At 45.0% G+C, this 288358-nt stretch overlaps 2 protein-coding genes across 6 annotated transcripts; one reads left to right on the top strand and one right to left on the bottom strand.

Moving 5' to 3' along the window:
• Positions 1-95010: 95010 nt before the first annotated feature.
• Positions 95011-221655, top strand: PAFAH1B1 (platelet activating factor acetylhydrolase 1b regulatory subunit 1). The gene is made up of 11 exons (XM_069761282.1): positions 95011-95364; positions 142498-142701; positions 161626-161710; positions 165609-165683; positions 170011-170217; positions 201882-202050; positions 214571-214673; positions 214796-215024; positions 215122-215223; positions 215496-215652; positions 217666-221655. The coding sequence occupies exons 2-11, from the start codon at positions 142670-142672 to the stop codon at positions 217737-217739; spliced, it is 1233 nt and encodes a 410-aa protein (XP_069617383.1). The 5' UTR covers positions 95011-95364; positions 142498-142669; the 3' UTR covers positions 217740-221655.
• An 11919-nt stretch (positions 221656-233574) lies between these two features.
• CLUH (clustered mitochondria homolog) lies at positions 233575-287820 on the bottom strand. 5 transcript variants are annotated; one of them, XM_069761278.1, is made up of 26 exons: positions 287629-287820; positions 267257-267450; positions 266999-267170; positions 263504-263647; positions 262809-262936; positions 261041-261195; positions 260155-260280; positions 258159-258306; positions 257943-258035; positions 256302-256996; positions 254316-254545; positions 252202-252306; positions 248080-248180; positions 247437-247589; positions 247087-247149; positions 245124-245368; positions 244936-245020; positions 243561-243714; positions 241143-241282; positions 240769-240849; positions 240524-240649; positions 239888-240009; positions 238029-238122; positions 237706-237840; positions 236525-236598; positions 233575-236236 (listed from the first exon to the last, which is right to left on the bottom strand). In XM_069761278.1, exons 1-26 carry the CDS (start codon positions 287705-287707, stop codon positions 236062-236064), a joined length of 4017 nt encoding a protein of 1338 aa, XP_069617379.1. In that variant the 5' UTR covers positions 287708-287820; the 3' UTR covers positions 233575-236061. The 5 variants fall into 5 exon arrangements, with proteins under 5 accessions (XP_069617379.1, XP_069617381.1, XP_069617382.1 ...); XM_069761280.1 differs by having other exon boundaries at positions 287705-287802; XM_069761281.1 differs by lacking the exon at positions 287629-287820 and adding an exon at positions 285291-285312.
• Positions 287821-288358: the final 538 nt, after the last annotated feature.

The following is a 288358-nucleotide window of genomic DNA, read 5'->3' as shown; positions in this document are numbered from 1 at the left end:
CTGCTACATACAGGCAATGATCAGATGTTACAGATGATAAAGATGACCTGTATGTAGCAGAATACCTCACTTGCTATGAGCGCAGACCACCGGGCGGTGCTCACAGCAGGACGGCAGTGACAACCATAGAGGTCTCCAGGAGACTTCTGGTTGTCATGCCAACCCATCAGTGATCTGCGATCACGGGAGTCATCGATGGGCGGATTTCCGGCCCGATGGCCTTTAGCACGCATTAAATGCCGCTGTCAGAGTTTGATTTCACCCACTGCTGTCCCGGGCACATGTCAGCTGTTCAAAACAGCTGACGTGTAGGGAAAGATGTAGGCTCACCGTTGGAGCTCACATCAAAGGGTGGAGACACGACATGTACGCGCATTTCGTGGGGGGGGGTTAAAGGGAACCCGTCAGCAGGATTTTGCACAGTAACCTACAGACACTGTCAGGTCGATGCAATTATACTGATTAAAATGACACAACGGTGATGAAATCCGTCTTGTAGTGGTTTAAAGGGACACTGTCACCTGAATTTGGAGGGAACAATCTTCAGCCATAGAGGCGGGGTTTTCGGGTGTTTGATACACCCTTTCCTTACCCGCTGGCTGCATGCTTGCTGCAATATTGCATTGAAGTTCATTCTCTGTCCTCCATAGTACACGCCTGCGCAAGGCAAGATTGCCTTGTGCAGGCATGTACTAGGAAGGTCCTGAAGCTGCTGCAGCTATAAAAGATTTGCATGGCCGCACGGCCATGCGCTAGTATCACTTCATGTTTTGAGCTTGCTATATGTGGTTGTGCCTGTATGTGGATTGGGTTTGGCTGAAATAAGCTCCTAGAATACTGGCACCTCCGGTGAGGAGTTTGTATGTATGTATGTATTCAGGTCTAATAGCCACTAGAATTCTGGTTCCACCGGAGAGGAGTGTTTGTTTGCTTCTCTGTGTGCGTGACCACTGACTGCCATCAGCTCAGCAGTTAGCTGTGTTGCTCTGACGCTAACAGGGCGCAGCATGTTCTTTTCAGTGCAACTCCGTGAAGTAACTGAGTTCACTTATACCGCCATATAGTGCTGTCATCTTCTAGCAGCAGGTTCTCTCCTGCACAGTGACCCCGGGCTGCGAACGCACCAATTATAACATCTACTGTATATTAACTCGGTGCGTTCCGCCAGTCCTTACACCTGCCCCCTATTTTACATACTGAATATTATATATTGAAAAAAAAATCACCTTCAGCAGGCAGGCGGTGGCACATGCCCTGCAGCATGATCACATTTATAATGTGCATTTAATTATTTTATTTGCTGGTATAAATTAATTAACAAAAAATTAGGTCTCAAAATGCGTAATAGCATCTATCGTTGATCCATCTTGGTAGAGAAAAAAATTGTGCAGTAACATTTATTGGATCGCCAATAGATACTATTGCGCAGGCATGGCCGGCTCCATTTTGAGACAGAATTTTTTAAAATGAATTTATACTAGCAAATAAAATAATTAAATGCACGCTGCCACCTGCTGAAGGTGATTTTTTTTTCAACATATATAATATTCAGTATGCAAAATAGTGAGCAAGAAGCCATACAGATGAATGTGTAAGCAGACCACCACATGAAGCCCCCACCCCACAGGCTGCCCCAGATCACGAGCATATCATAACTCAAAACTAAAAATAAAGATTACACAACAACCACAAGATGGATTTCATCAACCAGGATATCATTTTAATCAGTATAACGGCGCCAAGCTGACACCTTCTGCAGGTTGCAGCTGACAAGTTCCCTTTAAATTTCAGAGAATAGGCTATGTTCATACGTTGCGATTTTTTTTCTGCAGGCAACACCTGCTTTCTTGGCAGCAGAGAAGCTGCTTACAAAAAGTAGGTTTTGCTGTGGTTTTGTTGTGTTTTTCAGGATCCCAAAGTTTAGCTTTGCGTCCACCACAGAGGCATGAACACAGATCACTAATGCAAGACATATGTGAAACCAGCAAACTATTTTTTGGAAGAAGAGAAATTTGATCAAATTATTTAGTGGAAAAAGATTTTTATGTCTGGAAAAATAGTGACTATTCTGGACAAAAAAGTTCACATGAGCTCATGAAAAATACACAATTACAAATTTAACAGCGGGGTGAATTGGTCAGGAATAGTTTACCTAAGACATGGACAGAGCACTGAATTTGTATACTTTCACACTTTGGTCAGCCACATGCATTGCCCAATTTCACACCTTGATTGTCCAATGTTTTACTTTGTAGACATCACTAATTTAATTAAACTGTACTAATCCCAACTGCCATAAACACCAAGACATTATGGTTTAAAGGGGATATCAAGGACTTAAAAAAAAAATGAAATGTGCCTAAGCACTAATAGGCAGGTAGTTGTTGCCTACCTGCCTGTTGTGCCCGGCACAGTTCTCCGCAGACACAGAGCGATCACAGACTTCCACTAACATCATGACAACAGAGCGTCAACAGAGCAGCAGTGCATTTTTGCACTTACCTATTATTTCCTGGATGGATGAAAAAATGCTGAAAAAAATTCTTAAAGAAGTGAAATGCTGCAAAATCAGTCAGGAAAATAAAACCAATGTGTTTGGGTGAGATTTCTGAAATCTCATGAGCTTTGCTGGTACTGTAAAACACAGCTTCACAATTTCTAAAAAAAACAGCAAAAAACGCAACATGTGAACATAGCTTTATAACCTGTTTCATAAAAACCTTTTAGCATTCTACTTTTGGGCTATCAGTGGAAATTCAAGGAATTTAAAATTTTGTTGGTCCACTGCTGGACCCGCATCTACTGGTTTCTCCCCAACCTGTGAGAATAGTAAAACATTGCAAACTGTAACATAAATATACTGCACCGTGCGCCAAAATGTGGCATTATTTTTGCCAAAACTTGTGCAGAGCTGGTAATAAAGTCTCCTTTCCTACATAGCACTTTGGTTTGGACTTGCATTCAGTGGTCACTGTCTCGCTCTGTACACTCTTGTGTATAATGAAAGAGAATATGCAAGTGTTTTACTATTTGCAACAACATCCCATAGATAACAGTATTATCTACCTGCTGATTGGGTTATAATTATCATCCATTTATTAATAACCAACTATTATGAAATGAAAAAGCTTCTGTTTGCTCTAATTTCACGCCTTGCTATTTATATGTCACACATGACAGTATAATATCCTACAGTTCTGGAATTGAGCATGTTTGGCCCCTGCTGACATAAGGACCACATTCATCTGCTGAAGGTTGGACACTAGGTTATGCTAAAAAATCTCCCTGGAATCCTGGGATTCTAATGTGCATAGGTTTTGGGGTGCCAATAACTCCTATTTCTGAAATGAAAAGGCAATATCTCGGGTTTTATAAAGAATCTGTTTTTTATCTGTGTCTATTTTTATTTCATTTGCGATACAGTGCAGAAAGAGACTCAAAGCTTACCTTCAGTGCCAAATAAATTCTTTACATTGCAGATTCTCATGAACGGCACCTTGTGGTGCCTGTCAGCAGGATTTTTCTAAGTAAACTACAGACATTGTCAAGTTGGCGCTGTTTTACTGATTAAAATGATACTTTGGTTGATAAAATCCTTCTTGTGGTTCTTGTGTAATCATTAGTAGAAGTTTTCAGTTAATGAGATGCCTGTGCTCTAGGGCCGGACTGTAGGCAGAGTCTTATCTTCCTGCTCTAAGTCAGTGAAACCAAGGAGAGACATGCACACAGGACGCCCCAATGCACAAACATGTTCCTCATCATAGTGACAGACTGTTTGCGCTTCAGTGCATCCTGTGGGCAGGTCTCTCCTTGGTTCCTCTGGATTAGAGCACCCAGATGAATATCGAATGATAATTATCTGTCCCTGGCGGTATATTAGTCTGTCCCTGGCCTAAGACTAGGTTCATACAAGCATAAGAAAAAAATTGTCTGATTTTCTTCAAGCAAAAAGCGGACAAATTTTCATCTGTATAGCAACTGCATTTTGATACAGGAAAGATGTATATCTTTGTACCGTGTTAGCCAGTAGATAGAAAAAAGTTTAGATTTGAGAGTCCTCAGTGGTTGGTACCTTTTTAATGGCTAACTGAAAATATGGACCTCCTCAGACCTTGTGGGGGCATCACAACACAGAACCAGACCCCAATCAGAGGACAATAAAACTTTCACACTCCTTATCTATGAATTGTTCCAATATTTACGGCCCTCCCCCATAATTATAGCTCTGCTTCACAACACTTGGTCTTATCTATTGCATTATTCCTGTGTCCTCTTGTGAATAAATATGTGACTCTTCAGATTTTGTGTCATACTGAGCCTGATGTAGAGACCTGAGTAGTCTTGAAAGCTTGCAATTCGTTACGATCTTTTCAGTTAGCCATTACACGGTATCAACCACTGAGGACTCTCAAATCTAAATATTTTTGCCAACTGCATTGCATAAAATTTACAAGATCAAAATCAGTTTCCTGTGCTAAGAAATAGCAATGAGCCCATAAAAATCGAGTGCTGCATGGTTAATCTGTATGTAATCCATTTTTTATTTTGCACACCGATACACTTAAATGGAATCTGACCCCTGGCTTGGCTGATATGAGATAATGTGGTGCCCCTGAGGGTCCAGTCGCCACAGAGTACTGCACCTCATCCAGAGGAGTGGGATTCCACTCCCCGGTAAGGAGGGACGCTGCACAGAACCCTACACCTGTAGTCAACATAAACAATTCAGTCAGGGCCGTGCTGGATAGGAAAGGGTAAGAACAGGTACCACTGATACATAACTTAGAAAAGTAACGGGAAATCATCCCATATATTTTTTGGACAATATACTCGTCACCAGGACACTCCAAACATATTAATCCTACAAAGAACAAGGAGTGAAAATCCCATACGCAGGTATAAAAAAGAACGTATAACAATCTTTATTAAACACATATACAAATATAATATACAGACTGACTATACAAGGTACAGAAACTGGTGCAAATACAGAGGACACAAACACTGTGGTAACACATGGGGCTTAATACACGGATGACCTCAGATGAAAGGTAACCAAATGTATCACAATACTGTGCTGTAAGTACTATATGGTATAATATGAGTCGTAACTGACTACCAAACTCCACACATTGCAAGTCACTTCTAAAATTAAGTCATAAAGAAAGTGGGAGGTCCACCATTCATCTTACCCGCAAATATGTGCCAGTGCGTGACTCCAGCAGCCCCGACGCGCGTTTCGCGTTGGGCTTCCTCGGGGGGCTGTGAGGTATGTGTGTTTAGAGCGGTCTTATAAATACAAGGGGCACCTGTCTTCAATAATCGGCGTGAATGATGGCGCATGCGCGGTAATGTGCAGATCCGCCTATACCGCATCATATCCTGCTCTTCCTGTGGCGCGACGGGCAGAGGGAAATCCCTCATGACGTCTCAAGCCCGCCGTGTCACATCCTGAGGGCGGGAGAGGATGAGTCACGATTCCTGCCACACCACGCATGCGCTCTCACCTCGATCACCATTTTGGATAAGGGCAAAAACGCCCTCACATACAGCGCTATAGCGGTAAAGTATATAAATTACATGTAACTCAATCATATAATAGCGCCTAAACATATTACACTTATGGTGGGAATGCTAATGTCTATAATTAGCTAACCCTATCATATCCCAATAATAGAAGGGGAAATGAATAAAAACAGGAAGGAAGGGGTTATAAGAGAGGCGGTACAGGCTGCAGCCTATCATAGTACCCATGCGCTCATGTCACCATCGCCATGTTAAAGAAAAGAATGGTAATCCAAGGCTGCCATGGTATATGAAATTAAAAACCAGTTTGTGCTATTATGTACCTGACATTAAATGTGCAAACGCACAACCCACTAATATGAAGAACGTGGATATTAAAGTGATATCGTGCAGAATAATTACGCCCACTATAAGGGGCAGATCTATATACATAACCCTGCCTAGAAAAACATAATAACTTGGGCAGATAAATATTATGGCCAATAATATAAACATAAACAAAGAGTGACAAAATAAACCAATAATACCTACAAAAATTAAGCAACAAAAAAATAATAAATATATAAATATATATACACAAAAAAAAAAAAAAAATATATACATAATAAGAGTCATCAAAAAAATACCAAAAATAATATAAAAATATGATATACATGTGAACAAAACCATGAAAGCCTGGATTTCTTCGGATCTTGCATGAAGACAAGGGGATCCCGTATAACTTCCTGAAGTCCATGACCGCTCTGAGAACATGTGGATGACGAGATATAACTGCACAAGAACAATACTAAAAAATAAAGAATGAAAAAATCCAGGCTTTCATGGTTATGTTCACATGTATATCATATTTTTATATTATTTTTGGTATTTTTTTGATGACTCTTATTATGTATATATTTTTTTTTTTTTTGTGTATATATATTTATATATTTATTATTTTTTTGTTGCTTAATTTTTGTAGGTATTATTGGTTTATTTTGTCACTCTTTGTTTATGTTTATATTATTGGCCATAATATTTATCTGCCCAAGTTATTATGTTTTTCTAGGCAGGGTTATGTATATAGATCTGCCCCTTATAGTGGGCGTAATTATTCTGCACGATATCACTTTAATATCCACGTTCTTCATATTAGTGGGTTGTGCGTTTGCACATTTAATGTCAGGTACATAATAGCACAAACTGGTTTTTAATTTCATATACCATGGCAGCCTTGGATTACCATTCTTTTCTTTAACATGGCGATGGTGACATGAGCGCATGGGTACTATGATAGGCTGCAGCCTGTACCGCCTCTCTTATAACCCCTTCCTTCCTGTTTTATTCATTTCCCCTTCTATTATTGGGATATGATAGGGTTAGCTAATTATAGACATTAGCATTCCCACCATAAGTGTAATATGTTTAGGCGCTATTATATGATTGAGTTACATGTAATTTATATACTTTACCGCTATAGCGCTGTATGTGAGGGCGTTTTTGCCCTTATCCAAAATGGTGATCGAGGTGAGAGCGCATGCGTGGTGTGGCAGGAATCGTGACTCATCCTCTCCCGCCCTCAGGATGTGACACGGCGGGCTTGAGACGTCATGAGGGATTTCCCTCTGCCCGTCGCGCCACAGGAAGAGCAGGATATGATGCGGTATAGGCGGATCTGCACATTACCGCGCATGCGCCATCATTCACGCCGATTATTGAAGACAGGTGCCCCTTGTATTTATAAGACCGCTCTAAACACACATACCTCACAGCCCCCCGAGGAAGCCCAACGCGAAACGCGTGTCGGGGCTGCTGGAGTCACGCACTGGCACATATTTGCGGGTAAGATGAATGGTGGACCTCCCACTTTCTTTATGACTTAATTTTAGAAGTGACTTGCAATGTGTGGAGTTTGGTAGTCAGTTACGACTCATATTATACCATATAGTACTTACAGCACAGTATTGTGATACGTTTGGTTACCTTTCATCTGAGGTCATCCGTGTATTAAGCCCCATGTGTTACCACAGTGTTTGTGTCCTCTGTATTTGCACCAGTTTCTGTACCTTGTATAGTCAGTCTGTATATTATATTTGTATATGTGTTTAATAAAGATTGTTATACGTTCTTTTTTATACCTGCGTATGGGATTTTTACTCCTTGGATAGGAAAGGGTGTTGGAGGAGTGGGTGGGGTAGGTAGAGTAGGGGAGGAGCTTGTAGAAACATCAGCTTAGGCAGAGATTGAGAGAGAAGTGGAGCTCAGCAGACGTGGGGGTCTGCAGCTCCTGGCAGACAGAAAGGAGTTCCCAGAAAGTGAAGGAAATGAAGGAAAGAGAAATGACAGAAAGAACCAAAGGGAGGGGTCCTAGAGGCACGGATAGTGAGAAGTTCACCCCTGGGGCTCGTATCCACGCTGACCATAGTCAGGTGGAGGCACCAGGTCGCAGTGAGGGACCGGCCCTCAAACTAGTGGAGCTACTAAGAACTCAGCTAGCTAACCAGAGGCTGTGGCATTTGCAAGAAGCATAGTCACATCTGCACACATTCGCTGAAAAGACAGCCGTATAGGATTCAGGGAGGACTTGGCACTCACCGCCCAGTGGAATCCGTGGCTGCTGGCTTGGGACACTGTGTGGCAGGCGCAGGGCAGGAGGGTGAGAGCCAGCGCAGAAAGACAGCCAGAGAAAGGAACATAAGAAAGAGGGTTCTGGAAAGTGCACCCAAATTGCTTGGGGGCCTTGGGGGGGTCACTTACTCGGAGGACACAGCACCCCGGCTGGGGCAACTAAGAACTATGACTAAAGCTTTAAAAACTGCACCTTGCTGTGTCCTCACATTTATTTACTGGGCCATCCACCCTGCACTACAACTACTACTACCACAAGCACCATCATCTCCCTTAACCCCTTCAACTCGCGGCCCTTTTTCGTGTTTGCGTTTTCATTTTTCACTTCCCTCCTTCCCAGAGCCATAACTTTTTTATTTTTCCGTCAATATGGTCATGTGAGGGCTTATTTTTTGCGGGACGAGTTGTACTTTTGAACGACACATTGGTTTTACCATGTCTTTTACTAGAAAATGGGAAAAAAATTCCAAGTGCGGTGAAATTGCAAAAAAAGTGCAATCCCACACTTGTTTTTTGTTTGGCTGTTTTGCTAGGTTCATTAAATGCTAAAACTAACCTGCCATTGTGAGTCTCTAGGTCATTACGAGTTCATAGACATCTAACATATCTAGGTTATTTTTTATCCAAGTAGTGAAAAAAAATTCAAAACTTTGCTTAAAAAAAAGAAGAAGAAAAAAAAGTGCCATTTTCCGAAACCCGAAGCGACTCCATTTTTCGTGATCTGGGGTCGGGTGAGGGCTTATTTTTTGCGTGCCGAGCTGACATTTTTAATGATACCATTTCGGTGCATATACATTCTTTTGATCGCCCGTTATTGCATTTTAATGCAATGTCACGGCGACCAAAAAAACGTAATTCTGGCGTTTCGGATTTTTTTCTCCCTACGCTGTTTAGCAATCAGGTTAATGCTTTTTTTTATTGATAGATCAGGTGATTCTGAACGCGGCGATACCAAATACGTGTAGTTTTTTTGTTTTTTTTAATTGTTTTATTTAGGATGGGGCGAAAGGGGGGTGATTTAACCCCTTCATGACCCAGCCTATTTTGACCTTAAAGACCTGGGCGTTTTTTGCAATTCTGACCAGTGTCCCTTTATGAGGTAATAACTCAGGAACGCTTCAATGGATCCTAGCGGTTCTGAGAATGTTTTTTCGTGACATATTGGGCTTCATGTTAGTGGTAAATTTAGGTCAATAAATTCTGTGCTTATTTGTGATAAAAACGGAAATTTGGCGAAAATTTCGAAAATTTTGCAATTTTCACATTTTGAATTTTTATTCTGTTAAACCAGAGAGTTATGTGACACAAAATAGTTAATAAATAACATTTCCCACATGTATACTTTACATCAGCACAATTTTGGAAACAAAATTTTTTTTTGCTAGGAAGTTATAAGGGTTAAAATTTGACCAGCGATTTCTCATTTTTACAACGAAATTTACAAAACCATTTTTTTTAGGGACCACCTCACATTTGAAGTCAGATTGAGGGGTCTATATGGCTGAAAATAACCAAAAGTGGCACCATTCTAAAAACTGCACCCCTCAAGGTGCAGAAAACCACATTCAAGAATTTATTAACCCTTCAGGTGCTTCACAGCAGCAGAAGCAACATGGAAGGAAAAAATGAACATTTAACTTTTAAGTCACAAAAATGATCTTTCAGCAACAATTTTTTTATTTTCCCAATGGTAAAAGGAGAAACTGAACCACGAAAGTTGTTGTCCAATTTGTCCTGAGTACGCTGATACCTCATATGTGGGGGTAAACCACTGTTTGGGTGCACGGCAGGGCTTGGAAGGGAAGGAGCGCCATTTGACTTTTTGAATGAAAAATTGGCTGCACTCTTTAGCGGACACCATGTCACATTTGGAGAGCCCCCGTGTGCCTAAAAATTGGAGCTCCCCCACAAGTGACCCCATTTTGGAAACTAGACGCCCCAAGGAACTTATCTAGATGCATAGTGAGCACTTTAAACTCCCAGGTGCTTCACAAATTGATCCGTAAAAATGAAAAAGTACCTTTTTTTCACAAAAAAATTCTTTTAGCCTCAATTTTTTCCTTTTCACATGGGCAATAGGATAAAATAGATCCTAAAATTTGTTGGGCAATTTCTCCCGAGTACGCCGATACCTCATATGTGGGGGTAAACCACTGTTTGGGCACACGGCAGGGCTCGGAAGGGAAGGCGCGCCTTTTGACTTTTTGAATGGAAAATTAGCTCCAATTGTTAGCGGACACCATGTCGCGTTTGGAGAGCCCCTGTGTGCCTATGCATTGGAGCTCCCCCACAAGTGACCTCATTTTGGAAACTAGACCCCCCAAGGATCTTATCTAGATGCATACTTAGCACTTTAAACCCCCAGGTGCTTCACAGAAGTTTATAACGCAGAGCCATGAAAATAAAAAATAATTTTTCTTTCCTCAAAAATGATTTTTAGCCTGGAATTTCCTATTTTGCCAACGGTAATAGGAGAAATTGGACCATAAATGTTGTTGTCCAGTTTGTCTTGAGTACGCAGATACCCCATATGTGGGGGTAAACCACTGTTTGGGCGCACGGCAGGGCTCGGAAGGGAAGGCACGCCATTTGGCTTTTTAAATGGAAAATTAGCTCCAATCATTAGCGGACACCATGTCGCGTTTGGAGAGCCCCTGTGTGCCTAAACATTGGAGATCCCCCACAAATGATCCCATTTTGGAAACTAGACCCCCAAAGGAACTAATCTAGATGTGTGGTGAGCACTTTGAACCCTCAAATGCTTCACAGAAGTTTATAACGCAGAGCCATGAAAAAAAAAAAAATTCTTTTCTCAAAAATGATTTTTTTAGCCCGCAATTTTTATTTTCCCAAGGGTAACAGGAGAAATTTGACCCCAATATTTGTTGTCCAGTTTCTCCTGAGTATGGTGATACCCCATATGTGGGGGTAAACCACTGTTTGGGCACACGTCGGGGCTCAGAAGGGAAGTAGTGACTTTTGAAATGCAGACTTTGATGGAATGGTCTGCGGGCATCACGTTGCGTTTGCAGAGCCCCTGGTGTGCCTAAACAGTAGAAACCCCCCACAAGTGACCCCATTTTGGAAACTAGACCCCCCAAGGAACTTATCTAGATATGTGGTGAGCACTTTGAACCCCCAAGTGCTTCACAGACGTTTACAACGCAGAGCCGTGAAAATAAAAAATCATTTTTCTTTCCTCAAAAATGATGTTTTAGCAAGCAATTTTTATTTTCTCAAGGGTAACAGGAGAAATTGGACCCCAGTAATTGTTGCGCAGTTTGTCTTGACTATGCTGGTACCCCATATGTGGGGGTAAACCACTGTTTGGGCACACGTCGGGGCTCGGAAGGGAGGGAGCACCATTTGACTCTTTGAATAAAAGATTGGCTGGAATCAATGGTGGCGCCATGTTGCGTTTGGAGACCCCTGATGTGCCTAAACAGTGGAAACCCCTCAATTCTAACGCCAACACACCCCTAACCCTTATCCCAACTGTAGCCGTAACCCTAACCACAACCCTAACCCCAACACACCCCTAACCCTAACCACAACCCTAATTCCAACCCAACCCTAACACTAAGGCTATGTGCCCACGTTGCAGATTCGTGTGAGATTTTTCCGCACCATTTTTGAAAAATCCGCGGATAAAAGGCACTACGTTTTACCTGCGGATTTACCGCAGATTTCCAGTGTTTTTTGTGCGGATTTCACCTGCGGATTCCTATTGAGGATCAGGTGTAAAACGCTGCGGAATCCGCACAAAAAATTTACATGCTGCGGAAAATACAACGCAGCGTTTCCGCGCGGTATTTTCCGCACCATGGGCACAGCGGATTTGGTTTTCCATATGTTTACATGGTACTGTAAACCTGATGGAACACTGCTGCGGATCCGCAGCCAAATCCGCACCGTGTGCACATAGCCTAATTCTAAAGGTATGTGCACACGCTGCGGAAAACGCTGTGGATCCGCAGCAGTTTCCCATGAGTTTACATTTCAATGTAAACCTATGGGAAACAAAAATCGCTGTACACATGCTGCGGAAAAACTGCACGGAAGCGCAGGGGTTTACATTCCGCAGCATGTCACTTCTTTCTGCGGATTCCACAGCGGTTTTACAACTGCTCCAATAGAAAATCGCAGTTGTAAAACCGCAGTGAAATGCACAGAAAAACCGCGGTAAATCCGCGATAAATCCACAGCGGTTTAGCACTGCGAATTTATCAAATCCGCTGCGGAAAAATCCGCAGAGGACCAGAATACGTGTGCACATACCGTACCCTAACCCTACCCCTAACCCTAACCCTACCCCTAACCCTAACCCTAGTTCTAACTCCAACATTAGTGGAAAAAAAAAAAATATTTCATTATTGTCCCTACCTATGGGGGACAAAGGGGGGGGGGGTCATTTACTGTTTTTTTTATTTCGATCACTGTGATAAGTTTTATCACAGTGATCAAAATTCACATTGGAACGAATCTGCCGGCCAGCAGATTCGGTGGGCGCACTGCGCATGCGCCTGCCATTTTGGAACATGGCGGCGCCCAGGAAAGAAGACGGACGGACCCCGGGAGGCTGGGTAAGTATAAAGGGGGGGGGAGATCAGGGCACAGGGGGGGGGGGGCGTCGGAGCACGGGGGGGTGGATCGGAGCATGGGGGGGTGGATCGGTGTGCGGGCGGGAGGATCGGTGTGCGGGCGGGTGGATTGGTGTGCGGGGGGTGGATCGGTGTGTGGGCGGGTGGATCGGTGTGCGGGGGGGTGGATCGGTGTGCAGGGGGGGTGGATTGGAGCATGGGGGGTGGGATTGGAGCACGGGGGGAGCGGACAGGAGGACGGGGGAGCGGAGCACAGCACGGAGGGGAGCGGACCACAGATCGGAGGGCTGGGGGGGCGATCGGTGGGGTGGGGGCACAAAAGTGTTTCCAGCCATGGCCGATGATATTGCAGCATCGGCCATGGCTGGATTGTAATATTTCACCAGTTTTTTAGGTGAAATATTACAAATCGCTCTGATTGGCAGTTTCACTTTCAACAGCCAATCAGAGCGATCGTAGCCACGGGGGGGGGGGGGGTCTAAACTACCACTTCCCCTGTCCCTGCAGGCTGGGTGAAATTGGAGTTAACCCTTTCACCCGGCCTGCAGGAGACCAATCCGGCCATGACGCATATGCTGCGTCACAGGTCGGATTGACACGGGTTTTCATGACGCATACGCTGCGTCAAAGGTCGGGAAGGGGTTAAACTTTTATATTTTTTATATTTTTTTCATATTTTTAAAAACATTTTTTTACTTGTGCCATGCTTCAATAGCCTCCATGGGAGGCTAGAAGCTGGCATAGCCTGATCGGCTCTGCTACATAGCAGCGATCATCAGATCGCTGCTATGTAGCTGAAATGCAGGTGTGTTGTGAGCGCCGACCACAGGGGGGCGCTCACAGCAGGCTGGCATCAGTAACCATAGAGGTCTCAAGGACCTCTATGGTTACCTTCCTGATGCATCGCCGACCCCTGATCATGTGACGGGGGTCGGCGATGACATCATTTCCGGTCGCCTGGCCGGAAGCACAGGTTAAATGCCGCTGTCTTATTTTGACAGCGGCATTTAACACGTTAATAGCGGCGGGTGAATAGCGATTTCACCCGCCGCCATTGCGTGCATATGTCAGCTGTACAAAACAGCTGACATGTCGCGACTTTGATGTGGGCTCACCGCCGGAGCCCACATCAAAGGGGGTGACACGGCATGCACAGTAATAGTACGGTGCATGTCGTGAAAGGGTTAACACTACAGCTGCCCTGGGGTCTAGCTCTACCTGTCGAGAGCTATACCAACTCTGCTGGATCACCATCAGCCCCAGTGGACTCCTTTAAGCAGCCTCGGCTAACACCTTTATTGCCGAGTACCACAGGTGGCGTCACAAACAACCTTTATAAACTTTATTCCCATTTACTTCAACCCCTTTTATTGGAAGCCCAGGACCCCTGGACTGGGTCACTGCGGCCGTGACCACCCCTTTAAGAACAGAACTGGCCCAGTATCGAGTACCCAACGGTCCTAGTGGGTGCTTCAATAAGACCCCCACCCTTTCAGGCTTGATATACAGTATTCTATAATGCTGTTTATCTGCTCCCAACCTGACCTGCAAGACAAGGAAAAGAGCTTTTATTATACTCACATGCGGGGCGGTCCAGTCTGAGGGCTGTCGTTGAGCTTCGTCCAGCGCCACCCTTCTTCTTGCAATGCCATCCTCCTTCTTGCTTTGTGTGGATGGCATCGTGCTCCTGCGCAAGTGTACTTCTTTGCCCTGATTAGGGGAGAGTAAAGTACTGCAGTGCGCATGTGCTGGGGCTCTTTAATTTTTGCCGGCATCTGAGCACTTCAGTACTTTGCTCCGCCCTCGTCAGGGCAGAGAAGTGCGCCTGCGCAGGAGCGCTATGCCAGGGAGAGTGTGTGAATGATGTAGGAACGCGTCATCCACACAAAACAAAAAGGAGGGTGGTGTTCGTATGAAAATGGTAGGCATCGGACCAAAACCCCTCTGACCGGACCGCCTCGCAGGTGAGTATAATAAAAGGTCTTTTTCTTCTCCTGCAGGTCGGGTTGGGGGCCGATATACAGGATTATAGAATGCTGTATATCATGCCTGAAAGGTGGTGGTCTTAACTCATATTGGCCAAAACTGCTGACAGGTTCACTTCAAATAGAAAGCCTCATCCAAAATCTGGAAAGGATTAGTACATGCTGCAATTTTTTTTGATGTGGGACAACTGAATAACACAATTGAATAATATTGTTCCAAATGGAAACCAAAATAGACTTTAGCATTCGTGGGTAAATAAATGTCATCAAGGTTGATTGGGTTACATTAAAATAAAAACTACCATGGCAGTGAATAAAAATGTGGCTACTCTGACATGTTTCTGGTGTTGCGTCCCTTAGTCATAAACTCATAGAGCGGCAGAAATGCATCAGAGTGGCAGCATGTTTTTTATTCACTACCATGGTGGTTTTTTTTTTAATATGATCCAATAAAGCTTGAAGACTTATTTAAGACAGTCTATTTTTCTTTTTTCTTGGATATTTACCGTTTGTCAGCAGTCGTGGATTGATGCATGCTTATTATGGAAACGGCAGTGTACATTTGTGCATGTTGAGGCTTTTCTTCCTTTGTTTCATTTGATATTGAGTGAAATTTTGCCAGTGTGAAGTGGGTTTTTTTCACGGAAATCACTCGGACGGAAAATGCAGTTGTGTGAGCAAAAACCCCCCCTGCTTTTAATTCACTGTTGGGATATAATAAAACACTATTTAAGCTATCCTATAGCTGGCACCAACAGGGAGGAAGTAGACGGCATAAACAGGGAGGGAGTAAAGGGCATCAACAGGGAGGGAGTAAAGGGCATCAACAGGGAGGAAGTAAAGGGCACTGTAATAACTCTGCCGGCATCACTGCATGGCCTCCCATCTCCCCACCTGCCTTACATACCAACTTACTCACTACTCTGGGCCATGCTGTGAGTTCTGTCTTCTGCCGGCTCCATGCTGGGTGCCTCTTGTCTCCTGCCTGCTCTCTGCATACTTCCTGGCTGTGTGCATAGAAGGGGGCTCTTATAGAATCTGTGTGCACCTTCCTAAGGTGTCCTTTGCCAATTGCCAAGAGGCATCAGGTACTTAAAGCATTTCCACCCCTAGGGAGATGCCTGAGCAACTTACTTCCTCAGTTAGTGTCTTTCTGCTGAGGTGCCAGGTCCTGTTTTACTATTTCTTTTCTGTCAACCACCCAGAGGGGCTTCGTACCCTGGCCTGTACCTGTGTCTCTTGTTTCAGCCACCCAGAGGGGCTTCGTACCCTGGCTTGTACCTGTGTTTCTTGTTTCTGCCACCCAGTGGGGCTTTGTACCCTGGTCTGAGTCCTTGCTTCTGTGCCTTGTCCCGTTCCTGACCCTGTCTGAACCTAGTCCTATACCTGTGTCCATTTGTATCCCTGTCTGTAGCCTTTCCTATTCTGCTGTGTGTTCCTTGTGTTCACTCCTTCTCTTTGCTCTGCCTCCTGCAGTTCTGCTCTTGGCTCCGCCTCCAGCGGTTCTGCTCTTGGCTCCACCTCCAGCAGTTCTGCTCTTGGCTCCGCCTCCAGCAGTTCTACTCTTGGCTCCACCTCCAGCAGTTCTGCTCTTGGCTCTGCCTCCTTTGGCTCTGCTCTTTGCTCCGCCTCCTTTGGCTCTGCTTTTTGCTCCACCTCCTGCGCTTCTTGTCTTTGCTCTGCCTTCTGCAGTTCTTGTCTTTGCTCCGCCTCCTGCGGTTCTGGTCTTTGTTCTGCCTCCTGCGGTTCTTTGCTCCGCCTCTTGTGGTTCTGCCTTGCATCCTCTCCTTGCGGTTCAGCTCGCTGCACTGCAACCTGCGTCTCTGCTCTCCGCCCTGCAACCTTGTGGTCCTGCTCTACTTCTGTTCTGCAACCTGCGGGTCAGGTCCCTACCTGTTCCCATATACTCTTCAGTCTGAATAGGTCCCTACCTGTTTCCATATACCTGCCCCTATTCCTGTCCCTACCAAGTCAGTACCTGTCCTGCCAGAGTACCAGCCATGCCTGCTTGTCCTGCCAGAGTGCCAGCCGTGCTCGCCTGCCAGTGTCTCAGCCATGCCCACCTGCCAGTCTCAGCTGTGCCCGCCTGCCAGTGTCTCACCTGTGCCCGCCTGCTAGTATCTCCGCCATGCTCACCTGCCAGTGTCTCATCCGTGCCCACCTGCCTGTCTCACCCGTGCCCGCCTGCCAGTGTCTCAGCCGTGCCCGCCTGCCTGCTTATGTCTCAGCCGTGCCCGTCTGCCAACCGAGCCCGTTGCCTGCTCCTGTCCTAGCGTTCCATTCCCCAGTGGAATTAGCATCCACAGCCAGACCCCACCCTGGCGTGGTACCTGGCAGCTACCTGATGCACAAGCCTGACCTTACCATTAGAGGCTCCAGTGAACACCAAGGTAGCTGCTTAGTAACGCCCCTTCCAGGGTAGTCTGGTTTGTGGCACAGTGGGGCCACAAGTTCCTTGCTCACGCCACCCAGTCAGGGCGTGAACATGACAGGCACCACCAGGGAGGAAGCAAAGGGCACCACCGGGGAGGAAGTAAAGGGCACCACCAGGGAAAAAATAAAGGGCATCACCAGGGAGGAAGTAAAGGTCATCAACAGGGAGGAAGTAAAGGACAGCAGTAAATTAAAATCTCCTGCTCTGCCCTATATTGAAGTGAATAGAGTGGGCAAGCCTGAAAGCAAATGAATCCACTACAACTGCAGAAAGTACTCAAATTTTAATTCTTATCTAGACTGTTGAATTTACATATTGATAAAAATTAATTAAAAAGTAAATGTGCTTGATTTATTCCACTATGCTATTTGACTTGCACTAATTAAGTGAATGCTGTATGGCACTCAATTATCCCTTATGATTTAAAGAAAGCTGAACAACCATGCACTCAGGGAAGCCAGCGTTGTAAATTTCCAGTGATGGAGGTCGGGGCACTTAAAAAGCAGTGGGTGGAAAGATGCACTAAACACTGATCCAGCACGTTGATGGGAGTTGATTAATTTTTTTATATACCAGAAAAATTTCAGATGTCAGCAACATGTGATAAAGAAGCAGTAACAGGTCATAAAGGCAGAGCCTAGACAATGAGGCTCTCACAATGGCTAGGGTCACACAACCAACTTTCTCTCATCAAAGAAATATGATCCGATTATGCTAATCACGCTGATCTGAGTGTGATCTGATTTTCTTGAATGTGGAAAATGGAAATGTTTTTTTTTTATCCATCTTCCCCTTCACTGTGTCCGTGAAAATCGGACGGCACTCCGATGTCATCCGAATGCTGGTCCGATGTTTTCAACAGACCCATAGACTTGAATGGCTGAGTGCGATCCGATTTATAGGAGGCAACTCATTCACTGCGCAAAGTTTCCTCAAACCAAGTCAGTACGAGGAAAAAATTGGTCATGTGCACAGCCCCATAGAATTACATGGGGACAAGTGCTGTCCATCAAAACGACAGAAACCACTTGTCCAATTATTACGGGCATGTGCACGACCCTACGGAGATATCTCACAACCTATTCATCTGTTTCTTGATGTCTTCGTATAAAGGTATTTATTCAATGATTAGTAACAATTGGTTAATCCTGCAGATTATAGAGGCTGCTCCAGTCTTCTTTCTTGGTTCTCTGCTCTCTTGTACGTGTGGAAAGAATTATCCAAGCCAGTGCACCTGTCAGCCTCACACATGTCCACAGGGATTGGCCTTCCCTCTTCATGCTCGGACTGCTATTATATTTGCTCACTTTCCTTTTCTTTGGCTTTCTTTCTGATATTTCCTGATTTATGACCCATATTTGGCTCTCCTTATTTCACACTCTGTAAGATGCCCAAGAACACATTTAGTGTATGTCAAGGATGCATCAAATAAATCTCTGAAAGATCTGAGAAAGTTTGTTTTGGTTAAAATGTTACCTAATGTATTTGGAGAGCAGTAAAAGTGTCACAATTGTGCTATCTAAAAGTAAATGACCTAGTGCTGGAGAGAAGCACGGCCATCATGTGCTACAGAGAGGAGAGAAATCATCTGCAGCACTGTCACTTCTCGAACCGTATTCTACCATGAAACCTTATATTGATGACCATAGCTACCACTCAGCTCCCCTTTACTTAACAAACTTCTTTGGAAGTTCTTCTCCATGAACTGAATATTGGATTGAAGTTCATTCTCTGTCCTCCATAGTACACGCCTGCGCAGGGCAAGATTGCACTTGTGCAGGCATGTACTATGTATGGAGGACAGAGAATGAACTTCAATCCAATATTGCAGCCAGCATGCAGCCAGCGGGTAAGGAAAGGGTGAATCAAACACCCGAAAACCCCGCCTCCATGGCTGAAAATTGTTCCCTCCAAATTCAGGTGACAGAGTCCCTTTAAAGAAGTTCATTTGACCCTCTCTACCACACCCCAAAGTGAAGACACACACATTTTTTCTTTTCTGCTTCATGTTAGACAATTAAGAAACTTTTAACTTATTGGAGCATTTGACTAAAGATGAATTTCACCTCAATGTTTAGAAACCTTCTCAACTCTCAAAAAATAGTGAAACAGAAGACAGGGAGGGGAATCAACTGCACTTTCTGTGAGATAGGAGAGGAAGTAGAAGGCCGTATATACTCGAGTATAAGCCGACCCGAGTATAAGCTGACCCCCCTAATTTTGCCACAAAAAACTGGGAAAACTTATTGACTCGAGTATAAGCCTAGGGTGGAAATGCAGCATTTACTGGTGAATTTCAAAAATAAAAATAGATCATTCTTGCCCCATAGCTGTGCCATATAGTGCTCTGCACCGTTTATTATTTCCCCATAGCTGTGCCATATAGTGCTCTGCACCGTTCATATTTCCCCATAGCTCTGCCATATAGTGCTCTGCACCGTTCATATTTCCCCATAGAGCTCCACATATATCTGTGCCATATAGTGCTCTGCACCTTTCATATTGTCCCATAGCTGTGCCCCATATAGTGCTCTGCACCGTTCATATTGCCCCATAGCTGTGCCCCATATAGTGCTCTGCACTGCTCATATTGTCCCATATCTGTGCCCCATACAGTGCTCTGCACTGTTCATATTGTCGCATAGCTGTGCCCCATATAGTGCTCTGCACCGTTCATATTTCCCCATAGAGCTCCACATATATCTGTGCCATTGCTGCTGCTGCTGCTGCAATAAAAAAAAAAAACAACACATACTCACCTTTCTTCTTGCAGCTCCCAGCGTCCGGTCCCGGCGTCTCTCTGCTCTGACTGATCAGGCAGAGGGCGGCGCGCACACTATATGCGTCATCGCGCCCTCTGACCTGCACAGTCAGAGCAAGAGGACGCGAAGACAGAGCGGCGCCGGGAAGATGGAGCGGCGCCCGGTGGCTGGAACGCGGACAGGTGAATATTACATACTTACCTAGTCCCGGCGTCCGGCTCCCTCTGCCTGTCACAGCTGTCTTCGGTGCCGCAGCCTCTTCCTCTATCAGCGGTCACCGGCACCGCTGATTAGAGAAATGAATAGGCGGCTCCACCCCTATGGGAGGTGGAGCCGCTTATTCATTTCTCTAATGAGCGGTCCCACGTGACCGCTGAAGAGGGGAAGAAGCTGCAGCACAGAAGACCGTGGGACGGCAGGGGGAGCACCAGGATCGCTGGAAGCAGGTGAGTATGCCTCAGCGCCCTCACCCGCCGACCCTGCCACCCACCTTGACTCGAGTATAAGCCGAGAGGGGCACTTTCAGCCCAAAAATTTGGGCTGAAAATCTTGGCTTATACTCGAGTATATACGGTAATATAAATCCTCAGTCCGCAGACATCTTTTCTTTTGTATGAGTTAATCTGTGGTTCTCCAGGCAATATCAGATGATCAAATGAGTGTCCTTCGGTGAGACTCCTTGCAATACCTTGGTATCAGAACCATGGAGGAATGTAACTATAGTCAGTGCAGGGGTTGCTGTCACATCCGTGTCCAGAAGACTAAAGGGGCCACAAAGGTTTCTGTGTTTCATATGAGAAAAACTATACAAATAAAAACTAGTGATGAGTGAACCTCAGGTGCTAACCAAGTGATTTCAGAGTGCTCATATAATATGTTTGAGTCCCCGCAGCTGCATTTCTCGCGGCTGTTTGTTAGGCAATCCCTGCATGTGTTGCGGCTGTCGAACAGCTGCGAAACATGAAGGTACGGGGTACTTGAACATACTATTCAAGCATGCCGAAGATATTCGGTTAGCACACGGTAACAACTTATCCAAACACGTTCGCTCATCGTTAATAAAAACCCATGATGGTTGTGGGCCCTATTAGGTATATTGAGCCATGAATGTCAAGTTTTGCCATTGGTCCTATGTAATATAAAAAGGGTTAATACCCCATGGACAGCCTCTTTATACATATACAGAGAGTGCTGGGTTGCAAGGAAACCTTTCCTGGATGATCCAGTGTATGACATATCTATTTGTGGTATTTCACATAGGCCATCCACAATTTATGCAGAGTCCATACTATGTCACCAGAGCCTCTTTGTCTCACTGTAACACGTCTTGGGCAGAACTATTTCACAAATGTGTGCTAGGAGCGGAGAGGATGCAGCCTCTATCCATGATTTGTATTGATCCAGTTTTCCACGTCTGCTTTGAGTCAGACTGAGATCTCATGGGACGTCTGTGCACATCACATGGCAGCTCCTGATGTCACTGCATGCATAAACTTCTAGGTTAATAACAGGGCGGTTAGCTCGGCTGCTCCAGGGTCTACTCACTGTAGAGCACTCAGACATTTATTTCTGCTCAAGTAAATAGGGCAGCACACTGCAGCACTAGAACATGCAAACTTGAAATACGAAATTTGAACTGCATTGCTGCACTAGAAATATGAAAAATGAGAGCGTTTAGCGCATAAAAATGGCCAATTTTATGTGTACCTGGTAGCCCCTTTACGACATCTCTCTTATACAAATGAAATGAATTGAAATTTATTTCTGCTCAGTCTGTTCATTTACTATCACTACTCATTGCAAACAAGAGAAATGGCTGTTATGTTTCCATAATATCTAGGGAGGATTTACTTGTTTTTAAGAATTAATTATGTATAATTAATACTGATGAAGATACAATATTTCAGATTCATTAATACTGTCACTGGTTGGCTCTGCTTTTTAAAAATCTTCAACAGGATTTGCAACATTTTTTTTTTCAAGAATTCTCATAACAGTGTGTGAACACCTAAAGTATTTGGTGCAAAATAATCAGCACCATTTCTACATCTCTTGGCAGAAAAAAACCTGTACCTTAATTTAGGTGTGTTTTTTTACATGCATTTTTGGGGCAGATTTTCCCCACTCATTAGTATCCGTGAAATCTGCAACAAAAATGCAGACAAAAATTGACATGCTGCAGATTTAAATCTTCTTTAAATTTGCAAGAAAAAAAATGACCAAAGTATGTATGAGATTTCAGGATTCTTGTTCACTTTTTGGCATCAGGAAACTCTTCAAGAATTGTGGCAAATCTGCTGAGAAAAAAAGTGACATATTTGCAACATGTGCACAGGCACTAAGGGTATGCGCACATTACGTATTTGCAGCAAAAAATTCTGCATCATTTCTGCATCTCTTAGCAGGAACAATTTGTACAATTTTGCTGCATTTTTTACATGCATTTTTGTTGCAGAATTTTCCCCACTCATTAATATTGTTGAAATCTGTAACAATAACGCTGAAAGAATTGACATGCTGCACCTAATATGCAAGGAAAAAATAAGCATGGTGAGGATTCTCATTCGCTTTGGTGATACTAGGAAATATTTAAGGTTTTGTGGCAAAATTGCACAGATAAAAGACGACAAAAACGCAAAATGTTCACAGACCCTAAAGGAATTTGTCATAGACCAGCTAATTGCTGGAATTGGAAGTAAAAACTCATCATTTTATATTATGGCCAAGATTCGTTAATTGTTTTGCCGCCTGCCCTATACCAATACGAAGGCTCACCGCCAATATTTGTGGGGGGCTGTCTATCCTTTGGGGATTTTCTCTGAGGCAAGACAGTATTCCGATTTCCATCTTTAGGGGTATTTAGTCCTCCGGCTGTGACGAGGTGTCTAGGTGTGTTAGGTACACTCCACGGCTACTTCTAGTTGCAGTTTTAAGTTCAGGTTTGCGGTCAGTATAGTGGCCACTTTCTCCAGTGAAAGTTCTCATGCAGCTCCAAGGTCACCGGATCATAACAGAGTGGCCTCATAGGACCATTGAGTGAGGCCAAAGGAGGCAGTCAGTGATAAAAGTTTAGAGGCAGCTAAGGTGGAAGTGTCAATAGGGATATTGAAGTCACCAATGATGATAGTTGGGCTGTCAGCAGAGAGGAAATCAAGTTGCCAGGTGATGAAGTGGTCGAGAAAGGTGGAGATGGCTTGTCCTAGGGGGCGGTAAATGACAGCCAGCTGGAGGTTGGAGGGGGAATAAATGCAGATGGAGTGCACCTCAAACGAGGGAAGAGTAGCGGAGGGTGGTAGCGGGATTGGAGTAAAGGAGCAGGTGTCGGACAGGAGCAAGCCAACTCCTCCAGCACGTTTGTTGTTGGGGCGAGAGGTGTGAGAGAGGTGGAAACCGCAGCTGGAGAGGCTGAGTCAGAGGGGGTGAGCCAGGTTTCCGTGATGCCAAGGAAGGAGAGTTTGTTGGTGATGAGGAGGTCATGGATTACTTGCAGTTTGTTGCAGACAGAGCGTGCCTTCCATAGTGCTCCAGGTAGGGGGACTGGGGGAGTGGGGGCTGGATGAATGGGTATGAGGCTATCATGGTTGGGAAAAAGTGCAGAGGATCGTGGCCGGGGGTTAGAAATGAGTGTGGGGATGTGTTGAGGAGGGCCAGGATTTGGGGATACATCACCAGCAATGAGGAGTAGCAGACAGAGCGTTAGAAGGTGGGAGCAGGATAGAACATGATGCGGCTGTGTCTTGTGAAAAAGGATTGTATGTGGAGGAACAGTTCTGAGGAGAAGGTGAGATGGCTGGGGAGTATTGAGGGAGAAATGACTAGTTCTTTACTAGGTGGAGGGATTGCAGGCGATTGCAAGCAGGAAAGTAGTATGGGGGTGAAAGAGAAAAGAAACCGAAACATTGTAGTGGTTTGGTATTCTGTTACCTTCCAGTCAATTCCAGTCCAATTCAGTCTAATTCAAAGTAATTATAAAGATGGAAATTAAAAGATGGAAGTTAAAAGATGAATGGTGCAGACAACGTCTGGAGCAGATGCCTGAATGTGAATATATGTGTTGGTAAGTGGGTTCAGCTGTGAAAGCATGTTGGGGTGTCACGCCGATTACGGCGATAAAGGGGCAGGACGGCGTATTGGAACCCGCACCTGTCCCTGCTACTATAAGGGGCCCTGGCTTTCCCTTATCTCGGGGGTACCTATGAAGGTTAGGAGGCCCGAGCCGCCAGCGTATCCCTGTCTCCTAAGCAGGCCCTATAGTGACCCCCACTCCCCCCCAAGGGAGATGGACTGCACCAGAGAATAAATATAACAAATAAACAGGAAAACAGACAAAGCAAAGGAAAACCAAACTTAGCTTAATGCTGCAAGGCACAGCACAGCAGAAAGAAACACCAGATACAACGGACACAGCTGTAGAACAGCAGTTCCCAGCTAGCTCCTACTCCTGGCTTGGTCGCTGAAGAATGAACTAACACCGACAGTCAGCTGATGAACCAAGTGACCTTTTAAAGGATGAAGGGAGTGGTCATCACAAGCATCAGCTGAGCCAGCAGCAATGCAGTAACATCAGCGGCCACCGGGGGAAAGAAACTGCATTAACCCCCGATGACCAGAAAGGAAAAAAGGTCTTTAACTGAGGCAAACCAGATCTGCCACAGATCCAAACATGGATCGTGACAGGGGGTGTGTGGTCAGAACACATGTTTGGAGTAAAACAAAGCTCATAAAAGGGGGAGGGGTTAGACTGACCACTCAGAGGTGTGCATGGAGGACACCAGAGAAGTAAAATACATTGTGGAACAAAAGTTAAGGGTGAGCAGTGCATACCAGAGGAAAAAAACATGCAGTGAAGATAGACATTCAGTTTCTAGGCAAAGCTGGAGACATTCAGTGCATACCTGTCCAATTAATAATGCCAGAAGCGTCTTGCCTGCGCCAAGGAGAAAAAGAACTGGACTGCTCAGTGATCCAAGGTGTTGTCTTCAGATGAAAGTGAATTTTGCATTTCATTTGGAAATCAAGGTCCCAGAGTCTGGAGGAAGAGTGCAGAAGCCACAATCCAAGCTGCTTGAGGTCTAGTGTGAAGTTTCCACAATCAGTGATGGTTTGGGGAGCCATGTCATCTGCTGGTGTAGGTACACTGTTTTATCATGACCAAAGTCAGCGCAGCCATCTACCAGGAGATTTTAGAGCACTTCATGTATCCCTCTGCTGACAAGCTTTTTGGAGATGTAAATGTCATTCTCCAGCAGGACTTGGCACCTGTTCACACTGCCAAAAGTACTAATTCCTGGTTTAAAAACAACAGTATCACTGAGCTTGATTGGCCAGCAAACTCGCCTGACCTTAACCCCATAGAGAATTTATGGGGTATTGTCAAGAGGAAGATGAGAGACACAAGACCCAACAATGTAGAAAAGCTAAGGGCTGCTGTCAAAGCAACCTGGGCTTCCATAACACCTCAGAAGTGCCACAGGCTGATTGGCTCCATGCCACGCTGCATGGATGCAGTAATTAATGCAAAAGGAGCCCTGACCAAGTATTGAGTGCATTTACTGCACATACATTTCAGTAAGCCAACATTTCGGATTTTAAAATAACTTTTCAAGCTGGTGTGATAAAGTATTCTAATTTACTGAGATAATGACTTTAGGTGTCCATTGGCTGTAAGCCATAATCATCAACATTAACAGAAATACACACTTGAAATAGATCACCCTGTTTGTAATGAATATATAATATACGAGATTCACTTTTTGTATTGAAGAACTGAAATAAATTAACTAATTGATGTTATTCTAATTTTGTAAGAAGCACCTGTATGTGTTATTTTGACAGGCTGAGTGTCCACTCAAGTATTTATGGAGTTGAGAGAGTTAAAAGTGACTGATTTTCTTTGTTTTGTAAGATTTAATGTATTCAATGTCTGAATCACCAGCATTATAATTAAACAAAGGGATCAATTCATGCTCTATGTAACTATGAATTGTTCTATGAAAATGCACCCACTTCATTGCTAGTAACATTGAAGATGACGAGTAATGAATGGGAGAAGACAACGTTGTGAAATCACTTGTATGCAAAAGGGGAGAAAGAGAATCTGGTAATAAAGCCACAAATAACAATGCATATGAAAAGTTAAATAGTTATTCTCAAAATCACAATGTGGTCTTGTAACAATGTACGCATAGTTTTATTCATGCATCCGAAAAAACGAAAAAAAGCTATAGCCTTAAAATGCAAACATTTTATTCCAATCAATTATTAAAATCAACACATTTTGTTAAAACAGAGGGATATAAAGTTGTGAAGACACTGTGCAAACTGTATACGGACCAGCCTACGGATTAATGGCACTATGGGCTTACGTGGAAAAGGAGCATATAGGTATATAGGAGATAAATGTAAATCCACAGTGGGAGAGGGGGGTGAGAAGGGGGTGAAGAAAATCCCCTCCACGGTTGATGTATCTATACCTATATGGATTTAAATGGGGTTGTAAAAGGCCTAAGTAAAGTTATGGCCAAGTGAGGTAAAAAGGGGTAATACTGCTCACAGGAGTGAGATTTATGATTTGTAAGGTGCAAGTGCAGCCTGATAAGGGATCAAGGGGTTAAATTACCCTAACACATAAAAAAACCCAGAAGTTAAATCGCTCAGTGGCGTAGGCACATTACCTCCGTTGGCGTGGACCGGTTCCCCGACGCGCGTTTCGAGTGCAGCTTTATCAAGGGGTAAGTTGTTCAAGGGGTAGGGGTTGTTTTGCGCACATCACACCCTACGGATGCCTCTTCAGGGTCTATTTATCTTTCAGTTGCCATTGGAACTGTTCTCTAGTTGCAGGGGCCCTGGTTGATCCTGTGCAGTGTTAATTAATGGTCCAAAGTAATACAACAATAAAACATTGTTTTTCAACTTACATGTTGCAATTTAAAGAGTAAACAGAATAAACAGCAGGTGCAGCAATAAAGGCACCCCTAAATCAGGGGTGTCAAACTGCAATCCTCGAGGGCTGCAAACAGGTCATGTTTTCAGGATTTCCTTGCATTGCACAGGTGATAATTCAATCACCTGCAGAGAATGATTCCAGCACCTTGTGCAATGCTAAGGAAATCCTGAAAACACGCATTGTTTGAGGCCCTCGAGGAATGCAGTTTGACACCCCTGCCCTAAATAATACTTGGCTGCACACCCTTTGGCATTGATGACAACCTCCAAACGTTTTTTGTAGCCATCTATAAGCTTCTTGCCCTTCTTAGCTGGCATTTTCTCCCACTCTTTTTTTGCAGTTTGTTCAAGCTCTGGAATGTTTGCTGGTTTTTTTTTCCCAATGGCAGATTTCAGCTGACCCCAAAGATTTTCAATGGGATTGAAGTCAAGACTCATTGCTGACCATTTTACACCAGTCCATTTTTCTTTTTCAACCATTCCTGTATACTTTTGAATGTGTGCTTGGGATCATTGTCTTGCTGGAGGACCCATGATCTTCCACACAAACAAAGTTTTTCTTACACTGGGTAGGACATTTTGCTCTAAAATCTCTTGATCATTCTCTGATTTCTTGATTCCTATGATATGGTCAAGGCCTCCAGTACCAGACACAGCAAAGCAAGCCCACAGCATTATGGATCCTCCACCATGCTTAACTGGTGGTAGGGTGTTCTTTTCCTTTATAAGCTTCATTGAACCATCTGTAAACAAACTGTTGCTTTGCATTGCCAAAAAACTCTATTTCTGTTTCATCATTCCACAGAACATTTTCCCAGAAGGATTGTGGTTTGTCAAGGTATTCTTTGGCAAGGATCCGTAGTTCCATTTTATGTCTTTTCTTCAGCAATGGTTTCTTCTTTGGCCTTCGCCCATAAAGCTCTACTTGGTTTAGTGTGCAGTGTATGTTATTTGTTGAAACCATGACCCAAGACAGTTCTAGGTTGGCCTTCAGGTCTTTGGATGCTTTCTTCTACATTCAGGGAGGTTCTTGAAGGTACCATGCTTGGCTTGCTTCTTAATAACATTGGTCACTATTGAAACTGGGATACCAAGACTTTTGGAGATGGACTTATACCCTTTAGAAGTCTTGTGTTTGCTAATAAGAGCAGTTCTGAAGTCATCAGACAGCTTCACCATTGTGACAAAGGAACAGGGCCTACCATGTGGCTGTTTAAAACACTGAAGTCATCATTCATTGGCTAATTCATGTGACACGGCACTGACAATCAATCACAGTTGATTTTAATTTGTGATTTACCACAGGTGAGTCTAAATGTGTTTCCATAGTAAAACACGGCGCATGCGCAGCTCCTCAATCAACACTGCGCAATGCGGCTCCCTGCTCGACTCTGGGCAAGCGCAGCTCTCAGCTCAACACTGCGCAAGTGCAACAGGCTCTGTGCTACACACTGAGCAAGTGTGACTGCCCACACAACACTGCGCAAGTGTGGCTCCGAGCGCCACACTGCGCAAATGTGGGACTACAGTGATGTCAGAGCAACCAGGGAAATCAATTTGGACATAATTTCACACACACCCCAAAAATGGTCTGGACAAAATTGTTGGCACCTTTCCAAAATTGTGGGTAAGCAACTTTGATTCAAGGATGTGATGCTGGTTCAAACTCACCTGTGACAAGTAACAGGTGTCGACAATATGAAAATCACACCTGAAACCAGATAAAAGGGGAGAAGTTGACTCCAGCTTTTCATTGTGTGTCTGGGTGTGCCACACTAAGCATGGAGAACAGAAAGGGGAGAAGAGATCTGTCTGAGGACTCGAGAACCAAAATTGTTGAAAACTATCAACAATCTCAAGGTTACAAGTCCATCTCCGGAGATCTTGGAAGTTCTTAGGTCCACAGTGTGCAACATAATCAAGAAGTTTACAACCCATGGCCCTAGATCAAGAAGTATTAAACGAAAATCTAAATAACGGTAAATAAAATTCAACAATATAAAACATACATGGAATTAAAACGGTGCCTCAAACCAAATTGAGGGAAAACAGATGCAGACAACATATGTGACCTCATAAATATTATAATTTAAATTACTCAAAAGTAAAGCAGTCAAAAGTAATATATGCTGAATCAGTGGGGTATAAAGAGGCAGCAAGGCATGGGAACAATTCTAATACCATTGTAATAAGATTTGAATAGAAAAAAGTATTAATGTTATCTATAGTTGCTGATTGCTCGTGTTGCCCAGGAAAAGAATACATTGAATATGTGACGTGTATGTAACAACAGATAATTGAATAAAGGAGTTATCGAGTGAAAAATTCCCCTTCATACACAGTTTGTATCTCGGTACTATACTGATGCAGCGTAGCATGAAGGAGTGCCCACTCAATGGAACACTTTGGGAATGTGGTCAGTGCTCCACAGGCTAAGAAAAATACATATTACCTGTGGATGGACATTACACCTGACATAAAGATGGAGGCTGCACGCTGTCATCCCTCACCCTGACGCACGTTCTGAAGATGCTTCTTCCTGGGGGGGTGTCCGGATGGGAAGCATCACCACTATTAAAATAACCTCCAACCTATCAGAGGGTCCGACTACTTAAAACCGTACTTATCCCTCATATATCAAGGATACGATGGCAGCCCTCCACAGATTAGAAAACCTTTATCTAAATCAGAACAGTGTTATGGCAACCGCTGACGTGGAAGTTTTGTATACGTCAATCAGACATGTCGATGGCATGAGAGCTACAGCTATGTACCTTAAAGGGAACCTGTCAGCAGGATTGTGCATAGTAACCTACACACAGTGTCAGGTCAGCGCTGTTATACTGATTAAAATGACACCTTGGTTGATGAAATCCGTCTTATGGTTGTTCTTAAGGCTATGTGCACACGTTCCGGATTTTTCGCGTTTTTTTCAGCGGTTTTCCACTGCAATAACGCTTAAACGAAGCATCACATCATTTTTAATGCATTCCGCAATTTTTGTGCACATGTTGCGTTTTTTTTTTCCGTGATAAAAACGCATTGTGGGGAAAAAATGCAGCATGTTCATTAATTTTGCGGATTTTTTGCGGATTTCCCACTATATTATTGCATTGGGAAGCTCCGGAAAAAAAGCATAAAATCCGCAAAAAACACGCTTGCGGATTTCCTGCGAAAGTAGTCTGGATTTGCTCAGGAAAAATCTGCACATAGCCTTAATCTTTATTTTCGTTTTGTAGTTAATTACATTTTCGTGCCCTAAGGTGGGGCTGGTGCATGTGGTGCTCTAATTATATATTCATAATGCAGACTGCTGACAGGTCACTGATCCCTCACTGACCTGCCCCCTAGTTTGCATAATAAATACCTAAAATACTGAAGAAAGAGACAAAAAACGTTTCTGCAGGCAGAAGCTGGCCGTGGCACCTGCTCTGCAGTATAATTGCATGGTTAGTGTGGCAATAATACATTTTCTTGATGTTATCCAGCTAATTTTTTTTAAATGGCACACGCCATGCCTGCGCAATAGCAGCTATCGGTGTTGATAGCTGTCATCCAATAGCTGCTACTGTGCATGTGCCTTCTTACTGCAGAAGAAAAAAAAATCCTCCTCCAAGATGGCACCGCCCGCGCAGTAGGAGCTGTCAGATCACAGCTATGGACAACGAAGTCTGTGTATGAAAAGGCGTTATTTACTACGCCACATGTCCATGTGGAAAAATATATATAGGATTCACTACAAGAGAACTCAAAATTTGGATAAGTGGAACACTATCGAGATGACATTTTAGGAGATACCATGGATGCAACTCTCATTCGCTGAAGATCAAAGGTATTGATGCAGTTTCATTAAGTTCTGGGGGGACACTTAGGAAAAGTCTTTGCTCAAGTTGAGGGCCGCTGGATCTACAGACTAGGTGCCCTGGCCCCTCATGGGTTGAATGAAAGCTTCGGCTTTGGGGCTTTTTTGTAGTTCTTTTCCTTGGAGGTATCATTTTAATGTTGTTGGGATGGCTTATTGTTATACTACTTGTTTTTATTCTGTTTGTCTTTATGAAGGATTCACACCACCATATGGTCTATCAGACAGTATGAAGCTCAGCAACATTGGGGACCAGATGGCGTCTCCATGTGTGAAATACAGAGAAACAAAAGCAGAAGAATGAAGAAATAAAAGAAAGGAAGAGTAAAAAGTCTTTTGGACAACTTTGCCCAATACTGCCAACTGGACTTCCCCCAGTGTCTTTTCCTTCTTGGCCCATTGTTGCTCTGAGTTAGAACCATGGGGACTTTCTTCTCGGCCAATTAAGGTTGCGGTTACCCTTCTGACATAATCTTTCGAAATCTCTGCCCATATGAGTTAAAACTAATATCTTTTGGTTTTCTCTGGCTTCTTATGAAAGTGGTTTGGGGCTTACTGATGTGATATATACCTGTGTGATTTGCAGGAATTATTATTACCCTTATACACCTTTTATTAAGATGTTTGTCTCAACAATATGCCCTTACGGCGTTTATAAGCCGCAAGAAAAAAAGAACACGTTTCCATGGTACGCCCCACTGTCGACTTGCCCCCACTTGCCGATCCGCAGTGTGACCTTGGCCTTATTATTAACTATAATGGGCTACGTGCAATAACAATTTCTCCAATTATACCGTTTCTATATGCTTTTTATCCCTTTTCGATATTCTATAATAAAGTGACTAATTATTCTTACTATGTTTGTTTATTTATGTCACGTATTTGCATGTTCATATTATTATTGCTAGGTATTCCACTTACCTGCTCTAATCTCTTGAGGATAGGCATAACATTGGTCACGCGTACATTCCATTTCACTTTATCATTGCTGGTCTCACATTGACTGTGTACCCGCTTCACTTTTACCCTCATTGTTTATTATTCCATTATAGTTTAATTTATTTTTCATCTTTCTGATTCCTTATTAATCTTTACATCCACATCACCACAATGGTACAATACATTTCTTTCTTTATATCTCACAGGTTTTAACACCTAGCTTCTAATTCTCACTATACTTTACATTCTTATATTCTTTTGCACATTCACATTTCCACTTTATCTAGTTTTCACTATACTTTTCACTTCACCCCAGTTCATACTTTACATTCTTATATTGAATTTGCCCATACACTTTTACTCTTCACACTTTATTAATCTGCTCATTTGTCTTATACAGACATCCCATCTATGTTGATCAGAATATGCCTAAATCCTAACTGTGCCATGGTGTTGCAGTGCGCATGTGTGGCCGTGATGCTTAAGCGGCTTCTGTTACCCATGGCAACAGCCTGCGGGCGGCCTCCCCACACCCCCAAAAAAATTTGGGGCAGTCCCCCTTCATTGCCAAGTCCATGGGTTGGAGACTGGTGTTGTCCATGGAATTGTGGGCAGCGCATGCATCAAATATGCCACACTTGTGATTCATCCCTCGGTTTCAACTATGTGGGGGGAACATATGACACTATTAATGCTTGGACACAGTATGAGGTGCTTATGCGGGAGTGTCCTGGTGGGTTTTGCCTCTGTAGGCGGATCCTCGGCAACAGATGAGATGTAAGTGGGTGTGTTGGTACAATTTGCTATGCACACCTCCGTGAGAACACGTGATCATGCAGTGGTCCCCTGCAGCAGTTGGTCAATGGGCAAGGGATTGTGCACACCCCTTATGTGATTACACAAGCTCACCTATGATTTTAACTAAAATGGGTGGACTTTAATAGCAGCGTCGTCAGGGATTAATAAAGTCTGTATAAACTAAGTATGCACATATTACCATATGGGCATTTGTCCAAGTTGAGTGGGCAAATCCCCAAGAGACCTCACCAACCCTCTGATAGGCTGGAGATTTTTTATTTTTTTTAACAATAAATTTTTATTGAAATTCACATATAAAGTACAGTATGGCAGACAGTTTTTCGTTTACCATGTACCATGATAAATGAGATTTAACTCCCGAGAGATCCAAGTTTGTTTTTTTCAAAGCCGAAGCTATAGTTTGTTTAGCTGCTAAAAATATAAATGCAATAAGGGCTCGGGAATGTCTGGGCAAATTGGGGATACGCTTATTTAGTAGAGCTTCCCAGGGGTTCTTCTTAAGGTTGATATTCGTTATAGAGAGAATCAAGAAGTATACCCTGGTCCAAAACTTTCGAACTGTTGGGCATAGCCACCAGATATGAAGCATATCACCTATGGAGCTGCATCCTCGAAAACAGTTTGGGGAATAATTAGCGACTGCCTTTGCTACCCTGGCTGGGGTCAGGTACCATCTGGTTAGTACTTTATAATTAGTTTCTAGCATGAGGATGTTTAGAATACCTCCAGTGGAGGAAGACCAAATCTGGGCCCACTCCGAGTCCGTCAGGGTTGAACCAATATCGGACTCCCAGCGAGAGGTGTGGCCTAGGCACCGCCTGTGGATGGTAAGTTGATGTGTGAATAGAGAAGACATATGATACCTGGAACATGTGGGTTTTGATGGCATCTCTGTTCAAAAGGGGTGAAGGAGTAAGGGGGGGTGGAATTTCTTAGCAGAGATTGAACAAAATATTTAAGTTGTAAGTAGCGAAATATTTCTCTAGGCGGGAGATGGTGTTTTTCACTCAAAACAGAGAACGGGATTATCCCATCCACGTTGAAGAGATGGTGGATTCTCGTTATTCCTGCTGCCACCCATAGACGGAAGTCCCTGAGGGATTCCACACCTGGGAGGAACTGGGTATTACCCCACAGGGGGGCCAAGGGTAGAAATGGTGATATTAAGTGTGCAGAGTATTTTAATGAGTCCCAAATTCTAAGAGAATGAACCATGATGGGGTTGGTGATTTCTCTATGCTGTGTAGGGAGAGTCCAGAGTATTGTATCAAGGGTAGTAGAGTGAAGTTCAGAGGCCTCTAGAGCTAGCCACAGGGGGGATTCAGAGTAGGCGTGGTATAACGTCAGTTGACCTAGTTGGGCTGCTTGATAGTATTTCGAGAGGTTTGGGACCCCCAACCCACCCTTTAGGCGGTGACGATAAAGAGTGGTTCTATTAACCCTGGGGAGACAACCCCGCCAAACAAAGGTATTAATCGCTCGCTGGGCTATTTTAAGATATTGAGTAGGAACCGAGACTGGCAGAACCCGAAATAGGTAAAGTAGTTTAGGGAGAATAGTCATTTTTAATGCACGCACTCGGCCGAGCCAGGAAAGATGAAGTTTGCTCCATGACTGGAGCATTAATCTAATTTTACGGAGCATATGAGGATAATTAGCTGCGTATAATGCATTGTATTCTGGAGTGAGTTTCACTCCCAAGTTGTCCAAGTGGTTGGAGGTCCACTGGAATGGGAAATCTCGTTTTAGTGTTGCAATAGTGGAGGGAGGGAGCGCTATATTCATGGCGTAGGATTTAGAGGGATTAAGTTGCAGACCTGAAATGTACTCAAAACTGTTAAGAGTTTGTAGTAGAGCTGGGAGGGATGACCGAGGAGAGGTTAGGAGGAGCAGCATATCGTCAGCGAATAAGAAAAGTTTATGGGGAACTGATGCTATGGCAACTCCTTGGATGGATGAGTTGAGTCGAAGATGTATCGCCAGAGGCTCAAGAGCTAAAAGGAATAATAAGGGTGATAAGGGACAGCCTTGGCGGGTGCCTCTATGAATAGGAAAGCGTGTGGAAGAGAAGCCGTTGTATCGTACATATGCTGAAGGGGAGCTATAGAGGGCATGAATCCATGTAAGGAAGTGATTAGGGAAACCCCATTTCCGCAAAACCGCAAATAGTTACGACCACGAAATGGAGTCTAGCGACAGTAACATGCTTGGTATATTACGCTGTTTGCAGTGATGCAGCAAATGAGAGACCGTTCTTATATTATCGGAAGCTTGCCTTCTAGGAACAAAGCCCACCTGATCTTTATGTATCAAGGTTCCCAGACCCGAGTTTAAGCGTTGAGATAAAATTTTAGCTAATATTTTAAGATCTACGTTGATTAGGGATATTGGTCTATAATTGGACCATACTAACTGATCAGAATTAGGCTTTGGTATCATAGACACTGCCGCTATCAATGATGCCTCTCCAGGTTTATTACCGTCTCTCAAGGAGTTAAAGTAATTCCTGAAGGAGTACGTAGTCTTACTGGAGGGCGGGGTTGGGGTAAACATTTTAACCGTCGTGCCAGGTTAGAATTGTTTTTATTATTGAGGGCATAAAACCGTTGCTGGGACCAGCGTGTGGCTCGGTCTGCATTTTCAGATAGACAAAGATCGAGTTCAGTTCGAGCATGGGTGAGGTCTTTGTATATATCTGGGGATGGCGAATTCTTTAACTGAGTCTCAAGCGCTGATACCCTGTCCTCCAATTCCGCCACTCTCGCACGTCTTTCTTTTTTCTTGCGGGAGGCCACTTGAATACAAAGACCTCTCGGCACTGCCTTATGAGCTTCCCATAAGGAAATTGGAGAAGAAGCTGATTGGAGATTTAAAGAAAAATATTCTTCGAGGTGTTTTTTTAATTTTTGAGCGATGTCAGGGTAGGAGAGCAAAGAGTCGTTCAAGATCCAATTGTATGACTGAGGTTTAGGATGTAGCGTGGAACACATAAGTATGATTGGGGAGTGATCAGACCATGGGGTGGAAAGGATGGAAATATTAGAAACGTTAGGAATAAAGGATGGGTGGGCAAATATATGGTCTATTCTATTATGGACTAAATGTCTTGGGGAAAAATACGTGTAGTCTCTAAACGAAGGGTGCAGGTCCCTCCATAGGTCCACCCATTGATATTGGGAAAGGAGTTTATTAAGGGAGGTTGAGTCCACTGACGGAGGTGGCGATGGAGTAGCAGGGGATTGTACGTTAGTTGACCTATCCAGATTAGGTTTGAGTATACAGTTAGAATCGCCACAAAGTATCGTGGTTCCCTGGGCGTGCTCGGTGATTAATTCACACAACTGGGTGAAAAAGGCAGTTTGATGGGTATTAGGGGCATAATATGAGACAATAGTTGTCAGCTCGTCCGAAATGGAGCCCGTTACTATTAAGTAACGACCCTCTTTATCGGCAAATAAAGATTTAAAGACAAAGGGGACAGACCTCTTAAAACAGATGGCCACGCCTTTAGTTTTATTTGGGGCATTAGCTAAATAATATAATGGGTAGGAAGTGGATAGAAACTTCGGATAGGAGCTAGCCGAGAAGTGCGTTTCCTGGAGGCAGACCACATCGGCCCATTGAGACCTATAGTAGCGAAAGGCCTTGGTACGTTTGTGTGGAGAGTTAAGGCCCCGTACATTGTGTGAAATGATCGTTAGCGGCATGGTGAAAAGATATGAGGTTCGCTTATGGTGACTATCAATCGTGGCATAGGGCGGGAAGTGGAGAAGACCCCTATACTCAGGTTGGAGGTTATTTTAACCCCTTAGTAACTGAGCAAAATTCTTGATAACTGACCAGTGTCACTTTATGTGGTAATAACTCTGGACCTCATCAACAAATCTCATTGATTTGGAGATTTTTTTTTTCCCTGACACAGTATACTTTATGATAATGGTAAATTGATGTCAATATTTTCTGAGTTTATTAATGAAAATATCAGGAATTTTACAAAAAGTTTAAAAAAATTTCAAATTTCAAACTTTGAATGATTTTCCCTTTAATCCAGATAGTCACACCACACAAAAACATTTATAAATAACATTTCTCTCATACCTGCTTTACATCAGCACCATTTGTAAAATGTTGTTTTATTTTGTTTGCATTTTAGAAGACTTCAATCATCACCATCAACCAACTTTCCTGATCTTCCTCACCCTGCTATTCCTGGCAGGTCTGAAGGCTGCTACTAATGTTTTTTTCCCTTACCCTGCATATTTTCTCATTTTAATTCCTTGATGTCAATACACAGTTGGCTTTATCTATCCATTTGGATCTATTTCCCCTTGCATTTTCCCTTCTGACTTCTAATTAATCCCCTCCTGTTTCTGTGATCAGTTTTCCTGCTGCTCCTCCCTCCTGATCACACCTGGCCTATTGCATGTGCACATAGCTTGTTATAAATTCAGAGACACAGGTCTGTCTGGATTGTGGTCTGTCTCTAGAAGGATAACAGCAAATATGACAGCAGAAATATGCCAGAAACAAGCCAGAAGTGAACAGAAGGTAAGACTAACCACTATTAACAAATGTACTAAATTTCTTTCCCTTTCCACCACACTTACTCTCATCATGTTGACTGTTAAGGCTGGCAATCAGGCAACACAGCGTGCAGTAATCAGCGCACATACAGAGATCTGGCAATAACCAAAAACAATAGGACGAGCTCTGAGACGTGGAATCTCTGTAGACTGCAGTACCTGATCTATCCTCACACAACTATAAGCAGCAGTGGATTGCGCCTAACAACTACCTATGCAACTCGGCACTGCCTGAGGAGCTGACTAGCCTGAAGATAGAAATATAAGCCTGACTTACCTCAGAGAAATACCCCAAAGGAATAGGCAGCCCCCCACATATAATGACTGTTAGCAAGATGAAAAGACAAACGTAGGAATGAAATAGATTCAGCAAAGTGAGGCCCGATATTCTAGACAGAGCGAGGATAGCAAAGAGAACTATGCAGTCTACAAAAAATCCTACAACGAAAACCACGCAAAGGGGCAAAAAGACCCACCGTGCCGAACTAACAGCACGGCGGTGCACCCCTCTGCTTCTCAGAGCTTCCAGCAAAAGACAATAGCAAGCTGGACAGAAAAAAACAGAAAACAAACTAGAAGCACTTATCTAGCAGAGCAGCAGGCCCAAGGAAAGATGCAGTAGCTCAGATCCAACACTGGAACATTGACAAGGAGCAAGGAAGACAGACTCAGGTGGAGCTAAATAGCAAAGCAGCCAACGAGCTCACCAAAACACCTGAGGGAGGAAGCCCAGAGACTGCAATACCACTTGTGACCACAGAAGTGAACTCAGCCACAGAATTCACAACAGTACCCCCCCTTGAGGAGGGGTCACCGAACCCTCACCAGAACCCCCAGGCCGACCAGGATGAGCCACATGAAAGGCACGAACAAGATCTGGGGCATGGACATCAGAGGCAAAAACCCAGGAATTATCTTCCTGAGCATAACCCTTCCATTTGACCAGATACTGGAGTTTCCGTCTAGAGACACGAGAATCCAAAATCTTCTCCACAATATACTCCAATTCCCCCTCCACCAAAACCGGGGCAGGAGGCTCCACAGATGGAACCATAGGTGCCACGTATCTCCTCAACAACGACCTATGGAATACATTATGTATGGAAAAGGAGTCTGGGAGGGTCAGACGAAAAGACACCGGATTGAGAATCTCAGAAATCCTATACGGACCAATAAAACGAGGTTTAAATTTAGGAGAGGAAACCTTCATAGGAATATGACGAGAAGATAACCAAACCAAATCCCCAACACGAAGTCGGGGTCCCACACGGCGTCTGCGATTAGCGAAAAGCTGAGCCTTCTCCTGGGACAAGGTCAAATTGTCCACTACCTGAGTCCAGATCTGCTGCAACCTGTCCACCACAGAATCCACACCAGGACAGTCCGAAGACTCAACCTGTCCTGAAGAGAAACGAGGATGGAACCCAGAATTGCAGAAAAATGGAGAGACCAAGGTAGCCGAGCTGGCCCGATTATTAAGGGCGAACTCAGCCAACGGCAAAAATGACACCCAATCATCCTGGTCAGCGGAAACAAAACATCTCAGATATGTTTCCAAGGTCTGATTGGTTCGTTCGGTCTGGCCATTAGTCTGAGGATGGAAGGCCGAGGAGAAAGATAGGTCAATGCCCATCCTACCACAAAAGGCCCGCCAGAACCTCGAGACAAACTGGGAACCTCTGTCAGAAACAATATTCTCAGGAATGCCATGTAAACGAACCACATGCTGGAAGAACAAAGGCACCAAATCAGAGGAGGAAGGCAATTTAACCAAGGGCACCAGATGGACCATTTTAGAAAAGCGATCACAGACCACCCAAATGACCGACATTTTTTGAAAAACGGGAAGGTCAGAAATGAAATCCATCGAAATATGTGTCCAAGGCCTCTTCGGGACCGGCAAGGGCAAAAGCAACCCACTGGCACGTGAACAGCAGGGCTTAGCCCTAGCACAAATTCCACAGGACTGCACAAAAGCACGCACATCCCGTGACAGAGATGGCCACCAGAAGGATCTAGCAACCAACTCCCTGGTACCAAAGATTCCTGGATGACCGGCCAGCACCGAACAATGAAGTTCAGAGATAACTTTACTAGTCCACCTATCAGGGACGAACAGTTTCTCGGCCGGACAACGATCAGGTTTATTAGCCTGAAATTTCTGCAACACTCTCCGCAAATCAGGGGAGATGGCAGACACAATGACTCCTTCCTTGAGGATACTCGCCGGCTCAGATAACCCCGGAGAGTCGGGCACAAAACTCCTAGACAGAGCATCCGCCTTCACATTTTTAGAGCCCGGAAGGTATGAAATCACAAAATCAAAACGAGCAAAAAATAACGACCAACGGGCCTGTCTAGGATTCAAGCGCTTGGCAGACTCGAGATAAGTCAAGTTCTTATGATCAGTCAATACCACCACGCGATGCTTAGCACCCTCAAGCCAATGACGCCACTCCTCGAATGCCCACTTCATGGCCAGCAACTCTCGGTTGCCCACATCATAATTACGCTCAGCAGCAGAAAATTTCCTGGAAAAGAAAGCACATGGTTTAAACACTGAGCAACCAGAACCTCTCTGTGACAAAACCGCCCCTGCACCAATCTCAGAAGCATCAACCTCGACCTGGAACGGAAGAGAAACATCAGGTTGACACAACACAGGGGCACAGCAAAAACGATGCTTCAACTCCTGAAAAGCTTCCACGGCAGCAGAAGACCAATTAACCAAATCAGCACCCTTCTTGGTCAAATCGGTCAATGGTCTGGCAATGCTAGAAAAATTACAGATGAAGCGACGATAAAAATTAGCAAAGCCCAGGAATTTCTGCAGACTTTTTAGAGATGTCGGCTGAGTCCAATCCTGGATGGCCTGAACCTTAACCGGATCCATCTCGATAGTAGAAGGGGAAAAGATGAACCCCAAAACTGAAACTTTCTGCACACCGAAGAGACACTTTGATCCCTTCACGAACAAGGAATTAGCACGCAGTACCTGGAAAACCATTCTGACTTGCTTCACATGAGACTCCCAATCATCTGAGAAGATCAAAATGTCATCCAAGTAAACAATCAAGAATTTATCCAGATACTCACGGAAAATGTCATGCATAAAAGACTGAAAAACAGATGGAGCATTGGCAAGTCCGAATGGCATCACCAGATACTCAAAATGACCCTCGGGCGTATTAAATGCCGTTTTCCATTCATCTCCCTGCCTGATTCTCACCAGATTATACGCACCACGAAGATCAATCTTAGTAAACCAACTAGCCCCCTTAATCCGAGCAAACAAGTCAGAAATCAATGGCAAGGGATACTGAAACTTAACAGTGATCTTATTAAGAAGGCGGTAATCAATACACGGTCTTAGCGAACCATCCTTCTTGGCCACAAAAAAGAACCCTGCTCCCAATGGTGACGACGATGGGCGAATATGTCCCTTCTCCAGGGACTCCTTCACATAACTGCGCATAGCGGTGTGTTCAGGTACGGACAAATTAAATAAACGACCCTTAGGGAATTTACTACCAGGAATCAAATCGATAGCACAATCACAATTCCTATGCGGAGGTAGGGCATCAGACTTGGACTCTTCAAATACATCCTGAAAGTCCGACAAGAACTCTGGGATGTCAGAAGGAATGGATGACGAAATAGACAAAAATGGAACATCACCATGTACTCCCTGACAACCCCAGCTGGTTACCGACATAGAGTTCCAATCCAATACTGGATTATGGGTTTGTAGCCATGGCAACCCCAACACGACCACATCATGCAAATTATGCAGTACCAGAAAGCGAATAACTTCCTGATGTGCAGGAGCCATGCACATGGTCAGCTGGGCCCAGTACTGAGGCTTATTCTTGGCCAAAGGTGTAGCATCAATTCCTCTCAACGGAATAGGACACCGCAAAGGCTCCAAGAAAAATCCACAACGTTTAGCATAATCCAAATCCATCAGATTCAGAGCAGCGCCTGAATCCACAAACGCCATGACAGAATACGATGACAAAGAGCACATTAAGGTAATGGACAAAAGGAATTTGGACTGTACAGTACCAATAACGGCAGAGCTATCGAACCGCCTAGTGCGTTTAGGACAATTAGAAATAGCATGAGTAGAATGACCACAATAGAAACACAGTCTGTTCAGACGTCTGTGTTCTTGCCGTTCTACTTTAGTCATAGTCCTGTCGCACTGCATAGGCTCAGGTTTACTCTCAGGCAGTACCGCCAGATGGTGCACAGATTTACGCTCGCGCAAGCGACGACCGATCTGAATGGCCAAGGACATAGACTCATTCAAACCAGCAGGCATAGGAAATCCCACCATTACATCCTTAAGAGCTTCAGAGAGACCCTTTCTGAACAAAGCCGCTAGTGCAGATTCATTCCACAGAGTGAGTACTGACCATTTCCTAAATTTCTGACAATATACTTCTACATCATCCTGACCCTGGCATAAAGCCAGCAGATTTTTCTCAGCCTGATCCACTGAATTAGGCTCATCGTAAAGCAATCCGAGCGCCAGGAAAAATGCATCAACATTACTCAATGCAGAATCTCCTGGTGCAAGAGAAAACGCCCAGTCCTGTGGGTCGCCGCGCAAAAAAGAAATAATAATCAAAACCTGTTGAATAGGATTACCAGAAGAATGAGGTTTCAAGGCCAAAAATAGCTTACAATTATTTCTGAAGCTCAGGAACTTAGTTCTGTCACCAAAAAACAAATTAGGAATCGGAATTCTTGGTTCTAGCATCGATTTCTGATCAATAGTATCTTGAATCTTTTGTACATTTACAACGAGATTATCCATTGAGGAGCACAGAGCCTGAATATCCATGTCCACAGCTGTGTCCTGAAGCACTCTAATGTCTAGGGGAAAAAAAAGACTGAAGACAGAGCTAAGAAAAAAAAATGATGTCAGGATTTCTTTTTTCCCTCTATTGGGAATCATTGGTGAGGCTCCTTGTACTGTTAAGGCTGGCAATCAGGCAACACAGCGTGCAGTAATCAGCGCACATACAGAGATCTGGCAATAACCAAAAACAATAGGACGAGCTCTGAGACGTGGAATCTCTGTAGACTGCAGTACCTGATCTATCCTCACACAACTATAAGCAGCAGTGGATTGCGCCTAACAACTACCTACGCAACTCGGCACTGCCTGAGGAGCTGACTAGCCTGAAGATAGAAATATAAGCCTGACTTACCTCAGAGAAATACCCCAAAGGAATAGGCAGCCCCCCACATATAATGACTGTTAGCAAGATGAAAAGACAAACGTAGGAATGAAATAGATTCAGCAAAGTGAGGCCCGATATTCTAGACAGAGCGAGGATAGCAAAGAGAACTATGCAGTCTACAAAAAACCCTAAAACGAAAACCACGCAAAGGGGCAAAAAGACCCACCGTGCCGAACTAACAGCACGGCGGTGCACCCCTCTGCTTCTCAGAGCTTCCAGCAAAAGACAATAGCAAGCTGGACAGAAAAAAACAGAAAACAAACTAGAAGCACTTATCTAGCAGAGCAGCAGGCCCAAGGAAAGATGCAGTAGCTCAGATCCAACACTGGAACATTGACAAGGAGCAAGGAAGACAGACTCAGGTGGAGCTAAATAGCAAGGCAGCCAACGAGCTCACCAAAACACCTGAGGGAGGAAGCCCAGAGACTGCAATACCACTTGTGACCACAGAAGTGAACTCAGCCACAGAATTCACAACAGTTGACATACGTTTTGGCTCCATTACTCCTCAGCCTCCTTCATTATCCCCAAACTGCAGCACCCTCTAACCAAGTAATAATCTCTCCTTCCCTCCTGCCTCCCAACCTGACCTCCTCTGCTGATCTGCTCCTCAACCTCAGATCTCTCCTAATAAAACACAAAACAAGCCGCACACTCTCCTTCTCCTACCTGCTCTGTATCTCCTCCTCACTGCTGGCGACATATCTCCCAATCCTGGACCCCCACACCCCATACCTCCCATTACTACTCACTCCTATCACTCCCAACCAAATATAAACACCCAAAATCTTGCCCACCTCAAATCCGTGCCCATGACGCCCACCCCCCTGCACCCTCTCTCTGGATCACTATGGAATGCCCGCTCCATCTGCAATAAACTCCATGTGATTCACGACCTCTTTACCTCTCGTAATCTTTTCTTTCTGGGCATCACCGAAACATGGCTGACATCCTCTGATACAGCCTCCCCTGCTGCACTATGTTACGGTGGCCACCACTTCACCCACACTTTTCGCCCTGGCAATAAACATGGTGGAGGAGTGGGCCTTCTCCTTTCTTCCAACTGTACCTTTAACATAATCCCACCTCTACCCTCCCTAATCCTCCCCTCCTTTGAAGTCCACACTGTCCGCATCTACTCCCCCTACAACCTCCAAATGTCATATACTGACCTCCTGGCCCGACCACTGCCTTTATTGACCAATTCTCCACCTGGCTTCTTCACTTTCTCTATGCTGACATTCCCACCATCATCATGGGTGACTTCAACATCCCCATTGACACCCACTAGTCAGCAGCCTCCAAACTCCTGTCCCTTACTTCATCCTTTGGACTTACACAGTGGTCTTCCTCAGCCACCCACACATACTGACACACATTTGACCTTGTCTTCACCCGTTTCTGCTCCCTATCTAACTTCACAACCTCTCCTCTCCCTCTATCTGACCACCATCTCCTCACTTTCTCATCCCTGTTCTCCTTAATGTCACCCATGTCCAACAACATGCGCACCCACGCAAGAACCTCGCACACTTAGACACCCATACACTCTCTGACTCTATCCTACCACTAGCATCCATATCCTCACTCCACGACACAGACACTGCCACTGCTTTCTACAATGCCACTCTTGCATCAGCTATTGACACGGTCGCCCCTGTCATGCATAGCAGAGTGCGACGAACCAATAGGCAACCTTGGCACAATAACATCACTAAAAAGCTTCGGCAAGTATCCAGAATTGCAGAACGGCATTGGAAGAAAACACATTTGCAAGATGATTTCACTGCACTCAAACAAGCAACACTCGCATTCAAATCAGCTCTCACCTCTGCTAAACAGGCCTACTTCACAACTCTCATATCTTCCTTATCCCACAACCCCAAACAGTTGTTCAACACTTTTAACTCCCTCCTCCGCCCGCAACTGCCCCCTCCGAGTTCCCTAATCATTGCCAAGGACTTTGCCACGCACTTCAAAAATAAGATTGACCAAACAAGGCAAATCTTTGTCCTCAAACCACCACAACCCCTTTGTATACCAGACCAATGCCCAAACCCCATAACTTCCCTCTCCAAAATCACTGAAGGGGAGGTTGCTCATTTCCAAACCACACCTCACCACTTGTGCACTTGACCCCATCTCATCCCACCTCATCCCACCTCCTCCCCTCCAACCTCACCACCACACTAATCCCATCTCTAACCCATCTCTTCAACCTATCACTAACTTCTGGTACCTTCTCCACTGCTTTCAAACATGCCACAATCACACCTATCCTCAAAAAGCCATGCCTTGACCCAAGCGCTATGTCCAGCTATTGCCCCATATCTTTGCTCCCATTTGCATCCAAACTCCTTGAGCAGCACGTCCACGCTGAACTTTCCTTTCACTTTGTATCCAACTCTCTCTTTGACAACCTACAATCTGGCTTCCGTTCCCACCATTCCACTGAGACTGCCCTGACCAAAATTACTAACGACTTACTTATAGCCAAAGCTAACAGACAATTCTCTATACTCCTCCTTCTAGACCTGTCCTCTGCCTTCGACACAGTTGACCACTGCCTCCTACTACAGATCCTCTCTTCCTTTGGGGTCAAAGACCTTGCCCTATCTTGGATCTCCTCATACCTTACCAACCGCACATTTAGCATTTCCTACTCCCATACTACCTCTTCATCTCGCCCCCTCTCTGTTGGTGTACCTCAAGGCTCTGTCCTTGGGCCCTTACTCTTCTCAATCTATACACTCGGCCTGGGACAACTCATAAGGTCCTATGGCTTCCAGTACCATCTACTGTATATGCTGATGACACTCAGATCTACCTCTCTGGCCCAGATGTCACCTCCCTGCTCTCCCGAATCTCAGAATATCTATCAGCCATATTCTCCTTCTTCTCCTCTCGATTCCTCAAGCTCAATGTGGACAAATCGGAACTAATTATCATCTCGCATATCTTCCCTGCCTGATCTATCTATCAAAATAAATGAATTTGCACTTTCCCCTGTCCCCAAAATCCGCTGCCTCGGAGTAACCCTGGACTCTGCCCTGTCCTTCAAACTGCACATCCAAGCTCTCGCCACCTCCAGCTCAAAAATATGTCCAGAATCCGTCCTTTCCTCAACCCTCACTCTACCAAAATGCTTGTGCATGCCCTAATCATCTCAAGCCTCGACTACTGCAACATACTCCTCTGTGGCCTACCTTCTAACACTCTTGCACCACTCCAGTCCGTCTTTAACTCTGCTGCCCGCCTAATTAATCTCTCTCCTTGCTACACTCCTGCTTCACCTCTGCAAATCCCTTCACTGGCTCCCAATTTCCCAGAGTATCCAGTTTAAACTACTAACAGTGACCTACAAAGCCATCCATAACCTTTCTCCTCCTTACATTTCCGAACTAATCTCTCAATATGCCTCCTCACGTAATCTCCGATCCTCCCAAGACCTCCTTCTCTCCTCTACGCTTATTCGCTCCTCACCCACTCGCCTCCAAGACTTCTCCCGAATATCCCCCATCCTCTGGAATTCTGTGCCCCAACACATGCGGTTATCCACCACATTTGGATCCTTCAAAAGAAACCTGAAAACCCACCTCTTCAAGGAAGCTTACAGCCTGTAAAGACCTGTAGAATGAAAGCCCGCAAGGGCAGGGTCCTCTTCCCTCTGTATCAGTCTGTCATTGTTAGTTTTGTTTACTGTAAGTGATATTTGTATTTTGATGTAACCCCTTCTCATGTACAGCACCATGGAATTAATGGTGATATATAAATAAATAAATAATAATAATATGTAGCAGTCATTTTTCATTTTTTCAAGGAAATTTACAAATCTTAATTTTTTAGGGACCAATTAAGTTTTGAAGTGGCTTTGGGGGCCCTATATATTGGAAACCCCCAAAAGTGATATAATTTTTAAAATGGCACCCCTCAACGTATTCAAAATAGCTATCAGGTTGTTTATTAACCCTTCAGGTGCTTTTCAGGAATTAGTTGAAAGTGGCATAACACCAATAAAGATTAATTTTTACCATCTAAATGTTGCTGACTTCTGAACAGGCCGCTATAGCCGGCAGACTTTAATGCCATTATTTGCCATGAATTGCCATGGGAAACATCAGGACCACACGATCAAGATCTCAGGGTGCCGATAGGGTTGAAGAGGGAGCCCCCATACTCTGTTAACCATCTAGATGCTGTAGTCATTGACAGCAGCATTTAAGGGGTTAATCAACTATAGTCAGTACCAACACAAATCATGGCAGATGCAGCAAGTTGTCAGCTATATTGTACCGCTGACATCTACAGGATTGTCACCTGTCGGGGGGGATGCCAGACTCTTGTAACTCAGATCAGTAAAAAGCTGTATTGGTGGTCACTAAGGGGTTAATAGTGGTGATGCTTCCCATTTGGACACGGGAAGAAGCATCTGTGAAACGCGCATCGGGGTGAGGGATGACAGCGTGCAGCCATCATCTTTGTGTCAGCTGTAATGTCCATCCACAGGTAAAATGTATTTTTCTTAGCCTATGGAGTGCTGGCAACATTCCCAAAGTGTTCCATCGAGTGTGCAATCCTTCATGCTACGTTGCATCAGTATAGTACCGAGATACAAACTGTGTATGAAGGGGAATTTTTCACTCAATAACTCCAAACCTTTATTCAATTATTTGTTGTTCCATACACGTCACATATTCAATGTATTCTTTTCACGAGCAATCAGCAGACATAGGTAACATTAATACTTTTTTCTATGCAAATATTATTACATGTTATTAGAGTTGATCCCATGCCTTGCTGACTCATTATACCCCACTGATTCAGCATATATTACTTTTGACTGCTTTGCTCTTTGTGTAACTTAAATTATAATTCTTATAAGGTCACATGTGTTGTCTGCAGCTGATTTCCCTCAGTTTGGTTTGAGGCACCATTTTAAATCTATGTACAGCTGCTTCTCACAAAATTAGAATATCATCAAAAAGTTAACTTATTTCATTTCTTCAATACAAAAAGTGAAACTCATATATTAGAGAGTCATTACAAACAGAGTGATCTATTTCAAGTGTTTATTTCTTTTAATGTTAATGATTATGGCTTACAGCCAATGAAAACCCAAGTCATTATCTCAGTAGATTAGAATACTTTATAACACCAGCTTGAAAAAATTATTTTAATATCCGAAATGTTGGCCTACTGAAATGTATGTTCAGTAAATGCAAAAAGTCCACACTGCCAAAAGTACCAATACCTGGTTTAAAAACAACAGTATCACTGTGCTTGATTGGCCAGCAAACTCGTGTGACCTTAACCCCATAGAGAATCTATGGGGTATTGTCAAGAGGAAGATGAGACACCAGACCCAACAATGCAGATGAGCTGAAGGCTGCTATCAAAGCCACCTGGGCTTCCATAACACCTCAGCAGTGCAACAGGCTGATCGCCTCCATGCCTCGCCACATTGATGCAGTGTGGAGATCAGACTGAACTGAAGGAATCCATCTTGTCTTCTTCCTGAGAAATCTCGCTTACAACAAGATACATTTCTGCTGACTTGACATTTCCTTTTATGGAAGTAATCATGTGTGCATTCCTTCTTTCAATAGCAGCCTTTCATTCACCTTCCAGATGATGTAACTTTCTACTGATAAAGACTGGTATAGATTGTTTATGTAAGAGATAGTGAAATATGAGCGCTTGTGCGCATGTCTGTAAAAGAATAATTCTTTTCTATATAAAGGAAGGGCAAAGCCCAGAGAGAGAGATGTGCTCCTGGGCTTCCCCTGTATATGATCACACAATACCTTGTTTGCGTGTCATTTACTCAGGATCCCTACCTCTAGTAAGCCAGGGACTGAGAAGGACTTAACATTTCTTTGGCGCACCGAACAGGGACCCGAGATGAGAGTATTTGCTCGAGATTCACCTGCAGATACGGACAATGGAGATCTGGGATAATGGACGGCAAATGAACTGAAAAACCTGGCCAGGTAAGAGACATTATTAGTTCTCTTTTATCTGCCTTGTATTATCCGAAAGATCTCTATGAGCCGTGTCACGCTGGGTTAGTCTAGTAGTGAGTAGATACCTATAAAACTCGGGTTACTATATTGTATAGATTTATGAGTCCTGTCCCTGGCAGTGTGTGAACAGTGTGAAGGTTGTGGTATGTTGTGAAAGAAGAGCAAAAGTGCGTAGAAAAATAAGCCGAAATAGTTGGGGTATAAGCCTTATACACGGAAGTCAGCCTAACTGGGTCATGTGGTTGCGTCCTTTCGGGGAGACCTCCGCCCATGCTTGACTCTCATAAGTGCTTAACCTCCTTCATTTCTGGATAAGGTTTGATAGAATGAGCCCAGGACGCGGGTCCATGAGCCTGGGACAAGTATGCTAACTGACACAGAAAGTTTTGTGATCTGTATGGTGTTGCTGGGTCTGTTTGCGTGCATAATAGCACTTAAGTACATTCTGCACATTAGAAAGAATGGAGCAGATCAGCCCTTCAATATTTTAGCTCCCTAGGAGAGAAGGCAACGAGACATCACCTAGGATAAGTGATTGTCCAAACGTCACCTGGGGTAGAAATAGCTAATATTGAAAAAAAAAAAAAAAAAAAAAGAAAAATGGGAAATAAACAGACAAAAACCGTCTTAGGACAAGTGGAAGCAGCAGATATCATACAGGAAAGATGTGGGAAGACAGTCAGAAGTCAGATTAGAAGGGTAAGAGAAAAATTGGGAATTTCAGAAGCACTTATGTTCAGTACAGAATGGGAAAAACTGAGTAAAGAACGAGGTGGAATTATCAAAGACAATGGGTGGGAAGAAATCATACACTGTATGATAGAGGTCTCAAAAACAGCTAAAGAGGAGAATTGGAAGTATGATCCAGACACTTCCAAATGGATTATGGGGAAGGGAAAAAGTTGTGACATAATCCCACCACCTTACCTAGATCCAAAAGCCCAATCATTTGTACCATCTGGAGGAGCAGAAGGAGGAAAACAATTTCCAGCCTTGTATCCCAATCTTGGTGGGGTAGGAGGATGGGTATGTTCACACTGTGGACAACAAAATCCAGATTGGAGAAATGATTGCCTAGTCTGTGGTACACCTAGACATGGCGCTGTACTTGCCCCTGTTAGGGTAGTACCAAGACCCTTTAGGGAACCTGGTGCTGACGGGGTAATGGGAACTAGATATCACCAGACCCGACAGTATTTTCCTTGGTCCCCTGCTGAAGGTATGTCCCTCCTGCATAATGCGCCTGATCCCACTCAATATCCCATCCGATTTGCACAATACATACAACAAATCATGCAGACTCATGCTGGGGTCTGGGCGGACGGGGAAGAATTATGTAGAATGAAAATGTCCCCCGGACTTTTTCAGGAATTATTGACACACCTACAGCCCAATAGACCAGTGGCAGAAGGGGGTGCCTTACAGACAGAAGCATCAGGTACCCAGTTCACAGAGGCATTAATAATTTTCATGAGAGAAAAACAGAGGGAAAGGGGATCTACGGGTGTGATTATGCAGAAATTTGGGCAAAGTATTGAAGAATATAGTCAAGAATTAGAAAATAGCTTTAGGGATGAAGGATTGGATTTGACTGATGCTTCAGTAAGGAGACTTTTTACAAAACAATTAATAGAGGGGCTAGATCCGAAAATCAGAGAAAAATTTAAATCCTCTACTCCAGATTGGAGAACAATTGAACAACCAAATATTGTGAAACAACGATGTTTAGGAATAGTCATGGATATGAGAGAGAATCGTAAGCCTGTTAGAATAGCACAAGCTAATACAGGAGGAAGAGTGAGACACAACTTTCCTTGCCACTACTGTAAAAAGCCAGGTCATTTCCAAAGAGAGTGCAGGAAGAAGTTGGCAGATATAAAGTCAGGCAAATTTGTTCCCAGAAATAACCCTCCCCAAACGGACAACCAGCAGAAATCTACCATCATAGATGGTCCCATACCAGATTCAGATTGACTCGATGTGTTACAAACTTCCCTACCAGCTAGAAGACCTATGATACAGGTGAATGTGGGGGGGAGAGAGATTCCATTTTTGATAGATACAGGTGCAACTTCCTCAATTTTGAATCAAGATTTTCTTCCGACTCCGGAAGATATTTCAGAACAAACAACTTTTGCTGAGGGTTATGATGGGGTAATTCGAACACTGCCATATACTGTGCCCCTAGAGGTCTCATTAGGACCTAAATGTTTTGCATCCAGATTTTTGTATGCCAGAGGTGCCCCAACATGTTTGTTAGGAACTGATGTCCTAAAGAAATTAGAAGCTAACATCAATTTTAGGGAAGATGGCACAGTTATACTGACTATCCCTGATGATGCAGAAACATTAGAACAATATGTTAGAATTCAGGCTTTTGAGGATTATGCTGAAGAAAAAGAGTACACCACAGATCTAGACCTCTCAATGGTCCCAGAAACACTGTGGGCACAGGGTGACACCGATGTGGGACTATTGCATATCTCTCCTGTAAAACTATCTGTGCAACCAGGAACTGTTCTCCCACAGCTCAGACAATACCCTGTGAGTGCCCAGCAGGAACTAGCGATTACAAAACAGATAGAGGGATATAAAGAGAAAGGAGTTTTGGTAGAGATACAATCACCTGCTAACACTACTCTGTATCCAGTCAAAAAGAGAACTCTTGATAAGAGTTCTATGCCCAAATATCGTATGGTACATGATTTAAGAGAAATAAACAAAGTTCTAGATCCAATCACCCCAGTTGTACCCAATCCTCATACGTTACTATCACAGATACCAGCCAGTTCTCAAGTATTTACTGTAATAGATCTTTCAAATGCATTTTTCTCGGTTCCTTTACACCAAGATAGTTGGCATTTGTTTGCATTTACATTTAAGGGCAAACAGTTGGCGTGGACACGCCTTCCACAGGGAATGATACACTCCCCTACTCTTTATTCAAATGCCCTACAAACAGTCCTTCAGAGGTTTGAACCCGAACCACAGGTAGTAATTTTGCAGTATGTGGATGACCTACTACTTTGCTGCCCAGATCTAGAAACTGCAGAAAGGTCCACTGTGAGTTTACTATGTTTTTTAGAAAAAGAAGGGTGTAAAGTGAATAGACAAAAGCTACAAGTTTGTCAGACCAAAGTGGTCTTTCTAGGTCATTGCATTTCTCAAGGTAAAAAGCATCTTACACCACAAAGAACTGAAGCAATAAGACAGATGAATGAGCCTAGAAATCATAAACAGCTACGAGCATTTTTAGGAATAGTGTCTCATTGTAGACAATGGATTATACATGCCAGTCAACTAATGCAACCACTGTATGACTGTGTAAAAAGTGAACCTTATTTGTTGACAAAAGAAGGTCAGATTTCGTTCCAACAATTAAAAGATGCCCTTGTTTCAGCTCCAGCGTTAGGGCTACCAGACTACACCAAACCGTTTCAGCTTATGGCTGCAGAAGTTGATTCCCATGCTACAGGAGTTCTTACCCAGAAGCATGCAGGGAAACAAAGACCAATTGCATATCTTTCAGCAAGGTTAGATCCCGTAGCTAGAGCAGCGCCAACCTGTGTACGTGTAGTTGTTGCTGTCTCACTATTGTTGGACAAAGCATCAGAAATTGTCCTAGAGTATCCACTCACAGTTCAAACTACACATGATGTTTATGGGATATTAAACCAGGTCCAACCAAAACACATTTCCATGGCCAGACATTTGCGGCTACAGTGTTCTTTGTTGCTCCCCTCTACTATCACATTTGCTAGGCTTCAGACTCTCAATATAGCTACACTGCTACCTCTCGAGTCTGAAGGGGGGAATAAGGACACTGATCCACACGCAAATTTTTTCCCTACAGACACACATGATTGTACAGAGCTCATTTTACAAGAAACGGTAGGCTTACCCAATGTATCCGAAACACCACTTCAAAATCCAGATTTAGAGCTGTTTATAGATGGTAGTAGGTTTGCAGATGACACAGGTAACTTCCATACAGGGTATGCAGTTGTGTCAGAATCTGAAACTCTCAAAGCAGAACCACTTCCACCGAAACAGTCTGCACAAGAAGCAGAACTAACAGCATTGATTGAAGCTCTTAAAATAGCTGAGAACCAGACAGCTAATATATACACTGATTCTAGGTATGCACATGGTATTGTGTTTGATTTTGGAGTAATCTGGAGAGCTAGAGGTTACATGACAGCGTCAGGACAACCTGTAAAACATGCTTCTCTGATCAAACAGATCTTAGAGGCTGCACAAGAAACAAAAGAAGTAGCAGTAATCAAGGTAGCTGCACATGTGAGACTCGACACTAGGGAATCTAGGGGAAATGATAGGGCTGATAAAGCAGCCAAAGCAGCAGCTGTCAAACCCTTACAACAGGTTCATACTGTAAACCCCACAGAAAATACTGAAGATAGACTGAGACAAGCACAGGAAGATGCAGGAGAAGAGGAGAGGGACAGGTGGAAAAAGGAAGGGGCAGAAGAACAAGCGGGAATTTGGAAGAAAGATGGACTAATATGTCTACCTAGAGCCTGGTATCCGATTGTAGTTGGTGGACTGCACCACCCTACTCATGTGTCTGCAAATGCAATGACACTACTGGCAAAGCAAGTCTGGTTGGCTCCAGGTTTTGGCAACTATGCAAGAGACTATTGTGCTGCATGCGCTATATGCCTGGCACATAATCCCGGACAGACAACAAAGACCCCTATGAAGCACCACGTCCGACCTCTCTACCCGTTTCAGCGATTACAAATAGACTTTATCCAGCTGCCAAAAAGTAATGGGTATGAGTATGTGTTGGTATGTGTGGACATGTTCTCGGGGTGGCCAGAGGCCTATCCAGTTCGGAAGGCTTCAGCTAAAAACACTGCTGTAAAGCTAGTTGCCGAACTGATACCCCGTTACGGTCTCCCTGAAGTGATCGAGTCAGATAGGGGTACTCATTTCACTGGAGAAATATTTCAAAATGTACTGAAAATGTTGGGTGTTGAAAGTCAGTTACACACTCCGTACCATCCTCAAAGTTCTGATAAGGTGGAACGCATGAATGGAACTTTAAAATTAAAAATACAGAAAGCCATGGCTGAAACAGGAAAGCCTTGGACAGAATGCCTTCCACTGGCCCTTTACTCAATACGCAATACCCCAAGGGGTAAGACTAAACTGTCTCCATATGAAATTTTGTTTGGCAGGACTGCCAATTTAGGATGTTATTTTCCACAGCAACTTGTGTTAAATATTGAGTCATTGACTTCTTATGTGCAAAATCTTCAGAAACAATTAACTAAGGTGCATGCACAAGTTTTTGCTTCCCTTCCAGATCCTGACAACACAGAAGGAAGTCACAATTTGGAACCAGGTGATCAAGTCTATGTAAAAAGACACACCAGAAAGGCTCTAGAACCAAGGTTTGACGGACCCTTCCAAGTCCTGTTGACAACACCTACATCAGTCAAGCTTGAAGGAAAGGCATCATGGATACATGCAAGCCATTGCAAGAAAAGCAGTATAAACTCATGATATTGATGTTAATAATGATAACCTCAACGGAGGCGTGGGATAGACTGAATTCTCTAGCCCCTTTGAACAATAGATTCGTACAACATCATAGAAAATTAGTGCATGACTTGTTAAACAATACACAAACCCTGACAGATTGTTGGATCTGTACCCATTCGCCGGTATCAGCCACAAGTATACCTTTTCTAGCAGTTCCCGTATTAGCAGAAGAAATATTCGCTTGGCCTAATTGTTCAGACAACCTGGCCAACAACCAAATTGGTAATGCTAGGCTGTGGAATACTACAATCGCCATACCAATTGTGGGATGGGTAGAATTTCCTTGGTGGCAGGGTAATCTCTCAGGGAGTAACACACATCTACAATATTTAGCATTTAGGGGAGGAAAATGGGTACCTAGAAATAAGACTGGATTAACTAATTTAGGACAGGTCCCCACAGAAAATCTACAGCTTAGTTTCAGTACAACCGTCCCCCCCTCTGATGCTTTCAAACCTGTAGTATTGGAAAGATACATACATAATAGAAAATGGAAACATTCTAAATTGTTCCCCCAAGGTGATGCAAACAGTTGTACAAGTAAGCTGGGGAACCTGGTTTGTAATAAATCCGATGAGTATATCAAAGGAATGCCTGTATGTGGGAATCCCGCAGCCGGGTACTGCAGCCCCTTGGGACAAAAACCCTCTTGGTGTATGCTTCAGAATGTATCTAGATTTGTGGACTTGGCTCACAGATTGGTATTGCAGCACTCAGCTCTATGGGATCTGCCTGAAGGTACATTTTGGATATGTGGAGAAGGAGCATATAAATGGCTTCCCGTAGGTATAAAGGGTACTTGTACATTAGGACGCCTAACCCCGGCTACATTCATAATTTCAAATAAACAAGTGAATATGCAAGCCGTGCCCAAGCACACACTGTATAAAAGAGCTGCAGATAACTCACCACGTCCCTCGGGGAGGCCACATATAGTACAAATGGGAATTCCTAACAAAATTGCTAGTACCATTTTTATTTATCCTATGTTAACACAGATGTGGGATAAATTAGTTAGAGCCACGGATTATCTAGATGATCAGATCTGGGATATATTGGATATACTAAACACTAGTATAGCTGTACAGAATCAGCTTATAATAGTCACTAACCAACATACCCTGGTATTGGATTACCTAACTGCCTCACAAGGGGGTATGTGTCAAATCATCGGACCCACCTGCTGTCATTATATAGACCCGAATAGTACTATGAGTATGACATTTAAATTAAAGGACGTACAACGACTCAGAGATCAGTATGACAAAGACAATGACCAGAATAAGGATAGCTGGTGGTCAGATACCTTTTCTTTTCTTAACCCAGCCAACTGGTTCAGAGGAATCGGTGGGTGGGTTGCTGGGATTATGCAGAGCATAATACATATAGTTATGATTATTGTAGTCATATACGTACTATTCCAGATTGTGCTCAAGAGTATCTCAGTATGCACAGATAAACTTTGTGTAATAGATGCAAGAGTATAAAGTTTTTTTTCCTTCTTCTCTTATGTTATCCTTTGCTAATACTGATTATTGCGCTTATTTTGCTATCCCTTTGTAATATCTGTACTTATTGCAAAACAAAGAAAAGGTTGCGAGAGTTAAACGGAAGAATTAATACTAGATTTGATTCTCTTATTGAATACAAGCATGTACATGTGTAATACCAAATAAAGGCTTTGTCTTTGGCCCTGTGGTAATAAAATAAATAAAAGAAAATGTCAAAGGGGGGAATTGTGGAGATCAGACTGAACTGAAGGAATCCATCTTGTCTTCTTCCTGAGAAATCTCGCTTACAACAAGATACATTTCTGCTGACTTGACATTTCCTTTTATGGAAGTAATCACGTGTGCATTCCTTCTTTCAATAGCAGCCTTTCATTCACCTTCCAGATGATGTAACTTTCTACTGATAAAGACTGGTATAGATTGTTTATGTAAGAGATAGTGAAATATGAGCGCTTGTGCGCATGTCTGTAAAAGAATAATTCTTTTCTATATAAAGGAAGGGCAAAGCCCAGAGAGAGAGATGTGCTCCTGGGCTTCCCCTGTATATGATCACACAATACCTTGTTTGCGTGTCATTTACTCAGGATCCCTACCTCTAGTAAGCCAGGGACTGAGAAGGACTCAACATGCAGTAATTGATGCAAAAGGAGCCCCGACCAAGTATTGAGTGCATTTACTGAACATACATCATTCTACTGTTTACTAAGAACAGAATGAGGCCTACAAACAAAAGAAGACAGTACCTACAGTCAAATATGTTGGAGATTCAAAGATGCTTTGGGGTTGTTTTGCTGCCTCTGGCACTAGGTGCCTGACTGTGTGCAACACATCAGGAAATCTGAAGATTACCAAAGGATTTTGGGTTGCAATGTAGTGCCTAGTGTGTTGTGAATTCTGTGGCAGAGCTCCCTCCTGTGGTCACGAGTGGTACTTCGGCTGATTCTCTCTGTGAGCTTCCGTTAGTGGAGAAGAGTGGTACTGCGGCTTCTGAGTTTCCTTCCTCAGGTGATGTGGTGAAGTCGTTGGGTGCTGCTCTGTTTAACTCCACCTGGTGCTTTGATCCTGGCCTCCGGTCAATGTTCTAGTATTGGACCTGTTTCCTCCTGGATCGTTCCTGTGGCCTGCTGCTCTGCATAGCTAAGTTCTGCTTTGCTACTTTGTTTGCTGTTTTTTTCTGTCCAGCTTGTCTATTTGTTTTTCCTTGCTAGCTGGAAGCTCTGGGACGCAGAGGGTGTACCTCCGTGCCGTTAGTTCGGTACGGAGGGTCTTTTTGCCCCCTTTGCATGGTTGTTTGTAGGGTTTTGTGTTGACCGCAAAGTTTCCTTTCCTATCCTCGCTGTTTAGTAAGTCGGGCCTCACTTTGCTAAATCTATTTCATCTCTACGTTTGTCTTTTCATCTTACTCACAGTCATTATATGTGGGGGCTGCCTTTTTCTTTGGGGTATTTCTCTGAGGCAAGGTAGGCTTATTTTCTATCTTCAGGCTAGCTAGTTTCTCAGGCTGTGCCGAGTTGCATAGGGAGCGTTAGGCGCAATCCACGGCTGCCTCTATTGTGGTTTGAGAGGATTAGGGATTGCGGTCAGCAGAGTTCCCACGTCTCAGAGCTCGTTCTATGTTTTTTGGGTTATTGTCAGATCACTGTATGTGCTCTGACTTTTATGTCCATTGTGGTACTGAATTATCTCAGCATAACAGTACTGGAGGCCCAAAGTATTAATGATTCTCAATAGAGGGAAAAAAGAAGTTCTGAGACCATTTTTTTTTCTCTGCACTGTGTTTTGCCTTTTTTTTCCCCTAGACATTTGGGTGGTTCAGTACACAGGTGTAGCGATGGACATTAAAGGTCTGTCTTCATGTGTGGATCAGCTCTCAGCAAGAGTACAAAAGATTCAAGACACTATTGATCAGAAATCTATGTTAGAACCAAGAATTCCTATTCCTGATTTGTTTTTTGGAGATAGAACTAAATTTCTGAGTTTCAAAAATAATTGTAAACTATTTCTGGCCTTGAAACCTCGCTCCTCTGGTGACCCAGTTCAACAAGTTTTGATCATTATTTATTTTTTACGTGGCGACCCTCAGGACTGGGCATTTTCTCTTGCGCCAGGAGATCCTGCATTAAGTAATATCGATGCGTTTTTCCTGGCACTCGGATTGCTGTACGATGAACTTAATTCAGTGGATCAGGCAGAGAAGAATTTGCTGGCTCTGTGTCAGGCTCAGGATGATATAGAGGTATATTGTCAGAAATTTAGAAAGTGGTCCGTACTCACTCAGTGGAATGAAGGTGCGCTCGCAGCTATTTTCAGAAAGAGTCTCTCTGAAGCCCTTAAGGATGTCATGGTGGGATTTCCTGTGCCTGCTGGTTTAAATGAGTCTATGTCTTTGGCTATTCAGATCGGTCGACGCTTGCGTGAGCGTAAATCTGTGCACCATTTGGCGGTATTACCTGAGCTTAAACCTGAGCCTATGCAGTGCGATAGGACTTTGACCAGAGTTGAACGGCAAGAACACAGACGTCTGAATGGGCTGTGTTTCTACTGTGGTGATTCCACTCATGCTATCTCTGATTGTCCTAAGCGCACTAAGCGGTTCGCTAGGTCTGCCACCATTGGTACGGTACAGTCAAAATTTCTTTTGTCCATTACCTTGATCTGCTCTTTGTCATCGTATTCTGTCATGGCATTTGTGGATTCAGGCGCTGCCCTGAATTTGATGGACTTGGAGTATGCTAGGCGTTGTGGGTTTTTCTTGGAGCCCTTGCAGTGTCCTATTCCATTGAGAGGAATTGATGCTACGCCTTTGGCCAAGAATAAGCCTCAGTACTGGACCCAGCTGACCATGTGCAAGGCTCCTGCACATCAGGAGGTTATTCGCTTTCTGGTGTTGCATAATCTGCATGATGTGGTCGTGTTGGGGTTGCCATGGCTACAAGTCCATAATCCAGTATTAGATTGGAAATCCATGTCTGTGTCCAGCTGGGGTTGTCAGGGGGTACATGGTGATGTCCCATTTCTGACTATTTCGTCATCCACCCCTTCTGAGGTTCCAGAGTTCTTGTCTGATTACCGGGATGTATTTGATGAGCCCAAGTCCGATACCCTACCTCCGCATAGGGATTGTGATTGTGCTATCGATTTGATTCCTGGTAGTAAATTCCCAAAAGGTCGACTGTTTAATTTGTCTGTGCCGGAGCACGCCGCTATGCGGAGTTATGTGAAGGAGTCCTTGGAGAAGGGGCATATTCGCCCATCATCGTCGCCATTAGGAGCAGGGTTCTTTTTTGTAGCCAAGAAGGATGGTTCGCTGAGACCTTGTATAGATTACCGCCTTCTAAATAAGATCACGGTTAAATTTCAGTACCCCTTGCCGTTGTTATCTGATTTGTTTGCTCGGATTAAGGGGGCCAGTTGGTTCACCAAGATAGATCTTCGTGGTGCGTATAATCTTGTGCGTATTAAGCGAGGCGATGAATGGAAAACTGCATTTAATACGCCCGAGGGCCATTTTGAGTATCTAGTAATGCCATTCGGACTTGCCAATGCTCCATCAGTGTTTCAGTCCTTTATGCATGACATCTTCCGAGAGTACCTGGATAAATTCCTGATTGTGTACTTGGATGACATTTTGATTTTCTCGGATGATTGGGAATCTCATGTGAAGCAGGTCAGAACGGTGTTTCAGGTCCTGCGTGCTAATTCTTTGTTTGTGAAGGGATCAAAGTGTCTCTTTGGTGTTCGGAAGGTTTCATTTTTGGGGTTCATCTTTTCCCCTTCTACCATCGAGATGGACCCTGTTAAGGTCCAAGCCATCCATGATTGGACTCAGCCGACATCTCTGAAAAGTCTGCAAAAGTTCCTGGGCTTTGCTAATTTTTATCGTCGCTTCATCTGCAATTTTTCTAGTATTGCTAAACCATTGACCGATTTGACCAAGAAGGGTGCTGATGTGGTCAATTGGTCTTCTGCTGCTGTGGAGGCTTTTCAAGAGTTGAAGCGTCGTTTTTCTTCTGCCCCTGTGTTGTGTCAACCAGATGTTTCGCTTCCATTCCAGGTCGAGGTTGATGCTTCTGAGATTGGAGCAGGGGCTGTTTTGTCGCAGAGAAGTTCTGATTGCTCGGTGATGAAACCATGCGCCTTCTTTTCTAGGAAGTTTTCGCCTGCTGAGCGAAATTATGATGTGGGCAATCGAGAGTTGCTGGCCATGAAGTGGGCATTCGAGGAGTGGCGTCATTGGCTTGAAGGAGCTAAGCATCGCGTGGTGGTCTTGACTGATCATAAGAACTTGACTTATCTCGAGTCTGCCAAGCGGTTGAATCCCAGACAGGCTCGTTGGTCGCTGTTTTTTGCCCGTTTTGACTTTGAGGTTTCGTACCTTCCGGGCTCTAAAAATGTGAAGGCGGATGCTCTGTCTAGGAGTTTTGTGCCCGACTCTCCGGGTTTATCTGAGCCGGCGGGTATCCTCAAAGAGGGAGTAATTGTGTCTGCCATCTCCCCTGATTTGCGACGGGTGCTGCAAAAATTTCAGGCTAATAAACCTGATCGTTGCCCAGCGGAGAAACTGTTTGTCCCTGATAGGTGGACGAATAAAGTTATCTCTGAGGTTCATTGTTCGGTGTTGGCTGGTCATCCTGGAATCTTTGGTACCAGAGAGTTAGTGGCTAGATCCTTTTGGTGGCCATCTCTATCGCGGGATGTGCGTTCTTTTGTGCAGTCCTGTGGGATTTGTGCTCGGGCTAAGCCCTGCTGTTCTCGTGCCAGTGGGTTGCTTTTGCCCTTGCCGGTCCCGAAGAGGCCTTGGATACATATCTCTATGGATTTTATTTCAGATCTTCCCGTCTCTCAAAAGATGTCAGTCATTTGGGTGGTCTGTGATCGCTTCTCTAAGATGGTCCATTTGGTACCCTTGTCTAAATTACCTACCTCCTCTGATTTGGTGCCATTGTTCTTCCAGCATGTGGTTCGTTTACATGGCATTCCAGAGAATATCGTTTCTGACAGAGGTTCCCAGTTTGTTTCGAGGTTTTGGCGAGCCTTTTGTGGTAGGATGGGCATTGACTTGTCTTTTTCCTCGGCTTTCCATCCTCAGACTAATGGCCAGACCGAACGAACCAATCAGACCTTGGAAACATATCTGAGATGCTTTGTTTCTGCTGATCAGGATGACTGGGTGTCCTTTTTGCCTTTGGCTGAGTTCGCCCTTAATAATCGGGCCAGCTCGGCTACCTTGGTTTCGCCGTTTTTCTGCAACTCTGGGTTCCATCCTCGTTTCTCTTCAGGGCAGGTTGAGTCTTCGGACTGTCCTGGTGTGGATACTGTGGTGGACAGGTTGCAGCAGATTTGGACTCATGTAGTGGACAATTTGACCTTGTCCCAGGAGAAGGCTCAACGTTTCGCTAATCGCAGACGCTGTGTGGGTCCCCGACTTCGTGTTGGGGATTTGGTTTGGTTATCTTCTCGTCATATTCCTATGAAGGTTTCCTCTCCTAAGTTTAAACCTCGTTTCATTGGTCCATATAGGATTTCTGAGGTTCTTAATCCTGTGTCTTTTCGTCTGACCCTTCCAGATTCTTTTTCCATACATAACGTATTCCATAGGTCATTGTTGCGGAGATACGTGGCACCTATGGTTCCATCTGTTGATCCTCCTGCCCCGGTTTTGGTGGAGGGGGAGTTGGAGTATACAGGTCCTTCTCAAAAAATTAGCATATAGTGTTAAATTTCATTATTTACCATAATGTAATGATTACTATTAAACTTTCATATATTATAGATTCATTATCCACCAACTGAAATTTGTCAGGTCTTTTATTGTTTTAATACTGATGATTTTGGCATACAACTCCTGATAACCCAAAAAACCTGTCTCAATAAATTAGCATATCAAGAAAAGGTTCTCTAAACGACCTATTACCCTAATCTTCTGAATCAACTAATTAACTCTAAACACATGCAAAAGATACCTGAGGCTTTTATAAACTCCCTGCCTGGTTCATTACTCAAAACCCCCATCATGGGTAAGACTAGCGACCTGACAGATGTCAAGAAGGCCATCATTGACACCCTCAAGCAAGAGGGTAAGACCCAGAAAGAAATTTCTCAACAAATAGGCTGTTCCCAGAGTGCTGTATCAAGGCACCTCAATGGTAAGTCTGTTGGAAGGAAACAATGTGGCAGAAAACGCTGTACAACGAGAAGAGGAGACCGGACCCTGAGGAAGATTGTGGAGAAGGACCGATTCCAGACCTTGGGGAACCTGAGGAAGCAGTGGACTGAGTCTGGTGTGGAAACATCCAGAGCCACCGTGCACAGGCGTGTGCAGGAAATGGGCTACAGGTGCCGCATTCCCCAGGTAAAGCCACTTTTGAACCATAAACAGCGGCAGAGGCGCCTGACCTGGGCTACAGAGAAGCAGCACTGGACTGTTGCTAAATGGTCCCAAGTACTTTTTTCTGATGAAAGCAAATTTTGCATGTCATTCGGAAATCAAGGTGCCAGAGTCTGGAGGAAGACTGGGGAGAAGGAAATGCCAAAATGCCTGAAGTCCAGTGTCAAGTACCCACAGTCAGTGATGGTGTGGGGTGCCATGTCAGCTGCTGGTGTTGGTCCACTGTGTTTCATCAAGGGCAGGGTCAATGCAGCTAGCTATCAGGAGATTTTGGAGCACTTCATGCTTCCATCGGCTGAAATGCTTTATGGAGATGAAGATTTCATTTTTCAGCACGACCTGGCACCTGCTCACAGTGCCAAAACCACTGGTAAATGGTTTACTGACCATGGTATTACTGTGCTCAATTGGCCTGCCAACTCTCCTGACCTGAACCCCATAGAGAATCTGTGGGATATTGTGAAGAGAAAGTTGAGAGACGCAAGACCCAACACTCTGGATGAGCTTAAGGCCGCTATTGAAGCATCCTGGGCCTCCATAACATCTCAGCAGTGTCACAGGCTGATTGCCTCCATGCCACGCCGCATTGAAGCAGTCATTTCTGCCAAAGGATTCCCGACCAAGTATTGAGTGCATAACTGAACATTATTATTTGATGGTTTTTTTGTTTGTTATTAAAAAACACTTTTATTTGATTGGATGGGTGAAATATGCTAATTTATTGAGACAGGTTTTTTGGGTTATCAGGAGTTGTATGCCAAAATCATCAGTATTAAAACAATAAAAGACCTGACAAATTTCAGTTGGTGGATAATGAATCTATAATATATGAAAGTTTAATTGTAATCATTACATTATGGTAAATAATGAAATTTAACACTATATGCTAATTTTTTGAGAAGGACCTGTATTGTGGAGAAGATTTTGGATTCTCGTCTTTCAAGACGGAAACTCCAGTATCTGGTTAAGTGGAAGGGTTATGCTCAGGAAGATAATTCCTGGGTCTTTGCCTCTGATGTCCATGCTCCCGATCTTGTTCGTGCCTTTCATATGGCTCATCCTGGTCGTCCCGGGGGCTCTGGTGAGGGTTCGGTGACCCCTCCTCAGGGGGGGTACTGTTGTGAATTCTGTGGCAGAGCTCCCTCCTGTGGTCACGAGTGGTACTTCGGCTGATTCTCTCTGTGAGCTTCCGTTAGTGGAGGAGAGTGGTACTGCGGCTTCTGAGTTTCCTTCCTCAGGTGATGTGGTGAAGTCGTTGGGTGCTGCTCTGTTTAACTCCACCTGGTGCTTTGATCCTGGCCTCCGGTCAATGTTCTAGTATTGGACCTGTTTCCTCCTGGATCGTTCCTGTGGCCTGCTGCTCTGCATAGCTAAGTTCTGCTTTGCTATTTTGTTTGCTGTTTTTTCTGTCCAGCTTGTCTATTTGTTTTTCCTTGCTAGCTGGAAGCTCTGGGACGCAGAGGGTGTACCTCCGTGCCGTTAGTTCGGTACGGAGGGTCTTTTTGCCCCCTTTGCGTGGTTGTTTGTAGGGTTTTGTGTTGACCGCAAAGTTACCTTTCCTATCCTCGCTCTGTTTAGTAAGTCGGGCCTCACTTTGCTAAATCTATTTCATCTCTACGTTTGTCTTTTCATCTTACTCACAGTCATTATATGTGGGGGCTGCCTTTTCCTTTGGAGTATTTCTCTGAGGCAAGGTAGGCTTATTTTCTATCTTCAGGCTAGCTAGTTTCTCAGGCTGTGCCGAGTTGCATAGGGAGCGTTAGGCGCAATCCACGGCTGCCTCTATTGTGGTTTGAGAGGATTAGGGATTGCGGTCAGCAGAGTTCCCACGTCTCAGAGCTCGTTCTATGTTTTTTGGGTTATTGTCAGATCACTGTATGTGCTCTGACTTTTATGTCCATTGTGGTACTGAATTATCTCAGCATAACACTAGTGTCAGAAAGCTGGGTTTGCATCCTAGGTCATGGGTCTTCCAGCAGGACAATGACCAAAAAGATCATTCAACAAGCAGTTAAAAATGGATGGAAACAAAGTACTGGAGAGTTCTGAGGTGGCCAGCATTGAATATGGATCTAAATCCCATTGAACCCCTGTGGAGAGATCTTAAAGGGTACCTGACAGCAGATTTTGCCGCCATAAGATGCGGCCAGGGCTTATATACAGCACTCTATAATGCTGTAGATAAGCCCCTGGTCACACCTGCAAGTGAAGAAAAATAAGTTATATTATACTCACCCGGGGAGATGGTTCGGTCCGATGGGTGTTGCAGGTCTGGGTCCGGCGCCTCTCAGCTTTTTGCGTTGCCGCCCTCCTGCTTCATCGCTCCCTGGCATCACGCCACTGCACAGGTGTACTTCTCTACCCGGTTGAGAGCAGAATAAAGTACTGCAGCGCACAGGTGTAAGGCTTCTCTGACCTTTCTCGGCGCCTGCGCACTGCAGTACTTTACTCTGCCCTCAACAGGGCAAATCAGTACGCCTGTGCAGGAGTGCGATGCCGGGGAGTGATGAAATAGCAGGAGGGCGTCGTCGCAAAAAGCTGAGAGGCGCCGTACCGTGACCTGCGACACCCATCGAACAGGACCACCCCCTCTGGGTGAATATAATATTATACTATTTTTCTTCACTTGCAGGTGGGACCGGGGGCTTATCTACAGCATTATCGAATGCTGTAGATAAGCCCTGAAAGGCGGTGGCTGCATCTTATAGCGGCAAAATCTGTTGACAGGTTCCCTTTAAAATATATTTGGTTTCAGGAAGACTATTCATAGATTATCAGACATACATACAAAGACAGCAGAATCCCCTGTAGTTAGTTTATAAATTGCAAGTGCATTTGCTTTAAACTAGAGGTCAGGTCAATGCAAGCAGGTGTGGATAGTGCGTGTACTAGTCCTACCAGAGTCACCTACTTATCTAACTTTAAATCCTGTGAAAACAGCATTTCCATTATGGTGCTCCTTTCAATAGGAAAATGGTAAGGAGATAAGTCAAACCAAAAAACATTGTTATGTATACTTACAAAGTGCCTAGTGCCTTGTGCTACTATGAATAGGCTTCCTGAAACCAAATATATTTTCATTTGCCTTCTGAGATAAGATACCTTTACAATTTTTTTGCTGTATTATTTTTAGGTCAGTGCACCATTGTTCATATACTAATATACTATTATTCTATCTGCTTGAATTTTTTATTGTAATTTTTTAAATATATTTCATTAAAATCACATTTTTTATCGATATCTTCTTTGCAATGTATCCTCCTCTCTCCTTAAAGGGAACCTGTCACCCCGAAAATCCCGGGTAAGGTAATCCCACCGGCATCAGGGGCTTATCTGCAGCATTCTGTAATGCTGTAGATAAGCCCCCGATGTAACCTGAAAAGGGAGAAAAAGACGTTATATTATACTCACCCAGGGGCGGTCCCGCTGCTGGTCAGGTCGGATGGGTGTCTCCGGTCCGCTGCGGCGCCTTCCATCTTCTTTCCATGACGTCCTCTTCTGATCTTCAGCCACGGCTCCGGCACAGGCGTACTTTGCTCTGCCCTCTTGAGGGCAGAGGATAGTACTGCAGTGCGCAGGCGCCGGAAAGGTCAGAGGCCCAGCGCCTGCGCACTGCAGTACTTTGTCTGCCCTCAAGAGGGCAGAGCAAAGTACGCCTGCGCCCGAGCCGTGGCTGAAGATCAGAAGATGACGTCATGGAAAGAAGATAGGAGGCGCCGCAGCGGACCGGAGACGCCCATCCGACCTGACCAGCAGCGGGACCGCCCCTGGGTGAGTATAATATAACGTCTTTTTCTCCCTTTTCAGGTTACATCGGGGGCTTATCTACAGCATTACAGAATGCTGAAGATAAGCCCCTGATGCCGGTGGGATTACCTCACCCGGGATTTTCGGGGTGACAGGTTCCCTTTAAGATTTACATTTAATTATGGAGGTATCTTGCTTCTAATAATCTGTCTCATGGACTGCACTTTAAGGATGAGTAGTGTGGGGTAGCATGGGGGAACAGTGTAAGGTCACAGCTAGGGAGGGGGGAATGTGGTGAGGGGGCACAGTATAGAGACTGGGCTCTACAAGGGGGACACAGTGTGAGAGGACAGTGTGACGAGGGGGCCCAGTATGGAAAGGAGAGGGCAGAGTGGACAGCATGTACCATACGACAGTGGGGGTCATAGTTTGTGCAGGAAATATAGTGAGGGGTAATTGTTCAGGGGTTCAGCATATGGCAGATATTTTGTATTCATTATAATGACACTGCTATCATTAAGGGCTAAGGGCATTATGTCGTGGTGTGCTGCAGAAGACCGGAGATGATGGAAGTCTGCAGAGATGAGCTGTTCATGTGAAAAGTCATCATGGGGTCTGGGCAAGATGAAAGAGAACAACTTCAGAGACAACGTCATCTATCAGGTACTGGGATGTAAATGTTATTTTTGATACTAATTCTTATATTTTTATTTATGTTAGGAGCATTAAAGGAGCTGTTCACGAGTCATTCTATGTGACTGCAGATTCTGAATTCTCACAGTGCACACTGCATGCTGTGAGGAGCTTCTCGTGTTGGGGTTTTACATACGTACGGTGCGGTCACATGCTTAACAGACATGCTTGGCCTCACTCAATGAGAATGAATTGAGAGAGTCGGGACATGTGTACTCAGAATGTGGCCCGATGTATAGAAATCGCATACTTTTGCAAGGGAGAATCCTAAAAGTGTGCAGTGCATGCGCTGTGAGAAATAAGAAGCCTGCAGCCACCTATAGTGACTGCAAACTTTCATCTCAAACCTGGACGCACCCTTTAACTATAAAATGAAGTCCTGTAGCATGCCAATCCAAACAGTCTGGATTCACCCCTGCTTGCTGGTTCCAGCAGTCATCACATGGCCGCTTCACTCATATGCGATTTTAGATCTTACAGTCACATGACAGCTAGCTTCTTTTCCTGCTTCTCTGTTTTTCACTGAACATTGAGAAAATTAGGCTATGTGCACATGTTGCGGATTTTGATGCGTTTCCGTGGCGTTTTTGGTGGAACGGATTCGCATCAAATCCACAGTGTAGTGCACAGCCAATGTTAGTCTATGTGAAATTGACTTTTGTTGTGCGCATGCTGCGGAAAAAAATGCGCGGATTTGCAGCGTTATTTTTTCCACAGCAAGTCAATTCTTTTGGCGGATCTGCAGCGTTTCTGCACTCATGACTTCCATTGATTCAGGCACATCCGCAGCAAAACCGCAGATGTAAAAAAGACTGGCGTTTTTCTGCGGATGAAACGCTGCAGATCAGGGGGGGGCAAAGTGTATGGGTGGAGCTATGTGCGTGTATGTGTGTGTGCCGGTGTCTGTGTGAATCTGTCTGTGCGCAGGTCTGTGTGTCTGTGCATGTGTCCCTATGAGTGTCTCTGTAGGCATCCACTGTCTGATAGGACTACTGCTCCCATCCGGCAATGAATGCTCACAGTGACAGCATTGCCGATGATGGGAAAGTAGTCCCATCAGAAAATGGCTGTGTTCAGTAGTAAAAAAAACAAAAAACATACAGAACATACAACATATAACATAAAGTACATACAAATAACATACAACACATAACACAGAGTACATACTTTCCGCCATAGTCCAGTTAATAACGTGTGTCCCATGGCGATCTACCGTGTAGAACAGTGACATCGGGCGATGTCAGCGCTCTACAGGGGCCCCGTGATGACCTGACAACGGAGGTAATCCTTCGCGATGTATATTCCTCTGCCGCTGCAGAAAGAGTGGTCACTTAAGTTCATTCTCTCGACGGCAACGCTGTGTGAGAAAATTCCCACGCAGCATTGCCGTAAAGCAAGAGAATGAACTAAGGTAACCTCTTCAGCAATGCACTGCAGGAGCCATTATCTCCATTGTGGGAGGCCCTACAGAGCTGTCACATCTCCTGATGTCACTGTTCTATAGGGGAGATCATCGTGGGACACTCGTCATTAATTGGATTGTGTCTGACCAGGGAGTATACGGTTGGTTTATTATTTTTTATTTTTTGCAGGTGATCGATGGCTTTGGGGAAATAGGCATGGTTGTAAGTATGGTGAAATTAAGAATAACCCCTTCATGTCCAGGGGTATTTTAGTTTTTTGCTCCCCTCCTTCCCAGAGCCATAACTTTTTTATTTTTTTTGTCAATATGGCCATGTGAGGGCTTATTTTTTGCGGGACAAGTTGTACGTTTGAACGACATCATTGGTTTTAGCATGTCTTGTACTAGAAAACAGGAAAAAATGTTCAAGTGCAGTGAAATTGCAAAAAAAGTGAAATCCAACACTTGTTTTTTGTTTGGCTTTTTTGTTAGGTTCATTAAATGCTAAAACTGACCTGCCATTATGATTCTCCAGGTCATTGCGAGTTCATAGACACCAAACATATCTAGGTTCTCTTTTATCTAAGTGGTGAAAAAAAAATCCAAACTTTGCTAAAAAAAATTAATTGCGCAATTTTTCGATACCCGTAGCGTCTCCATTTTTCGTGATCTGGGGTTGGGCGAGAGCTTAATTCTTGCGCGCCGAGGTATGGTTTTTAATGATGCCACATTTGTGCAGATACGTTCTTTTGATTGCCCGTTATTGTATTTTAATGCAATGTCGCTGCGACCAAAAAAACGTAATTCTGGCGTTTTGGATTTTTTTCTCACTACACCGTTTAGCGATCAGGTTAATCCTTTTTTCTATTGATAGATCGGGCGATTCAAAAGGCGGCGATACCAAATATGTGTAATTTCATATTTTTTTAATTGTTTTTATTTTGAATGGGGCGAAAGGGGGGTGATTTAAACTTTTATATTTTTTTTTTTCATATTTTTTAAAACTTTTTTTTTAACTTTTGCCATGCTTCAATAGCCTCCATGGGAGGCTAGAAGCTAGCACAGCCTGATCGGCTCTGCTACATAGGAGCGAAGCTCAGGTCGCTCCTATGTAGTAGAATTACTGCATTGCTATGAGCGCCGACCACAGGGTGGCGCTCATAGCAATTTGGCATCAACAACCATAGAGGTCTTCAATAGACCTCTGGTTGTCATGCCGACGACGCATCGTTGACCCCCGATTAAGTGACGGGGCTCAGCGATGCGCGCATTTCCGGTCCGATGGCCAGAAGCGCCTGTTAAATGCCACTGTCAGCGTTTGACAGCGGCATTTAACTAGTTAATAGCAATGGGTGAATTGCGATTTCACCCGCCGCTATTGCGGGCACATGTCAGCTGTTCAAAACAGCTGACATGACCCGGCTTTGATGCGGGCTCACCGCCAGAGCCCACATCAAAGCAGGGGATCTGACCTCAGAAGTACTATCCCGTCCGAGGTCAGAAAGGGGTTAAAATACTTTTTTCTGGCTGTATCTTTTTTTAAAACTCTTTCACTACTATAAGATTAGTAATGGATACGGTTGGTATCATATTGACGCCTCTCCATTACTAACCAGGCTTGATGTCACCTTACAATACAAAGGTGACATTAACCCCTTATTACCCTATATGCCACCTCTACAGTGGGAAGAGAGAGGCTAAGTGCCAGAATTGGCACATCTCACAGATGCGCCATTTCTGGGGTGGCTGGGGCTGGTATTTGTAGCCATTGGGGGGGGGGGCAATATCCAAGCCCCCTCTCTAGGTTATGAATATCAGCCCGGAGCTGTCTGCATAGCCTTTCTGGCTATAAATTATAGGGGGACACCACATTATTTTTTGGGGGTTCCCCCTATTTTAATAGCCAGTAAAGGCTAAATAAACAGCTGCGGGCTGATATTCATGTCCTGGGAAGCTCCAGGGGTATTAACCCCTTCCCAGGCTAGAAATATTGGCCCCCGGCCATCGGATTTCCCTCTCTGGCACAGAAACTTGCGTGGGAGCCCACGCCTTTTTTTTTTTAATTAAAGATATTGCGTTCAGATTTTGTGTGTTTGTGTGTCTTTAACTATTTTTGTACCATTGTTTCTATCTATCATCTATCCTAATATCTATCTATCATCTATCCTAATATCTATCTATCTATCTATCTATCTGTGTGTGTAAATACTATTCTTCTATGGAGTATGTAAAATAAGAGGTTGGACAAAGAAATTACATCACAATTCTTTTTTTTTTTTAAATAATAGATCTTTATTTAGGTTACAAAAATGCATACAAATCCGCATGAAAAAAACGCATCAAATCCGCATGAAAAATGCGCGGATTTTTACCTGCGCTTTCTGCCAAGAGGTGCATATTCTGTGCAGAAAATTCTGCAGGCAAATTTGCCACGTGTGCACATACCCTTAGGGAGAGCAGCTCATCGGCACATGACTAAGTGTGCAAATCGCATATGAGCTTGAGGGATGGGGGTACCAAACTGAATTCTTTCCCCAGATGCCAGAAAGCTTAGTTACAGCTCTGGGACAACCACTTCTCATATTTGGCCTTGTAAAAATAAAAACAGCTATACTGACCTCCAGTGCCGCCACCATTCTGGTGGTGTTGACACTGATGGTGTTTCCGGGGCTCGAAATTATTACATCATGCGAGCCCTATCAGCACTGGAGTCACTGTCCCCGCCTTCAGACAAATCGAACATCAAGAGGAATCCAGAGAGCAGTCGCAATCCTGACTTCCAATTAATGTTCAATAAGTCCAAAGGCGGGGACAGTAGTGCCAGTGCTAATTGGGCTCACATCACATGATCCCTGAGAATGCAAGTGCTGACACAGCTGGAATGGCGCCGGCACCAGAGGTGAGTTTGTGTTTTTATTTCAATGGGGCCCAACATGAGGAATGAGAAGGTGTTGTCCAAGTAGTGGAAAATGAAATGCAATAGCAGATGTACAGTAGCATGCAAGTATTGATAATAACTTATCTATAAAGCAGGGCTAAACAAAACCTGGTGATCATAACATGTGGAAAGAAAACTACCCTGGTGAGGAGGTTTTGCTTCCTGCAGTCAGTACCTTGGTGCATTTACCTGTTGCTAAAGGCATAGAGCTGGATGACATTGCTGAAAGCATTCAGCTCCATCTTTCTGTAAGGAAAAGATCAGACACTGCTCCTGCCAGACAAAAAGCACAAATCCACTGTCATATGATGACAAGCAGCATAGGGCACACTGCAGGGGAGCCTGAAGTAAGAATGTGGTAGATGGGCAGGGGAGGTCTTTAAACTGGGAGGATGTGTCTGATTGTGAGTAGAGCGCTGCACCAATACACAGCAACATGCCGAAACTGAATGTAGAGGGTAATGCCCGGCTGACACATCCCCATCTGAAATCTGGAACTGGTCTTACAGTGTGTCTTTGCTTGCCCCTAAAGCAGGCCATACACTTAGGCCGTTGTGGGCCTATAGCTATGTTACCTAACTCCCCCATCCTAAAGGGACCGGAGTGAGTGCCGCTGCCGCTATGTTCTCTGTGAAATAACCTCTGCCAAGCAAAGCTTATAAATGAAATTCAACAGCCGGACGCGACTCTCTCCTGACATCATCTCTTGGCGAAGATTCAGGAGGCCTCAATGCACATTAGCTGGTCGCCCATTCCCGTGGACATCAGTGGTTTTGGCCGACTTTTATCTAATGTGTATGGGGACTTTAAGAATTTTCAGAGTAAAGTGGCATCATATCCGACTCTAATGTATTTGTTTTGGATCTTTCAATATAAAATGTAACAATTTCAGAGACATGTTTAACTTTTGTGACAATACTTTCCAATTGCACACATATATACTAGGTTTCCCTGAAAATAAGACCTACCACCAAAAATAAGCCCTAGTATTATTCAGAAAGTTTGGAGTATGCTCGAAATATAAGCCCTACTCCAAAAATAAGCCCTAGTTACAACTTCAATAAAAAATGTGTCCAGGCAGCTACCTATATACTATAGTGAATAGAACACAGCAGGATCCTTCACCCCCAAAAGAAAGCAGGCACCTCCAAAAGAATAACACTCAAAAGACCCACAACACGGTAATAAGGGCTGGGCTGTTTTCCACAGATCGGGTAGTACCACTGGCATCACTCCGCTCCCAAGCGTTAGGGCTGTTTTCGGTCATTGGAGGGAGCCAAACGCTACACTTGCAGCTGGAACACACGGGACCTAGTAGTGACGCAGACTTGTGTGTCCACCATTGACACTTGCCAACACTCACTGTTTTGTGTCTAAGTGAGTCTGTTGAGGAGTACTCTGGATTGTTGATCATGGGGAAAAAAAGAACACATCTCCTGAAAATAAGCCCTAAACAAAATAATATAAGACCTTGTCTTATTTTTGGGAACGCATGGAAATAAAGAACTATTGGGAAAAGTTCAGCATGACCAATATTTGGAGATCTGAAGAAATACACATTAACTTATGTGCACCTTGTCAAGAATTTCCTTCCATAAGTCACGCCAACCTTTGTTTGATGCAGGCTGGCTCCTTCGAGCCTCCGCGGTGTGCAGATAGTACAATCTACTTGGATGCATTGTGCCTTGATTAAAAGTACCATGCCCTGTATGAGGAGATCATACAGGCAAATGCAGCTGACATTTACGTATGGTGATATATGTAAATGACATTCTCTCAAAGATCATCATGTATTCCTAAGATCAGATGGTGAAAGGAATATTGAGGATGGAATGGGCCATGGGGCCAACGGTTACAAATGCCACATTAAGGTGAGACTAGATGTGACTCCTGCTATATATTGATAAATGGCTGAGACCGCAGTGCAACCCTCTGGGCCACAAACTGCTAACGAATTGCAAAAATAGTCACTTTCATAGAAATCAATAGAAATTATACAGCATTTAATTCTAGGAAAAAAAAGAAGGAAAAAAAAGAGGGGAAAAAAAAGAGGGAGAAAAAAGGGAGGAAAAAGAAGGGGGTGCCCTGTCACCTGAAACGCGTAGATAGTGTTTTTATTGTATTGTGCTGATGTTTCATCCTCTGCTTCTGATTGAAGTGAATAAAGTATTTAGTTTTTACTTTTCACGCCTCGTTGAGCTGGAATTTTTTCTTCATTTCTAGCATTTAATTCTACAGAGAAAAAAAAGCCACACAATTAAATCAATTAAACGCTGCATATAGTAACGTAATGGCTGACAAATTATTCTATAGGTTGTGGCAGAAGACAAATGAAAAACAGACAGCAATCGTGTGAAGATCGCCAGATCTTGAAGGGTTTGTACCCATTTCAAAGTTATGTCCTATCCATAGGATACAGTGGCATGTAAAAGTTTGGGCACCCGTGGTCAAAATTACTGTTGTCAACATTAAGCTAGTTGAAAATGAAATGATCTCTAAATGACCTAAAGTTAAAGATGACGTGTTTCCTTTGTATTTTAGGCAAAAAATATATGTATACATTGTAATTTTTTAATTTTAAAAACTACAAAAAGAAAAATGAGCTCATATAAAAGACTGGGCACCCTGAAAGGTTAGTACCTAGTAGCACCCCATTTTGCAAGCATCACTCACCGTTTGTAAATGCTTTCTGTAGCCAGCCAAGAGTCTTTCAATTCTTGTTTCAGAGATTTTCATTCATTCTTCCTTGGAAAATTCTTCCAGTTCTGTGGGATTCCTGGGTCATCTTGTATGCACTATTTTGAGGTCTAGCAACAGATTTTCAATGATGTTCAGATCAGGGGACTTTGAGGTCCATTGTAAAACCTTGAGCTTGAGAATTTTGAGGTTGTCTATTGTGGATTTTGACATTTGATTAGGATCAGAAACCATTTTCTTTTCAATTTCAGCTCTTTTATGGATGGTGTTCTGTTTGCATCAAGAATTTGTTGAAATGTCATTGAATCCATTCTTCCCTCTATCCGTGAAATGTTGACCGTGATATTGGATGTAACACAAGCCCAAAGCATGATTGATCCACCCCCATGCTTTATGGTTGGAGAGATGTTTTCCAGAAATTCTGTGCCCTTTTGTCTCTCCACACATACCTGTGATCATTCTGGCTAAAGAGTTCAATTTTAAACTCATCAGTCCACAGGACTTGTTTTCAAAATGCACCAGGCTTGTTTAGATGCTCTTTTGCATTCTTATAACACTGAATTTTATGGTGAGGATGCAGGAGAAGTTTTCTTCTAATGACTCATCCATGAAATCCATATTTGCACAGGTGTCTCTGAACAATGTATCAGAACTCCAGAGTCTGCTGAATCTTTCTGAAGGTCTTTTGCAGTAAAATCGGTGTTCTGATTTGCCTCTCTAGCAACCCTATGAGCAGCTCTCTCAGAAATTTTGCTTGGTCTTCCAGACCTTATCTTGACCTCCACTGTTCCTGTTAACTGCCATTTCTTAGTTACATTTTGAACTGAGGAAAAGGCAAACTGAAAATGCTTTACTATCTTCTAATAGCCTTCTCCTGCTTTGTGGGCCTCCACCATTTTCAGAGTGAATGGCTGCTGTTTTTTTGGCACCAGGTTAAAGGAGGATAGGTTTTTAAACAGCGAGGAAGTTTGCATCACCTGGCCTTTGGTAATGAACAAACCATAACAATAAAAGACTAAATAAGGTTTGAAACCTTGGTCAAAGTTATATGAGCACACAAATCCCCAAGGGTGCAAAAACCTTTGCATTGACCGATTTTCCTCTTTGTGATTTTTAAAATGTCAAAAATTACTAATATATAAATTTGGGGGTTCTAAACTACAAAGGCAATGTGTCATATTTAACTTTAGTTCTTTTGAAGCTCATTTCATCTTCAAGTTGCTTAGCTGTTCACAATAGCAGTAATTTTGACCACTTGGGCAGAAACATTTACATGCCACTGTAGATAATAACTTGATCTCTGGAGTGCTGGCCATTTGCACCTACACAGATCCCAAGAAAGGGGCTCTATAGAGACGCATCTGACTGAAAAGATGGTTGTGCAGAGGTCCCACCACTCTACTCATTGTCTGAGACTTCCAGAGACAGCCAAGTACAGCGATTGACTATCTCTGGCAGTCCTATAGAGAATTAATAAAGTGGAAGTGGGCCTGCTTGACCCTAGCTCCATCCAGGCTGGACTCTGCAGAACCATTTTCTTGGGAACAGTTTTGGACCACAACAAACTATGGATAAGCCTTGACTTTACAACTTGATACAAACCTTTTAAGCTCTGGACATCTACTCGTGATTCCTTGACCGTTCTATTTGGATTGGGCTCTGCAGAGCTGTTCTTGGAATCATTTGAGGCTCCAGGAGTTAGAGCTCCAGCATAACACAAAGGTCTAATATTTCATATGGATAGGTAATAACTTTAAAAATCATTAAAGAAAATCACTAGTTTTTTTCCTTAAACATTAAAAATCAAATAAAATAATAAAATGGTAGCTTTTTATGTGACTATTCAAATAAATAACTAGAACAAAATGTTCACATACACACCGTGTACTAATTCTTTTCTGTTCTCTGACAATTACTTTTAGCTTTGCTGTATAGATTAGGAAACAGTCAGCAGAGTCCTTTCATTCTAGTTAGATGTGTGGAATTCAATGACAATCCCTCAGAATTACAATACACCCATGTAAGACTGAAAAGTTAATCTACAGTTGTGGCCAAAAGTATTGATACCCCTGCAATTCTGTCAGATAATACTCAGTTTCTTCCTGAAAATGACTGCAAACACAAATTCTTTGTTATTATTATCTTCATTTAATTTGATGAGATACAACAATATAGCTGGCGCACTACCTATGGATTATCTATAATAACTGGGGTGCGGAAAAGTGGCTAATAATAACATCAGAAAAAAAGAAGAAAACAGAAGCCACCCACAAAAACACACTGGACTTTTCCCTGATGGTTCCGGACCTTGTCAGAAAAGAAATGGACTTACGTGGGTTTCAGCGGTTATTGGATCCCTTATGTGGTCCGCGGCTGTGATGGTTCCGGACCTCAGCATAAAGATATGGACTAATGTGGACTTAGCGGACACTTATTATGACATGAGAATGCGGATTTATTTAGGGTAGAGGGTTAGATTTTCTTTATATTTATTTGTGTCACATTGTATATGTTTTTCTTTATATTTTTTGCTCAAATGTTTATTGGGATGGGATGACACTTTGCAGGTTATCTTCTGTGTTTATTTATGTTGACAATTTTCTTTGCCTTTTAGGATTGTTTCCCTAGATTAATATGGTATTCTTTGTTTAATTTAATGAATTCCATTATATTCATCCTGTTCCCCCTTATCTTTACTCTGGTCGGCCCATGTGGGTGGTAAATTTAATACGGTTGATCTTCTGGTTTCATCCCAGTTCTCTCTCCCCCCCCCTTTTTTCCCTGGTTTCTATGCGGACCGCCGGTGATTGCCGGCGCATGCGCACTGAAACACTATGGGCAGAGACGTCTGCCCATTCCTGGCGTCTCCTCTTGTTTGCGCAGATGCGGGGATTTCCTGCACATTGACCCACTGCGCTTTCTTCTTCCGGCCCTACGCTTCCGGTCCGGACATGCCCACACAGCGGCGTTCACTGATGAGCATTTCTTGCTAGATATAAGGACGGCATCTTTTGCGGTAAGTCACTTCCCCTGACGAAGCGGTCCTTTGTAACCGCGATACGCGTTGGGATCTCCCACCGTCCGGTCTGGTTCTGCACATTGGCTGCGGGGTTACCGTTCCTATTTTAGGTAGTATTGGATGTCAGCGTTCACACTGCTGTGTGACTTTTTCAGCTGGATCCCCCTCCACCTTTTTTCCTGAGGTTCCCTCACCATGGATGGATTGTGTTACCATGGGTAGGAGGTTCTTTATCTGGTTATATTCAGGATTTATATGTACATACCAGTGGATCTGGCAGATCTGTTTATTTATATGTATAGGCCTGTATATCTGCAGTAGCAGGCACATGTATCTCTTGATCATACTGACAGTGTAACATTACTTGATTATATTGAGTGTGCAGGACTTTGTGTATCATGCCATCTATGCAGTTATTTCTTTTGAATCGGACCTGATGGGGGAGTTGTTTATGCATCGGTTTTAACTGTTTTTAAATTGTCTGTTACCAATAAAGCTGTTCCCTTTTGATATGGTTAATAGGTGGTGTGCGGATTTTTTTGTGGGTGGCTTCTGTTTTCTTCTTTTTTTCTGATATCTTCATTTAATTTGTCTTAAATGAAAAAACACAAAAAGAATTGTCCTAAAGCCAAATTGGATATAATTCCACACCAAACATAAAAAGGGGGTGGGCAAAAGTATTGGCACTGTTCGAAAAATCATGTGATGCTTCTCTAATTTGTGTAATTTACAGCACCTGTAACTTACCTGTGGCACCTAACAGGTGTTGGCAATAACTAAATCACACTTGCAGCCAGTTGACATGGATTAAAGTTGACTCAACCTCTGTCCTGTGTCCTTGTGTGTACCACATTGAGCATGGAGAAAAGAAAGAAGACCAAAGAACTGTCTGAGGACTTGAGAAACCAAATTGTGAGGAAACATGAGCAATCTCAAGGCTACAAGTCCATCTCCAAAGACCGGAATGTTCCTGTGTCTACTGTGCGCAGTGTCATCAAAAAGTTTAAAGCCCATGGCACTGTGGCTAACCTCCCTAGATGTGGACGGAAAAGAAAAATTGACAAGAGATTTCAACGCAAGATTGTGCGGATGTTGGATAAAGAACCTCGACTAACATCCAAACAAGTTCAAGCTGCCCTGCAGTCCGAGGGTAAAACAGTGTCAACCCGTACTATCCGTCGGAGTCTGAATGAAAAGAGACTGTATGGTAGGAGACCCAGGAAGACCCCACTTCTTACCCCGAGACATAAAGCCAGGCTGGAGTTTGCCAAAACTTACCTGAAAAAGCCTAAAATGTTTTGGAAGAATGTTCTCTGGTCAGATGAGAGAAAAGTAGAGCTTTTTGGGCAAAGGCATCAACATAGAGTTTACAGGAGAAAAAAAGAGGCATTCAAAGAAAAGAACATGGTCCCTACAGTCAAACATGGTGGAGGTTCCCTGATGTTTTGGGGTTGCTTTGCTGCCTCTGGCACTGGACTGCTTGACCTTGTGCATGGCATTATGAAGTCTGAAGACTACCAACAAATTTTGCAGCATAATGTAGGGCCCAGTGTGAGAAAGCTGGGTCTCCCTCAGAGGTCATGGGTCTTCCAGCAGGACAATGACCCAAAACACACTTCAAAAAGCACTAGAAAATGGTTTGAGAGAAAGCACTGGAGACTTCTAAGGTGGCCAGCAATGAGTCCAGACCTGAATCCCATAGAACACCTGTGGAGAGATCTAAAAATGGCTGTTTGGAGAAGGCACCCTTCAAATATCCGGGACCTGGAGCAGTTTGCCAAAGAAGAATGGTCTAAAATTCCAGCAGAGCATTGTAAGAAATTCATTGATGGTTACCGGAAGCGGATGGTCGCAGTTATTTTGGTTAAAGGTTGTGCAACCAAGTATTAGGCTGAGGGTGCCAATACTTTTGTCTGGCCCATTTTTGGAGTTTTGTGTGAAATGATCAATGTTTTGCTTCATTCTCTTTTGTGTTTTTTTTCATTTAAGACAAATTAAATGAAGATAATACCAAATAATTTGTGTTTGCAATCATTTTCAGGAAGAAACGGAGTACCGTATTATCTGACAGAATTGCAGGGGTGTCAATACTTTTGGCCACAACTGTAGACACCCACAGAAACAGTTGTGTTTACCACTTGGAGCACGTCCTGGTTTTGAAGAAGGGATAGTAGTACTGACATTTTCCTGACCTTTACCTCCCATTGATTGCAGCTGCCATAAAGCACTCACAATCTACTGTAGTATGTATACTAGTCTTACCTAAGAAGTGCTTTCAAAGTCATAAATGGCTTTCTAGCTCAATTTGACAGCAGCAGATACTTTTTGCGTAAGAATGATATTGAGGAGGTCACAGATTTTTTAGAATCAGCGTCAAAGCTATATCCCTAGAAGTGTTTTCACTTCAAATAATCTAAGTGAACGCCATCTATTGTACAACTAATGGACTACAAAAGCTTGGAGAACTCTGGTCTGTACACACATTTACAAAAACCACATGTGTGCCCCCATCTGGTCCAGTACATGTACTAGCTACTCCTTTATTTATTTTCTACAGACTTAGTTAATGCATAGCTGTCATTTCAGTTGACTTTTCACAATAAGCTGTCCTGTGTGTACTTGATGGATAACATTTATTTTTGGATATTACATGACTTGTTTCTTGCATATTTCACAAGCTCATCTCTGCAGACTGTTTCTACTTTTCAGTTGTCTCTGAGCTAGTGGGTGAATTCTATCTGCTTTATCTCTGGACACTGACCTAGTATATATTCACTTGAACAAGTTCTCTTACACACATTGGTATTTTGCACACTATTTCACCAATATTTATAAAATACCAAAACCATGAGTGGCCCCAAATCACACAGCGGGAGTCATTCAATTATAGTTTTTCTTTCAGAAGGCTCCAGTCCTGATTTTCTCTTTCTACTGATGTAAAATACAGACCAAATATATGTGAATAAGGCTGTAATCACTGGATAACTGAGCACATTGCAACATTGGGGCATTCTAAATCATCAAGTGAAAACCACACTCCTTCCTTGGAAAGCTTTTGTATTTGCATGTATTCCCCCGTAGAGATTTTGAAGAGTTTTTGGAAAAGTTTTTTTTTCTAAAGCGTATTTTTTTTTAGCTTTTTGAATGGGCAGTGCAAGCCTTTTAAAGCGATTTTTTTTAAATCGTTTTTTCTCTTTTTTTTAGAATGATTCTGCTCCAAAAACCTCACTTTGCACGTACACTAACTGGACACCATCTTCATGATCCCTAAAACATTCCTGTGTACATTCGAAAGTTGGATACAAAAAATGTAAATGTTTCCATTTAATTTTTTCTCTTTAGGATACTAACCTTTAAATTATGTTTTTTCATTGTCTGGAGGCTTAAAATGTCCTATAAATACGTTCTGCGTCAGTCTTTACCTAACCAAGGTGATCTACCTGATTGAGTAGCTGTAGTAGGTGCACAATCTGCAGTTTCACCCCGGCTCCTCCGCCATATAAGAAAACAGAGGTGCTTATTAGGGGGCATTTCTTGGCTTAATTATTCAAATAAGTAATAACGACACAAACTCTGTACTAATCCTTTTAGAGTAAGTTATTATATATAGATCCAGCACAGAGAGCCGTCATCAGACCGAACACCATGTGATGGTACAAACATTACTGTACAGTCCAGGAGCTTCCAGCTATATTTCTACCAACCAGGACTAAATGGTGTCCAATATTATATTTCATGCCAGGAATCTGCTTTTATCCTATCTCACAGAGACAGAAAAAAATCTATGATAATTGAACCTTGCATTTGATTTTTTTTTCCATAAGAACAGAAATTCCATGCAATTGATTTTGAGGTTACTGTGTGGCCTTAGTGTCCCTACTGATAAAGCTGATTATGGGATCTGAAGGATTTTCTTTTGATTTTTTTTTACTTGATTACAGATAATTGTTGGACTTGTTTATTTTTTTTTTTTGAAGTGACAACAGATAATAACATTTACAAGTATTAATTTCCAATTTATTGATAGTGTTAGAATGTATTTACAAAAATTCTTAGTTTTGCTTTTTATAAAATTATTGAATTGAATGGATTTCTGAATGGTCAATGGGTGCAGTAATAAAAACAAAACAAAACAAATACTACTTTCAGTTCCCAGACAGGTGCCGCTTTTCCACATCCGCTGCTGTGTCCATGCCTTCCCACATTCTGTCCAATCTGGTTTCTTTTTCTTTGACGAACTATAAATTCTGTAGTAGATCAGAGACAATTGATTGACAGCAGCGGTCACATGATGCCCCCCATAGAAGCCAATGCCAGTGGATTGGTAGAGGGCAAGGCAGTGAGTGTGGAGCAGCAACACTGGACAAGAAGGTCAGAATAGCTTTTTTTTATTACCCCATCCTGGCCTCATTAATAAAAACTTTTACACTAGGGGAAAACCCTTTAAAGGGAATCTGTCAGAAAGTTTGACCCTTTAAAACCATCTACAGGTGCTTCTCACATAATTAGAATATTATCAAAAAGTTTATTTATTTCAGTTCTTCAATACAAAAAGTGAATCTCATATATTATATAGAGTCATTACAAACAGAGTGATCTATTTCAAGTGTTTATTTGTGTTAATCTTGATGTTTATGGCTTGCAGCCAATGAAAACGCAAAAGTCAATATCTTAGTAACTTAGAATAATTAACAAAAAACACCTGCAAAGGCTTCCTAAGTGTTTAAAAAGGTCCCTTAGTCTGTTTCAGACCTTAGTTCAGGTCCCTTAGTTCCACAGTCATGGGGGAAACGGCTGACTTGACAGATGTCCATAAGGCAGTCACTGACACACTCCACAAGGAGGGTAAGTCACTAAAGGTCATTGCTAAAGAAGCTGGCTGTTCACAGAGTGCTGAATGCAAGTATATTAATGGAAAGTTGAGTGGAAGGAAAAAGTGTGGTAGAAAAAGGTCCACAAGCATCCAGGATAACCGCAGCCTTAAAGGGAACCTGTCACCCCGTTTTTTGAGATTGAGATATAAATACTGTTAAATAGGGCCTGCGCTGTTGTGAGTTCTGTTTTTGGGCTCCCTCTGGTGGTTACTGATGGTACTGGGTGATTTGTGTACTGCTGTCTCTGGTGTCCACCTGTTCTATTAGGATTTGGGAGTTTCCTATTTAACCGGGCTTTCTTGTCATTTCCCCGCCGGCTATCAAGGTTATCAGAGTGTTTTGTTACCTCAGCTTCTGGCTTCAGTAATCTTCAGGACAAGCTAAGTTTTTGATTTTCTTGTTCCACGTTTTGATTTATTTTTGTCTTGTCCAGCTTGCATATAATTGTTTCTTTGCTGCTGGTTGCTCTAGCGGGCTGTAATTGCTCCTCATGTTCCATGAGTTGGAACATGAGTTCAAGTAATTACAGGATGGTTTTTTGAAGGGTTTTTTGCTGACCGCGCAGTTTACTTTTGTATCCTCTGCTATCTAGTTTTAGCGGGCCTCATTTTGCTGAATCTGATTTCATACTGTGTATGTGCCTTCCTCTCATTTCACCGTCATTATATGTGGGGGGCTGCTATTTCTGTGGGGTATTTCTCTGGAGGCAAGAGAGGTCTGTGTTTCTTCTAATAGGGGAAGTTAGATCTTCGGCTGGTGCGAGACGTCTAGGATCAACGTAGGCACGTTCCCCGGCTATTGTTATTTGTGTGTTCAGGTTTAGGGTCGCGGTCAGCTCAGGTTCCATCACCCTAGAGCTCGTTGGTGCTTGTCCTTTTGTGATTCCCTGCCATTGGAATCATGACAGTATAGCCGGCCCAAAATGTTTGGGCTGAAGTAGGAGGAAAAGTAGTCTGAGGAAGTTTTTTTTTTTTCCTCCTCTGAGGTTGCTGCCTAGCCCTAATTGCAGCCTGGCTGATTTTTTTTTTTTTCCTCCTCTTAATCCTTGAATGGCTCTGACCTTAGCTGTTTATCATGGACGTCCAGAGTTTAGCTTCCAGCTTGAATAATCTTGCTGCTAAGGTTCAAAATATACAAGATTTTGTTGTACATGCTCCTATGTCTGAACCTAGAATTCCTATTCCAGAGTTCTTTGCTGGAGATAGATCTAGTTTTCTGAATTTTAGGAACAATTGCAAGCTGTTCCTTTCTTTGAAATCTCGCTCTTCTGGAGACCCTGCTCAGCAGGTTAAGATTATTATATCTTTCCTGCGGGGTGACCCTCAAAATTGGGCATTTGCATTGGCACCAGGGGATCCTGCGTTGCTTAATGTGGATGCTTTTTTTCTGGCATTGGGTTTGCTCTATGAGGAGCCTAACCAAGAGATTCAGGCTGAAAAAGCTTTATTAGCTCTCTCTCAGGAGCAAGATGAAGCAGAAATATATTGTCAACAATTTCGGAAATGGTCAGTGCTTACTCAGTGGAATGAGTGCGCCCTGGCTGCAAAGTTCAGAGATGGCCTTTCTGAGGCCATTAAGGATGTTATGGTGGGGTTCCCTGCGCCTGCGGGTCTGAATGAGTCTATGACTATGGCTATTCAGATTGATCGGCGTTTACGGGAGCGCAAACCTGTGCACCATTTGGCGGTGTCTTCTGAACAGGCACTTGAGACAATGCAATGTGATAGAGTTCAGTCTAGAAGTGAACGGCAAAACTATAGGCGGAAAAATGGGTTGTGCTTTTATTGTGGTGATTCAGCTCATGTTATATCAGCATGCTCTAAACGCACAAAAAAGGTTGATAAGTCTGTTGCCATTAGTACGTTACAGTCTAAGTTCATTCTGTCTGTGACTCTGATTTGCTCATTATCATCCATTTCCGTCGATGCCTATGTAGATTCAGGCGCTGCCCTGAGTCTTATGGATTGGTCATTTGCCAAGCGATGTGGGTTTAGTCTTGAGCCTCTGGAAGTCCCTATTCCTTTGAAGGGAATTGACTCTACACCTTTAGCTATGAATAAACCTCAGTACTGGACACAAGTGACCATGCGTATGACTCCCGTTCATCAGGAGGTGATTCGCTTCCTGGTGTTGTATAATTTACATGATGTTCTAGTACTTGGTCTGCCATGGTTACAAACTCATAATCCAGTCCTTGACTGGAAAACAATGTCTGTGTTAAGCTGGGGATGTCAGGGGGTTCATGATGATGCACCTCCGATTTCTATCGCTTCATCTACTCCTTCTGAGGTTCCTGTATTTTTGTCGGATTATCGGGATGTTTTTGAGGAGCCTAAGCTCAGTTCGCTTCCTCCTCACAGGGATTGCGATTGTGCTATAGATTTAATTCCTGGTAGTAAATTTCCTAAAGGTCGTTTGTTCAATCTGTCAGTGCCAGAGCATACTGCTATGCGGGATTATGTTAAAGAGTCCTTGGAAAAGGGACATATCCGTCCATCTTCGTCTCCTTTGGGAGCAGGTTTTTTTTTCGTGGCCAAGAAAGATGGGTCCTTGAGACCTTGTATAGATTATCGTCTTTTGAATAAGATTACCGTAAAATATCAGTATCCTTTGCCTTTGTTGACTGATTTGTTTGCTCGCATTAAGGGGGCTAAATGGTTCACTAAGATTGATCTCCGGGGTGCATATAATCTTATACGAATAAAGCAAGGTGATGAGTGGAAAACCGCATTTAATACGCCTGAGGGCCATTTTGAGTATTTGGTAATGTCTTTCGGACTTTCTAATGCTCCTTCAGTCTTCCAGTCCTTTATGCACGATATTTTCCGTGAATATCTGGATAAATTTATGATTGTGTATTTGGATGATATTTTGGTTTTTTCTGATGACTGGGAGTCTCATGTTCAGCAGGTCAGGAAGGTGTTTCAGGTCCTGCGGGCTAATTCCTTGTTTGTAAAGGGCTCAAAGTGTCTCTTTGGAGTCCAGAAGATTTCTTTCTTGGGGTATATTTTTTCCCCTTCTACTATTGAGATGGATCCCGTCAAGGTTCGGGCTATTTGTGACTGGATGCAGCCTGCATCTCTTAAGGCCGGCTTCACACTTGCGAGTTTTACGGACGTAAGAGCGCAGAAACTACGTCCGTAAAACTCGCAAAAAATACGGCACAATTATTCTCTATGCCCCTGCTCCTATCTGCTGTATTTTACTGATCAGTATTATACGGCTTTCTACGGCCGTACAAAATCGCAGCATGCTGCGTTTGTCACCGTACTGCGCAAGAAATACGCCAATGAAAGTCTATGGAAGCGTGAAAAATACGGATTTCACACGGACAAGCAGTGTGACTTGCAAGAAATACGCAGCGCTGTTAGAGAGAAAAGCCGGTAATTCAGTGCGGTGTACAGTAAAATCACACTGACAGCTTACAGTAGAATAGGTAGAATAAATGTGTACACATAGAATAGGTATATATATATATATATGTCAGTAGACACATATATGTATATATATTAATATTTTTTCCAGCGCTATACAGCTTGAAAGCCGGTAATTCAATTACCGGCTTTTTCTTTCTCCTTCCTAAAACCCGACATGATTTGAGACATGGTTTACATACAGTAAACCATGTCTTCTCTCCATTTTTTTGCAGATTCCACACTACTAATGTCAGTAGTGTGTATCTGCAAAATTTGGCCGTTCTAGCTCTTAAAATAAAGGGTTAAATGGCGGAAAAAATTGGCGTGGGCTCCCGCGCAATTTTCTCCGCCAGAGTAGTAAAGCCAGTGACTGAGGGCAGATATTAATAGCTTGGAGAGGGTCCATGGTTATTGGCCCCCCCCTGGCTAAAAATATCTGCCCCCAGCCACCCCAGAACAGGCACATCTGGAAGATGCGCCTATTCTGGCACTTGGCCACTCTCTTCCCATTCCCGTGTAGCGGTGGGATATGGGGTAATGAAGGGTTAATGCCACCTTGCTATTGTAAGGTGACATTAAGCCTAATTAATAATGGAGAGGCGTCAGTTATGACACCTATCCATTATTAATCCAATTGAATGAAAGGGTTAAATAAAACACAAACACATTATTTAAAATTATTTTAATGAAATAAAAACAATGGTTGTTGGAGTATTTTATTCTACGCCCAATCCAGTCACTGAAGACCCTCGTTCTGTGAAAGAAAAAACATAATAAACCAACAATATACTTACCCTCCGCAGATCTGTAACGTCCAACGATGTAAATCCTTCTGAAGGGGTTAAAACATTTTGCAGCAAGGAGCTTTGCTAATGCAGGCTGCTCCTCGCTGCAAAACCCCGGGGAATGAGTCTAAATATAGATCAATGAGCTATATTTAGCTTCATTTGCGGTGAGGCGCCCTCTGCTGGATGTTCATAGATCGTGGGAAATTTCCTAGAAAGCTCCCAGGCTTTCTAGGCAAGTTCCCACGATCTATAAACAGCCAGCAGAGGGCGCCTCACCGCAAATGAAGCTAAATATAGCTCATTGATCTATATTTAGACTCATTCCCTGGGGTTTTGCAGCGAGGAGCAGCCTGCATTAGCAAAGCTCCTTGCTGCAAAATGTTTTAACCCCTTCAGAAGGATTTACATCGTTGGACGTTACAGATCTGCGGAGGGTAAGTATATTGTTGGTTTATTATGTTTTTTCTTTCACAGAACGAGGGTCTTCAGTGACTGGATTGGGCGTAGAATAAAATACTCCAACAACCATTGTTTTTATTTCATTAAAATAATTTTAAATAATGTGTTTGTGTTTTATTTAACCCTTTCATTCAATTGGATTAATAATGGATAGGTGTCATAACTGACGCCTCTCCATTATTAATTAGGCTTAATGTCACCTTACAATAGCAAGGTGGCATTAACCCTTCATTACCCCATATCCCACCGCTACACGGGAATGGGAAGAGAGTGGCCAAGTGCCAGAATAGGCGCATCTTCCAGATGTGCCTGTTCTGGGGTGGCTGGGGGCAGATATTTTTAGCCAGGGGGGGGCCAATAACCATGGACCCTCTCCAGGCTATTAATATCTGCCCTCAGTCACTGGCTTTACTACTCTGGCGGAGAAAATTGCGCGGGAGCCTACGCCAATTTTTTCCGCCATTTAACCCTTTATTTTAAGAGCTAGAACGGCCAAATTTTGCAGATACACACTACTGACATTAGTAGTGTGGAATCTGCAAAAAAAATGGAGAGAAGACATGGTTTACTGTATGTAAACCATGTCTCAAATCATGTCGGGTTTTAGGAAGGAGAAAGAAAAAGCCGGTAATTGAATTACCGGCTTTCAAGCTGTATAGCGCTGGAAAAAATATTAATATATATACATATATGTGTCTAATGACATATATATATATATATATATATATAGACAGTATATATATATTTTCTTTTCTTTTTGGGACACATGGATCACTTCTATAGCGGTATGTTGGTTTTGCAAGCCTGCGAGAAAACCACGCAGTACGGATGCCATACGGATTACATACGGAGGATGCCATGCGCAAAAAACGCTGACACACCCTGCCTACGGAGGAGCTACGGACCACTTTTTTCGGGACTTTTCAGCGTATTACGGCCGTAATATACGGACCGTATTGTTTTACGCTGTGTGTGACGCCGGCCTAAGAGTTTGCAGAAGTTCTTGTGCTTTGCTAATTTCTATCGTCGTTTTATAACTAATTTTTCTAGTGTTGTTAAGCCTTTGACGGATTTGACTAAGAAGGGTGCTGATGTTGCTGATTGGTCTCCTGCGGCTGTGGAGGCCTTTCAAGAACTTAAACGCCGGTTTTCTTCTGCTCCTGTGTTGCGTCAGCCTGATGTTTCGCTTCCTTTCCAAGTTGAGGTTGATGCTTCCGAGATTGGAGCGGGGGCGGTTTTGTCACAGAGAAGTTCCGATTGCTCGGTGATGAAGCCATGTGCGTTCTTTTCTAGAAAATTTTCGCCCGCTGAGCGGAATTATGATGTGGGTAATCGGGAACTTTTGGCCATGAAGTGGGCATTTGAGGAGTGGCGTCATTGGCTGGAGGGTGCTAGACATCGTGTGGTGGTCTTGACTGATCACAAAAATCTGATTTACCTTGAGTCTGCCAGGCGTCTGAATCCTAGACAGGCTCGTTGGTCACTGTTTTTCTCTCGTTTCAATTTTGTGGTTTCATACCTGCCAGGTTCAAAGAATGTGAAGGCGGATGCTCTTTCTAGGAGTTTTGTGCCTGACTCCCCTGGAAATTCTGAGCCCACTGGTATCCTTAGGGATGGGGTGATTTTGTCGGCCGTCTTCCCAGACTTGCGACGTGCTTTGCAGGAGTTTCAGGCGGGTAAACCTGATCGTTGTCCGCCTGAGAGACTGTTTGTTCCGGATAGTTGGACCAGTAGAGTCATCTCCGAGGTCCATTCTTCTGCGTTGGCAGGTCATCCTGGAATATTTGGTACTAGAGACTTGGTGGCCAGGTCTTTTTGGTGGCCTTCCTTGTCTAGGGATGTGCGTTCTTTTGTGCAGTCTTGTGAGGTTTGTGCTCGGGCTAAGCCTTGCTGTTCTCGAGCCAGTGGATTGTTGTCACCTTTGCCTATCTCGAAGAGGCCTTGGACGCACATTTCCATGGACTTTATTTCGGATCTCCCTGTCTCTCAAAAAATGTCCGTCATCTGGGTTGTGTGTGACCGCTTTTCTAAAATGGTTCATCTTGTACCCTTGCCTAAGTTGCCTTCCTCCTGAGTTGGTCCCTCTGTTTTTCCAGAACGTGGTTCGTTTGCATGGGATTCCGGAGAACATCGTTTCTGACAGGGGATCCCAGTTTGTGTCTAGATTTTGGCGGACGTTCTGTGCTAAGATGGGCATTGATTTGTCCTTTTCGTCTGCATTCCACCCTCAGACGAATGGCCAGACGGAGCGAACTAATCAGACCTTGGAAACTTATTTGAGGTGTTTTGTTTCTGCTGATCAGGATGACTGGGTTACCTTTTTGCCGCTGGCCGAGTTTGCCCTTAATAATCGGGCTAGTTCTGCTACCTTGGTTTCTCCTTTCTTTTGTAATTCGGGGTTTCATCCTCGTTTTTCCTCTGGTCAGGTGGAGCCTTCTGATTGTCCTGGAGTGGACATGGTGGTGGATAGGTTGCATCAGATTTGGAGTCATGTGGTGGACAATTTGAAGTTGTCCCAGGAGAAGGCTCAGCAGTTTGCTAATCGCCGTCGCCGCGTGGGTCCTCGACTTCGTGTTGGGGACTTGGTGTGGTTGTCTTCTCGTTTTGTTCCTATGAAGGTCTCTTCTCCTAAGTTCAAGCCTCGGTTCATCGGTCCTTATAGGATCTTGGAAATTCTTAACCCTGTGTCGTTTCGTTTGGATCTCCCGGCATCGTTTGCTATTCATAATGTGTTCCATCGGTCGTTGTTGCGGAGGTATGAGGTACCTGTTGTTCCTTCGCCTGAGCCTCCTGCTCCGGTGCTGGTGGAGGGAGAATTGGAGTATGTTGTGGAGAAGATCTTGGATTCTCGTGTTTCCAGACGGAAACTCCAATATTTGGTCAAGTGGAAGGGTTATGGTCAGGAGGATAATTCTTGGGTGGTTGCCTCTGATGTTCATGCTGATGATTTGGTCCGTGCTTTTCATAGGGCTCATCCTGGTCACCCTGGTGGTTCTCGTGAGGGTTCGGTGACCCCTCCTCAAGGGGGGGGTACTGTTGTGAGTTATGTTTTTGGGCTCCCTCTGGTGGTTACTGATGGTACTGGGTGATTTGTGTTCTGCTGTCTCTGGTGTCCACCTGTTCTATTAGGATTTGGGAGTTTCCTATTTAACCGGGCTTTCTTGTCATTTCCCCGCCGGCTATCAAGGTTATCAGAGTGTTTTGTTACCTCAGCTTCTGGCTTCAGTAATCTTCAGGACAAGCTAAGTTTTTGATTTTCTTGTTCCACGTTTTGATTTATTTTTGTCTTGTCCAGCTTGCATATAATTGTTTCTTTGCTGCTGGTTGCTCTAGCGGGCTGTAATTGCTCCTCATGTTCCATGAGTTGGAACATGAGTTCAAGTAATTACAGGATGGTTTTTTGAAGGGTTTTTTGCTGACCGCGCAGTTTACTTTTGTATCCTCTGCTATCTAGTTTTAGCGGGCCTCATTATGCTGAATCTGATTTCATACTGTGTATGTGCCTTCCTCTCATTTCACCGTCATTATATGTGGGGGGCTGCTATTTCTGTGGGGTATTTCTCTGGAGGCAAGAGAGGTCTGTGTTTCTTCTAATAGGGGAAGTTAGATCTTCGGCTGGTGCGAGACGTCTAGGATCAATGTAGGCACGTTCCCCGGCTATTGTTATTTGTGTGTTCAGGTTTAGGGTCGCGGTCAGCTCAGGTTCCATCACCCTAGAGCTCGTTGGTGCTTGTCCTTTTGTGATTCCCTGCCATTGGAATCATGACACTGCGCTGTGTGTTACTATAGTGTATGTAGTGTACCCCGATTCCCCACCTATGCTGAGAAATACATTACCAAAGTCGCCGTTTTCGCCTGTCAATCAGGCTGGTCTGGTCAGGTGGGCGTGGTGACATCGCTCTTTTCTTCCCCAGCTTTCCGTTGGTGGCGTAGTGGTGTGCGCATGTCCAGAGTTCCGAATCCCCTGCGCGCACGTGAAGCAAAAGCGCGCGTTCTGTGCTATTGCCCCTGTCATCGGTGGGGGCGGCCATCTTCCTGAGATGCAAACTCGGCTTTGGGAAAATGGCCGCCACGATCTCTAGTGCGCACGCGCGGCATCCCGCGGCCATTTTCCTGAAGCCCCGTGCAGCAGAGCACTCGATCTGCGCACGCGCGGCCCCAGGAAGATGGCCGCCCCCACCGATGACAGGGGCAATAGCGCAGAACGCGCGCTTTTGCTTCACGTGCGCGCAGGGGATTCGGAACTCTGGACATGCGCACACCACTACGCCACCAACGGAAAGCTGGGGAAGAAAAGAGCGATGTCACCACGCCCACCTGACCAGACCAGCCTGATTGACAGGCAAAAACGGCGACTTTGGTAATGTATTTCTCAGCATAGGTGGGGAATCGGGGTACACTACATACACTATTGTAACACACAGCGCAGGCCCTATTTAACAGTATTTATATCTCAATCTCAAAAAACGGGGTGACAGGTTCCCTTTAAAAGGATTAAGAAAAGATCATTCAAAAATTTGGGGGAGATTCACAAGGAGTGGACTGCTGCTGGAGTCATTGCTTCAGGAGCCACCACAACCAGACATATCCAGGACATGGGCTACAAGTGTCACATTCCTTGTGTCAAGTCACTGATGACCAATAGACAATGCCAGAAGCGTCTTACCTGGGCTAAAAAGAAAAAGAACTGGATTGTTGCTCAGTGGTCTAAGGTGTTGTTTTCAGATGAAAGTGAATTTTGCATTTAATTTACAAATCAAGGTCCCAGAGTCTGGAGGAAGAGTGGAGAAGCCACAATCCAAGCTGCTTGAGGTCTAGTGTGAAGTTTCCACAATCAGTGATGGTTTGGGGAGCCATGTCATCTGCTGGTGTAGGTCCACTGTGTTTTATCAAGACCAAAGTCAGTGCAGCCGTCTACCAGGAGATTTTAGAGCACTTCATTCTTGCCTCTGCCGACAAGTTTTTTGGAGATGGAAATTTTATTCTCCAGCAGGACTTGGCACCTGTCCCCCCTGCCAAAATTACCAATACCTGGTTTAAAAAACAACAGTATCACTGTGCTTGACTGGCCAGCAAACTGGCCTGACCTTAACCTTATAGAGAATCTATGGGGTATTGTCAAGAGGAAGATGAGCGACACCAGACCCAACAATGCAGACGAGCTGAAGACTGCTCTCAAAGCAACCTGGGCTTCCATAACACCTCAGCAGTGCCACAGGCTGATCGCCTCCATGCCACGCCGCATTGATGCAGTAATTGATGCAAAAGGAGCCCTGACCAAGTACTGAGTGCATTTACTGAACATACATTTCAGTAGGCCAACATTTCAGATTGTAAAATCATTTTTCAAGCTGGTGTTATAAAGTATTCTAATTTACTGAGATAATGACTTCTGTGTTTTCATTACCTGTAAGCCATAATCATCAACATTAACAGAAATAAACACTTCAAATAGATCACTCTGTGTGTATTGACTCTATATATGAGATTCACTTTTTGTACTGAAGAACAGAAATAAAGTAATTTTTTGATGATATTCTAATCTTGTGAGAAGCACCTGTATAGGGATATGCAGGTCTTTGAAAGTCATATCCTTTGACACCTTTCTGTTTCTGGATTTGCATGAAATCAGCATTGTTCTACATAAACAAATGAGGCTATAAGTGCTCTTGGCGACACAGAGCACTTACCCTACCTCTGTCTCCATAGGTTGCTTACTGGCCCAGCACCAGCCTTTTTAGCTTGATTGATCGTTCAGTGTCTGTGTGATATCAGAGACAAGGAATCCAACAATGAGCTATTAATCAAGCTAAAGACATTAATCCTCGTCGGGGAAACAACTTTGAGAGGCGGTGACTCAGGAAGAACTCTGTCACGCCAGGAGCACGGAATGCTTCATTTTCATGTGGATTAAAATTATTATTTCCTGGGCGTGCAGCAACAGATAGAAGATATTAAGGTGCTGATGGAATTAGCGTTCAATGACCTGAATGCTCATATATGTGGTTATGGGGGGGGGGGGGGGGTGATCGTATTGAATATTATTAAATTTTGCTGCCACTGCAAGAAAAGTGTAGTGATGACATTGCGAATTTGGCTGTACCCAGGGTTACTGCACTAGATGCACGGTTGTTGCCAGAACACAGCCAATAGAGGTGATGGAATTTCCGCCAAGTCCTCATCGCTGCCTCTGTATACCTTGCCGCTACATGCGGTCGTATGAGGCGCTCTGCCTGCTTACAGCTCTTCTTGTACCTTTTATTTGTACTACAAGCACTAATTAAGTTGCCCAAATTCATATACTTGTACAAAGGGGCGACCTTCCATCACCAGTCGGGAAGGGAACTAGTCCATATATAGCTCCTATTGACCTGATCTGAGTGCTCTGTGCTGAAGACACGAGATTGGTAACCGGCCCACCAGCTGGGATCTTATGGTGTTTTTAGACGTGCCAATCTAGGGCCCCAGTGCCCCATTAACTACACACAAGATGCTCGGTGCTCATCTAATGGCCTCTTACACAGGCAACGAACAACTGGTTAGCACATTATCTATTAGGGTACAAGCACCATTGCTTTACACTTGACAAGTCTCACAAAACGCCTGGGAAGATCCCAGAAAAAGGGAAAACCTCCTGGACTCATGGAACGGGCAGATCTCCTGGGCGCTGCGGACACTTCCAAGGCAGCGCAGTGTGAAAAAAAGGCCGGAGATGTGAAAAAGTGCGAAGGGATGACGAGGGAAACATTTCCAGATGAGCTTTGCTGTGTTCTCCTGTTTGCCTAAAAGCTGGCAACTATGCTCTTAGCAAAAAAGGGCAATCTAAATGTATTTTATTAATTTAAACAAATGATGTGATAGATCCAACAGCAACTAAATTACTAAAATGTCTCTGGTGGTCTGACCCTGACGCGAGGATTTTCCAATATGGCTGGTTAATGGAGAGCACTGTTCAGCTCTGCTATTGTCTTAGTTTTGTGGCTAGTATGTCTGCATCACACTCCATCTATCTGCTCCTCCCAACATATTTCGCCATTTTACTGGCTTCAGTGGCACAAGGGTTTGTAATGGATTTACACGTAAATGTAATTGAGAGAATTTGTAGGTAAAATTACTAGAGATGAGTGAATCACTGGTGCGTCAGAACCCGGGCTGTGGAGGCAGTAAGCCAAACCTGACTCCTCAATTTCCCTAAACCCACAGCACTGGCCACTACTGAGCAAGAGCAGAAAGTGCAGCACAGATTCATCTCATCTACGACCCCACAGCACTGATCACTACTGAGCATGTGCAGAAAGTGCAGCACAGATTCATCTAATCTACGACCCCACAGCATTGGTCACTACTGAGCAAGAGCAGAAAGTGCAGCACAGATTCATCTCAACTACGACCCCACAGCACTGATCACTACTGAGCATGTGCAGAAAGTGCAGCACAGATTCATCTCATCTACGACCCCACAGCACTGATCACTACTGAGCATGTGCAGAAAGTGCAGCACAGATTCATCTCATCTACGACCCCACAGCACTGATCACTACTGAGCATGTGCAGAAAGTGCAGCACAGATTCATCTCATCTACGACCCCACAGCATTGGTCACTACTGAGCAAGAGCAGAAAGTGCAGCACAGATTCATCTCAACTACGACCCCACAGCACTGATCACTACTGAGCATGTGCAGAAAGTGCAGCACAGATTCATCTCATCTACGACCCCACAGCATTGGTCACTACTGAGCAAGAGCAGAAAGTGCAGCACAGATTCATCTCAACTACGACCCCACAGCACTGATCACTACTGAGCATGTGCAGAAAGTGCAGCACAGATTCAGCTCATCTACGACCCCACAGCATTGGTCAGTACTGAGCAAGAGCAGAAAGTGCAGCACAGATTCATCTCATCTACGACCCCACAGAACTGATCACTACTGAGCATGTACATAAAGTGCAGAACAGATTTATCTCAACTACGACCCCCTTATTGGTCACTACTGAGCAAGAGCAGGAACAGATTCATCTCAACTACGACCCCACAGCACTGGTCACTACTGAGCATGTACATAAAGTGCAGCACAGATTCATCTCATCTACGACCCCACAGTATTGGTCACTACTGAACATGTACATAAAGTGCAGCGCAGATTCATCTCAACTACGACCCCACAGTATTGGTCACTACTGAACATGTACATAAAGTGCAGCGCAGATTCATCTCAACTACGACCCCACAGTATTGGTCACTACTGAACATGTACATAAAGTGCAGCGCAGATTCATCTCAACTACGACCCCACAGTATTGGTCACTACTGAGCATGTGCACAAAGTGCAGCACAGATTCATCTCAACTAAAAGCCGAGGTGCTAGGATCAGGTACAGAACAGACATTTATAGGACATTTCAGAACTTTCCTTAATTATAATGAAAATATTTACATCACATCCTGCACTGTACCCAATGTATTATATATTTTAGGAGTCGGTCCATTTTATACTGACTCCACAGCCCTGGTTACGACGCTCCGACTAGTCGGACTGAAGAGCATTGGGTTCACCGCAGGATTTCATTCTGGGGGCCCACCTTTCTCCTCACTGAAGAGCCCCTTAGCAACTACAAGGTTTGCCCTTTGAAGTCTCCTGAAGCGGAAGCCAGGGTCCCCCGGAGGATTCTCCAGCTCTCTGGTGGGCCAGTCCAACCCTGGCTGAACCCTGAAATGCCACCTTGTGCCGATAGGGCGACACCTCGGTATATGTTACCCCCATACACAGCGGACTGATGGGTGTGGCTGACACCCTACTGTGTATGTGGGCGCCCCCTACTGGTTGCTCACACAGGTCCGATTTCTGACTCCCGATTGCTCCATGCATTGTTCCTACATGGAGTTAGCAGTCCCCTCACTCTCCAGTGCTGCAGCCCCAATTCTACCATTATCGCTGTATATTACTGGCCTCCCATTGTACATCGGTCGCACATAAACAACCGCCCTCCGCTCATCGAGTCTCAACCTTGCAGCCCGTCACCACCGCGCATGCGCCTTCCCCCCTCTCTGCGTCACTGCCATTGTCATCCCTCCCTCCTCAGGCTGCTCTCCCGCCGTCCACGCCTAGACAGCAGCAGCCTGTAGCGCGCCTGCGCGGCCCGCCAGCCCCGCCCTTTCTTCCCCCTTGCCTTGGAGCCGGCCGGTCGCTCCCTCCTCCCCTACAGCGGTTGATATGACGTCACCGCGCTGCTGAGCTCCGTTTCGTTGACAGCGCGGCGGCGGCTGCCCTAAGTGCCCGGCGGAAGGGACAGTGAGGAGGCGCAGGATACCGGCTCGGGCGCGGTATCGCCTGAGGGAAGGACAGAGCTGCACCCCCGGCTGGCGCCTCGTGCCCTGCCCATTCTCGCCGTTGTCCCCTCACAGCTGCTCGTGCTGTTACCCGCGGCCCCCGCCCGCTCACCCGCCCCTCCGAGGACCCTTCCTGAGGAGGAGTCCGTGGCCCGGGAGAGGCCGTCACTCGCCGCCGCCCTCGGATGACTTCCCCGGTAAGTGGCCGCCACCGCCCGTGTGCCGTGTATTGTCCCCGGGGAGGACGGAGGCGGCGGCCGGGCCTGCTCCTGCCGATGTGGCCGCCGCCTCCTCCCTCCTTCATCTTCTTCTCTCCTCTCAAAATGGCGGACAGCCGTTACTGCCTCCACTCCGCAGGGGGCTGCTGGGAAGGGGCCGGGGGGCTGTGGCCGGGGTGTGGAGCCGTGTGAGCCGCCACATCCGCAGTGTGCAGCAGCCAGGCCGGCTGTGTGCGGATGATGGGGGTTGTGCTCCATCCTGCCGGCAATAGTGTGGCATATGGGAGACGCGGCCCCTGTGTACTGCGCCGCCCTCTGTGCAGGCGCCATAGTCCTCCCACCATGGCTTGTGCAGGTTCTGCAGTGACCTTACTGGATGACGGATCCCTCCCAGATCTGGTGCAGGTGTCTGACGTGAGGCCTGGAGCCTGTGACCAGCCAGAGTGACAGGATGGGGGGATCGGGCACAGGGCCCCCACCCATGTGCTGAGCACCCATCGGGGTCTGGCAGGGAGGCGTGCAGTGATCCCCAGAGATGGCTGACTCATGGCTAGGTGTGTGCGCTTTATAGCATGGGGAGGGATGATGCTATGACTGTAGCCAGGGATCTGCAGCCACATATTTAGGGACTGGCCTGATCCCCCCCCCACATCTTGTATGTAGGACTGCTCCTGTCCTGCTGCAGGTGGAGGATAGAAGGGAAGCTGTGTGTGTGGGGGATAGCAGGGAAGCTGTGTGTGGGGGATAGCAGGGAAGCTGTGTGTGGGGGATAGCAGGGAAGCTGTGTGTGGGGGATAGCAGGGAAGCTGTGTGTGTGGGGATAGCAGGGAAGCTGTGTGTGTGGGGTAGCAGGGAAGCTGTGTGTGGGGGATAGCAGGAAAGCTGTGTGTGGGGGATAGCAGGGAAGCTGTGTGTGGGGGGATAGCAGGGGTGGATGCTGTGTGTGGGGGGATAGCAGGGGTGGATGCTGTGTGTGGGGGGATAGCAGGGGTGGATGCTGTGTGTGGGGGGATAGCAGGGGTGGATGCTGTGTGTGGGGTAGCAGGGGTGGATGCTGTGTGTGGGGGGATAGCAGGGGTGGATGCTGTGTGTGGGGTAGCAGGGGTGGATGCTGTGTGTGGGGGGATAGCAGGGGTGGATGCTGTGTGTGGGGTAGCAGGGGTGGATGCTGTGTGTGGGGTAGCAGGGGTGGATGCTGTGTGTGGGGTAGCAGGGGTGGATGCTGTGTGTGGGGTAGCAGGGGTGGATGCTGTGCACAGCCTGGGTGGAGTGAGGCGGCTGCTGTCAGCCATGACAGGAGCCCAGTGCACCCATGTCAGTTGTTAGAGGTGTGAAATGAGCGGCACCTACTCAATTACGGGGGGGGGGGCAGTTATTTTTTGCATGTTGCACTATACACTTGTTGAGTGTTGATATTTGGCGATTCCGGTGTGCGCCTCCATCCCGGCCCTTGCTGGATGTCTTGTGGACGGAATTTCCGTGAACTTTGCAGTTAGTTCTAGTTCTCGATTCCGCTGTGTGATGTGGAGATAGCCTTCCTGGCGTTCTGTGGACTTTACGATGCAGCGCGCGTTGTCTGTACAAAGGTGGCATTCTCTGCTGTCACTGCATCTTATTGTGCCATGCCTGAGTGATGGACCAGTGCAAGTCCGGGCTCTGCAGCACCATGTGACAATGACATTTTCTCCACATCCTATTGTTGCCGCTTCATTTAGGAATTCTTTCGCTTTTTTTCCTTCTTTGTTTTACTCTCTTGTAATGTTTTGGATGTAGCGCAGCTTTTTTGCGGCTGTAACATCTGTCTAGTGCCCACTTGCCTCATTCTTTGTCTTATTGCTTGCCACTCCTACAATGCAGTGCTGGTCGGAGGCTCTGAAACTTCTCTATTGCATCATTTGTTAACACATCAGGGAAATTGATTTGTTTAAGGTTTTTTTTTTTCTTTTTTGTGTTTTTTATGTTGTAGTTGGATATTGGACTGATATTTTTTTTTTCTTTCCCAGACACAAAGGAAGTTTGACACCTGCTGTAGGCATGTGTTGTGTGATGTTATGCCTCGGAGTTGGCTTTGTTTAGCCAGTCTTCTGCAGATCATCTGAACCCACGGGTATCTAGTAAAATACCTGACATTTCAATTATGTGGGATATGCACCTTTTCCCCAGTGGTTAGGTTGTTGTTTTTCTTCATTGACTAGTGTCTATTTGTTTTTCAAGTTTTGGTCAATTAAGATTTTTCTGATAATTTTTGTGATGCTATTGGATGACTTTTTAATTTTTTTTGTTAACGTTATACATAATGTATGTGTACATTTTATTTTGTCCATTTTCTGCTCTGTTAGCTTCTGTATCAAGTAAATAAACGAGTGAAAAAGCAAAAAAAACAACCCCTGCAATGACTAGTCTGTGCACAGTGTAGCCATTGTGGCCACTTATCTGTCCATGTGACTGCTTACACTGTGGCCTCCTGTCCATTCACATGTGTACGTAGATCACAAATTCACAATGTGTCTGCTGATGATCCACTTGCAGCCCAGCACATCCACCTCTAAAGGCTCATGAATGGGCAGCACGGTGGCTCAGTGGTTAGCACTGTAAGCCTTGCAGCGCTGAGGTCCTGGGTTAAAATCCCACGAAGGACACCTGCAAGGTGTTTGTATGTTCTCCCCCTTGTTTGTGCCGGCTTCCTCTGTTTTTTTTCCCACACTCCGAAGACATACTGATAAGAAATCTAGATTGTGAGCCCCAATGGGGACCGTGCCGATAATGTATATAAAGCACTGCGGAATTATTGGCGCTATATAAGTGACTAAAATAAACATGATGGTTGAGCTAAATTTGATGAAGCCTTCATCCACAAAATACTTTAATGTCATTGATTTTGATGTGTTGTCTGGTATTCTTAGGGAAACTGCAAGACATGCTATAATAATGATTACGGTAATTGCATGCCTTGTTGGTTCTCCAGTGGTGTCCCATCCATTGTTCACATGAGCGCTGCAGCCAGTCAGTGACCTCTTGGCCTAGTGCTGGACTCCCGTGATTGTGTGAATGGTGGATGAGACCTTGTCTCTGCAGGAGTGGGTACAGACCCCGAAAGACACGCGTGTGAAACCAGCCAAAGGCATGGGTCGTATAAAGCGGTCAACTACCGGGTGGCCAAATTGATGCTTTGATGCAAGCGTATCATAAAAAATTGTACAAGCTGTGAGCAATGCCAGAAATGGTAAAATGATTAGAAATTCATTGCAAAACGCTTGTTTGCTAATGGCCGTGCCGTTGTGAATTTCTAACACAGGTAAAAGCTGCAACGACTTTTATGAAGCTACTGTGTGGTTGCTGTGCTCCAGATGCTTTCGTGGACCTCAGACTAACTGTATATTCAGTGTTGCAAATATCAGACTGTGGGGACATAACCCACTGACAAGTGCAGTCATGACTAGAGATGAGCGAATTTGCTCGGGTCAGGGCTTATTCAACAAGCTATAGCGCTTACCGAATAAGCTGCAGAGGTAACCCGGCTTCCTGGAGCGCTTCGGCTGGTCAGCTGTCCTGCTCTGCAGGTGTTGCGGCTGTGTGACAGTCACGACACATTCATGGAGAACCAAACACACAGGCTCTCCATGCATGTGTTGACTGTCGCAGAGCCGGACAGCTGATCAGCCGGAGCCATCCAGGAAGCCATGTTCCCTCTGCAGCTTATTCGGTAAGCGCTATAGCTAGCCGAATAAGCCCTGACCAAATCAAATTTGCTCATCTCTAATCATGACACCAAGTTGCCAGTTTATATATTTTTAGGACTAATTCCAGAAGGACAGCAGTTTTTAAGCAAAAGTCATCTTAAATTTATATTTTATGGGAAATTCGCTTACTCTATAAAACGCTTGTCTATTACTTTTAAAAATGTTGTTAACAGGCCTATGGGACTGATGTCGTTGGTCCAATTTGCTGCCAGCATCTCCAACCAGACTCTTCTTTGGCTGTTCCAGCAGAGAGAGTTGCGTGACTGCTGGGCCATGACATTCAGCCAAATTGCACAACCTTTCTTTTGCTCAGAATGTCAAAGCTGCAGGCGATCAGTGGTCTCTGACTGACATGTAATGCCACTCTCCAGAAAACAGAGCCTAAGGAGTGTGCCATAGCAGAATGGAGCAGAGATATTGGTGGGTATTAGTGATGAGCGAACATGCTATGCGTTCAGGCCGTACTCAGGTGTTATCCGAGTATCTTGGGCGTGCTTGGATAATGTGTTCAAGTCCCTGCAGCTGCCTGATTCGTGGCTGTTAAGACAGCCACAAAACGGGCAATCACCGCATGTGTTGTGGCTGTTTAACAGCCGAGCATGGCCTGAACGCGTTATCTGACACGTTCGCTCTTCACTAGTTGGTATGTTTCTTTATTATTTTTTTGTAGTACCCTTGTTCATTTGGGAAGGCTTTTAAAAGCTGACAACCCCTCCTTAAAGTCTTATTTTATTATCGGATGTAAACTTATGTTTCCTCTCTTTTCATTTAGCACAATAATTGGCTTACCAGCTTTACTTTGCAGTACATCGATCAGTATTAAATTTTGGAATGGGTTGGATGCAGTTCTGCAATTTTCCTTTTTTTTTTTTCCTCTAGTTCACCAACTCCTGATGGGAACCGACGCATAGAATAAGTTATGCAATACAAGTATATTATGTCATATCTTCATTTTGGAGCTGTAGTTGCTACACTTGTACTGAACCACAGCTCTAGGAGATGGGTGGTGTTTTAATGGAAGCTCCCTGAACAGCGCCTGTATACAGCATTCATTAAGGGCTTAAAGGGACACTGTCACCTGAATTTGGAGGGAACAATCTTCAGCCATAGAGGCAATCTTGCCTTGCGCAGGCGTGTACTATGGAGGACAGAAAATGAACTTCAATCCAATATTGCAGCCAGCATGCAGCCAGCGGGTAAGGAAAGGGTGTATCAAACACCTGAATCCCCGCCTCCATGGCTGAAGATTGTTCCCTCCAAATTCAGGTGACAGTGTCCCTTTAAAGGGCATTGACAGCTATTATCCTGCCATATTGGGCTCAAAGACTTACTGTAGCTTCCTAAGAAAGGCCTCATTCAGAACTGTGAAAACACTGACCATTATTTGTTGTTTTGTCTTATATCTTGGTTTCTTCAATGAATTTTCACTGATTGGGGGAGGAGGAACGGCAAAGCTTCTCCTATCATTAGTCTAAGTTCACGAGTGTTTTAAAATAGTTTACTTTCTTCCATCTCAATTGTCATCCATAAGACATCCATTTTTGTAAATCTGAGTTAATAAACCATTGGCATATTCATTACTGTAATGAGCGGTACCATGTGACCGCTCAGTACAGGAAGAAGCTGCCGGCGCCGGGAAAGCCAGGGACCTGCAGGGACCACGCCAGGAGCATGTGAGTATTATTAGACAGCCCTCACTCCCCCCTCCCCTGCCGGCCCCTGGTTATGACTTGAGTATAAGCCGAGAAGGTAACTTTCAGCCCAAAAAAATGGGCTGAACATCTCTGCTTATACTCGAGTATATACTGCAATCAGACTCAAGTTATAGTTCATTGGAGGGCTGAAATTGAGATGGGAAAATTTAATTAAAAAATATAAGTATTTGAATCAAAAAGTCAGTGCTACAGAAGTGCCCAGTTTCAGTCACTGACGCTCCTACTCTCAACACACACAAAATGTAATAACAATATAAAGTGATCAAAGCGTCATATACGTCCCGAAATTATATCAATAAAACAGTTCACCCCTGAAAAACAATCCTTTGCAAAGGTCCATCAACAGAAAATGTTGTGCGTTGCAGAGAATGGCAAGAATTTTTTTTTTCTCAGCAGTTACAAACTTTTCTTTTTTTTTATCCACTAAAATATAAAGTAAAAACTCTACATGTTTTATATCACCTTCACCTCTTTTGACAAGAGCCATCATTCACATTTTTCTGTAGATCTTGCTGTATCAAATCTTCATTTTTTTGTAGGATGAATTGTAGTTTTCAATAACTCCATTCAGCTTACCAGATCATGTACTGAAAGACAAGGAAAAGATTCCAAAATGGATGGAATTGTTTAAACTCCAATTCCGCCGTTGTTTTTCAGGGATTTTTTTTCTGGCGTTAATCGTGTAGTAAGAATGACCTGGTAACAGGATTGTGCCTGTTAGTACAATTACGGCGATACCAAACTTCTGTTAAGTGTCTATAGAAAAAAGGATAAAGCCAAACCTCCGACTTTCCAATTTCACTGACTACTGAATCCACAGCACTGCCTCTCTACTGAGCATGTGCATAAAGTGCAGCTCAGATTCATCTCAACTAACAGCCCAGGTCCTTAGATTGGGTACAGAACATACGGTACATTTATAAGACATTTCATAACTTTCCCAAATTCTTATGAAAAAATCCACCGGAGGGTGAGTATGTAACAATTTTTTTTATTTTTTTAATTATTTTTAACATTAGATATTTTTACTATTCATGCAGCATGAATAGTAAAAAGGTGGTTACACAGGGTCAATAGCAACGTTAAGCGAGTACGTTACACCGCGGTCAACGCTGCCATTAACCCTGTGTGAGCGCTGACCGGAGGGGAGTATGCGGACGCCGGGCACTGACTGCGGGGAGGAAGGAGCGGCCATTTTCTTCCGGACTGTGGCCGTCGCTGATTGGTCGCGGCAGCTATAACAGGCAGCTGCCGAGACCAATCAGCGAATGAATAACTGTGACAGAAAGAAGGACAGACAGAAATACGGAAGTGACCCTTAGACAATAATATAGTGATTAGCAAATCAGAAAAACTAGACTACATTTCTATGTCTCTTTCCTGATATGCAGTATGGGACCTTAGGTATCCATGGTTATGTTAACTGAAGTAGCAGTTAGCTAGTTGCTAGTGTTCGACAGGGTTCGAGGTCAGTCACAAAAATGGCATGCGTTAGGGATGCGTTACATTCCGTTAGCGGATACCCACTAACGCAATGTGAACCTAGTCTTATAATATTAGCAAATATTTCCAATTAGAAACGTAGTATATTTTTTTTCTGATTCGCTATGTCTCTTTCCTTATGTGCAGGCACTGCAGGACCTTAGGTATTCATATACCTAAGGTCCTGCAGTGCCTGCACGTGAGGAAAGAGACACAGCGAATCAGAAAAAAAATATTTGCTAATATTATTATGAGGCTAGGTTCACATTGCGTTAGTGGGTATCCACTAACGGAATCTGTTACATAGCGCCACTAACGCAATGTAACAGATCCGTTAGCGCACCCATTGACTGCAATGTATGTAACGCATCCCTAACACATGCCGTTTTTGTGACTGACCTCGAACGCTGTCTGCAGCGTTTTTGGGTCCGTTCTCGCTAGAGCAGATCGGGCATCTGCACGATCGCTAAACGCGATCCCTTTTAGGACATTGCGTTAACGCAGTCCGTTAGCTTATGCGCTAAACGGACTGCACTAACGCAATGTGAACCTAGCCTTACACCTACTACATATTGGAATAGGATCTTGGAAATTGGGATACCATTTTCAGTTATGGCTCTTGGAAGAACATGATCATGAAGGGCTTAAAGGGAATGTCACCACATTTGACCTATCTAAACTATTAATATGGACATACATATTACAGACTGCTGAAAACAGTCCTCCCTGTTCTATATCTGCTGTGTTGTTGTTGAGTTATTCATCTTTTATCACTTTATATAAATGACCTCTTCCAGGTTCTGGGGAGGACGCTGCCTGGAAGAGAACTCTGCCTCCAGAGATTATTCTACATGAAGGGGAGTTACCAGTGTGATGGCTGCTCTCCTGATCCCACTGCAGAGCGGTGTGTGATTATACCTGACGTCTGCAGCTTCCATCTCACAGGCAGACAGGGTTGTAATGTTGCAATACAGCAGAGCTGTGAGAAGCACAAAATGTGTTTGCAAGAAGATAAAGTTAATTTCTCCTGTTCTGTGTAAGTTACTTGTCTTACTGGTAACTCCTCCTTCATGTAGAATAATCTCTGGAGGCAGAGTTATCTTCCAGGCAGTGTCCTCCCCAGAGCCTTGAAGGGTCAATCCATATCAAGTGATCCAAATATGAATATTTTTTTTTATTTTTATGAAGTACAACTTTAGTTAATTACAAATTAAAAGTTTTGAATTTTTTCTACATTCGTTAATTTTTTAGACTTTTAAAGCTTTGAAAAAGCACAAATTTTGGCCTGGTATGGCTTTACATTTTTTATCATCTCGGGTTAGAATTGAGATAGATTTGGGAGAGGCATCATTTTTCCCAGAACGGTACCTGCTTTCATTTGACATGTCACAAGACTATGCTTCTTTATATTTTCTTTTGGAGAAATCAAATTCAAAATTTTAATGCACAATTGTGAAAAAAACGTATGTTTTAAATTTGTGAAAACATGCATGTGTTGGGGTACGTGCACACATTCAGGATTTTTTGCGTTTTTTTTTGTGTGCAGATTTTCCCGATAAAAACACTATTAAATCGCTTGAAAAACGCATACATTATGCATCCTATCATTTAGAATGCATTCTGCATTTTTTGTGCACATGTTTGTGTTTTTTCCCACCAAAAAAAACGCATTCTGCAAAAAGAAGCAGCATGTTCATTATTTTTGCGGATTTCCCATTAAATTGTAGTGTCAGGGGAAAAAACGCAAAAAATCTGCACAAAAACAGCGCCAAAAAACGCATGCGGATTTCTGGCAGAAATGTCCGTTTTTGTAAGGAAAATTTCTGACAGAAATCCTGACGTGTGCACATAGCCTTACTTGCGTTCTTGTTTATATTTGTACAGGGATTCAACTTGGGACCGATCAAATTTTTTTTTTTTTTTTTTTTAACCCTCCGTCACATACAACTGATCTGACAGGCGCTTCTCTTTTTCTTTCATTTCTCCTTCCTTACCAGATTGTGAGGAAACCCCCTCCCTCCATGTAGTCTCCTGTCTCTTGAAGGTCTGTGAAACCTGATATCACAGTTGGATTTCAGAGCTTCAGGGGAGAGGATATAGCTGCACAGATCTCTCAGGCTCATTGTATGTGAATACGTCACATTCAGTAAGGTTGGTATTTTATGTTTTTATTCATCACAATAGTTTATTTAGCTTGTTTTATGAATGTATAGCACAAAATGTGAGGATATTTCATAGAAATAAGGGAGTTTTTATAAAAGAAAGTGTGCTGCTCAGGCATATACAGTAGTTCCCTAACATATTCCTTCTCTTGCTTCAGATTATCTGCTGAAATGGAGAGGAAAATGTACAATTTATCCAAACAACTTGATGTTGAAGAAGTAACAAACATGCTGTTAGATGATAGAGACCTCACACTGAATGAGGATTTAGGAGAGGAAAGTGAGATTGATTCTCATGATGAGGTGGAAGAATGTGTCCTGGATTCTGAAACAGAGCAAGATGGTGACAGTGGTGAGGATGAAGAAGTTGGATCATATTATATTGGAAAAGATAAAAATACTAAATGGAACAAGAAGCCATTCCAGAAAAAACGTAGGGAACCTTTAAACATTATTACTCCCCTTCCTGCAGTAATAGGAACTGCACGTAATGCAAAAACTGCAGTTGAATGCTGGAACAGTATATTTACAGATGACATTCTGGACTCTATTGTCACATATACCAACCAATATATAGACATTATAAAGGACAAGTACATCTGCAACAGAACCATCAAGCCCACAGATGAAATAGAACTGCGTGCTTTTTTTGGATTACTGTACCTTGCAGGAGCTTATAGGGCAAATAGACAAAGTTTGGAGGAACTTTGGGGTAAAGATGGGGATGGAGTTGAAAAATTTAGCCTTGTTATGTCCATAAACAGATTCAAGATTCTAATTCGTTGCCTTCGGTTTATCGACAGAACTACCCGAACCGAACCCAAAACACATGACCGACTTGCTCCAATTCGTGATATATTTCAAAGATTTGTTGTAAACTGTAAACAAAGTTATTACCCTGGAGAGAATCTCACTATTGACGAAATGCTCCCTGGTTTTCGTGGTAGATGTGCCTTTCGTCAATATATTCCATCAAAGCCAAACAAATATGGAATAAAAATTTATGCCCTTGTTGATGCCAGTAAGACCTACACTTACAACCTGGAAGTTTATGCAGGAAAACAACCAGAAGGTCCTTACTGTGTGAGCAACAAACCCATTGATGTTGTAAAAAGACTGGCTGAACCCTTATTTGGATCGGGTCGCAATATTACAGCTGACAATTGGTTTACAAGTTGTGATCTGATTGATTATCTGAAAATTCAGAAGCTGTCATATGTGGGAACTGTAAGAAAAAACAAAAGGGAATTGCCGCCACAGTTTGTAAGTGTGAAAGAGAGACAACAGTACAGCAGTATGTTTGCATTCCATAATGGAAAGGCTTTAGTTTCCTATGTACCACATGCCAAAAAAATCGTACTTCTTCTATCAACACTTCATGATGATGCTGCCATTGATCCTGGGACTGGGGCAGAAAAAAACCCGGAGATAATTACATTTTACAATGCCACCAAAGGGGGTGTGGATACAGCAGATCAGATATGCTCCACTTTCCACGTCAGCAGAAACATCAAACGCTGGCCAATGGTCATATTTTTTGCTATGTTGAATTTGGGTGGTATAAATTCACAAGTAATTTATCTTGAAAACAAGCTTGAACCACTCCATAGACGATTGTATCTGAAAAAATTGGCCCATGAACTAGTACTTGGAAAGCTACGCAGGAGAAGCGTGAAAACAATCGGTATCCCCTCTCGCCTTCAAGTTCAGCTCAAAAGGTTCCGCCCAGAAGATGATGGTGAAAAGTCACCATCTGCACCACCTCACAAAAGAAGGAGATGCACCACCTGCCAAACGGAAAGCGGAACCAGAAGGCTTTCAAATTATGAATGTCTCAAATGTCATAAAGCAATTTGCCTGACACATGCAAAAATGGTGTGTAATTCTTGCTATTTGCTCTGCAAGTGAGACTTTTCTGGGGAAACCTCAGCATCTACTTCTGATTGAATATGTTTTTAATAGTACTTAAGGTACCTTAAAATTAAGTTTGCGTTCAAAAATTTTCTTTGTATATTTTTTTGAGAGAGTCGAACTGGGGACTATTTGGCGGGAGTTTTGAAAAGTTTGTATTTCATAGTTATTAGTTTTATGTTAAGTAAATGGTTTTTTTTTGCAACTGATTATGTGTAGTCTCTTTTATTACATCCCTATGAAGGTCACTGATCACTTTTAGAGCACTGAAATTGCAAACATTAGATATTATAGGTATTTTTCCAGCAGGCGCCTGACAGGCACATTGTATGTGAACTCGTTAGTCCGAATATTGTATGTGACGGAGGGTTAAGCCTTGAGTCATCTGATTTTATGTTTGTGTGAGTTTCTACCCTTTTTCTTTTCAAATTACAACTTATTGAATTCAATATTTATAAGCAACAATAAAGAAACACAAAAAACAAATACCGAAGTGCCAGAATAAATACATCTTAATCATCATAACACAACTTGCTCAGCAATTTCAACCTGAATGCATTGAACAAAAACCAAAAGAAAAAAGGTGATCATATCCTCAAGTGTGATTTTCTAAATACAGTCTTATCCTAATTATGTTAAAAACCAGATTAAAAGAACCAATATTTTTACCACCTATTTATACATATAACAATTTTTTTCTATTATATCACAAAACATGGCGTTAATGGAGTGCGTTACACCGCGGCATAACGCGGTCCATTAGCGCTGCCATTAACCCTGTGTGAGCGCTGACTGGAGGGGAGTATGGAGGGGGCACTGACTGCGGGGAGGATGGAGCGGCCATGTTGCCGCCAGACTGTGCCCGTCGCTGATTGGTCGTGGGCGTTTTGCTACGACCAATCAGCGACTTGGATTTCCATGACAGACAGAGTCTGCGACCAATGAATATCTGTGACAGACAGACAGACGGAAGTGACCCTTAGACAATTATATAGTAGATGTGTCCCTTTTAGTGGGTGAAATGTGATCTTGTCCATAAGCGCTTACTAGCACTGGCCGTTTCCTTTTGTGTGAGAGTATGCACGGCCTGTCATGTGCTCGGCTCCACCTGAGTTAATATCTGACTTTTGTTCACTTTTAAAATGCCTGCTTTTCTTGGATACACAAAGGACGGCGCTGGACCAGAAGGTGCAAAAAAGTCACTATTTCATTTTCACAATCTTTGGAGTACATTAGCCAGCCCCAATCATATTCACAGGTTACATAAGCAGTGATGCCATCCCTTGCCAATCTTGTGCCGCCTTCTACCACTTCATGGACTTCACTGTCTTTGCTGAATGAAAAAAATCCTTGTTTTTATCTCTGTTTCCCTACATGGGATGACAGTGCGGTATTGCCGAGTGCCTGTGATGGGTTCTGCTTCCTGTAACCGATGTTTTCAGAAACTCTCCTCCTCTTCATAGTCCTGGTTTGTACAATACATGAACTGGATGTTAAGAATATTTTTCTCCCTCCATTTGAGGAGTTGCCTGAGTGTTAAGATTTGGTGTGAATACGGTCTGTGGAGGCGCGAGCTGCCGGCCTGTCATCTGCTCTGCATTCACCATCTACCCCTGGTCATTCTCAGCCTTAACAAAGCTTTCTCCTCTGTCCTCGCCTGCTTCTAAGCTGTAACATAATAAAATAATATCTAAAAATCATGTACCGTATTATTTGGTAAATATAGACCCCACACTTTTAGACCCCACACTTTTAGACCACAGGCTGAACAGATCTGAAATCAAGATTTTCGAACTGACACTGCAATAGTTTTATTTTTTTAAAATATGATCCCATCACGATCCCAACTTGTATTTTGGTACAGATGTGGCTAGGAGCATAGCAGGCACATGTGCAGTTATTGAAATTTTTAAATTAAACTTTTTTTTGGAAATGCGTTTTAAAGTTTTGCGTTCGAATGGGTAAAATATCAGGTACTCTTGTGACATATTTGGTAAAAGGCTGTACAGTTCTGAGTAGAATGGTGTTCATTTTGTTTCTCTAATCTTTTTTCTAGCCTGCGTTATGAGGAGAAATGTAAAGGCAGGCAACACCGAAATTCGCACTTTTTCCGAAGTTTGAAAATCAATTAAAAAACAAACCAATATCTAGAATATTTTTTCTTCGCATTTTACATTCTCTGACACACTATTACCAAATAACAAAATCTCAAAAGAATTAAAATTAGAGGTAAAAATCATTGATTCACTTGACATGGAATGACCCGGAAGAGGTAATTTATGCAAAGTGATAAAAGGTCTATCAACAACAATACATCGGATATGAGCCATAAAGGAAATACTTTTTTCAGCAGTCTATCACCTGTATGCCCATGTTAGTAGTTTAGATAGGTCAAATATGGTGACACTCCCTTTTAATTAACAAAGGTTATGTCTCTCTGATTTTGTAGTTGACAGAAGCAAGACATTCTTTACATATAACCTCTTAAAGGGATATGTCAGCGGTGATTTCCTGCTCAGCATATGTCAGTTGCTCTTTAGCAACGGGCTGCAAGCTTACACTTGGTTAGTAACAAAAGTTTTTTTTTTTTTTAATCTGTTGCTAAGGAAAGTATAGTTGCTTTGAATGCCTGTGTAAGGCTACGTTCAGACTAGCGTTGTCTGCCGCTGCGTCGGCGACGCAACGCACAACGCACGCAAAAACGCGGCAAAACGCACGCAAAAACGCTGCGTTTTGCGACGCGTGCGTCGTTTTTTGCCGAAAATCGGACGCAAGAAAAATGCAACTTGTTGCGTTTTCTTGGTCCGACGCTTGCGGCAAAAAAGACGCATTTGTCGCAAAATGCAACAAACAAAAACGCATGCGTCCCCCATGTTAAACATAGGGGCGCATGACGCGTGCGTCGCTGCTGCGTCGCCCGACGCACACTAGCACAACGCTAGTCTGAACGTAGCCTAAGACCCCTTTCATACATCAGTTTTTTGCCGTCGGTCACAATCCGTTGGCTCGACGCATCCATCAGATTGTGAAAAATTGATGCGACGGATCAGTTTTTTTTTTTTTTTTGGACCGATCCGACTAGCGGATCTGGCTAATTGGATCAGAGCATGCACAGTTAAAAAAAACAAAAAAAACCCAAACCGTTGCCGGATAGGCGTCATTTGATGGAATCTGCACCATAGGCTTCCATTCTAGCAAACGACGGACGGCGACGGAGTTGTCGCCTTCTGTTTTTTCGACGTACACAAAAAAACGTTACTTTATCCGTTGTCTCCGGCCACCGGACTAACCATTTTTGATGGATCCAGCAAACGACGGATGAAACGTGAGGCAATCCGTCGCTAATATAAGTCTATGAGAAATAAAACTGATTCGGCGGCATCAGTGGCCAGATGTTTTTTTTTTTTCTCCAAAATTCGGCGGATTGCAACTGATGGCAAAAAACTGATGTGTGAAAGGAGCCTAAGGGAATGTTTCCACGTTCAGGAACTGCATAGAGACGCAGCGCCAAACACGCAGCGTCCAGATGTTACAGCATAGTGGAGGGGATTTCATGAAATCCCGTCTTCAGTATGCGTGGTAACACGCATCCGGCGGCCCTGCGATTCCGGACATGCGGGGCGTCTTTTTTAGATCGCAGCATGTCCGTTTACCTTGTGGCGACGCTGCACAGCCGCAAAGTAAAACACAGGGCCCTATGTGTGGGGTGCGATGATTCCGGATGTGTGCAATGAACACATCCGGCATCATCGCGTCTCCAGAAGGGGGTGGAGCTTGGGCGGAGCAAGTTTGCCGCTCCGTCAAAACCGCCGGCCATCCTGAACATGGACACGTACCCTAACACTGGATTCATCCAAAGTCTAAGGCTGCCTTCACACTAGCAGTATTTGGTCAGTATTTTACATCAGTATTTGCAAGCCAAAACCAGTAGTGGGTGATAAATTCAGAAGTGGTGCATATGTTTCTATTATTCTTTTCCTCTTTGTTCCACTCCTGGTTTTGGCTTACAAATACTGATGTAAAATACTGACCAAATACTGCTAGTGTGACTGCAGCCTAAGGATATGTCCACACATTCAGTATTAGGCAGCGCTTTCGACGCAGCACATGTCCAATGCGTCTAAAGCACTGCTGACTTTGGACCGCACGTGATTCTGCATGTGTTCATTGAACAGTGCGGAAACACTGCGCCCAAAACATTATACGCAAGATAAATAGACATGCTGCGGTCTGGAAAGACGCGCCGCATGTTTGTCTCCACAGGAAAGTTGCGGGTGCTGGTGCATGCATAGTGAGCATGGGATTTCTTGAAATCCCTTCCACTATGCTGTAACATTTGGACGCTGTGGATGTATGCAGCGTCCAACCCGAGTTTGCATCTCGGCTTCAGGAAAATGTCCGCCGCGATCTCCATCTGCGCACGCGCGGCATCCTGCGGCCATTTTCCTGAAGCCCCGTGCAGCAGAGCACTCCATCTGCGCACGCGCGGCCTCAGGAAGATGGCCGCCCCCACCGATGACAAGGGTAATAGCGCAGATCGTGCACTTTTTCGGCACTTGGACATGCGCACACCACTACGCCACCAACGGAAAGCTGGGGAAGAAACAGCGATGTCACCACGCCCACCTGACCTGACCAGCCTGATTGACAGGCGAAAACGGCGACTTTGGTAATGTATTTCGCAGCATAGGTGGGGAATCAGGGTACACTACATACACTATTATAACGCACAGCGCAGGCCCTATTTAACAGTATTTTTATCTCAATCTGAAAAAACGGGGTGACAGGTTCCTTTTAAAGAAGTTGTCCACTACTTGGACAACTTCTCATATCCCTTGTTAGGTCCCCGTAAAATAAAACATATACTCTCCTCCGGTGCTGACGCCGTTACTATGGTGTCGTCACTCCATCTCCCGGAGCTCCTGTGCTGCTGTTATGACGTGTTACGCCGGGGTTGCTGTTCCCCGCCTCCTGTCAAATTGAGCAGGAAGATTAAGTCAGAGATCAGCTGTGGCCTGGACTTCCTCTTCATGTTCAGTTTGTCCAAAGGTGAGGACTGATGCTGGCGCTGATTGGGTGCTAGTGTCGTGTGTCTTGACAGCAGCATCGTAGACCAGGAGTATAGGCTTTATTTTTTTGTATGATGGCCAAACTTTTGGATCACGAAGGGGTTGTCCTAGTAGTGGAATCTGATCACACTCCTGACACTTTTCAAACTCATGATAGCTTTTTTGCTAGGTTCACTAAAAGCTAAAACTGACCTGCCATTATGAACTCGTAATGACCTGGAGAATCATAGACACCAAATATGTCTAGGTTATTTTTTATCTAAGTGGTAAAAAAAATTCCAAACTTTGCTTAAAAAAAAAATAAAAAAAAAATTCAATTTTCCAATACCCATAGCGTCTCCATTTTTTGTCATCTGGGGTTGGGTGAGGGCTTATTTTTTGCGTGCCGAGCTGACGTTTTTAAAGATACCATTTTGGTTGAGATACGATCTTTTGTTGGCCCGTTATTGCATTTGAATGCAATGTTGCGGCAACCAAAAAAAAAGTAATTCTGGCGATTTTTTTTTATTTTATTTTTTTTTAACTTTTGCCATGCTTCAATAGCCTCCATTTGAGGCTAGAAGCTGGCATAGCCTTATCGGCTCTGATACATAAGAGCGATGCTCAGATCGCTCCTATGTAGCTAAATTACAGCATTGCTTTGGGCACCGACCACAGGGTGGCGCTCACAGCAATCCGACATCAGCAACCATAGAGGTCTTCAGTAGACATCTGGTTGTCATGTCGACGCATCGCTGACCCCCGATCACGTGACGGGGGTCAGCAATGTGTGCATTTGCGGCCAGATGGCCAGGAGCGCTAGTTTATTAGTTAATAGCGGCGGGTGGATCACGATTCCTCCTGCCGCTATTGCGGGCATATGTCAGCTGTACAAAATTTTTTCACAAACAGAACATGCTGAGCATTAATTGTCTATTCCAAAGATAATTAGAGACATAGTTTAAGATATTTTACAACTCTTTTGATGTTAATTTGTCGCAGAAAGAACTCTGACCGAGAGATAAAATGTAATAAAACAGGTGGTGTCAGTATTGATTTTCATGAATACCATTGACAGTGCACAATATGTAATGACATGTCGGTTTAAAGGGATTTATTTTTTTTTTAACTTTTACATATGTCATCAATATTAGGTCAGTTGCGGGAGTCTGACTCCTGGCGGCCCATACTTATCTATACCTGTACATTGTAGGTGCCTTAGAGGGAACTTGTCAGCCGGATTGTGCATAGTAACTTCGTGTCAGGTCGGCGCCGTTATACTGATTACAATGCTACCTTGGTTGATTAAAATTATTCTTGTGGTTGTGTAAAATCTATATTTTCAGTTTTGCGTTAGGCCCCTTTCACACCAGTTTTTTGCCGTCAGTCACAATCCGTTGGCTCAATGGATCCGTCGCGGATTGTGAAAAACTGATGCAACGGAGTCGTTTTTTCGACGGAACAGACTAGCGGATCTGGCTAAATAAATAAGAGCATGCTCAGTAAAAGAAACAAAAAAAAAACAAAAACAAAACTGAATCATTTGACTGATCCGTCGCCCATTGGCTTCCATTTGAGCAAACGACGAATGGCAACGGATCTATCTGTTTTTTTCGACATACGCAAAAAACATTACTTTGTCCGTTGTCTCCGCCCGCCGGACAAACAATTTTCGACGGATCCGGCGAACGACCGATGAAACGTGAGGCCATCCATCGCTAACACAAGTCTATGAGAAAAAAACGGATCAGGTGGCATCTGTCGCCGGATTGAAACTGAAGAAACTGATTTGTGAAAGGGGCTTCAATGAATATGCTTGTGCTCCGAGGCGGCCTGTGGAGGGGTCTTTATGTGGTGGTCTGCTTAGGTATTCATACAGGTCGCTGCTCCCTTAGTGACATGCCCCCTATTTACTATATATACTCGAGTATAAGCCGACCTGAGTATAAGCCGACCCCCCTAATTTTGCCACAAAAAACTGGGAAAACTTAATGACTCGAGTATAAGCCTAGGGTGGGAAATGCAGCAGCTACCGGTAAATGTCAAAAGTAAAAATAGATACCAATAAAAGTAAAGTTAATTGAGACATCAGTAGGTTAAGTGTTTTTGAATATCCATATTGAATCAGGAGCCCCATATAATGCTCCATACAGTTTATGATGGGCCCCATACGACGCTCCATATTAAAATATGTCCCATATAATCCTGCATAAAGGTTAATAAGGGCCCCATAAGATGCTCCATAGACACATTTGCCCAATATAATGCTGCACAAATGCTGATTATGGCCCCATAAGATGCTCCATAGAGATATTTGCCCCATATAGTGCTGCACAAACCTTGATTATGGCCCTATAAGATGCTCCATACAGACACTTGCCCCATATACCGTAATGCTCCACAAACGTTAATTATGGCCCCATACAGACACTTGCCCCATATAGTGCTGCACAAACGTTATGGCCCCATGTAGTGCTGCACAAACGTTATGGCCCCATGTAGTGCTGCACAAACGTTATGGCCCCATGTAGTGCTGCACAAACGTTATGGCCCCATGTAGTGCTGCACAAACGTTATGGCCCCATGTAGTGCTGCACAAACGTTATGGCCCCATAGATGCTCCATACAGACACTTGCCCCATTTGCTGCGATAAAAATAAATAAATCACATACCTCTCCGTCGCTCAGGCCCCCGGCACTTTCAATAGTTACCTGCTCCTTGTTCCGGTGTGGCTCCTTCTTCTGCACTGACGTTCAGCAGGGGACGCACACTAACTATGTCACCGCGCCCTCTGACCTCAGCGTCACTGCTGAAGACAGAGCGACGCCTGGAATGAGGAAATGTGACTATCGCGCAGTGCTCCCCTCCCCGTATACTCACCTTGTCCTGGAGCGGTGCAGTACCTGGCTTCCCCCGGCGCCGCAGCTTCATCCTGTACTGAGCGGTCACAGTTACCGCTCATTACAGTAATGAATATGCGGCTCCACCTCTATGGGAGGTGGAGCCGCATACTCATTACTGTAATGAGCGGTACCATGTGACCGCTCAGTACACAAAGAATCTGCTGCTGCCAGCGCCGGGGAAGCCAGGGACCTGCAGGGACCGCGCCAGGAGTAGGTGAGTATATTTTTACAGCCCCCCTCACCTTCCCCTGCCGACCCCTGCGTATGACTCGAGTATAAGCTGAGAGGGGGACTTTCAGCCCAAAAAAGTGGGCTGAAAATCTCGGCTTATACTCGAGTATATACGGTACATACTGAATATTGTATTTATCTTGGTGGGGAACCTTCTGCAGGCAGGCATCGGCGGTGGCTCTAGTGCTGCCGTATAATCGCATATGTAATATGTTTATAATTTCTTTGCGGTTCTCCTGATAACAAAAAAAAACAAAAAACTGAAAATGGCATTGGCCACACCTGCGCAGTAGCCGGCGGCGCTCTCTTGTAGGAGGATTTTTTTATTTTTTTTATTTCCCTCTGGCAAGATGGCGCGGCTGGCACCATTTGGAATTTTTTTTCCCGTTTTTCCAGTACACGATATGATAAAAACAATGGTATTGTTAAAAAGTAGAACTCATTCCGTGAAAAACAAGCCCTCACATGGCCATATTGACGTAAAAATAAAAAAGTTATGGCTCTGGGAAGAAGGGGAGCGAAAAATGAAAACGCAAAACGAAGATACCTCCGGGGTTAAGAGGAAAAACCCACATGTTTTAAGCCAACTCTGAATCTACTGGAGATCAGGGCAGGTATTAGAGCTTTCCTGGTGTTGTGCTCCTTTGTTCAGGCTTGTCATGGGGTTGTGCGTGCATCAGTTACCAGACCTCTCCATAGATGCCCGCATAGCTATCTCCATACAGCAGTATAGGTTTTTGAACATTGGTCTGGATTGTATTTGAATCCATCTAATATACATGTGACAAGGGATTAATTTAAAACATGTCTCAGTTACATTAACCCCTTCATGACCGGGGGATTTTTCGTTTTTCCGTGTTCGTTTTTCGCTCCCCTCCTTCCCAGAGCCATAACTTTTTTATTTTTCCGTCAATTTGGCCATGTGAGGGCTTATTTTTTGCGGGACGAGTTGTACTTTTGAACGACTTCATTGGTTTTAGCATGTCGTGTACTAGAAAACGGGAAAAAAATTCCAAGTGCGGTGAAATTGCAAAAAAAGTGCAATCCCACATTGGTTTTTGGTTTGGCTTTTTTGCTAGGTTCACTAAATGCTAAAAATGACCTGCCATTATGATTCTCCAGGTCATTACGAGTTCATAGACACCAAACATGACTAGGTTATTTTTTATCTAAGTGGTGAAAAAAAATTCCAAACTTTGCTAAAAAAAAAAAAAAAAAAAAAAAAAAAAAATTGCGCCATTTTCCGATACTCGTAGCGTCTCCATTTTTCGTGATCTGGGGTCGGTTGAGGGCTTATTTTTTGCGTGCCGAGATGACGTTTTTAATGATAGCATTTTGGTGCAGATACGTTCTTTTGATCGCCCGTTATTGCATTTTAATGCAATGTCGCGGCGACCAAAAAAACGTAATTCTGGCGTTTCGAGTTTTTTTTCCCGCTACGCTGTTTAGCGATCAGGTTAATACTTTTTTTTATTTGATAGATCGGGCAATTCTGAGCGCGGCGATACCAAATATGCGTAGATTTGATTTTTTTTTATTGATTTATTTTGATTGGGGCGAAAGGGGGGTGATTTAAACTTTTATGTTTTTTTTATTTTTTTCACATTTTTTTAAACTTTTTTTTTTAACTTTTGCCATGCTTCAATAGCCTCCATGGGAGGCTAGAAGCAGGCACAGCACGATCGGCTCTGCTACATAGCAGCGATCTGCTGATCGCTGCTATGTAGCAGAATTGCACGTGTGCTGTGAGCGCCGACCACAGGGTGGCGCTCACAGCGACGGGCAATCAGTAACCATAGAGGTCTCAAGGACCTCTATGGCTACAATGGAGACGCATCGCCGACCCCCGGACATGTGACGGGGGTCGGCGATGACGTCATTTCCGGCCGCCCGGCCGGAAGCGGTAGTTAAATGCCGCTGTCTGCGTTTGACAGCGGCATTTAACTAGTTAATAGGTGCGGGCAGGTCGCGATTCTGCCCGCACCTATTACGGGCACATGTCAGCTGTTCAAAACAGCTGACATGTCCCGGCTTTGGTGCGGGCTCACCGCGGAGCCCTGCATCAAAGCAGGGGAGCCGGCATCGGACGGTATAGTACGTCCGATGCCGGTAAGGGGTTAAACTAATTGATAGCAGCAATCATTTTTGATTATTTTGTAATATGCTTTTGTTTTTAATTTTACTTTGTTTTCCTGTTGATGCAACATTGCTGGCTTCCATCAGCGCCTCTTAGACTGCCCTGGCTCCCCGTAAACCCTACGCATAAGCAGTGGCTTATGATAGAATCAAAATATTAGGCATGGTAGAGTATGTCCACACACTCCACTGCATGTCAGTTTACATTGCTGACTGAGCCCATTTATTTTATCCTAACCAATGACCGAATCAACATTTACCTTGAATCCGTATCAATATATAATGCATGCCTATTTTGATATAATGTATGCAGCCTAGTTTTATGTTGCAAAATTTAAGATCCAACTTGATTAATACCTCTTTGCATGATATCTGCTGTTATAATACAGTTGGAAGGCTCGCGTTCTCCCACGAGATCATTGTCACTGCCACATCTATCTAATTTGTATGGTCAGTGGAGTGTTGGAGAGGTAACTGTCCTCTTATGATTTGGTATTACTGGTCTTGTCAATGAGTTTTGTCTGACAGCTGGTCACTACGCTGTTTTGATAGCTGTTGCCTTCGCTTGGTTTACTAGTTGAATGTGGATTTATTGCACTGTAACCAGAAACTTCCCCTTTTTTTCTAAGAAACATGAGAAATTGGACACTAGTTCAGTTATAGCTTCCATGAGGTCAGATCACTTGCTTTGTGAGCTAGATGTGTTCTAATGTATGCTTTTTTCTCTAATAAGCAATTACATAGATTATGCAAGTTTTCATAAAGGTTTTTGACGGTTTCTTAGTATTTCTCCTGGTTTTCTGTGTTTGCTTCCTGCATGCCCAGCTCCATCCAAGCATACCAGCTGGGAGGCTGAAGAGCGTGACTCTTGGTACACTGGTTATCAAGTCATGTGATGGGAGCTGATCTGGTGACATCGGCATCCATATACACCACATATACTGATCCATTTACTCTTTCCAACTAACTGATGTTCAACTACAGCGTTTGATATAGTCTAATAGTAAAATGCTTGGGGCTAAATTTTTTTTTTTCCTTTTGAATTCAGTTTATTTCTAGATGTGTAGTAAACAGTTGCCGTTTTTCGCCAGAATATTATCTAATGCATATTCTAGTATTTGTAAGTTTTGAAGAGGTTAAAGGGAATCTGTCACCCCAAAAATCGAAGGTGAGCTAAGCCCACCGGCATCAGTGGCTTATCTACAGCATTCTGTAATGCTGTAGATAAGCCCCCGATGTATCCCGAAAGATGAGAAAAAGAGGTTAGATTATACTCACGCGGGCGGTCCGAACCGATGGGTGTCACGGCTCGGGGCCTCCCATCTTCATAGGATGACGTCCTATTCTTGTCTTCATGCTGCGGCTCCAGCGTACTCTGTCTGCCCTGTTGAGGGCAGAGCAAAGTACTGCAGTTTGCAGGCGCTGGGCCTCTCACCTTTCCCGACGCTTGCGCACTGCAGTACTTTGCTTTGCCCTCAACAGGGCAGACAGAGTACGCCGGAGCCGCAGCGTGAAGACAAGAAGAGGACATCCTCGTAAGAAGATGGGAGGCCCCGGACCGCGACGCTCATCGGACCGGACCGCATCGTGAACACCCTTGGGTGAGTATAATATAACCTCTTTTTCTCATCTTTCAGGATACATCGGGGGCTTATCTACAGCATTACAGAATGCTGTAGATAAGCCCCTGATGCCGGTGGGCTTAATTCACCTTCGATTTTGGTGGTGTCGGGTTCCCTTTAATAACTTCCTGATTGCTTTGGCTGAAACTGCTGGTTCTCCCACCAATCTGAAAACGGGGCCTATCCAATTTGAGCATGTGTAAATCTGTTCCATTCATTTTCTATGAGATTGCTTGGCCATCATGCCAGCCCCACAGAGAATGGAGTGGAGGCTTCATTCAGACATGGCCCTTCAAGCCATGGCTATTGGGAAGATAGAATATATCTTATTATTAGTAAATAACTTAAACTTTTCTCTGATCTTTCACCTGTTTTAACATGTTAGACTGGGCACATCATGGACTAGTGGTTGCCGAGCTGGATAAAATATTTATTATTCATCTCTCAATTGCAAAGATATTACCTTGTAAAGTTTATGGCTGCTAAAATGCTAATTTCTGCTATAACTTAGGGCTTTAGCAGAGATTCTTCGCTGAAGGCGTTTCTTTCCCCCCCCTACATGATGCCCAATCCTAAGTAGACAATATCATAGGGTGGGGGCAATGGTGGAGGGGGCTGCTCGTCATCATAAAATTGTCTTGCTTAGCTAAAATTTTCATTTTATTAATACCAAATGTTTGGTAATTTTTTTTTTTTCCCCAAAAAATTTTCTATAGATTCTCCCTCTCCTTCTCGATGACCTTTACATGATCACAAAGCATCTCTAAGGGTATGTGCACACGATCTGTAAACTCTACAAGTATGCAGCGTCCAGATGTTACAGCATAGTGGATGGGATTTCAAGAAATCACATGTCCACTATACGTGTACCAGCACCCGCTGAGACGGACATGCGGCGCCTCTTTCAAGACCGCAGTGTGTCTATCTATCTCATCTATCTGTCTTGCGGAGATGCGAGCCCTCCGCTAGATAAATGTCACCCGTACAATGTATTGGACGCAGTGATTCTGCAATAAACACATGCGGATTCACTTGCATTCAATAGCTGGCAGCACTTTGGACGCAGCGAACATGTTCTGCATCCAAAGCGCTGCTAATTCCTGACTCTGTACATATACCCTAATATACTTATCAAAAGCAGCTCAGCCAAGATGGCTGCCTCATAATTATGTGCACATAATAGAATAAAAAATCTAATCTGTGAATAAATGCAGATTACTAATTAAAAAATGTATTTCAATATCTGGTTGTATGATCCAAATATAGCTGCTGGATTCCATGATAAATGTTTGAGCTTCTGTATCAGGTACAATCACCTGTATGGGAAGGTCACTGCCTATGTAAGCACTGATAGTTTCAGGGGACAGGCGCCCATTGATCTAACATATTGTAGGCTATTAATGTTTAAATTCAGGAAAACACTTGAATAACATTTGGTAATGTATGAGCTGATGTACTGATGGTGTGTTTGGGTTTAAACAGTATCAATACTTCTGACAGAAATCAGAGTGGGTCATGACATTAGGCCTTCTCAATACTGCACTCTCAGACTGTTTACCAAGTGTTCAGATCTCAGCATGAATTTTAATTTTTGAAATATTCTCACATGGGTGTTCACAAGCTGGTTGTTACGTTTTTTCTCTCCCTTTTTTACATTTCCATAATTTTTCCCCATGCCTGGTTAAAAAAGTAACTATTACTGACTACTACATTTTTTGTTCTTGATTTCTTTTAGTGTTTCTTAAAGCCAGAAAATTGCCATTTGAAATGACTTTAGTTTTGTGCCATGTCTGTGATCTGCTTTTTTTTCTACTAAATTAAACAACTGAATGAACATCCTCCAAGGCCGGTGATTCCATATTTTTTGCCAGGTGTTGTACCAGTACCCAGGATATGCAGCCCTTAAATAGTTCCCTCATTGCCCCGGCGTCTGCGATCATCCCCGCTGCCTCATCAAAGGGTGCCCCACTCCACCTGGCACTACCGGAACGGAACCACATGATTCCGTCACTTAAATTCCTAGCTGATAGCCTAACGTGGCGACTAGTGAGCACAGTATATTTCTTGTTTGTCAGTCTTTTTCATTTTACAGGGAGCCAGAGTGTGCTCTAAGAAAAAAAAAAATAAAAAATACCACATACCTGCCAATCTTTCATCTCCGTATCATTGGCTGGCTCTCTAGCGGCTTTACTCATCTATCTTTTTCGTCTCTCTGCTGATCCTTTGGGGTGTAGTCTCTTGATTTCTAGGGAAAGGAGGCTTTAGGAATGTCATCTTGTGCAGTCTATTTGGGTAAACTATTAGTGTACATGACATTTGCCCAGCTTCAAATGTATTTACTGGGCAAGCTTTCTGGAAGAATTCATACAGTTATGTTATAGCTATGAAAATAATTGGTGGCATGTATACGTGGTTCATGGACATCTAAATGGGGCATAAGCATGTCGCTGATCACCCAACGAATGAAAAAAAATAAAAATAAAAATCCGCACTTTGAACTTTAATCGTTTTCCAGTACATTAAATGGTAAAACCAATGGTGTCGTTCAAAAGTAAAACTTGTCCCGCAAAAGACAAGCCCTCACAAGGCCGTAATGATGGAATATAAGAGTTTATGGCTCTGGGAATTAAAGGAGCATAAAAAGGAAGATTGCCCGCTGTTGATGGGGTTAATTGGACGACTTGCTTAGGAGGGTTGAGTCTTTTGACAGTTCACCTTTTTAAAACGGGACTTTTCACCAGATTATACATGTTTTAAGATGTGTTCTCCAGTTTAAAAAATTAACCCATATCACCACGTAACTTTCCTATCTCTGGGGGTCCAACTGAGGCCCCCACTAAAGGCCCCTTCACATTAAGCGACGCTGCAGCGATACCGACAACGATCCGGATCGCTGCAGCGTCGCTGGAGAGCTGTCACACAGACCGCTCTCCAGCGACCAACGATGCCGGTAACCAGGGTAAATATCGGGTAACTAAGCGCAGGGCCGCGCTTAGTAACCCGATGTTTACCCTGGTTACCAGCGTAAAAGTAAAAAAAACAAACACTAGATACTTACCTACCGCTGTCTGTCCTCCAGCGCTGCGCTCTGCTTCTCTGCTCTCCTCCTGTACTGTCTGTGAGCCGGAAAGCAGAGCGGTGACGTCACCGCTCTGCTTTCCGGCTCACTGCCAGTACAGGAGGAGTGCAGAGCACAGCGCTGGAGGACAGACAGCGTTAGGTAAGTATGTAGTGTTTGTTTTTTTTTTTTACTTTTAGCATGGTATCCAGGGTAAACATCGGGTTACTAAGCGCGGCCCTGCGCTTAGTTACCCGATGTTTACCCTGGTTACCAGTGAAGACATCGCTGGATCGGTGTCACACACGCCGATCCAGCGATGTCAGCAGGAGTCCAGCGACGAAATAAAGTTCTGGACTTTATTCAGCGACCAACGATCTCCCAGCAGGGGCCTGATCGTTGGTCGCTGTCACACATAACGATTTCATTAACGATATCGTTGCTACGTCACAAATAGCAACGATATCGTTAACAATATCGTTATGTGTGAAGGTACCTTAATACTAAGAACCAGGGCTTTGAAGAGCCCTGGTTGAATGGAGTCGAGGTCGATTGTGTGCTTTATCGTTCCATTCATTTTTAATGGAGATTGGTGAGTTTTTTGGCTGACCCTTGGAATGAATAGAGAGGCAGTGCGTGTGATCAATCTTTGCTTCATTCAGCCGGGGCTCCCCAGAGTCCGGATTCCTGAGATTGGTGGGGACCGCAGTGATCGGACCCCCAGCTATCTAAGGGTATGTGCACATGTTGCAGCTTTGCCAGAAGAATTTTCTGCACAGAATCTGCGCCTCTTTGTAGAAAACGCAGGTAAAAATCCGTGCGTTTTTGGTGCCGATTTGTATGCGTTTTTATAACCACAATTTTTTAATAGATCTTTATTTAGATGTCATTTCTTTGTCCAACCTCTTATTTTACATACTCCATGGAAGAATAGTGTTTAGACAGACGTATAGACACAGGCGAACGGACGTATAGAGACAGGCGGACAAAATGGTACATAGACACACATACTCTGCACGCAATGTCTTTAATTAAAAAATAAAATGGCTTGGCCCCCCCCCCCCCCCGCGCTATTTTCTGCGCCAGATAAAGAAATCCGGGGGCCAATATTTCTAGCCTGGGAAGGGGTTAATACACATGGAGCTTCCCAAGCTATGAATCTCAGCCTGCATCTGTGTAATTAGCCTTTACTGGCTATTAAAATAGGGGGACCCCTCCCCAAAAAATGCGGTGGCATATGGGGTAATAAGGGGTTAATGTTACCGTTGATTGTAAGGTGACATTAAGCCTGGTTAATAATGGAGGTGTTAAGACGCCAATCCCTTATTAATCCTATAGTTATTAATGGGTTAAAAAAAAGACACTGCCAGAAAAGTGTTTTAATGAAATAAAACACTACACATTATTTCATAATTTTTATTCCACGCCTAATCCAATCGAAGCCATCGATCACCTGCAAGAAGATAAAAAAAAAACAAAACACAATTACTCCCTGGTCCGATGCAGTCCCTTATGTGACTGCGGTATAGTGCCTCCGATGACACACTTACCGGAGATAACCCTCCCGCAGTGTGTCATCGGAGTTCACTTTACGGCACTACAGCTGTGAGAAAATTCTTACACTGTAGTGCCTCAAGTGACCTGTCTGCGGTAGTGATACAGTACTGAGGATTATCTCCGTCATTGATCACCGGAGCACCTGGAGAGCGGTCGCATCTGCCGATGTGACAGCTCTCCACTGGAGATCGTCGTGGGACAATCGTTATTAATTGGATTACGTCAGACACAGGGAGTATATTGTTAATTATTTTAATTTTATTTGCAGATCGATGGCTTCGAGGATTAGGTGTATATGGTAAGTATTTACTATGTATGTACTGTGGTTTTTATATACAGCCCCGCACGCAGACACCGCCACACACACGCGCACACAGTCACCGCCCACACACTTACCTCCTTCTGATCTGCAGCGTTTCTCGCACCCACATCCGCGGCAAATCTGCAGATGTTTTTTTACATCTGTGGTTTTGCTGCAGATGTGCCTGACTCAGTGGAAGTCAATGGGTGCAGAAACGTTGCAGATCTGCAAAAAGAATTGACATGCTGCAGAAAAAAAATGCTGAAAATCTGAGTGAATTTTTCCGCAGCATGTGCACAACAAATCTCCATTTCCCGTAGATTGACATTGGCTGTGCACTACACTGCTGATTTGATGTGAATCCGTGCGGCCAAAAAACGCTGTGGATCCGCATCTAAATCTGCAACGTGTTCACACAGTCTAGGGGTATATGCACATGTTGCAGATTCCATTGTGGAATTTTCCTGCGGATTCCGCCTGCGTTTTTACACCTGTGGATTCCTATTATGGAATAGGTGTAAAACGCTGTGGAATCTGGGCAAAGAATTGACATGCTGCGGAAAATAAACCGCAGCGTTTCTGCACAGAATTTTCCGCTGCATGTGCACAGTGGATTTGGTTTTCCATAGGTTTACATGGTACTGTACAACTCATGGAAAACTGCGGGTCCGCAGGGCCATGTCCACAACGTGTGCACATACCCTAAAAGTTTATCCCCTATCTTTTGGATAGGAGATAACTTTCAAACTTGAACACTTCTTTAACAGCCCATATCATTATGAAGTGTATGAAGATTTAAATAAAATGTACGGTATATATTTTTTTTATTTCTCCTTTGTGATATTTATTTGCAAGATTTATATGCTAATTTCCGCTAAAACAAAGGGAGCATTATTGGAGATTGTCAGGGTACGTGCCCACGATCAGGAACTGCCGAAGGTTTGACGTTGCACATTTATGCAGCGTTAAACCCTCAGCGGCCTGTTGTGACAGCATAAAAATACCATCCATCCACTGTGCGTCCACAGTCTCCTGCATATCACCCACGGAGACTGACATGCTGTGCATCTTTCCAGACCGCAGTATGTCAATTTCTCTTGCATGCATAGACTCTAGTCTGTTTTATTTTGAAGGGGGTTTAGGGGGGGTGATGTATGTATGTATATGTGTGTATGTATATATGTGTATATATATATATATATATATATATATATATATATATATATATATATATATATATATATATATATATATATATATATATATATATATATATATATACACACACACACATATACAGTGGGGCAAAAAAGTATTTAGTCAGTCAGCAATAGTGCAAGTTCCACCACTTAAAAAGATGAGAGGCGTCTGTAATTTACATCATAGGTAGACCTCAACTATGGGAGACAAACTGAGAAAAAAAAATCCAGAAAATCACATTGTCTGTTTTTTTATCATTTTTTTTGCATATTATGGTGGAAAATAAGTATTTGGTCAGAAACAAACAATCAAGATTTCTGGCTCTCACAGACCTGTAACTTCTTCTTTAAGAGTCTCCTCTTTCCTCCACTCATTACCTGTAGTAATGGCACCTGTTTAAACTTGTTATCAGTATAAAAAGACACCTGTGCACACCCTCAAACAGTCTGACTCCAAACGCCACTATGGTGAAGACCAAAGAGCTGTCAAAGGACACTAGAAACAAAATTGTAGCCCTGCACCAGGCTGGGAAGACTGAATCTGCAATAGCCAACCAGCTTGGAGCGAAGAAATCAACAGTGGGAGCAATAATTAGAAAATGGAAGACATACAAGACCACTGATAATCTCCCTCGATCTGGGGCTCCACGCAAAATCCCACCCCGTGGGGTCAGAATGATCACAAGAACGGTGAGCAAAAATCCCAGAACCACGCGGGGGGGACCTAGTGAATGAACTGCAGAGAGCTGGGACCAATGTAACAAGGCCTACCATAAGTAGCACACTACGCCACCATGGACTCAGATCCTGCAGTGCCAGACGTGTCCCACTGCTTAAGCCAGTACATGTCCGGGCCCATCTGAAGTTTGCTAGAGAGCATTTGGATGATCCAGAGGAGTTTTGGGAGAATGTCCTATGGTCTGATGAAACCAAACTGGAACTGTTTGGTAGAAACACAACTTGTCGTGTTTGGAGGAAAAAGAATACTGAGTTGCATCCATCAAACACCATACCTACTGTAAAGCATGGTGGTGGAAACATCATGCTTTGGGGCTGTTTCTCTGCAAAGGGGCCAGGACGACTGCTCCGGGTACATGAAAGAATGAATGGGGCCATGTATCGTGAGATTTTGAGTGCAAACCTCCTTCCATCAGCAAGGGCATTGAAGATGAAACAAGGCTGGGTCTTTCAACATGACAATGATCCAAAGCACACCGCCAGGGCAACGAAGGAGTGGCTTCGTAAGAAGCATTTCAAGGTCCTGGAGTGGCCTAGCCAGTCTCCAGATCTCAACCCTATAGAAAACCTTTGGAGGGAGTTGAAAGTCCGTGTTGCCAAGCGAAAAGCCAAAAACATCACTGCTCTAGAGGAGATCTGCATGGAGGAATGGGCCAACATACCAACAAGTGTGTGGCAACCTTGTGAAGACTTACAGAAAACGTTTGACCTCTGTCATTGCCAACAAAGGATATATTACAAAGTATTGAGATGAAATTTTGTTTCTGACCAAATACTTATTTTCCACCATAATATGCAAATAAAATGTTAAAAAAACAGACAATGTGATTTTCTGGATTTTTTTTTCTCAGTTTGTCTCCCATAGTTGAGGTCTACCTATGATGTAAATTACAGACGCCTCTCATCTTTTTAAGTGGTGGAACTTGCACTATTGCTGACTGACTAAATACTTTTTTGCCCCACTGTGTATATATATATGTGTATATATATATATATATATATATATATATATATATATATATATATATATATATATATATATATATATATATATATATATATATATTATATTAAAAATATTTTAAAAACTAAAGACTAGAAGCTGCAGTACTACACACATGCTGAGCGCTGACCATGGGTGACGCGCATAGCAATATGGCAGTAACAACCATAGAGGTCTGCTGCAGACCTCTGGTTGTCATGCCGACCCATCGGTGACCCATGATCATGTGATAGGGTCACCGATGTGCGGGATTAGCAACGTGCTTCCGGTAAGTGCGAGTTAAGTGCCGCTTTCAAATTGACAGCGGCATTTAACTAGTTGACAGCCATGGGTGGATCGGGATTCCACCCACGGCTGTTGAGTGCACATGTCAGCTGTATAGAGAAGCTGCCACGTGCCTGGAAAGATGCAGGCTCCTGCGCTGAGGAGGACATGGGGAGTCCATCAATTTTACTATTATGCCTAATGTCGGAAAGGGGGTTAAATGAGGGCCACCTGATTCACACCTGTTTGTTCACAGAGTGATTGACCTCATTAATTGAACTCCACTCTGCTATTATTTTGAACACACCCTCTCAATTAATTATTCTAATACACTAACTCAAAAACCTGCAGATAATGAATTCTGAGTCTGTTGGTTTTCTTAAAATCATTGGTAAACCATTTGACATGTGGTAATGTATGTATACCAAAAATGGTGGTTAATAATAATAATAATAATAATAATTTTATTTATATAGCGCCAACATATTCCGCAGCGCTTTACAAATTATAGAGGGGACTTGTACAGACAATAGACATTACAGCATAACAGAAATACAGTTCAAAACAGATACCAGGAGGAGTGAGGGCCCTGCTCGCAAGCTTACAAACTATGAGGAAAAGGGGAGACACGAGAGGTGGATGGTAACAATTGCTTTAGTTATTCGGACCAGCTATAGTGTAAGGCTCAGGTGTTCATGTAAAGCTGCATGAACCAGTTACCTGCCTAAGTATGTAGCAGTACAGACACAGAGGGCTAATACTGCATAAAGTGTATGAGAACATGATGCGAGGAACCTTTTTTTTTTTTTTTTTTTTATTATTATAAATAGGCCACACAGGGATCGCTGGGTTAATGCATTGAGGCGGTAGGCCAGTCTGAACAAATGAGTTTTTAGGGCACGCTTAAAACTGTGGGGATTGGGGATTAATCGTATTAACCTGGGTAGTGCATTCCAAAGAATCGGCGCAGCACGTGTAAAGTCTTGGAGACGGGAGTGGGAGGTTCTGATTATTGAGGATGCTAACCTGAGGTCATTAGCGGAGCGGAGGGCACGGGTAGGGTGGTAGACTGATACCAGGGAGGAGATGTAGGGTGGTGCTGAGCCATGGAGTGCTTTGTGGATGAGGGTAGTAGTTTTGTATCTGGTTAGTCATATTGGACTGCTATTGTTTTGAACACTACGGTATAACAACCTCTTTTATAAAAAATTTTTTGCTATTCCCATCCCCTGCGAAATACCTGCTGCTCAGGTGTCCTTGACAGCAGCCAGTCTGGGATAAGAGAGTTGTCTGATTTTTGGCATTTCTTACATTTTCTACATGTCAGTGGTGAAGTGAAAGCTGGAATTCAATAGGTTGCTATAGAAAACTTCACTACTTACAGGGCTGAGGCTATGTGCACACGTTGCGGATTGGTGTGGATTTTTCTGCACTGTTTCTGCAAAATCCGCAGGTAAACCGCACTGCGGATTACCCGCAGATTTACTGCGGTTTATGTGCGGATTCCACCTGCGGTTTTACACCTGCGGATTCCTTTTGAGGAGCAGGTGTAAACCGCTGCGGAATCCGCACAAAGAATTGACATGCTGCGGAAAAAACACAGCTGCGTTTCCGCACGTTTTTTTTTCTGCAGCATATGCAATGCGGATTTTGTTTTCCACAGGCTTGCATTGTACTGTACAACGCATTGAAAACTGCTGGAGATCCACAGCGTCAAATCCGCTGCGGATCCGCAGCAAAATCCGCAACGTGTGCACATAGCCTTAGTGTGCAGGGTAATCAACATCTAGCAGCTGCTGTTGTATGGATGACAGTCATGCTGGCAAGAAGTCATACGACAAACTGGGGTACTTGGTATAGACATGGCATTATATTGTGTTTTGTCTTTTGGGATACAATTGGTATTTTACTATACTTGACATTCCTTGAATGGTGATTGGTCCTCATAAATTTAATGCAAATTATTACGTGATGATACTGTTAATCTGAAAAGGTGGATTTTTTTTTTGAGTATGTATAAAATAAACTTTGTATTCAGGAACTTTCAAGTGCTTTCATTTTTATTTTTTTTCCTCTTCTGTAAGCCGGTTAGGCTATCTGCACGCATTTCAGATTTCCTGCTGATCCACAGTGCTTTTTTTTGCGCAGAAACGCTGCAGATCCGTAAGCGATTTACAGTACAGTGTAATTCAATGTGGAAAAAATGCTGTGCTAATGATGCGGAAATTCCGCGTGGAAAGTGCAGCGGATTAAAAGGACCATGTCAATTCTTTGTGCGGATCTGCAGCGTTTCTGCACCGATTCCATAATAGAAATTCGCAGGGATAAAAACGCAGTAAATCCGCACAAAAGCACAGATTTTGACCTGCGTTTTCTGCCAAGAGATGCAGAAAATTCCACAGGCAAATCCACAACGTGTGCACATACCCTTATAATCACAAGTCAGAAATGCCAAGTTCTAGGTTTTATCTTAATGATCTGCATTGCACGTAGAAGTGACTACTGGTGCACAGCGTGTTACACAATAAGGGCTCATACTCACTTGCGAGAAAAAACAGTCCGTAATCTGGACCGAAAAAATTGGATGCAAACCATGTGATTGTCAAGCGAGTTCAATGCGATTTTTAATCGCACCATCCGTATGACATCCATATGCAATGCGTTTTTATTCTCTGCAACTATTTTTATATAATCATTTACAGGACCGTTTACAGTGTTCTATGCCACAGAATGGTAAGGTATCTATTTTCTCGCACCCTTTGACTTGCATTGGCTAGTCTCGTCCGAAATTCGCAGCATGCTGCGATTTTTTTTTTTTTTAATTTTTTTCTCAGTTCGATTTTGGCTGAGAAAAAAAATCGCAAATGAGATGTCACATATTGAATAACATTGATCCGAGTGCAATCCGATTTTTTTTTTTTTTTTTTTTTTTTTTTTTTAAATTTTTTTATCGGATTGCACTCGTCCGTTTTGCTCGCAAGTGAGTATGAGCCCTAAGACTTAGAAATGCTCGTGAGATCCTGGTGACAGAACCTGAAGCTGTGTCAGCAAAAACCGTAGCTAATATTGTTTGTGCAGTAAATGATGATTTTGGAATATAATCCGGTGTACAATACATAGCTTTTTGATTGTGAATGAGTCCTAAGACTGTATTCAGGTCTGTTTGGAAATAGAAAAGTTGTGAATGATTTTCTTTCTTTTTTTTTTTTTCCCCTTCCTCTTTTAAAATGTTACAAGTAATGGAACCCAGACAGATGGCATTATCAAGCTGTGTGCACACGTTGCGTTTTTTTTTTTGCGGTTTTTCTCTCTATAAAAACGTGATATAAACGCATACATATGCATCCCATCAATTATAATGCATTCTGCAATTTTTGTGCACATGATATGGTTTTTTTTTTTAGCGGAAAAAACGCATTGCGGTATAAAACGCATCATGTTCATTAATTTTGTGGATTTTTCACGTTTTATCCCCGCTATTTAATGCATTGGGAATAAATTGCGAAAAAAAGCATCAAAAACGCAAAAAACCGCATGCGGATTACTAGCAGAACATGTCCGGTTTTCTTCAGGAATTTTCTGCAAGAAATCCTGACGTGTGCACAGACCCTCAGTGCGGCCCTTTTTATGTTTCTATCAGTTACTGAACTTATAATTGGATTTGTATCTGTATATTTTCTGTTTTTTGTTGTTGTTTTTTTTATTAATAAATCTTGTGTTAATACAACATAGTGTAATGCAATACCTTTGAGACTCCAGAACCACAGATATGCAAAGATATCCATTTTGTGCTTAGAAGCCATTGAAGAACAATGTGTATGACATGTATATGAAACTTCGCCTCTATATCATACCCTGTAGTTCTGCTTTTGGTGATTTGGCATAGGAAAAGCTTTATTTTGTATGCAAATAAAAGGGCTTCGGGGCACCCTAGCATGGCCAAAGTGGACTGTGTGCAGTTGTCCTCTCATTTTGCTTACTGAGCACTGTCCTTGATTGACAGCGCACTCTGCAACGGTTATAGTGTTGTTGCCGACTCTCATCGATAGCTCCTTTCTAAAGTGCAAAGCAGTGGCAGCCATAGTCAGGGTCTCACAATGACACAGGGAGCGCATCTGCAACATCTGCACACCGGTACTGATTGAGTTCAGTGCTGCCAGTCAAGATACGACAATCATTGTACACCTCCTTATGGACACTGCAGTCGTGCTCGGTGTGTTCTTGTGTGATATGCCAGACAGGAGGCAGGCAGCGGCTGGGGAATAGGGAGCCAACCCCAATGCACTGCAAATTATTAGCATACAATTTCAGCTATGGATTTCTGTAAAAAAACTTTTACAAGCAAAGAAAGCATTTAATCAGCATTAATTTATAAGCTGAAGATGGGTGCTTGATTTCCAAACTATGTATAAAGAGAAGAAATGGGAGCTTGTTCCTCTTGAGCAGACCAGTTTGCTTCATTCATAAGCCGATTGTATTTAGTGCACACATGTCAAACTCTGACTGTGGGCCAAATCTGGCCCTCAAGGTGATTATATTTGTCCGGGGACTATGTGGGGCCGATTATACTGTATGAAGCCCATTATACAGTGGGGGTTGCTCATACAGTTTGGAGCACTATGTGGGGGTCACCGATGGGGCATCATACTGTGATAAGTCACCATACTTTGCACTTGTTAGCATCATACTTTACCTGTATTAATTCAAGTGTTTTTTTTCTCCTTTTTATTACATATTTTAAATTGGGCTATTGTGTCCTATGCTTTTTACTGCCTTATAACATACATTATTCCAGTATGCTCCATTTGTGATAATGTGCTAATTTTATTGTAAGATCTATAAATTAAAATGTACTTTGTTTGTGGGACAACCCCCTTTAAGTTTGTTTCCATATGAAAATTTTCATCATATTTGATAAGGGAAAAACTTTCTCGATTAGACTTTTTTTTTTTTTTAAAGTAAATAACGAGGATGGCCCTCGACGTTGTCCAAGCTTTTAATTTTGGCCCTCTGTGTGTTTGACGTTTCTGATTTATAGGAACCATGCACCAACAAAGGCACACAAGGGAATGTCTTTTAAAATGTTTTTTTTTTTTTTTTTGGCTTGCCTCACGTCTCCTGAAAATAAAGTATAGCAACATTTTGGGTGATGAACCTTTCGTCAGTCTGTAGATGGGATAAGTAAATAGTATCCCTTGTAGATTGTGAAAGAAATGTCTTAAGTACCGGTAGTTTTAGTATATGAAAGTGGAGCTGGACTGTCTAGGTATCAATGAAAACGGTGAGAGCTGGTATAAACCAAGAGAAGCCCAGTGGTACGATGTGCTGTGGTAGCAGAGGAAATCGGTGTTATTTCTCTTCTACCTTCAGTGAGGCAAGCTGTTAGCGAGCCTGATAAAAGGGTACATCCCCCGAAACATTGCTATACTTCATCTTGTGTGATATTTTCTGGTACATGAATAAAACAAGATGGAAAGCATTTAAAAAAAACTTCCTTGCTGTGACATTTTTGTTTCCTCTAAATGCTGACCTATGATTTAATCAACATTAACGAGCCTTTCCATTCATGCCATCAGTTTGGGGTATAATATCCTGAACAGGTTCTCTTTTAAAAAGAATACTAATATATTGTGTTATGACTATTGCAGGACCTAAATCAAGTAGGAGACCTTAGACTTTATTCACAAGTCCATTTCAAATGTATATGACATCGATGTGCTGTCAATTTTCAGACCCAGTCAACAAAATTTTGATCCACATATTCAATCAAAGCATGATATATCCAAATTTGATGTGCATCCAAACTTTTCGAGGTCCATCAGTCTACAAAAATTAAGGTACAAAGAGAGCTACAGACTGTCTGTTATCCATGTACATCAAACACAAACATGAATTAGGCCAGCGTCACACACAGCGTAAAACAATACGGTCCGTATATTACGGCCGTAATACGCGGAAAAGTCCCCAAAATAGTGGTCCGTAGCTCCTCTGTAGACAGGGTGTGTCACCGTTTTTTGCGCATGGCATCCTCCGTATGTAATCCGTATGGCAGCCGTAATGCGTGTTTTTATCGCAGGCTTGCAAAACCGACATACGGCTATACAAGGGATCCATGTGTTAAAAAAACAAACATATATACTGTCTCTCTCTATCTATCTATCTATCTATCTATCTATCTATCTATCTATCTATCTATCTATCTATATATAATTGTCTAAAGGTTTTTCCGTCTGTCTTTCTGTCTGTCTGTCTGTCTGTCCTGGAAATCCCGGCTGTCTGATTGGTCGAGGCCGCCAGGCCTCGACCAATCAGAGACCGGCACAGCATCGACGTCGAAATCCAGCGCCTCTGATTGGTCGACCAATCAGCGACGGGCACAGCGACGATGATGTCATAATGGTTGCCATGGTGACGATGTCATAAAGGTTGCCTCGACCAATCAGCAACGGGCACAGCGACGATGATGTCATAATGGTTGCCATGGCGATGATGATGTCATAAAGGTTGCCTCGACCAATCAGCGACGGGCACAGTCTGCCGCGAATTCTGGAATCATCATTGTCCATATACTACGGGGACATGCATATTCTAGAATACCCGATGCGTTAGAATCGGGCCACAATCTAGTATATATATATATATCTATCAGGGAGACACATATATGTACAGTGGGGCAAAAAAGTATTTAGTCAGTCAGCAATAGTGCAAGTTCCACCACTTAAAAAGATGAGAGGCATCTGTAATTTACATCATAGGTAGACCTCAACTATGGGAGACAAACTGAGAAAAAAAAATCCAGAAAATCACATTGTCAGTTTTTTTAACATTTTATTTGCATATTATGGTGGAAAATAAGTATTTGGTCAGAAACAAACAATCAAGATTTCTGGCTCTCACAGACCTGTAACTTCTTCTTTAAGAGTCTCCTCTTTCCTCCACTCATTACCTGTAGTAATGGCACCTGTTTAAACTTGTTATCAGTATAAAAAGACACCTGTGCACACCCTCAAACAGTCTGACTCCAAACTACACTATGGTGAAGACCAAAGAGCTGTCAAAGGACACCAGAAACAAAATTGTAGCCCTGCACCAGGCTGGGAAGACTGAATCTGCAATAGCCAACCAGCTTGGAGTGAAGAAATCAACAGTGGGAGCAATAATTAGAAAATGGAAGACATACAAGACCACTGATAATCTCCCTCGATCTGGGGCTCCACGCAAAATCCCACCCCGTGGGGTCAGAATGATCACAAGAACGGTGAGCAAAAATCCCAGAACCACGCGGGGGGACCTAGTGAATGAACTGCAGAGAGCTGGGACCAATGTAACAAGGCCTACCATAAGTAACACACTACGCCACCATGGACTTAGATCCTGCAGTGCCAGACGTGTCCCACTGCTTAAGCCAGTACATGTCCGGGCCCATCTGAAGTTTGCTAGAGAGCATTTAGATGATCCAGAGGAGTTTTGGGAGAATGTCCTATGGTCTGATGAAACCAAACTGGAACTGTTTGGTAGAAACACAACTTGTCGTGTTTGGAGGAAAAAGAATACTGAGTTGCATCCATCAAACACCATACCTACTGTAAAGCATGGTGGTGGAAACATCATGCTTTGGGGCTGTTTCTCTGCAAAGGGGCCAGGACGACTGCTCCGGGTACATGAAAGAATGAATGGGGCCATGTATCGTGAGATTTTGAGTGCAAACCTCCTTCCATCAGCAAGGGCATTGAAGATGAAACAAGGCTGGGTCTTTCAACATGACAATGATCCAAAGCACACCGCCAGGGCAACGAAGGAGTGGCTTCGTAAGAAGCATTTCAAGGTCCTGGAGTGGCCTAGCCAGTCTCCAGATCTCAACCCTATAGAAAACCTTTGGAGGGAGTTGAAAGTCCGTGTTGCCAAGCGAAAAGCCAAAAACATCACTGCTCTAGAGGAGATCTGCATGGAGGAATGGGCCAACATACCAACAACAGTGTGTGGCAACCTTGTGAAGACTTACAGAAAACATTTGACCTCTGTCATTGCCAACAAAGGATATATTACAAAGTATTGAGATGAAATTTTGTTTCTGACCAAATACTTATTTTCCACCATAATATGCAAATAAAATGTTAAAAAAACAGACAATGTGATTTTCTGGATTTTTTTTTCTCAGTTTGTCTCCCATAGTTGAGGTCTACCTATGATGTAAATTACAGACGCCTCTCATCTTTTTAAGTGGTGGAACTTGCACTATTGCTGACTGACTAAATACTTTTTTGCCCCACTGTATATATATTATTACTTCATACAGTGCGAGATAGCAGAAAGCCGGTAATTCAATTGCCAGCTTTTGCTTTCTCCTTCCTAAAACCCGACATGATATGAGACCTGGTTTACATACAGTAAACGATCTCATATCCCCATTTTTTTTTGCATATTCCACACTACTAATGTTAGTAGTGTGTGTATATGCAAAATTTGGCCGTTCTAGCTAGTAAAATAAGGGGTTAAATGGCAGAAAAAATTGGCGTGGGCTCCTGCTCAATTTTCTCCGCCAGAGTAGTAAAGCCAGTGACTGGGGGCAGATATTAATAGCCTGGAGAGGGTCCATGGTTATTGGCCCCCCCTGGCTAAAAACACCCGCCCCCAGCCACCCCAGAAAAGGCACATCTGGAAGATGCGCCTATTCTGGCACTTGGCCACTCTCTTCCCATTCCCGTGTAGCGGTGGGATATGGGGTAATGAAGGGTTAATGCCACCTTGCTATTGTAAGGTGACATTAAGCCAAATTAATAATGGAGAGGCGTCAATTATGACACCTATCCATTATTAATCCAATACTAGTAAAGGGTTAAAAAAAAAAAACACACATTATTAAAAATTAATTTATTGAAAAAATCACAAAGGCTGTTGTATTAATTTATTCTACTCTCAATCCACTCACTGAAGACCCTCGATCTGTAAATATATAAAAAAAAAAAAAAAAAAAACAACAACAATATACTTACCTTCCGAGGATCTGGCACGTCCAACGATGTAGATCCATCTGAAGGGGTTAAAATATTTTGCAGACACGAGCTCCGCTAATGCAGGATGCTCATTTCTGCAAAACCCCGGCGAATGAAGCTAAATATAGGTCAATGGTCTATATTTAGCTTCATTTGCGGTGAGGCGCCCTCTGCTGGCTGTTCCTAGATCGTGGGAACTTTCCTAGAAAGCTTCCAGGCTCGAGATCATAAGAGGGCGCCCTCTGCTGGTTGTCCTCATATGAACTCGAGCAAGGGAGCTTTCTAGGAAACCAAACGCTTCATACTTACCTTCCGCTGTCTGTCCCCGGCGCTGTGCTTCTCTGTATTGGCTGTGAGCACAGCGGCCGGAAAGCGGAGCGGTGACGTCACCGCCCTGCTTTCCGGCCGCTGTGCTCAGTGAGTGCAGGAAAGCACAGCGCCGGGGACAGACAGCGGAAGGTAAGTATGAAGCGTTTGTTTTTTTTACTTTTAGGATGGTAACCAGGGTAAACATTGGGTTACTAAGCGCGGCCCTGCGCTTAGTAACCCGTAGTCACACACGCCGATTCAGCGATGTCAGCGGGTGATCCAGCGACAAAATAAAGTTCTGGCCTTCTAGCCCCGACCAACGACATCACAGCAGGATTCTGATCGCTGCTGCGTGTCAAACTGAACGATATCGCTAGCCAGGACGCTGCAACGTCACAGATCGCTAGCGATATCGTTTAGTGTGAAGGTACCTTTAGCCTAAAAGTTGGCTCAGTGCACACCTAATATACGAGATGGTGCCTGATAACTAAGTAGATGTTAACCAGATGATGGTGTTGGTGTTCACCCATCATCTGCCTCTAACAGCTGCATGGAGCTAATGGGTTGTCACAACTTTGTGTGATCTGTGAAAAACTCAATTTCAAGTTCCCTAAAAAGGCTACGGAATACTGTAAAAAGTAAAAAATAAATAAAAAGAATTACCGTAACTGGTATCACTGCGGCCATAAATTGCCTCTAGCAAAATATAAAATTAACCTGACAATGGTTTTGCAAGAAAAAAAATAAAAACCGTAATTCCAGAACTGCATGTTTTTTTTTTTTGTTTTTTTTTCCAGTTCCGTAAGGGTATGTGTCCACGTTCAGGATTGCATCAGGATTTGGTCAGGATTTTACGCAGGTAAAATCTGCACCAAATCTGCACCTGAGGTCACTGGCAGGTCACCTGCGTTGTTCATGCTTTGTTTGAGCATTGTAAGGACATGCTGCGTTCTGAAAAGACGCGCCACATGTCCGTTTCCGCGGGTATGCCGCATGTGTCTTTTAATGCATAGTGGAGACGGGATTTCATGAAATCCCCTCCACTATGCTGTAACATCTGGACGCTGCGGCTCTACGCAGCGTCAAACACGCAGCGTTTCCTGAACGTGGAAACATACCCTTAGGGCAGTCTTACACGTCCAGATAATTCCGGTACCGGAATTATCCGTGTGCGTGTGCCCGTGCGTTTCTGTGGCACATCAGTGTGGCACACGTGTGCCGCCCGTGTGCCCACTGGGTACCACACGCACCGTGCTGGGTACCACACGCACCAGCATCTGGTGCTGAAGCCGCCATTCATATCTTCCCTGCAGCAGCGTTTGCTGTAGAGAAGATATGAATATTCCTTTTTTTTTTTAGTGTCTCGTGTGTAAAATAAAGATCCATGTCCCCATCCCCTGTGCGCCCGCCCGCTGTTCTTAAAATACTCACCCGGCTCCCTCGCGCTTCCTGGCGCTGCTTCCTGTCCTGGCCACACCTTCTACTGTATGACCGGTCACGTGGGGCCGCTCATTTACAGTAATGAATATGCGGCTCCACCCCTATGGGTGCCTCCTGCACGGCACACGGACTGCACACGGACAACGTCCGTTTGCGGTACGTGTTTTACACGGACCCATTGACTTTAATGGGTCCGTGTAATCCGTGCGCTCCCACGAACACTGACATGTCTCTGTGTTTGACACACGGAGACACGGTCCACAAAAAATCAATGACATCTGCACAGATGCATTGATTTTAATGTGTCTACACGTGTCAGTGGCTCCGGTACGTGAGGAAACGGTCACCACACGTACCAGAGCCACTGACGTGTGAAACTGGCCTTACACAGTGAAAGCACGCAATAAGAGGCAATCATCAAAATGGTGTATCTACTCAAAGATGGTATAGATAAAAACGTCAGCTCAGGGTGCAAGAAAGATCCCTCTTGGAACTCCATTTACTGACAAATAAACATTACAGGTCTTTGAACATACATCAACAACTCGAGCCAGACTTACTGTGATCAATCAAAAATTGGAAAGCTGTCACCTCGTCGGCTCATACTTTCACAGATAATAGGAGTAGCTTGTAACTGGTATCAGACAGGGAATTGTTGCATGCTGTCTGACCCTATGCCCCATAACTCCACAGCCGACCCTCAATAACTGCTTCATATCTTAATATTCCCTGTGCTCCTCCCTGACCCGTTTTCTCCATCACTGATTCCTCAGGGGAATAGCATCTGTGACTAGATTAGTCAATAGGGGATAATGAAAATCTCACATACAAAGCATTGACACAGATACTGGACAGCTCTGAGAGATTATTTTTTTTTGTTTTATTCCCTATGGTCTGTCTAGTGACATCTTTTCAATTTTTGATTGATCACAATGAGGCTGGCTGAAGTTGAGTTGACTTTGTCTCACAGCATAATATAAATGTGTATAATATGCACATTGATGAAAATAGATGGATACACGTGCAATATTTGGAGATGTCTATTGATATTTGATGTTCTTATACAGATTGAGTATATGGATCTATTTGTGATGAGCTGTCCTATCGACCACTGTTGATGATATTTTTTGCCTGGGGATGGACATAAATATGGACCACTGTTAATGCATATGTATTGATTCCGGTTAATCGGCTGATGAGTATTATCACATTATTGGTTTTGTTGCATAATCTCATAGGGAGCAAGTATTAAGTCGTTTTTACATTTTCACATTTGCTATATAGATTGAGTGAGAATCACATTCTACCATAATTCCTATCTCTATAAGTCTTTGAAATTGTAGTGAAAATAAAATTGAAATAAAAACTGGTTTGTATTGCCATGTTAATTTTTATTTTATTTTTTTTTTTTACATGACTGAGCTTCATAAAACCTTTTTGTATCCATAACGTGAAACTAAGGTAAATGACTTTTGTGACCAGGCTTTAGATTCACCAAATTAATTGTTGCAAAAATGAGTACACCCCACATGAAAAACAAACATCTACTAATTTGTATGACCTCCACAATTTTTAAGGACCGCACTAAGGCTACTTTCACATTAGCGTCGGTACGGGGCCGTCGCGCTGCGTCGGCCCAACGTACCGCCGCATACTGTGCGAGCGCCGCACAACGGGGGCAGTGGATGCATTTTTCCAGCGCATCCGCTGCCCCATTGTGAGTTGCGGGGAGGTGGGGGCGGAGTTCCGGCCATGCATGCGCTGTCAGAAATGGCGGTCACAACGCAGCAAAAAACGTAACATGTAACTTTTTTGGTGACGACGGTCCGCCACAACACTGCGCAACCGTCGCAGCAAAGCACAAAATATTGATTACAGAAAAAAACAATATGTGCATGAGATTTCTGAAATCTCATAGGCTTTGCTGGTACTGTAAAAAGCAGCTGAAAATTAGCATAAAAAAGCAGCAAAAACGCCCTGTGTGAACTTACCCTTAGAGCCTAGATGCTAGATGGAGAGTGATGCTCGACTTCTCTTCAGAATTCCCTATGGCTCAGATCAGGAGATACGAGGTCACTCAATCCCTTTCATACTGTTCTTCAGAAATGTAACAGAGGCCTTAGATGTGTGCTTTGGATCATTGTCACTTTGGAAAATTGTACATCTACCAAGGACATGGAGTGATGGTAGCATCTCTTTCAATCTAGTGCAGTACATCTGTGAATTCATGATACCATCAATGAAATGTAGCTGCCAACACCAGCAGGCCTCGCGCAGCTCCACATGACGACACTACCACCACAATGGTTTCACTCTAGGCACCGTGCATTTTTTTTTTTTTTTGTTCTCTTCACCCTTGATGCCATTTAGTTTTGAAGCCATCAGTCCGAAAAAGATTAGCTTGGTCTCATTACTCCAGAGTATAGAGTCCCAGCTGTCTTAAAATGTTTCAGCATTGACCCAGGCAAACTGTAGGTGGACTTTTTTTGTGCATGGACTTGAGATGCTTCCTTTGTGATACTCTAGTGTTGAACGAACGTGCTAGTATAAAGTGTTAAACGAGCATGCTGGTGTGCTAAAGGCCCCTTCACATTAAGCGACGCTGCAGCGATACTGACAACGATCCGGATCGCTGCAGCGTCGCTGTCTGGTCGCTGGAGAGCTGTCACACAGACAGCTCTCCAGCGACCAACGATCCCGAAGTCCCCGGGTAACCAGGGTAAACATCGGGTTACTAAGCGCAGGGCCGCGCTTAGTAACCCGATGTTTACCCTGGTTACCAGCGTAAAAGTAAAAAAAAACAAACACTACATACTTACCTACCGCTGTCTGTCCCCGGCGCTGTGCTCTGCACTCCTCCTGTACTGGCTGTGAGCACAGCGGCCGGAAAGCAGAGCAGTGACGTCACCGCTCTGCTTTCCGGCTGACCGACTCTCACAGCCAGTACAGGAGGAGTGCAGAGCACAGCGCCGGGGACAGACAGCGGTAGGTAAGTATGTAGTGTTTGTTTTTTTTTTTTTACTTTTACGCTGGTAACCAGGGTAAACATCGGGTTACTAAGTGCGGCCCTGCGCTTAGTTACCCGATGTTTACCCTGGTTACCAGTGAAGACATCGCTGGATCGGTGTCACACGCCGATCCAGCGATGTCCACGGGAGATCCAGCGACGAAATAAAGTTCTGGACTTTGTTCAGCGACCAACGATCTCCCAGCAGGGGCCTGATCGTTGGTCGCTGTCACACATAACGATTTCCTTAACGATATCGTTGCTACGTCACAAAAAGCAACGATATCGTTAACGATATCGTTATGTGTGAAGGTACCTTAAGTGTCCTCGGCGTGCTTCAAAAATCTGTGCGAGTCCCCACTGTTGCATGTCTCATAGTAATCCCTTCCAAGTGTTGTAGCTAACAAACAGGCAATCCCCACATGTATTCAGGCTGTCTAGCAGCTGCAAATCATGCAGCTGCGGGAACACAAATATAAAACACGAGCACGCCCCAGATACTCGGAGAACACCCGAGCATGCTCGGAAATCTCGAGAAACGAGCACACTCGCTCACCACTACTCCATTGGTATGCTCAGGTTTTTTTTCTTTTCTTTTTTTTTTTTGCAGTATGGTCTTCAATTCATTTGTTAAAAAAATTAGTTTTGTGTATGTGCAACATAAAATCTTGTTTTGTCGTCAGCATTTTGATGTATAATATCTCCGGTTTTTGCTTTATCTGAAAGCATCATATCAGAGGGAGAGAGACCCTGATTCCAGCGATGTCACATACTGGGTTGTTGTGTGCAGTTCTGAGAGAAAATCACTGTTATGTCTGTTGTAGATTTAGCAGTTCTCTGAATGCTGAGATCTCTATAAGGCCGGGGTCACACTTGCGAGTGCAAGGCGAGAAACTCGCATCAATACCCGGCACTGCCGCCGTCACTCATGACCAGAGCGTGCGGCTGCATAGAAATACATGAAGCTGAACGCTTCGGTCCTGAGTGCCTGGTATTGATTGTGACCCTGGCCTAGCTGCGCTGATGCACTATAGTCGGCTGTCAGTTAGTGACGAGGCGCGCTCACATGTCTTTTCTCTGTACTCTGACCGGTGACAGTAATTGCTCTGGGCACGCTTGTATAACTGAAAGCTGGCTACTTCCAGGAGGTGTAAAGTTAATATTTCACCCGGGTGCTGCATTTTCTGTACTGTGACTGGGCACTTTCATGACACTATTAACTAGCAGATATATTGTTAATCGGACATCATGTTTCCCTTTAGCATAATACTGTGGGGCAGATTTCTCAAAAGACTAATGTGCACTTACAGTATAGTTTTCATTTTATCAGAGCAGTTCAGAATAGAGTTAAAGAAAATCTGTCCCCAGGTTTTGCTGCCTCATAGGAGAATAGCATAATGTAGGCCTAGAGAAGCTGAATCCAAGGATGTATCATTTAGTTTATTGGGTGCAGCAGTTCTGACAGTGTAACCTGCCCACACCAGGCTCTCTATCTATATAGTCTATGGACTGCTGATCAGAGCAGCAGTGATAATCACCAGGTTATAAATCTTCAGTGTAAATTAAAGGTAGGTGCACATGTCGCGGATCTGGCTGGATCCGCAGCGGATTTGGCCCTGCGAATCCAGTTTTCCATGCAGTGTACAGTACCATGTAAACCTATGGAAAACCATATCCGCTGGGCCCATGCTGCAGAAAATTCTGCGCAGAAACGCAGCGGTTTATTTTCCGCAGCGGTTTATTTTCTGCAGCATGTCAATTCTTTGTACAAAATCTGCAGCGTTTACACCTATTCCATTATAGGAATCCGCAGGTGTAAAAATGCAGACAAAATCTGCACAAAATCTGTAGGGAATCCGCAACGTGTGCACATACCCTAACAGTGCACAGCCTGACCTTAACATATCTTTGAATTCTGTGTTTAATCTCCTACCTCATGCTAATACTACATGGCAAAAACCTGCTGGTAGATTCCTTTTTAAGCTTTGGTTGCAATGGGTGACAAAGACCGTTTTCTATTAAATACTCTTCTAAATTGGTGTTAGTTCCCACCCCACCTCCCCCCTCACACCTATCCCATACCCCCACACACACCCCATAATGATCTTTTGAATTGGGTAATGTTCACATGTGTGTAATAGGTTCCCTTCAACAAAAGTCCTGATGTTGTGCTGGGTCTGTCACAAGACCTATCCAAACGGCATCTGACTATCCCAATTGGTATTGTAGGCTGTTTGATGATTTAGACGCTCCGTTTTCATTTTGCTTACTGCTCTTGTTTTATTTTTCCAGGTGCAATTAACCTTCCGTGTTGAATGACTCAAATCTTCTGTGGGATTTATCTTGTGGTTCTTTATATCTGAAGCCACCCTGTGGCCATATTCATCGCAGAGCCGGAGTTCCTTAGGATTTGTGAACTCCTGAAGGTCTCCACCACTGTATTGTTTCCAGGACTGAATTCATCATGGTCCTGTCACAGAGGCAACGAGATGAGCTGTAAGTTACCTGTGCTATAAGCGACATTGTATAAAGGATATTGGATTGGCTATTTCCTCCTAATAAATGTTAGACTGATGAACAGGAATGTCCCACCTCAGTGTTGCTCTGCCCTGCCCATGGCCTTCAGCTGAGTCTGGGTGTAGTAGACTTTATGCAGAAATTAAACAGGCTCGACAGGTTTGCTTTGTGAAACAGCAGCTTGTGCCGTTAAATCAAGTCTCTTTAGAAGAAGGAAAATCAAAGGTGATGAGCTCATAAGTGAATATTTATGTACTAGCAACCTATTCATTGAAATCAATATATGGGTAATAAAACATTTCCCTTATGTCTGGATTTCAAATAGTATCTTGTACAGATGTGTGTGTGTGTGTATGTATGTATGTATGTATGTGTGTGTATGTATATATATATATCTATCTATCTATCTATCTATATATATCCGTCTGTCTGTCTGTCTGTCCTGGAAATCCCGGCTCTCTGATTGGTCGAGGCCGTCAGGCCTCGACCAATCAGAGACCGGCACAGCATCGACGTAGAAATCCCGCGTCTCTGATTGGTCGAGGCCTGGCGGCCTCGACCAATCAGCAACGGGCACAGCGACGATGATGTCATAATGGTTGCCATGGCGACGATGTCATAAAGGTTGCCTCGACCAATCAGCGACGGGCACAGTCTGCCGCGAATTCTGGAATCATCATTGTCCATATACTACGGGGACATGCATATTCTAGAATACCCGATGCGTTAGAATCGGTCCACAATCTAGTGTGTGTATGTATGTATATATATATATATATATATATATATATATATATATATACATACACACACACACACACACACACACACACACACACACACACACACACACACACACACACACACACACACACACACCTGTACAAGATACTATTTGAAATCCAGATATAAGGGAAATGTTTTATTACCCATATATTGATTTCAATGAATAGGTTGCTAGTACATAAATATTATATACACACACATATAATAATATATACACACAATAGATTGTGGCCCGATTCTAACGCATCGGGTATTCTAGAATATGCATGTCCCCGTAGTATATGGACAATGATGATTCCAGAATTCGCGGCAGACTGTGCCGGTCGCTGATTGGTCAAGGCAACCTTTATGACATCATCGTCGCCATGGCAACCATTATGACATCTACGTCGATACTGTGCCCTTTGCTGAATCAGAAACGTGGGATTTCTACGTCCTTTATGACCTCATCGTCGCTGTGCCCATTGCTGATTGGTCGAGGCCTGGCGGCCTCGACCAATCAGAGACGCGGGATGTCTACGTCCTTTGACATCATCGTCGCCATGCTGTGCCCGTCGCTGATTGGTCGCGGCCTCGACCAATCAGAAAGCCGGGATTTCCAGGACAGACAGACAGACAGACGGAAAAACCCTTAGGCAATTATATATATAGATAGATATAGATAATCCAAGCCAGAGCAGCTATCCACCACAACCTCTGGACAGAAAAACTCAATCAAGCTAATTATTCCTCAGCCGTACAGGTGATGTAATGCCACTTCTGCGTTGGGTTGAACTTTGAAATAGAGCTACTAGTAGAGCGGAGTCCTGAAAAAGCTTTGACAGTGTCGGGCACAGCCTTCTCTTGACTAGGTTTAGACCACTCATAAGTGTGTGGGAGGTCCGCACTTTTACGAAGTACTGACGTTCTACTTCTCAATGCAGAGTGTAAGCTGCTTGCAAAAAATCGTGCTGCTGCAGTGAGGAGCCGGCTGTCAGACGCAGCCAGATTCCCAATAGAGGAGACAGAGATGGTTATAACAACTCTGCTTCCTAATTTCTGCATACACTGCTGAACCAGTACTGTCTATGCAGGATAGGAAACACTGTCAGCACTTCCTCCTCTCCAGACGCAATGATCGCTGGGTGTAGGGAGAGAGCAGGTGGCTAAGGCTAAGTTCACATTAGCATTCGGGGGCTTTGCGGAGGGCTGCGGTCGTCCTCAATTAAGCCTCGCCTACTTCCGCATACTTCTGCATGTGTCCTGCATACCTATCTTTAACATTGGGTACGTAGGACATACAGATGCGTCGTTTTGACGCGCCCGCCAACTGCACGGAAATGCAACAAGCTGCGTTTTGTGCGGGCGGTGGGCGTGTCAAAACGACGCATCCGTATGTCCTGGGTACCCAATGTTAAAGATAGGTATGCAGGACTCATGCAGAAGTATGCAGAAGTAGGCTGGGCTTAACGGAGGAAGTACGCAGCCCTCCGCAAAGCCACTGAACACAAATGTGAACCCGGCCTAAGCCATTTCTAAGCCTGAAATGAATGGAAAAATTAAACATTAAAAATTCAAAAAAAGTAAACGGTTTTAGGCCCACCCTTGTTAAAAAAAAAAAAAAAAAAAAAAAAAAAAGGTTAAAAAAAAGGCCACTAAACAAAATTACTACAGAAAGGGGATCACAATTTTAAAATGTTAACTGGTCCTTTTGTGGTCATAATAAAAATCAAATGTGAAAATACACGTATTTCAGATTTTTCTTTACTTTTCCCCTTATAATCCACAAAAATAAAATCAAATCAAAATTATATGAAAATTAAGACCCACGTTTCGCAGAAAAAGATGGAAAAAAGATTTTGAATATCTGAATGAAACCGATCTTCATATTTTTTGGGAGTTGTTAAAAGTGCATGTATGAAAGGACCCCAGATTGTGTCTGGGGAAAATGCCCCATTCTTGAACTGGATAGACATGCCCAGTATGTTAGATGCTTTTGCGGCTGTTTAATGGCCTTGCCCAATTCAGCAAATACACATTTAAAAAAAAAAGTGCAGAGATAATTTTCTTTTTTTAAATCGGATACATTTTTATTGAATTTTTCAACATACAACAAAAGAAAATACCCATCCAACTCACTCCTCCTTGTTCCGGACCACATAGCAATTAGCAAGTATCCTTCTATATTATTTCAAAACACTCTTTTTCGGTGATTACTTTGTATCTCCGTTCATACTGCACACACACACAAATGATACACCATTTGAAAGGTTAATGTGCCACCTTCAGCAAGAAAATGGCCACAAACCACACATCCATTATGTGATCACAAAATACACTTTAAACATTAATTTTTATAAACCTGTAGTAAGTAAAAATGACCTGCAGGCTGCACCACACTACACCAAAGCGTACTAATACAAAGCTGAAACAAATCCTAACATTTGCCGTGGGGGCTTTCCAGCTTGCCGAACTCCTCTCCCAGCCGATTTCAGGCAGGTGCATATAAAATATTTGTTACATATGTGGAAGTAGAATAAAAGTAAAATTTTACCTGTTTAAAACTTCAGCTTTAAAGGGAACCTGTCACCCCCAAAATCGAGGGTGAGCTAAGCCTCTAAAAGAGAAAAAAAGAGGTTAGATTATACTCGCCCAGTGGCGGTCCGGTCCGATGGGTGTGGCAGACCGGTCCGGCGCCTCCCATCTTCATCAGATGACATTCCCTTCTGGTCTTCACGCTGCGGCTCCGGCGTACTTTGTCTGCCCTGTTGAGGGCAGAGCAAAGTACTGCAGTGTGCAGGTGCCAGAAAAGGTCAGAGAGGCCCGGTGCCTGCGCACTGCAGTACTTTGCTCTGCCCTCAACAGGTCAGACAAAGTACGCCTGCGCCGGAGCGCGAAGACAAGAAGAGGATGTCATCCTATGAAGATGGGAGGCCCCGGACTGGACAGCGACGCCCACCCGCCCAGGAGAGTATAATCCTCTTTTTCTCATCTTTTAGGATTCATCGGGAGCTTATCTACAGTATTACAGAATGCTGTAAATAAGCCCCTGATGCTGGTGGGCTTAGCTCACCCTCGATTTTGGGGGTGACAGGTTCTCTTTAATACTGAAGATATAAATGAATGCAGCCTAAAAGGGACCGGACAGGTTCTTAACTATCAGATTTTCCGTATTATTGGACAGTCATTGAAAAGTCTATCTTCCTTCTAATGTTGCAGCTTATTGGTGACCTGGAGTCAACTCTGGTTCCAAGTAAAAAAAAAAAAACAAAAAAAAACTGTAGTGTTGACATAACTCAGACTGCACATTGTTTCCCAATGGGAGAGATTGGTGGAAACAACCTTACAAAAATTGAAAAACAAAATTCCATCCGTAGGGAAAAAAACACAAAATCTGCAGATAAAACTTTTTTTTTTTTTTTTTTTTAACCCCTTCATGACCCAGCCTATTTTGACCTTAATGACCTGGCCGTTTTTTGCAATTCTGACCAGTGTCCCTTTATGAGGTAATAACTCAGGAACGCTTCAACGGATCCTAGCGGTTCTGAGATTGTTTTTTCGTGACATATTGGGCTTCATGTTAGTGGTAAATTTAGGTCAATAAATTCTGCGTTTATTTGTGATAAAAACGGAAATTTGGCGAAAATTTTGAAAATTTCGCAATTTTCACATTTTGAATTTTTATTCTGTTAAACCAGAGAGTTATGTGACACAAAATAGTTAATAAATAACATTTCCCACATGTATACTTTACACCAGCACAATTTTGGAAACAACATTTTTTTTTGCTAGGAAGTTATAAGAGTTAAAATTTGACCAGCGATTTCTCATTTTTACAACGAAATTTACAAAACCATTTTTTTTAGGGACCACCTCACATTTGAAGTCAGTTTGAGGGGTCTATATGGATGAAAATACCCAAAAGTGACACCATTCTAAAAAATGCACCCCTCAAGGTGCTCAAAACCACATTCAAGAAGTTTTTTAACCCTTCAGGTGCTTCACAGCAGCAGAAGCAACATGGAAGGAAAAAATGAACATTTAACTTTTTAGTCACAAAAATTATCTTTTAGCAACATTTTTTTTATTTTCCCAATGGTACAAGGAGAAACTGAACCACGAAAGTTGTTGTCCAATTTGTCCTGAGTACGCTGATACCTCATATGTGGGGGTAAACCAATGTTTGGGCGCACGGCAGGGCTTGGAAGGGAAGGAGCGCCATTTGACTTTTTGAATGAAAAATTGGCTCCACTCTTTAGCGGACACCATGTCACGTTTGGAGAGCCCCCGTGTGCCTAAAAATTGGAGCTCCCCCACACGTGACCCCATTTTGGAAACTAGACGCCCCAAGGAACTTATCTAGATGCATAGTGAGAACTTTGAACCCCCGGGGGCTTCACAAATTGATCCGTAAAAATGAAAAAGTACTTTTTTTTCACAAAAAAATTCTTTTAGCCTCAATTTTTTTCATTTTCACATGGGCAACAGGATAAAATGGATCCTAAAATTTGTTTGGCAATTTCTCCTGAGTACACCGATACTTCACATGTGGGGGTAAACCACTGTTTGGGCACATGGTAAGGTTCGGAAGGGAAGGAGCGCCATTTGACTCTTTGAATGAAAAATTATCTCCATCGTTAGCGGACACCATGTCGTGTTTGGAGAGCCCCCGTGTGCCTAAACATTGGAGCTCCCCCACAAATGACCCCATTTTGGAAACTAGACCCCCCAAGGAACTTATCTAGATGCATATTGAGCACTTTAAACCCTCAGGTGCTTCACAAATTGATCTGTAAAAATGAAAAAGTACTTTTTTTTTTCACAAAAAAATTCTTTTCGCCTCAGTTTTTCATTTTCACATGGGCAATAGGATAAAATGAATCCTAAAATTTGTTGGGCAATTTCTCCCGAGTACGCCGATACCTCATATGTGGGGGTAAACCACTGTTTGGGCACACGGCAGGGCTCGGAAGGGAAGGCGCGCCATTTGACTTTTTGAATGGAAAATTAGCTCCAATTGTTAGCGGACACCATGTCGCGTTTAGAGAGCCCCTGTGTGCCTATGCATTGGAGCTCCCCCACAAGTGACCCCATTTTGGAAACTAGACCCCCCAAGGAACTTATCTAGATGCATATTGAGCACTTTAAACCCCCAGGTGCTTCACAGAAGTTTATAATGCAGAGCCATGAAAATAAAAAATAATTTTTCTTTCCTCAAAAATGATTTTTAGCCTGGAATTTCCTATTTTGCCAAGGGTAATAGGAGAAATTGGACCGCAAATGTTGTTGTCCAGTTTGTCCTGAGTACGCTGATACCCCATATGTGGGGGTAAACCACTGTTTGGGCGCACGGCAGGGCTCGGAAGGGAAGGCACGCCAATTGGCTTTTTAAATGGAAAATTAGCTCCAATCATTAGCGGACACCATGTCACGTTTGGAGAGCCCCTGTGTGCCTAAACATTGGAGATCCCCCACATATGACCCCATTTTGGAAACTAGACCCCCAAAGGAACTAATCTAGATGTGTGGTGAGGACTTTGAACTTCCAAGTGCTTCACAGAAGTTTATAACGCAGAGCCATGAAAATAAAATAAAAATTTTATTTTCTCTAAAATGATCTTTTAGCCTGCAATTTATTATTTTCCCAAGGGTAACAGGAGAAATTTGACCCCAAAAGTTGTTGTACAGTTTCTCCTGAGTACGCTGATACCCCATATGTGGGGGTAAACCACAGTTTGGGCACATGTCGGGGCTCGGAAGTCAAGTAGTGACATTTTGAAATGCAGACTTTGATGGAATGCTCTGCGGGCGTTACGTTGCGTTTGCAGAGCCCCTGATGTGGCTAAACAGTAGAAACCCCCCACAAGTGACCCCATTTTAGAAACTAGACCCCGAAAGGAACTTATCTAGATGTGAGGTGAGCACTTTGAACCCCCAAGTGCTTCACAGAAGTTTATAACACAGAGCAGTGAAAATAATAAATACGTTTTCTTTCCTCAAAAATAATTTTTTAGCCCAGAATTTTTTATTTTCCCAAGGGTTACAGGAGAAATTGGACCCCAAAAGTTGTTGTCCAGTTTCTCCTGAGTACGCTGATACCCCATATGTGGGGGTAAACCACTGTTTGGGCACACGTCGGGGCTCAGAAGGGAAGTAGTGACTTTTGAAATGCAGACTTTGATGGAATGGTCTGCGGGCGTCACGTTGCGTTTGCAGAGCCCCTGGTGTGCCTAAACAGTAGAAACCCCCCACAAGTGACCCCATTTTGGAAACTAGACCCCCCAAGGAACTTATCTAGATATGTGGTGAGCACTTTGAACCCCCAAGTGCTTCACAGACGTTTACAACGCAGAGCCGTGAAAATAAAAAATCATTTTTCTTTCCTCAAAAATGATGTTTTAGCAAGCAATTTTTTATTTTCTCAAGGGTAACAGGAGAAATTGGACCCCAGTAATTGTTGCCCAGTTTGTCCTGAGTACGCTGATACCCCATATGTGGGGGTAAACCACTGTTTGGGCACATGTCGGGGCTCGGAAGTCAAGTAGTGACGTTTTGAAATGCAGACTTTGATGGAATGGTCTGCGGGCGTCACGTTGCGTTTGCAGAGCCCCTGGTGTGCCTAAACAGTAGAAACCCCCCACAAGTGACCCCATTTTGGAAACTAGACCCCCCAAGGAACTTATCTAGATATGTGGTGAGCACTTTGAACCCCCAAGTGCTTCACAGACGTTTACAACGCAGAGCCGTGAAAATAAAAAATCATTTTACTTTCCTCAAAAATGATGTTTTAGCAAGCAATTTTTTATTTTCTCAAGGGTAACAGGAGAAATTGGACCCCAGTAATTGTTGCCCAGTTTGTCCTGAGTACACTGATACCCCATATGTGGGGGTAAACCACTGTTTGGGCACACGTCGGGGCTCGGAAGGGAAGGAGCACCATTTGACTTTTTGAATAAAAGATTGGCTGGAATCAATGGTGGCGCCATGTTGCGTTTGGAGACCCCCTGATGTGCCTAAACAGTGGAAACCCCTCAATTCTACCTCCAACACACCCCTAACCCTTATCCCAACTGTAGCCGTAACCCTAACCACAACCCTAACCGCAACACACCCCTAACCACAACCCTAACCCCAACACACCCCTAACCCTAACCACAACCCTAATTCCAACCCAACCCTAACCCTAAGGCTATGTACCCACGTTGCGGATTCGTGTGAGATTTTTCCGCACCATTTTTGAAAAATCCGCGGGTAAAAGGCACTGCGTTTTACCTGCGGATTTCACCTGCGGATTCCTATTGAGGAATAGGTGTAAAACGCTGCGGAATCCGCACAAAGAATTGACATGCTGCGGAAAATACAACGCAGCGTTTCCGTGCGGTATTTTCCGCACCATGGGCACAGCGGATTTGGTTTTCCATAGGTTTACATGGTACTGTAAACCTGATGGAACACTGCTGCGGATCCGCAGCGGCCAATCCGCTGCGGATCCGCAGCCAAATCCGCACCGTGTGCACATAGCCTAATTCTAAAGGTATGTGCACACGCTGTGGAAAACGCTGCGGATCCGCAGCAGTTTCCCATGAGTTTACATTTCAATGTAAACCTATGGGAAACAAAAATCGCTGTACACATGCTGCGGAAAAACTGCACGGAAACGCAGCGGTTTACATTCCGCAGCATGTCACTTCTTTCTGCGGATTCCACAGCGGTTTTACAACTGCTCCAATAGAAAATCGCAGTTGTAAAACCGCAGTGAAATGCGCAGAAAAACCGCGGTAAATCTGCCATAAATCGGCAGCGGTTTAGCACTGCGGATTTATCAAATCCGCTGCAGAAAAATCCGCAGAGGACCAGAATACGTGTGCACATACCGAAACCCTAACCCTAACCCTACCCCTAACCCTACCCCTACCCCTAACCCTACCCCTACCCCTAACCCTACCCCTAACCCTACCCCTACCCCTACCCCTAACCCTAACCCTAACCCTACCCCTAACCCTACCCCTAACCCTACCCCTAACCCTACCCCTAACCCTACCCCTAACCCTAACCCTAACCCTAACCCTACCCCTAACCCTACCCCTAACCCTAACCCTAGTTCTAACTCCAACCTTAGTGAAAAAAAAAAAAATTCTTTATTTTATTATTGTCCCTATCTATGGGGGACAAATGGGGGGGGTCATTTACTGTTTTTTTATTTTGACCACTGTGATAGATTATATCACAGTGATCAAAATTCACATTGGAACGAATCTGCCGGCCGGCAGATTCGGCGGGCGCACTGCGCATGCGCCCGCCATTTTGGAACATGGCGGCGCTCGGGGAAGAAGACTGACGGACCCCGCCAGGATCGGTAAGTATAAGGGGGGGAGATCAGGGCACAGGGGGGGGAGATCAGGGCACGGGGGGGCGTCGGAGCACGGGGGGGGAGGGATCGGAGCATGGGGGAGAGTGATCGGTGTGCGGGCGGGTGGATCGGTGTGCAGGGGGGGGGGATCGGTGTGCAGGGGGGGTGGTTCGGAGCACGGGGGGGGATCGGAGTGCGGGGGGGTTTGATTGGAGCGCGGGGGGTGTGATTGGAGCACGGGGGGAGCGGACAGGAGGACGGGGGAGCGGAGCACAGGACGGAGGGGAGCGGGCCACAGATCGGGGGGCTGGGGGGGCGATCGGAGGGGTGGGGTGGGGGCACATTAGTATTTCCAGCCATGGCCGATGATATTGCAGCATCGGCCATGGCTGGATTGTAATATTTCACCATTTTTTTAGGTGAAATATTACAAATCGCTCTGATTGGCAGTTTCACTTTCAACAGCCAATCAGAGCGATCGTAGCCACGAGGGGGTGAAGCCACCCCCCCTGGGCTAAACTACCACTCCCCCTGTCCCTGCAGATCGGGTGAAATGGGAGTTAACCCTTTCACCCGATCTGCAGGGACGCGATCTTTCTGTGACACAGCATATGCGTCACAGGTCGGATTGGCACCGACTTTCATGACGCATACGCTGTGTCACAGGTCGGGAAGGGGTTAAAGGGATATTCCCTATTATACAATGGTGTAAATGCGCTCAGTTATGGGGTCAATTCTCCATCATTCTTACTGTCAAAGTGGCACTGGTGTACAGGGAGCTGCTCCGTTCACATACATAGGGCTGTGTTACACTTCCCTACACTGCAGATAGATGGCAGTGCTGCTGTGGAGGGGGAAAACATGCTGCTGCACCTGATTTTTTGCAAGGTCCTGACAATCAGACCCCTACTGATCAGTAAGTAAAATACCATTATGTTTAATGTTGGGGGATCTCCTGTAGGCTGGAGTCACACACAATGTATAAAAAAACAAATCGGTTTATTTACATGGAGGAGAATCGCAGAAATGTTCCCTGAAGTGATCCATGTGTCATCCGTGTGCAGTGCGAGGATGCGATTTTCTCGCATGCAAGCGTCCATACGGCGAGATTTTCACGCCGGCTTGCAAAATACGCCGGCTTGCCTCAATTCTCCGAGGTATGGATTCAGGCACAACCCAAGTCACGTGCTGAGAGCGGGCACGTGACAAATTAGTTACACCACGGAGAAGGTGGCACGTGACAGGGCTCGTTAAAGGGTTGACATTGACTGTTAGGATTGCTACTTCAAATAGGTGGCACTAGAGTTCTAATCCTCTTCCTCTCTGAAGAGACAATTTTGTATATAGTGTATGTAAACTTCTGGTTTCAACTATAGGTACTTAAAAATGTAAAGGTGCCAATACATCTGAGGCTACTTTCACACTAGCGTCGGATTCGGCCCGTCGCAGTGCGTTAGGCTGAGATTCTGACGCTAGCGTTTGATGCGCCGCACAACGGGTGCAGCGGATGCATTTCTCCGGCGCATCCGCTGCCCCATTGTGAGGTGAGGTGCTGGGAGGTGGGGGTGGAGTTCCGGCTGCGCATGCGCGGTCGGAAAAAGCGGTCCGTTGGCAACAAAAAAACATTACATTTAACGCTTTTTGCTCCCGGCGGTCCGCCACAACACGGCGCAACCGTCGCACAACGGTTGCGACGTGTGTCAATACGTCGCAATGCGTCGGTAATGTTACTCTATGGGGCAAAAACGCATCCTGCAAACAATTTTGCAGGATGCGTTTTTTCCCCTAAACGACGCATTGTGACGTATTCAAAACAACGCCAGTGTGAAAGTAGCCTTATATAGTGATGAGGGAATGTGCTCGGATAACGTGCTATCAGAGCATGCTAATGTGCTAACTGAGTGTCTTCAGCGTGCTTGAAAAATAAGTTAGAGTCCACGCTGCTGCATGTCTCACGGCTATTCAACAGCCACAATACATACAGGGATTGCTAAACAAACAGGCAATCCATGTATGTGTTTCGGCAGCCACGGGGGAGTCCAAACATTTTTTGAACATGCCGAAGACACGTTATCGGAGCATGTTCGCTCATCACTAATCTTAAAGCATTTTTACATGGAATGATGAGCAGGTGGAAGAATACCGTATTCTGTTGTCCACCATTGGTCCATATAAATATGTACTATCAAATGATCATGTGCTAGGTTGTCCTCATTCGTGTAGGTTGTTGGCAGCATGGCGCCTTGTATAAATGTTCTGAATAGGACCGAATGATAATACTTGTTTAGTAGCGTACATGGTCATACAGTGCCAGTGATTTGTACAATGTAAATGGAATATATTTATTTTACCCTATTTTTTTTTTTCACTTTCTTACCTGCTCCATGATGTCTCACTTGGAACAGTTTTGGTTTTCTTTTTTGCCTAATGGTTAATTTTGTCCAGAATAAAAGATTGACACCACACAAGCCAAACATCCATCTAAATATTAAAGCTATTGACAAAATGCCCCTTTTCTTTAATCAAATCCTTGTTAAAGCCCACGAACACCACTGTGCTCTGTGATTATTCCTGTAAGACATGGATATTAGTGGCCATCTATAAAGAGCTGATCAGGACTTCTCCGCTATCTCTCCATGTAACCTAATGATGCAAATGTTTCTAATCACTGGATCCAAGCTAAATTCAGCTATGATCAATTGACTTGTACAAAAAATTGTAACCCCAATGGGCTACATGATAGATAGATATATATATATATATATATATATATATATAGATAGATAGATATAGATATAGATATAGATATAGATATATAGATATAGATATATAGATAGATATATAGATAGATATATAGATAGATATATAGATATATAGATAGATATATAGATATATAGATATAGAGAGAGAGAACTATGCATGCACTTCCTGCATTCATAATCTTCTTTCTTAATTTTAAGTACAGAAATGTAAGATTTCATTATTTCAATGGCATTCCTACTGAAATGTGTGCTCCACGAAGAGTCCAGGCTAATAACGTGCAGCATTGATTCAGGCTCCAATTCAATTTGTAGTTCACTTTTGCTATCAGAGCATTGGAGAATGGATGAATGGGCATTGTGTAAATGTCATCTTTTCTGTGTAGGGCAGTCTGGGCCTTCCTGTAAGCAGCCCATTGACAAGCAGGAGACAGGCCACCTCTAACCGACCTTGTCTGCTTCACCTCTGCTATTAGACTTTTTATGCTCAGACTTACCACATGCTTCAGATGTCATTGTTTTGCTCACCCTGCATTGAATTCATTATGCTTAATGATTTTCACTGAAACATTGTCTTCAGTAGGAAGGTAGCTCTGAAATGCTGCCCTCCTTCTCTACTATTCGGTACCTTCACACTTCATTTCAGCCGAACTGATATCATGAAGTGCAGAAATATAATACTGAGACTTTTCATAGATCTGTTGTTAAATGTAGCACCTGGGCTTAATGCTAAGATTGGTATACTATGAAAAATATGTGGATACTGTAATGTATTGATGGCAGTTTAAAGGGAACCTGTTATAGATTTGTGGTGCCTAAAACACTGTCCGCGTGATTAGAGCTTGGTTGCACAATTGCAGTCGGGTATGTTTTGAATGTTTAAGAAAAACAAAAAGATTTGGCCAGTCATTTCTCTGCAGCATTTATTACCTTGTAAACGTGTCATCATGGGGCGGTGCTTTGTCGCCACTGTCCCTTGTTGACATCCTGTTTCGGAGTGGGAGTGATGAGAATTGACAGTAGCTTTTGTCCCTTCCATCGCATCCTCAGTGGCTTCTGCAAGGTCCCTGCTTCTGATGTTTCTGACACCACTGCCTCTTTGCCCGAAGCAGATCATCATTAGGGGGCAATGACAAAAGCTCCATTAGTGGCAAAAAAACAAATGCACAAAAGAAAAACCTTGAGCTTTGCTCACCATGCCTGGGCCAGCATGGAGTTTCCAGCGCTGAGTCTCCACCATTGTGCTATGTTTGAAGCATGGATTTCACGTTGACAGTGTGGCAGTCAGCTGGTCCAAGAGCTCTAAGAGGTTTGCACAGTCTACATAGGCAGAACCGCTGAGTTCCGTTAAGAAAAGACATCGCATCAGAGGCTCGACAGTAGCCCCTTATGTGCTTCTGATGTACTTACAGGAAAACGTTTTCTGGGACAACCTTGTAAAAGTGACATAATTTTTGACCTTTCAGTAACTTGTATTGGCTTGATGGCCATTAACAATTTTAGTAGGGAGTAAAACTTTAAAAGGGTCAAATGTGAATGTGTTCAGATTTTGTCTGCACCTAAAATTGTTTTACAGTATACTTCCAGGAACACTATCCTGTACAATCTGGCTGTGGATAGACTTACGGCATATACAAGCTACTCTGGGTGCATTTTAGGCAGTAACATACAGGTGCTTCTCACAAAATTAGAATATCATCAAAAAGTTAATTTATTTCAGTTCTTAAATTCAGAAAGTGAAACACCTATATTTTATAGTCATTACAAACCGTGATCTATTTCAAGTGTTTATTTCTGTTAATGTTTATGATTATGGCTTAGAGCAGGGCTCCCCAACCTGTAGCTCGGGAGCCACATGTGGCTCGCGGCCCCATGAATTGTGGCTCGCGACTGTTTGCCAGCTTGATGCATTAGGTCCAGGTCTAGCAAACAGGTATGAAGACTGCATCTCAAAATGGTGAATTCTGTGAGTAGCCCTGCACAGAATTGCAGATCTGGATGCACATGTACTGGTCTTAGGGGTTTAGAGATGTTTTAGGTATGGTACGCTGGAGGTTTGTACTACCTTTTAGAGGAGGTGCTCAAAGCTGGATGGGACAGTGTGTTGGGAGAATACTGAATGGGGGTATTGTGTGAACCCCTGGATCTCGGTGTACTGCTCTGGAGTGTTTTCTGTAGAAAAGCTTTGGTTATCATTATACCTGTAATGGGGGCTTTGGTTGACGCTACTTTGAAGGGGGGCGGGAGCTGGATGTGGCTCGCGACCCTCTCTGTGCTGAATGTGGCCTGCGACCTTCTCTCTAAGCTGAATGTGGCTCTCAAGGTCAGAAAGGTTGGGGACCACTGGCTTAGAGCTAATGAAAACACAGAAGTCATTATCTCAGTAAATCAGAATACTTCATAACACCAGCTTGAAAAATTATTTTAAAATCAGAAATGTTGGCCTACTGAAATGTATGTTCAGTAAATGCACTCAGTACTTGGTCGGGGCTCCTTTTGCATCTATTACTGCATCAGTGCGGCGTGGCATGTTGGTGATCAGCCTGTGGCACTGCTGAGGTGTTATGGAAGCCCAGGTTGCTCTGATAGCAGCCTTCAGCTCATCTGCATTGTTGGGTCTGGTGTCTCATATTCCTCTTGACAATACACCATAGATTCTCTATAAGGTTAAGGTCAGGCGAGTTTGCTGGCCAATCAAGCACAGTGATACTGTTGTTTTTTAAACCAGGTATTGGTACGTTTGGCAGTGTGGACAGGTGCCAAGTCCTGCTGGAGAATGAAATTTCCATCTCCAAAAAGCTTGCCGGCAGAGGGAAGCATGAAGTGCTCTAAAATTTCCTGGTAGACGGCTGTGCTGATTTTGGTCTTGATAAAACCCAGTGGACCTACACCAGCAGATGACATGGCTCCCCAAACCATCACTGATTGTGGAAACTTCACACTAGACCTCAAGCAGCTTGGATTGTGGCCTCTCCACTCTTCCTCCACACTCTAGGGCTTTGACTTCCAAATTAAATGCAAAATTCACTTTCATCTGAAATCAACACCTTAGACCACTGAGCAACAGTCCAGTTCTTTTTCTCCTTGGCCCAGGTAAGACGCTTCTGGCTTTGTCTATTGGTCATGAGTGACTTGACACAAGGAATGCGACACTTGTAGCCCATGTCCTGGATACGTGTGTGTGTGTGTGTGTGTGTGTGTGTGGTGGCTCCTGAAGCAATGACTTCAGCACCAATGATTCCACTCCTTGTGAATCTCCCTCAAGTTTTTGAATGGTCTTTTCTTAACAATCCTTTCAAGGCTTCGGTTATCCAGGTTTCTTGTGCACCTTTTTCTACCACACTTTTTCCTTCCTCTCAACTTTTTCATTAATATGCTTGGATACAGCACTCTGAGAACAGCAGACTTCTTTAACAATGACCTTTTGTAGCTTACCCTCCTTGTGGAGTATGTCAGTGACTGCCTTATGGACATCAATCAAGTCAGCCGTCTCCCCCATGACTCCCCTATGGGAGTGGAGTAGGGTCCATATTTATTACTGTAATAAGTGGTACCATGTGACCGCTCACTTCTGGAAGAAGCTGCCGGCGCCCGGGAACCAGGGACCAGCAGGGACGGCGCCAGGAGCAGGTGAGTTATATTACACAGCTCCGCTCCCCCTCCCCTGCCGACCCCTGGGTATGACTCGAGTATAAGCCGAGAGGGGCAATTTCAGCCTAAAAAAAGGCTGAAATTCTCGGCTTATACTCGAGTATATACGGTATTCCAATTTACTGAGATAATGACTTTTGGGTTTTCATTGGCTGTACGCTATAATCCTCAACATTAACAGAAATAAACACTTGAAATAGATCACTCTGTTTGTAATGACTCTGTATAATGAGTTTCACTTTCTGTATTGAAGAACTAAAATTAACTTTTTGATATTCTAATTTTGTGAGAAGCACCTGTATATACAATCTGCTCCATTCAGACAGGTCTGTTAAGGTACCGTCACACTAAGCGACGCTGCAGCGATACCGACAACGATGTCGATCGCTGCAGCGTCACTGTTTGGTCGCTGGAGAGCTGTCGCACAGACAGCTCTCCAGCGACCCAACGATCCCGAGGTCCCTGGTAACCAGGGAAAACATCGGGTTACTAAGTGCAGGGCCACGCTTAGTAACCCGATGTTTACCCTGGTTACCAGCGTAAACGTTAAAAAAACAAACACTACATAGTTACCTTCCGCTGTCTGTCCTCCAGCGCTGTGCTTTCCTCTGCACTGTCAGCGCCGGTCAGCCGGAAAGCAGAGCGGTGACGTCACCGCTGTGCTCTGCTTTCCGGCTGGCTGGTGCTGACACAGGATGCAGGAGGAGTGCAGAGAAGCACAGCGCCGGGGACAGACAGCGGAAGGTAAGTATGTAGTGTTTGTTTTTTTAACGTTCACGCTGGTAACCAGGGTAAACATTGGGTTACTAAGTACGGCCCTGCGCTTAGTAACCCGATGTTTACCCTGGTTACCAGTGAAGACATCGTTGGATCGGCGTCACACACGCCGATCCAGCGATGTCAGCGGGAAGTTCAGCGACCAAATAAAGTTCTGGACTTTCCTTAGCGACCAACGATCTTCCAGCAGGGGCCTGATCGTTGGTTGCTGTCACACATAACGATTTCCTTAATGATATCGTTGCTATGTCACAAAAAGCAACGATATCGTTAACGATATCGTTATATGTGACGGTACCTTTAGGCTTGTTGATACTGAGAGAACCTGTTTAGGCCTTGTGCAGACAATGCAGATTTGGTGCGTTTTTGCCATGCTGATTGCTAGCAAAACCTGAAGTACTCGTGATACCAGCAAAGTAAATGAGAAACCTAGAGCAATGCCCACGATGATGATTTTTGAGTTGCAGATTTGGTACAGAAAATCTGCAGCTTGTCAATTTGCTGTATTCTGTTGGCATTGGCGTTTTTCACAATTGACCTTGCTCAAATCAGTCAAAAAGTGCACGGCAAAAACATGCATTTTTGCTGCTGTTTTTTTTCCCTTCTTTCTCTGAGATGCAGAAATAATGAAGACATTTCTGCACCCATTAACTGCTCGTGTGCCTAAATGTCTAGCCTTGGTCTATCAATTTGTGTATATTAAAGGCTATGTGCACACGTTTAGTAAATGGATGCAGACATTTCTGCATCTCTTGGCAGGAAAAACGCAGCTGCAAAAAAGTGCATTTTTGGCTTATGTGCCCATGATCAGGATATTGCAGCGTTATGAATGCAGCAGATTTTGCTGGTTCTAGTTACGCAGGTAAATCTGTATGTGTTCATTGAACCATGCGGATTTACCTCATGTAATGAATGGCTATGGGTGAGACTGTGCAGTGGAGACTAGCGTCCCGCTTCGGATGATTGACATGCTGTGGCTCATAAACCCGCGCCGTGGGTGAGTTTACCCAGAGTCAGATAGAAGCACAGTGGGCATGGGATTTCTATAAATCCCATCCACTGTACTTGTAACCTAGAACGCAGCATTTTGGACTCTGCACAGATGAACTGCATCTAAAACTCTTGTATTCCGGATCGCGGGCATGTACCCTTAGGTTTAATCATAATGAGAAGAAACCCTTTCTTGTTGGTCATATGCAGTTCATTCTAAGGATTCCCAGTGTATGCAGCACGTTTGTCCCTACTGATTTCAATTGTAAAAAAAAAAAAATGCTACAAAAATCAATTCGCAATTTTCAGACTTTGATTATTCCTGTAATCCAGATAGTCATACCACAGCAAAACATTAATAACTAATATTTCCCAAATGTCTGCTTTACATCAGTATCGTTTGTGAAATGTTTTATTTTGTTAGCATTTTAGGAGGTTAAAAAATGTAGCAGTAATTATTCATTTTTTTTTTTCAAGGAAATGTACAATTTTTTTTTTTAGTGACTTATCCATGTTTGAAGTACCTTTAGGGTCCCATATATTGGGAAACCCCCAAAAGTGATAACATTTTAAAAGCAGCACCCCCTGACATATTGAAAACTGCAGTCAGGTAGTTAACTCTTCAGGTGCTTTACAGGAATTAATGCAAAGTGGCATGACAGAAATGAAAATGTGTATTTTTACCACCTAAATGCTGCTAACTTCTGAACAGGTTACAACAGCCGGCAGATTGTAAGGCTGCTATTTGGTTGTGAATTGCCATGGCAAATATCAGGACCACACAATCATGATGTGAGGGCACCAACTGGGATAAAGAGAGAGCCTCCACACTCTAACCATTTATAATGACTATTGACAGCAGCATCTAAGGGGTTAAACAATTTGGATGGTGCAGACACTGATGGTGACTGCTACAGCAAGTTGTTAGCTATAATGTACAGCCGACAGCTGCTGCATTGTCACCTGTATGGGGAGGCTATTCTCTCATATCTCAGGTCAGTTAAAAAGGCGTATTGACGGTCATTAAGGAGTTAAAGAATAGTAAAATGCATATGACCTAATTTAAATATGTAATAACAAAGGGGGGAAAACAAACCTTGAATTAATAAATACAGGTAATAAAGTGTGATGCCAACAAGTGCCCTCCCCCCCCCCAACACATTGATACAGTGAATTCCTCCACAGTACCCCCCACATACTGTACCCCCCAGCAAAGTATGGGGACACAGTATGATGCACCAATGGTGATCCACACAGTCCTCCACAGATTAATGGGCCCTACATAGCCCTCCATACAGTTTAATGGCCGCACATAGTGCTTAATACAGTATAATGGCCCCACATAGTCCCCGGTGTTGTGGGCCAGATATAATTATCCTGAGGGCCAGATTTGGCCCACGGGCCAGAGCTTTATGGGTGCTTTATACATTAGTCTAGCTGCTTAGAATTAGGTAAAACTGTGCTTGCTCTCCGCATATCAGCATATTTTCATATTAACAAACTTCTCTACCATATCTTGTATAATTTATCTAAACAGCCATAATACATTGTCTACACAAAGCTGAGAGGTCCTTTTTTTCATAGTTCTAATACAACTATCGTTCTTTTCAGAAATCGAGCTATAGCAGACTATCTCCGTTCTAATGGCTATGAAGAGGCATACTCTGTTTTCAAGAAGGAGGCAGAACTGGATATGGTAAGATCTTACAATTTACTTACAGGAAAGATTTATATCTTGGTACAGTGTTAGCCAGTAGATGGAAAAACATTTAGAATTGAGTCCTCAGTGGTTGATACCTTCTAGTGGCTAACCATAAAGTTGGTAACAAATTGCAAGCTTTTGAGACTACTCCGGTCTCTTCATCAGTCATAGAGTAACACAAAATCTGAAGTCACATTATTTCTACACAACAGGGCACAGAAATGATGCAATAGATAAGACAAATGACGTGAAGCAGAGCTATCATTATGGGAAAAAGATAAACCGGTTTTGCCCGTAAATATTGGAACAGTTCATAGAGGAGGAGTGTGAAAGTTTTATTTTTTTACCGATTTGGGGTCTGGTTCTTTGTTGTGATACCCCCACAAGGTCTGAGGAGCAAATTCCTTAATTGATGTAGAACAACATAAATCCACGCAACACATTCATTCCTGCACGGAGTGTCAAAGGCTGTCATAAGTTTATACTCCCAGATCTTTCTGAGATTTGAAGTTAAAACTTTTTAATACAAGTCGTTTCATGTCCAAATATGTTTGGCCATAGTTAAATTGTATTTATTTTTTTCTCTGATTGTATAGCGCTGAGAATTCATCCTTGTTCTAAGCTTTGGCCCTGTCTCCCCCACATACAGACCCCCGGTTAGACATTTAGTACAAATAATTAAGTACACCACCTTAGATGTGATGCAGCTGAAAGTACCTGGGATCTTGTAGTCCTGATGTGAGTTGGGGATCTTTATTGTGTCCGTGATCATTATTAATGGACAGGTTTTACATTTTTTTTTTTCTGGTTGCGGGAAAGGTTCCTGTAGCTGTTGGAGAGGACAGGGAGCTTCTGACAATGATTCTTCTTAGATTTGGGGGCTGCCTAAAACAGAGCAGCTCCCCTTAGCACTTTCAGATTTGGATTGTAGGTGACTACTAGAGGCACCCAGTAATTTTGTTCTTTAGCCTTGTAATATGAGATGATTCCTTGATTTTCTGGTGGCTCTTGTAATATGGTTTTCAATTCTTGGATGGTAACCCTGATTCAAAAAAGTCTTTCTGAGGCCACCATGGTGTTTCTCTATCCATGGGGTTGGAACATATACGATTGTATCTGATGGCTTGGCTGTACAGTCATGGCCAAAAGTTTTGAGAATGAGACAAATATTAATTTTTCCAAAGTCTACTGCTTCATTTTTTCTAATGGTAATTTGCATATACTCCTGAATGTCAGTGATCAGCTTAACAGCAATTACTGTACTTGCAAAGTCAATATTTGCCCAGAAAATGAACTTTAACCCCCAAAACACATTTCAACATCATTGCAGTCCTGCCTTAAAAGGAGCAGCTAACATCGTTTTAGTGCTTGATCCATTAACACAGGTGTGGGTGTTGATGAGGACAGGGCTGGCGATCAATCAGTCATGATTAAGTAAGAATGACATCATTGGACACTTTAAAAGGAGGCTGGTGCTTGGTATCATTGTTTCTCTTCAGTTAACCATGGTTATCTCTAAAGAAACACGTGCAGCCATCATTGCACTGCACAAAAATGGCCTAACAGGGAAGAGTATCACAGCTACAAAGATTGCACCTCAGTCAACAATCTATCGCATCATCAAGAACTTCAAGGAGAGAGCTTCCATTGTTGTCAAATAGGCTCCAGGGCGCCCAAGAAAGACCAGCAAGTGCCAGGACCGTATCTTAAAACTGTTTCAGCTGCAGGATCGGACTACCAGCAGTGCAGAGCTTGCTCAGGAATGGCAGCAGGCTGGTGTGAGTGCTTCTGCACGCTCTGTGAGGCGGAGACTCTTTGAGCAAGGCCTGGTTTCAAGGAGGGCAGCAAAGAAGCCACTTCTCTCCAGAAAAAACATCGGGGACCGACTGATATTCTGCAAAAGGTACAGGGAGTGGACTGCTGAGGACTGGGGCAAAGTCATTTTCTCTGATGAATCCCCTTTTCGATTGTTTGGGACATCTGGAAAACAGCTTATTTGGAGAAGAAGAGGTGAGCGCTACCACCAGTCTTGTCTCATGCCAACTGTAAAGCATCCTGAAACCATTCATGTGTGGGGTTGCTTCTCAGCCAAGGGAATCGGCTCACTCAGTCTTGCCTAAAAACACAGCCATGAATAAAGAATGGTACCAGAATGTCCTCCAAGAGCAACTTCTCCCAACCGTCCAAGAGCAGTTTGGCGCCCAACAATGCCTTTTCCAGCATGATGGAGCACCTTGCCATAAAGCAAAGGTGATAACTAAATGGCTCATGGAACAAAACATAGAGATTTTGGGTCCATGGCCTGGAAACTCCCCAGATCTTAATCCCATTGAGAACTTGTGGTCAATCATCAAGAGACGGGTGGACAAACAAAAACCAACAAATTCTGGCAAAATGCAAGCATTGATTATGTGAGAATGGACTGCTATCAGTCAGGATTTGGTCCAGAAGTTGATTGAGAGCATGCCAGGGAGAATTGCAGAGGTCTTGAAGAAGAATGGTCAACACTGCAAATATTGACTTGCTGCATTAACTCATTCTAACTGTCAATATAACCTATTGGTATTCATAATATGATTGCAATTATATTTCTGTATGTGATATAAACATCAGACAAACACTAATAAAAACCAGAGGGCAGCAGATCATGTGAAAATATAATTTTGGTGTCATTCTCAAAACTTCTGGCTATGACTGTAGACAATAGAATTTGTGTTTTTGATGGAAACTGTCCCATTTAAGGTATGTTGGACGGTCGATTGGCTTCTGATACAGGGATGTATCTATTTCATTGTTCTGTAGCAAAGATGCTTGGATTAAACAATTCCTAACATTTTAAGAAACTTTTCGGCTATCATAGTCACGTCTTCAGTAGAAATCTGGGTTTTGAGATCCCATCAATGCAGAGGGACACAGTTGAGTGCTGTGCCTTTTCAGCTGTGCTTAATGCTGTGCTGTGTATGGATCTATCTGAAGGGCTTGTATGCCGCTTATCCCTGCATCCTGAGTACAGATGAAAGCGCCAATCGGTGCTGGCCCTCGTGATGCTGGCGTTCCCAGGCTCCAGCCTAGGATTGGTGCTCTTACAGCTCCGATCCTAATGCAGGTCACAGCGCTGTCACACCGCGGCTGTGCCCTGTAATTGGTGCGATCGATGTAATCAATTTCACCAAACAGAGCTGGTTCAGGCCATACCTGGCTTTGTCAGGCACCAGCCTATGATCTGTGCTCCTGAAACAGAGAAATGCTGCCAATAGCATCACAGCATGAACAGCCAATCACAACGATTGTAGTTGAGAGATCAGCGACTGCCCCAGGATGACGACCCCATCTACCCAGATGGTGCCGGAGTTTTAATGCGATCACTGTGACTTCGGTCGCATTAAAAAAAGTAACAATCCATCCCTGGTCAAATAGGCACAGGGAGGTATTATTACGACAAATGTCATAAAGAAGTTTTCCCACTAACATTCGCACAAATATTTATGCAGCATCAAACCCTCAGCGGCCAGTCGTGGCAGCATAGTGGATGGGATTTCAAGAAATCTCATGTCCACTATGTATCCACATAAACCTGCAGATCACCCGCGGACACTGACGTGGTGCGTCTTTCCAGACCGCAGCCTGTCCATTTCTTTTGTGGAGACACTGGTCTCTGCAAGAGAAATGAATCAATAGAATGTATTGGGTGCAGTAAATCCGCACGGTTCAGTGGACACATGCAGATTCATCTGCGTTCAATAGAAGACAGCGAACATGCATTGTGTCCAAAGAGCTGCTATTTCCGGATTGTGGGCACCCGGCATAATATATAATGAATTTACGTAAAATATTTGAAGGATATTTCTTCATTGATATTGTAAATTCTCCTGTTCAATGTGTTGTATTTCAGAATGAAGAGTTAGACAAGAAGTATGCGGGCCTACTGGAGAAGAAATGGACATCTGTTATCAGATTACAAAAGAAGGTACATTGGACAATATTTTGTGTGTGAAAGTATCTAGATACTCGAGTAGCGAAAACAGAGGCTGCAGTGAATACTTTTCAGCAGAGTTCAAATATTATTTTCACAAAGAGCATATCGGTTGCAGGCCGGGGGCAAAAATAAGTGCCCAGAAAAGGGTAAATCCCAAGCATACCGATGGGTTGCTCTCTTGCACTGGAGGATGGGGGCTACGGTTTTGAGCTTGCCAAATGGGTGCAAATCTTGAAATGCATGTGTATAGCAATTGACTAAGTATCCCCTGTTTAGAGCAATGTAAATGATTGGCAATGCTCATCTTTTTGATGCCAGTGACATAAAATAAGTTTGCATAGATTGAAAAAGAAAAGTCAAATCAATTTAGCCCAATGCATGTCGATCATGCCTCTGGTAGCCTATGGCCATGTTCACACGTTGCGGTTTTTACCGCGGAACCGCAGCGATTTTGCCGCTGCGGGTCCGCTGCAGTTTCCATTGCGTTTACATGTGAACCAATGGAAACCGCAAACCGCTGTGCACATGCTGCGGGAAAAACCACGCAGAAACGCAGCGGTTAAAAACCCGCAGCATGTCACTTTTGTGCAGAATCGCAGCGATTCTGCACCCATAGAAATGCATTGATCCGCTTACTTCCCACATGGGGCTGTGCACACCATGCGGGAAGTAAGCGGATAATGTGCGGGTTATACCCGGGCTGGAGGAGAGGAGACTCTCCTCCAGGCCCCGGGAACCATATTTGTGGTTAAAAAAAAGAATTAAAATAAAAAATGTTATACTCACCGCTGAAGTCTCAGCGCTGCACGCGGCCGTCCGGTCTCAAGTTTGCTATGCGACCAGGACCTGCGGTGACGTCGCGGTCACATGACCGTGACGTCACGAAGGTCCTGGTCGCACAGCATGTTTGGAACCGGACCGCTGCCTGCAGCGCCGAGGAGATCGGGACGTCAGAGGGTGAGTATATCATGATTTTATTATTTTTAACATTACTATTGATGCTGCATATTGCTGCATATGCAGCATCAATAGTAGGAGTAAAATCCCGCAGCGGAACCCGCAGGACAAACCGCGATAAATCTGCAGGGATAACCGCAGCGGGTTTGCCCTGCAGATTTATGAAATCCGCTGTGGGAGAACCCGCAGGGACAGGACGCAACGTGTGAACATAGCCTATCACTTCTGATAACGTGTTAAGTCTGATGTGCAAAAATATGCATGAGACTCGTGAAAAAAGCTGAATTTTGGTGATTTGTAGCCTATGTAACACAGCCAACACTGGCTATGGAGTCTGCTTCATACTACCTTAGTGGCCATATGAAACATATGTACACTATTCATTGTTAAGGGGTTAATAGAAAATCATTTAAATATATCATTAAATGCAGGAACTTTGGACTTGAGATTGGTCAAGTTAAATGGATATTCTCAAAAAGTTATTCCCTACCCATAAAACATGAGATAGGTTGCTGATCAGAGGATCCAATAGCTGGAACCATCTGGAATGGTGCAGAGTTGTGCGTGCTCCGTCTCTACTCTGTCAGGGATACTGATGGAAATAGCTGTGAAAAGCTCTCCTCTTTCTCTGTTAATCACATAGACCTGAACCCCTTTCTGACATCGGACATAATGAACCTTCCATGTGACCTTTGCCAATTTGATCATGGACGGATCATTACGTCTGAGTGATCGCCGCCGGGTGTCAACTGACTGACACCATAAAAAATAAAAAACAAGGCAAAAAACGATGCTTTATCGTCATACCGCTGAACAAAAAGTGGACTAACACGCGATCAAAAAGACGGATATAAATAAACATGGTACAACTGAAAACGTCATCTTGTCCCGCAAAAAACGAGCCTCCACACAGCTCCATCAGCAGAAAAATAAGAGATATAGGTCTCAGAATAAAGCGATGCAAAAACGATTTTTTTCTTCTATAAAATAGTTTTTATTGCACAAAAGCGATAAAACTAGTGTTGAGCATTCCGATACCGCAAGACTCGGGTATCGGCCGATACTTGCGGTATCGGAATTCCGATACCGAGATCCGATACTTTTGTGGTATCGGGTATCGGTATCAGATACATAGAGATGTGTAAAATAAAGAATTAAAATAAAAAATATTGATATATTTACCTCTCCGGCGGCCCCTGAACTCAGCGCGGGTAACCGGCAGGCTTCGTTGTTCAAAATCAGCGCTTTTAGGACCTGAGAATCACGTCCCGGCTTCTGACTGGTCGCGGGCCGCCCATGTGACCGCCACGCGACCAATCACAAGCCGCTACGTCTTTGAAAGTCATTAACGCGCTCATTTTTAAAAATGAGCGCGTTAATAGCTTGCGGTGACGTCGCGGCTTGTGATTGGTCGCGTGGCGGTCACATGGGCGGCCCGCGACCAATCAGAAGCCGGGACGTGATTCTCAGGTCCTAAAAGCGCTGATTTTGAACAACGAAGCCTGCCGGTTACCCGCGCTGAGTTCAGGGGCCGCCGGAGAGGTAAATATATCAATATTTTTTATTTTAATTCTTTATTTTACACATCCCTATGGATCCCAGGGCCTGAAGGAGAGTTTCCTCTCCTTCAGACCCTGGGAACCATGAGAATACCTTCCGATACTTGATGTCCCATTGACTTGTATTGGTATCGGATATCGGTATCGGCGATATCCGATATTTTTCGGGTATCGGCCGATACTATCCGATACCGATACTTTCAAGTATCGGACGGTATCGCTCAACACTAGTCAAAACATAAATAAATGAGGTATCCCTGTAATCGTACTGACCTGAAGAATAAAACTGCTTTATCAATTTTACCCCACACAAAACAGTATAAAGGCGCCCCATCCCCAAAAAAAGAAATTCAAGAATTGCTGATTTATTTTTTTTCATTCTGCCTCCCAAAAATGGGAATAGAAAGCGATCAAAAAATGTCATGTGCCCAAAAATGGTACCAATAAAAATGTCAACTCGTCCAACAAAAAACAAGACCTTACCTGACTGTGGGCCAAAATATGGAAAAATTATAGCTCTCAAAATGTGATGCAAAAACTATTTTTTGCAATAAAGTGTCTTTTAGTGTGTGACAGCAGCCAAACATAAAAACCCACTAATAAGGCCCCTTTCACACGTCCTGATATTTCCAGTACCGGAGAGGTCAGTGTCCCTGTGTGTAATACTTGCAGCACACGTGTGGCATCTGTGTGCCACATCAGTACCACATGGACTGCCGCCAGGGAAGAAGCGTTACAGTAAGCGCTGTTCTCATCATTCTCCCCTGCTCTGCTGGAAATCGGTGTGAGCAGGGGAGAATGATGAGTTAAGGTACCGTTACACTAAACTATTTACCAACGATCACGACCAGCGATACGACCTTGCCGTGATCATTGGTAAGTCGTTGTGTGGTCGCTGGAGAGCTGTCAGACAGACAGCTCTCCAGCGACCAACGATGCCGAAGTCCCCGGGTAACCAGGGTAAACATCGGGTTACTAAGCGCAGGGCTGTTTACCCTGGTTACCATTGTAAATGTAAAAAAAAAAACAGTACATACTTACATCCCGGTGTCTGTCACGTCCCCCGCCGTCACCTTCCCGCACTGACTGTCAGCGCCGGCCGGCCGTAAAGCAGAGCACAGCGGTGACGTCATGACGTCACAGCTGTGTTCTGCCTTACGGCCGGCCGGCGCCGACAGTCAGTGCGGGAAGCTGACGGCGGGGGACGTGACAGACAACGGAATGTGAATATGTAGTGTTTTTTTTTTTTTTTTTTACATATACAATGGTAACCAGGGTAAACATCGGGTTACTAAGAGCGGCCCTGCGCTTAGTAACCCAATGTTTACCCTGGTTACAAGTGAACACATCGCTGGATCAGCGTCACACACGCCGATCCAGCGATGACAGCGGGTGATCCAGCGACGAAATAAAGTTCTGGCTTTCTAGCTCCGACCAGCGATGTCATAGTAGGATCCTGATCGCTGCTGCGTGTCAAACACAACAAGATTGCTATCCAGGACGTCACGGATCGCTATCGTTATCGTTCAAAAGTTGCCCAGTGTGATGGTACCTTTACATTTATGTGATAAGAGACAGCAGGCAGCGGCTCATGGGACTATTACTCCCATCAGCCTATCCCTGCTGCTGCTAATAAGTGACAGCAGGAGAGGCTGATGGGGGTCTTCATCAGCTGCCGCCTACACTATAAATAAAGGAAAAAAACCTGGCATGGGTTTAGCTGAAAATGTACAACCCCTTTATTGAATTAAGATAAGGTTATCTGTTGGTCAATTAATTCAGCGTTTTATATGGATCCTTAGGTAATGGAATTAGAATCAAAGCTAAATGAAGCAAAAGAAGAATTTACATCTGGAGGACCAATTGGTCAGAAGAGAGACCCCAAAGAATGGATACCACGCCCTCCTGAAAAATATGCACTTAGTGGTCACCGGAGTCCTGTCACTCGTGTCATTTTCCATCCAGTGTTTAGTGTTATGGTCACTGCTTCAGAGGATGCAACAATTAAGGTATTCTTACTTGTAGATTATGCTGTTCAACAAATGTAGAATTTATTCCTCATTGGTTGTCAGACAGTTCATTACTCAATCATCGTGCAATAACTGCTTGGGTGATAAAGGTCTTTTCTGTTATTTAGCATTGATTCATGTCCTCCATTGTTTTCACTGAGCCAGAGAGAGGAGTGTGATCCGGATAATGTTATACAATGAAATGAATTAAATTTTATAACTTTGCTACAGGTGTATATACAGCAGGTGAAATGAGTATTGAACGCGTCACCAATTTTCTAATTAAATATTTCTAATTGTGCTATTGGCATGAAAGTCTCACTTGATATCTGTAACAACCTATCGAATCAACGTAGGCAAAGAAATCAAGCCATAGATGTTTGTAAATTAAGTATTATTATTATTACACCAGCTAAAATGTATAAATATTTAGAAAGTAATCCTGCCACTTAGTGAAAAATATCAACTGATGACCGATAAAAAGGTGTCTAATTACCTAGGTGCCACTCAAGAAACATCTGTGTTGGGTAAAACGACTGGGCTGTCTCAAGACCTTCACAGCCTTATTGTTTTCAAAACAAACTGATGGCATTTGTTACAGATAAATTTCTAAACTAATGAAGATTCCAGTAAACACTGTTGTGTTGGGCCCATAATCCGAAAGTGGAAAGAACATCATTTCACCATAAACCGCCCATGACCTAAAGCTCTCCACAATATTTCAGACAACTGGGAAACAACTGGGAACGCATTGTTACGAAAGGACCTGCATACGCATGTGTTCAATACGTTGGCGTACTTCAGACTGCGCATGTCCAGGAAATAATGTCACCACCTCCACCATGCGCATAAACAATGCAAACGCATGCACACGCAGTGGGTCTTTTTTGGCATCATGCGTAAGATGTTTGGAAGCGTTTTGGCATGTTTTTTGCGCATGCAGATACCGTTGCACACAGAAACGCTAATGTGTACTTGGCCTCAGACAGTGATCCCAAACACACAACAAAGTCCACTCTTAAAGGGACACTGTCACCTGAATTTGGAGGGAACAATCTTCAGCCATAGAGGCGGGGTTTTCGGGTGTTTGATTCACCCTTTCCTTACCTGCTGGCTGCAATATTGGATTGAAGTTCATTCTCTGTCCTCCGTAGTACATGCCTGCACAAGGCAATCTTGCACAGCGCAGGCGTGTACTATGGAGGACAGAGAATGAACTTCAATCCAATATTGCAGCCAGCATGCAGCCAGTGGGTAAGGAAAGGGTGAATCAAAAACCCCCAAACCCCGCCTCCATGGCTGAAGATTGTTCCCTCCAAATTCAGGTGACAGTGTCCCTTTAAGTGGTTTCAGAGAGAGAAAATAAAACTGCTAGAATGGCCGAGCCAATCATCTGAACTAAATCTTATAGAAAATATATGGAAGGAGCTAAAGCTCATAGTTCACAGGAGCCCAATTGGCCAAAATCACACCTGAGCAATGCCTGCGATTAGTGTCTCTATACAGGAGGTGTCTTGAATCTGTCATCACTAACAAAGGGTTTTGTACAGAGCATTAGATTTCAGTAAGCGTGTTCTATACTTTTTCCGGGTGTTACTACTTATTAATCATAACTTAAATTTTTGGACATGTGTGGTTTGATTTCTTTGCTTGTGTGGATTGGATGGGTTGTTACCAACATCTGGTGAGATATATAGATAGATAGATAGATAGATACATACACAACATACATACACACACACAACATACATACACACAAACATATATTTTTACTATTGATGGTGTTCAATACTTGCTGTATGTAATATGTACAGTGTGTATGGCTTGTGTAGTGACAGTAGTTCCCTCTGTTAGGCTAAGTTCACATTGCGTTAAAGCAGCCCGTTCAACACATTCGTTAAACGGGCTGCGTTAACACAAGTGCCGAAATGTGATTTACGCTAGCGCAGATAAAGCTAGCACATGCTCTATCTGCGCTAGCGGTGACGGACCCGGAAACGCTGCAGATCATTTTGGGCACGCGCTAGCGATGCGTCCGACATTAATGGCGGCATTAACGGACTACGTTACACTGTGTTATGCCGCGGTGTAACGCAGTCTGTCTAACGGACTGGGGAAACGTACTGTGAACCCAGCCTTATAGCCTCTGAAACTTAGTGTGAAACGTTATCCTTCACTTTTACTTGTTTGCTTAGCTCTGCCCTTGTGGACATGTCCTCACAAACACATAACTAGAAAATCATTTAATACTTGTGGCTGAACAACTAGTGTTACTGGTATTATGTCTTCACTAGTGTTGAGCGATACCTTCCGATATCGGAAAGTATCGGTATCGGTTTGGATCGGCCGATATTCAAAAAATATCGGATATCGCCGATACCGATACCCGATCCCAATGCAAGTCAATGGGACCAAAATATCGGAATTAAAATAAACCCTTTCTTTCCTTGTAGGTTCATTCTACCTGAAGGAAAACAACTAAGAATAATGTAGGATGTATGGGGGAGGTGGCGGAGACATTAAAGGCAATGAGGATTAGTCCAATCAAATAGAATAGCATGTTTTTTTTTTTTTTTTAAAGAAGTTCGGATTGAAAAAGATATTGAGTATGTAAATTTTTTTTATTTTGTCAGATATTGATGTTTCACTATTCCACGCCCTTCCCCTTCTTTTTTTTCTTTTTTTTTTTTTTCTTTTCCCACACTTTCATCTTCATCATCATCAGCATCCTTGACATCAACTTCTTCACCTTATTCATCTTCTTCTTCATCTTCTACCTATTTTTTTTTTTATTACATTCTTCATATTCATTTTCTTCAACTATTATTATTCTTCCTATTCTACATATTCTTTTTATTCCACTGTTATTATTCTTCCTATTCTACTTCTTCATCATATTCTCATTTGTGACAGGCATTCCCGTAGTTGTTATCTATAAAAGTTGGAAGATTACACCTTCCGTTCTGCCAGTCACAAAAGTTACATTTGTCCGCGTTCAGTTTGGCCTGCAGCATCAGGCTTTATCCAGGGGCACCACGAGGAGGAACGGACTCACCCCCATACACTGCTTAGTCGTCTTCTGCATATAATTTAGATAATATCTTTTGCTCTGATATTAAGTCTTATGCTTAATGTTCTTCTGCTCTTTGTTCTGCAGCCTCTTGTTCTTCTGCTTCTCGGTCTTCCATGTTGTCGTCTCCAGGGTCTTCGTCTCCAGTGTCGTCATCTCCGCCGTCGTCGTCTCAGCCGTCGTCGTCTCCGCCGTCGTCGTCGTCGTCGTCATCGGGGTGGTCTTCCGGGTCGTCGTCATCGGGGTGGTCTTCCGGATTGTCGACGTTAGGGTCTTCAACTTGGAAATGTAGCAGAAGGTACAAGAAGGCTGAGAAAATGCCAAGAACCAGCTGATGGAACTGGAACTCGGATGGCTACCCGAAGGTTCAAGAGCCTATGGAACTACCGAGGACCAGCTGACGTTACTGGAACCCGGTTACTAAGCAGGAGGTACCCGTGCTAAAAAGCACTACCAAGGACCGCCTGACGTTGGCGGAACTCGGATACCCAGAAGGAGGCACCTAAGCCAAAGGCTTTGCCCGGAACCAGATGACGTTACTGGAACCAGGATGGGGAGCAGAAGGTACAAGAGCAAAAGACACTGCCGAGAACCAGCTGACGGTACTGGAACCCGGATGGGTAGCCGAATGTCCAAGAGCCAATGGAACTACCAAGGACCAGCTGACGTTACTGGAACCCGGTTACTAAGCAGGAGGTACCCGTGCCTGAAAGCACTACCAAGGACCACCTGACATTGGTGGAACTTGGATACCCAGAAGGAGGCACCTAAGCCAAAGGCTCTGCCCGGAACCAGCTGACGGTACTGGAACCAGGATGGGGAGCAGAAGGTACAAGAGCAAAAGACACTGCCGAGAACCAGCTGACGGTGCTGGAACCAGGTGGTGGACCCGAAGGCCCACAGGAGAGGAGAGAACAGCTAGGCCGCGAGGCAGCCGCAGTTACCGAACCCCAACAGTCCTACAGGGGGAGCTGGGCCTACTGGCACTACAGAACCAGCCTTGACTACCAGTTCACGCAGCCCACATAGGAAGCTCCTAAACTGGAGGCACCCTGGAGTTGGCTAACTCGACCGCCCCACGACGGGGCAAGCATAGGCGTCTCAGTGAAGTTGACACAACCCGGAAACAGCTGACGGTGCTGAAACCAGGCTTGGCACGAGGGAGTACCTGTGACAAGAACACTGCCGAGAACCAGCTGGCGGTGCTGGAACCCGGATGCGTTGCCCCAGTGTGCAAGAGCCAATGGCACGACCGAGGACCAGCTGACGGTGCTGGAACCCGGTTACTAAGCTGTAGGTGCCCGCGCTTAAAAGCACTACCAAGGACCGCCTGGCGTTGGCGGAACTCGGATACCCAGGAGGAGGCACCTAAGCCAAAGGCTCGGCCCGGAACCAGCTGACGGTGCTGGAACCAGGTGGTGGACCCGAAGGCCCACAGGAGAGGAGAGAACAGCTAGGCCGCGAGGCAGCCGCAGTTACCGAACCCCAACAGTCCTACAGGGGGAGCTGGGCCTACTGGCACTACAGAACCAGCCTTGACTACCAGTTCACGCAGCCCACATAGGAAGCTCCTAAACTGGAGGCACCCTGGAGTTGGCTAACTCGACCGCCCCACGACGGGGCAAGCATAGGCGTCTCAGTGAAGTTGACACAACCCGGAAACAGCTGACGGTGCTGAAACCAGGCTTGGCACGAGGGAGTACCTGTGACAAGAACACTGCCGAGAACCAGCTGGCGGTGCTGGAACCCGGATGCGTTGCCCCAGTGTGCAAGAGCCAATGGCACGACCGAGGACCAGCTGACGGTGCTGGAACCCGGTTACTAAGCTGTAGGTGCCCGCGCTTAAAAGCACTACCAAGGACCGCCTGGCGTTGGCGGAACTCGGATACCCAGGAGGAGGCACCTAAGCCAAAGGCTCGGCCCGGAACCAGCTGACGGTGCTGGAACCAGGTGGTGGACCCCAAGGCCCACAGGAGAGGAGAGAACAGCTAGGCCGCGAGGCAGCCGCAGTTACCGAACCCCAACAGTCCTACAGGGGGAGCTGGGCCTACTGGCACTACAGAACCAGCCTTGACTACCAGTTCACGCAGCCCACATAGGAAGCTCCTAAACTGGAGGCACCCTGGAGTTGGCTAACTCGACCGCCCCACGACGGGGCAAGCATAGGCGTCTCAGTGAAGTTGACACAACCCGGAAACAGCTGACGGTGCTGAAACCAGGCTTGGCACGAGGGAGTACCTGTGACAAGAACACTGCCGAGAACCAGCTGGCGGTGCTGGAACCCGGATGCGTTGCCCCAGTGTGCAAGAGCCAATGGCACGACCGAGGACCAGCTGACGGTGCTGGAACCCGGTTACTAAGCTGTAGGTGCCCGCGCTTAAAAGCACTACCAAGGACCGCCTGGCGTTGGCGGAACTCGGATACCCAGGAGGAGGCACCTAAGCCAAAGGCTCGGCCCGGAACCAGCTGACGGTGCTGGAACCAGGTGGTGGACCCGAAGGCCCACAGGAGAGGAGAGAACAGCTAGGCCGCGAGGCAGCCGCAGTTACCGAACCCCAACAGTCCTACAGGGGGAGCTGGGCCTACTGGCACTACAGAACCAGCCTTGACTACCAGTTCACGCAGCCCACATAGGAAGCTCCTAAACTGGAGGCACCCTGGAGTTGGCTAACTCGACCGCCCCACGACGGGGCAAGCATAGGCGTCTCAGTGAAGTTGACACAACCCGGAAACAGCTGACGGTGCTGAAACCAGGCTTGGCACGAGGGAGTACCTGTGACAAGAACACTGCCGAGAACCAGCTGGCGGTGCTGGAACCCGGATGCGTTGCCCCAGTGTGCAAGAGCCAATGGCACGACCGAGGACCAGCTGACGGTGCTGGAACCCGGTTACTAAGCTGTAGGTGCCCGCGCTTAAAAGCACTACCAAGGACCGCCTGGCGTTGGCGGAACTCGGATACCCAGGAGGAGGCACCTAAGCCAAAGGCTCGGCCCGGAACCAGCTGACGGTGCTGGAACCAGGTGGTGGACCCCAAGGCCCACAGGAGAGGAGAGAACAGCTAGGCCGCGAGGCAGCCGCAGTTACCGAACCCCAACAGTCCTACAGGGGGAGCTGGGCCTACTGGCACTACAGAACCAGCCTTGACTACCAGTTCACGCAGCCCACATAGGAAGCTCCTAAACTGGAGGCACCCTGGAGTTGGCTAACTCGACCGCCCCACGACGGGGCAAGCATAGGCGTCTCAGTGAAGTTGACACATCCCGGAAACAGCTGACGGTGCTGAAACCAGGCTTGGCACGAGGGAGTACCTGTGACAAGAACACTGCCGAGAACCAGCTGGCGGTGCTGGAACCCGGATGCGTTGCCCCAGTGTGCAAGAGCCAATGGCACGACCGAGGACCAGCTGACGGTGCTGGAACCCGGTTACTAAGCTGTAGGTGCCCGCGCTTAAAAGCACTACCAAGGACCGCCTGGCGTTGGCGGAACTCGGATACCCAGGAGGAGGCACCTAAGCCAAAGGCTCGGCCCGGAACCAGCTGACGGTGCTGGAACCAGGTGGTGGACCCCAAGGCCCACAGGAGAGGAGAGAACAGCTAGGCCGCGAGGCAGCCGCAGTTACCGAACCCCAACAGTCCTACAGGGGGAGCTGGGCCTACTGGCACTACAGAACCAGCCTTGACTACCAGTTCACGCAGCCCACATAGGAAGCTCCTAAACTGGAGGCACCCTGGAGTTGGCTAACTCGACCGCCCCACGACGGGGCAAGCATAGGCGTCTCAGTGAAGTTGACACAACCCGGAAACAGCTGACGGTGCTGAAACCAGGCTTGGCACGAGGGAGTACCTGTGACAAGAACACTGCCGAGAACCAGCTGGCGGTGCTGGAACCCGGATGCGTTGCCCCAGTGTGCAAGAGCCAATGGCACGACCGAGGACCAGCTGACGGTGCTGGAACCCGGTTACTAAGCTGTAGGTGCCCGCGCTTAAAAGCACTACCAAGGACCGCCTGGCGTTGGCGGAACTCGGATACCCAGGAGGAGGCACCTAAGCCAAAGGCTCGGCCCGGAACCAGCTGACGGTGCTGGAACCAGGTGGTGGACCCGAAGGCCCACAGGAGAGGAGAGAACAGCTAGGCCGCGAGGCAGCCGCAGTTACCGAACCCCAACAGTCCTACAGGGGGAGCTGGGCCTACTGGCACTACAGAACCAGCCTTGACTACCAGTTCACGCAGCCCACATAGGAAGCTCCTAAACTGGAGGCACCCTGGAGTTGGCTAACTCGACCGCCCCACGACGGGGCAAGCATAGGCGTCTCAGTGAAGTTGACACAACCCGGAAACAGCTGACGGTGCTGAAACCAGGCTTGGCACGAGGGAGTACCTGTGACAAGAACACTGCCGAGAACCAGCTGGCGGTGCTGGAACCCGGATGCGTTGCCCCAGTGTGCAAGAGCCAATGGCACGACCGAGGACCAGCTGACGGTGCTGGAACCCGGTTACTAAGCTGTAGGTGCCCGCGCTTAAAAGCACTACCAAGGACCGCCTGGCGTTGGCGGAACTCGGATACCCAGGAGGAGGCACCTAAGCCAAAGGCTCGGCCCGGAACCAGCTGACGGTGCTGGAACCAGGTGGTGGACCCCAAGGCCCACAGGAGAGGAGAGAACAGCTAGGCCGCGAGGCAGCCGCAGTTACCGAACCCCAACAGTCCTACAGGGGGAGCTGGGCCTACTGGCACTACAGAACCAGCCTTGACTACCAGTTCACGCAGCCCACATAGGAAGCTCCTAAACTGGAGGCACCCTGGAGTTGGCTAACTCGACCGCCCCACGACGGGGCAAGCATAGGCGTCTCAGTGAAGTTGACACAACCCGGAAACAGCTGACGGTGCTGAAACCAGGCTTGGCACGAGGGAGTACCTGTGACAAGAACACTGCCGAGAACCAGCTGGCGGTGCTGGAACCCGGATGCGTTGCCCCAGTGTGCAAGAGCCAATGGCACGACCGAGGACCAGCTGACGGTGCTGGAACCCGGTTACTAAGCTGTAGGTGCCCGCGCTTAAAAGCACTACCAAGGACCGCCTGGCGTTGGCGGAACTCGGATACCCAGGAGGAGGCACCTAAGCCAAAGGCTCGGCCCGGAACCAGCTGACGGTGCTGGAACCAGGTGGTGGACCCCAAGGCCCACAGGAGAGGAGAGAACAGCTAGGCCGCGAGGCAGCCGCAGTTACCGAACCCCAACAGTCCTACAGGGGGAGCTGGGCCTACTGGCACTACAGAACCAGCCTTGACTACCAGTTCACGCAGCCCACATAGGAAGCTCCTAAACTGGAGGCACCCTGGAGTTGGCTAACTCGACCGCCCCACGACGGGGCAAGCATAGGCGTCTCAGTGAAGTTGACACAACCCGGAAACAGCTGACGGTGCTGAAACCAGGCTTGGCACGAGGGAGTACCTGTGACAAGAACACTGCCGAGAACCAGCTGGCGGTGCTGGAACCCGGATGCGTTGCCCCAGTGTGCAAGAGCCAATGGCACGACCGAGGACCAGCTGACGGTGCTGGAACCCGGTTACTAAGCTGTAGGTGCCCGCGCTTAAAGGCACTACCAAGGACCGCCTGGCGTTGGCGGAACTCGGATACCCAGGAGGAGGCACCTAAGCCAAAGGCTCGGCCCGGAACCAGCTGACGGTGCTGGAACCAGGTGGTGGACCCGAAGGCCCACAGGAGAGGAGAGAACAGCTAGGCCGCGAGGCAGCCGCAGTTACCGAACCCCAACAGTCCTACAGGGGGAGCTGGGCCTACTGGCACTACAGAACCAGCCTTGACTACCAGTTCACGCAGCCCACATAGGAAGCTCCTAAACTGGAGGCACCCTGGAGTTGGCTAACTCGACCGCCCCACGACGGGGCAAGCATAGGCGTCTCAGTGAAGTTGACACAACCCGGAAACAGCTGACGGTGCTGAAACCAGGCTTGGCACGAGGGAGTACCTGTGACAAGAACACTGCCGAGAACCAGCTGGCGGTGCTGGAACCCGGATGCGTTGCCCCAGTGTGCAAGAGCCAATGGCACGACCGAGGACCAGCTGACGGTGCTGGAACCCGGTTACTAAGCTGTAGGTGCCCGCGCTTAAAAGCACTACCAAGGACCGCCTGGCGTTGGCGGAACTCGGATACCCAGGAGGAGGCACCTAAGCCAAAGGCTCGGCCCGGAACCAGCTGACGGTGCTGGAACCAGGTGGTGGACCCCAAGGCCCACAGGAGAGGAGAGAACAGCTAGGCCGCGAGGCAGCCGCAGTTACCGAACCCCAACAGTCCTACAGGGGGAGCTGGGCCTACTGGCACTACAGAACCAGCCTTGACTACCAGTTCACGCAGCCCACATAGGAAGCTCCTAAACTGGAGGCACCCTGGAGTTGGCTAACTCGACCGCCCCACGACGGGGCAAGCATAGGCGTCTCAGTGAAGTTGACACAACCCGGAAACAGCTGACGGTGCTGAAACCAGGCTTGGCACGAGGGAGTACCTGTGACAAGAACACTGCCGAGAACCAGCTGGCGGTGCTGGAACCCGGATGCGTTGCCCCAGTGTGCAAGAGCCAATGGCACGACCGAGGACCAGCTGACGGTGCTGGAACCCGGTTACTAAGCTGTAGGTGCCCGCGCTTAAAAGCACTACCAAGGACCGCCTGGCGTTGGCGGAACTCGGATACCCAGGAGGAGGCACCTAAGCCAAAGGCTCGGCCCGGAACCAGCTGACGGTGCTGGAACCAGGTGGTGGACCCCAAGGCCCACAGGAGAGGAGAGAACAGCTAGGCCGCGAGGCAGCCGCAGTTACCGAACCCCAACAGTCCTACAGGGGGAGCTGGGCCTACTGGCACTACAGAACCAGCCTTGACTACCAGTTCACGCAGCCCACATAGGAAGCTCCTAAACTGGAGGCACCCTGGAGTTGGCTAACTCGACCGCCCCACGACGGGGCAAGCATAGGCGTCTCAGTGAAGTTGACACAACCCGGAAACAGCTGACGGTGCTGAAACCAGGCTTGGCACGAGGGAGTACCTGTGACAAGAACACTGCCGAGAACCAGCTGGCGGTGCTGGAACCCGGATGCGTTGCCCCAGTGTGCAAGAGCCAATGGCACGACCGAGGACCAGCTGACGGTGCTGGAACCCGGTTACTAAGCTGTAGGTGCCCGCGCTTAAAAGCACTACCAAGGACCGCCTGGCGTTGGCGGAACTCGGATACCCAGGAGGAGGCACCTAAGCCAAAGGCTCGGCCCGGAACCAGCTGACGGTGCTGGAACCAGGTGGTGGACCCCAAGGCCCACAGGAGAGGAGAGAACAGCTAGGCCGCGAGGCAGCCGCAGTTACCGAACCCCAACAGTCCTACAGGGGGAGCTGGGCCTACTGGCACTACAGAACCAGCCTTGACTACCAGTTCACGCAGCCCACATAGGAAGCTCCTAAACTGGAGGCACCCTGGAGTTGGCTAACTCGACCGCCCCACGACGGGGCAAGCATAGGCGTCTCAGTGAAGTTGACACAACCCGGAAACAGCTGACGGTGCTGAAACCAGGCTTGGCACGAGGGAGTACCTGTGACAAGAACACTGCCGAGAACCAGCTGGCGGTGCTGGAACCCGGATGCGTTGCCTTGCCTATTAAAGATTGTCTTCCTAGAGCCCCAACTAGCGGTGTTGGAGCAAAGGGTAAGCAGGGGGAGATGAGTGTAGGCCGAAGCCTGCACTGGAGGCAGCTTTGTGTCTGCGTTGCGTTTGCAGGACACGATGCCGGCTACACAGCGGGGGAACAGCTGGCGGTGCTGAACCCCACTAACACATTGGCTGGTGTTTTTCTCTGTGCAGCTAGCATTTCCGGGCAAAAACTAGCGGTGTTTGAGCCCAGGGTCAGCAGGAGGAGTAGAGGAGCAGAGTGTAGGCCGAAGCCTAGTTGAACCAATTTCAAAGGTTACCTTTAACCCCCCCCTCAGGTGTTGCAAGGTACAAGAGCCACACCTTGAACAGCATTAATGATGCACAAGTCAAAGGTTGCTCTATTTAATTTTGCTCCTTGCACACGCTGAATTAAACACGTACACTATTTAGCCCATTATACTGTCAAACAGTTGTGGAGGCGTGACTTGTCTTTTTAACGAGACGCAGCACAGGTGTCAAAATTTGCACCTAGGTACTGGGCGCAGATTCCTGAGCGTTGTTATTTGCTGTACAGGAGTCTGCGCTCTTGTGTTATCCCTTGGCAATACCCTGTTAGTGCAGGCCGTCTCATGACCTCATTTCATGTTGGCCGGTGCGGTTAACGATGGCCATAAATCCCAGACCCACAGTGGCTTTTCCTAAAGTCACACTGCGGTGCTGGGATTCGTGGCCTTGTGCAGTAAATATGTTCGCCGCTCACACATGTCCTTACACCTGCTTCAGACTGGGCGGCCTCAGCTGATCCCTTATCGCATGCCGCGGCCATGAGGCCGCACAGTCAGAAGAAGGCGGAAGGAGGGGAGTGAAAACAGGGGAACATATGCACTGCTCGTGCCCATCAATCACACCCTCGCAGTCAAAATATATGAGACAACGGGGGGCGTTGTGTCGGGCAGGGGGGACGCACAGGCACAGCCAGCCAACCAATGATGTCAGGAGACGGGCAGCGCTAACAATGGGGGTGCTGCGTGTCATTACAAAGGAAAGTCACACCTCAGGGACATTGTAATGGTCTCTAATGAGACACATTTTTTACGTGTTGAGTTCCACGTGGGCAAGGAGAAAGTCAGCCACCTCGTACAAATGCAGCAGTACTGCTGTACAAGGTGGCTGATATACATAGAAACACCTGTGGGTGGGGGGCAGGCTCCCTTCAATTTCAGTTCATGTGCCTGCGTGGCGTTTGCAGGTCACGTTGCAAGCTGCACAGCAGGGGAACAGCTGGCGGTGCTGAACCCCACTAACACATTGGCTGGTGTTTTTCTCTGTGCAGCTAGCATGTCCGGGCAGAAACTGGCGTTGTTTGAGCCCAGGGTCAGCAGGAGGAGGAGAGGAGCAAAGTGTAGGCCGAAGCCTGCACTGGTGGCAGCTTTTGTTCTGTTGTGCCAGCGTGGCTTGTGCTGGACACGTTGCCGACTACACAGCAGGGGAACAGCTGGCGGTGCTGAACCCCACTAACACATTGGCTGGTGTTTTTCTCTGTGCAGCTAGCATTTCCGGGCAAAAACTAGCGGTGTTTGAGCCCAGGGTCAGCAGGAGGAGTAGAGGAGCAGAGTGTTGGCCAAAGCCTAGTTGAACCAATTTCAAAGGTTACCTTTAACCCCCCCCTCAGGTGTTGCAAGGTACAAGAGCCACACCTTGAACAGCATTAATGATGCACAAGTCAAAGGTTGCTCTATTTAATTTTGCTCCTTGCACACGCTGAATTAAACACGTACACTATTTAGCCCATTATACTGTCAAACAGTTGTGGAGGCGTGACTTGTCTTTTTAACGAGACGCAGCACAGGTGTCAAAATTTGCACCTAGGTACTGGGCGCAGATTCCTGAGCGTTGTTATTTGCTGTACAGGAGTCTGCGCTCTTGTGTTATCCCTTGGCAATACCCTGTTAGTGCAGGCCGTCTCATGACCTCATTTCATGTTGGCCGGTGCGGTTAACGATGGCCATAAATCCCAGACCCACAGTGGCTTTTCCTAAAGTCACACTGCGGTGCTGGGATTCGTGGCCTTGTGCAGTAAATATGTTCGCCGCTCACACATGTCCTTACACCTGCTTCAGACTGGGCGGCCTCAGCTGATCCCTTATCGCATGCCGCGGCCATGAGGCCGCACAGTCAGAAGAAGGCGGAAGGAGGGGAGTGAAAACAGGGGAACATATGCACTGCTCGTGCCCATCAATCACACCCTCGCAGTCAAAATATATGAGACAACGGGGGGCGTTGTGTCGGGCAGGGGGGACGCACAGGCACAGCCAGCCAACCAATGATGTCAGGAGACGGGCAGCGCTAACAATGGGGGTGCTGCGTGTCATTACAAAGGAAAGTCACACCTCAGGGACATTGTAATGGTCTCTAATGAGACACATTTTTTACGTGTTGAGTTCCACGTGGGCAAGGAGAAAAAGTCAGCCACCTCGTACAAATGCAGCAGTACTGCTGTACAAGGTGGCTGATATACATAGAAACACCTGTGGGTGGGGGGCAGGCTCCCTTCAATTTCAGTTCATGTGCCTGCGTGGCGTTTGCAGGTCACGTTGCAAGCTGCACAGCAGGGGAACAGCTGGCGGTGCTGAACCCCACTAACACATTGGCTGGTGTTTTTCTCTGTGCAGCTAGCATGTCCGGGCAGAAACTGGCGTTGTTTGAGCCCAGGGTCAGCAGGAGGAGGAGAGGAGCAAAGTGTAGGCCGAAGCCTGCACTGGTGGCAGCTTTTGTTCTGTTGTGCCAGCGTGGCTTGTGCTGGACACGTTGCCGACTACACAGCAGGGGAACAGCTGGCGGTGCTGAACCCCACTAACACATTGGCTGGTGTTTTTCTCTGTGCAGCTAGCATTTCCGGGCAAAAACTAGCGGTGTTTGAGCCCAGGGTCAGCAGGAGGAGTAGAGGAGCAGAGTGTTGGCCAAAGCCTAGTTGAACCAATTTCAAAGGTTACCTTTAACCCCCCCCTCAGGTGTTGCAAGGTACAAGAGCCACACCTTGAACAGCATTAATGATGCACAAGTCAAAGGTTGCTCTATTTAATTTTGCTCCTTGCACACGCTGAATTAAACACGTACACTATTTAGCCCATTATACTGTCAAACAGTAGTGGAGGCGTGACTACTAGTCTTTTTAAGGAGACGCAGCACAGGTGTACAAATTTACACCTAGGTGCTGTGCGCAGATTCCTTACCGTTGTTATTTGCAGTACAGGAAACTGCGCTCTTGTGTTATCCCTTGGCAATACCCTGTTAGTGCAGGCCGTCTCATGACCTCATTTCATGTTGGCCGGTGCGGTTAACGATGGCCATAAATCCCAGACCCACAGTGGCTTTTCCTAAAGTCACACTGCGGTGCTGGGATTCGTGGCCTTGTGCAGTAAATATGTTCGCCGCTCACACATGTCCTTACACCTGCTTCAGACTGGGCGGCCTCAGCTGATCCCTTATCGCATGCCGCGGCCATGAGGCCGCACAGTCAGAAGAAGGCGGAAGGAGGGGAGTGAAAACAGGGGAACATATGCACTGCTCGTGCCCATCAATCACACCCTCGCAGTCAAAATATATGAGACAACGGGGGGCGTTGTGTCGGGCAGGGGGGACGCACAGGCACAGCCAGCCAACCAATGATGTCAGGAGACGGGCAGCGCTAACAATGGGGGTGCTGCGTGTCATTACAAAGGAAAGTCACACCTCAGGGACATTGTAATGGTCTCTAATGAGACACATTTTTTACGTGTTGAGTTCCACGTGGGCAAGGAGAAAAAGTCAGCCACCTCGTACAAATGCAGCAGTACTGCTGTACAAGGTGGCTGATATACATAGAAACACCTGTGGGTGGGGGGCAGGCTCCCTTCAATTTCAGTTCATGTGCCTGCGTGGCGTTTGCAGGTCACGTTGCAAGCTGCACAGCAGGGGAACAGCTGGCGGTGCTGAACCCCACTAACACATTGGCTGGTGTTTTTCTCTGTGCAGCTAGCATGTCCGGGCAGAAACTGGCGTTGTTTGAGCCCAGGGTCAGCAGGAGGAGGAGAGGAGCAAAGTGTAGGCCGAAGCCTGCACTGGTGGCAGCTTTTGTTCTGTTGTGCCAGCGTGGCTTGTGCTGGACACGTTGCCGACTACACAGCAGGGGAACAGCTGGCGGTGCTGAACCCCACTAACACATTGGCTGGTGTTTTTCTCTGTGCAGCTAGCATTTCCGGGCAAAAACTAGCGGTGTTTGAGCCCAGGGTCAGCAGGAGGAGTAGAGGAGCAGAGTGTTGGCCAAAGCCTAGTTGAACCAATTTCAAAGGTTACCTTTAACCCCCCCCTCAGGTGTTGCAAGGTACAAGAGCCACACCTTGAACAGCATTAATGATGCACAAGTCAAAGGTTGCTCTATTTAATTTTGCTCCTTGCACACGCTGAATTAAACACGTACACTATTTAGCCCATTATACTGTCAAACAGTAGTGGAGGCGTGACTACTAGTCTTTTTAAGGAGACGCAGCACAGGTGTACAAATTTACACCTAGGTGCTGTGCGCAGATTCCTTACCGTTGTTATTTGCAGTACAGGAAACTGCGCTCTTGTGTTATCCCTTGGCAATACCCTGTTAGTGCAGGCCGTCTCATGACCTCATTTCATGTTGGCCGGTGCGGTTAACGATGGCCATAAATCCCAGACCCACAGTGGCTTTTCCTAAAGTCACACTGCGGTGCTGGGATTCGTGGCCTTGTGCAGTAAATATGTTCGCCGCTCACACATGTCCTTACACCTGCTTCAGACTGGGCGGCCTCAGCTGATCCCTTATCGCATGCCGCGGCCATGAGGCCGCACAGTCAGAAGAAGGCGGAAGGAGGGGAGTGAAAACAGGGGAACATATGCACTGCTCGTGCCCATCAATCACACCCTCGCAGTCAAAATATATGAGACAACGGGGGGCGTTGTGTCGGGCAGGGGGGACGCACAGGCACAGCCAGCCAACCAATGATGTCAGGAGACGGGCAGCGCTAACAATGGGGGTGCTGCGTGTCATTACAAAGGAAAGTCACACCTCAGGGACATTGTAATGGTCTCTAATGAGACACATTTTTTACGTGTTGAGTTCCACGTGGGCAAGGAGAAAAAGTCAGCCACCTCGTACAAATGCAGCAGTACTGCTGTACAAGGTGGCTGATATACATAGAAACACCTGTGGGTGGGGGGCAGGCTCCCTTCAATTTCAGTTCATGTGCCTGCGTGGCGTTTGCAGGTCACGTTGCAAGCTGCACAGCAGGGGAACAGCTGGCGGTGCTGAACCCCACTAACACATTGGCTGGTGTTTTTCTCTGTGCAGCTAGCATGTCCGGGCAGAAACTGGCGTTGTTTGAGCCCAGGGTCAGCAGGAGGAGGAGAGGAGCAAAGTGTAGGCCGAAGCCTGCACTGGTGGCAGCTTTTGTTCTGTTGTGCCAGCGTGGCTTGTGCTGGACACGTTGCCGACTACACAGCAGGGGAACAGCTGGCGGTGCTGAACCCCACTAACACATTGGCTGGTGTTTTTCTCTGTGCAGCTAGCATTTCCGGGCAAAAACTAGCGGTGTTTGAGCCCAGGGTCAGCAGGAGGAGTAGAGGAGCAGAGTGTTGGCCAAAGCCTAGTTGAACCAATTTCAAAGGTTACCTTTAACCCCCCCCTCAGGTGTTGCAAGGTACAAGAGCCACACCTTGAACAGCATTAATGATGCACAAGTCAAAGGTTGCTCTATTTAATTTTGCTCCTTGCACACGCTGAATTAAACACGTACACTATTTAGCCCATTATACTGTCAAACAGTAGTGGAGGCGTGACTACTAGTCTTTTTAAGGAGACGCAGCACAGGTGTACAAATTTACACCTAGGTGCTGTGCGCAGATTCCTTACCGTTGTTATTTGCAGTACAGGAAACTGCGCTCTTGTGTTATCCCTTGGCAATACCCTGTTAGTGCAGGCCGTCTCATGACCTCATTTCATGTTGGCCGGTGCGGTTAACGATGGCCATAAATCCCAGACCCACAGTGGCTTTTCCTAAAGTCACACTGCGGTGCTGGGATTCGTGGCCTTGTGCAGTAAATATGTTCGCCGCTCACACATGTCCTTACACCTGCTTCAGACTGGGCGGCCTCAGCTGATCCCTTATCGCATGCCGCGGCCATGAGGCCGCACAGTCAGAAGAAGGCGGAAGGAGGGGAGTGAAAACAGGGGAACATATGCACTGCTCGTGCCCATCAATCACACCCTCGCAGTCAAAATATATGAGACAACGGGGGGCGTTGTGTCGGGCAGGGGGGACGCACAGGCACAGCCAGCCAACCAATGATGTCAGGAGACGGGCAGCGCTAACAATGGGGGTGCTGCGTGTCATTACAAAGGAAAGTCACACCTCAGGGACATTGTAATGGTCTCTAATGAGACACATTTTTTACGTGTTGAGTTCCACGTGGGCAAGGAGAAAAAGTCAGCCACCTCGTACAAATGCAGCAGTACTGCTGTACAAGGTGGCTGATATACATAGAAACACCTGTGGGTGGGGGGCAGGCTCCCTTCAATTTCAGTTCATGTGCCTGCGTGGCGTTTGCAGGTCACGTTGCAAGCTGCACAGCAGGGGAACAGCTGGCGGTGCTGAACCCCACTAACACATTGGCTGGTGTTTTTCTCTGTGCAGCTAGCATGTCCGGGCAGAAACTGGCGTTGTTTGAGCCCAGGGTCAGCAGGAGGAGGAGAGGAGCAAAGTGTAGGCCGAAGCCTGCACTGGTGGCAGCTTTTGTTCTGTTGTGCCAGCGTGGCTTGTGCTGGACACGTTGCCGACTACACAGCAGGGGAACAGCTGGCGGTGCTGAACCCCACTAACACATTGGCTGGTGTTTTTCTCTGTGCAGCTAGCATTTCCGGGCAAAAACTAGCGGTGTTTGAGCCCAGGGTCAGCAGGAGGAGTAGAGGAGCAGAGTGTAGGCCGAAGCCTAGTTGAACCAATTTCAAAGGTTACCTTTAACCCCCCCCTCAGGTGTTGCAAGGTACAAGAGCCACACCTTGAACAGCATTAATGATGCACAAGTCAAAGGTTGCTCTATTTAATTTTGCTCCTTGCACACGCTGAATTAAACACGTACACTATTTAGCCCATTATACTGTCAAACAGTAGTGGAGGCGTGACTTGTCTTTTTAACGAGACGCAGCACAGGTGTCAAAATTTGCACCTAGGTACTGGGCGCAGATTCCTGAGCGTTGTTATTTGCTGTACAGGAGTCTGCGCTATTGTGATCCCTTGGCCATGCGCTGTGAGCGCTTCCTGTCTTCTGACCTCATTTCATGTCGGCCGTTGCGGTTAGCGATGGACATGAATCCCAGACCCACAGTGTGTTTTTAAAAAATCACACTGCGGTGCTGGGATTCGTGCCCTGGTGCACTAAATATGTTTGCCGCTCACACATGTCCTTACACCTGCTTCAGACTGGGCGGCCTCATCTGATCCCTTATCGCCTGCCGCGGCCATGAGGACACCCAGTCTGAAGAAGGCGGAAGGAGATGAGTGAACACAGGCAAACATATGCACTGCACATGCCCATCAATCACACCCTCGCTGTCCAAAAAAATAAGACACCGAGGGCCGTTGTTTCGAGCAGGGGAGATGCACAGGCGCAGCCAGCTAACCAATGATGTCAAAAGACGGGCAGCGCTAACAAGGGTGGTGCTGCGTGTCATTACAAAGGAAAGTCACACCTCAGGGACATTGTAATGGTCTCTAATGAGACACATTTTGTACGTGTTGAGTTCCACGTGGGCAAGGAGAAAAAGTCAGCCACCTCGTACAAATGCAGCAGTACTGCTGTACAAGGTGGCTGATATACATAGAAACACCTGTGGGTGGGGGGCAGGCTCCCTTCAATTTCAGTTCATGTGCCTGCGTGGCGTTTGCAGGTCACGTTGCAAGCTACACAGCAGGGGAACAGCTGGCGTTGCTGAACCCCACTGACACATTGACTGGTGTTTTTCTCTGTGCAGATTGCATGTCCGGGCAAAAACTAGCGGTGTTAGAGCCCAGGGTCAGCAGGAGGAGGAGGAGAGGAGCAAAGTGTAGGCCGAAGCCTGCACTGGTGGCAGCTTTTGGTCGGTTGTGCCAGCGTGGCTTGTGCTGGACACGATGCCGGCTACACAGCGGGGGAACAGCAGGCGGTGCTGAACCCCACTAACACATTGGCTGGTGTTTTTCTCTGTGCAGCTAGCATGTCCGGGCAGAAACTGGCGTTGTTTGAGCCCAGGGTCAGCAGGAGGAGGAGAGGAGCAAAGTGTAGGCCGAAGCCTGCACTGGTGGCAGCTTTTGGTCGGTTGTGCCAGCGTGGCTTGTGCTGGACACGTTGCCGACTACACAGCAGGGGAACAGCTGGCGGTGCTGAACCCCACTAACACATTGGCTGGTGTTTTTCTCTGTGCAGCTAGCATTTCCGGGCAAAAACTAGCGGTGTTTGAGCCCAGGGTCAGCAGGAGGAGTAGAGGAGCAGAGTGTAGGCCGAAGCCTAGTTGAACCAATTTCAAAGGTTACCTTTAACCCCCCCCTCAGGTGTTGCAAGGTACAAGAGCCACACCTTGAACAGCATTAATGATGCACAAGTCAAAGGTTGCTCTATTTAATTTTGCTCCTTGCACACGCTGAATTAAACACGTACACTATTTAGCCCATTATACTGTCAAACAGTAGTGGAGGCGTGACTTGTCTTTTTAACGAGACGCAGCACAGGTGTCAAAATTTGCACCTAGGTACTGGGCGCAGATTCCTGAGCGTTGTTATTTGCTGTACAGGAGTCTGCGCTATTGTGATCCCTTGGCCATGCGCTGTGAGCGCTTCCTGTCTTCTGACCTCATTTCATGTCGGCCGTTGCGGTTAGCGATGGACATGAATCCCAGACCCACAGTGTGTTTTCAAAAAATCACACTGCGTGGCTGGGATTCGTGGCCTTGTGCAGTAAATAGGTTTGCCGCTTACACATGTCCTTACACCTGCTCCAGACTGGGCGGCCTCAGCTGATCCCTTATCGCCTACCACGGCCAGGAGGCCGCACAGTCTGAAGAAGGCGGAAGGAGATGAGTTAAGACAGGCGAACATATGCACTGCTCGTGCCCATAAACCACACCCTCGCTGACAAAATAAATATGACAACGAGGGGCGTTGTTTCTAGCAGGGCGGATGCACAGGCGCAGCCAGCTAACCATGATGACAAAAGACGGGAAACGCTACCAAGGGGGGTGCTGCGTATCATTACAAAGGAAAGTCACACCTCAGGGACAGTGGAATGGTCTCAATGAGACACATTTTGTACGTGTTGAGTTCCACGTGGGCAAGGAGAAAAAGTCAGCCACCTTGTACAAATGCAGCAGTACTGCTGTACTAGGTGGCTGTTATACATAGAAACACCTGGGGGGGTGGGGCCAGGTTCCCTTTTAATTTCAGTTCCTGTGCCTGCATGGCGTTTGCAGGTCACGTTGCCGGCTACACAGCAGGGGAACAGCTGGCGTTGCTGAACCCCACTAACACATTGGCTGGTGTTTTTCTCTGTGCAGCTAGCACTTCCGGGCAAAAACTAGCGGTGTTTGAGCCCAGGGTCAGCAGGAGGAGGAGAGGAGCAGAGTGTAGGCCGAAGCCTGCACTGGTGGCAGCTTTTGTTCTGTTGTGCCAGCGTGGCTTGTGCTGGACACGTTGCCGACTACACAGCAGGGGAACAGCTGGCGGTGCTGAACCCCACTGACACATCACCTAGTGTTTTTTTCTGTGTAGACAACACTTCCAGGTGGCAACTGACAGTGTTGAAACCCAGGGAATCAAAGAGGAGCAGAGTGTAGGCCGAAGCCTGCAGTGGAGCAAGTTGAAAGGGAACCTTTAACCCCCCCCCCCAGGCATTTGTTGCTGAAAGAGCCATCTTGTACAGCAGTAATACTGCACATGGAAAATGGTGGCTCCGAAAATTATGCTCCTTGCAAACGCTGAAGTACACACTCATATAATGTGTCCCCTCACACCGTCAAACCATCCCGGAAGTGGGACTTTCCTTTGTAATGTGACACAGCACAGCCGTCATTCCAACCCCCTTGGTGCCGGGCACCACCTCCTCAACGTTGTTTGGTTCTGTCACGGAGCCCGCACTGTAATGTTATCCCTTGGCCATGCACAGTTAGCGGTGCCCGTCTTCTGACATCATGTAGGTGTCAGGCTGGCAGTGCCTGTGCGTCCAAGCTGCCCGAGATCCAACCTTGCAGTGTCATCTAATGTAGTCCCACTGCGGGCCAGGGATCCATGGGCATGCGCAGTGCATATCATCGCCTCTCACTCACCTCCTTCCTGCTTCTTCAGACTGTGCGGCGTCACGGCCGTGGCATGCTATTAGGGATCAGCTGACGCCGCCTAGTCTGAAGAAGCGTGAAGAAGGGGAGTGAGAGGCTAGTATATGCACTGCGCATGGTCATGGATACCAGGCCCACTGTGGGATCACATTAGACGACACTGCGAGGTGTGATTTCGGGCAGCGTGGACGCACAGGCGCAGCCAGGACGACAACAAATGATGTCAGAGGACGGGCAGCGCAAACTGTGCATGGCCAAGGGATAACATAACAGCGCAGGGTCCATGACGGAATCAAACAATGCTAAGGAGGCAGCGCACGGTGCCAAGGGGGTAGCAATGACGGCTGTGCTGCGTCACATTACAAAGGAAAGTCCCACCTCCAGGACGGTTGGACGGTGTGAGGGGACACATTACATGAGTGTGTAGTTCAGCGTTTGCAAGGAGCATAATTTCAAGAGCGACCTTTCCCTTGTGCAGTATTAGTGCTGCACATGGTGGCTCTTTCAGTAACAAACGCCTAGGGGGGGTGGGGGACAGGTCCCCTTACATTTTAGTTGTGCCAGCGTGGCGGTCGCATGACACGTTGCCGGATACACAGCTGGGGATCAGCTGACGTTACTGAACCCCAATAACAGAGGAGCGACTGTTGACTGTGCACACAGCACTTCCAGGCACCAACTGGCGGTGTTAGAGCCCAGGGACAGCAGGAGGAGCAGATTGGAGGTATTGCCGCACACACAGCTGGGGATCAGCTGACGTTACTGAACCCCAATAACAGAGGAGCGACTGTTGACTGTGCACACAGCACTTCCAGGCACCAACTGGCGGTGTTAGAGCCCAGGGACAGCAGGAGGAGCAGATTGGAGGTATTGCCGCACACACAGCTGGGGATCAGCTGACGTTACTGAACCCCAATAACAGAGGAGCGACTGTTGACTGTGCACACAGCACTTCCAGGCACCAACTGGCGGTGTTAGAGCCCAGGGACAGCAGGAGGAGCAGAGGAACAGAGTGTAGGCCGAAGCCTGATTGGAGCAAGTTGAAAGGAAACCTTTAACCCCCCCCCCAAGACGTTTGTAGCTGAAAGAGCCATGTTGTGCAGCACTAAGGATGCAAAAGGAAAAGGTTGCTCTTTTAATTATGCTCCTTGCAAACACCGAAGTAAACACTAAAAATGTGTCCCTTTATACCGTTAAACCGTTCCGGAGGTGCGAATTTCCTTCGTAATGGGACACAGCACAGCTGTCATTCCTATCCCCTTGATGCCGTGCGCTGCCTCCTCAGCGTTGTTTTAAGCTGCCACGGAGCCTGCGCTGTTCTGTTAGCCCTTGGCCATGCCCAATTAGCGCTGCCTGTCTTCTGACATAATTTGGTGTCAGGCTGTCAGTGCCTGTGCGTCCACGCTGCTCCAGATCCCACCTCGCAGTCTCATCTAACGTAATCCCACTGCGGGCCTTGGAACCATGGGCATGCACAGTGCATAACCTCGACTCTCACTCCCCTCCTTCCCTCTTCTTCAGACTGTGCGGTGTCACGGCCGTGGCATGCTAGGGATCAGCTGACGGCGCACAGTCTAAAGAAGGCGGAGGGAAATGAGCGAGAGCCCGAGGGGAAGATATGCACTGCGCATGCCCATGGATCCCAGGCCCGCAGTGTGACTCAATCAGAAGACACTGCGAGGCGGGATCTCGGGCACCGCGGCCGCACAGGCGCAGCCAGCCTGACACCAAATTATGTCAGAAGACAGGCAGCGCAAATAGGGCATGCCCAAGGGATAACAGAACAGCGCAGGCTCCGTGACAGCTTAAAACAACGCTGAGGAGGCAGCGCATGGCACCAAGGGGGTAGGAATGACGGCTGTGCTGCGTCACATTACGAAGGAAAGTCCCAGCTCCGGGACGGTATAACGGTATCAGTGAACACATTTTATAAGTGTTAAGTTCTGCGTGTGCAAAGAGCTAAAAAAAAAGAGCTACCTTTTCCTTGTGCAGCATTACTGCTGCACAAGATGGCTCTTTCAGTAACAAACGACGGGGGGGGGGGGGGGGACAGGTTCCCTTACATTTAGGTTGTTGTGCCAGCGTGGCGGTCGCAGGACACATTGCCGGCTACACAGCTGGGGATCAGCTGACGTTACTGAAACCCAATAACACTGGGTCGTATGTTTTTACTGTGCAGCCTGCACTTCTGAGCCGCAACTGGCGGTGTTGGAGCCCAGGAATAGCAGTTCAGGTGGTAGAAAGATGAACACAGCAGGAGACCTGGATGACACCCAATTACTTAATCAGGCAGAGGAGTGGCAAATTCCTGCGAGATCCAGGCCTGGTTCATTTTCAGGAAAGTAAGCCGGTCAACGTTATCGGAGGATAGTCGCATGCGACGGTCTGTTAGTACACCACCTGCGGCACTAAAGACACGTTCCGATAAGACACTAGCCGCAGGGCAAGCCAGCACCTCCAATGCATACTGGCTTAGCTCTGGCCATGTATCCAGCTTAGAGACCCAAAACTTGAACGGGGAAGAGCCGTCTGGGAGTACAGTAAGAGGGCAAGCCATGTAGTCTGTCACCATCTGACGGAACCGTTGCCTCCTGCTGACTGGAGCCGCCGGTGATGGTGTAGACATTTGGGGCGGGCACACAAAAGTGTGCCAGAGTTGTGCCATACTGGGCTTGCCTTGGGCAGAGGCACTGCTTCTGCTCCCTCTTTGGGCAGAGCCTCCCCCACTGCCTCGACGCACTGAGCTGCTTTGTAAAGCACTAGCAGCACTCCTCTCAGTTGGACAGGAGAAGATGATGGAATTCACCAGTGTGTCGTGGTACTCCCGCAATTTACGCTCCCGGGTCAACGCAGGGATGAGGTTTTGGACGTTGTCCCGGTAGCGAGGATCGAGGAGGGTGAACACCCAATAATCAGGCATGTTGAGAATGTGGTCGATGCGGCGGTCGTTTCTCAGGCACTGCAGCATGAAATCCACCATGTGCTGCAGAGTGCCAACCGGCCCAGAAACGCTGTCCCCTGCTTGAGACATGATCTCTGCCCGCTCGTCATCACCCCACCCTCGCTGTACACACTGACCACTGGACAATTGTGTCGCTCCCTCCTCTGGACGGAGCTCTTCCTCCTCCATTGACTCCTCCTCATCCTCCTCACAAATTGGCCCCTGCGTACCCCTTTGTGAGGAACCACGTGGCGCTGACTCTCCAGAAGCTGATGGAAAAGGTGACTCCTCATCCTCCACCTCTTCCACCACATCATCCCTTAACCCTTGCAAAGTTTGCTGAAGCAGGCAGATAAGGGGGACAGTCATGCTGACTAGTGCATCATCTGCACTTGCCATCCGCGTGGAATAATCAAAAGGACGCAAAACCTGGCAGACGTCCTTCATAGTGGCCCACTCTGTGGTTGTGAAGTCTGATCGGCGCTGACTGCGACTTCTTTGCGCCTGATGCAGCTGGTACTCCATAACTGCTTGCTGCTGCTCACACAACCGCTCCAACATATGTAACGTGGAATTCCACCGGGTAGGTAGGTCACATATGATGCGGTGTTCCGGAAGGCGGAATCGGCGCTGCAGAGCAGCAATGCGGGATCTGGCCAAGCTGGAACGCCGCAAGTGAGCACACTCTAGGCGGACCTTGTGCAGCAGGGCATCAAGATCCGGATAGTCCCTCAGAAAACTCTGCACAACCAAATTGAGCACATGTGCCAGACATGGGATGTGAGTGAGGTTGCCAAGGGCCAAAGCTGCCACCAGATTTCGGCCATTGTCACACACTACCATGCCTGGCTGGAGATTCGCTGGCAGTAACCACACATCGCTCTCCTGCTTTATGGCATTCCAGAGCTCCTGCGCTGTGTGGCTTCGATGCCCCAATGAAACTAGTTTCAAGACGGCCTGCTGACGTTTGGCCACGGCTGTGCTCATGTCGGTCATAGGTAAACGTTCACGGGTCCATGTGGGGGTGGACTGTGACGGATCCTGCAGAGAGGAATCAGAGGAACTGGTGTAAGAGGAGGAGTCGATGCGTACAGACTGGATTCCTGCAATCCTTGGAGTGGGCAGGACACGTCCTGCGCCACTCGCACGATCTGTACCTGGCTCAACAACATTAACCCAATGGGCAGTGAGGGAAACATATCGCCCCTGTCCATGCTGACTGGTCCACGCATCGGTGGTGAGGTGGACCTTGCTACTGACGGCGTTCAGTAGCGCATGTTTTATGTTTGCCTCAACATGCCTGTGCAGGGCAGGGACAGCCTGCCTGCTGAAGTAAAAGCGGCTGGGCACCTTGTACTGTGGGACTGCCAATGCCATCAAGTCACGGAAGCTGTCAGTCTCCACCAGCCTGAACGAGAGCATTTCCAGGGACAACAGTTTGGCAATGCCTGCATTCAGAGCCTGTGCTCGGGGGTGGTTGGCCGAGAATGCCCGCCTTTTCTCCCATGCCTGTACTACCGATGGCTGTAGAGTAGACTGGGAGTGTGAGGATGACTGGGAAGGTGGTGCTGTGGGTGGAATTACACAAGGTCTCTGGGAGGAAGCCAAACCAGCTGTGCGTGAGCTGGAGGAAGAGGCAACACGAGCTGAAGAGGTGGTAGCTGCCGCTGTTGGTTGGCCTACATCTTCAGTGTGTTTCTGTAACTCCACCGCGTGCCTGGTCCGCACATGTTTCCACATATTTGTGGTATTGAGGTTGCTGACATTTTTCCCTCTTTTTACTTTATGATGACACAGCTTGCATTTGACAAAACAAATGTCATCTGCAACTGTGTCAAAAAAGGACCAGGCACTGCAAGTCTTGGGAGCGCCCTTTTTGGCTTTGGAAAGAGACAGGCTCCTAACGGGTGCCAAAGTGGAGGCTCCAGGCTCCGCAGTCTTCCCCCTCCCTCTCCCTCTTTGGCCCGTAAGAGGAAGCTCTTCCTCTGAGCTGCTCCCACCACCTTCCTGTTCCTCACGCCACGATGGGTCAAGGACCTCATCATCTCCACTACCCTCTGCCACCAACTGCTCCTCCTGGGTAGTCTCAGCAGCACAGTACGCACGAGAAAGCGGCACCTGAGTTTCATCATCAGATGCGTACTGCGCTGTGGTCACCGGAGGCACTGGCCCACCTGCCTCTTCAGAGTCAGAGAGAAAAAGGTGTTGGGCATCACTGCACACTGCCTCTTCTTCCATTTCTCCAATGCTGCTTGGCTGGCCCCCTGTTTCCAAGCCAAGAGATTCAGAGAACAGAAGTAGAGACGGCTCCTGTCCTGGGCTCTCTGACTGCCTGGCCAATTTGGCAGGTGGTGAAGAGACAGATGGCTGCTCTCCAGTGCTCTGTGCCTGAGAGGATGTGGCACTAACTGAAGTCGATGCCGAGGCGTTAGCTGCCATCCACCCGACAACGGCTTCAATTTGGTCTTCACGCAGCAGCGGTGCACGGCGCTCTCCGACAAAGCTGCGCATGAAGGACTGTTCCCTGCTGAAACTGAGTGACGACGAGTCACCGGCGCCCGCAGCAGGCACAGAATCACCACGTCCTCTCCCTGCTCCTCTCCCTGCTCCGCGCCCACGCCCACGTGCCTTACTCCCTGCCCTCTTCATCTTGGTTGACAGATAAAGATAAGCAGAAAAGTACTAAGGCCTTAGTGTGCTTATTCCTGTAATGCTCCTCCTAACAGGTGTAAGAAACACTAATGTTGTAAATTGTGGACTAAACTTTATTATTTTGCAAATGTGGCCTACACAAGTGTAAGTTGTGTTTGGTGAACTTAACCTTTTTTTTGGTGCAGATCGGGCTACAGAGCTAGTTTAAATCACACGGAGACCGTGCAGACAGCCGTAAACGGCGCTGCAAGGCCAAGAAACCCTCCTCTCGGTTATCCTATATAGTGTTTTTCCACTATTTAGCTGGATACTAGTGGAAAGACACTAATAGGAATTTTTTTTTTCAAATTTTAAACTGGCTGCACTATTTGAAAAAAAGGAAATTGTTTTTCAAGGTATGAGGCAGTAACGCACCCTGAGCTGAATCCAACCGGCTATGGCTGCACACAGACTACAGGGCGAGCTGCGCTCACACAGAGACCGTGCAGACAGCCGTAAACGGCGCTGCAAGGCCAAAAAACCCTCCTCTAGGTTATCCTATATAGTGTTTTTCCACTATTTAGCTGGATACGAGTGGAAAGACACTAATAGGAATTTTTTTTTTCAAATTTTAAACAGGCTGCACTATTTGAAAAAAAGGAAAATTTTTCTCAAGGTATGAGCCAGTAACGAACCCTGAGCTGAATCCAACCGGCTATGGCTGCACACAGACTACAGGGCGAGCTGGGCTCACACGGAGACCGTGCAGACAGCCGTAAACGGCGCTGCAAGGCCAAAAAACCCTCCTCTCGGTTATCCTATATAGTGTTTTTCCACTATTTAGCTGGATACGAGTGGAAAGACACTAATAGGAATTTTTTTTTTCAGATTTTAAACAGGCTGCACTATTTGAAAAAAAGGAAAATTTTTCTCAAGGTATGAGCCAGTAACGAACCCTGAGCTGAATCCAACCGGCTATGGCTGCACACAGACTACAGGGCGAGCTGGGCTCACACGGAGACCGTGCAGACAGCCGTAAACGGCGCTGCAAGGCCAAAAAACCCTCCTCTAGGTTATCCTATATAGTGTTTTTCCACTATTTAGCTGGATACGAGTGGAAAGACACTAATAGGAATTTTTTTTTTCAAATTTTAAACAGGCTGCACTATTTGAAAAAAAGGAAAATTTTTCTCAAGGTATGAGCCAGTAACGAACCCTGAGCTGAATCCAACCGGCTATGGCTGCACACAGACTACAGGGCGAGCTGGGCTCACACGGAGACCGTGCAGACAGCCGTAAACGGCGCTGCAAGGCCCAAAAACCCCCCTCTAGGTTATCCTATGTAGTGTTTTTCCACAATAGAGCTGGAGACTGGTGGAAAAACACTAATAGGAAATTTGAGAAAAAATGTGCAGCAGGCTGCACTAAGAGCAAAAAAGAACAACTGTGTGAGGCAGTGTGAACCCCCCCTGAGCTGAATACAACCGGGTATATGGCTGCACACAGACTACAGAGTGAGCTGCACACACACACACACACAGAGACCTTGCAGAACGCTGTTAAAACAGCGCTGCAAGGCAAGAGCAAGGTGAACAGTGAAGAACACACAGCGTTTTGCTAAATTAGCCTTTGGAAAGGAAAATAAAGCAATTAGCTAGCTCGACTGGCCCTCAGTTAGAACACAGCGTCCTGTCCCTAACTGAAATCACAGCAGAGTGAGCGCAAAATGGCGGCAGCGCTTTTTTATAGTGCAGAGTGACATCATTTCAGCAGCCAATCCCAGCCTTGCCAGTACTTACATGCCCACCATGCTAAACAGGATGTGCCCACACTTTCATTCATTCCTCATTGGCTGCTGCGTTCAATTTGAATTCTGGGAACTTCCGATTCCGGTATCCGATACGCGGGAAGTATCGGAATTCAGTATCGGAATTCCGATACCGCAAATATCGGCCGATACCCGATACTTGCGGTATCGGAATGCTCAACACTAGTCTTCACTTAATTTTTGTCTAAATCCTATGCAAAATATGTAAGTGCTGTGAAGCTTTGATTGCGTTTTCAAGGGAATATATCAAACGAAATCAAAACTAAATATCCCTTTAGGCTATGTGCACACGTTCACGGTTTATCGCATTTTTTCCACCGTTTTCCATGGGAAAAACGCTTAACAAAACGCATACATATGCATCCCATCATTTTTAATGCATTCTGCAATTTTTGTGCACATGATGCCTTTTTTTTTCCCTGTGAAAACAAAAACGCAGCATGTTCATTAATTTTGCAGAATTTTCACGTTTTTACCACTATTTTAATGCATTGGGAAGCTCCGGGGGGAAAAAAGTGCAAAAAGCATGAATAAAACGCATGCGGCTTTCTTGCAGAAAATGCCCGGTTATGTTCAGGAAATTTCTGCAAGAAATCCTGACGTGTGCACATAGCCTTATTCCTAAGAACATAAAGGATTTTTATTAAGCAATTACATTGCACAGGTGCTTGATTTTACAAGCACTTCGTTTATAGTTAAAATGGTAAATCTGCTACAACCCCTAATGTAAAGGCTTACACATCCATGATTTTCTTATTCTAAGGCTATGTGCACACGTAGGAAATGTGGTGCAGAATTTTCTGCACTAAATCTGCATCTCCTGGCAGAATCTGCAGGTGCGTTTTTTATGCGTTTTTTGTACAGATTTTACCACTGTGGATTCTATAATGGAGAGGTGCAGAAACGCTGCAGAACTGCACAAGTGACATGCACTTCTTTGAAATCTGCAGTGTTTCTGCGCAGATTTTTCTGCACCATGTGCACAGCTTTTTTTTTTCTTCACATTGATTTACATTGTACTGTAAATCACAGTGCAGATCTGCAGCAGAAAAATCTGCTGCAGATCTGCACTAAATCTGCATCGTGTGCACATACCCTAAGACCTTGCCCTATCCTCCTTTATTTATTTTATTTTTACTAAACATGGTTGTTACACAGAAGCCGTCCGTTGTTAACCAGTGTCTTTCTGAGTTTGCAGAAACATGAGCGTGTGAATGTGCCCTAACGAACCAGTTTCGGAATCCGTATGTCTGCCCTCAGTATTTGCTGTCCTGGTGACAGGCTCGTTTAATCCATCATTAGATGAATATGCCCAAGTTTTTTTTTTTTGTCTAAATTCTGATGCCTGCTTGCCCATTCCTGATAATGGTCAAATATGGAATAGTTCAAAGAATTGTCCAGGAATAAAGAGATATACGATCTGATCTGTCCTGTGCCCTGGCATCCCCCTGTTATCCACATGTATTTGGTGTGGCAGCTCACACCTGTCCACTTTGAAAAAGTCTCCCAGGTTTTCTCGGTCCTGGTCTCCAGCCCATTTCTCTGTAGTTCTTACACGCTTTTCTCTACTATGCAGGTTATTTAAGCTCAATTTTTAAAGGGCTGCAGCTCGGGCTGATTTGTCTTTCCTCTGAATGTTTGGAGCTTTTCTTTCTTAAGTTAATTATTCATTTTCTGATTTAGAATTTACTGGCTGCTAATTGAAAGGGTGTGAAGTCGGGGACTCTATAATAATTACTTGTCATCACCTCTTCATGTGTCAGGTCTTGAAATGCGCTGTCATGTGTAATTGCACGGCCATACGTTTCCAGTCTAATGCTAATGAAAAGGGTGGTCTCTTCACAAAGTAAACTGGTGCATGAAACCATTTCTTTATATCTTTTATATATGGAAGTGTAAAGATTTCCCACTCTTCATTTTATCATGTAATTAAGGGAAATGGGCTGGGATCCATTTTTTTTTCTGCATGAAACTAGACACATTACAAAGATTGGATTAAAATGTATAGGCCTTGATAAAGTTTTTATGCCAAAGTTTAACCCTAAAAAGCTTTTCAAAGTTGCAAAATTTTGATGCACTGAGAAGCTGCGTGAATATTTTGCGCATTTTGACATACTCTATATTTGGCCAGCTCCAACAAAGTGACTGCAGTGTGGGGAGAACAGGGGCTGTTTAGTAGATTCATGGCCTGGCGGCTAGTGACCGCAGCTGCGGGGACTCGAACATTTTTTTTTTCGAGCATGCAGTAGACACTGTTGGCACACAAGCATGTCCTCTCATCACTAGTGGCGCTATTTGCTACGCCACCAATCTTACTGCAGCTACAACTGGAGTAAGATTTGTGGCGAGACACGCCATTTAGCGCCTTACCTGATCCTTTTAAGAGATGTGCGCCTCTTCATGAATCGGGAGCCTCGCATTCCCCCTGCTCCTTCATAAAGACCAGCGTGTAGAATCTGGTTCATAATGTTTTTTAGAATTGTGATGTGTTCTGTTTAGTAATTGATTCCACGCATTTAATCATGACAATAATAAAACCACATCCTGTCACATCACCACATTCGCCATACACTCTTAAGGTGGCGACCCACTGCTCGTTTGTGCCACCTCCTCTACCCATGCCTTTTCAATGGGGTGTGGGAACAAGAAGGCGCTGCTGGTGGCATTCTTAGGCTCTTTGACAATAAAACCTTCCGAAATGTATTTGATACATGTGTGTGTATGTATGTATGTGTGTATGTATATGTGTATGTATATATATATATATATATATATATATATATATATATATATATATATATATATATATATATATATATATATATATATTTATTTATTTTTCTTCTCTTTTTTAAGGTGGTATATTCCTATTCCACCTTGAGCTACCGATGTAGGTTTGAGCCAATGCTTTTTTTTATTTTTTTCCCCTTGCCAGTGTCTTGTAATATTTGTCATTATGGAGTTACATGTTTATTCTGGTTGTGATTCTTCGTGTTTGTTTGATGATTAATTGTGTTGGAAAACCCCAGCACTGAAGGGATAATCCTGAGCAAGCGTTCTTTGTCCTTGTGCCTGGTAATTATAGAAAGAGGTGCCAGACTGCCCCGCAGAGTGCAAATGGCAGCCTCCGCAACCTGTCACGTCACGGGCTGCTGCTAACGGATTTCTCTCTTCTTGTCAGGTGTGGGACTACGAGACGGGAGATTTTGAGCGCACACTCAAGGGACACACAGACTCTGTACAAGATATTTCATTTGATCATTCTGGCAAGTTTCTGGCTTCTTGCTCCGCTGACATGACTATCAAGCTATGGGATTTCCAAGGATTTGAGTGCATTAGGACCATGCACGGTATGAGCCAGTCGTCCTTGTCCAGTGTTCACAAATGTCATCTGCTTGAATGTAAATTTGTATCTCTGAGAAACCTGTTCTGCATAATGCTAGATACATGCTCATGTCTGATGGATTTATATGTCAGGAACTATAAAATAGTCTTGGGCATATATGTTATTAAACCCAGATGTGGCCTTCTATTATCTGCTTGAAAAACATTCTATATTCCACTTTCTTCCCATGTATTGGAGAAGCCTAAGGCTATGTTCACATGAAGTGTGTTTGATGTGTTTTTTTTTTCTGCAGCCGATACGGACTCTCTTGGCAGGAAAAGCGTTGCAGTCAAAAGGCCTTTTCCTGCATTTGCAGTGTCTATTTTTGCAAGTTTTTTTTCTGTGAGGCTTACATGTGTTCTTTATCTACATGCCTAATAATGTTAGTTTTATTCTTCCAAAAACGCAGCCATAATCGCTGCTGTTTTTGTAGCATTTTTCACTCATTACTTTCTATGGATGAACAAAATGCAGACAGAACTGATATGCTTTAGATTTAACAAATGCAGCAGATTTCCAACTCTGTCAAGAAAAGTGATTTCTGAAATCTAGCTTTTGCTGGCGCTGCAAAAGGCAACTTTTAATTTGCATTAACAAGCTGCAGAAGTGCAACGTGAATATTAACCTTACATGTGACCATAGCCTTAAGGTACCTTCACACATAACGATATTGTTAACGATATCGTTGCTTTTTGTGACGTAGCAACGATATCGTTAATGAAATCGTTATGTGTGACAGCGACCAACGATCAGGCCCCTGCTGGGAGATCGTTGGTCGCTGAATAAAGTCCAGAACTTTATTTCGTTGCTGGACTCCTGCTGACATCGCTGGATCGGCGTGTGTGACACCGATCCAGCGATGTCTTCACTGGTAACCAGGGTAAACATCGGGTAACTAAGCGCAGGGCCGCGCTTAGTAACCCGATGTTTACCCTGGTTACCATCCTAAAAGTAAAAAAAAACAAACAAACGCTACATACTTCCCTACAGCCGTCTGTCCCCGGCGCTGTGCTCTGCACTCCTCCTGTACTGGCTGTGAGCGTCGGTCAGCCGGAAAGCAGAGCGGTGACGTCACCGCTCTGCTTTCCGGCCGCTGTGCTCACAGCCAGTACAGGAGGAGTGCAGAGCACAGAGCTGGAGGACAGACGGCTGTAGGTAAGTATGTAGCGTTTGTTTTGTTTTTTTTACTTTTAGGATGGTAACCAGGGTAAACATCGGGTTACTAAGCGCGGCCCTGCGCTTAGTTACCCGATGTTTACCCTGGTTACCGGCATCGTTGGTCGCTGGAGAGCGGTCTGTGTGACAGCTCTCCAGCGACCAAACAGCGACGCTGCAGCGATCCGGATCGTTGTCGGTATCGCTGCAGCGTCGCTTAATGTGAAGGTACCTTTACATGTGACCATAGCCTTACGTGTGACCACGGCCTTACGTGTGACCACGGCCTTACATGTGACCAGGCCTTACATGTGACCATGGCCTTTCCCCACACATCTTCTGTAAATCTACAACCTACCGAGTAAAATACAGTCATGGCCAAAAGTATTGACACCCCTGCAATTCTGTCAGATAATACTCATTTTCTTCCTGAAAATGATTGCAAACACAAATTATTTGGTATTATTATCTTCATTTAATTTGTCTTAAATAAAAAAACACAAAAAGAATTGTCCTAAAGCCAAATTAAATATAATTCCACACCAAACATAAAAAAGGGGATGGACAAAAGTATTGGCACTGTTTGAAAAATCATGTGATGCTTCTCTAATTTGTGTAATTAACAGCACCTGTAACTTACCTGTGGCACCTAACAGGTGTTGGCAATAACTAAATCACACTTGCAGCCAGTTGACATGGATTAATTCCTTCATGACCTTGGGATTTTTCGTTTTTCCGTGTTCGTTTTTCACTCCCCTCCTTCCCAGAGCCTTAATTTTTTTATTTTTCCGTCAATTTGGCCATGTGAGGGCTTAATTTTTGCGGGACGAGTTGCACTTTTGAATGACCTCATTGGTTTTAGCATGTCGTGTACTAGAAAACGGGAAAAAAATTCCAAGTGCGGTGAAATTGCAAAAAAAGTGCAGTCCCACACTTGTTTTTTGTTTGGCTTTTTTTGCTAGGTTCACTAAATACTAAAACTGACCTGCCATTATGATTCTCCAGGTCAGTAGAGTTCATAGACACCTAACATGACTAGGTTATTTCTTACCAAAGTGGTGAAAAAAATTTCCAAACTTTGCTAAAAAAAAAAATTTGCGCCATTTTCCGATACTCGTAGCGTCTCCATTTTTCGTGATCTGGGGTCGGTTGAAAGCTTATTTTTTTGCGTGCCGAGATGACGGTTTTAATGATAGCATTTTGGTGCAGATACGTTCTTTTGATCGCCCGTTATTGCATTTTAATGCAATGTCGCGGCGACCAAAAAAAACGTACTTCTGGCATTTCAATTTTTTTTTCTCGCTATGCCGTTTAGCGATCAGGTTAATGCTTTTTTTTTTAATTGATAGATCGGGCGATTCTGAACGCGACAATACCAAATATGTGTAGATTTGATTTTTTTTATTTTTATTGATTGATTGGGGCGAAAGGGGGGTGATTTAAACTTTTTTTTAATTTTATTTTTTTCACATTTTTTTAAACTTTTTTTTTTTTTTACTTTTGCCATGCTTCAATAGCCTCCATGGGAGGCTAGAAGCAGGCACAGCACGATCGGCTATGCTACATAGCAGCGATCTGCTGTATGCTGCTATGTAGCAGAAAATCGGGTGTGCTGTGAGCGCCGACCACAGGGTGGCGCTCACAGCTGCCGGGGATCAGTAACCATAGAGGTCTCAAGGACCTCTATGGTTACAATACTGAAGCATCGCCGACCTCCGATCATGTGACGGGGGTCGGCGATGCCGTCATTTCCGGCCGCCCGGCCGGATGCGGTAGTTAAATGCCGCTGTCTGCGTTTGACAGCGGCATTTAACTAGTTAATAGGCGTGGGCAGATCGCGATTCTGCCCGCGCCTATTACGGGCACATGTCAGCTGTTCAAAACAGCTGACATGTCCTGGCTTTGATGCGGGCTGACCGCCGGAGCCCGCATCAAAGCGGGGCTTCTGACCTCGGACGTACTATCCCGTCCGAGGTCAGAAAGGGGTTAAAGTTGACTCAACCTCTGTCCTGTGTCCTTGTGAGGAAGCATGAGCAATCTCAAGGCTACAAGTCCATCTCCAAAGACCTGAATGTTCCTGTGTCTACCGTGCGCAGTGTCATCAAGAGGTTTAAAGCCCCTGGCACTTTGGCTAACCTCCTTAGATGTGGACGGAAAAGAAAAATTGACAAGAGATTTCAACGCAAGATTGAGCGGATGTTGGATAAAGAATCTCGACTAACATCCAAACAAGTTCAAGCTGCCCTGCAGTCCGAGGGTACAACAGTGTCAACCCGTACTATCCGTCGGCATCTGAATGAAAAGGGACTGTATGGTAGGAGACCCAGGAAGACCCCACTTCTTACCCCGAGACATATAAAAGCCAGGCTGGAGTTTCCCAAAACTTACCTGAAAAAGCCTAAAACGTTTTGGAAGAATGCTCTCTGGTCAGATGAGACAAAAGTAGAGCTTTTTGGGCAAAGGCATCAACATAGAGTTTACAGGAGAAAAAAAGAGGCATTCAAAGAAAAGAACACGGTCCCTACAGTCAAACATGGCGGAGGTTCCTTGATGTTTTGGGGTTGCTTTGCTGCCTCTGGCACTGGACTGCTTGACCGTGTGCATGGCATTATGAAGTCTGTAGACTACCAATAAATTTTGCAGCATAATGTAGGGCCCAGTGTGAGAAAGCTGGGTCTCCCTCAGATATCATGGGTCTTCCAGCAGGACAATGACCCAAAACACACTTCAAAAAGCACTAGAAAATGGTTTGAGAGAAAGCACTGGAGACTTCTAAGGTGGCCAGCAATGAGTCCAGACCTGAATCCCATAGAACACCTGTGCAGAGATCTAAAAATGGCAGTTTGGAGAAGGCACCCTTTAAATATCAGGGACCTGGAGCAGTTTGCCAAAGAAGAATGGTCTAAAATTCCAGCAGAGCATTGTAAGAAACTCATTGATGGTTACCGGAAGCGGTTGGTCGCAGTTATTTTGGCTAAAGGTTTTGCAACCAATTATTAGGCTCAGGGTGCCAATACTTTCGTCTGGCCCTTTTTTGGAGTTTTGTGTGAAATGATCAATGTTTTGCTTTTTGCTTCATTCTCTTTTGTGTTTTTTTTTTTTTCATTTAAGATAAATTAAATGAAGATGATAATACCAAAGAATTTGTGATTGCAATCATTTTCAGGAAGAAACGGAGTATTATCTGACAGAATTGCAGCGGTGTCAATACTTTTGGCCATGACTGTACATGCATACATCCTGATTGGTTGCTCTCGCCTCACGGCACCCCCTTCCCCATTTCAGAATATATGAAAGGGGGAACTGAAATGAGCGCACCTCCTTATTCTATGAGGTGTCACATGAGCATATAACTGGCTGATGGGGCTGAACCTACCACATGGCTCCTGGGAATCTATTTTCAGCGATCTCAAGTTTTGGGCTGTCAGATTTGGTTACACGCTCGATTATTGCTCTGAATTAATGATCAGTCATGCCTGGTATGTAGACGTTTACATCTACATACCAGATACACATATATATCTTAGTAAGATTACACACAGTAAAGAATACAACGCTGCATTCACCAATTGTCAGCAAACCTAGATTCACAAGGCTGGAAACAGGTTTAGAAATGTGAGGAGAGGCTAAGGCTTCTTTCACACTTCCGTCAGTACGGGGCCGTCATGAAGCGTCGGCGCGACGTACCGACGGAAGTGTTGTGACGGATCCAAATAAACGGAAATGTGAAGGTAGCCTTAGTAGTAAGGCCAAGTGCACACTGCTTTTCCTGCTGTATGCTTCTGTCTTCCTATAGGGTGTTTCTTACCGGATGGAGGCATAAGTGTGATCTTTTGGTCTAAGGCTGTCTAGCAAGCGTCTTCATATTGTCTTGTTTAAGGCTACGATCACACCTTGAGTATTTGGTGAGTGTTTTACATCAGTATTTGTAAACCCAAACCAGGAGAGGAGCAAGCTGGAAAAGTATAATCGAAACACGTCACCACTTCTGTATTTATCACCCACTCCTGACCAAATACTCAACGTATGCAAATGGCATGACAGTATAGTATAACAACTGTTTTCCAATACAGATGGCCACCATAAAAAAGTAAACATGATGGGATGAGTTTGTTTTTTTTTTTTTTGCAGGGACTTTCTATTGCATATGGATGCTTAGATATCATTTCAATCTGTAGCCACTGTAGGATGTATACACCGGACAGTGGCCATAAACTCTGGCTACCTAGGAAAGTATGAGTATAGCTGATGTAAAAGGGGCATTAGGAAGGTGGGAAGTAGAAGTGTATCACTGAAGTTCAGGTTTGTGCACAAATGTTGTGAAGGCTTCACTCAAGGCAATACCTACTCTGACAACACTTTCTGAATCTGTGTGTTTCCCTCTTTTAAAATAAAAATTATGCTCACTTAGAGTTGGTGCCGTTCCAGCAGTGTAGGCACTGTCTCTCATGAAAATCGCGTAACTGTGTGATGTCGCTCGAATCCTGCAGGCAATCAGAAGAAGCTAGCGTCACTCTCCCTGCCTGTGGACAAATCACATACAGGTGCATCTCACAAAATTAAATATCATGAAAAAGTTCATTTCAGTTCTTCAATCCAAAAAGTGAAACTCGTATATAGTCATTACAAGCAGAGTGATGTATTTTAAGTGTTTTTCTGTTAACCCCTTTCTGACATGGGACGTACTATCCCGTCGAGGTGGGGTGGGCCCCCATGACCATGGACGGGATGGTACGTCCAGCGCGATCGGCGGCGCTCACGGGGGGAGCGCCGCCGATCGCGGCCGGGTGTCAGCTGTTTATCGCAGCTGACATCCGGCACTATGTGCCAGGAGCGGTCACGGACCGCCCCCGGCACATTAACCCCTGGCACACCGCGATCAAAGATGATCGTGATGTGCCGGCGGTATAGGGAAGCTTCCCGCAGGGAGGGGGCTCCCTGCGGGCATCCCTGAGCCCCCCGCAGCAACGCGATGTTATCGCGTTGCTGCGAGGGTCTCACCTCCCTCCCTGCTTCCTCCTGCCCCGGATCCAAGATGGCCGCGGATCCGGGTCCTGCAGGGAGGGAGGTGGCTTCACAGAGCCTGCTCAGAGCAGGCACTGTGAAGGCTGCAGCGCTGCATGTCAGATCAGTGATCTGACAGAGTGCTGTGCACACTGTCAGATCACTGATCTGTGATGTCCCCCCCGGGACAATGTAAAAAAGTAAAAAAAAAAAAATTTCAAAATGTGTAAAAAATATTCCTAAATAATGAAAAAAAAAAAAAATTATTCCCCTAAATACATTTCTTTATCTAAATAAAAAAAAAAAAAAACAATAAAAGTACACATATTTAGTATCGCCGCGTCCGTAATGGCCCGACCTATAATACTAGCCCACTAGTTAACCCCTTCAGTAAACACCGTAAGGAAAAAAAAAGAGGCAAAAAACAACGCTTTATTATCATACCGCCGAACAAAAAGTGGAATAACACGCGATCAAAAAGACAGATATAAATAACCATGATACCGCTGAAAGAGTCATCTTGTCCCGCAAAAAACGAGCCGCCATACAGCATCATCAGCAAAAAAAAAAAAAAAAAAGTTATAGTCCTGAGAATAAAGCGATGCAAAAATAATTATTTTTTCTATAAAATAGTTTTTATCGTATAAAAGCGCCAAACCATAAAAAAATGATATAAATGAGGTGTCGCTGTAATCGTACTGACCCGAAGAATAAAACTGATTTATCAATTTTACCAAACGCGGAACGGTATAAACGCCTCCCCCAAAAGAAATTCATGAATAGCTGGTTTTTGGTCATTCTGCCTCGCAAAAATCGGAATAAAAAGCGATCAAAAAATGTAACGTGCCCGAAAATGTTACCAATAAAAACGTCAACTCGTCCCGCAAAAAACAAGACCTCACATGACTCTGTGAACCAAAATATGGAAAAATTATAGCTCTCAAAATGTGGTAACGCAAAAAATATTTTTTGCAATAAAAAGCGTCTTTCAGTGTGTGACGGCTGCCAATCATAAAAATCCGCTAAATAACCCGCTATAAAAGTAAATCAAACCCCCCTTCATCACCCCCTTAGTTAGGGAAAAATTAAAAAAATGTATTTATTTCCATTTTTCCGTTAGGACTAGGGTTAGGGTTTGGGTTAGGGCTAGGGTTAGGGCTAGGGTTAGGGTTTGGGTTAGGGCTAGGGCTAGGGTTAGGGCTATGGTTAGGACTAGGGTTAGGGCTATGGTTAGGGCTAGGGTTAGGGCTAGGGTTAAGGCCACAGTTAGGGTTGGGGCTAAAGTTAGGGTTAGGGCTATGGGTAGGGTTAGGGTTGGGGCTAAAGTTAGGGTTGGGGCTAGGGTTAAGGCTACAGTTAGGGTTGGGGCTAAAGTTAGGGTTGAGGCTAGGGTTAAGGCTACAGTTAGGGTTGGGGCTAAAGTTACGGTTAGGGTTTAGATTACATTTACAGTTGGGAATAGGGTTGGGATTAGGGTTAGGTGTGTCAGGGTTAGAGGTGTGGTTAGGGTTACTGTTGAGATTAGGGTTAGGGGTGTGTTTGGATTAGGGTTTCAGTTATAATTGGGGGGTTTCCACTGTTTAGGCACATCAGGGGCTCTCCAAACGCGACATGGCGTCCGATCTCAATTCCAGCCAATTCTGCGTTGAAAAAGTAAAACAGTGCTTCTTCCCTTCCGAGCTCTCCCGTGTGCCCAAACAGGGGTTTACCCCAACATATCGGGTATCAGCATACTCAGGACAAATTGGACAACAACTTTTGGGGTCCAATTTCTCCTGTTACCCTTGGGAAAATACAAAACTGGGGGCTAAAAAATAATTTTTGTGGGGAAAAAAAAGATTTTTTATTTTCACAGCTCTGCGTTATAAACTGTAGTGAAACACTTGGGGGTTCAAAGTTCTCACAACACATCTAGATAAGTTCCATGGGGGTCTAGTTTCCAATATGGGGTCACTTGTGGGGGATTTCTACTGTTTAGGTACATTAGGGGTTCTGCAAACGCAATGTGACGCCTGCAGACCATTCCATCTAAGTCTGCATTCCAAATGGCACTCCTTCCCTTCCGAGCCCTCCCATGCGCCCAAACGGTGGTTCCCCCCAACATAAGGGGTATCAGCGTACTCAGGACAAATTGGACAACAACTTTTGGGGTCAAATTTCTCCTCTTACCCTCGGGAAAATACAAAACTGGGGGCTAAAAAATAATTTTTTGGGGAAAAAATTTTTGTTTTATTTTTACGGCTCTCCATTATAAACTTCTGTGAAGCCCTTGGTGGGTCAAAGTGCTCACCACACATGTAGATAAGTTCCTTAGGGGGTCTACTTTCCAAAATGGTGTCACTTGTCGGGGGTTTCTACTGTTTAGGTACATTAGGGGCTCTGTAAACGCAATGTGACACCTGCAGACCATTCCATCAAAGTCTGCATTCAAATGGCACTCCTTCCCTTCCGAACCCTCCCATGCGCCCAAACAGTGGTTGCCCCCACATATGGTGTATCATCGCACTCAGGACAAATTGGGCAACAAATTTTGGGGTCCACTTTCTCCTGTTACCCTCGGGAAAATACAAAACTGGGGGCTAAAAAATAATTTTTGTGGGAAAAAAAAAAAGATTTTTTATTTTCACAGCTCTGCGTTATAAACTGTAGTGAAACACTTGGGGGTTCAAAGTTCTCACAACACATCTAGATAAGTTCCATGGGGGTCTAGTTTCCAATATGGGGTCACTTGTGGGGGATTTCTACTGTTTAGGTACATTAGGGGTTCTGCAAACGCAATGTGACGCCTGCAGACCATTCCATCTAAGTCTGCATTCCAAATGGCACTCCTTCCGAGCCCTCCCATGCGCCCAAACGGTGGTTCCCCCCAACATATGGGGTATCAGCGTACTCGGGACAAATTGTACAACAACTTTTGGGGTCCAATTTCTTCTCTTACTCTTGGGAAAATAAAAAATTGGGGGCCGAAAGTTAATTTTTGTGAAAAAATATGATTTTTTATTTTTACGGTTCTACATTATAAACTTCTGTGAAGCACTTGGTGGGTCAAAGCGCTCACCACACATCTAGATAAGTTCCTTAAGGGGTCTACTTTCCAAAATGGTGTCACTTGTGGGGGGTTTCAATGTTTAGGCACATCAGGGGCTCTCCAAACGAAACATGGCGTCCCATCTCAATTCCAGTCAATTTTGCATTGAAAAGTCAAATGGCGCTCCTTCGCTTCCGAGCTCTGCCATGCGCCCAAACAGTGGTTTACCCCCACATGTGGGGTATTGTCGTGCTCAGGACAAATTGTACAACAATGTTTGGGGTCTATTTTCTCCTCTTACCCTTGGTAAAATTAAACAAATTGGAGCTGAATTAAATTTTTTGTGAAAAAAAGTTAAATGTTAATTTTTATTTAAACATTCAAAAAATTCCTGTGAAGCACCAGAAGGATTCATAAACTTCTTGAATATGGTTTTGAGCACCTTGAGGGGTGTAGTTTTTAGAATGGTGTCACACTTGGGTATTTTCTATCATATAGACCCCTCAAAATGACTTCAAATGAGATGTGGTCCCTAAAAAAAAAATGGTGTTGTAGAAATGAGAAATTGCTGGTCAACTTTTAACCCTTAACTCCCTAACAAAAAAAAATTTTGGTTCCAAAATTGTGCTGATGTAAAGTAGACATGTGGGAAATGTTACTTATTAAGTATTTTGTGTGACATATCTCTGTGATTTAATTGCATAAAAATTCAAAGTTGGAAAATTGCAAAATTTTCATAATTTTCGCCAAATTTCCGTTTTTTTCACAAATAAACGCAGGTACTATCAAAGAATTTTTACCATTGTCATGAAGTACAATATGTCACGAGAAAACAATGTCAGAATCACTGGGATCCGTTGAAGCGTTCCAGAGTTATAACCTCACAAAGGGACAGTGGTCAGAATTGTAAAAATTGGCCCGGTCATTAACGTGCAAACCACCCTTGGGGGTAAAGGGGTTAATGTTGTTGATTATGGCTTACAGCCAATGAAAACCCAAGTGTCATTGTCTCAATAAATTAGAATACTTTCTAACACCAGCTTGAAAAATTATTTTAAAATAAAAAATGTTGGCCTTCTGAAACGTATGTTCAGTAAATGCACTCATTACTTGGTTGGGGCCCCTTTGGCATCAATGTGGCGTGGCATGGAGGCGATCAGCCTGTGGCACTGCTGAGGTGTTATGGAAGCCCAGGTTGCTTTGATAGCAGCCTTCAGCTCGTTTGCATTGTTGGGTCTGGTGTCGCTCATCTTCCTCTTGACAATATCCCATAGATTCTCTATGGGGTTAAGGTCAAGTGAGTTTGCTGACCGATTAATCAAGCACAGTGATACTGTTGTTTTCAAACCAGGTATTGGTACGTTTGGCAGTGTGGACAGGTGCCAAGTCCTGCTGGAGAATGACATTTCCATCTCCAAAAATCTTGCCGCCAGAGGGAAGCATGAAGTGCTCTAAAATTTCCTGGTAGACGGCTGCGCTGACTTTGGTCTTGATAAGTGTACCTACACCAGCAGATGACATGACTCCCAAAGTCATCACTGATTGTGGAAGCTTCACACTAGACCTCAAGCAGCTTGGATTGTGACCTCTCCACTCTTCCTCCACTCTGAGACCTTGACTTCCAAAGACTAGTGTGAAGTATTCACAATCAATGATTGTTTTGGGAGCTATGTCATCTGCTGGTGTAGGTCCACTATGTTTTATGAAGACAAAAGGCAGTGCAAGCCGTCCACCAGGAAATTTTTAGAGTACTTCATGTTTCCCTCTGCCGACAAGCTTTTTGGAGATGTAAATTTTATTCTCCAGCAGGACTTGGCACCTGTCCACACTGCCAAAAGTACCAATACCCAGTTTAAAAACCGTACCATTGTGCTTGATTGGCCAGCAAACGTGTCTGACCATAACACCATAGAAAATCTATGATGTATTGTCAAGAGGAAGATGAGTCACCAGACCCAACAATACAGTTGAGCTGAAGGCTGCTACCTGGGCTTCCATAACACCTCAGCAGTGCCACAGGCTGACCGACTCCATGCCATGCCGCATTGATACAGTAATTGATGCAAAAGGAGCCCCGACCAAGTCTTGAGTGCATTTACTGAACATACATTTCAGTAGACCAACATTTCGGATTGTAAAATATTTTTTTCAAGCTGGTGTTAGTAAATTAGAATACTTTGAGATAATGACTTTTGGGTTTTCATTGGCTGTAAGCCATAATCATCAACATTAACAGAAATAAACACTTGAAATAGATCACTCTGTTTGTAATGACTCTGTATAATGAGTTCCACTTTTTGTATTGAAGAACTGAAATAAATTAACTTTTCAATGATGATCTAATTTTGTGGGATGCACCTGTACATCAGGAGGAGGTGAGTGCTGCTGCTTTATTTTCCTCCAGATATGTGATATGTCCGAAGGTGGGGAGAGTGATGCTAGCTGCCTCTGTTTGGCCACAGGGTTCATGTGACATCACATGGTTGCGCGATCGCCAGGAGAGACAGTGTCCGCATCAGAGGTGAAAGAGGAAAACATCGGGATGTAGAATGCTTTTGGTATACAGTGCAGATATTTTTTTTTTTATATAATAGTCTAATTTGATTTCTCTCTTCTTTTTCCCCATGAGAAAGGGGAAAGGGTTTCTAGGTCCTGGGTTCTTTGACTGCAATAAAAAGCCAAATGTTTCCCAAGCATTTTTCTTCATGTTCTGACCTATAACATTATTAAAAATAACCTGTGACATTGGAGATGCAGCCTGATCTATGGGTAGCATAGACTTGTCCCATCACTAGGTAGTTATTGAGCAGGAAAATGATTGTTTTCCCCACAATCCTGTATATCGTTCAGTGTAACCTGTGATCACTTCATGTAAAACGTTTGCTCATTCTGGACCGTGCCACTTGGTAAGAACCGACCACTGGACCTCTGTTTAAAAAGGAGCCTTAATTTAAATGGAAAGGAAATAAAATGCAAGTTAAACTACAAATGGTGAAAAAATAATTTTTTTAAATTTTTCTAGCAATTGGTTTAATTGATTATAGTGCACCCTTTGGCTTTTATATTCTGTTTCATGGTCTGTTTCTGGCTGCAGGATGAGGCCGCTGTGATGTGATGAAGAATGTAATTCAGGCCTTTTCCTGAGCTCTTCTGGCTTGTTTTGACTACATCAAAGTTGAATGTGCAGGGAAACAGTCTGAAAGAAAAACTGTGCAAAATGTTTAATGAATTGCAAAAAATTACTTGCAGTCTGAATACATCTTATGATGTGTTGATTGACTGGTTATTTTGTCTGTAGGTCACGATCACAATGTTTCATCAGTAGCGATAATGCCTAACGGAGATCATATAGTGTCTGCTTCAAGAGACAAAACTATTAAAATGTGGGAAGTTCAGACCGGGTAAGGATTTGTTTTTCCATTTTTTTTTCTTCTTTTATTTATTTATTTTTAAAATTTTGCTGTTCATTAGTCTTTTCTTTTGTGCCTTAGAAATAGTGTGTAAAAAGATTTTTTATTTATAGGTATTGTGTGAAGACGTTCACAGGCCACAGAGAGTGGGTCCGCATGGTGAGGCCTAATCAAGATGGTACACTGATTGCAAGTTGTTCTAATGATCAAACTGTCCGTGTCTGGGTGGTAGCAACAAAAGAATGCAAAGCAGAGCTAAGAGAACATGAGCACGTGGTAGAGTGCATCTCCTGGGCTCCCGAGACCTCCTATTCCACGATATTAGATGCCACAGGATCCGAGGTACACACTTGTCTTGACTGTAAAAGATTCCCTTATTCTGTGATCGTTGGTGCGTGGTGGTGAACTCTTTCTTATGGTGTAGCCTGCTGTTTTGCAGATGAAGAAGAGTGGTAAACCTGGACCGTTTCTGCTATCGGGATCCAGAGATAAGACGATTAAGATGTGGGACATCAGTACTGGCATGTGCCTAATGACACTCGTAAGTAACTTACTGCCTTATTTTAATTATTTTTTTTTTTTTTAAATGGAGATAAAAAAAACATTACGGAGACATGGCTGCTTTCCTCTTGAAAAGTCTGCGCTCTCGCTGTGTGGGATTTCAGCTCTGTCCCATTAACATGGCAGCAAATGACGAATATAAGCGATAAGAAATGGGTAATACTTTGGCATTAGCTGTGGCTCAGAAGAGTCTTTAACAAAATCTCTCTTCTTTCCACTATAATGTTTTTGTCCTATTTTATTAACCTGTAGGTTGGCCATGATAACTGGGTACGTGGTGTTCAGTTTCACCCAGGAGGTAAATTTATATTGAGTTGTGCCGATGACAAGACCCTTCGTATTTGGGACTATAAAAACAAGCGCTGCATGAAGACCCTGAATGCGCACGAACATTTTGTTACCTCTTTGGGTAAGTGGTGTTATATCTAGTTAAAGCAATCCTGATGGCTGATTTAATGCTGAATCGGGCATGTATCCGGAAGTCGTCTCAGCCAGGTACGGCTTTTTCTGAAAAGTTGGTGTTTCAGAGAAAACATCCATTTAACCCCTTCCTGACCTGTGACGCAGCGTATGCGTCATGGCGGGTTCGCGTTCCTGCAGGTCGAGTGAACGGGTTAACTGAAATGTCACCCGACCTGCAGGTACAGGGGGACTTGTACTGGCAAGTTTGATTTGCACCCCCGTGGCTACGATGGCTTCTGGTGACTTTTGTCACGCCCCCCAGATCTGATTAGAGCTAGCGTCCATGTGATGCCATCTCTCCAATCAGATGTGGAGGGGCAGAGTAAACAATGGCTGCCTTGCTCTTCACCTTCTTCCCTTCCCTGTAATTGAAGAGCAACGTGCCTGCTTGCTACTGCCGCCTGACCGTGATCACCGAGTGACTACGATCACCACTGCTGCCGCCATCGGTTGCCCCCCTGCCGTCAGATCACACACACACTCTCACACACTCTCACACACTCTCACACTCTCACACACTCACACACTCACACACTCTCACACACACTCACACACTCTCACACACTCTCACACACTCTCACACACTCTCACACACTCTCACACACACTCACACACACTCACACACACTCACACACTCTCACACACTCTCACACACACTCACACACTCACACACACGCACTTTGGGTGCTCATACAATACTGTGATTGTGACACAACAAAATGTCGCCCCAATTGTACAAAAATGATCAAGCCAACGTATCAACCAGCCAATCTGATCTTGGTGATGCATGTGGATGACTCACTAGGAGACAAGTTTATATCCCAAAATTTGCACATTGGCTTGATATGGCCACCTGATTTAGATTGTGTCTGGATCGAATGTATTGCGATTGCTTTGATAAGACATTTATTATGCTCTAAGGTTTCTCCAGACACCAATCAACGAAAACCAGGGGAGAAAAGGAGTTATAAAAATACTGTTTTATGTTCCTGTTCTGTGCCCTCACCTGTCCTCTCTGCCGCTGCTTCTCTGTGCCAGTCTGTTCCTGTGCGGAGGCCAGTGGTTGGTGGGAGATGGGGTGACGGCAGGTGAAGGCCTAGGACTGGGGAGATTAATGCATTCTATTTTATCCACTTCCTGGCATTTAACCGAAAAATAAAAATGGCTGAATGGTTAATCATTTGCTTGATTAGTGCAAATCAAAACAAAATTTGCATTCACCAGGTAATTTGTAATGTGTAATTCTCACCTCTCTGTAGATGTGTATAAGGCCCAGAGAAACATGCGTATAAAACTGGAATAGTGCCTTTTTACTTTTAGAAAATGAAGGGGCATGATTTATCCTTAAAATGGGTCATCAGTATTTTAACGTCAGATTGGGGTGTAACACGCAGCAGCCTTACTGCTCTGTTGTTGGGTCATTGGACCCCTATCATTTTGATGCTGTTACCCATCAGTTCTATGTACCCAGACAACCCCCTTTTTAGTTGACCCACAGACCTAGAACAGCTTACGAACACAGCCATACGTGAAATTCAGTGCGGAGCGTTTTTAAGCGACCCTTGTCAAAGCGATGAGGGTTTGCTCGTATTTGAGGGTAAAATGTGTGGGTCAGTACAGTACTAGTGAGCTAGAAGAGGATTCAACATATCTTACAATTTGTAGAAAACGTCGGCGTGGATTTGACGTGCTGATTTCAAAGCCCCCAACATATCATATTTAGCTTTGTGTGTGGCTTTTGTCATGTAATGGCTGCAATCTGTGAAGCTCCTGCAGATTTTCCTGCAGAGGTATTGCAGAATAAGCTGCAGTAAATCTGTGTGTGAACGTACCCTTAGGAGCAGAGAGCAGTCTCTTTCCTTTAGTTCTGGATCACCCCATTGTGGATGGTAAAATACATATGGGTACAAATCATTTGCTTATTTAATTACTGACATTTCTTCTTTTGCTTTCCCTTTAGATTTCCACAAGACTGCCCCCTATGTGGTCACTGGAAGTGTAGATCAAACAGTAAAAGTGTGGGAGTGCCGTTGATTTAAGCTCACCTTGGATCCCATTGCCTCTCCCCTTCCTCTGGATGCACTCAGATACCATGGTTACCCATTGAGCTCTGTTAAATACCTATTGTCCTTTCATGTAAATTATTCTGGATGTAGATTGAGCTTATTAATGTTACACACAAAGTATTCATGCATGGTGAATCCAAATTGTATACTGTAAATTTACATACGTTGTCTAGAAGTACCATAGGTTTAAGAACACGGGCAGGCATTGGTCACATCAGACCTAACAGGCAAGAACTGGGTAATTGTGGGGTCCCTTCCCTACCTGCAGAATCATGCCTGTCACTTTGTCTTCGGTTGTGGTTTCCTGGATCGGTCGGCTCACTTCAGAAGCACATCCTTGCGGGGCTTTTTGGAAAGTAATGTGGATCTCCTACACTATTTTTAGTGAGCTTTAAAGTTGTCCACTTTGTGTTGGAGTGTCTGCAGAATTGGAGTTTGTGTAGCAGCAGCACTTGTCTTTTATGTATGTAAAGATTACTGCAAAACATGGCACTAAATACTTTGTTGCAGGTATTAAACTTACCATTACACTGGGTTGTTTCCCTTTTTTCTTTGAGGTTGATTAGTGTCTGATGATCGCCACCTAGGGTTCTTTCTGAGGCATTACACACTTGATGGCCTTTAAGGAGATTGTTGGATGGTAACCAAAGACTTCACATCAGTGGTAAAGTGAGAATTATGCAACAAAATTGATAAGCATACCGACATTTCTTATAATAACCACCTGCACCGAGAGAACAGTGTAACACGTTACCTCTTCATATTTTTTTTTTTTTTACGTCAGTCCACCGTTGTGTGCCTCCGAACTAGCTACCACCATGCCTTCATCTAGAACAGAGGTTTTTTTTTCTTATATTGAGAACATCCACCAGAAGGCCCTCTATGAATTGTTAGAATAGGATTGATGCAAGAAATGGATGACCACCTAACAACGCACTGTAGGTCCAAAAACTCCTGTCTGCATTATGTCAGATGTGGATTAATTAGATTAATCAACCATGTGGACAAGGCAGCTGTGCTGTCACCTTACTTTCTCAGGAGGGAAGTTTCTAGATTCCACTTTTTTTTTTTCCATTTCCTCATGAGAAGTTGACAAGAAGCTAAAGCATTAAATGGTTGCTAAATGAATACCTGGAGCAGAGCCTGCTGGAGGGATTACCTTGGACTTGCACCAGTCGTGGAGCTGGAAGGATAATATACCCCAGACCTGAGCTTCTGATCTAGTCCTTGCACAGATTAATCACCCAGACTAAGCTATGGGTTAATGTAGACATGATTGCTTAGGTCTAACACTGATCAGGCTGCAAAAGTCAGAAGAAAATCTGGTGTCCAGTGTATCCGGTACTGGGGTCTCATGACTTCTCCCATACACAAGGCCAGCTTCTGGCGCTGGTAGTTCAGAGAAGATGATGTGCATGCTGTAAGACGCCTCCATGCAAGATCTAGGCATTGCTTTTCAAAAAGTACCCCTCTCCTCCATCATCCGGCCTAACACTGATTGCTACGTTCTTCCTCATCTATACCATGTGTGTACAAAACACTTTGTGTAAGCGTTCCCTTTATGAATGTAATATTTTTTTTTATCATTGTCACATTGATGTTTTATGATTTTTTTTTTCTCTCCACTTTATTTTCTAACTTATAAAGAACTTGCAGTACTCGCGTCGACCACAATGAAGGCCCATGTGCTGCTCATTGTACGGTCCACCATCTATCCAGCCGTACCCTGAAAGGGGAACATAAAATGCACAAAAACCTTGTGAGTGCGTGGCCTGTTGCATACGAAGAGAAATTTCACCTTTTCACACTACACTAATGTTCTGTTTCCTCCCATATAATAAGACCGTTTTGCTTATTGTGAGCATGTCTGCCCTCCAGTAATTATTCTCTCCAGTAAGAGCTCTTGACATCGCTGTGCGCCTCATCCAGTTGTTTCTATTAATTTTTTAAGCTTTATTTAAAGAGTTAAGTCCAGGGTTTTTTGTTTTTCTCGTTTTTAAAATGAGATTTGCATAATGCAATGGAGATCTTGAGACACAGTAGTAGGTCCTTCTCTCCTGTTCTGACCGCTTTTCTCAAAGAAGCCTTCACATTGTTAACATTGTGCATACTATGTAATGGATTCCTTGGCTGCTGAACAGATATACGGTCTGCTTTCATGTTGGCACTTAATTATTGGGCAAGTGTGAGTGTGCCTTATTGCCTCTTTATGTGTACTTTGGTACCTTTTTGTATAGTGTGTTGAAGCACTGAGGACCTGCTTTGTTGTGCTGCTGTCTTGGAGAGGCTTTAGTTGAAGGCTTGAGCTCACAGAAAATGCCTTTTTAGATATCTCGAACCAAAAGGAAATTCCATGTCATAGATGACATCACTCTGTGCATTGTTGCTTTTTTTTGGGGGGTGGGGGGGAGGGCGGTGGGGACGATCTGATGTCTTTTTGCTCCGTTGTGTGTCTTGAAGGAATATCTGTCCTGTGATGACAAGATGGAGATGACCATAGCAGCGAATAGTGAAGAAACCGTACAGTGTAAGAAGGGTGGCATGATCTATGGCTACCATAGGCCTGGGGAGTAAAAACTAACTTGATTATCTGCTTAAAAACATTCTAGAGCATTGGCTCTTGGACAGAGGGATGACTTGCTTTTTTGGTTATCCCTTTACAACCTTGAACATTTGCAGTCAGTGCCTCCTACAATGACACTAGTGAAGAGCGCCACGGCCACGCAAGCCAACATCAGGCTTCACCCTATAATGTCTCCTTGTTGACAGATGTATGTTTGCCTCGTGTTGCCTGTGACTGAATTTATTCCTAGTTATGGCTCATAAAAGTGCGAATACGTTCTACCAGTAGTATCCAGAAACACGGGGACTTGGAGTTTAAAAATTGTTGCTGTTTAATGGCATCTTGCACTTTTTAGAAGTATAAGCCGTCCTGCTTTTGTGTGGTGTGACCAATGATGTGCCCAGGCACTAATCAAACAATAGTTACTAGCCAGCTGTCCAGGGCCGTGGGGCACTGTAGATAAAGAAACTGACGCTAGACCCACAAAGCCCAGTCTACGTATAATTGTCGATATCCCCTCCCCCGCTTCTGTTTGCCTCTTCTGCTTTATGTGAACCTCTGGTATTTTAATTCTGTATCCAGCACTCCACCAGTGTCCTCTGCGAACAATGTGTAACACATACTATATTGCTGTTCAGCGGTGACTTGATAATCCTGGATATGTTTATCTGTGGGGGGAAAAAAATGGGGGCAAAATGTACATCTAACAAAATAACAGGCACTTACATTATTTGTCAAGACCGTAGGTATAGATAATAAATTAAACTTGCAGATGGAGGTCCGTGGTGAATGTCAATTCTGGGGGGGGGGGGTCTGGTCGAAACGTTTTCCCTTTTGTTAATGGCGCCATGGATTTACAAGTCACAGCTGAGACATTTTCTCTTCTAACCGTTTTATTTTAGCTGTCCCACACGATCATGTAAGTGGCTACTGTCTTGTCCTCCAGGCGGCCATTGTCCCACACGTCATTCCTCGCCTTTCTCCAGTTCCTTCTTGAAGAACATTTGATCTTCAGCATAGTTGATCCTGACACGGACATGAGATTGTGTCCATTTTCATAAGGAAAAAAACAAAAACGGGAAGGTTTTATTTTGGAGGATCTTTTCTTTTTAAGACTGTAAGTGTTTAACTGAGAAGAAAGTGACACAATGAAAAGACAAATATAAAAATCAGTAAAGGAATGTATATAATACTGCTCTGTGTTTTACAGTAAGACTTGTTGCTCTCAGACTGTGTAAAACAAAATTTATTCATGTTTTCTGCATATTAAAAAAAATCTTATTGTACCAATTGGTAAACTATTAAATGCATATAAAATGAACGTGTGCCTGTTGTCTGCTTTAGAGAACCAAGCTATAGATCACATTTGATCATGAGCTATTTATTTTCTTAAATTCTAATATGATCATGTTCTCTTCTGAATGTGTGGCCTTGTTACACAGCTTTAGTAAAACTGCTGTAACTGCACCCGTATACATGTTTGTTTGGAAAAGTCCCTTTAACGATAATGCTCCTAAATATCCCCCTATACCTTTTACTTCCTGTGCGCTGGCGCTAGCACTGTTGTCATGGAGATCACTTCCTATTCAGAATCTCTTGCTACATTTCCCATCATTCCTCATTATGGGTTGTGAGACCCCAGCAGTGAGCACGGATCCCGATACTCTGCCTAAACCCCTCTCACTCCACCCCCAGCATCAGCACAGTTTCCTGTACAGGATTGCAGGCAATAGAAGTGATGCACAAAGCACCATTACACCAGCCCTGCAAAGAAAGATCACCTCCTACTCCCCTCACCGGCATGGATTGGATGGGGAGATATCTGACTACAGCAGTTATGTATGTTATATATACAATCTCTATCCTGCTGTATACATAAATATATGGGAGATCTGGGTCTGCAGAAGCATTTACAGAAACGGTGAGCTCTGCTGAAAGCAGCCCCTCCCACTTGTCAATTTCCAGAGCTCAGAACGGAGGGAGATTTTTGACGTGACATCACGGGAAGCCAGGAGATTCTGTGACAGATCATGTGACCAGAAGAGCAGCTTGGGTTACAGAAGGATTAGGCAACTGCACGAAAAAAAACATGCAATGTAGTGGCCAACCCCTTTAATTTTTAAGAGCCCTTACTGGTTATTTGGTATGCACACATGTGTAATCATGTTTTATCAATTTTTTGGAGAGCCAAGAGTCTGTACTTCCTAAAAAAAATAAATAAATAAATAAAACCCTCCATTTCAATACCACTCCCAGGTTACTGTGGAGTATTTTGGATGGACAGACTTCTTATATCGGTGACATCAATTTGTTACGCTCAAATTCCAGAACAAGCCATTCTTTCCCAAATGTTAAAGGTAGACTGCAGGGCGAGGGGCTGGATATTATTTACCTGTGGGAATGTGGCAATAAAAAAAACTTTAATGAAAGCCAAGATGTGCAAGATTATAAACTGCCAGAAAGGTTTCCATTGAATGGGCGAGAGCTCTAACAAGATGAATGAATGTTTCCCTGACAACCCATGTCAGTCGTCAGCCATCCTGGTCACTACCATTCTATCCGTGTCACCTAGGAAACGTGACTCTGATATAAGGACTTTATACTAACATTGCATGACTGGTATGGCCACAGAACAAACCATCTGCTTGATGCACGGGAAACCATAGAAGATGACTTACATTATCATGCTATCAGACCTTGTCTTTATCAAATTACAGAGACAATTTGTAAGTGTAAGGGTATGTGCACACAATGCAGATTTAGTGCAGAACTGCAGCAGATTTTTCTGCAGCAGAAACGCTGCAGAACTGCGCTGTGATTTAGGCTACGTTCACATTTGCGGTGCGTCGGGCGCAACCGCGGCGACGCATGCGCCCCTATATTTAACATGGGGGGGAGGGGGACACATGGACATGCGTTTTGTGACACATGCGTTTTTTGGGTGCAAGCGTCGGCGCAGAGGACGCTGCTTGTTGCATTTTTTTTGCGCTATAAAAAATGAACGCATGCGTCACAAAACGCAGCGTTTTGCATGCGTTTTTGTTTGCGTTGTGCGTTGCCGACGCAGCCCCGCACAACGCAAATGTGAACGTAGCCTTACAGTACAATGTAAATCAAAAGCTTATTTTGTGCAGTTCTGCAGCGTTTCTGCACCCCTCCATTATAGAAATCCACAGTGGTAAAATCTACAAAAAAAAAACGCACCTGCGGATTCTGCCAGGAGATGCAGATTTAGTGCAGAAAATTCTGCACCACATTTCCTACGTGTGCACATAGCCTAAGGCTTCCAAACCTTTTTTTTCCTCTTGTATGTGGGAAAAAAAGTGGTCAGTGAGTCCATTTTTACCATCTGATTTTATTGTATGTGTAAACAAAACCAAAGGGATGTCTTCTGTGATCGTCCATGAAAAAAAAAAAATTGATTTCTGGCAAATTTATCCAGGTCAATTATACTAAAGTAATAACTTTGCTCAGAACAAAATACACAGTAATCACCTCTACATTAGATAACTAGGATTCGTATGTATGTACAGTAGTGTGCAAAAATGTTAGGCAGGTGTCAAAGAAAAATGTAACAAACCCCCGCCGCTTCACACACATTAGATAGCTGTTGGCTGAATGATGGTCCTGCCTGCAGCGTTCTCATCCATACACAGGAGCGCTCCTCTGTCCTCTTCAAGAGCGCAGCTGCCAGACATCACAGGAGGCAACTTGTCTCTAGAGAACAAAAGGATCAGCACTTCAAAATCAGACGGGCCTCATCCTTATCTCTCCTGATAAGCATCTGCTGTACAGTGATCATCCTTATTCTCATTTGCACATGGAATCACCAGAAGCAATGGAATGAAACTGAAATGGAGAAGATATAGATTAGATGATAGTAAAAAAAAAAAAAAAAACTTTTGATAATGAGGGTGATCAATGAGTGGAACAGGCTGCCACAAGAGGTGGTGAGCTCTCCTTCAATGGAAGTCTTCAAACAGAGGCTGGATAGACATCAGTCTGAGATGGTTTAGTGAATCCTGCATTGAACAGGGGGTTGGACACGATGACCGTGGAGGTCCCTTCCAACCATAACATTCTATGATTCTATGTTGTGGGCCTTCATACACAGGCTGTCAGCCGAACCAGTCAATATTGGGTTCAATCAATGTTTGGATAATGTGTATGGGGGAGTGGGGCCTTAGGAATTTAAAACTATTAGCATCTTTATCAATTAACAAAAATACACATTTGACAGTCGTGTACCATTGGATTTATCAATATAGAAATCTGATCTGTAAACACTAAACAGGAAAAAAAAATTAATAGGCAAAATTACAGTTTTTTGGTTGCTGCAATACCACATAAAATGTTATCAGGCCATCAAAATCTTATATCTATCACAAAATGATAAAACCGTCTCGACTTGCAACAAATAAGCCATGAAACAGTTCTGGGTCTTGGAAAATGGTGGTAACACCCAAAGTTTTTTTTTCTCCCAAAAAACTTTTTTCTTTTTAACTACGAAAATAAAAAGTGAAAATAACTAGTCCTCAAACTTTCTTAAAATTGTTCTCAAACCACTGATCAAGGACTTAGGCCATGTGCACACGATGCGGATTTTGCTGCGGATCCGCAGCAGTTTCCCATGAGTTTACAGTACAATTTAAACTTATGGGAAACCAAAAACACTGTGCCCATGTTGCGGAAAAAAACGCGCGGAAACGCGTTTTATTTTCTGCAGCATGTCAATTCTTTTTGCGGAATCCGCAGCATTTTTACATCTGCTCCAATAGAAAACTGCAGATGTAAATCCGCAGCAGAATCCGCAATAGAAAACGCGATAAATCCGCAGTAAAAACTGCAGCAGTTTTCCAATGCGGATTTATCAAATCCGCAGTGAACCATTCTACGTGTGCACATACCCTAAGTACTTTATCTCAAATAGCATTTTTGCTGCTTTTTTCTTACTACGGGAAAAAAAAAATGCAGCGTTTTACAGCACCAGATTTAAGAAATCTCATGTACACCAATTCAAATCTGCGAGGAATTTTTTTTTCAAATCTGCAGCATGTTAATTCTTTCAGTGGTTTTCACCCATTCAAGTGATTAAACGCACCAAATCAATAAGGAGGGAATATAAGGGTGCCGTCATGGGTCATGAAAAATAGGCATTAGTCCTACCGGTAATTATGTTTCCAGGAGTCCATCCTGACAGCACGCTGGAGGACGTCCTCCTCCTTGCTGGGACAGGAAACACACGAGAGTTCAAATGTCCGGTCCCACCCACCAATCCTCAGTGTTGTAACAAGAACCATCTCATGGAATAATGCAAATAAAAAACCTTTAATAACAGAATCATATTACATCATAATATATATATATATATATAGTAAGACGGGGGAAAACTACCAGTGCTGTCAGGATGGACTCCTGGAAAAATAATTACCGGTAGGACTAATGCCTATTTTCCAGGACGTCCCACCTGACAGCACGCTGGCGAGTACCAAAGCACCTCCTTAGGGTGGGATTACTGCTTGGAGGACCTTCCTCCCGAAAGCAGTGTGTTGACCAGACATAACATCAAGTTTATAATGTTTACAGAAGGTGCCAGCACTGGCTCATGTCGCGGCCTTACAAATCTGTTCTACTGATGCTCCTGCCCTTTCAGCCCAGGAGGCAGAAACCCCACGTGTAGAGTGGGCTCGTAAGCCCACTGGAGGGGAGATCCCCTCAGATCTATAGGCATCTGAGATTACCGTTGTGATCCAGCGAGCAATTGAGGCCTTCTTACCCCTGTTCTTTTCCCCAAAAAGAATAAAGAGATTTGGGTCTATACGCCAAGTGTTAGTAGCCTGCAGATAGTCTAAAACCGCCTGTCTGACATCCAGTAAGTGGATGGGTTTTTTTTCGCGTTGGAAGGATTATTACAGAAAGAAGGAAGCACCATCTCCTGATTCCTATTTTTAGCAGAGCCTACCTTTGGAATAAACGCTGGGTCTAGTTTCAGAATTAAACTAGTGTCCCTAATCTGGAGATACGGGTCTCTGGTACATAGTGCTTGGATTTCTCCAACCCTCTTGGCCGTGGTGATCGCCACTAAAAAGGCAGTTTTCCGTGTGCGAACCAAAATAGGCATATCCCCGCCCAACGCATAAGAGCCCTTGCACAGGGCCCCAAGGACTAAGTTAAGGTCCTAGGATAGGGACAACTGTCTAATGGTCGGACGCGTTCTTTGAGTGGCCCGGATGAACCTTATTATCCATGGGTGAGATGCCAAAGGGTAGTCTAAAAAGGAGCAGACACCTGAACTTTTAATGTACTGGACACAACACCAATAATGTAACCCACGGTGGCAAGCCACACAAGATTCATATATACCTACAAGAAGGCACCACACATAAATGATATGAAAAGAATTGCTTTATTAAATATCCTAAAAACCAACCATAGTTGGGAATAGCCCACATTGGGCGGCAAGTGAGACACAACATAGACAGAATAAAAAATGGGGGACACCTGGCAGTAATATTACAGGAAAATATCCTAAAGAGATGGCTGATATGATACACTGGAGCACATATGTTAAATACTTGGTAAATAAGCCAAAGGGATATAACATAGAAATCTTAGCTACAGTACAGTGTTACACATCTCCGACATATATAGTCATGAAGGGGCCAAGTACGCCACAGCAATAGGGACACAAAGTACTATAATAACCTAGCGCATACAGTGTTACATCAGCTCATAATTACCCAGTGGGATAAATAGCCAGGCGTCCACCACACCCGATGCGCGTTTCGCAAGGAGTTGCTTCGTCCAGGGGTCCCAAGTAACATATGTGCTCCAGTGTATCATATCAGCCATCTCTTTAGGATATTTTCCTGTAATATTACTGCCAGGTGTCCCCCATTTTTTTTTTTTTATTATGTATATGTTGTGTCTCACTTGCCGCCCAATGTGGGCTATTCCCAACTATGGTTGGTTTTTAGGATATTTAATAAAGCAATATTTTAATGTACTGGGTCTAAGACCCATGTTAAACCCTTTTTGTAGGAAGTTTAGGATGCCAGGAACATCCGGAGAGCCTGACACAACGTCGGACCTGCCACCTTCTAGACAAAATCGTTTCCAAATTTTGCGGTAAATGGCTGATGTTACCGGTTTTCTACTAGCCTGGATAGTGGCTATAACCTGGTCCGACAAGCCTTTAGACTTCAGGATGTCCCTTTCAGGATCCATGCTGAAAGACGGAGTTTGCCTGGATTCGGATGGTAAACTGGTCCCTGGTGAATGACATTCCCCTGAAGGGGTAACTCGATTGGGTTGTCGATCGCTAAGGTTCCCAGTAGGGGAAACCAGCTTCTTCTTGGCCAGTATGGAACGATCAAGATGACCCTTGCTTGATCTTTCGTAGAACGGCTGGAATCAAAGCCAGGGGTGGAAAAGCATATGAGAGGGGTTCCACCCACCGCTGACTCAGTGCATCTACCCCGTCTGGAAGCTCCGAGGGGTTCAGAGAGAAGAATCTTGAGACCTTAGAGCAGTGGTCCCCAACTCCAGGCCTCGAGGGCCGCCAACAGTGCAGGTTTTCAGGATTTCCTTAGTATTGCACAGGGGTTGAAATCATCACCTGTGCAGATGATCACATTACCACCGATGCAATACTAAAGAAATCCTGAAAACCTGCACTGTTGGCGGCCCTCGAGGCCTGGAGTTGGGGACCCCTGCCTTAGAGTTTCTTCTGTTTGCAAATAGGTCTATATTGGGGGTTCCCTACCAATTACATAACCTTAGGAAGATATTTTGATTCAGCTCCCACTCTGTTGGACACACTTGCCGTCTGCTCAGATAGTCCGCAATCACGTTCTGAGAACCCTCTAAGTGGATGGCCGTTATGGATAGAACCGAGTCTTCCGCCCAGTTGAAAATCGTTTCCGCTAGATCCTGCAGTGGACGATATCTGGGGCCTCCCTGATGATACAGGAATGAGACAGTCGTCACATTGTCGGAAAAAATTTTGACATGATGACCTGAAAGCATGATCCGATTTCGCTTTAATGCTTCCCATACGGCATATAGTTCTCTGAAGTTGGAAGATCTGTCTCTGATACTTGCTGGCCACTTGCCCTGGAAGATTCTGCCCTGAAGGTGGGCTCCCTAGCCCCATGCGCTGTCATCCGTGGTGACCACTACGTAGGGGGAGGTGGACCATAAGACGCCCACCCTTAGGTTTTCTGCCTGAGTCCACCAGCGGAGAGATCTCCGAACAGGACCTGCCAGCTTCAAGGGGGCATCTAGAGATGTCGGACGGTGATCCCAAACAGACAGAATTTGTCTCTGTAGCGGTCTTGAGTGTGACTGTGCCCATTGACACAGGGAATGCAGGCCGTCATCAGGCCTAGTACTTTAATCGCAATCCTTATGGAAATTCGATGTTCCAGTAGGTACCTGACGAGTTCGAATTGTCTTTTGTTTGACCTCTGGTAGCAGGGATATTTTGCGTCTGGAGTCCAGACACACTCCCAGGAAGATGATCTTCTGTTCTGGTATCAGGTCGGACTTCTGCCAGTTTATTACCCATCCTAGATGTTCCATTACTGAAATCGTCCGAGTCTTGTGATCCTCCAGGATCTCCACTGAACCTGCCACAAGAAGAAAGTCATCCAGGTACGGAATTATAAGACTAAGTTCACACTTTGCGGATTCCACTGCGGATTTTTCCGCAGCAGAATTCCAAAATCCGCAGTGAAAACCCGTCGCGGTTTTTACTGCGGATTTATCGCGGCTTTTACTTCGGCTTCTTCTGCGGATTTTCATCTGCAGTTTCCTATTGGAGCAGGTGAAAATCCACAGAAAAGAAGTGACATGCTGCGGAATGTAATCCGCTGTGTTTCCGCGCGTTTTTTTCCGCAGCATGTGCACAGCGTTTTTTGTTTCCCATAGGTTTACATTGTACTGTAAACTCACGGGAAACTGCTGCGGATCCGCAGCAAAATCCGCAAAGTGTGAACATAGCCTTATAATGCCTTGACTTCTCAAGAAGGCCACCATCTCTGATACCAGTTTAGTGAAAATACAAGGGGCAGAAGCCAGTCCAAAGGGGAGTCCCTGAAACTGATAGTGGCAGGTCCGGGTTGGCAGTGCCACTGCAAACCTCAGTAGATTCTGTGATGAGGGGTGCACCGGAACCTGATAGTAAGCACTTTTTAGGTCGGGCGTGCACATCACAGCATTCTGATCTATAAGATGAACTGCTGACCGGATAGATTCCATTCGGAACCTTTTGTATCTCACCCACACATTCAAAGGTTTTAGATTTATTATAGTGCGAATGTCTCCCGACGGCTTTGCGTTAGTGAATAGGGAAGAATAGTGCCCCTTTCCTATCTCTGATGGAGGAACCGGAATTATTACTGCTGCCCTGAGCATGTCTTGTAATTCTGTTAGTATGGCAGAGTCTGCTGTAACTACAGTAGGTGAGATACATCTTTCTGGGGGAGGGGAGTAAAGCTCTATGCTGTATCCCTCTGACACCGTTCTTCGAACCCACTGTTTTTTTGTGATCTGGGCCCAATTTTTTGCGAAATGACGATGCCTTTCCCCTAGGAAAGTGGTGTCATTGTGACTTAGTTCTGGAAGTTGGGCTAAATAAAAGACCTCTGCCCTTATTACTCTGTCCACGGGAGCCTCTGTAGGATCCTCTGCTGGACCTATTCTGTCCCCTGAAATCAAACTGCTTTTTGGAGAAGAATCCTCTCCGAAAGGGCTGAGACCGCTTAGGTTTGTCCTCAGGGAAATACTTCTTTTTATTAGAGGCTCACTCAAGGATAGTGTCCAATGCTGGACCAAACACCCTCTTGCCCAGAGAACGGAATGGAGCAGAGCTTGGTTTTAGAGGCATTATCTCCTGACCAGGACCTTAGCCATACAGCCCTCCTAGCTGCATTAGATAGGGAACTGTTTCAAGCTGAGAATCTGACAGATTCTGCTGTCATATCAGATAAAAATGCCATGGCAGATTTCATAATAGGCAGGGAAGACAGAATATCTGATCTAGGAGTCTTATTGGATAGATGCTCCTCTAACTGACCCATCCATAGGTACATAGATCTGGCCACCGAAGTGGCCGCTATGTTGGTCCTAATTAGGGCCACGGAAGCCTCCCAAGCCCTTTTTAGGAGAATGTCAGCTTTTCTATCCATAGGGTCACGCAAACTCGACGAGTCCTCAAAAGGTATAGCCGTCTTCTTGGCTACCTTTGCAACCGGAACGTCAATTTTAGGGACCTCCTCCCATAACTCGACTTCCTCCGGGTTGAATGGTAAACGATTTTTAAAGTCACGAGATAGCACCAACCGGCGATCACCATCCTTCCACTCTTCTTGAACCATGGCCTTAATATGATTGCTTATAGGAAACACAGTCTGGTTTTGCGCCACAAGTCCGCCGAACATCAAGTCCTGTCTGGACTGTGGCTTAGAGGTGTCCTCGATCTGCATGGTATTCCTCACTGCCTGAACGAGCTCGTCTGTCTCCTCCGACTGTAAAAGGTACTTCCTGGCCTGATCCTGGTTTTCTGCTGGAATTTCTCCCTCCTCTTCTGACAGAGTCCCTTTGATCGGGACCTTCATCAGAAGAATACTCTGGCCCCCCATGGTCCTTCTCCCGTCTGGCCCGCTTTCGGCCAGAAAAGGGACTGGTCGGGCCTGAATGTGAAAGGCTAGACATAGAAGCCTGAACTTCCTCCCGGATCAGGGATCTCATCTCTGAAAGCAGTGAAGACTGCTCGTCCTTCATGATCCTAGAAGTACAGGGTGTGCAGAGGGTCTTGCCACGGGAGTCTGGGAGTTTTACGTGGCACACTGGACATCTGTTGGCCTTTGCCGTGACCTTTCCAGCTTTCTTAGCCGTGGCTGGGGGAGCAGCGGGGTTTCCCTTATCCTAAACGACACAAGTTAGGGAGTAATAGGCTAGGTGGCGTACTATAGTGCTATCTGAGGTGAGGGTGGACTGCACAGAGCGGACTTACCCCTCCATCCTCGATCACGCCTTCCATAGCTGGACTGAAGCCGGAGCCCACAGAGTACCCCCTGCACGATGCTGTACCCTAATGTTTGTAGCAACCGCGGTGCTGTGACTTCTCCTGATGGAGCGCCTGCTCTCCCCGCTCTTAGAACGCCACCGGAAGTGACGTAACGCCGGCCCCGACGAAACCGGAAGTGACACAGTTACTCTGTTTCCGGAAGCCGCGTGCCACGTCGCCAGATCAGCACGCCTATGCTGACTGGAGGAACGCCGCTCGGATTGCTGCCATGTCCTGAGCAGAGAGCCTCCCACCGGGAGGAGCGGCTCAATCCCGGAGCCTCGTTCCGCTGCGGGCCTTTGGGGTAGAGGGACTCCCCACTGGGAAGTTTCGACCCTGAGCCTCTTGACAGGGGGAATGATTTGGAGGACCGCACGATCCCCGAGCTCGGTAAGCTGCGCAGCTCTTTCTCGTGTTTCCCTCCATGCAGAGACAGGAAAAACACTGAGGATTGGTGGGTGGGCGTGCGGTCAGGAGGGACGTCCTGGAAAAACACATTGCCAGGTATTTTTCCATCACCCATGACGGCAGCACGAAAGAAGTACAGAGGTCTGTAGTGTCTTAGGAAGTGATCACCGCCTGTAACACCCTTCTCCCGAACGTGAGGTCAGGGGAAGCAGATGGATCTAACCTATAATTTATGTCTGAAGAAGGTAGACTGAGAGGACCAGGTGGCCGCTTTACAGATCTGGTCGATGGAAGCACCTGCTCTCTCTGCCCAGGATGTCACCATGGCTCTCGTAGAATGAGCCTTCAGACCTACCTGCACTAACATACGCTAGCATAATGGCCTCTCTCACCCATCTAGCTATAGTTTGTCTAGAGACCTTCAGACCTCTTCTCGACCCCTGAAATGCTACAAACAAGGCCCTTTGCTTCATCCAAGGTTCCGTCATCTCTAAATATTGTAAGAGACACCTCCTAACATCCAAGCAATGAAGTCTCTTCTTCTGATTTCTTGGGTTAAGGCAAAAAGATGGCAAGATTATTTCCTGAGCCCTATGGAATTTGGACACCACCTTGGGGAGATAAACTTCGTCTAATTTTACTACAACTCTATCGTCCATGACCTGGGTGTAGGGAGGGTCTGCTGATAGTGCTTGCAAGTCACCTATCCTACGGGCTGAAGCGAGTGCCACTAATAAGTGCCGTCTGTAACGTGACTATTTTTTCTGACGTGGAGAGAGGAGCTGCCCTTTTTATCTTGAAGGTTTCCTGTCCTTGAAGGGTGGATCCCCTCTCTCGTGGTGCCGTCATGGGTGATGGAAAAAAAGACCTTTTCTTTAAATCAGGTTTTGACACCTATAAGTGTGTGAACAAGTCATTTTTAAAGAGGGGGAGTAGGATCAACTGTGACCTGACCCATTGTGATTCCTGGATCCTTTGTTATCAGTTGTGGAAAGAGATTATGAAATCCCGCCTCTGCTGGTAAGGAGACTGCTGAAAACTCTTCATAAAAAAAACAATAGGTGTAAAAAAAAAAAAAAAAAGCCCCAGTGACTAGTGTGAATTTAAAAATAGGTCATTTTCTGAAGACACAATCCCTGTAACATATGTAGCCATATAGGTGAATAAGTTTAAAAGGGGTACATGAGCGCTGTTCACTACCGTATCGAGAGGCGAGCTGCGTCGATATGTCGCATCTACTAATAACTACTAATAACTCCTGGAAAGCATGGACCGGACCTATTCCGATTATGAATGCTTTCTGACAGGTATTTTTAGACTGGTCATCCTTGGCGCTAGGGATGAGCGGACCCCCCCTGGTGAACCCTTAGTTTGATTTGGGTACCATAACTGTACCCGAACTTAAGCCAGAACCACATTGAAAAACAATGAAGACCCAAACTTCGGATCTGGGAAAGAAAAAAAAAAAAAAAAAAAGGCCACCTCTCTCTGCAATGGACAAACTGACTTCCGGGAGGAGTCAAGTGTTCGGTATTCAGCACTGGACACCAACTTTTAAAGTTCGGGTTTGCTCACCTCTAATTGGCACCACTCACCTTTAATACCTCTATAACAAACCTTTCAGCAGCTAGGGTTTCTATTGTATTGTACATAAAAGGAAGAAAAAAGCCTACAAAATGTTTTCCACAAATATTTTGTAAGAGTTCAGTTCATGTAAAAAAATGTAAAAAAAAAACTGTAATAAAACCAGAAAACCATGAATTGCATTATCATCAATTTATTAAAGGCTAAAATTCTCAAATTTTAGTAATATGCTGTTTAGGACAAAGGACAACAGTGCTTTTACCTACTGCTGCCTGGTAAAGTTAGTCATTTCCCAAAAATACACTTACCATGAAACAGTAAAGAGCAGCATTTAGACAATTACAAAACAAGTATTGGAGCAGTAGTCACTGGATATGCCAAACACACCTTCCCAAAAATCCTGCAACCAATCATACGCGCCAGCTTAGCCATGGGAGCTCTGAATCCCCCAATACTCTGGATTAAAGTTTTACTGTCATTTGTACGCAGGGCAGGGAGGTCTTAAGTTAATAAAAGAACAAAGATCCAAAACAATATAAAATGAATGAAACATACAACAAGAGAACATTCTAGATTATCGCATGAATTCATACAGCAAACATTTAAAACAACGTACTAAACAGGAAAAGAAAAAACCTGAAATTAAAATAAAAAATTACATTTGAATACTTTTATTCATTAAAAATGTGAAGCTGTTGAATCAGATTTCTAGACTGGATCCCTCCTGCTGAGAATGACGTCCTCTTCCATGGTGCATGGCAAGATGGGGGTTTTAGAAATGCAAAGAAAAAAGTTCAGAAACGCTCAGAGATCCAACCGCGACCTTCCTTTTGGTGAAGTCATATAGACCTCACCTACATGAGTTCAATGCTCACTGAGGTTGGGCAAACTGGCAATGGATGCCAAAGAGGCAAGTAGGAAGCTTTCCTTTAAATGGGACGATTTCACCATTATATATAGTTGTGTGACTATGTAGGTCCTAGTAAAACTATGAAGCCAATGAGAAATCAAGCTTTAGAGTCCCAGCCTGGAAGTGCAATGATGGCATGTCAACGTACTATGGCAGGTCAACAGATGTTTTTCAGAATAGAAAACCTCTCCAAAAAAAAAAAACAAACAAACCTTAAGCTTTGAGAGTTTTTTTTTTTTTGCTGAATATTTTCCTTTCCAGTGTGAACACTCTTTGGCTAAATTGCATGTGGCTGTAAAGCTTGATTTCTCAGCTCTGGCACATTGGTTTATTTCAAAACGGGCATCATTTTTATTGCTGTGACATGACCTATAGAGCCATACCACTTCGATTTATTAGTAAAAACATAATATAGGATTCCGTTAAACTTCTTATTTGAGATTGGTTTCCAATTTTTTTTTTTTGCCGTGATTAAAAAAAAAAACAAAAAAAAACCATGTGGCAATAACAGTGCGAACCTGGCCTAATGCAACCTGACCCTAGGCGAGCGCTCAGCCCACCTTTCTGTACAGCTTTGGACGGAGGGAGAGGCCGATGACCGGACAATACTGGTACACAGAGTGCGGAAGGAACACCGGGATTTAAGGCAGATAAGAGTGAAAAATGCTCGTTACAATCAGATGCGGAGTAATTACAAAGAGTGAGCACTTAACATCACAGCCACACAGAACCCACATGAGGAGTATGTAATTTATGGAAAAAAATAATTTCAGTAGATTCTGTAAAAAGTTTAAAGGACAAAATGTCTCAGAAACAAGCCGTGACGCAACAATGAAACATCTACAAATGAGTGTAGATGAAAAAACATCGACCCCTTCCTCAAGATAGAGCCTCCGTGTTCGGGCAAGGATTGTGTGATCATTGGGGGTCTGAGCCCACTTTGTACATTCAGGCACTAGTGTATGGGTGGTAAGCATGGACGAGGGGCGGCATCTTGTCCTTACGTATCTGCAGATGTCACGTCGCTGGATAATCTGCTGAATTCTACAGGCATACTAAATCACGGGTCGTAGAATCACCATAAAAAAAGAAAAATCATATAAAACCCAAAAGTCTTTAGTAATAATAAAAAAAAAAAAAGCTGAAAAGCAAAATAGTTGAACCAAAGTCCTCCCCTTACTAAAAGAAAAAGGCCGACACATGCGCCGTCCATGTCGGCGTCACCAAATTGTGGTATGGAATAATTATTTCGGGGTTGTTTCTCATTGAGTGTATGGCTTAATTCTGGGGCCACAAAAGCTACATCTGTGGGCTCAGACCATAGCCTCGTGGCCAGGAATTTAGGAGAGGTGGCTTTGCATTTCGCTGATGGACTCGGTCCCAGTCCACATCACTAACTGACCTGAGAAATATTAGGCGGCCTGGAAGCAGAGAGGTTACCTATAAAAGGTACAAACACAAAATGCAGAAATGGATTTCACATGGACACACACACAGACGTCCCGTGACTGGGCCATCTGAAGCCCCAGATTCTTGCATGTGCACAGCTGCTTAGGGACGGAGGAGGTCTTTGTGCAGAAGACACAAATCATTGATGGATCAGACATTATTCCTTGCATTGTCAATTATCTGCATTTGTACCTGTGCAACAATATCGCCAAGATGCGCTTTATAATCTATGGGTCTTGGTGAAAACCCTGTGGAGGGATTAGAGTTTTAAAAAGTGGCGTCCGAAGAAGGAAGAGGGGACAGAACTAAGCCGAGGTTTGTGTCTCTGCAGCATCGTCACTTGTGATCGCGCTTGTTCCGGCTGATTTCAAGGTTACGGTTTCAGTGTTTTCAGGCTTCTGATTGTCGGATTCCTTAATGGCCTCTTGTAGCAGCTGACGTCGCTGGACTTCAGCTTTCAGATTTTCCAGATCTTTTTGACTGCAAAAATATCAGTGTTGTTACAATACATAATGTCAAAAGAAACAGACCCCACAAAAGTATTTGTGAAAGAGGGGGTGAACACAAAGTACAGTATGGGGACACATCTGTAGGGGCAAGGAGAGGGTACTGAGAAAGCAGGGGCCCCTGTGTGAGCATGGGGTGGGGTGAGATGCCGATCTCTATGCCATCAGGTCTGGGTAACGGCTCCTGGTCGTAACTTATACCACAATACATATTAAAAAAAAAAAAAAAAAAAAAGGGGTCCAGGCCCCAAGTATCAGTTACCTGAGTGGGATGAACAAGATTCCATTGATGATATTCAGTTGATCCAGGACACTGGCCATACTGGGAGCCGTGAACTGAAAGGGAACACACGTATGTGAGTGACATAGAGAAGGATGGCGGCTGCACACTCATTATTCTCCAAACAAACCATGTACTTTAGAAAAAAGAAAGTCTCCATAGGAGGACAACCCCTTTTATGTAAATGAATTTATTTTTGTCTTAAAATCATTTTTGTAATTGGGTTTCATTAAAAATTTGGGGTCAATTGCTTTCCATAGCTTGTTTGTTGCAGTGTCCATTGCTGGGCGCAGAATGCATCATTGACAGTCCGTCAGAAGCTCTCCCACCTAAATCAGCTCACTAACACTTATCTGACTTTTTTGCGCTCCTCTCATCTGACTTCTGACCACATCAAAGTTGAATATAACGGGAAACAAAGCGCTTGTAAAAATCACAACTGCAAAATTTTTCAAGAAACTGAAAAATAAAAATGACTTTTATCCCCAAATACTTTTATTCAAAGGGATCCTGTCAGGTCCCATAATGCCATTTATCCACAGATGTAAGGTTAATCGCATTATGAAGGTGCCTGGCCACTGCTGAACTTTATTCCTCAAATACATGTAACCTGTCTAATCAGTGGAAATCCTGTGTCTCCCGCATTCTGCAGCTTTAACAAAGCTAGTTGTACATGTGTGCAGCACTACTACTTTTGACACCGCTATATCACCACTACTTAGGGACAGGACTTACCCCCGACACTGATACATCTGACAGGACGCTGTATTGTCTAAATGAAGCTGTAAGCAGAGTCCAGCAGATATATCTAACTAGGCTCTATCAGATTTAGAAGTGGCAAGAAAAAAAAAAAAATAAAATCGGACATGTGCACAGCGCCATAGAATATCATCAGCAAGAGTGCGGTCCAAGAAAACCACTGGTTGCACTTGTCCGATATAATCAGTCGTATGCATGAGTTGTTATATTGTGTCATCCATTTTAACTGATCCATTGCCAAGAATCAATTGTTCTAAATCTACCTACATCAGTTAAAAAAAAAAAAAGGTAAAAAAAAAAAAAAGTGTCCCTCTTCTCTGGAATGGTAACATACCGAGATGTAAATGCAGCCTGAGGACTGACAGGTCTTCCATTATGTACCGCCACAGACACCGGTCACATACCTTAAGTGGCATGATATTGGCACTGGATCCATTCTTGTAGATCTCATTCATTGTGCGCTGCAGAGCCACCGCCTGCTGGGTGAGGTACTTCAAGTACTCGGAACTTTCTTTGGTCTTTTCATGCTGCTCCCCCAGCTTAAAAATGACAAGAACAAAACATTAATACCAGATGCAAAGCCACGCTAAGAAAATACATTTTAGGCTTTCAATGTAAAGTAATCAGATGCCCAGAAACTGCCCCCACAAATCACAGTCACCACATATATGCTGGAGATCTGAAAAGCTGGAAGCCCACAGAGGTCTACAAAAGGCCACTACGTCACCTGGTTCTTGTATATTGTGTATCCTTCCTTCTCGTGCTGCAACGCCGAGCGAAACTCTCCTTTAGTTTCATACAGGCGAGCTACAAGATGGTGACTGCAAAAGACAAAGAATCTTATTAAAAAGGTTGTCTATCCATGGGGACAATTTTTTCTTAATACTTAAATGCAGGATTTGGAGGCTAATAACACAGGTATGAAAAATTGGGGTTTAGGAAAGTTGTGTCGAATCCAAATGACTGATTCTTAGGCTTTCTTATAATTAAAAAAAAATAAATAAATAAAACAGCAAACCCCCCCCCACTATTTTAAACCACCATGTATGGATTTTGCACAAAACACATGTAAAATTACGTACAAGCCTAGATGAACAAGAAAAATCTGTCGCCAAAAATGGTCAAAATATGATATATAACAATGTATTGAACTTTCTTGGAAATTATTTCTTGCGCCTTTTCCTCTTCTCTTGATACCTTTCCTCTTCTAGAAGGCTGCAGATCTTCTCTGTGAAGCATCCAGCAGTAGTCCCCCATCATGTTCCATCTACCTTCATATCCTGATGAATTCTTTCAGTCGTCCAAATGAGAATGTAAGAAATGTCACTTCAAGTTCCTCAGACACCCCAAGGCTTGGGAACGTTTAAGCATGAAACATAAAAATGGCTGCCTTCAGTTTTGATCCGGACAGCCCCTGAAACTCGGTAAACAAGTGCTTAAAAGTTTCTCCTTTTTTTCTGTAGAGCTTTCACAATCTGCTTCATCAGTCCAAGCTCAATGTGGAGTGATGGCAGGAGAACATTATGGAGAGCAGCTCAACTTCCCACATCTACGTTCCTGCATCCAGGTTGTAAAGAGGATCTCGTTGGCCAACATTTTTGGCTCCAGTGACGAGTCCTATCCCATCTGTCCCATTCACAAAAAAGCATGGGTTACTTCATTTATCCTTCTTGCTACTCAAAATTTCAGCTCACCACATATTGACCATCCTTACAAATTCTGTCTTTACTGCCCCTAATAACCAATCACAGCGCAGCTTTCACTTCTTATACTGCTGAGGTAAAATTAAAGCTATGCTATGATTGGATGCTATGAACTCCAGCACACTGTTTAGAAGGTGGGTTAAGAAAGTCTTCTCTGCCCACAGCAGCCAATTGCAGCACAGCGTCAGTTAATGTCTAACCAATCAAATGACACCAAAATCATCCACCAAAGGTCACACAAAGGGGTCAAAGTATGGTGCAAGAAAAAGCCTATGGAGTCAGTGTTTTTTTCTGAGTTCAGTATAAAAATCGCCTCTAAACAATTTTACCCTTGCAGACCTGTGGTATCATTTTAGCCTCTGGGTTCTATTCTATAAAAATGTTGCACCGTTTTCCTTCTAAAGCCCGTGTTACACTGTCTATAGCTGGGTGCAGACGTAGTTAACTGAAAATCTGTTAGTGAGCTCCTTCAAATGATTGTGACAGAAGAATTTGGAGCTTTGATCAATCTTTTTCTGAGATCTTCTGTGGCAAATGGTGCACAATGCTTCATGAAACCCAACTGCAAAAATGGGTTTTAGGTCCAAAGATACGAACTTGAGCAGAAGAAAAAACAATAATAAAAAAACAATACGATCTCACAGCAGTATTACATATGCATGATCGCCAGTGAGGATCATACATCAGTCCTGTTCTCAGTACTAGTATCCCTGCCCGGCCGTTGTGCCTCTCCCCATGTGATCGCACGCTGGGGAACAATGTAATGGGCGCCGACCACAGAATATACTGAACACGTAGAAATCCAAATGTGATCAGTGCCGCTTCCTCTAACATTCAGCGAGCGCAGATATAAGCCAGGACTAGGGAGCAGACGTCTATTCACCTGAGTGCGACCTTCAGAGACTTGGCGCCGTGATATTTGGAGTTGATGGCAAGTGCGTTCTCCAGGAAACGGAGAGACAGGTCGTACTCCATCACCCCGTGAAGAACCAGGCCGATGTTACTCTGAGGAGACAAGAAAATACGGAATATAAAGGGGCAGGAAAATGTGAGGACTCTGTAGGCAGTGTTCACGGTCTCCGTGCTCCACTTTGTTAACATGTGTATAGAAGAAGGAATTAAAGCAGACATTCCCTCAGTGTCCTGCCACAACTATAGGGCCCAGTCCATCTATACTGTTTGATTTTGGAGGGTTTGAGCTGCTCCCTCACCATCAGAACAGGGGGTTTTCTACCTCGACTACAGATATTCAAGTCATTCGCTAATCAGGTATGAAAACCAGGTCACAGATTGACCGATTCCCATGTCTAGATGTAGTTTCGTTTACATTGAGTTTTGTAAGTTGGAATTGTGCCACCGGTCTCCGAAATGTACTACTGGGAAGAGGAGCCTCCAATTTAAGGGTTTATTAACCCTGCTGTTCTATTCGCTTCCACTATACACTTGTACTGCTCCGGTCATTTTTGATCGAACATAACAGCAGGGTTAAATGTAACATGTTGGTAATTAATCTACTTACATCTAAGAGCGCCATCTCGGGGTGACCTTCTCCGAAGACGAGGAGCATGAGATACCGCGCCCGGTACAGCAGGTTTAATGCAATGGAGAGCTGGTTATTTGCAAAGCAGTACAACGCCAGATGCATCTGCAAGGAAACACGAGGGTCGGTGCGGACACCGGAAACAGATTCACGTGAATCAAAAGTGAGGAGCGATGCAGCAGAGAAGAAAACCAGCCAGTGGTCAGATACTACACGGTACTTACATACTCCTGGATGGTGCTGGGGTGTTCAGTGCCCAGAATCCGCTCACTCATCAGTACGGCTTTCTGCTGGTTGCTTAAGGCCTTATAACACAAAAATCAATTTTCAATCAAGACTAAGAAGAAAAAAAAATGTATATAAAAAAAATAATTTAACATTAATTTAGTATTTAATGATGGTCACTTGTTGGAGGAAAGTGACTAAGTCCAAAGTACGAGCCTTATCACTCTGTATAGGTTTCCATTTTCACATGAAAAAGGTGAAAACCACACAAACAGAATCTGTGTCGGAGAAATTCTCATCACCATCTCCTGGCAAGTCCTCCTGAGCTTTTTTGGCTCTCAGGAACACCTCACTATTTATTTGGACCATTTACCTCTGAGTAGTCGCCCATGATGTAGTTGAGCCGGGCGAGTAGTCGCAGGCAGGCGCAGATCTCTACGTGCATAGCGCCATACACATTATTAAACAAATTTAAGGCTTCGTTTATTAGTTCACACCCTTCTTTTAGGAAACCTAAGGAAATTTGGGAAAGAAAAGAAAATTGTATAAATTATTCAGATATTTTATAAGACTGCAGCATAATTATGGAGTACTGGGCAATTAAGGCCGCGTTCAGACCCATTCAGGGAGCTGCAATCAGGGCCGGCGTCAGCACCCGGCACACCCGGGCACGTGCTGGTCCCCGGCGAGACAGGGGGCCAGCTCACGCTTACTGGGATACAGGCGACTCATCCCCCGCCAGCGCCGACAGCCCCACCCCCATCTGCACGCGCCGATTCACCCCCCGCCAGCGCATTCAACTATACTGACGTCAGACGCCAGGACAGTTGAATGCAATGATGGAGGAGAGCGCGTCAAATGACGCTCCCTCACCCATCATGCCCCTCTGCATCTGACACTGCGGGTGCGCGATGACGTCGTATCATCGCGTACCTGCTGTGTGCCCGGCAGACTGCAGCAGCTGAGACCTTAGCAGAGCCAGGAGCTGTGAGGGGCACGAGGAGAGGTGAGGATTGTATGTTTTTTTTTTTTTGTTTTGTTTTAAATCTATCAATGAGTGATAACTGGATTGTGGGGCCATTCTCGGGGGGGTTTAAGCTACATTATATTCTGTGGAGGGTTGTATAATATTCTATGGGGGGGCTGTATCATTACATTCTATGGAGGGCTGTATATTATACTATATGGAGGACTATGAGGAGTGTATTATACTATATGGAGGACTGAGGAGTGTATTATACTATATGGAGGACTGAGGAGTGTATTATACTATATGGAGGACTATGAGGAGTGTATTATACTATATGGAGGACTATGAGGAGTGTATTATACTATATGGAGGACTGTATTATACTATATGGAGGACTGTATTATACTATATGGAGGACTGAGGAGTGTATTATATGGAGGACTGTGGTGAACATTATAATATATGGAGGACTATGGGGTATATTATACTAAACAAACAAAATGCTGCCTATTCATCAAGTTGCATGCATACAGGTGCTGCTCACAAAATTAGAATATCAAAGTTAATTTACTTCAGTTCCTCAAAACAAAAAATGAAACTCCATATTATATAGTCATTATAAACATAGTGATCTATTTCAAGTGTTTATTTCTGTTAATGTAGATTATGGCTTACAGGCAATGAAAACCCAAAAGTATTCTATAATGTTGATTTACCTCTAATATTACAGGTACTGATACCCTGAGACCTGTGGACCTTAGATCCTCAGTTAGCCATCTGCTAAAGCACGGGATCTACATGTCACCTACTCCAAGAGTGTGACAGTGCAGAAACGCCACTATCAGGACTTATTTTCCAGAACACACACGTGGACTAGTAAGTGACCAATCATTACTATATATTAGGTCGGACTCGGAGTACCACTTGCGAGAGCCTTGAATCACTTCACCCTGCACAGCTGCCCGTTCTTTGGACAGGAGTGTGCAGCTGTATAGAAATACGGACGTTTCGGGTGATGCAGTGCAAGACTCGCACATTGCTATCGCATAATTGGCATATAAGGGGTTGACTTATATAAAGCCCCTCTGCTGTATGGTATCGTAGAATTTACAATAGCCATCACTCATGTAAGAAGTGAAATCTGGCATTGTACTATACCGATATTTCTCTGCTGTATCTGTGCATCATTAATTGTGGTATGTGTTAAAGGGGGGGGCCCACTGAGACTCTTTCGCCCGGGGCCCTCAAAAACCTGGAGCCGGCCCTGGCTGCAGTCTTTGGACTCCATTTGACTTTCCTTCCGGTGGTGGGTCAGTGAAGCTCAGGGCCTGAATCTTTGAGATGGACATCGTGCCCGCCAGTATTATTAAATGTCTGGATTACAATATGGACTCAATTGTTGACTTCAGTTAGAACAATCAAGTCAGGATCATCTGAATCCAGATTCAGATGCAAGACCCCAAGGAGGGCATCCTCCCTCGTTGGGAATAATGAATCCGGCCTATGAGAAGAGAGTCATACTAATTGATCAGCTTTGAATATTAAGTGGCAAACTTTCCAAAATGCCATGGTTCCCACTCTAGTGACAAGCAATACGCACAGGCAGTCGTGTCCAGCCACGCACCTCGCCCCATCCCAGCAGTCACACCCCACCCCAGCAGTCACGCCTCCTGCCAGCGGCCATGTGCCTCACATCCTCTCAGCAGCCACGCCCCCTCCCAGCGGCCACGCGCCTCGCCCGTTCCCCAGTGGACACGCCCCTCCCAGCAGCCACGCCCCTTCCCCAGTAGCCACACCCCTCCCAGCAGCCACACGCCTCACCCTGCTGCACTTTTGCTTGTCCACTTTGGAAGAAATGAAAAGCATCAGAAGCTTTGGGATTAACATGTTTCACCACAGGGAAAATATTCAAGATGTCCTCTTCAGTAAAGGTGGGTTTATGTCTGTTATCAAAGTGGTACTCTTTCAGCAGGACCTGAGAATGAAAGAGAATACGACATTTTGTGACGCGTTTAGTTTTTATTCACAACCTACTGAGGCCAATTCTCATTCACTCTGCATTGCGAATCCGAGCAATGGTGCCGATATGTCCATAATATAGGAAAGGCACGTGGCAGTGCCATGGATCCATAATACTGACCCTAGAGCCAGAAATGGGCCAGTACTGTACACGTGTGGGCATGTTACCCCAAAGCACAAATTCTAAGAGGGAATCTCAGCAGCAAAGAACAGATGACGGATCAGGTTCTGGATCTTTTAAAGAACTTGGCGCATAATGGATCTTTGTATTCTGTACGGATGTGGTTACAAGGGTCCCCCAGCTGAAGTTTGTACAAAGAAAAAAATAATACAATTTCCTTTACTCACCCTCCGCGTGTCCAGTGCAGAGTCTGTCGCTCCCGGGGTCTGTTATTGTCTGAGCTCAGTGGCTCTGTGCTGCTTGTGCCGCTAACTTTGGCAGAAGGGCAACATCAGATATTGGGAGCAGGAGCAGAGATTCAGCACTGGACCAGAGAGGGTGCAGAAAGCAGGTTTGAGGCTTTCTGATTTAGGAAAAAGGGAATCTTTCAGCAGGCGTTTGCTATATAATCTGATTGCAGCATAACAGGGCAAGAAAACCTGATTTTAGGGATGTATTACTTATTAGGTTGCTTGGTGTGGTTTTCATACAATACCTGTTTTCGCCAATGGAGATGTAGCAGGGCCAAGACTTAAACTGTATATAACCCTGCAAGCAGCCAATCAGTGGTGGGGGCGGGGTTACACAGATTAGCCTGACTGCTGTGCACACGAGCTGTAGTCCTGCAGTGAGTCTCCAGCTGATAAAACGCTTATTGTATTCAAAATAAAAGCACAGCCTAATAAGTGACATCTCTGGAATCAGGGTCTCCTGTCCCATATTCTACTACACTGTAATACATCTAGATCGGTTACCTATAGGTCAAACTTGACCTTCACAAATACAAAAGCACTAGCGCAAATTTAAGAAAAAAGTCTATTATCTTGTTTGTATGGTTTAGGGTTTACGCTCACAAGGTACCATTGCTAGGTCACTGAAAATTGTTTTGACTGGTGGGATTTAGGATGAGCTTTAACGGTCAGTGGGGACTAAACCAAGGTCTAGCTGGGCACGATCAAGCAATCTCATCACTCAACTCTTATGAATGCATAGAGATGAAGCAGAACCGAGTGGTACCTGAATGCCAACTTTGATAGAGATTTCTCGGAGGAGGCTGATCTTCTGGAGGTTGTACAGCTCCACGGCCTGGTCCACATTTTCACTAGAAAATATATATATTTTTTATAATTATGTTTCATCAATGATCTTGGACTAAATCTTCTAGTAATCTGGACAAGGTACGCAAACCTTTAGTGATCACTTACCATTCAAGACTGAAGTCAAAGTAGGTTTTGGCTTCGGAGCCGATGTTCTTCCACAGCTCCTGGTGGGTGACGCTGGCCCAGGTCGTGTTGTCAGCACTATTGAGGTTCCGGTTTTTACGCCTCTTGTTTTTTTTCTTGGAGACCAGCTCATCAGCGGGAAGGTGAGCAACGGAGTTGGGGAAGGAGCTGAGGAAGCAGTTTAAGAAATGGCTAATAGCAGCCGACAGACCCGACAGTTCTACTCCCTGGAGAGAAAATATGGAGAAGCTTCAGTACGAAAATAGGTTTGAGCACAGCAGAAATTAAAGCCACAGATTATGTTACCAGCTTTACAAGAAATCATTATTGCATATCTAGAGATGGAAACTTTTATATAAGAAGTATTCAGAAGCCATCACTAATCAGAAGAAGACACCAGGCGTTTCTATGCAAGACTTTAGTCAAGATCTCCCTAAGGGCTCATGTACACCGGGAGAACTATAGTTTGGTGCAACCTCAGGTTTGTACAGAGCCCCCATATGGCCCCCTATAGCAGTATATGGAGGCCTAAACTACTTTTATATACCTCCAATTTATACAGTGGTGAGCTCAACAATTATCTACAGTACTGTGCTATAAAGTGGCACCATATGGCAGCACAAGGAGCATCGGGTATTTGTAGGAGAGAAACATAGGAACGTGTGTGTCTAAGTGCATTTGGCACTTCTATTTTTTTTCTTTAAGCACCGCTTTTTCCGTAGGCAACTGTTTTATTAATGAAATCGCCAACCTACTCACAAAATTATGGAAAGACTCACGTATAACCAACTCCTATCTGGTGCCGTTTCTGTAAAGTCATTATGGGGCTACACTGTGAACAAGCACACGTTGGCATTAGGGTATGTGCACACGTCAGGATTTCTTGCAGAAATTTTCCTGACAAAAAAAAACTGACATTTCTGCCAGAAATCCGCATGCGTTTTTACTGCGATTTTGACGTGTTTTTGACGCGTTTTTTCCCAAATGCATAGAATTGCGGGAAAAACGCAGAAAACCCGCAAAAATAATGAACATGCTCATTTTTTTACCGTGATGCGTTTTTTTTCGCGGAAAAAAACGCATCCATGTGCACAAAACATGCAGAATGCATTCTAAATGATAGAATGCATAATGTATGCGTTTTTAATGAGTTTTTATAGCGTTTTTAGCGCGAAAAAAACGCGAAAAAACCTGTACGTGTGCACATAGCCTTAGTGCAATGCAGAGGTGTGGCCAATAAACAGACAAAGTGGCCACAGTATGAATGCACACCTATGCATGTAACATATACCAACTAGTGATGAGTGAGCGTGCTCAGATAAGGTGTTATCCAAGCATGCTCGGGTGCCAACAGAGTGTCTTCAGCGTGCTCAAAAATATGTTCGAGCCCCTGCAGCAGAAAGGGGTGTGGGGCTCCCTATTTTTTTGGCTGTTCATTTTGTTTATATAGCTCTCCACGGATGGGGGGCCTGCACAGTCGGGTCTGGGTCCAGCTCAAAACGTATATATTTTTATGTTTGCTGACAGTGAGGTGAACTACAAGAATTACATACCGTCCTGACTGGGTACACCTTGGTGCGGTGGGATGGCTTTTACACTTTTATGATCAAAACAGTGTTAAGTACCCCATGTTATTTTCATGTAAGATTAGTACTAATCCATTTACTTACTGCAGGGTATTTGCTCATTTTTATCTTGGGTCCTATACGGTGGACAGAGAAAACTAGCGGCCAGGCTCAGACGGGCGCATTTCACAGTTCGTATACGGACCACCATGCCCAGCCTCATCGCATGTCTTCGGACCCGAACATATAGTCTCATATGTGCCTATGAGGCTGTAAGTTCAGATCAGGAGACCAGTACGAGCACGGCAGACCAGCAATGAAATACACCCATCCGAGTCCGGCCTAAGGCGAGTCTTGTACTGTATAGATGGACGTCTTACCTGCAGGTAGGTCTTGAAGATGTGCTTTGCAGACCTGGTAATCACTTCACTTATTAGTATTTTCTAGAAAAACAAAATGATGATGGAAACTTTATTTAGTTTTGTGATACAAGTCTTATTTGCTTCAAAGAGAATGAGCTGAAGTTTGGCAAAAGTAACAGGAGACAGGTAAAAATATCAATGATAAAAACAAGACGGCAGCCGAATAGGTGGTAAACTATTAGGAACAGACTATAATTATTGGCCGGCACTGCGGTAAGGTTCTCATAGGAGAGGATAAATTCCCAGAAATTATCAGTTTTTGCACAAACAAAAACTGAAAAATCTGATCTGATAGAAAAACCACTCACGTAGACATGATCCAGCTGGGATGGTAGAGGGAATTTTTTGACGATTTCTATAACTTTGCCTAAGTAGCGCATGTTGATTCCTCTCTGGTGCATTGCTTCAGCCAGGGTAGCTCCGTCCATGGGGACGACATTGTGGTCAAGGCAGTCCTTGATCTGCAAAACAGACAGTGTTATTGCATCCATCCCTGCATATGCAAGAACAACTCCAGGCAGCTGGACAGTGGGGATGACAATGACAGGCGACATTACAGGGGTTTTTCAACTTTAGGGACTTTTTCTTTTTCTTTTTTTACTTAAATGCATGTATTTGGGGGATGTAAACATTTTTTTACAATTGTTTTCAATGAAAAATATGGTTTTCTTAGGCTTTTACAGCCTTTGGTTGCACATTCAACTTTGATATAGTCTGTGCTTATACATCAGTTCAGAAAAAGACAGATGACAGAGTAACAGACGCCTTGTCAGACCATCATAGCGAGCCGACAGCCTCCGTTACCTCAACCAGCAGCTGGGAATAGGCCGTGCAACACAGAGGCAAATGGCGCAACAGGTTTCCAATACGAAAAAATATTTAAAAAAAAAAATATATATATATATATATAGACAACCCCTTTAATACACCACAATGAAGCAGAGTTCTTACCAAACATGGGATCTGACAGGACAGGACAAAAGCGGCGGCGTCCTTCAGCAGTTGCTTCTGATTCAGGACTTCAGCCTGTGAGGACTCGGGGAAACGCACCCCTGTTGTCAGAGACAAGACAGACATGGTCACCCGATAACCTGAATGATCTGGGTTATGAACAACGTAGTGACACCAACGGGTCCTGATAAAAAGGATTTCCTCATCCCCAATGCTTCTGCCCTCTTCTGGAGGGAGACCCTCAGGCCTCCAGACTTGTAAGTACTCAAACATAGTCTGCACTGATTGGACAGCAGCAGGGAAACACCCCAACTGGTAACACCCAAATGTCAATTTATTCATAAGTGTGGAAGAGGAACAACACAATGCAGAAAAGAGGTTTCATGTAGATTACACTTATTTGCTGCAATAATCAGGAGAGGCGACGGGTAGAGTTGTCGTGAATCGATTCCCAACTCCAGCAGGCAGGGTCAATATTTTGTGGCCACCGGACAGGAGCCGGAGAACCTCCGCCCACCTCCCAGCATCCGCGGCTCTTCTGCTGATTAGCCAGCCAGGCGTGACGCAATCGTTGCAGCTTGACGCCAATGAGACGTTGTGTCAGACCAGCTATTTACAAGAAGAACCACAGATGTCAGGAGGTTCTCAGGGCTCCTGTCCAGCGGCCACAGATGACCCCTGGACCGGGTCCTGCTAATCATTTCACACAAACTCTACTGTCAGGTTCTCTTTAAAGAACTCTCCACAATGTATACAAGACATTCACTGCAAGACAAAAGAAGCTAATTAATGTAATCATGAAAAGAATGGGGTGAATCCAAACGTCAATGAAATAGGTCTAACAGCAGGCAGGTAATGTGAGAATTTAATAAAATAACCAGAACGTTTCAAGTCCTCAACTCTTCAGGACTGTTACTCCAGACGACACTGCAGTCCCTATAGTGAATTGCATATATCATTCTCATACCCGAGACAGACAAGGGCCATATGTCGCCAGCACTACTGCCGAGAGTGGCGATCACAAGAACCATGTACAGGACGTCATCACAGCAGGATAGGCGGGGACCACCAGAGTAGGGTCTCCGGAGCATTAGGGGCTTTGAAAGGTGATGTATGGTAATTTTACCGTGTAAAAAGAAATAAATAGTATATATATATATTACACATTCGGGTATAAGCCGAGACTTTCAGCCCATTTTTTTGGGCTGAAAGTCCCCCTCTCGGCTTATACTCGAGTCATATACCCGGGTGTCAGCAGGGGAGGGGGAGCGGGGGCTGTGTAATCATACTTACCTGCTGCAACGCGGTCCCTGCAGTCCCTGGCTTCTCCGGCGCTGCAGATTCTTCCTGTACTGAGCGGTCACATGGCACCGCTCATTACAGAAATGAATAGGCGGCTCCACCTGCCATAGGGGAGGAGCCGCATATTCATTGCTGTAAATGATCGGTGCCATGTGACCGCTCAATTACAGGAAGAAGCTGCAGCGCCGGAGAAGCCAGGAACTGCAGGGACCGCGCCGCAGCAGGTAAGGGGAGCGCAGCGCTATAATTACCTGCTCCTCGCTCCGGTGCGGCTCCGTCTGCAGCGTCCTCTAGCAGTGACGCTCAGGTTAGAGGGCGCTGTGACGTAGTCAGTGCGTGCCCTCTGCTGAGCGTCAGTGCTGGAGACGGAGCCGCACGAGGAGCAGGTAATTATTGAAAGCGCTGGCGTCCTGAGAAGAGAGGTAAGTATGTGATTTTTTTTTTTTATTGCAGCCGCATTCTATATGGCACAGCATTATAAGGAGCATCTATGGGGCCATAATCAAAGGTGCAGAGCATATATGGGGCACAGCATTATAAGGAGCATCTATGGGGCCATAAGGGTGCAGAGCATATATGGCACAGCTTTATAATGAGCATCTATGGGGCCATAATCAAAGGTGCAGAACATATATGGCACAACATTATAAGGAGCATTTATGGGGCCATAATCAATGGTGCAGAGCATATATGGGGTACAGCTTTATAAGGAGCATCTATGGGGCCATAATCAAAGGTGCAGAGCATTATATATGGCACAGCATTATAAGGAGCATCTATGGGGCCATAATCAAAGGTGCAGAGCATATATGGCACAGCATTATAAGGAGCATCTATGGGGCCATAATCAAAGGTGCAGAGCATATATGGCACAGCATTATAAGGGGCATCTATGGGGCCATAATCAAAGGTGCAGAGCATATATGGGGTACAGCATTATAAGGAGCATCTATGGGGCCATAATCAAAGGTGCAGAGCATATAGGGCACAGCATTATAAGGAGCATCTATGGGGCCATAATCAAAGGTGCAGAGCATATATGGCACAGCATTATAAGGGGCATCTATGGGGCCATAATCAACGGTGCAGAGCATATATGGGGTACAGCATTATAAGGAGCATCTATGGGGCCATAATCAAAGGTGCAGAGCATATAGGGCACAGCATTATAAGGGGCATCTATGGGGCCATAATCAAAGGTGCAGAGCATATATGGCACAGCATTATAAGGGGCATCTATGGGGCCATAATCAAAGGTGCAGAGCATATATGGCACAGCATTATAAGGAGCATCTATGGGGCCATAATCAAAGGTGCAGAGCATATAGGGCACAACATTATAAGGGGCATCTATGGGGCCATAATCAAAGGTGCAGAGCATATATGGCACAGCATTATAAGGAGCATCTATGGGGCCATAAAGGTGCAGAGCATATATGGCACAGCATTATAAGGAGCACCTATGGGGCAATAATCAAAGGTGCAGAGCATATAGGGCACAGCTTTATAAGGAGCATCTATGGGGCCATAAAGGTGCAGAGCATATATGGGGTACAGCATTATAAGGAGCATCTATGGGGCCATAATCAAAGGTGCAGAGCATATATGGGGTACAGCATTATAAGGAGCATCTATGGGGCCATAATCAAAGGTGCAGAGCATATATGGCACAGCATTATAAGGAGCATCTATGGGGCCATAATCAAAGGTGCAGAGCATATATGGCACAACATTATAAGGGGCATCTATGGGGCCATAATCAAAGGTGCAGAGCATATATGGCACAGCATTATAAGGAGCATCTATGGGGCCATAATCAAAGGTGCAGAGCATATAGGGCACAGCTTTATATGGAGCATCTATGGGGCCATAATCAACGGTGCAGAGCATTCTATATGGCACAGCTTTATAAGGAGCATCTATGGGGCAATAATGAACGGTGCAGAGCATTCTATATAGCACAGTTGTATATGGAGCATCTATGGGGCAATAATGAACGGTATGGAGCATCTATTTTTATTTTTGAAATTTACGAGTAGCTGCTGCATTTTCCACCCTAGGCTTATACTCGAGTCAATAAGTTTTCCCAGTTTTTTGTGGCAAAATTAGGGGGGGGGGGGGGGGGGGTCGGCTTATACTCGAGTATATACGGTATATATATAATTTATCTTGTGGGGCAGTGACCCGTTATAGCTAGGGGGCGCTGTTTGTGTTTTCCAGAATGCACATGGAGGCGTAGTGAGGCCATGAGGGTGTACTGCAGACAAAGGTGTGGCTGTAATTGGAATAGTGAAGCAGTGACTGATTAAAAGCCCTGTAGTAGAGGGGGAGGTGTTTCAGTGTTGGTTTGGAGGCAGACAGAGCAGTTGTCTGCAGAGCTCTTTCTGTGTTTAGCAACACAGGGGCAAGAGGAACCAAAGGGATTGACACCCTGCATCTCGGGCTGTCTTGTGTTTGCAAGGCTGCAATCCGGAGGATAGCGTGAGGTGCACGGCGTGAGTTAAGAGACTTGGTAACGGCGGGCGGTCGTCCCGGGGAAACTGGACAGAGGGAAGTCTGGCCTGTGTAGGGACTGCAAATTAAAGCCGGTTACTGTGTATTTCTGATGGACTGGATGAAGAAGCCATTTAATGTGTATTGCTAATAGACTGTGTGAAGTAACAATAAGGAAACGTTTTGTTTGAACTTGCTTGGGTCACTGCCGTTTCACTGCGTATGGGCCTACCACTGCATTACAAAATAAATAATTTTGTTTAAATTTTTTCTTCACGCAGATGCATACATACCCATTGTTCAGCATTAATTGTTTTCTTTAATTACCTGGAGAGAAGATGTCTAGGTTGAAACGAATATCAAAAGAGGTCTCAGTGACTGAGCCCACAGCCTGGCATGCATTCCTTATCACTTCTCTGCTCTTCTGATCCACTAGAAGGAAAAAAAAAAAAGCAGAAAATAAATACTGGGATTCCGTAGTAACAAATTATTATTATTATTTATTGTTATAGCGCCATTTATTCCATGGCCTACAAGTGAAATAAATACATTGTTCTGTTCCTATCAACTTTTTCGTTTGCTCCATCACAAGGATGGATCTGTTGCACAATGGGCACCACCGATGCCCGATGGATCCTGCTGACAATAGCCTGCATGGGCGAGGTGTGGGACATGAGAGAAGCGGCTCGGTGTGCAAATATGGAAGACTTTTCTACGATTTTCTGGAAGGAACCTGAGATGCAAACATGAGCATGTTCAAACAGAAAACCACTGCAGCCTAAAGTCTTCCTCTACTGTAATGGAATCACTGCAGAAAATCCTGGAGCCAACTTGGTGAACACCTTCCCAAATATACGACTTGAGCTGCTGCTTTGGAAAGATGTTGCCAGGTAAAGATGGACACACATTCTTCTACTAAAAAGCATTACATTGGCATTACCTTGTAGGTAAGGGGTCGTGCACACAGATGAATTACAGTCCCATAAAATTGCCTCCATAGAAGTGAATGAGCCATCTACTGCATATTCCATGTGCTTCAAATATTGAAGAGTAACCACACAGAGGGTTTCCTGTCAGACTGTATGGCTTACGCAAAAAAAAAGGTTCTGAAGACCCTATTCATAAAACCCTACAAAGCTTCAGTTTATGATGGAAGCCATCGTGCCACGCAATGGATCTGGATGGCCACAACAGGACCAAGTCGTAGTTCAATCAAGGTTCTCGGCACGTTTGGTGCTTTAGGCTGCCGTCACACTAGCAGTATTTGGTCAGTATTTTACATCAGTATTTGTAGCCAAAACCAGGAGTGGAACAATTAGGCCATGTTCACACAATCCGATTTTGCTGCTGCGGGTCCGCAGCTGTTTTCCATGCAGGGTACATTACAATGTACCCTATGGAAAACAGGAACTGCTGTGCACACATTGCGGAAAATCCCGAAAAAAGCCGCGCTGAATAGCTGCGGTAAAAAAGAAGTACCATGTCACTTCTTTTTGCGGAACTGCAGCGGTTCTGCACCCATTGACCTCCATTGTGAGGTCAAACCCGCAGTAAGACCCGCAGACGAAAAAAATATCTGGGGGTTTTCTGCGGTTTGTGGTGCAGAACCGCTGCAGCAGGAAGTGCGTGGGCGGAGTGTGGCTGCCCCCCCCGTGCTCCAATCCCACCCCCCCGTGCTCCGATGCCACCCCCCGTGCTCCGACGCGCCCCCCCCCCCCCCCCCCCCCCCGTGCCCTAATCACCCCCCCTTATACTTACCGGGCCTCCCGGTGTCCGTCCGTCCGTCTTCTCCCTGGGCGCCGCCATCTTCCAAAATGGTGGGCGCATACGCAGTGCGCCCGCTGAATCTGCCGGCCGGCAGATTCGTTCCGGGCACATTTTGAGCACTGTGATAACCTCACAGTGATCAAAATAAAAAAAAAGGTAAATGCCCCCCCCCTTCATCACCCCCGTAGTAACAATAATAAAATAAAGAATTTTTTTTTTCCCCCCCACTACAGTTAGAACTAGGGTTAGGGGTAGGGTTAGGGTTAGGGGTAGGGTTAGGGTTATTTTAAGCCATTTTAACCCTAAAAAAACTTCCTAGAAAACACACAGACTCTGCAGAGAAAACTGCGTAAAAAACTGCACTAAAAACCGCACCAAAAAACGCACCTGCGTTTTCTGCCAAGAGCTGCGGTTTTTAGTGCAGAAAAAACAGCAGGGAAATCAGGAACGTGTGAACATGGCCTTAGAGGAAAAGTATAATAGAAACATATGCACCACTTCTGTATTTATCTCCCACTCCTGGTTTTGGCTTACAAATACTGATGTAAAATACTGACCAAATACTGCTAGTGTGACGGCAGCCTTATGCTGCGCAATACAAAAGTGACATGGCCCCTGTAAGATGGCCCCAGACTCCAAACACTTCACAGTCATCCATGTTTCTAATCAGATACCTGTTTCATTGTGGGAAGCCATGGTTTCCTCCAGTTCTTTGATTTTAGACTCTCCGTCCACGCTGTCCACTGTCTTTTCTTCAGACTGGCTCTTTTCCTGAGGATCACTTTGAGCTGAAGAGTCTGAGGAGGCTGCAGGTTCCCCATTTTCCAGGGCCGCGGGGTTCTCCTGTAAGGAGGTCTTCTGCTGCATGAGCTGCATGGCAGCCAATTTCATAAACAAGAGGTATCTGAAGGAACATCAACGTGTAAGGAGTCAGCGTGGAATAATGAAGACGAGCATTTGTCATCCGTACTTCACTTTTTATCAATTATGGGGAATGGAAACGATGTCTGGGCTATAGCCACAATGTGATTTCTGCCTAGATCAACCCATCCTAATAAAAAAAAAAAAAAATTCAATGCCAACTTTTTCCAACAATGGGTCAACCCTACCCAGTGCTATCTAGGTACAGATTTGAACCTCTTTAATATATAGTTACTAGAGTTTACTTCTCATAAATGGATAACATTATAAAATACTCATAAAATCTAAGCAAGTTTGCAATTTATCCACTATTAAAAAAAAACCATCCATTCTTGAGAATTGAGAAGATTTTTACTGCAAGTGTTTACGGCTTACTGCCTAGGTTACCGTCCAACTCTGCAGTGCATCAGCAGTGGACGGTCTCCTAGGTAAGGCGGCAGAGCGCTGCTCAGAAGCTGGAGGGATCACTGGATTCAGCCAACTTCAGGTCCACTCAGCTTCTCCATTGCTGCAGGGCCTTAGACCCAGATTTTTTTTTTTTTTAACTTTCAAAAGTGAAAAAATAAACTGATGTCTCTTGGAAGTGTCTTAGTAATAAAAATGTTCAATCCCTCTTCCCCCCACAAAATATAACACCTTTTTATGGAAATACATAAAAATTACATACTCACGGGCCCGTGGTCATGTGAAGTATACATTGTTCACACTAGATGACCTATCCATTGTACAATATAAATAAAAATGCCCCAAAAGAGCCTTTATTCTATATTAACACTGGATTTTTTGACAAATTACAGTTCCTTTATGTACATGAACCCCCCTGAGGGCTGAGAAGTAAGAAATATGCAAAATACAAAAGCGCCACAATCCCTTCCTGAATCCCATAAGGTCTGTATGCAGCAGAAACTGTAAAACCAGAAAAAGCACATAAATCACTGAATATAAGGCCGTAACTATGCGGCACAATAAACAATGTTCATAGAAACCAGCAAAATCAGCAGGAACCGTCCGATAGATCTGTACACCATCAGATCCATTCTATACTGTAGCACAGAAACTCCAGTAGATGGGAAAGATTATAATTCTTCCCTGCATAAACCAAGGCCTCATACTGAACACACAAATTAAATGTGGAGGGGCAAAAAATGCAAAGTGGTGTGGAGGGGGAAAAACTAAAAACACTTGCCTGGCAGAGGTTATGAAAGTACTTCATTTGTTGTATTTTATCCACAATTTTCCTTGTCTCCATCACAGGTACTGACCCATAACTGGTCCCATGGCATTGCCACCCAAATATTAAAAAGAAACCTGGCAGCTGATTCCGGCTGTCCCAACCACAGGCAGCCTGCATAAGGACCTGGATGGACCATCCATGGCGAGAGACCTGTCCATTCGCTAGAGCCGGACTAGTCCTGTCTCGGCCTATGGTCCCTGGCTGGATCTTAGATCTATACTGTCTCTGAAGCACCGCAGTGCTTCCGAGAAAACATACCTGGCTCTGATCATGCAGTCAGGCTCCGATTCACGAGGTCTGCGATTTGGACAGTAGGCATCTCGCCTGTCAGGTTCCCGTTAAACACCCGGACTCCACCCTACTGCTGACACACCTCATGGTAGTAGCTATGTCTAGGACGTTCATAACGATTGTGAAGGTCCCTCTGATAAAGTCGGCGAATCTTGTAATGTACATCTATACAGGACAGTATTTTGCCCACCTCCGACCCAGAGTGCCACCTTACCTGTGTTCCACAAAAGCGTCCACCAGCTCCTGGCGTAGGCAGCATAACTTGTGTCTGTGTTCTTTGGGGAAACCCATCTTCTTACATTCTTCTGGCAAGTCCTCACCTTCTATAGGTAGGAAATTAAGGTCTGGCGGGAAAGTGCGCAGCAAGTCCAGAATGTAATGGCGCCCATCGTTGCCAATGATCCCCTTGCACTCTACCGAGGAGCACAGCTCCACCTCCTCCTCTTTATCATTAAGGACTTTGTGTTTTAGGATCTTAAGTGGCCGGCTCGTTTTCTCTAATAACTCCAGGTACTTGGGATGGGACACCACAGTTTTGCCAAAGTCGATGGACCCATAAATAACACTCTGCTCTTGTTCACGCTCCAAAATCCCTGGAATAATGGACTGTGCAGTTACCCTGTATCCTCGATAGTCCACCACCACTGTCCCCAATGTATACAGTCCCTCCACATCCACGGCATTGTATGTCCTCACGCCATTCAGATCATTGGTAGGAGACACATAGGCGGCACTATCCCCACCAAAATCTTTATAGTGATCCTTCACGTCAAATCCCAAGCTGAAGAAGATATTGTTCCAGATAAACATTTGCATTTTTGTCTCCTCGCTGGGGTTAATGGCCATGACGTTCCCATCGATGACGGCCATGGCACCTCTGGTAGCAGCTGCTGTAAAGTCACTGTGGACCTGGAAGAAAAACTCTGTAAGGAACAGGTACAGACAAGTGCAGCTGGAAAAAGCCAATTATACGGAATTTTGGGACAAGCTCAGGTACTTGCCCTCATATACAAGTAGACTTGCTGTGGATAAGCATACATAGATCTATCAGTGGACTGAAAGGAATAAACCATTACCGGACAGCTCGCCAGCTGCTCATCTACTGTGGGAATAAGGGATCGGACATGCTGAAGTTCAACATGCCTCATCATTCTATCCCACAACATCTACTGAGGGTCTGATGACCACTATACACTGAGGGGCAATCTCTCCAGGCTTTTCCGCCCTAACAGAGCAGCATAATGTGCAGGTAGAGACACTGATTCCAGTGATGTGTCACTTACCAGGCTTCATGCTGCGATTGTTAAATTCGGTTTTTCCTGCTGCAGCTCTGCTTGTTCTCTGAGTAATGAACTCTGTATAACAAGCCTGAAACGACGACTGACAGCTTTCTGCCTACACTGTGCAGAACTCATGGATAGGGAGGACGACATTGCTGCAGGTTTGCTAGCCATCCAGTGATCATCTCCTACTGAAAAATAATCCAGCCCTGTAAATGACACATCGCTGGAATCAGGGTCTCTGCCCCTTCAACATGCTGCTCTCAGATGAAGCCACAAAAACCTGGAGACAGTCTCTTCAATATACTAGACCCTAAAGGCAAGGGGAATGCTTTGTCAATAAATGACCTATGACGCGCTTTAACTGTTTACAGCTGTTAAAGGCCCATGATGGCTCATTAAATCAGCGTCACGTGCAGGGAAAGATGTGGGCTCGCCGAAGCAGGGGCATGACATATGACGGAAATGTATGTCAAAGGTGTTAAAAGACATTATAGAAATGTTTCAAAGGCGGCCTTGATGGATTGCCAACTTCACGGCTTGCGCAGCAAGTGGTGTGAGGCGCCATCACTTACCTTGAAAATAGCTCTTTCCCTTAACAGTCTTTCAGGCAGGTTTTTGCGGGACAGCTCCCTGGTCGTCTGCAGTTCTTCATTCCAATCTCTGGTCTGAAATAGAAAATACCACGAGATGCCTACTGATCCTTCCATCAGGACTGAGATACATGAGTAACGTAGGAATGGCATTCTATATTACTCCATGAATGAGTAGCCACAAAACGCCTTCATTACCTGACCAGGAATGTGCTCCTCATAACCGAGCCGGGAAGTGTAGGCGTCTTCTGCCCGAACACAGTCCATGGCGTGTTCAACCTGGGGGGCCGTCCAGCTGTAGAGCTGGAATGGGGTAGCAATCCGCTCAAAAGGATGTCTCTGAACCCTGGAAATAATTCGGTCAAAATCATTTTTCACTCCATGATCTCTCTAACATAGGACTTTGCCAAGTACAAGCTTCACGGCTCCTTCACCTTTCTCCTTTAATATGTCAAATAACTACTATTAGGACTCAGTTACAAGGTTTCACCTGTATCGGTGAGTGCACAGGCCTAATTACTTACAATACCACCCGCACACCATGCCCCACGGGCATCAGACACAGCCTGGGCAACTATACCACCCAGAATGCAGTGGTCTCGCTCCGCACCAGATGTCTGATCTGGCAGCAAAGTATGCCTGGACGATCCCTTTAAAAGCAGATATATCATTACATTTCACAATACAAAATGTATCTTTCCTAAATAGATTTTACTAGCTCTGATGAGGCAGGTGTGCTTACTTTTAAAATCCATGTCATAATATCTGTATAACTCAAATATGAGTTATTAAAAATTAGCAAAAAAAATGAGAGAGTAAAAAAAAAAAAAACAATGCTCAACCTATTAGGTTGGAATAGCTTGCTATGGATTTTAAAAGTAAGTCCACCAGCTTCATCAGGCCTAAAAGATCTATGCAAAAAGAGCCAAACATTTTGTTATCCAAGTACTGCTCAATAACAAATGTCCAAGTCTCCGTGCAGGTCCTCAGGCCGGCAGAATCTATGTGCCGGAGATCACAAGGTAGGCAGACACCGATTTGCCGGCAAGAACGAGACTGACTCACATATAATAGACTTGTATTAGTGGAAAATGCAATAATGTATCAATGGATCCTTACAGACATAAAATATCCCAAAGCATTTCACATATTTATGCAAAAAATATTCATTCTGCATCAAAACTAATGAAAAGATGCCACCATGTCAGCCTATTCCCAGACCTAGGCCTCATGAGCTGTAGATCTGCCTGCACACATGCTACTTTTCTGTATGCGATTGTGACATGTACACAGGAAAATGCAAAGTATGTAAATTGTGAACGGTCTGGTTCATACATGGCAATGCCTACATGAATCCAGAGAAATTCAGAGTTTAGAGTCCGGGCCAAAACTGGAAATATATCCCAAGATTTCAGTAAGGGCATGCTCACACTGGGAGCTGAAAAACTACAAAATGTGACCGTGACCTTCCACCGGGATAAAAAGGCCAGCTTAGAGTGCAATGGAATAAAAAAAAAAAAAGCAAAACAGGTTCTCCAAGTGAAGCCGAATTCTGCCGGTGATTTATCGGACCCTAGGCAGTTAAAGAGGCTGTCCATTGCTTTAACATTGGTAACCTATCCTTAGCAGAGGTCATCAATATCTGATCGGTGGAGGGATGTGACACCTGGCTGTTGTCTGTGCCGGCGGCAGCAGTAAGTGTCGAATTATGGAGCTGCTCCGTATGATAGTGACCTACTATCAATAGACCGAGGAGCTTTGCAACTCAGCACTTGTGGCCGCCTACAGCACAGAGCAGCTGATCAGTGTGGGTGCCACACCACTGCCAATCAGATATTGATGGCATATCCAAGGGATAGGTTATCAATGTTAAAGAGTTATGCACAACCGCTTTAATGCCTGGAGTGAGTGAGTGAGTGAGTAAAAAAAAAAATATTACACATACACAAATTATTACACGTACACATACATATAAATACAAGCATCTTTTACGTCCTGTCCTGGCCTACAAATGTCTGACTGCTAGAGCCAATGCTGCGGTCTTTGATTGGCCACAGTGGTCACATTCCTGCTCTAGACAGAAAAGGAACAACAAAGACCAATATTTTTTAAAAACTGATTTTTTTTTTTTTTTTTTTTTTTTAAATCAAGTGTGGAAAATCATTTAACGGTTTCAGGAAGTGTAAGGCTTTACCTTTTCTTCTGTAGGGCGGCAAAATTCTTCTTGAATGTAGGACTGACTTGATTAAGAAGTTCCATCAAAGAGTGACTGAGGAAGCTGGGGTTGGCTGGTTTGGGATTGAAGGTGTAAGCTGTAGATCTGAAAACAATTGGACAATAGTTTAGAAAGTTACACAGTAATTTACGTAAGCGTGAACACAAGATGGGAATTAAACACCTATGAAACTTGATAGTGAAGTTGAACAGATGGCCACAGAGGAAACTCCCAGAGCGAAGATCCATAGTCCGGCTCTGAAACAATGGATGCAATAGAAGGATATATTCATCCATGCTCTATTTTCAAGCAATAAATAAAAAAATAAACGGTGAATTTATCTTTCTTTCTATATACCTAAGAATGCTAATACATACCATCATTTTCAGATTATAAGATGCACTTTTTCCCCAAAAAATATTTTGGGGAAAATGGGGGTGAGTCTTATAATGCAGATATATATGCAGCAACAGCACCGGACACAGCGCAGCAGCAGCACCGGACATCGGAACACCCCCTCATCGCAGCCTGCAGCATCACCTCACTCCTGCCTCCTCCAGCAGCGACCCTGGGACCCCGCTTCACCGCAGCCCCCACCCCTGGTAAGCAATAAGACGCATGGATTATAAGAAGCACCACTATTATTAAAAAAAAAAAAAAAAAAGATTTTTTTCCATTTTTCTTCCCAAAATTTGGGGTGCGCCTTATAATCCGGAGCGTCTTATAATCCGAAAAATACGGTATGTGCAGAGTCTATGCCAAGAGGAACCTAGACAAGTTCTGTGTTAATACAAACACCCTAAATGTGACTCACAATGACCGACACAGTACTAAGCCGATTCCCAGGTAAAATCCCCAAACCTACTGGTTGAGGTAGAATCCCCGGGTAGACGCAGTGATGCTGACATGACGGTCCTCCGTAGTGATCACATACAGGTACATCAGATCTCCATGCATCTTCCTATTTCCGGGAGGGGGGTTCCAGCCGCTCATAGTGAACACTTTTAAACACTGTAAAGGCTGCAACAAAAATCATCATTAGCAAAAAATGTCTCTCAAATCAAAAACAGGGGTTTTAAAAAAAAAAAAAAAAAAAAAAAAAAAGGCTTTAAAGTGCCATTTACCACTTTTTAATAATATTTTTATTAGGTCTTATTTCTTTTATTTATTTTTTTTAGAGGCTTGGAAGAACAATTAGTGACTGATTATAGAATACAGACTGAAGAGCAAAACTGTGTGTGATCCCTAGCAAAATATTAACTAGTTCTCAAGTAAAGTAACCACGGCCATGTCCATAGGGCACATAGGAGGGAGTGAGCCTCACAAGACATTTTATTAAGCAGACTGAAAAAGCAATTAAAAAAACCACAACTACTCATCATTTGTGATCAATAACCCAGTGAGGGATCTTATATTAACACTGACTTGTCAGCTCTTCGACTGTACCTATCCTAGTAGGTAACCGAGCTCCCCGTGAGGGTATGTGCACATGTTCAGGATTTCTTGCAGAAATTTCCTGACAAAAACCGGACATTTCAGCCAGAAATCCGCATGCATTTTTTTCGCATTTTTTTACGTGTTTTTTCCCCCAATGCATTAAATAGCGGGAAATACATGAAAAATCCGCAAAATTAATGAACATGCTGCTTTTTTTTTTTACCGCGATGTGGTTTTTTTCGCAGAAAAAAAAGCATCATGTGCACAAAAATTGCGGAATGCATTCTAAATGATAAAAACGCATACATATGCATCCTATCGCCAAAAAAAAAAACGTGAAAAATCCTGAACGGGTGCACATCCCCTAAATGTCAGTTCTGGAGCATGTTTGCTATAAAATGTGGAGGGTACACAGTTGTGGAATGTGGGGCGCAAGTGAAACAGGAGTGGAATCCCAAATAATAAGAGGTAGAATATCCACTGCACACTTATTGCAAGCAGTTTATTAAAGACCGGGCATAGCAATGAGAAGTTCAGTTGTGCTCCTTGGGTGCGAACATCGTGACGTTTCGGTCTGAGAACCCCTCTTCAAGCAGTCGCTGGATGGAGGGCACGGATGTCTCGTAGGGGGCTATACAGCGCCTGGTACATATAGATTCACTCTGCATTGTGCCGTTCTACGAAATAACTGACATGTGGGTGTTGCCAGCAGGGGGCGTGTCCCCCCCCAGTCTGACAAGGTCCAATCAGTGCTGATCCTGTCATACTGTGTGGGACACTCCTCCCTGACAAGAGGATTGGTAACGCCCAGATGTCTATTTATTTATTTATATCTTCTAAAAAGGGGATTACAGAAGAAAAATACAAGAATAAGGGTACGCCAACATGTTTAAATTAAAGGCGTCCTAGTATTTATAACAATAACATGTCTGAAGTGGCAACAGATTGAAGACGCTGTCGGATAAACGTATAAATGGAAGCAGCACCAGTCATCAGATTTTCACACAGGGGGCTTCTCCTGGCTGATTCTGTGGTCTGCTATAAGTATAGTAAATATAGTGCTATTATAGGGGATGGCTGATGAATACATGGCTGACTAGAGCCCACCACTCATAATGTCACTAATAAGGGACGGAGAAGACCGGCTACTAATGTACCATAAGTCCACATACATTACCATGAACACCATCACTTACCTTCCAGTCCTTGCTCTGTGGCTGCAGGGGGCAGAGGGGTCTCTCTTTGCTTCCAGGTAAAATATTTTCCGGAGGGGTACAATCTATTTGTTCAAGTTCATTGCCTTTCTTTTTCTTTTTTCCGCTTTCTGAAAACAAAACGATAAACAATTCTTTTTTTTTCCCCCTCTTAATAAAAAATGTCCGCGTCATTCTTACTCCATATACACATGTTTTGAAATAATGTAAAGAAGAGAAGTGAGGAACGTACAGACCTGTGTAAACTGCCGGCCTTGACGGATGGATCAGAAAGAAAAGAGGTGTTCACAATTATGGTTTTATAATGGATTTGTTTAGTAATGGGTCCCAGGCTATATAACACGCTGTGTTGCACCAAGTGTGAGTAGAGCCTTACTGTTCTCAGCAGATAAAGCAGAGTGTGCTGGAGTATGCAGCAGCTGCAGGCTTATGCACGGCAGTCAGCTGAGCAGACGACGTGGTGTTAATGGTCACAGCTTGTAAATGTGTGTAGTTTGGACTGCACTGTATGACTTCAGTGGTTTGTGTGCGTCAGCTCTTTCCTGTAGCCTCCATGATGAAGAAAATAGTTGCTGTATGTCCCAAACAAACATTTCATTTGCCCACAATGTCCGTGCAATAATCTGTATGTTCAGGAATCTTCTTTTATGTGTAGTAAGGGATCTAACCCGACTTACCTCCAAGGTCACCATCTGTAAAGACACTTAGGAATGACAGGGAGTTGCAGTCCACTCCATTGAAAGCATCCGAGGGGTCCAGGCTTTTCAATAAGTCTCTTATGTGACGCACATGAATCCTGGCCTCACGCACAGTGTATGGTTCTGACAGGGAAAAGGTCATTATAATCCATCAGCCAGACACAAAACTAAGACAATACAGCTAAAGATTTTTTTTTGTTCCAAATGCTAACTAAGGCTGGTTTCACATTTGCGTTTTTTGCCGCTGCGTTTTTGCGCAAAAAAAAAAAAGCATACTTTTTTTTCTAAACTTAACATTAAAAACACATGCGTTTTTTTGCATGCATTTTGCCGTGTTTTGACGACGCATGCGTTGTTTCTATGCTTGCGTTTTGTTGCGGAAATGCAACCTGTAGTAATTTCTAGCGGCGTTTAAAAACGCATGCAAACGCATGTGCTTAAAAACGCATGCGTTTACATAGACAGCAATGAGTTTTTTTGCGGCAAAAAAACGCATGCGTTTCAATAGAAAAACACAAGAATACTCACTGATAAGCCACCCCCCACCCTAACCCTAGGGATCCTAACCCTAGGGATCCTAACCCGATCCCTAGGGTTAGGATCCCTAGGGTTAGGATCCCTAGGGTTAGGGTTAGGATCCCTAGGGTTAGGATCCCTAGGGTTAGGGTTAGGATCCCTAGGGTTAGGATCCCTAGGGTTAGGGTTAGGATCCCTAGGGTTAGGATCCCTAGGGTTAGGGTTAGGATCCCTAGGGTTAGGATCCCTAGGGTTAGGATCCCTAGGGTTAGGATCCCTAGGGTTAGGATCCCTAGGGTTAGGGTTAGGATCCCTAGGGTTAGGATCCCTAGGGTTAGGATCCCTAGGGTTAGGGTTAGGATCCCTAGGGTTAGGATCCCTAGGGTTAGGATCCCTAGGGTTAGGGTTAGGATCCCTAGGGTTAGGGTTAGGATCCCTAGGGTTAGGATCCCTAGGGTTAGGGTTAGGATCCCTAGGGTTAGGATCCCTAGGGTTAGGATCCCTAGGGTTAGGGTTAGGATCCCTAGGGTTAGGGTTAGGATCCCTAGGGTTAGGGTTAGGATCCCTAGGGTTAGGATCCCTAGGGTTAGGATCCCTAGGGTTAGGGTTAGGATCCCTAGGGTTAGGATCCCTAGGGTTAGGATCCCTAGGGTTAGGGTTAGGATCCCTAGGGTTAGGGTTAGGATCCCTAGGGTTAGGGTTAGGATCCCTAGGGTTAGGGTTAGGATCCCTAGGGTTAGGATCCCTAGGGTTAGGATCCCTAGGGTTAGGGTTAGGATCCCTAGGGTTAGGATCCCTAGGGTTAGGGTTAGGATCCCTAGGGTTAGGGTTAGGATCCCTAGGGTTAGGGTTAGGATCCCTAGGGTTAGGATCCCTAGGGTTAGGATCCCTAGGGTTAGGGTTAGGATCCCTAGGGTTAGGATCCCTAGGGTTAGGATCCCTAGGGTTAGGGTTAGGATCCCTAGGGTTAGGGTTAGGATCCCTAGGGTTAGGGTTAGGATCCCTAGGGTTAGGATCCCTAGGGTTAGGATCCCTAGGGTTAGGGTTAGGATCCCTAGGGTTAGGATCCCTAGGGTTAGGATCCCTAGGGTTAGGGTTAGGATCCCTAGGGTTAGGGTTAGGATCCCTAGGGTTAGGGTTAGGATCCCTAGGGTTAGGATCCCTAGGGTTAGGATCCCTAGGGTTAGGGTTAGGATCCCTAGGGTTAGGATCCCTAGGGTTAGGATCCCTAGGGTTAGGGTTAGGATCCCTAGGGTTAGGGTTAGGATCCCTAGGGTTAGGGTTAGGATCCCTAGGGTTAGGGTTAGGATCCCTAGGGTTAGGGTTAGGATCCCTAGGGTTAGGGTTAGGATCCCTAGGGTTAGGGTTAGGATCCCTAGGGTTAGGGTTAGGATCCCTAGGGTTAGGGTTAGGATCCCTAGGGTTAGGGTTAGGATCCCTAGGGTTAGGATTCCTAGGGTTAGGTTCCCTAGGGTTAGGATCCCTAGGGTTAGGATCCCTAGTAACCCTAGGGAACCTAACCCTAGGAATCCTAACCCTAGCTATTTCTGTTTATAGTGGGTTTTCTAGTTGATTTTGACTGATTGGCATCTGTCACACATTTGTCATCATGCGTTTCAAAAACGCAAACGCAGTAAAAAACGCATGTAAACGCGTCAAAACGCCACGTTTTTTTACCACATGCAAAAATGCATGCGTCTAAAAAACGCAGCGTTTGCATGCGTTTTTGCACCACATGCGTTTGCGTTAAAAACGCTGCGTTTTTTTAACGCAAATGTGAAACTAGCCTAAAGTCAACCAAATCACTTCAATTGGCTGTACACAATTTCCCTTATTGATCAGAGCTTTTATGCCAGAATTCTGGAGTTAAAAGCATTGAAGAATTGCAAAAACTCTTGCAAGATTTGGCCATTTCACACCATTTTCGCCCAGCTCCGACAAAGATGGCAGAGCTGAGCCGTGATGGGGCGTGAAGACTCCCACTCATCAAATTCACCACAAGCAGCAGCATCTCTTACACAACCGATCTTACTCTAGTGCCTGACTGGAGTAAGGCTATGATTAGGATATAGAAGCATTTTGGATGCAGCACATTTTCACTGAATCCAAAACGCTGCATTCTAATCATGCAGGTAAATCCGTATGTTCATTGAACCATGCAGATTTACCGCATGTAATAAATGGCTATGGGGGAGACTAAGCAGTGCAGAGCGTCTCCGCTGCAGATAATTGACTCGGGTGCAAGTTTATGCAGCATCAAATAGAAGCACAGTGGGCATGGGATCTATAGGAATCACATCTACTGTGCTTGTAACCTACAACGCAGCATTTTGGACGCAACGCAGGTGAGCAGAGTCCAAAACGCTTGTATTCTGGCTCCTGGGCACATATCCTAAGATCCTAAGACAAGGCATACAAAGAGGCAGCTCGCCTGAGTCATTAAGAGGCATGCGCCTCGCACTCCAGCCCACCCCTCACATCGGTCTTGATTAAATGGGGCCTATGTGCTTCTATGCAAGTGCTGTTTTCCCTATATATCTGTACAAAATACATCCAAAAGAGCTGAAGGTTGCCCAGTTGGGCCATGAAGCGCCAATATTCGCCATACACTTTAGCTGTTGTCTGAACCCGTTTTCAGCCAACAGCCATGACTCCCGACCTCCACATACACTCGGAAAAATGTGCTTTCAATAAAGGAAGTAGGTCCCCATCAGATACCACTAAAGGTGGCTTGTCTGGTGAAGAACAAAATTGAACATAACAGTCCATTCTTTCCACAAGACAGCTGCCATCTAAGGAAAGCAGGACCCCGCAATGCACATTAGACGATCTAACCATCCCACCGAAGTCAGCAGATTCAGACAACCTATATCTGATGAGCATGGCCACGCCGAAAATCTACAACGCCCTTCTGCCTCTTTTTACATAAACAGTGACAAAACACGTTACATGACCCACCTTCAACTACTTTCAGGACAGAACCTTCCTCAAATCCTTCTATGGTCTTGAGCTCTGCAAAGTTGTCCAACACATTCCCATCCAACTGAAGAGAAAAGCACGTCCTATGGCAGGTGTCCTCCCTGTCCATAAGGACCTGATGGATCTCCTGGACCATCTCCTGAGGAGACACCTGAAGAAAGCAGATCCAATGTTACGGATTTACCCTACGCTGTTAGAAGTACAGAATGAAGGCAGAAGTAAGCAACGACTGGTTACCTGAATTGAGAACGTCTCTATCCCCGGGACTTGGATCTTCACTGTGAAGCCAGTGTCCTGAATAACGATGACCTCCTGTTCACTTCCATCCTCTGCTTGTTCACCACAGTCATGTCCATTTTGCTTTGTCTCCACCTCGGCGGGATGCTCGTGGGCCCCATCTCCATTCATTACAGTCATCCCGCTTGGATGTTCTAATGAAAAAAAGACCAAAAAGGTAAATTTTATAGGTGACCAAGTTATCTGCTGTGGCTATATCACAATGTGTACAAATCACAACAAATACCCAAGTGTTTCCAAGCCAGTGACCAGGTAACAACAGCAACTAGCAAGTCTCCATCCTGCCAAGTATCGCTAGTGAGCGGGTATGACAAAAGGCAGTATGCAGATCCTGCTCCTTCAAGACATCTCTTCCACAAAACCCCAACGCTCCTTGGTGGACCCCTTAGGGATGGGAAACTCAAAGAAGATGACATGTTTGCAACTGTTCTATACATTTCATCTGTCAATAAGATAAACCCCTCAAAACCATGTGTGCATAGAGATCTTTAAATGTAAATCCATTTACCTCTTTATATCTTCTATCTGTTGCTGCTTTCCTGAGAAATTTTCTTTTTAATTTATATTCCAATGAGATGTTATGTTCTCCTGAGCACATAAGGGGCCAGTTCCTCCAGAGCGCGTTTCCTCTCCTAGAACCTGCCTGTTTAGCCTGACTAATAATTCACCATGTGCGTGACGACAGGCACCAAGTGAGCCATCGAACTAGCAGAAGTGGCTAAAGCTGAGTGGGGATACCACCTCTGGAGGCAGAGGCTTCTTAAGTGCTCTGTCGAACCCAGAGCACTTAACCCCTCAGTCACAAATATAAATGCTAATTTCTCGGAAAAGCAATGGATAGAATATATGAAAGCTTTTCATATGCCAGTCTTAGTGAATTTGGTGCATTTCTTTCCTGCATGCCCCTCATTGAGAGGAACATCTTATTAGTGGCATACGCTTCCTTGTAAGAAACCGACATCACTGCTGCATTGCTTTTCATTTCCAGCCCTTTCTCCGTCTCAGGCTGAGGGTCAGACAGGAACAGCCAAAGGGCCGGATGTGGCCCTAGTCTGCCCTAACCTGTAGAGACATGCTGGAGCATAAAGCTCTTATCAATAAGGTTTCAATACAAGTCAAAAATGTATGAAACTTCAAATGAAAAATGCGCAAAAATAACGACAGGCATTGTGAAATCTAGACATGTAATTTTTTTTCCCCCAACTGAAACAAAAAGGGTTACTGTAGCTTCGATTTTTTTTTCTTGCTACTATTGTTGTGTTTTTTTTTTTTTGTTTTTTTTTTTAAACAAGCCATTAAACGAAGTGGTGTCTCATAAAACGGTAAATATGAATTAATAATCGACCAATATGGAAAATGCCGAACGGCATGGAAAGTTCTCTACTTCACAGCGTTATGAAATTTGATATTTAGCTTCCAAGCTCTCACAAAAAACTCAGCAATAAGCATCTTCAGATTGCAAATATTCAGGGACTTAGAAACCTGACACTGTTCCAAAAGATGACAGGAAAAAAAAAACCAAAACCATTATATGACGGCTCTTCCCTTAATCTTCTGGAGCAAAAGTTTAAAAAAAAAAAAAAAAAAAAACACACACCACAGCTCATTCAGCCCTTTAAAGCCATATGGATTGTACTTATTGATCTTGAATTTAGGGTTTCAGCAGTTTAAAGGGAACACAATCATTATAGAAATCAGCTTTTTGTGTTGCACGTATTAAAAAAAAAAAAAAATTGTTTCTCCAGGTCCTATCAGTCAGTGAAAATCAGGCAGCACACGGATGGCATCCAAGTGCTAAGCGATTTTTTCATGGACCAACAGACTTTCATTACAGAGTTTGATCAGACACTTGGATCAATATTGGACAGGTCTAGGAGGTTTTGCAAAAAAAGGAAGGGAAAAAAACAAACAAAAAAAAAAAAAAAAAAACACACAGCACCGTAGACTGTCACAGGTACGAGTGGTAACCATGAAAAACATGGATGGAACTCCTACGTGAAAATCTGAGGTGCAGATGAGCCCTTAGGACCTCTTCTCGATGAGACTGAATAGATTGGCTGAACTCCCAAGATTACTGTATGAGGATTTGGCCGAAGCGCCAAATTCTCTAGTTATGTGCCAAAGGGGTCTTTACAATTTTAGGAACCAAGCAGGTCTGACAGGAGTTGTGTCTCCATTGATCACTAAAGCCAAGTGTTTGCCTCACTCTGTCTGCGGTTTCTCAACCACATTAACCCAATAAAGGGTGGCAGGGTTTGGACACAGTAGACTTTATATTGCGGAGCATGTTTTTAGTAGCTGGGAAGGAAACATAATTGTCAAAACCACCCAACGCTCACTCAGAATGCTAGGTTTATACAAATCACACAAGGGTAAGGGGATGGTTGGGAGGTCTCAAGGGTGGGAACAGAAACTGCAATTTTGTTGGGCCCTGTAAGCAAAGCTTGTTGTGGCCTCTGTATAATGGCGCATCGGTCACTTGGACGGTAGTGGAAGGTCTACAAGCTGTGTTAAGGTACCTTCACACATAACGATATTGTTAACGATATCGTTGCTATTTGTGACGTAGCAACGATATCGTTAATGAAATCGTTATGTGTTACTCTGACGGCAGTGTGAACAGAATCTAGGTCTTTAATATACAGAACATCCTGAAACAAAAGCAACGGCTTTAACAAAGGTGAACCAGTTTCCATGGACGCTGAGCTTACTGCGGGGGAGTGCGTGCTGACAGGACAGGTTGGTGCCAATAACCTGGACTGACCGGATGAGTATCACAGCGGACGGCGGCAAAATAAAATTCTCAGCAATCATGTTGACTTGCATTTACCCAGACATCACACGCGGTAAAGCGCAGACATGATATCAATCACAAGCAGAAGGTGGTCTGCAGTCAGGATGTATACAGGATGGGGGGGGAGGGGACATCAGAATGTAAGGGTTAGGGTATGTGCACACGGGTTGTATGTGCGGTGTTTCATAGATACAGCACCTCAGATGATACTATGCATACTCATCCACACACTGCAGAGACACTCTAAAGCCCCCCATACACAGCAGATAACGATGGCTTCCACTGACAATCTAATGTGTCTAGGACAGCGGCCAATTGATGGTCAGGGGACAGGTAGATTGGGCATGTTCGATATCAGACTGCAGATCACACTGTTCTCCCGGAGACAAGCTGCAGGCCTATTTCGTGATCAGTTTTACCATTCACTTTTTTTTTTTTTTCAATAAATTACCATATCACAGAAAGAAAAAAGAAAACTGCTGGAGGTTTTTCAAGTCACGCTTCTCCTAGTCTTAGACACTGACAAATGCAAAGTAATACATCTGGGCAATAAAAATGAAAAAAGCATATACAGAATGGGAGGAATAGGGCTAAGCAACACCACATGTGAAAAAGACTTGGGTATGCTAATAGATGACAGACTGAACGTGAGTCAACAGTGTGATGCAGCAGCAAAAAAGGCAAATACAATTCTGGGATGCATACAGTCTAGATCACGTGAAGTCTATTATATTGCCCTCTACTCCTCTTTGGTCAGACCTCACCTGGAATACTAGGTCCAGTTTTGGGCACCACATTTTAAAAAAGACATCAACAAACTGCAGCAAGTTCAGAGAAGAGCGACCAGAATGGTGACCGGTCTGCAAACCATGTCCTATGAGGAACGTTTACAGGATTTGGGAATGTTTAGCTTGCAATAAAGAAGACTGAGGGGAGACTTAAGGCTAGGTTCACATTGCGTTAGGGAAATGCGTTAAGCGCATAGTGCTAGCGGATTGTGCTAACGTAATGTTTATTTTGGGTCCGCGTTCGCCGTCCCCGCTAGCGCAGATCGGGGATCCCCGATCTGCGCTAGCGAGGGACGGACCTCGGACGCTGCAAGCAGCGTCCGAGGTCCGTCACAAAAGGACGGCACATCGCTAGCGTGTGCCGAAAATGGCATGCACTTGCAATGCGCTACAGGCATAAATCACATTGCTGTCAATGGGTGCGCTAACGTACCCGTTGCACGGCGTTAATTGTGACATTTTCGCTGTGCAATGCAGTCCGTTAGCGTTACCCCATTAACGCAATGTGAACCTAGCCTAATAGCTGAGATTCTATCGATCACTTAGACTTAAGTTGCATTTTGCAGATTCTGACATCAATAATCCACCTCCGAGTACTACAGAGGGACGACTCCTTACATCTAGGAGCCTTGGTTTAAGGAACAAAAGTAACTATAGACCCCCAACAGGTTCCTCGGCACTTGAAGCATTTATCTCATTTGTGAATGATTCTTTTCACAAACTGAGACAGGACAAATAACCTGTTTAAACAAATAACCATGAAATTCTCTATGAGAGGGTAGGTTTTCCCCTCTTTCTCACATCTCTATAGACTGATCATATCTCACCCTAACGGTCACAATCACGAGGCTCACCTAGTTACCGCCTTACTATATTGGGATTAATCCCAACATTCACACTACAAGTGCATGATTAGCAGGACGTAAACGGTAATATCTCCCGCAATGAATTGCCATATCTAATGTACCGTTCAGATTGAGGTTCACCACTGTTCTGTTTTCTGTTGAGACCTGTATAAGATTATCAGTTTTGTATAATCCATTGTATATACTTTATTTATTATCATTTTTTCTTTTATTTAGTACATTGATGAAGGTCTAACCTGTGACCGAAACGTCAATACTGTATGTACTCTCCTCCAATTAAATTTTCACTTGCATCTTACCACGTGTGTGCCAAGTCTATCTATAACATTATACGGTTTGGGCACCTACTTGTGCACAACAACTTATAGTAGTGCCTACGGCTATCTTCCACATTAATAGCTGAGCTGTCTACAAATATCTCAAGGGCTGTCACATTGTAGAAGGATCATCTTTATTCTTATTTGCACAAGGAAAGCCTAGAAGCAATGGGATGAAACTGAATGGGAGGAGACAGATTAGATATTAGAAAAAACTTTGACAGTGAGGGTGATTAATGAGTGGAACAGGCTGCCATGAGAGGTGGCGAGTTCTCCATCAATGGAAGACTAAAAACAGAGGCTGGACAGGCATCGGAGATGGTTTAGTGAATCCTGTATTGACCAGGGGGTGAGACCAGATGACCCAGGAGGTCCCTTCCAACTCTACCATTCTATGATTCTAGGACTGCCACATGGTTGTAACTGAGTATGTCTGTGAGCTTTACCTTTTATATATATGTTTTGAGGCTTTCCATAAAAGCCTATATGTTCTTAGACGTTCTACAGAAAAAATACTGCATTTATGCTATGTGGGACAAAGGCCCAACAGTCTTCACTGAACGAACACAACCAAGAAGGCTTCTTGCCAGTAAAAACCAGCTGTCTGGCACCCAGGTGTCGACAAGACAAGCTCAAATGTAACCCCCAATGTGTTGTGATACTCACCAGGTACAAATGGGTGCAGCAATACAATCAAAAACGTCAAGACGCCAAAGCCAGCGGCAGCACCCCAGAGACCTGTCAGAAGCCATACTGTTGAATACCTAAGCAGAGCACCACATGAAGCCCCCCACAGGCCGCCCCGAAGCACGAGCATATCATTAACTCAAAAGTGAAAATAAAGATTACACAACACCCACAAGATGGATTTCATCACCCAGGTGAACAGTATAACGGCGCCGACCTGACACTGCCTGTCGGTTACTGTGCACAATCCTTCCGACAGGTTCACTTTAATACACAAGATTTTCCTACATGTTGGACCAGCCCAAACATACAGTAAGGCTGGGTTCACATTGCGTCTTTGGCGTCCGTTAGACAGACTACGTTACACCGCGGCATAACGCGGTGTAACGCAGTCCGTTAATGTCGCCATTAAGTCCTATGGCGGACACATCGCTAGCGCACGACCACAGTGGGCGTCATTGAGTGACGGACCCTGGGACACAGGCTGCAGCGTTTCCGGGTCCGTCACTGCTAGCGCGCTGACACATCGGCACATGCGTTAACAGCAGCCCGTTAACGCATGTGTTGAACGGGCTGCTGTTAGCGCAAGGCGAACCCGGCCTAATCTTTTATCAGTTAATCAAAACAACACATAATAAAAAGACGAATAAAAGGGAATGTGAAACACAGAATTTTCCCACCCTCACCAGGACATCAATGTATTTCACATTCTCTATTGTTATGTGTTGCTTTGGATTACGGTAAATAAAGTTTATTTTTTTTGTATATTTGGGCATCCATTTTGTTTTCGGGTATACTGTCTTTTGGAAGTGCCCCTGTAATTCTGGACTTGTGTAGGTATTTAAAAGAAATCATAACCTTACCCCTTAAAGGGGATTTCCCACAAACAAAGAAAATTTTAATCAACATTTTAAAATCAACAGAAAAATAATAATTTTTACAATTGGATGCATTTAAAAAAAAAAAAAAAAAAAAGTGTTCCTGTACTAAGAACCTTATAAATGTGCCCCTGCTGTGTACGGTGTAATGGCCGTGTCTGACCGTACAGGAACATGGTCTGATCTCCTGTGGCAGGGGAGGAAGGAAAATAGTATATAGAGAGGGCAGCACAGGATCACAGCTGACTGAATCTTTGAAGTAAAACTGCTTAAAAGCAGGCAGGGAAATGTTTTACCTCACTAGAAGAACCAGCTGTGATCCCGTGCTGTCCTGTCTGTATACTCTTTTCCTTCCTCCACTGCCCAGGAGCTGTGGTGAGATCAGACCATGTTCCTGTACGGTCAGACACGGCCATTACATAGTATACAGCAGGGGCACACGTACTGTATAAGATTATCTCAGCACAGGAATATATAAAATTTTATCACATCCAATTGTGAAACTTTAATTTTTCAAGATCTATTACCGTAATTAAAATGCACTTTGTTCATTGGAAATCCCCTAGGTTTACAGTAAATGTAATTTTAACAGATTTTTTAGTTCTGAAAATATATTTTAAAAAAAAGTTTTGTACACAGTCTTATATTTTCTTGGGTATGGGGCATCTTCTGCATCTAACCACTTCATATTCAAATTTGATTTCTTCTTTCTTCAAGCAGATCCACATCAAAGTGTCCTACAGGTGTTTAACCACTGAAATCAAGAGGAAGCTTAGTCAAGAGTAGCGGCGGTATTGGACGCAGCATATTGTGGATCCTGTAGCAGAATCCATTCCAAACCCCATGTCAAAAACCTCTGTGTGAGCCTACCCAAGGTACGTCCACAGGAGACCTATGCAGGGGATTTTCCACTAGTGATCTGTGTGCAGAAAATCCACTGCGGATTACAGTAAATGTGGATGAGATCTAGGAAATCTCATGGCTGTGGAAGTAAACCCGCGGTGCGGATGTAAAATCTGGAACATTTCCATGTATGCTGCACATAATCGCCCTGTACTCTGCATAGTGCAAAATCTGCACCAAATTTGCATATCAGCAATAAAATCTGCTGCATTTTTTGTGAAAACGTCTCCTTAAAGCACCGATATGGAACACTTCACATACTAAAAATTAGATAACACCGCTGCCTCAGTCCCCGAGCAGCAAAGTAGACAATCAATATATATAGTACCTTGTATATCACCTTGGGAAACATGATTAACACCAGAAATCCTCATGATCACAGAGACACAAACATACGAAATTCAGGGCCCAGGAAAGCAAACAGACGAGCATCATGTGGAGACACAAAAACCACCGAGGTTACCTGCGGCGAGCCCGAGGTCCATGATGAGCGGCTTATCATGGTGCTGCTCTACAGGAGGCCATCAGAGATTAAGAGTACTATACGAGGGGAGCAGATTATCTCCAATACTGGCACAAAAGTTCAAAAAAAACGCTCTGGGTGTGTCCGCAACCCGAGGCAGAGGGAGAACAGGCTCGGTGGGTTAGTGTCGGAGCTTCTGGCTGAGAACATTTCATGCTCCAACTCGGGAACGTCATATGATCCAGACAAGGGATGTTCTGTGGAAGCGGAGCCACGCACAGTTACACCACACACTTCTCACGGTCCTCTCGGCTTCACTTCTTATACAAGATGCTCACAACTGAACATTTCCGCTATACACATCATAAATCTTGTTGCACAGGGATTTCAACCTATTATGTAACAATTGTTTTAAGGTTGTTTTAGGTGGCAAGAAAACGATTAGATTCCTGGTACACTTGCGGAATTCAATGGTGTTGTCTAAACTTGATAAATGGGGAAAAAATGAAAAGTGCTTGAAAAAAAAAAAAATGAAACAACTTTGTAATTCACCTCTTACTTAAATTCCTCTCGGATCTCAAGAACGGAAGATATTTTTTTAAATTCTATAGTCTCCAGCTTATTGCTGGAGGCCACCTCTGTGGTCTATCAGTTGGCTGTTTTCCTAGGCTAGGAGTGCGCGCTTACAAGCTCTTTACTATACAGATTACAAGAGCTACTCTTAAGGTGGCTAGATCCAGCCAATCCTAATACCCCCCCCCCCCCCTCGCATTTCTCCAATGTTACAAATCTGCCTCTGCTTGTAAGAGTGCACAGTTCAGAACAGCAGCGGAGACTGCTGGAAATGGCCGAGCGCACTGCTCAGTTTTCTCCGGCAGTCCCATAGACGAAGAATAGAGAGGATGTTGAGGAAGCGCACATCCGCTCTATTCAAGACAGTTCTGTGGCTGACGGGTACCAGACCTTCGTTCTTGGGATCGCTGGGGATTCCAGCACTGAGGAAATTGCACCCCATCCTATGGAATGGGGATAATATACTAAAGTGGGGGGGGGAAACCTTTAAAAGGGTTAATCTTTGCTTGTATCTTCAGAAGCACCTCTTTACCCAGGCCAGACTCTGCACAGATCATTTCCCCGAGCCATGCTCTTACAGACACTCCACGATCAGCAAGTTCTCCTACTCTTTCGATAGGGAATAACTTTGTGTATTGCAAATAATCCTTTAATGCAGTGTTCCCTCCCCAACTCTGGTCCCCAAGGCCACCAACAGGTCATGTTTTCAGGATTTGCTTAGTATTGACCAGGTGATGATTGCATTACATGGACAGGCAAGCACTCAATCACCTGTGAAATACTAGGCAAATCCTGAAAACATGACCTGTTGGTGGCTCTTGAGGACCGGAGTTGGGGAACACTGTTTTAACGGCTGCACAAAAGCATCACCATTTTGTATGTGGCTTAAAAATCTGCTTGGTACAGTTATAGTCAGCATTAGGATTTGATCATTGTAAAAGTAGAATACGGTAATATCGTTATTTCCTTAAGTACAGCGCCATTCTTGCACAATGACAGAGTGTAATACTGCACCTGAGCCCAATGCACCTGCGACTGCCATTTAATATACACAGCACAGAAGAGGCAAAAAACAAAACACAAGGGTCTATTTAGTTTTGGGCAACAATCCCCACAAGCACCGGTATCCAGTTCTCCCCTGATCTAGCTCCACAATGACTGGGAATGGCAGCTTTTACCACAATCAGACGTGTAGGAATCCGCAGCACTTGCCCGCCCTTCACTCTGCAGCGTTCCTTTATTTGCCTGTGCTATATCCAAGGTGGGGTCAGCTGTGCCTCCCGGACCCTCCTGCTGCTCGGTAACAAAGTTCAAATCTGAGGGATGAAGGTCTGGCGCAGCCATCGTGCCAGCTGGAAGGTCACGGTGAAAGGCATTGTAAGTGTGAGAGGACTCTGAAGAACGTCCGGAGTGATTGGAAGGGGGCTGAACGTGTTCACAGCCACAGATCCCCTCGTCTTCTTCAGAATCATGACCGGCGCAGTCCTCGGAAGGCTCCTCAGAAGCATCTTGGTAGAAGGACAAGGCCGAAGTCTGAAGCTCGTCAACCAACGTCCCGTACGGACAATGGCCATAATCACTGCCGGCTAAGTCCTGCACAGAAGCCTTGGTCCTTTCAGAGTCCCGTAAAAGTGAGACGGCTTCATCATCCGGCTGAGTGACCAGCTTCGGAAAAACAACTTGTCGGCAGCAATGACAACAAATGCTGTTCCCCATTATCCTTGAGGAGGCTTCTGTATAGGACACGTACCGCTCACCCGCATGATTCCCAACTTGCCACTTGTACAGGGACGTTACAATTAATAAAAAGGCACCCTGGCTGGCCAGCCTGCAGACCCTGGATGGAATCCTGAAGGGTGGTGTCATTGGCCCAAGGCCAGTACTGGGCCCCTAGCAATGCCTAGAAGCTCAGAGACAGTGAATTTCATGGTGTCTTACATAGGAATAGTAAAAGAGGCCTAAATCAGGAGAGAACGCCCTCCATTACTGCAAATCAAGGTTAACTCTTCAGTAACCTCTACAAAATGCAGCAACAAGGACGCACGTTATTCAGACCCAGGAGGAGAGGGGGAACATTTCTGCACATATTGCTCAACACTATTTAAGAAGAAAAAAAAAATGTTTAGAGGTTTTCCCAAAATCACAAGTTCTATCCACAGGATCGCGAATAACTTGCCGATCACTGGGGTCTGACCACTGGAACCCTCACTGATCACGAGAACAGGGATCCACATCTTGAATGGTGAGGAGGTGCACATGCTCGGCCTCAGCTCCATTCATTGTCTATGGGCCTGTCGGAAATGGCAGAGGCCGGTTCTGGGATCATGGTTGTATTCTGTTATAGACAAGGCCTTGTACCGTAAGGCAGTACGATGGCCATGATACAGCCAACATTCAGTGCATGGGATGCCGATATGCATTTTGGGTAAAGTGTCATTTCATACAGACCACTCCAAATAACCCCAACTATCCAGTGTACGGACCTGCGTTACCCCTGCCCCTGACAGACGAGGAGCTCCAGCAGAGGAGTAACAAAAGCTAATTAAAATCAGTGTCTGATTATAGGGACACACAGATCTATTAAGAAATGGACTACACAATTATGTTTTATTATTATTAGGATTAGCAAAGATGCTTAAAGGGATTTTTCTATTTCAATTTTTTTTTTTCTTTTTAATTATTCCATATGCTTGTTCTGAAGGAAATATAACCAGATCAGTCTTTAACCACCCTGCTGTTCCATCACTGCCTCTGATCATTGACATAGCTACAACATGTGACCGCTGCAGCCAATCACTAAGCTCCGTAGTGAGGCTGAGGCAGGTGGTACAAGACCACAGATTAGCTGCAGCGGTCATGCACTGTAGTTGTGATGCCATTACTGCAGCCATGTCATTCACCAGTGGAGATGAAGTGCTGAAACAGACATACAAGATTGATTAAAAGTTTCACAAACAGCAAATCATCAACTGGAAACTCCTTTAAGAGATTTTTTTTTATTATAGAGAAATAATTATTTAATCACATTACAGGTGATAAATGTCTGATTGATGGGACAAGGCTTGATTACTAGGATGAGGGTTCCCAAGTACCATTCAATATGTATCAGGCTGGAGGAAGAAGCTGAGCGCTGCACCTGGCCGTCACCATCACAGATCCTGATTCACACCCGTCCTCACGGAGGTTGTGCAGTCAGGTCATACATGCGGTTCTGGACCCTGTACTAGTAATTACAAGGAAATCGCACGGATCAAATATCAAGTCACTTATCAACAGGATAAATATCTATTGTGAGCGTCATTTTATTTAGATGCATCAGAATAAGCCGACAAGTCATTGCCCGATGGAGGCGGCGAGAACACAAGGCTTGGTGCATAAATGCCATTACAATGGAAGCCACAAGGCTGGACACAACAGATGCCAGCAACGCCCTTGGACCCTAATCCTTTCCTTTTGCACGCTACGCTATTTTTTCTGCCAAAAACTAAAGGCCCCTGACACGTAACACACCTTTTTAGAATCCAGAGCAAACGAAAATTGGATTTGAGAAAACGATCGGCTACTGTTATCGTCAACCCTTCAACTAAAATAGTGCACACTACTATTTGTTAGAACCCTGACTAATCATTAATCAGAATCAGGGCAGAGTCTCATTATCAAAGTGCAGGTCCTGAATATCTGTGCGAGTCGCATCCGGCCAGCAGGAACCAGGACGTTACCTTGAAAGGTCTCCTCACACTACAGACTTTTCTAGGGCATGTGGACGACATACGGCGGTCCCTTACGCTCTATAGTGGACCCCCATACAGCGCTCTGGAGTTCTCGTCTACTCCTGCAATGTGTGGCGCCCTTTACCCGGGTGACTCATATTTAATAAATCCTCTGTATATATGTGTGTCAATATTGATGAGGCCTCAATTCAGCAAACCCAGGCTTGCTCACACTGGTCTTGATGAGGCGGCGTATTTGGAGTCAGCTGCTCCTGAGTCACTAAGGGTACCGTCACACTAAAACGACGCTGCAGCGATACGACAACGATGTCGATCGCTGCAGCATCGCTGTGTGGTCGCTGGAGAGCTGTCACACAGACAGCTCTCCAGCGACCAACGATCCCGAAGTCCCCTGGTAACCAGGGTAAACATCGGGTTACTAAGCGCAGGGCCGCGCTTAGTAACCCGATGTTTACCCTGGTTACCAGCGTAAACGTAAAAAAAAAACAAACACTACATACTTACATTCCTGTCGTGTCCCTCGGCGCTGTGCTTCTCTGCACTGACAGTGAGCGCCGGACAGCCGGAAAGCACAGCGATGATGTCACCGCTGTGCTTTGCTTTACGGCTGGCCGGCGCTCACCAGTCAGTGCGGGAAGCTGAAGGCGAGGGACATGACCAGGCACCGGGAATGTAAGTATGTAGTGTTTTTTTTGTTACATTTACACTGGTAACCAGGGTAAATATCGGGTTACTAAGCGCGGCCCTGCGCTTAGTAACCCGATGTTTACCCTGGTTACTAGTGAAGACATCGCTGAGTCGGCGTCACACACGCCGATTCAGCGATGTCAGCGGGAGATCCAGCGACGAAATAAAGTTTCAAACGATCTGCTACGACGTACGATTCTCAGCGGGATCCCTGATCGCAGTAGCGTGTCAGACACAGCGAGATCGTAAGGATATCGCTGGAACGTCACGGATCGTGCCGTCCTAGCGATCAAAGTGCCACTGTGTGACGGTACCCCAAGAGGCACACACCTTTAGATAAAGAGCACGGCACCTCTGAGAAGCGATGGACGCCTCCGAGTGCCTCGTCACAAATCTTACCCTAGTTAAAGACTGGAGTAAGGTGCACCACATCTAGTCATGTATTCGACAATGCGCTTTTCCTGTCCCAGCTTTGCCCATTTTGTCAGAGCTGGGCTCAACTGACATGAAAAACGCCTGTTTCTATGAAGCCTTAAAAAAGTTTTCCCGCAAAGTTAATTTTAATGAACATTTTAATCAATAGATCTTGGAATAATAATAAGTTCCACAATGGGATGTGTTTAAATAAAATGCCCAGGACCTGTGGTGAGATCAGACCACGCTCCTGTACGGTCAGACACGGCCATTACACAGTACACAGCAGGGGCACATTTATAAGATTATCTCAGCACAGGGACATTTTATTTTTTGAACGCATCCAATTATAATTCCAAGATCTATTGATTTAAATGGACTTTATTGATGGAAAAAACCCTTTAAGTTGTGCAAAAACTTAGTGTTTTCTAATGACTGATCAAACCAAGTCCAGCCGCTCGATGCTCTCATGCGGAGTCAATCATTTTCCTGCACCGTCCCACCTCCCCTTATTTGATGGAGAGCTTTGGTTTCATAGAGAAGGGTGGAGATACATGAAGGGAAGATGTATGTAAATAATTGGCCACCATGAAGCCCCGAGCGCCTGTGCTTGGTCTGAACAGTCATTCTGTGCTGACAGTCCCTTTAGATTACATGGTTTTGTGGCGTAACGCCCGATCAGTAGTCGTTTGATATTTACACCGGCAGACGGCGCTTCAGATGCGCACTGATCACGAATAAACCGTTTTGTCCGCGTCGGCTGCCATTGTTCTCAGCACTTTGTACAGTCTGATGAGCTGCCAAGAACGATGATGTTTGTGAAGCACACGGGATGATTTCATCAGATGTTCTGCTTGTTCGTCACATGAACAACAGCATGACTGCTGCAAGGTTATCATGAAGCCAGTGTTCCAAGGGTTAAAGGTTACTTGTGTCTGCGATTCCTTTTAGGATGTGATCTTTTAAATAAAGCTGCTTTGTTGTTGATGGTTCCCGTTACTTCGCTTTGGTAAAACTTTATTGATAATGTCATGAGGGGATTACAGGCGCTTCTGCTGCCTTTATCTGTGGAATTTCCTCATCTCATTCAAGTCTACAGAGAAAATGAAGAGATTTTATGCACAAAGGTTTATTCAACGCAAGAGAAACGGACATGCTGCAGATTTCAGAACCGCAGGTCAGTGTCCGAGGCACCGAGGGTGGGAGATTCCTATAGATCCCATCCACTCTGCTGGATCTAGAAGAAAATCATCTTTTCTGCGACTAGAAATCTCACCGCCGCTGTAGTGAGGACGTGCGCTGCTGAGAACAATGGAGCCATCTAGTCACTACACATTGTTCTCCGCAGTCTGCCCGTGTGAACAGGGCAATAGCCGAAAGAACCCCCCCCCCCACACACACACACAGTAACGTCAGATGAACCCCCCATACCTACAGACTGGGCCAACCATCTCATGTGGACGGGGGAGCCTGCTCACTGACGGGCAGGAAAGAGGACTGAATTTTGCTGCAGGTAAGAGAAGAAAAATCCGCAACAAATGTGAACTTGCCCAACTATCACACTGCTGGTGTTGCCATAGAAGAGTAGGCATTTCTTTACCTCCCCCTCACAGCACTGACGAATGTCTGCCAGCTCTGATAATGTGGCTAATCAGCAGCTGCAGGGGCTGCACGAACGCCTCACTGCGGCACACAACCAGTTAATCTATCCATCGGTGTCCGCTCAGTAACCTAGCGCTCACTTCCTGTTTCTACTGCCAACCACAACATGGCGCACAACCACTTCCGGGTTTAGGGGGCGCAACCAAGTATGTGAGACTACACGGGGGTGTTCACATGTACACAACTCTGAAGCAGGCATCCGTGCGGCGCTCCAGGACAGAAAAGTATAACGAGAAACGCAGCATTACATATGGGCAATGGCTGCCGGCGCTTAGTACCGCTATTTACACTGCACCCCTAAAAGTGAGGGACAATGGTTTGGTCGGATGAAGGTGACCTTGATTAAAGCTCTGGAAGTAGATGTCAGTCAGTGCGGACTGCGTGTTGCCACACTGCGCTCCTGGCAGCTCCACACATGGGGCTATGGCCGCCTGCAGCAGAGCACGGCCGGCATTGGTTATTGCAAAACTTCTCCGCAGCCATGATAACATTCCTCAGGCCACGGTCACACTAGCAGTATTTGGTCAGTATTTTACATCAGTATTTATAGCCAAAACCAGGAGTGGAACAATTAGAGGAAAAGTACAATAGAAACATATGCACCACTTCTACATTTATCACCCACTCCTAGTTTTGGCAAATACTGAGGTAAAATACTGACCGAATACTGATAGTGTGACCATGGCCTGATACACAGCGTTATAAGACCAGGTGCGGGCAGACATGGTGACTCCACCTGTGAAGCCTTCTGAGGACAAGATGGAGCGATCACCCATTGTTGCTCCACGTCTCAGCTTTCTGTCAGTGTTGCATGCTTTATTCTCATATGAAAAATATATCATTTTTATTAAAGCGCCCATCCATTAAAGAGTAATGTTCCGCATGGCACGCCATCCTTGTGCTGCAGGGTTTTCCACGAGCCCACGAGCATTAGTCTCATCTGGAGTCTGGGCAGGACAGGCCTCAGTTTCCTCTCTTCCTGCAGAATCTTGGTGCCCATGCCCAGATACTATGAGGGGTAAAGCTCTGCTGGGTCACTACAGGAGGAAAGGACGTCACCCTGAGGCCTATACCACCGTCTATGGCTGCGCTATAGGTGGAAGCTTCCACTTCTATGAACTAGACATGTAATGTTATTGCCTGAGAATCTGAGCACAGGAGAGCAGCTTTAGGCTCCTTACAGGGGCTCACACTGCCCACCCTGCAGCACAGAACCTAGATCACTAGAGGCTTCAGCGGCCTGAGCGGTGACATGACGGGTCCAGGACAGTATGTTGGGATCCAGGTTCTGACATCGCATGTAGATCTTTATTGGATGCCATCACAATCCTCTGGGTTCCTGACAGTCAGTGATTTCTAGCAAACAGGAAAGTCTGACTAAAGTGCAGCAAATACATGATACAAAAGGTTTACAGGCCATCGCATTAAGCCCATGCACAACCTGGCCTACACAAATGCAGGGACGAGACCTGTGGCTATACATTATTATTATTGACTAGATGGCAGCCCGATTCTAAAGAATCGGGAGTCTAGAATCCATATATACTTTATTTATTCAAATGTAAGAATAATACAATTAATAAATAATAGTAAGAAAGAACAAAAATAATAGGCAGTATATGGAGAAAACACCAAACAAAAGTTCAAAATTGGTGTGAAAATGTCACTGAACCACTTCACAACTAAATATATATAGTTTTGGTAAATGGTATTATCATTTTTTTGACGAAATTCGGCAGGAGCTTGAAGAGCAACGTCACTGGGCCCGCCTCCACGCAGTAGAAACTTGCTGTGAGGTAAAAATTCAAAAATCACACCAAAATGGCGGGCGGAGTGTGTCACAGTACGGCACGTTTCTGATTGGTCGCTCGCAGCAGGCGGCAACCAATCAGACACTGGACACTGTTGACGTCACTTATCTCCGGACATTAGCTCCGGACATTAGCTCCGGACATTAGCTCCGGACAGGAAGTTGGCACAAATTGCAGGAAGTAGTATTCTAGGCAATTATATATTAGATATAGCACCATTGATTCCATAGTGCTGTACATGAGAATATGCTGTGAAGGCCACGAGCCAACAATGCACAGATCTGTGTCCTGCCACCAAGAGGAAGGCGACGCAGAGTCATGGCTGTAATCACACATCCTATTCCTCCCACAGTCCCTGTGCAATGATCCGGAGTGGACACCAGTCCAAACTGCAGCTCCGGAGGATCACGTGATGTCCCACACCGGCCTCCTTCATGTGTATGAGGCCACAGGAGCTGTCAGGACATCAGGGACTTCTATAGTCAACAATCCACAGCCCCTGTCCAGAAAAGCATCACCCACCACACTAGTGTAACATGCCAGGAGAGGATTTACATATCAAGGGCAAGCAGCTGTGTACTACAGGACTGGAGGCCATCGGGGCAGGGGAAGTAGTCCACGGCCAGGAACACCAGGCACCGTATGGTCCCAGCCACACCGATCCCAAGGGCATCAAGTCAACATGGTCCATACAGTATGCAGGCACACGCCCGTGTTATGTGCAGGGCCCAGATCAGTTTATAGGATACCTGAGACCCAGACCGGATTCCAATCCAAAAAATACTAGTGCACCTCTAAGCCCCGATATCATAGGCACTAGTGATGAGCGAATAGACTCGTTACTCGAGATTTCTCGAGCACGCTCGGGTGGTCTCCGAGTATTTTTTAGTGCTCGGAAATTTAGTTTTCATCGCCGTAGCTGAATGATTTACATCTGTTAGCCAGCATAAGTACATGTGGGGGTTGCCTGGTTGCTAGGGAATCCCCACATGTAATCAAGCTGGCTAACAGATGTAAATCATTCAGCTACAGCGATGAAAACTAAATCTCCGAGCAATAAAAAATACTTGGAGGACCCCCGAGCGTGCTCGGGAAATCTCGAGTAACGAGTATATTCGCTCATCACTAATAGGCACTAATCTCCAATCTGTGCCCATGTGCCAGGCCGATATTACATCTGTCCGCTCACAACTGCACATCAGCGGCTGGTGTGGTGGAGCAGACGGTAAAATTGCGCAATGCCGCTTTCTGGAGACGGTGCACCATGTGGCAGTATATCTTATTGTGGCGTATCCTAAAAAAATAAAAATAAATAAAACACCATAAAACTGAAGTCACATATTAGGAGACAATTCAGACTGTCACGGTCCGGAGTGACTGGCCATCATTAATCCACACACCTTGCAGGGCTGATAAAGATGATTATTGACTAATTCTGTGCAGAAGTACCTGTGGCACTGGGCACCCCCAAAGGCCGGCACTGTCAGCAGCAGCACAGCGAGGGCACCCCCCAAAGGTCGGCACTGTCAGCAGCAGCAGCACAGCGAGGGCACCCCCCAAAGGCCGGCACTGTCAGCAGCAGCAGCACAGCGAGGGCACCCCCAAAGGCCGGCACTGTCAGCAGCAGCAGCACAGCGAGGGCACCCCCAAAGGCCGGCACTGTCAGCAGCAGCAGCACAGCGAGGGCACCCCCAAAGGCCGGCACTGTCAGCAGCAGCACAGCGAGGGCACCCCCAAAGGCCGGCACTGTCAGCAGCACAGCGAGGGCACCCCCAAAGGCCGGCACTGTCAGCAGCAGCACAGCGAGGGCACCCCCAAAGGCCGGCACTGTCAGCAGCACAGCGAGGGCACCCCCAAAGGCCGGCACTGTCAGCAGCACAGCGGGGGCACCCCCAAAGGCCGGCACTGTCAGCAGCACAGCGAGGGCACCCCCAAAGGCCAGCACTGTCAGAAGCACAGCGAGGGCACCCCCAAAGGCCGACACTGTCAGCAGCACAGCGAGGGCACCCCCAAAGGCCGGCACTGTCAGAAGCACAGCGAGGGCACCCCCAAAGGCCGGCACTGTCAGAAGCACAGCGGGGGCACCCCCAAAGGCCGGCACTGTCAGCAGCACAGCGAGGGCACCCCCAAAGGCCGGCACTGTCAGCAGCACAGCGAGGGCACCCCCAAAGGCCGGCACTGTCAGCAGCAGCACAGCGAGGGCACCCCCAAAGGCCGGCACTGTCAGAAGCACAGCGGGGGCACCCCCAAAGGCCGGCACTGTCAGCAGCACAGCGAGGGCACCCCCAAAGGCCGGCACTGTCAGAAGCACAGCGAGGGCACCCCCAAAGGCCGGCACTGTCAGAAGCACAGCGGGGGCACCCCCAAAGGCCGGCACTGTCAGAAGCAGCAGCACAGCGAGGGCACCCCCAAAGGCCGGCACTGTCAGCAGCAGCAGCACAGCGAGGGCACCCCCAAAGGCCGGCACTGTCAGCAGCAGCACAGCGAGGGCACCCCCAAAGGCCGGCACTGTCAGCAGCACAGCGAGGGCACCCCCAAAGGCCGGCACTGTCAGCAGCAGCACAGCGAGGGCACCCCCCAAAGGCCGGCACTGTCAGCAGCAGCAGCACAGCGAGGGCACCCCCAAAGGCCGGCACTGTCAGCAGCAGCAGCACAGCGAGGGCACCCCCAAAGGCCGGCACTGTCAGCAGCAGCACAGCGAGGGCACCCCCAAAGGCCGGCACTGTCAGCAGCACAGCGAGGGCACCCCCAAAGGCCGGCACTGTCAGCAGCAGCACAGCGAGGGCACCCCCAAAGGCCGGCACTGTCAGCAGCACAGCGAGGGCACCCCCAAAGGCCGGCACTGTCAGCAGCACAGCGGGGGCACCCCCAAAGGCCGGCACTGTCAGCAGCACAGCGAGGGCACCCCCAAAGGCCGGCACTGTCAGAAGCACAGCGAGGGCACCCCCAAAGGCCGGCACTGTCAGCAGCACAGCGAGGGCACCCCCAAAGGCCGGCACTGTCAGAAGCACAGCGAGGGCACCCCCAAAGGCCGGCACTGTCAGCAGCACAGCGGGGGCACCCCCAAAGGCCGGCACTGTCAGCAGCACAGCGAGGGCACCCCCAAAGGCCGGCACTGTCAGCAGCACAGCGAGGGCACCCCCAAAGGCCGGCACTGTCAGCAGCAGCACAGCGAGGGCACCCCCAAAGGCCGGCACTGTCAGAAGCACAGCGGGGGCACCCCCAAAGGCCGGCACTGTCAGCAGCACAGCGAGGGCACCCCCAAAGGCCGGCACTGTCAGAAGCACAGCGAGGGCACCCCCAAAGGCCGGCACTGTCAGAAGCACAGCGGGGGCACCCCCAAAGGCCGGCACTGTCAGCAGCACAGCGAGGGCACCCCCAAAGGCCGGCACTGTCAGCAGCAGCACAGCGAGGGCACCCCCAAAGGCCGGCACTGTCAGCAGCAGCACAGCGAGGGCACCCCCAAAGGCCGGCACTGTCAGAAGCACAGCGGGGGCACCCCCAAAGGCCGGCACTGTCAGCAGCACAGCGAGGGCACCCCCAAAGGCCGGCACTGTCAGCAGCAGCACAGCGAGGGCACCCCCAAAGGCCGGCACTGTCAGAAGCACAGCGGGGGCACCCCCAAAGGCCGGCACTGTCAGGAGCACAGCGGGGGCGCCGCCGATCTGCATGCAATAACCCGGGGCCGGACTGTCCCCTGTCAGCCGCCGCTCACACCACAGCAGGACGCTCCCTTACCGCAGCAGGGCCTCTTGTCCGGGCAGTGTGCGGGGGCCGCGGGGCTCTGCACGCCGGGCTCCTCCGTCTTGCTCACCATGTCCTCTGTGCTGGAGCTGGACCGCGCTGCTGGAAGGACAGTGCCGGCGCTGAGCACACACACACACGTGCTCCAGCTGTAACCTCTGCCACCCGACCTCCAAATCACTCCTGGACGGCAGCTGCTGAGGGACAAAACTCTAGCTGTCTGCTGACTCACTGAACGCCTTAAAGGGACATGGATGTATATATTTGTTATCCAGCATAGCTACAGAACTATGTTAGTTACCGCAGATGACTGTTGCGTTATTTAATGTAACAAGCCAGTTTGCTGTATACAAAGAAAAAACAGTTAAGGGTATGTTTCCATGTTCAGGAAACGCTGCGTGTTTGACGCTGCATAGAGACGCAGCGTCAAACACGCAGCGTCCAGATGTTACAGCATAGTGGAGGGGATTTCATGAAATCCCGTCTCCACTATGCGTGGTAACACGCATCCTGCGGCCCTGCGATTCAGGACATGCGGCGCGTCTTTTTAGATCGCAGCATGTCCGTTTACCTTGCGGCGACGCTGCGAGGTAAAACACAGGGCCCTATGTGTGGGGTGTGATGATTCCGGATGTGTGCAATGAACACATCCGACATCATCGCGTCTCCAGAAGGGGGCGGAGCGAGTTCACCGCTCCATCAAAAGCGCCGGCCATCCTGAACG

Source organism: Ranitomeya imitator, chromosome 3 (genome assembly GCF_032444005.1).
Source record: "Ranitomeya imitator isolate aRanImi1 chromosome 3, aRanImi1.pri, whole genome shotgun sequence".
In the NCBI taxonomy this organism is placed as follows: Eukaryota; Metazoa; Chordata; class Amphibia; order Anura; family Dendrobatidae; genus Ranitomeya; species Ranitomeya imitator.
The sequence above is the reverse complement of the archived record's forward strand: the minus strand, read 5'-3'. Positions and strand labels throughout refer to the sequence as shown.

What these genes read in the sequence shown, in the direction of transcription:
- CLUH (XM_069761277.1), bottom strand. Translation starts at nt 267,732, where the DNA reads ATGTCATCTTCTTTGAGTTTCCCATCCCTAAGGGGTCCACCAAGGAGC. An exon ending in TAGAGACGTTCTCAATTCAG is followed by an intron (nt 267,171 to 267,256) that starts GTAACCAGTCGT and finishes TGCTTTCTTCAG; the next exon opens with GTGTCTCCTCAGGAGATGGT. An exon ending in ACACAATATACAAGAACCAG is followed by an intron (nt 237,841 to 238,028) that starts GTGACGTAGTGG and finishes GTCATTTTTAAG; the next exon opens with CTGGGGGAGCAGCATGAAAA.
- PAFAH1B1 (XM_069761282.1), top strand. Translation starts at nt 142,670, where the DNA reads ATGGTCCTGTCACAGAGGCAACGAGATGAGCT. An exon ending in GTGCATTAGGACCATGCACG is followed by an intron (nt 202,051 to 214,570) that starts GTATGAGCCAGT and finishes TTTTGTCTGTAG; the next exon opens with GTCACGATCACAATGTTTCA. An exon ending in TAGATGCCACAGGATCCGAG is followed by an intron (nt 215,025 to 215,121) that starts GTACACACTTGT and finishes GCTGTTTTGCAG; the next exon opens with ATGAAGAAGAGTGGTAAACC.